The 222,170-nt window shown below is 42.9% G+C and overlaps 7 protein-coding genes across 20 annotated transcripts; 3 read left to right on the top strand and 4 right to left on the bottom strand.

The window, feature by feature from the left end:
• Window positions 1-12,634: 12,634 nt before the first annotated feature.
• Window positions 12,635-14,879, top strand: LOC120506320 (olfactory receptor 10AC1-like). Its single transcript, XM_039717724.1, is given in 2 exon segments — window positions 12,635-13,580; window positions 14,692-14,879. Coding segments are annotated over 2 exon segments (1,134 nt in total).
• A 9,329-nt stretch (window positions 14,880-24,208) lies between these two features.
• Window positions 24,209-57,066, top strand: EPHA1 (EPH receptor A1). The gene is made up of 18 exons (XM_039717729.1): window positions 24,209-24,275; window positions 27,355-27,422; window positions 38,105-38,380; window positions 40,017-40,407; window positions 45,067-45,222; window positions 46,145-46,477; window positions 47,661-47,785; window positions 47,888-48,047; window positions 50,520-50,616; window positions 51,386-51,441; window positions 51,719-51,841; window positions 51,946-52,131; window positions 52,559-52,620; window positions 52,994-53,203; window positions 53,793-53,942; window positions 54,602-54,795; window positions 55,109-55,264; window positions 56,108-57,066. Exons 1-18 carry the CDS (start codon window positions 24,209-24,211, stop codon window positions 56,184-56,186), a joined length of 2,889 nt encoding a protein of 962 aa, XP_039573663.1. The 3' UTR covers window positions 56,187-57,066.
• Window positions 57,067-60,504: 3,438 nt separating this feature from the next.
• On the bottom strand, window positions 60,505-89,511 carry ZYX (zyxin). Of its 7 annotated transcripts, none has more exons than XM_039717730.1 (10): window positions 88,901-89,511; window positions 69,268-69,528; window positions 65,398-65,597; window positions 64,303-64,395; window positions 63,500-64,000; window positions 63,051-63,192; window positions 62,797-62,966; window positions 62,461-62,639; window positions 62,079-62,199; window positions 60,505-61,699 (listed from the first exon to the last, which is right to left on the bottom strand). In XM_039717730.1, exons 1-10 carry the CDS (start codon window positions 89,493-89,495, stop codon window positions 61,589-61,591), a joined length of 2,373 nt encoding a protein of 790 aa, XP_039573664.1. In that variant the 5' UTR covers window positions 89,496-89,511; the 3' UTR covers window positions 60,505-61,588. The 7 variants fall into 7 exon arrangements, with proteins under 7 accessions (XP_039573664.1, XP_039573667.1, XP_039573669.1 ...); XM_039717733.1 differs by lacking the exon at window positions 88,901-89,511 and adding an exon at window positions 72,807-73,487; XM_039717735.1 differs by lacking the exon at window positions 88,901-89,511 and adding an exon at window positions 70,524-70,657.
• FAM131B (family with sequence similarity 131 member B) lies at window positions 89,378-121,726 on the top strand. Of its 5 annotated transcripts, none has more exons than XR_005628489.1 (8): window positions 89,378-89,512; window positions 107,290-107,399; window positions 108,819-108,854; window positions 111,344-111,437; window positions 112,037-112,234; window positions 112,564-112,707; window positions 113,125-113,930; window positions 115,524-121,726. XR_005628489.1 is itself a non-coding variant. In XM_039717738.1 (7 exons), the coding sequence occupies exons 1-7, from the start codon at window positions 89,485-89,487 to the stop codon at window positions 113,667-113,669; spliced, it is 1,155 nt and encodes a 384-aa protein (XP_039573672.1). In that variant the 5' UTR covers window positions 89,378-89,484; the 3' UTR covers window positions 113,670-118,983. The 5 variants fall into 5 exon arrangements, 3 of the variants coding, with proteins under 3 accessions (XP_039573672.1, XP_039573673.1, XP_039573674.1); XR_005628488.1 differs by having other exon boundaries at window positions 115,468-121,726; XM_039717738.1 differs by having other exon boundaries at window positions 113,125-118,983.
• Window positions 118,837-183,926, bottom strand: CLCN1 (chloride voltage-gated channel 1). Of its 3 annotated transcripts, none has more exons than XM_039717727.1 (23): window positions 183,680-183,926; window positions 156,841-156,994; window positions 156,179-156,310; window positions 154,512-154,640; window positions 154,275-154,408; window positions 153,430-153,507; window positions 149,871-149,949; window positions 147,005-147,130; window positions 143,550-143,634; window positions 141,008-141,109; window positions 139,624-139,708; window positions 139,071-139,220; window positions 137,598-137,667; window positions 136,180-136,290; window positions 135,841-136,054; window positions 135,005-135,138; window positions 134,287-134,501; window positions 134,061-134,166; window positions 132,571-132,653; window positions 131,754-131,792; window positions 131,022-131,126; window positions 129,094-129,180; window positions 118,837-128,600 (listed from the first exon to the last, which is right to left on the bottom strand). In XM_039717727.1, exons 1-23 carry the CDS (start codon window positions 183,728-183,730, stop codon window positions 128,205-128,207), a joined length of 2,865 nt encoding a protein of 954 aa, XP_039573661.1. In that variant the 5' UTR covers window positions 183,731-183,926; the 3' UTR covers window positions 118,837-128,204. The 3 variants fall into 3 exon arrangements, with proteins under 3 accessions (XP_039573661.1, XP_039573660.1, XP_039573662.1); XM_039717726.1 differs by lacking the exon at window positions 183,680-183,926 and adding an exon at window positions 163,312-163,708; XM_039717728.1 differs by lacking the exons at window positions 118,837-128,600; window positions 129,094-129,180; window positions 183,680-183,926 and adding exons at window positions 129,191-130,912; window positions 163,312-163,708.
• A 4,307-nt stretch (window positions 183,927-188,233) lies between these two features.
• Window positions 188,234-206,807, bottom strand: CASP2 (caspase 2). Its single transcript, XM_039718016.1, has 10 exons — window positions 206,483-206,807; window positions 200,979-201,146; window positions 199,421-199,496; window positions 197,965-198,059; window positions 196,400-196,576; window positions 195,141-195,269; window positions 194,631-194,721; window positions 190,924-191,073; window positions 190,722-190,831; window positions 188,234-190,102 (listed from the first exon to the last, which is right to left on the bottom strand). Exons 1-10 carry the CDS (start codon window positions 206,630-206,632, stop codon window positions 189,968-189,970), a joined length of 1,281 nt encoding a protein of 426 aa, XP_039573950.1. The 5' UTR covers window positions 206,633-206,807; the 3' UTR covers window positions 188,234-189,967.
• A 1,781-nt stretch (window positions 206,808-208,588) lies between these two features.
• On the bottom strand, window positions 208,589-213,432 carry TMEM139 (transmembrane protein 139). 2 transcript variants are annotated; one of them, XM_039718018.1, is made up of 4 exons: window positions 213,343-213,432; window positions 212,942-213,027; window positions 211,693-212,001; window positions 208,589-210,374 (listed from the first exon to the last, which is right to left on the bottom strand). In XM_039718018.1, the coding sequence occupies exons 3-4, from the start codon at window positions 211,938-211,940 to the stop codon at window positions 209,900-209,902; spliced, it is 723 nt and encodes a 240-aa protein (XP_039573952.1). In that variant the 5' UTR covers window positions 211,941-212,001; window positions 212,942-213,027; window positions 213,343-213,432; the 3' UTR covers window positions 208,589-209,899. The 2 variants fall into 2 exon arrangements, with proteins under 2 accessions (XP_039573952.1, XP_039573951.1); XM_039718017.1 differs by lacking the exon at window positions 213,343-213,432 and having other exon boundaries at window positions 212,942-213,307.
• Window positions 213,433-222,170: the final 8,738 nt, after the last annotated feature.

Raw genomic sequence — 222,170 nt, 5'->3', positions numbered from 1 at the left:
CCACCCTCCCCCCCCAATAAATAAGGCAGGAGAAATTGTGACAACTGATATGGAGAAGGTTGAGGTACTCAACATTTTTTTTTTTTGCCTCAGTTCCCTCTTCCCAAATCTCCAAAGCATCTGAAACTCAAAACAGGTACTGGGGGAATGAAGTCTCTCCCATCATCAGAAAAGATCACAGTAAAGACCAACTGAGGAACCTGGAAGTGGCATGGGTGAGAAGGAATTGGGAATACTGGTGGATGAAAGGCTGGTCATGAGTTGACAATGAGCACTTGCAGCCCAGAAAGCCAACTGTGTCCTGGGCTGCATCCAAAGCAGTGTGGCCAGCAGGTCATGGAGGTGATTCTGCCCCTCTACTTGGCTCAAGAAAGAGTCCACATGGAGTTCTCTGTCCAGCTGTGGAGTCCAGCACAGGAAAAATATGGACCTGTTGCAATGAGTCCAGAGGAGGGCCACAAAAATGCTTAGAGGTCTGGAACACTTCTTCTATGAAGAAAATCTGAGGGATTTGTGGTGGTTCTGCCTGGAGAAGCGAAGACTATGGAGAAATCTTATTGGGACCTTTTGTAGGAGTGTGCCCCCTAATGACAAGAGTGGCAAAGCTAGCCTTTGTCCCCCAAAAAAGGAAAGAAGCCCAGAAGTCTCTCTCAATGATTAGATGAAAAGCCACCTCATAGGACTTCAGGGACTTCATCAAAAATTTGAGGACATCTCTTTGGATAGAAGCCAAAAAGTCCCACCTGGCCCATCAGGTAGAAAAGAACAAAAGAACTAAAGTGCTTTTGTGTAGTGTTTATACCAGGAGCAGACCTCTGTACCTGGCTTGAGTTTTTCTGTTTGTTATTTTGCCTTTTATTAAACCTTTTTTGTTTCTAACACTGCAGCACAAGTCATCCTGCTTATTTTATGACCCCAAAGTAATAGCGAAGCTATCCTTGGGTGTATTATGTTTCTTTTTGAGGGCTTATGAGACCTGGCCCAAGAAAAAGAAACTTAATAACCTTTCAATATATAAAAAGAGTTTATAAGAAAGAAAGAGAAACTTTTATAAGTGTAGTGTTAGGGCAAGGGGCAGTGCTTTTATACAGAAAGAGAATACATTTAGATCAGATATACAGAACACATAAGATGTCTTTTACAATGGAGGTAGTGAAGCATGGGACCATATTGCCCAGAGAAGTTGTGGATGCCCCATCCTTAGAAGTGCTCAAGCCCATGTTGGACAGAGCTCTGAGCAACCTGCTTCAGTGGAAGATGTCCTTGCCTATGGCAGATGGTTGGAACTAGATGATCTTTAAACTTCCCTTCCAACCCAAACTATCCTCTGTGTTTCAGTGCTCAGAACTCACCTGGACAAGGCCTTAAGGAACTTCACCTAACTAGAGTTAGCCCTGTTGTCATAAGGATACTGGGCTAGAGGCCTTCAGTGGTTGCTCCTTATGTTTTTTCTGTAAATCTGTTATTTTTCCCTTTTGTGAAAGGAATTTTTCGTTGCTTTTTACATGGCAAAATATAATAAGGTCCTGCAAAAACTCCAAGAAAAAGATAACTGAGATAACATCTACTGATCTGTAGTATTTGTAGGGTTTTAACACACAAGATGCTCTTCCAAGAAAGCCCACGGTAGTTCCTACAAGCAGCTAGGAACTAAAGTGTAAAAATGTATCATAGAAGGAGGACAGAAAGTAAGAGGAAAGAACAGTAAAACTACACAAGCTCTTTTTTCTGTTGGGAAACACCATTTCCAGAGTTCTGCTTTGGCCAAGTCACTTTTCAAGTGCCATGGGTAAGGATAGCTCAGGATGAGTGGAGTTCAGCCCCAGGAGGTCCTCCTGCTCAGCTGCTGGAGCCCAGGCTGCAGGCTCTCTGTCTAGGGCTGCTTTTCCCAGTGCTGCTGCCCAGGCTGCAGCGGCAGGCCATGCCAAGGTTGGCTGTGTGACCCAGGGACAGGCACACACCTGGGCACAGAAAGGACATGGACACAGCCATGGCACCGCTGCCACACACCAGGGGCTGCCTTCAGCCACCCCACAGCTGACACCACCAGCACTCCCACAAAATAAGGAGACACAGCCAAGTTCTTCATCTAAATGCAGTGTAATTACAGCACTGCAGAGACATCAAGGACAATGTATGTGTATTCTGCAGTGGTGACTGAGATACTTACCAGTTCTATCGCCATCCTCAGTTTGTCTTTAAGTTTTACTGGAGAGAAGAAGCTGGTGTTTGCAGTTTTAAGTAAGATATTCTTTCAAAGCCATTCCTGGACTGAAGTGAATCTCTAAAAACTTCAGTGTAACAGAGGAGACTGTTACTGGGTAGAGATGTAAACGCTGGCCTAATGTTGTCAGTACATCAAACATCACAGACACAGTTGACCACAAGGAAATATTTCTGGTTTTGTCTCATCATCTGAATTTTCAGACTTTTGTTTTCTTCCTCAATGTAGTGGAAAGTGCTTTTAGCCCACTTATCTGCCTGGATGTCAGCACACCGTCCAGACTATTGACCTTCCACTGCAACAGGGTTGTCAAAATTCATGTTTTTCCACAGTATTTCTCCTCTAAAGAAATACTCCATGAGACAAGTAGAAGGCTTGGTCTGCTCCCACATTTGACTAAAACCTAATGTTGCAGGACTATGAAAAATCTTTATTACCTGTGGCTTCACTTTTTTCAGGGTGGCCTTGTGCCCTTTTTACTGTCCTGGCATGTGCAACTAATTGACAAGCAGAGCTATATTTTCCATCTTGCACTGCACCTGCTATACAGGCATTTCCATAGCTCCACAGTCCTCAATTTTTGTGTACAAAGTGGATATTATTAAGTCTAATATGAACGCTTAAAAAGAAAAACCTGTAGAAAGGTTGTTGTCTGGGAAAGCACTGCACTTCTGGGAATAGTCATAGAGCTTCCAAAATGAGATTTATGGTTTCTCCAAGCCATAGTAGTGATTTAAGAAATATGGGTATTTTTTTCTCCATCTTGGGTAAATCTGAGTAAAGCCTTAGTTTGGAGCATCTTGAAAAAAAACTTAATTCTTAGACACAACAATATACATTACTTAATTCCAATTAAGTTGTTCTTCTGATTTCAGTGTCCAGTGGTAGTGTTGAGAAACACATATAAAGATTACTATCTCAGTGACCTAACTTGTGCAACATTAACATTGTTCCAAATTTTGGGCAGCAAAAGGTTCCTCTTTGTCATCAAAGTCTAGAACAAATAAAATCAGCTTTTAAGAACATGCAAACACTGAAGAGTTTCATCGGATATTTCTAGCTGGCATTTAAAACATTGATGAATTTTCATATCTGCAGTCCATTTGAACTGTCTGTTCTGAAGATACTAGATGTAACCTCTGAGAAGTTACATCTAGTAACCTCTGTGGAGCTACTCTGTACTGTGCTAAGAGGCTTTTTCCAACATTCACTTGATGCACTAATCTTGTTTTTCCTCTTTCCTGTGCTGTTTCCCTTTGCTCCCATACTTCCAGTCCCAATACCAGAGGTTTATTACAGCTCCATTAAACCAACAGTAAAGATCAGTAGCTGTAAATCATATCTCAGGCGATTCTGGTTAGAAATTCAGCAAATTTTTCCCCAACAGGCATCTCAGCAGTGGATATGACATGTAGAGGGGTGAAGGAGTCTCCTGCCTTGGAGACTCCATAAGAAAAATCCATTATGATGGGATGCAGTGTTAGTGATACTCCAGCTCTGAGCAGGAGGCTGGATGTTCCAGCTGCTTTCTTATGTTTCTGTGACTCAGTGAAGACCTTTTGTAGCACTGGAGGATGTTATGGAATCACATCCACTTGATGCAGTTTCATTATATTTCCCATTCATCAGCCTGAAAGAACTACTGAGTACTTAGCCTGGTTTGTTGCTCAGGCTGTCACAGGGTCTTCAGCCTGTGTTCCCTAATCCGGGAAAATTAGGTTTTGCTAATAAAAGAAAGTTGCTAAAACTGAATATGGAGGAAGCTCTTCTCAGTGTCTGAATATAAAGGAAAAGGCATAAATATGCAGATCAGCTAGCATGTGCTCTAACAAGCAGCTTATTTCAGAATAAAAGCCTTTGCACCAAATAGATCCGTGAGATTGGAAATCATTAGGGACACCAGAGGTATCAGGCTTTACATCAGCCATCCAAGACCCAGCTCTGTTGTACTGGTCAACCAACATGTAAATATGAGTGTGGTCTCTTGATAATGGTAGGCATGGCCACAGTTCCCCAGCCCAGGGCAGGGTTCAGGACTCTGACAGTTGAAGGGCATTTGCCAGCAATAAAACGCAAGGTGCCAGATTAGAATAGAGTAGAATAGAATAGAATAGAATAGAATAGAATAGAATAGAATAGAATAGAATAGAATAGAATAGAATAGAATATCCTGAGTTGGAAGGGACCCCACAAAGATCAAGTGCAACTCCTGGGATTTCCGGAGACCTCAGCCAAGCACGAGTCCTGTCTTACTGCCACATCTTCACTGAGACTCACAGAAGTAGATAAGGGCTTAAGTTTTTTGTCCTTTTTGACCTACTGTCCTCTTCTTTCTCCTGTTTCTCCAAGCAGCTCATGATTCTGTTGTGCCATGTGATGCCTCCTTTCAGATTAGGGCTTTGATCACCCAAGAAGCACAATAAAAAAATTAAATATATGATATATCTATAGACAGGGATCCTTGCAGGCTGGTAAGTCTTTCCCCTATCTCTAGCAGGTCCTCATGCAGAAAAGTTGTTTAAAGTCTTTCTTCTTGCATCCACTTGTCTTGAAACTATTTCTTATAATTCTGTGTTCCTGGACATCTGAACTAGTAACATTTTACTGCATCTCATCCTGTATTCTGCAGTGATGATGCAATGCTGGGCTTTGTAACAAGAATAGTTTGCTGAATTCTCACTGAGTTGTTTCAGCTTTTGCTCTTATGTTACATAAGAATTTAGAGATATTGTGAACACAAGAGAAAAAATAATAGAAGTAGAGAATATGTACATCATTGTGTGAGGCAATAAGTGGAAATGAGGCTAAAGAATGCTGAAGGCAACAGCTGGATGGCTCTTTGACTGAGCACCTGCTCCCCTGCCATCCAGTCCAGCAAGCCGCTGCATATATGTTTTCTAAAAAATAGATTCCTTCTACAATTAGGGACAGATTGCTCTTTTCTTTCACCTTCACTGACTATCTTGAAACACAGCTTGAAACAAACTTGAGAGTTCAGTGCTAGAATGGATTCTACATCCCATCTGCAGTCTCTGACCACACATATTGACTGTCTACTACAGTTCTTCTGTCTAAACAAGCTCCAGATAATCTGGAGTTTATATATTCAGTCTGGGATGCTGGTTTCCAGAGTTTATTTTCTGAAATAAGCTTCTTCAGAAAAGCATATTGGCCTAATAGTTATTTACCCCACTATTCTGAAAATGAGCTTTGGGCTTCTGAGTGACACAGATGAAAAATGTTATTCTAGATGACCAAGCATGGGATGGGAGGAGGAGGAGGATGAAATGAGTAGTAGCTGAGTACATTGGGGATGAAGTGCACGCAGCATTAGCTGGGGATGGTGTCTCCTGTGGAGAACTTCATAAGACAATGAGTTTTTCTGGCTTTTCTCCCAACGGCTGTAGTTGCATCAGAACAAATTAAGCAAAAACAAAGTATGTCCCCAGGTGGAATGTCTCAGTCACTGCCACCCCAAGGAAGAGCTCAGGTGAGACAATGCCTCATTTACCATTGCATAGGGAACAATAAATACATGATTTTTGGAAGTCAACACCAGTGATTCTCAGCAAGGCCCCAGAGTGCTGTCACCCCTGCCCCAAGAAGGGCTGAACACTGCTGAGCTCCTTCAGAGACCATGAGAGTTGCAGCTACTCTGTTTCTTTCCAGATGAGCCCTTCAGGCTGAAGGTAGTTAAAACCCAAACTTTTAATTGGATCTACAGAGACATCCACAAAGTTGTCCAAATTGGTAAAAGTTAAGGTATAGATTGATTCTACTGTATTAAGATGCTCAGCAGAGCATTTGTAACCTAAACTAAGGGTCTCCAGGCCTGCCTGCAGATGCAGCTGACAGCTGTAGGCACAGGCTCTGTCGCCCATGACCCTGGACTGCTCTAACGTCTTGGATGTAATAAACTGCATTTTGGAAGAGCTGCTTTGGAGTGCCGCATCTCTCATTATGGCTCTTACAGAAAATAACTTCAGATAAAAAAAGAAAATGTAGACATATGTTCAGAATATCAGTCTTTCTTACTACCCTCACCTTCTTTCTTGTCTTAACTACTGGTGTTCTAATAAATCTTCTCCAGGGCCTGTAGCCCTAATTTTCAGTTTGTCTGTCTTTTTCATTTTCACTTGCTGTTCTCAGGCAAAATATTTTCATCCTTTTATTCATTAATTCCTATTTTAGATTGGCCTTTTCTCACTCTAGTTCTAAATGAGCTTTCTTCTAGCAACTCCATTTTATTCCAAATGGGAAAAGCTTACATGTTTACGATACTATTAACTGATTTGTAAAAACTTTTTTTTTTTTTTAGCAGAGATGCAGGACAATGCCTTTGGCTCGGTTAGACTATGAGTAAGCACAACGAGGTGAAAGAAATGCCCCACCCTTAACAAATCATGAGGAGTACTTAGCTGCCAGGTTGCCCACCCTTTTTTTGCAAAACTCTGTTTTGGTTGGTTTATCGTTCAGCATCTTTCCCAGACTGAGTTTCCAGGCATGGTTTATCAAGCCAAACAACAGAAACTCAAGGAGAGCAGTGTGATGATTTTCCTCACCAAGGCAAACCGATGCCAGCCATCCTGCTGTTACCACCCCAGCCAGTTTCAGTTCCCAGTTTCCAGAAAGCTCTGAATGTTGTGGGAATAAGGATACACTGCTCCTCCTAAAGGCTATGCCAAATTTTTTCAGTGTCTTGCCTCTGTGGGATTTCTTGACTCCTCTTTACTACAGAATAGGGATCTGTTAAAAATAAAAATAGGGACCTGTTAAAAAGTCTTTGTCAAGATGCTGTAGTTTTCAGCCCTTGTCCCTGCTATGTTATGATCATAATCAGCCATACTGGAGTCAAAAATGCACTTTCTCAAAAGATACTGGCATTTATTTTTACATTGCCACTCTTAACACTTTCATTTGAGTGAATCTCACATTTCATCAACCACCAAAACCAATTCAAGCAATCCACCTTAAAACTGCCTTAAATTCTCTAATCAGATAAGTCACCATGACGTTTCTGAATAACACTAGAGCTTCTGCTACTGAACATCCCTGCAGCAGAACATCAGAGCAGCTATGACAGCCAAAAGCTTTGCTTTCTACAGTGCTAAGATACCCCCAGAGGATCAATATCAGCATGCTTTTCCTTGCAAAGGAGATCTGCAATCTTTCTTATCCTCTTTATTCTCTTTTACCATTGGCTAGGTAGTTTGTGCTGCTTGAACATTGCTTTCATCCTGCTGAAGAGCTGTGTATCCTCTGGGCTGAGACTGCCATTTCCCTGGCCATTGCTGGGACTGGCTGTCCTTCTCCTCCAGGTTTCCAGGTACCTCTCAGTTGTTTCCCTTTTACCCAGATTGCTCCACATTACACTGAACTTCCCAGTTTCTCTTGCCTTCTTTGGAGAAGGCTGGCAATCCACGGGTGTGGATAGGCAAGCCCAGTACTGGCCCTTTTTCTGAAGACCAAGGAGAATATCCTCTGAAGTATGTTGCAATTGCTGATAGAAGCTGATACTATGTGATTCATTAACCGTAGCTGGATTCCAAGAGACTCTTTATACAAATTCGGGCTAAGGCAGACCAGTCCCAAAGCCTTGCAGGCACGTACTGAAATAAATCACACAGTTAAGAGTGCGAGGGAGGAGAGCAGGGCTGAACTCTGCAGCCAGGCAGAAAGTACAGCTCTCTAATATGCTGCAGACTCAAGACATGCAAACACTAATGCCAACGTGCAGCTTTTAATAATCTGTTATGAACCTGGCTGTAAGCTGATGCAATGGAAGTGCTGGGAACCTGAAAGGTGTGGGCTAGAGGAGGAAGTATGGAGTTGCTTTGACATGCATATTCTCATCCTCTGCTGCTTGTTGTTTGTCTGGTTGCTGTGTGTTCTGGCACTGGGCTGCGCAGCTCACTCCAGCTAGCACTCCCCTCTTGGGGAGCCATGTTTTGGAGGTAAGGTGTGGGAGTGTGTTGAAACATTGCGGGGAGGTGTAAGTTGCATATTAATAAATGATGGCTTATCTGCACACACACAGACTGAAACAGTAATTTGCCTGATTTATTTCAGTGTAAGGCTGGGCACTATGGTAAAAAAAAAATTAGTGTATATAACTGCTGACTGTGTGGTATTGGTTACTGGCTATGAGCTGACTCACCTCAGTTCACCTCCAGTCCAGCAGGAGGAAAGGACCACCTGAAGATGAGAAAGCTGGAATAGACTTGTCAAAGTAGTTCCTGATAATTATTTTTGCATTGTTACTGAGGCAGCAGATTTTCTCCTGCAGTTTGGGTCAGAGAAGAGGACAAAGTAAGAAATAGCACCAGAGCCCCTGAATTTTATTTTGTAACACAAAGATAAACTCTAAATGAGTTGATTAGCTGGTGTCCTGAAATTCTGACAGAGTTTACTAGAGGGAGCAGTCTTATTCTGCAAAGCATTTTACTAAAATAGAGTTCACTGTAAAGATTTGCTTCCATTTATAATCCACCCAGCTTGCTAGGTGTAATTAGAAAATAACCAGCACCTTGATTTTGCTCCTGTTACAGCTGCAGAGACATGTCACCAAGAGAGGCTTCAGAGATGCTGTTTTGTTCAGCATTATACAACAGTACCTAGAATTCAAGACAGATTCAGAATTCGGTTTTGAAAATGCTCTAAAAACATTCTGTGCCCTGAATTATTTGCAGAACCTTAAACAATAAGAAGTGTAAGGAAAATAGTTGAAAAGAAAAAAATAAATTTGAAAATTAAGGAAGTGACTCGAGAAACTAAAGAAGATAGACTTTAATGTCATAGCTGTAATTCTAAGAAGTTAAATGACAAGTTTAAAATAGAGTAAAAATACTTGAATACAAGTTTTCCAGTGTTCCAGATGTGGCTACATGTGTCACAGATGAAGGGGCATAATCACTTTCCTTCACCTGTTGGACACATTCTTACTATTGCAGCCCAATAAGTGGTTGGTCTTCGTTGCCCCTTCCTGGCTCCTGTTCCTTGCTGTCCACTGGAAGACCAGGTTCTTTTCCCAGCACAATCAGTCCCAGACTGGATCGATGCATGAGGCAGTTTTGTTTCAAAATTACTATACCACATAGATAAAATATGAAAGAAAAACATTTTGAAAGTATTCCTTCTAAACCAGGTCCTGTGAAAAATCTTGAGGTACCATAGTTACATGTTTCTGCCAAGCAGATCCATTTTAACAGTCAAAAATCTTGACTTTGCTTCTCTTTTCTACTCACATAAGGCTACAGATCTCTTTCATTGTCTCACTGTAAGTAGCCAGGAAAATGTAACAATGGCAATAAAAATAAATTGGGCTCAAATAATCTCAGTCCTATCAATTGCTGAATGGTGATTTCATCTGAGCCAGTAAAAGATAATGGGTCACCTGAACTGGTGAAAACTCCATATACAGATGTGTTTAAAGTCTTTATATCTGTTTTACTTTGCCTCTAAGTATTAGTTGGCTTAAACTTACCTAAACACCCACAGCTTTACTTTTATTTAAGAAGAACAGCAATGATTTTGTTGCTTAAAACGTTGCCATGGCAGGTACAAAGCAACCCCATCAATAATCAGCAACTTTCAATTGCTTCAGTGAAGAGAACAAGAGAGCAGGGTGCCACCCTCTGAAGATGCAATTACATCCTATTGCTCAATTTACAGAAAACCTGCAACCCCCCATTTCTTGGGAGGAATGGAACTGCCTGCCCTTGGTGCAGGAAGGAGGCAGCAGGGAACAGGACAGACTTCTGCATCACATGGCATATAAGGAACTGGGTCCTGCAGAGGAGAAGAGAGGATGGCCAGGAGATGCTGAAAGAAAACGTTGGTTCTAGGGGCACCCACAGCCAGAGGGAGCCCAGACTGGGCAAGAAACAGAATCTCAGCCAGACTGAACAGCACACATCATCAAGAGAAAGAAGTCTCTATTTTCTTACCTTTTAACCCAGAGAAGGTATGTTGCCACTGAAGCAAACAGCTCCAAACAAAAGGAAGGGAAACCCCTGTTTTCTTCCCACTTCTTAGCCCTGTTGTGTTCAGTAGAATCCTCTTAAAGCCTCAGCACTTGGAGTGAGGGGAGCCCCAGCTGGTCCTCAGTGACTCAGTCCACAGCCATGCACCAACCCCTTACTCCTGTTTTCAGTGAACACCTTCTGCTTGCATAGAGTGTCAAGAAAGATTTACAGCCAGACTGCTTAGAACTGCTTTTGGGGAGGTCTTGCAGCAGCAAAATGTAGATGTAGGAGTTAACTGTGTCCAGCAGTATTATTTTTACTTGCTTTTGCAGGAGTGCTGCTCTCTCTATGTTCTCTAAAGAGTTCCTTCTTGGTCTTCACTGACAGTCCATTATTTTTTGGTCTTGGAGTTTATGGTAGTTTCTTCCTAGCTTGTTAATTTTGCTGACTTATCAGTCTGCTCTAAGGCAGACTGATTAAATTCCTAGTTTTGCACCTGAGGTAATATAATTGTGGGTATTTTCATATTTACCTGAGTCCCCAGATGTTTCAAATGCTGTGGAGATACTGAATCACAAGGAAACCTTGGGAAAAAAAAAAAAAAAAAAAAAAAAGGCAAAGGTCTGTAGGCTTTAAGTAGATTCACCTCCTCAACTGTAGTGATTATTTTTTCTGGAGTTTTTTTGAAACATCCTTTTCCAGGAAAATCCCCATCTCCACTAACAGCTTTTCCACCAATTTCACATTCCTTCTATTAGTCTTCGATGACATTTCATGTCATTTTACAGTTTGTTTCACCCTTAAATACTGCTGGGATTTTTATATAAGCAGAAGTCTTCAAGAAAGCTCTGATTTTATTTCTGTTTTACAGCAAAGTGTAGAAAGAGTTGCAATTATTCCTTGTAGTTAATACTGTATTGATGAACATGTCAGCAATGAACTCTGTTCAACCATGACCAGTATATAATTTATTTTTATATGTGTCTCTACATTCTTATCTTTCCTAGATTTTTCAGCTTAAGTAGCTTTGTATCAGTCCACTTTCCTAGGAAATTTCTGTTCTTCCTGTGAAAAGCAAGATCTCAGTCTCCATGTCCAGGATGTTAGCATTGTGTTTTCCTTAAAAAACTGTTATAGAGTATGTATGTTGCCATGGACATCTTTGGTTTGGAGAGTGGAAGTTTGTTTACTTTAACTCTGATGCCACAGGGCTGAGCCAGGCATAAAGATGTAAGCAGCCAAAATGTCAGCCCTAATTTTGGAATCCTCATGTCTAATCACTGAAACCCTCTTTCTGTATTAACTTTATGGCAGACCCACTGTGGAGAAGGGAAAAGCCAGTCAGAGAACACCTAAAATTCCCCTAATAGGAGTCAGGCTGCAGCATAGAAGCTCCATCTCACTGTCTAGTTGTACTTGCACATCTCTGACACAGATGTAGGGGACTGCAGAAATGCTGTGAATAGAGAATTAAGAAGTCTGCCTCGGAGTAGAAGCACAAGGAACAGCAGCAACTTCTGTGAGACCTAGGAGCTGATGGTTGTCAAGCACCAAACACCTCTGTCTGCAGCTTCTTAGGAAATGCAGATCAGGAGGGAGAGTCCAGTGAAGACTTTCAAAAGCAGGACAGCTCAGTCAGACTAATCAGTGTCAACTCCTAAAAGGCACCTAATGCATGTTTAAAGCCTACACATGGTCACAAATCTCAGAACAACTCAGAAGAAGTGATGAAGACCCAACCATTGACAGTCTTTGTCACCAACGTCGACAAAGAATCCTAGGCAGATTGTTTGGGCACAAGAACCTTGGTGATTGTGAGAATTTGGGCCTGAGATTGTGCTGAATGTGGCTGAGTGAAATCACGTTTGAAGTTTGGGATTTTTTTTCAATGAAATCACCTTCCTCCCTACCCAATAAGCTTTACTACACTGGTTCTACAGTAATGCAGCATTATTTCCTATTACAAATCAAGGGCAACTCCAACAAGGGGAGAGAGAATGATGCATCTGACTCCATCATCAGAAGGCTAAATAATTACTTCATTATGTTATACTATATACATTGCATGTAAACTGAATCTGCCGTGCACTCACCCTTGCTCACAACTGCACAGAACTGCACTCATCTCTCATTCTCTTATGACTGTCTCGTGACAGTCCAACACACACATTCTCCTGGTCCTGACAGGCCAAGCAAACAAAACATCCCCACTCTGGGTAAACAATCTCCATATTGCATTCTACTTTGGCACAACACGGGCACAGCAAGTGATAAGAATTGTGTTTTCTCTTTCTCTGATGTTCAGAGAATGTGAATCCCAGAAATATTCCTGGGAAGAATGATGCCTTGCTTTTCTCTGTGAAGAGAAATGTGGCAACAATTTCCTATAGGGAATTGATTGCCAGACATCAAATTCAGCTGTCTCCCTTCTGTTTCTCTCCTGCAGATGCCATGTGAGGGCTGCATGGAGTGGGACAATGTGAGCACTGGCACAACCATGGAGTTCCTCCTGCTCGGCTTCTCCGAGCTGCTCCATCTGCGGGTCCTGCTCTTCCTTACCTTTCTCACTGTCCATTTGGTCACACTGGCAGGGAATATGATGATCTTCATGGCGGTGGTGATGGAGCCCTCATGTTCCCCCATGCTTTTCTTCCTCAGCCAACTCTCTGCCATGGAGCTCTGCTAAATTTTAGTCATCATCCTCAAGGCACTGCTCAACCTGGCGGCGGGTGGCAGCGCCATCTCCGCGCTGGGCTGTGCCGCACAGATGCAGTTGTTCGTGGCCCTCAGCGGGGCTGACTGCTTCCTGCTGGCAGCCATGTTCTACAACTGCTACGTGACCATGTGCCAGCCCCTGCACTACACAGCCCTGGTGGGCGAGGGGCTGTGCCTCCGCCTGGCTCTGGCCTGCGCCCTGGGAGGCTTCGCCCTGGGCTTGACGGTGGCTGTGTTCCGCCTGCCTTTCTGTCAGCCCCGCTGAATCGAGCACTTCTTCTGCAATGTGCCTGCCGTGCTGCGCCTGGCCTGCATGCAGGGATACACCGCCAAGCTGCCCATGCTGGCGGCCTGTGTGCTCCTGCTGCTGCTCCCCTTCCTGCTAATCCTGGCCTCATACCTCTGCATTGCTGTGGCTTTGTTAGGCGTCACCTCCCCTGTGGGAAGGGGCAAGGCCTTTTCCACCTGCTTTTCACACCTAGCCGTCATCTTACTGCACTATGGCTGCGCCACCTTCATCTACATTCGTCCCAAGTCCACTTACTCACCAGCTCGGGACAAGGTGGTGTCTCTGGTCTACACCAACATTACTCCTTTAATGTATCCTCTCATTTATAGCCTGAGGAAAAAGGAAATCAGAGAGATCCTCAAGAAAATGCTGAGGAGGAAGAAAATAGGTAAACTGGGATACTATCAGAGTTGTGATGTGTGTGTATGTGGTAAATTTTAGTAGAACAAACACATGCTTGCTGGAAAACAGCCCCATAACCAGACAACTATAGGCTTCACTAAGGCAAATATCCAGGCAGAATTCTACATGCATCACTACATTCATGAGAAAAAAATATCTCTGCTCAAAAAAATCCCCAACATAATACTTGATCTAAAGGAAAATGCTTTAGTGAGTTGTGAGGATGAAGAGCTTTGATCAGTCACTGGTCTCACTTCTCTGATCACATACGTATTCAGGATCACTCTGATCACATCCCAGCACAATCAGAAGATCAACACAAAAATTTCTAAAGCTAATAAACCAATACTACAGTATTAATTTTGTTATTTTTCTATCAAGATGACAGTAGAAATTGGGTAATCAGTACAGATTTTAGACTGGTAAGTTTAGCAGCACAATAAATCTGTAGGGGCTTAAAGGAAGGTTAAAAGAAGAAAGTCCATGGCTAGAAACGAGGGTAAAATAGCTGTGGTTTTCTCCAAATTTAGTAGAAGGCTGCACTCTGGCATCACATGACAAATGGAACGATTGTTAGTGTAAACTCATCTAACCTTGAATTATTCTACATATTGAAAGTTAAAATGCCATTAGTCTAACAAGAGTATGGCTTTGCTATGCCTGTTCTGCAGGAAGCAAAACATGTTTCCTTTTATAGGGAGATGCTTTAGGTTTGGATTGTTCCTATGGCAACACAAAGGCTAAGATACTTGTTTTATCATGTGACTTTCACCAGCAAAGACTGCATCATATAAATATGAATGCCTGGGGAGTGTTGAGATGTGTAATTGTAAAAGTAATAATACTGCTGCCACAATTACTGCAATTTCTTCAGCAAAACCAGTGAGACTTACAGCACAGGCTGGACTGCAGCAGACGTAAGAGTCCGAAAGGTGCAAAGCAGTGCTATTTTATGAGTTTCCTATGTGTAGGAGGAACAGGATGATTCAGACAAATTAGAGAAGATCAATTTTGGCCAGGAAGGGGGCAGGGGGCGGGGGGGAAGAACCAACTTAATTATTTTATTTAATACTTCCCTCCCCTCTGTCTTTTTAAAGGCCATAGAGACCCTATGATTCAGAACCCACCTTTTACGCAGAAAATAGTTGAGAAAAAATTAAAATGTTTGCTTCTGTTCCTCTGTCTAATCCAAAGGAATTTCAGCACCCCAGCTGCCCTCAACTCTCTTGCTGGGCAGATTGAGAGAGCAGAGTGGTATTTGTTTTCTCTGGGCTACAATCATTAAAAATTATGGTAAGTGGATTTGACAAATGTAAGAAATTGGCACCGTAACTAAGGAAGTTAACTTGGAGCCTTCTGACAAAAGAGAAATGTGGAATTTAAAATTGACATTAAAATCTCTCTTCAAGTTCAGAGTCTAGCCTGCCTAAAACATTAACACAGAATATTGGCTCTCAAGTCAATGAATACATAATTACTCTGTGGGCAAACACTTAGATGCATTATTTAAAATTATCAAATTGCAATGAACATTTTAATCACCTGCCAGCTCTTCCAAAAGTGAGAAGGGGAGGGTCTCAATGAGAGAACACTATGTACCAATAGAGAAGTACTTCAGAATTAGAGAAGTACTTTGAATCAAATACTATTAAGTAACTGTAATGAGTACAGGAAAAATAGGAAGCATCAATTCTAAATCCTGTCAAGTCAAATCAGGCTTTAAAGTTAATCCTGTTGCAAGCAGTTGGCTGGACTTGAAATGGACAGAGGTCCTTCTTGAGATTAGCAGGACTCTGCATCAGAGGTTTCTAACCTGCCATTGAGGAGGTACTGATATGTCCAAAAGCCTGGCAATAAAACTGAAGGACAGAAAGACACTAAGGTTTATAATACTGTTCAAAGCCTTGGTAGAGGCCCTCACATATTTCTGGCAGCTGTGGGCGTGGGATAGCAGAGAGATAACTGTGACCTGCTATGGGAAGATAGCAGGGCTGTCCCTGAACAGAGGCACCTGGGCAGACCTCTCCTCACCCCGGGGATATAAGATGATGCCTTTGGAAGGGATGACATACCTAAACAGCAGCCAGGTTAGACGCCCAGCTCTTTCCTTCTGAGATACATGTGGGAAGTACAACAAGCAGTGGAGGCTTTCTGAGAAGACACTTTCTCTATCCAGTGTTCTTGCAGAGGAACAGAGCAAGGCGATATCCCAGAGCCCAAGACCATCCTCACCAGCATTCCCACATCCACTAGTCCAAGACTAACCCCATCAGTATTCCCACACCCATTCACAGCACCCTTTCCCCCCACCCCATGCCAGCTGTATTGAGCACTGTATAGATCTGTAGATAGCATGAGTTAAGAGAAGCAGTAATGTATAAGAGATATCAGACACATCTTCTTTCTAAAATGTTATCTTCTAATTGACTGGACCTGCCTGAGGTCCCTTTTCCACTCAACAAGTGGCAGTTTCAGTCCTGTTGACTCAGCACACTGTGTGCTGAGAGCTGGAGAATGCTCAAGCGAAGTATCCACCATCCCTGATGTAGGCATGAACATAAATAATCATTTTTAAAAGGTAATTTCTAAGTTCTCCTCGGAACTTCATGGGGAACAGCAGGATCCAGTCAGGCAGTGCAGATTTTAACAAATGCACATTCCACCTCCAACCAAAGATGGGTATAGAAAAGATCTTTCCATGGGTGTTGTAGTTTTTTTGGGTTGGACAGGGATTCAAGACTCCCCAGTGAATGAGTACAGCTGGGTAGCTGTATTTCAAATGGTCTTGTCCATTCTTGGAAGAGGAATGCAGAGACCTGAGATGTGGCAAATATAGATGTCATGAAGTTTTCCAGTGAAACCAATTAGGACATCACTAAGAATCACTTCATGGTTTACACAGCCATAAAAACAGAGTACTCACCTTTGCAATTAATTTCATAAAGGTGGCCTTGAGCAAGCACTGTGTGAGAACACAGATCTTATCAATGGTGCAGCACCAGAGCCCAGCTTCTAAGAATTGAACCTGGAAGATCGCATCAGTGATCAGCTGTCCACATTCTCAAAAATGAAGAGAGTTTGGAGGGTGATGGCCCAGACTTTGGGCAGCATTCAGGATATTCAAGGTCCGGCACCTTGAATGGCACATGCCACTGAAAGGTTCCTCCACTCAAGGAGATATTTCAAGGTGGCTCCTTCAGAGCTACTACCAGTACTGGGTAGTACTGGTACTGGTACTGGGAGGATACAAGTGAAACCTGCCTTTCAGTATAGAGAGAAACCAGAGAAAAATGCTTTGGTGTTTTTTGTTTGTTTGTTTTTGTTTGGTTGGGGTTTTTTTGTTTTGTTTTGGGGTTTTTTGCACACTATTATGCTTTGCTGGCAATCTAGGTAAGACATTTCTTAAAAGTTGTTCCTACAAATAATCAATCTCCTAAAATATATAAATGCACCTGCATTAAAAGAAAGTCTATATTTTCCTAGGAGTATAAATACAAAAAGTTTATTTAGGGGATTTGTTTCTGTTATGGGTAAGGAGGGATTTGTTTCTATTACGGGTAAGGAAAATTGAAAAATTGTCAAAATCCAGTTTTAAGAACTAGGAAGAAATTTCAGTGTATTTATCTTCCCCTGACAGTCATGTTATCACATTCTGTCTGTTTTGGCTTACATGGAAAGTGTGTCCACCAGTCTTTCTTTCTTTCACATTCCTTAAAAGCTTAGAAAACCTGCAAATAATCCTACATTTACCCAAATAGATGTTTTTTATCCTTTGATCTGAAGCAGGAAGGTGAAATTAATACAGCTGTTTAGAATAATGGAATTGTAAAATTAAATGGCTGTGGGCTTAGTAGTAAACCTAGAAAATAAATGTTAATATAATGAGGGTGAAAAGTTGTCAAAGATTTTCTTTATTAAGAAAATACCTCTGTTTTCTATGTTTATTATGAACATGCCAAAGGAGCAATATTTACTGTTATTACTTTTCTATTTACATATTTTACTATTATAAAAGCTAGAATGCTATAGGAGTTTCTCTTGCAGATATTTATAGATAGAATATTTACAAAAGAAGAGAGATGAGTCCTTCCTGAGATTGTTTTTTTACTATTATATGAAATTATGTAATCAGCATAAAAAATCTGATAATTTCCTATATGATATAAAACAAATATAGTCCACACCCCCATAAAAAAGCTAATGGGAAAGAAATTTCTGCCATTTCTCCACAGAATTAAACATTTCTACAAGCTTTTTATTTCTCAACTCAGCTGTTGCACAGGCCTTAAGCTTCCTTTCAATGGATTGTTTCAGGAAGCAACCAGGAACAGAGGACAAAAACTAATCAGGAGACCAAAGTGGAGCTGAAGAATGAGGTGAAGCTCCTGCCAGCTGGTTGGTTTCAGAATTAGTTTCACCTCGCCCTACAAGTACCTCCACATCAAAAAGCTGACTGAAGGTGTTATTAATAATTCCAGTTCTGTATCCCTAACCTAAAGCTCTTGGCTCTAAAGATCCTATTGTGCTCAGTTGTCTTCCAAGCAAGTCCAGGAAAAAGTGAGAATGGGAAGGTCGACACCCACCCAGTGTGTACCTTTGGCTTTACCTGCATAAGTGCAAGAATATGAGACAGGCTGGTTTTACAAATTGGTATGTAAAGATGTAAGACCATCTGGTTCTACAAATTGGCATGTAAAGTTGAGGGAAGACATGATGGCTCAGCAGCATATGGCCTCTAGTCTAGTCACTGCTGAAAATCAGGTCTCCTAAAATCTGTGTAGTGTTTCATTGTGGTTTTGCTGTACAGTTGCTCTCAGCATTCATTTCAGTTTTCATGTTTTGATTTAATTAATGAGTTCAAGTTTCAAAAAATCAAGTGGGAGGCTGAACTGAGAATAGAGTTGGCAGTGAGCTGGGAAGATGTTAACACATTCAATGCCCTCTTTCCATCTGCAAGGTGTCTGCTTCAAATACCTTCTCCTGATGTCCACCTTGAAACCTCTCAGGGAGAATGCTGCTTGCTAACACAGTGAACAGTGGAAACTATTTCATTTCTGCACTGGACAGCAGCTCTTCAACATCAGGATCAAGCTACAACAGCAACAAATATGACAAGCTTCTTGTGTTTAGATTGTGGAGGCAACTGTAATTTGTTAAGAAGAGGACCACAAAAATATCTCAAAAAACATATCAGAAACAGACATAAAAGCTTTAAAACATTTGTTATAAACACCCAGAAAAGATTTATTAACTCCCACATTCACTTGTAAGAGCAGAAAAAATAATTTAAAATTACACTATCTAAGTGACTAATGGTACGGCTTTTTATTGTATTTTAGTAAAGCCTTTAGTAAGCATCAGTGAGATATTTCCATGCTTGAACATAATTAATCCAGGACTGGGGAAGAATGGCTAGAATATATGAAAAAATTACAGAGAGGTATGTGTTTGCTATATTTTGAGCTTTGATTCAGCTACTAAAATATTATATTTTCACTTTTCTATAATCTAGTGGAATAAGTCATCAGCATTTCTCTACTAGAAATAAGTCATCAGTTCATTTCTCTACTAGAAATCAAGTTTATCTGGGTCAGATTTTATGTTTATCACACATATGCTGTTGTGTCAGTAATGCTTAAGGAGAAAGTGAATCCTCTCGTGAAATCTTAATGCCACCAAGATGAATAGACAACTTTAAAGATGCCCAGGAAGAATGTGCCCTCAAAGAGAAGTGCTAAATGTAGAACTGCACTTTTTAGATTTCTAAGTATATAATGTGCTGCAATAGTATAATAGAAAGAAACTAACTCTTGTGACCCAGATTTGTACCACTTAGGGAAGTTTTATGATTAGGAGAATGAATCAGATTCTATTATGACTTGCTTTTCATTGGTTTCCTCTTGTCTGTACAAAATGTCACACCTCAGCATAGGCGAAGCCCTGTTTGGCTGCTCTCCGGAGGCAGCCGGGGCCTCTGGGGCTCCACAGCCGCTGGAACACAAGGGGGAGCAGAGCTGGGCTAATACGGCAAGAGAGTTATCTCAGGTAATTTCTGCGGAAAAGCAAGGTCCTCCCCCTCATTTGCAGGATGGTGTAATAATTTAACTGAGCCCTGTTTTGCAAGCCAAATAAAGAGCATGGAAGACCATGGCAGGATAAACTTATCCAGAGACAAAAGCCAGCGAGCCTGCAGTTCAGGCAGCAGTGTAAACACGCTTCCCTGCCTGATCAGGTATCCAGCCAGGGCATCAGCACGTAGAGAAACACCTATTTAGTGAGTTCCTGATGATCAAGTAAGTGGAGTTTTATTCAGGAATACTGGGCTTCTTCTAGTCCATGTATTGAATGACATCTCTGCTAGGTGGAAAATATATTTGGGAAGTTACCCTCCTGTTTTGACTGGAGCCCAAGTAAGGAACTGTCTGCATTCCTGGTGGAAGAAAATGTGATTGCTCATCTACCAATGATGAATTGAATGAGCAAAATATTGATGTGGGGAGGGATGACTGGAGGCCTTTAGCCCAAATACCTGCTCACTGCAAGGTTAACTCCAAAACTGTGTCAGGTTGCTCAGGGCTTTTCAGGAAAAGCTTTTATTATCTCCAAGGATGCTTATCTCACATATGTGAGGAAGAATAAGGGAGTGTCTCCTGCTTCTTCTGTGTATGAAATATCAGATCTACGCCTTGTCTCTATCAGCTTCATTCATTCCCTTGCCCTTGTTCTTCTTCTCAAGGGAGAAAGATAACCAGCTTGACTACTTGTGCAGTCAGGTCCTCAGGTCTCTAACAGAAGGATGGCTGCTTTGTGATCCAGAGGAGCTACTTGTGCTCCTTCATAGGAGGTAAAAATATTTATTTAAAATAAAATCTGAGTTTCTGAATGAAACATGCAGTAGGAGTCTAAGTGGTTGGTGTCTGTTTTCTGCAGAAAAACAGTCTAAAGTCAGCTGTTTGAAATATTCTAAGATAATTGCTGGTGGAGTAGAGACAGAAAACCTTATAAGATAAACATTAAAACACTAGAATATTTAACTGTGGTCATGCAGGTGAGAATAAGGGACAGAAAGCACGAATTTTCTACAGGGAATAAGACTTTGAAACAGAGCATATCTTAGGCTCTACAAAGCTGTCATAGATTATTCCTAGAGTTGTAGAAATAATAGGTAAAAGGAGTGGATCAGAGACCACAGAACAAGAGCAAGTTCCTCCTTTAGATTGAAGTGAGGCTTGTTGCAAAATGAATTTGAGGCCTCTGGAAGACCTACACATCTATGTTACTAGGATACCTTACTCAAAGCCAGTTCAGGATGCACAGATTCAAGTTATCAGTACCAAAGGGATGCTTTGATAATTAGGGAAGTGATATCAAGTGAGAAACTACAGAGATTATTCCTAGATTCTGTTTAATTCATCATCTGTAAGGACATTTAACAGCACAATGGTGAAACTAATTCTAAAATATGAGGAGCAGCAAACAGAGTAAACAATTTGTAAGAATCATATCAGACAGTTTTATCTGAACTGCAGTTCAAAAGAAGCACGTCCCAACTCGGCCTTGGGAGTGCCCTTTGACTTTCCCAAGAGCACATTAAAACAAAACCTGGTGCACAGCCTTCCTCCTCACTTCCCTCACCACAAGCCCACATAGCTGTAGGAGGAAAGCCCAGGTGTGTTGTGTGGTGATATTTTCCAGCTGGATACCTAATCACAGCGATACTCAAAACAAGATTCTGGGAAATGGAAGGAAAAAATGTGACCTGCAATTCAGAAATATTCAGATGGCCAAGAAAGAGAGGATGAGAATCAGCCCAAAGACATGCCGAGAGTGAGCTGAAAAGATACAGTTACCTTCTTAACACCAAGACACATGCCAGAGATGGGATGCTCACTGGGAAGCTAGGAGAGTGAGAGGTTGTGGGGATGTAAATCATAGAATCATAGAATATGATTGCAAACAAGACATAAAAAGATTTTTTAAATTAAGTTCTTTCGGTTTTGCTTATTTGTTGTTTGTTTGGGATTTGTTTGTTTTAGTTGTTTGGTGGTGGTGGTTTTGTTTGTGTTTTTTTACAGTCAGAGAATTAATTTTGCCCGACAATATCCAAAGACAAAATCCAAACTTGTGATGCACAAACAGAATAACAATGTCAATGAAATACTGAGTATGAAAATGCATGTGTGGTACTCACTCTTCTGGCTACAGGCTCTGTGTATATTCCCTCTTTTTCCCTTTGGATCTGCATTTTGGTGCAGAGGACACATGGGAAAACAATCTGGCAGAACTTTTACAGGTACCAGAAAAGTTCTAGGCATTTTGTGGTTTTACTTCTGTATGCTCCCACTTGTTTATAGATTTTCTTCAGATCCTGATCCTGCTGAAACATTAGACTGCATTTTGTTTCACTATCATTGTACACATTCTGACTGTGAGCTACACTAGGTGATCTCCAATCTGAAAAACCACAAAGCAATAAATACTATTTCTGACCATCATTATCTGGAAAACCCCAATTGCTGATCCCCATCTGCCAACACTACAAGGGGGAGAAAAAGAACGTAATTTTTTTTTAGGCCACATTCTCCAGTAAGCCCTAGTAAATTGCTTCCTACCTACTCCTTAGATCAAATGTTCTGAGTATCTGCACACCAGTGACATGGAGACAGAACATCCTAAGGCTCTTCACTCCAGAACTTGTCACTTATGGGATTTTACAGATGCAAACTCTGTTAGCCCTAAGGAGCCAAATATTAAGCATCAACACTGATTTTTTTTTCTCCTGAGGAAGGACATGAGCTTCTGGGCTGCCCTAGAGTCTTATCCTCCAGTTGCAAATGGTTCTTCCCCATTTCACTTCTATTTAGGCCTTGCCTATGTCATCCCATCACAGAGAAGTTAGCTGTGGGTCTGTCTGCCCCAGTGCTACATCACATATTGAAGAAGGGACAGAACTGTACAAATGAAGCCCTAAATGGACACATTCCCCCCAGCACAAACTCAAGGTATGAGCTGTAGACCAAAAAATCTTATATGATTCCTGCAATGGGAGTCATTCAATTGTGGGGGAAACATAGGCATAACAGTTTGACTTAGCACTATGGACTGTTACAGAGAACTTTAGACAGGATTGAACTGTAACAAACTTAAGGTACAACTACTCTGAATGCCATTTACATTTGAATTATTTGCAGCTATATTTTACTTCATGTGCTACGTAAAATTATAAGCTTAGTATTGTAACCATTTTTTCTGAAATTTTTCTTGCCTATGTTCAGACATCTTGGGATAGATCTTTCTTTCTCAGGATGTATAGTTTGAGAATCACAGGATTCACTGAAAGATTATATGCAAAGGCCCTCAGAGAGTCCACAGTCCCAAATACTACTCAGAGCAGGGCTGACTCCAGAGGTGGATACATTGCTCATGGCTGTGTCCTGGCAAATCTGGAACATCTCCAAGGGTGGAGATCCCCCAGCCTCTCTAAGCAACCTGACAAGGTCCTTTCTTTAGCCTTCCTTGGGGAGGAGGAGGAAGAGAGCAGGAGGAATGCAGCCATACAGCAAGTGTAAGTGTAATAATACCACCTGTATTTTATGGGGAGGGGTGTAATAGCTGTGTATGGGTGGGAGTAACATCCTTGATGAATGCCAGAAGAGACAGAACAAAGGCAAGTTCTTTCATATTTATGTCCCTCAGGAAGAAAACAAAAAGTCCCATGAGGTCTTCCTACACAGAGAAAGAATTCTTCTAGTTTGCCTCCTCTCCCATGATTTCTTTTTTTTTTTTTTTTTCTTTTTTCTGAGAAGCAGGCACTGTCCATAAATGCTGTGGAGCATACTAAATGAAAACCAGTAATTCTGCGAGACAAAGTGGTATTGCTGTCACTCTGTGACATACTTGGGAACGAAATGGGCTGCTGTCCCTGTGTACAGATGGATTTCCTAAACATATTCAGTGAGGATGGCTCAGTGGTTTTAGCCCCATTACCACAGATGGCAGAATCACAGAATGGTTTGGCTTGGAAGAGACCTGGAAGATCATCTATTTCCAACTGCCCTGCCATGGGGGTTGGAACTAGACCTTCCACTAGACCAGATTGCTCCAGGGTCCCATCCAACCTGGCCTTGAACACTTCCAGGGATGGAATAGCAACAACCTCCCTGGGCAACCTGTCCCAGTACTTCACTACCCTGAAGAATTTCTTCCTAAAATTTCAGTTTAAAGCCATTGCCGGGGCCGGGAAGGATGGCGAGGGCTGCCCAGGAGGTGGCAATCGGGAGCCTCTTACGGGAGTGGAGCAAAGGTGGAGGGAGGCTCCCAGGAAAGAGGTGGCTGCCTTTAAGGTGGGTTTATTTGCCTGCCAGATGGGAAGTCTGTGACCAGCCCCTTAGAACAGGTAAAAGCAGTAAGGCTTCTCCACCCACTCGCCTTGATCTTTCATCACCACCGTGGGCCAGGCGGGCGCTTGTGCAACGTGCGCGCCGCGCTCGGGAGGCTGCGGGAGAGGCCCATGCGCTGCCCGCAGCAGCCCGGGCACGGAGGCCGGAGCCGGCGGGGGCTGCGAGCCGGGCCCCCTCTCCGGCCAGCCTGGGGCTGAGCACCTGCAGCGGCGGGATGGAGCTCTCGCTCGGGCTCCTTCTCCTCTGGGCTCTCCTTCCTCCCGAGGCGCACGGCAAAGAAGGTAAGCGTGGGACCCGCCGGTCCCTCTGCCTGGAGGGCTGGGCTGGGGCACGCAGCGAGAGCGACCTCGTTAAGGGGCAGGGAACGGGACCTGGCCCACGCGTCTGGGGCTCCAAGGACACCTCCGAGCGACGGGGGGGTCAGGGAAGGACAGCCGGGTGTGGGGACACCACGGCCTGGCAAATCCCATCCGAATCTCGCGGTGGCTCAGTGAGCGAGCCCAGGTATGTTCTCGCTCTCCTTCACCTCCTCCTAGCTGAAGCAGAAATGCCCCGGCGTATCCAGTGATCCAAGTGAGTTCTGCCCCTGTTCCCCTCAAACACGGCCTTGCAGATAACAAGTTTAAACACAAACTCAGAAAGTTTCTCCCCTCCTCTGGCAACACCCCCGCAGTTTCCTCAGGAAGCCCTCCTAGGAGTTAACCCTTGTGAGCAACCAGACAGTAATTTTATCAGAGTCTTTTACCTACCCTACTCCTGGTAGACGGAGCTGGGCTTTAAAATTTCCTCTTCCACCTCTTTAGCCTTCCATGTTTCCCTTCCCTGTACCACTTACTCCCTTTTATTAGATGTAGTGATTTTTTTTCCCTTCCATCTTGGTAGTTGCACAGTGGTTATGAAACATGGGAGAATGGTAACTTTCAATAGAGAGGTGAGGGAAGTGTAAATCTCTGTTTCCTACCTCCTCCTGCAGTCAGTCCCTGCTAGGGACTTCTGTTTTGTACAGCAAGAGGTGTTGGGGCTTTTCCATCCCAAGGACAATCCTCCTTCGCTTCTGCAGGCTCTGAATTGAGGGGACTTTGTCATAACTGGCAGTTCAGCCATGGACTCAGCTCTGATTCTGTACTCAGTGATCTTTTAAAGGGTCCTTGACAAGCCTGTTTCCACTAAGGATCAGCTAGGTTGTGAATGCAGCTGGCAGACGTAGTGCAGAAGGCCAGCCTGGGTGAGAAGTAATACCGGGTGGCACCGCGCAGGCTTCGGTTTCCAGAAGTGTGACCAGTAGTTGGCAGTAACAGTCAGGGACCTGTCTGCCCACTTCTCCCCCATCTCAGCCGTCTCGTTTGGACTGTGTCTGTGATCCACTCTTCCTTAACTTGTCTCTCAGGGAAACAGCTCATTTTCCAGGCGTCCTCTGAAGCCTTTCTTCTTTTTGGCGACACGTCCTCCCCTGTGGCTGGGCAGCCACATGAGACTCCTAGCAGCAAAGATGTGGACCAGAGTTAGTAGTCCCTGAGGACTTTATTCCTCTGCTTCTGTAGTCTTACTGACTCAATCATCCTTTCCGTGGAGAATCCCTGTTGTGGGATTCACTTTGAGAAGTACTTCTTGCCAGTGGGCTTTGTCCCTCCAGTGGGCACACAGCAGCTGAAGGAGCTGCCATTGCTGGCGGTGCAGAGCGTGGCACAAGGGCTCTGCCAGGTTCCTGTCCCAGCCACTTCCAAGTTCCTTTTCCCTTGCTCTGCTAGAGCTTGCCATGCAGCCGCTCTCACAATGCTGCTTCACTCCTGAAGAGGATGGGATGGCATAGATTTTATCTGGGTTATGGTTCTGGCAGGACAGGCTACCTCACCCTCTGAGCTTTTGGAGCTAACCACAAAAGAATATTATCTCAAATAAAGAGATTGAAAGTAGAGGGGAAGTGAATGAGGAGCCTTGTCTGGACAGGGAGTCTGTGGCTAGGAAGGTTTTGCCATATGACCATACTGTGAGCGCTTGGAACTTGCAAAACCTGGATTCTTGCTTTTCCCTTCTCCCAATCCTGAAAGGGTGTTTCAGAGGTGAGAACAGCAGCGAAATCCCTCTTATCTCTGATTCTGGGCCCACAGCCTGCTTACTCATTCCACAGTACTCTTGCTGATCTGCACTTTACACTATTACTTATAGTTGGCAGGGAGTGTCTGTAAAAGAGTCAGATGAGGGGAAGGAAACCTGGTTATTTAAATGCCATTTAAAAATCTCCCCACTCCTACCTTTCACCCCCAGATTCTTTTCTGAGATGTTCAGAAACGACCCCTCTGAATACACCCACAAGAATCTAAAAGGGAATCCAAAGAATTTTTCTGTTTCTTATGTTCCCAAGCTGGGACTTCGATAGGTGCACAGAAACCAGTAGTCTGTTCTGGCAGCACCGGCAAACCCAAAGGCCGGCACGAAGCTGCATATCCCACAGTGTGTCTTATTCCAACTCCTCTGCTATCTCAATGTTTGCCTACAAAGTGACACATTTTTAAACACGTCTTCAGATCAAGACTAGGCCAAACTGTGATCCTATTTTCAAATTCATTTGACGGCTAAAAGTGAATATACCGATGATTTCTCTTTTGTCACACGACTCCAGGAGCAAGGCTTAAAGCAGCCGTGCAATTCTGCAGGAGGTGGCCATGCTATGGCCGGAACCATTTCTCTCTCTTGATGTCCCGGCCAAAAAAGTCGGCAAGTTGGGAGAGGGTTAAACGATTTCTAGGCCATCGTCAGCTGGTGGACAGCCTGAGTTAGAAGTGGGGGGCTCATCAATTTGCACAAGTGATGCATCTCCGGGCTTTTGGGTACTGTGACAATGGAAAGTCCCTTCTACAACTTCACACTGACTCTGTACTTTCCCACCGTGTTTCAAGTACTGAATAGTCCCTCCAGGCGACACTGATTGATCTTTTGTGTTGGTAATTTATTTGATTGCCGTACTCTTCAGCCATTTAGTTTGCTGCCTTCCTATTTAAAGGAAATATGTGTTCAGCTGCTAATGCCGGGTACCCATCTGAATAGGCTTCAGCCTCCTTCTTCCTTTTTGGGACAGTTTTAGGAAGTGATAAAATTTGTCAGGGTTGCGGTTTCTTGGATGTGTATAGAAAGCGGGGGGGGGTCTCATATATTAGTAAAAACTTTTAACTCCTGACTAACTGCCCTGTCTGGTATCTTTCCGTCCCTCCTCTAGTCATGCTTTTTGAAAGATTTCAAAGGGTTTGAGAGAGGAAATGCAGGCTTTACCTTCTTTGACAAAACAAAGGATGAAACTATTCCGTGGGCCGTATGAGCTGGGTCGCCGATTTATTTTTTTTTTCCCTCTCTTCTGGTTTTCAGTGGATCTACTTGACACAAGCACTGCACAGGGTGAACTGGGCTGGCTTCCCGACCCTCCGGAAGTAGGGGTGAGTACCCACATTCAAGGAAGGGGAGCCACTGGCAGTACTAAATGATGGAAAAATATAACCGTGTTGAAATTTCACCCTACCTGTGGAAACTGAGCTCCTGAGGCTCCACCACCTCCTGGACATTTTAGGCTTTAAAAGCCTCCCTTCACTTGTGCAGCCTCACCCCTAGCTAGCTTTTTAAGGACTGATGCCTATTGACTTCCAGTATGATTAGACATATCCTTGAAATATACTGTTTACATGAAGTAATAAAGTAATGAAGAAAAATTTAAAAAATCAAATAATCCCCCAGTTTTTTATTCTGTTATGCTGCACATAAATCTCATCCATTTTTTTGTCCCAGGAAAATAGGCAGAACAAAAGTATTTCTGTCTCAGTCTCTCGAGAAATTAGAAATACATTACAGGTTTTTTAATTCAGCAGCTGACTGAAGAAATACCTGTTAACTCATGGGGCAGCAATCTGCCTGTGTGGGTGGGCTGCAAGGTTCTCGGATTTTACACCAAACTGTGGTGTTTGGTCCACACAGCTGACAATGAGAGTGGAATTTCCCTTTGTTTTGTGACTGTAAAATTGAGTTGATGAAAATGCTTCAAAATGTACTCCTGAAACCACTGCAACAATGGAACCTGAAAGACAGCTGAACTCTCAGCTATTTTTATGCAAGTACACCTATTTTGTATGAAGCATAGTTGGGCAGTCTCTCTGATGTCACAATCTACATCAGTGAAGGTGGTTTCCTCTGTAGCAGCGGTGCTGTGGGTGTGCTGGAAGGAAGGCACAAAGGAAAGGGAATTTAGGGACTACATTTTGGTAGTTAGCACATATGTTAATACGCAGTTTCAGTTCCTCACCCGTGCTCTTATGTTTGTAGCAAGTGCCAAGATTAGTACTGAATAATCTGACTAGGTTGATTAGTAACAGGATGGAAACGTCTGAGCTGTGTTGCACACAGAGCTGAAGGGTGTACTTCACATAACACTGCTACTTGTACCTAACCTCAGATGCCAGAGATCTCCCATCAGTGAGCTGGATTTGTGTCAATATACTTATCGCACAGAGGAGGAATTTGCTGTGGGGAATTTTCATGCTTTATATGGACAAGGCCCCCGAGGCATAGCCCAGAAGAGGCTGGCTAAGTCTGTGGAGCTGGAACTACACCTTTGTTTTCTCCTCACTTGTAGCCAATGACAGAGGATGAAGTGGCTTGCCAGGTGTGGTTTTTTCATGGTCAGACCGTGGCTGTATCCGGGCCAGACAATGCTCCCATTAACACACGGGCTCAGCCTGAGAACACTGTGCTTCCATAGTTCAGAACTTCTGCAGCACATTTGCCAGCATCTTGCCTAAGCTCAAGGGTGGTCTTTGAGTGAAAGTCTCTGTACTTTAAGTAAAGTGTCTGTAGAGTTTTATTTGTTAAAAGGTTTGTACTAGCTTGCTTTGTAGTAGCTATTTAAAAAGGGTTTCATTCACTTTGGGCTACTATTGGAAACTAGGCTTTTAAAGAGGCAGACTGTAGCTCCTACAAACCCCTTTTATCTACCTTACCACCCACCACCCCCCTCCTCTAACGTATTCCTTGATAATTCTTTTTTGGCTTTGAAGTTCTGCCACAGCAACACCAGGTGGGCATGGAGAGGTGTGTTACAGTACTAGTAGTAGATTTCCAGCTTTTAATATACATTAGAGAGCCAATGATGGCCACTTTGAAGGTGTCAGGAGTATAGAACTTGCTTGCTCTCACATTTCTTTAAGATTCCTCATGCTGCACAAACAGCCTGGTTTCAGATACCACTGAGACTTCAAAAAAAAAAAAAAAAAACAACCTCTCAAATCCAATCATGAACAAATTCACTTATCAGGTATAGTGGCACTGCTTCTTGGCAGTTTGTAAAATGACATTATAAAAAGTTATGAATCACTAATTTGCTTTCAAATATAATTGCATCAGCTGTGAACAGATTGTGATGAGGGATTATGTTTTCCTCTTGTATTTTGCTTTTAATAGAAAAGGCCCTAAGCCATCCCAGCCTGGCTTTGAAGTCAGCCTTGTTCTGAGCAGGGGATTGGAGTAGAGAACCAAAAGTCCTTTCCCTCCTAAATGTTTGCATTTGTGTGATAATTTAGAATTATTTGTTTGTTAGAATTCTGAGCTTGAATTTTTAGCCAAGGCAGAAAAGGTCCTTTATGTTTTGATTTTTTTTCATAATTTTATGTAATATCTATTCCTATGGATTTTCTGTATCAGTTTATGTACGCCTACAATACAACATACTGAGCAATCCAATATTTGTCTTTAATGCTGTGATTATCTCACTCCCAGCTTGTGGGCCTATCTTGAAATTTTCCTTTTATCCAATTTTTTATCTAATTTCCAATTTTTGTGTATGTGAATAGTATTTGCACAATCCAGTCATACTCCCATGAGTACCTCATGTGACTACTTAAGTTCCAAGCCATTTGTGCTGGAGAATGCTGCACACTGGGCTTCTCAATATGACTTTCTCTATATTGTTGAATGAATTGTAAATTAAAGACGCTTCTTTTTTTTTTAGCTGCTACATTTTCTTGGGAGATATGCTTTCATCAGTTCTACAGCTGTCTTTGCTTGTAAAAGGGTCCTTTTTCACGGTGACTTCATTCTTAAAATCGGACGTATGTTATTTCAGGAATCACATGAACTCCTCTGCTGCCAAATTGTGCCATATTCATTACATATTAAAAGTTTGGCAAGGCACAGGTCTTAGCTGGTAGCTGCTTTGTGGAGTTATTTTTCCCAACTTACATTCCTGCTTGGATCATAGCATTATTAAAGGTTATGTCTTTCTTAGTCTCCTTTCCAGGCTGCTGTGGTTCTCAGTCTTTTATTCAAAGTGAGGAGGAGGACATAATTATTTTCCTGCCTGTTTCCTACTCTTCCTTGCTTCCACACATACTTCAAATCATTGCTATCAGTTTCAAGCTTTCTACCATTTTCCCAGTGTGCACGGCCCTACTCAGCTTTCCCAAAGTCTACCTTTAAACAAGAGTAAGGACAGGCATGTAATACCAGTGGCCTAACTGTCCTTAGTATCCCAAAGGCTATCAAAGAATAGCCACTAATTACAAAATCACTTGAAAACTTTGGAAATTATGTGATTCTTGTTCAGGAACAAGAGTTCTGAGTTCTGCACCTCATGTTCCATGGAAAGTTTAATTATGACCACAGCAGATGCCAAAGATATGTGAATACAATTTGATTAAACCAAAAAAAACCAGATTTTTTTTTATGCTGTTGTTGTTGTTGTATTAAAGTCCAGGCATAGTTCAAATTCTACACTGATAAATTTTTAGGTAATAGACTAGATCAAGTACCTGAGACCGGTCAGCAACTTCTATATCACTGACCACACCATAACATTTGCGTGCCTTCAGGTCCTAGCAAGGTGAGGTTGTGTTCCACCAGACTCAGCGGTCCCAGATTTCAGTATCAGCTGATGGCTGGTTTCTGTTCCACCACTTCTTGGTCAGACAGATAGTCCTGGTCACGAAGGAAATAGTGCTATGGGGCACACAGCCTTCCACCTGCAAGCATTCCAGCACAGCACTCCTATCTCATTAAAACTGGGCAGTTCACTGAGTCAGACTTGATGATCACTTAGTCAGACTTGATGATCTCTTACTCAGATAGTCTTACTTGGAAGAGTCTCAGCCAGTCAGCTTTTTGTATCATCCAAAGACGGTGTGGAAAACAGCCATCAGAAAAGCTGCTCTGTGCATGTCTTCCCACTGCTGTTGTTCACGCATGTCCTTTAGGAGCTAACTCAGAGGAGTGCCATCACCTCTGAAGCTGGAGTAGAGTAGCAGTGTACACCTCATTGCTCTCAGTTAAGTACCAGGCACAGGGGATTAGCTCCCCCGAGTGAACAGGATCTATATAGAAATAAGGGAAATATGCTTAGTAAAGTCAACAATCACCTGGAAATGAGAACAGCTCTGGCTTCAGGGTTGTATCCTGACATGACCTGCTGCTGTTGATCTGTGGACTGATGGAGAGATATTTGTTGATGATATCCTGTTAATTGAAAATTAATTATTTTGTGTCAGTTTGGTAGACAAGGAAAAAAATTGTTATGCATATCCAGATAAACTTTACTCAGAAGTGTGAGAAGGAGGAATACAAACCAGTGAGATGAGAACGACTGAAGTGTAAATTAATAGCTGTAGGGAAGGCCAGATTGCATGAGCCACCAACTAGGCAGCCTAGAAAGGAGTCACTGCCAGAGACCCAAGTAACAATCTTGGCCAGTGCACTCAGTGTTGTGACCTGAAGGGGAGAAAAGAGCACATTGTGAGCTGAAGATGCTGTACAGCCATGACATTCATCACCACGGCTGCTAGGGCACTGGGGTAGTGACAGCCCTTTTGCCTGGCAGCTCCAGCAAGCTGCTTCACTCTTTTATAGCTGTTCAATGAGTGGACAAGGTTCACTGAACTTCCTTGAGTCAACACAAAAGCAGCACAAGTCAGCTGGAGCTTGGAGATTAACCTGCCTATAGCATGGTCCTCCAAGAAGACTAACAGGCTATTTAAAATAATAATAATATTAAAACCCAACCAACCAAACAAACAGAAAACCCAAACACAACAACTTCTATTATCTATTATCAACTAAAATACTGGTGATTTTGCAGGCAAAGCAATTAGAAAGAAAAGGCTTTACATCTTTTGTTGCCTGTTGTGTCCTCGAAGGATGAACCTTTGCTTTGAACTGTGTTTCTCACTATCTCAGAGGCAGATCTGCAGGAAAAAATTCCCATTATTTATTTCTCAAAAGGTTATTTCCATTGTTTCCAAGGCCTAGTTTCTGGCTTCTCTTTGCTTGACCTGAATATTGCCAGCTCCTCACATGACTTTCAGGCTGCCATCTCCTGCAGTTTCTTTTCTCCAAGCAGGTTTGATCATCATCAAGGCATAATTGCCCCATCCCTGTGTGGGATTCCACCTGAGCCATCTTTAAAGGAGCTTATACAAACAGAGCAAGTATTGCCCATCACCACCAGAATAATTTTCAGTTTCTCTGTAAACACTAGATGCACACTTGACACACCATACAAAACCACAGCTTACAATATAAAGTCCTTTACCTTGAAAAAATGAAAAAAAATCACTTCCATTTACAACGAATCCTATGCAATGTAATGCAAAAATAACGCTAGAGCTAACATTTGCTTTATTGGTAATGTGGCTTTAGCCATGAATTCTGAACTCTTAAGATGCACAATCTGATTTTTCACTCCTGTCCTTTTTGTAGTTTTTGGTACTGTTAGTGAGTGTTAGTAAAAAAATGTTCCAAACCAGCTAGGTGAAATGTTGGACTAGACTATCATTATCACTCATCTAGCACCATCTGCTATGACCAGAACTGTTTTCATGCAAGACCTTAATGTGGTCAGCCAGTTCAGAGAATAAGCAGAGAGCAGAACCTGGCTCTGACAAACAGGTTCTGTAATCAATGCACTGACGCTTGGTGTCCCACATGAAAACCTTATCTTCCCATAAGAGCATGAGTACCAGTTAAATTGAAAGGACATGGGTGGGATGGAGACCTATGCGCTAGTGCCCTAAAGAATGAGTAATTGCATAATGGAGTTGCTCCTCCCTGAAAATAACCTGTGGATCATTATGGGGAAAAAATATATATCATCCCACCCATAAAGATACTGTAGATAAGTAAACATCTCTTCTGTGTTCAGTTGTGTCAAAGGCTCCATGATGATGTGATGAAATTAAAATTGCCTGACCATAGCCAAATGATTAAAAGAAATAAGAGCAGCCTCAGCTGTTCTCAGATTTAAAGTTACAGGACTCATGAAGTGTCTAGATGTCACCACGCTTCTTTCATCATCGTCATCTAAATTGTCTTCCACACCAGCAAAAGAACTTTAAAGAGTATTGAGAAACTTTCAGTAAAGGGTCATAGAAGCTTCACTTCTAGAATACACCACTGTGGTGATGCTATTTTCGGTTGGCTGGTCCAGCTTGCCTCCTGACAAATTTTTGTCAGATGTATTTCAACTGAAGAGAAGCTCTTCACTGTATTAAAACAGGTGCCAGCAAGGTGCCTCTCTTGTCACCGGCTTTCCTCTGAGAAAACTACACTATGATTGTAGCACAGCTGTAATTACCTTCAATACTGAATCTGTTCCAGGAAGGGGTTTTGGTCATGGTAGCATGCAAATGCTATACTATACAAAAATCAAGACACTCCACAGGCAACACAGCAGCCAGGGAAAAGGGATAAAAACTGTTCAGTGGCACGTTTTCCTAGATCGTTTCAGGCTTGCCACACCAGTGATATTGTTGCTGAAAAAGGTTGCTATTTTGGGGCCTTGCAATTTTTCTTCAGGAAGAGAATTAATGGCGTCTCAATTCTGTAGAAAATTAAATGAGATTGAGACACACTATGCACAGGTGCATTGTAGCTGTCTTTATTAACTTAGTTGGTATTTTGTCCTAGTGAAATTTTCTAACCCAAAGTTAAACAAGCCATTAGATTTCAGCATATGAACTCTTTGACTTTTCCAATAGGAGTTTTTATTAACATTTCCAGTGGAGACATGCATCTTAGTTTAGTAACTTTAAGCCGACTGGCTAGGCTTGCCTAGCTTTTGCTTCTGTAAGTCTCTTAGAAGTATCACCGTGCCTTTCCTTGGGGGTCTGCAGACAACAGATTGGAAGTCACTGTGCTGAGGTAATGTGAAAGCAAATGAGATAGAGCTCACAGCAGGCAGGCAGGCTCTTTTTTGAAAGGAGACAGGGAAAGTCCGTGGCAAGCTGGAGATGGAGATGGTATTCTTACTGCGAGTCACAAGCTCTTATGACTCCAGTCCCAGCCTACAATTTGCAATACTGTCACAGTCTGCTGCCTCTGTCACTGGTAGCCTACCTCTCCATTAGCAGGATGAAATTTGTATTTGTCAACATTAAAACTTGTTTCCTTCCTTTTTTTCCCCACTAAAAAAGGCTAAAACCAAAAGAGACCACTTCATTGATGCCTGCAAAGCCTGAGACAGTGGCTCCAAGGCGTGCAAACTGTCTTTTATACCTGATGGTAAATCCTAGAAAGAGTAGTCCACAGATAGATAAAGGAATCACAGCTTGTCCTAGATAGGATCCTTGACACAAACATAATCTATAGAAGGCTTATTATACAGAAAAAAGCAGAGTAAGTATTCCGTAGGCTCCAGAGCTTCAAACTGTATCATCGTTTCAGAGTCAATAAAGGCAGATATTAAAAGGCACATGCCTTATCTTATCTTTGGACTTTTACTCACATGGCAGACCAAACCAATACTGTTTACTACAAATATCTATTGGTGCCCTTCCAGATTGTCATTGAAGTCATTCTGAACGGCCTTTGTAAAGACAGCTTTCTTTATATGGAATCAAACCAATACGAGGAAAGTTGCTTTCCTTTTTTCCTTTTTACTGAACTCACAGTGTTTTGAGGTTATTGACACAGTACCTTGGCTTTGAGGTTGTGTTTAACTTGACTCTTAATTGCTGTGCTGGAATAATTTTGCTCTGTATTACACCACCATACCAAGATTTTCAAGAACAAACCTCTGGAACTAGGTGCCTGTATTAGTACATGGGTTTCTGAAAAACACAGGAAACCCATTTGTTCTCAAATTCAATGGCCACATACATAGACTCTTTAGGAAGCCAAGGTACTAACCTATGGCACTCTCCTGAATGCATTGGCATTTGTTTTCTTAGCAACTTTTAAAGAATTCTAAAAGATTTTAAGAGTTTGAAGACTAGTTTAAGGACAGTTTAGACTCTAATTTAAAAAAATAAGAAACTTTAAAAGGCATTTTAAAGAATAACATGCAAAGACTTTAAGACCTCTTTAGTTTGCTTGGAGCAGGGAACTGGACTAGATGATCTTCAAGGGTTTTTTCCATCCTAAATCTTTCTATGATTCTGAATGTCATGAGAAAGTTTTCTCTCACATCAAAAAAACATAAATTCACTCACTGCTATAATAAGTCTCACTGACACTGTTCTCCACTTCTAGAAGAATGTTACCTATTCTATGGCCAACTGGAGTAAGGCAACAGTGTCTGGAATGAAGTGGGTAAAAAGTTACATTATAAAAGGAGGTTGATTCAATGTCATTGGCAGACAAACTGCAGAGGCAAGTAATTAATATTGACTGGCCAGACTTTACCACACATGTTTATGAAGAATATTACATTAAAAATCAGAGGCATACGTTTTGATTTTGCAGCAGATTCTTTGAGGATGGGAGACAGTTGCCTGGCAACTTCTGGTCTCATCACCCTTTCATTAAATGTATGTAACAGTTTTCCTCTACTACTTTGAATTTAAAAGCTTCACTGAATAATGAAAATAAGTCAGAAGCATATTTAACAATAGTTCTCTATTGTTAGCATAAATAATATCCTCATTTTACTTCCTTTACCCATCAGCAGTAGAGTCTAGAAAAAAACATCTGACTCCCTTGTTATTTCTTTGCACTACACTGCATATGAAACTGTGCAATTGTCAGTGCCAAGCATCTTTGCCCTGAAGAACTGAGTCTGGAAGAAGCTAGGCTGAGATGAGCTAAGAAATACAGGAGTTAGCAGTTGGATTTTTTTTCCAGCAGTATAGTTTAAAGGAATTTTTGTTGTTGTTGTTGCTAGAGCTGTCACCACTGAAGATGAAACTTTGGTCCTGTATCATGTAAGTTTTAAAAATGTATTTTCTGGATGGGCACCACAACAGCTCATGTCTTTCAGTGAGACATGCAAAAACCACTTTCTGGTGACACTTGTCTGTGGTACTGCCTTGGGATAAACTGCTAATGGAAAGTTGTCTAACTCTCAGCCTCCAAATGCAATTATGCTTTTCCCAGGCAGACACGCATTGAAAAATGCTTCTAAAAGCCAGTCCTAACATTGGCAGTGTATGAAAGCCAGTTTACTCTTATTCTCCTTCCTAGCTTCTTTTCTTCTACTCCGGTCTATTTCAGGATGCATTATAAATTCAGTTCTGTAACATTTTCCAGAAGGTTTTCAGTTAAAGACTGCAAGAGGTCATTAAGTGATTGTCCCTCCTGCTTGATCAATTGGGATTGATCCATCAGTCTCTTTCTTTGTTTTGCTATCATAAATCCTTTGACCTTCAGTGAGTGAAATAAGTGTAAATCCTGTGTGCTGCAGGTCTATGCCAGCTGGATCAGATTAAGAGGGTGGGGTAACACTGGGGATTAATTATGTGAAGAAAAAAGGGAACAAGAAGGGACACATAGATACCATCCCCAGAACTTCTTGGGAGGAGACTGCTAGTATGCACTTAGGTAAAAGGCTGAAATCATGCAGAGGAGCTTGTGCTATCAGCAGGACTTGCTAGTTTGGAGAAGGCTCTCCAATACTTTTCAGAGTGGGGCTGTGTAGGAGGTATATAGGAGGTATACTTTAACTCATGGCATGAAAGCAGAGCCTCTTATGCACTCTGTGGGTCCACCTCTTGTATTCCACTAGCAGAGTGACCTGGTCTGTGGGGAGAAAAGATGTGGTGCTATGAGCACAGGAGGTGGTGGTGCTAAAGAAATGTGTGAATCTCATGCTCAGCCCATGAGATTTGACAAGTCTGGAGTAACACAGAGACTGAGGCCTTGTTTAAATTGCATCTTAACCTGGAGTGTGATTTAAAACCAAGATGCTTAAACTTGTGCCAGTACTTATGTGGGCACTTGTTTCAATTTAATTTGATTAAACATTTAAAGCATAATGAGAAAGGCAGTCTTAGCATTGGAGGAAAAACAATGTAAGTTATCTTCCCTGTGGACAAAACCTTGCTTTCCAAATGTTCAGTTCTCATATGTCAATTACTCAAAAGAGAATGTTCTTTGCATTTTGTATCCAACCTGTGGCAAGGAAAGAAAAGCTAGAGCCACCTAAAATTTGGCAAAAGCATATGTTAAAATCAGTATCAAACTTTATTAGATTCATGCAAATAGTAAGGTCATATAACCAGCTAGGCCCTTGTCTTCCTCTTGGCCATTACTGGCCTGGGTAAGATGCAGAACCTTAATGCAATATGAAGTCAGAAAAATCAACTGAGTTTTAATAGTTAAATTAGGTTTTGCAAAACATCCCACTTAAAGAAGCGTGAACTCCAAGTTAATGAGTGCTTGCTCTACAACAGTCCTTCTGCAATTTACCTTTCTATTATGCCAGGCCACCTTTTCTCTTACTCCAAAATGCTGTGCATTATTTCCAGGGGCAGATAATAGACCTGGTAGGTCCTACTGTACACCCTGGATGTAAACTGTGGCAGAAAGAAGTGGCAAATACATGGAAGTAGTGGGTCTTAATCTCCAAGATAAGGCAGTGCATGGAAGAAGTAAACTGAAACCAAGGTAGGATGAAGGAGATGTACAAAGGTCTGTGTAAGTCAGATCTAATTGCAGGATCCTCTTTGCTCCCTATGTACAGAGTTTAGGCAGCCAAGGGGCTCTAGACCAGATGCAGCTTTTGCTAAGTGTAAGAGACTTTAGCTAGTGAGGCTTTAAGCCCAAACCCTGTGCAAGAACTGATTTTTAGGCAAGATTTTGTCATATTTGAAGTGAAACGTATTTCTCACAGCTGTATAACAGTATGTGTTTTGTTCTCCCCTGGGAGCAGTGGAGTGAAGTGCAGCAGATGATAAATGGTACCCCGATCTACATGTACCAGGACTGCAGTGTGCTTTCCGAGGGTGACACTGATCACTGGCTTCGCACCAACTGGATTTATCGGGGTGAGGCAGCCTCACGTGTTTATGTGGAGCTAAAGTTTACGGTGAGGGACTGCAAGAGCTTCAAAGGTGAGGTGGTGACCTGCAAAGAGACCTTCAATCTCTATTATATGGAGTCTGAACAAGATGTTGGGATCCAGTTTCGCCGCCCGCTGTTCACCAAGGTCTGTATTGCTGGGGGTGAAGACTGAGTCATATCTTTCAGCTTAAAGTTGTCATATCTTTCAGCTTAAGCTAGGTGTGTCTTGCTGGCTGGGACAGGCCAGGAGAACCAGCATGCAGGGAAGGGCATGGGATAGTAAGTGTTGTCCTTAGATTAAACTTTACCCCCGGTGCCCTCTGTGATGCTCAGAGCACTCTTTGCCACGGGAGGCATAGGAGGTTTCAAATGAGATCAGACCTGTGTTCTGCATAACCTCTTATTTAACCAGACACCACGTAGGTAAGGATTCTAAAGGGTTGTGACAGGGCTGGATGGTTACACCAATTTTTAGAAATAGTAAAGCAGAGACCAAAGGAATTTTACTTGCCTTAGGGAATAAAACAAGATTAGACCAAGCAGAGAACAGAATCCAGTTCAGGTCTCAGTGGTCCTGATTATTTACTCTGATTGCCATGAGGTAGAGGGTCTTGTTTCATAAACCTGGAGGTGATGGCTTGCTACAGTGAAGTTCTCCCTGGTGTGAAGGTATTTAGCACTGCTGTATTTTACCTGCTATTTTCCTCAATGTTGTGCTCTCTTGCCATGGAAACACTGGAACTGCAGGACAGAAAACCTCTGCTTATTTTTCAGAGAAAATTCTCTAAACCAATTCTCTTCTAATAGAAACCACAGACCTACCCTTTCCTTTGCAGTTTAAATGAGATGCGATGGAAACAAAGAGTAATAAAGGCCACGACAGGTAGAGCAGAACTCTGGTAACTGATTCCCCTCCCTCCCCAGTGCTCCTCCACCTCCCCTCCAGCCTACAACATGAATTTGTGCGATACCTCCACAACTCCTAAACATGCCTTATGATCCCTGCCAAATACAGCTGCTCTGCAGAGCCTTTCATCTCCCATCCAACTGCAAGGAGTGGGTGGTGTCGTACAATGGGAAGGGGCCTGGGGAGGAGAGGATCAGTTATCAGGCTCTCCCACCAAGAAGAAAGGCCACCCCACCTGCAGTCCTGCTCTTCCATGTCACAGGGTGTCACAGAGGCCTTTCCCATTTGCTCAAGCATGGAAAATATCCTCACTCACTCATTCACTCTTACCCTTTGTTTGCAGAGGCAGTGGGAATGCAAAAGCATGGGAGTATTTTTCACCCAAGTACCTACAGTCCTGAAATATGTTGAGTGCTGCACAGGGAGCACCTTACAGTAGATTATCTGAACTGCAGCAACTATAGCCTAAAAACAAGTGGCTGTAATTCCCTGGTTGGTTTCAAAGCACAGGTCTTTAGTGGTGTTGTAGATTTACTGCATGCAACTTGTAAAGAAAATTATGACAGAAAAAGGGCAGTTCCTGAAGACCTCTGAAATCAGAGGCTCGGAACACAGGGTACTGTAGAAGACCAGTGAATGACTATAAAGCAGTTGAAGGAGATGATGGAAGGTACAGAGGCAGGAAAATATGCCTGCCCCATTTTTAACACCTCTTTCAAGTGCAAAGAAAGCACGAAGTGCAGTGGCATTAGAAGCAGTTAACCAGACAGCCCCTAAAAGGCCTTAGTATAAAAGAGGCTTGAGAGGAATGGGTATCTCAGCTGCTGTAGCCTGTTCAGATGGCAAAGCTTTTGTCTTTCTCTTTTTCATGTAGCTCAACACTGTGGCAGCAGATCGAAGTTTCACAAGCAGAGACATCGAGTCGGGGGCCATGCAGCTGAACACAGAAGTGTGCCCCATTGGGAAGCTCTCTCGCCGGGGCTTCTACCTGGCTTTCCAGAACTCTGGGGCTTGTGTAGCGATGGTGTCTGTCCGAGTGTATTACAAGACTTGCCCGGAGGCGGTGCGGGGCCTGGCCCGCTTTCCAGAGACGCTGGCAGGGTCAGAGGGGCTGACAGAAGTGCCCGGAGTGTGTGTGGAGTACGCAGCTGAAGAAGTGGGCTCTCCCCCAAGGATGCACTGCAGCACTGACGGGGAGTGGCTGGTACCAGTGGGCCGATGCCTTTGTGCTGTGGGGTTTGAGGAAGTTGATGGGAGCTGCGTAGGTGAGTATGCAGACACTAGCTGTAGGCCATGGGAGAGGTTCCAGAGAGCTAAAGATCAGAGTATCTGTAAGCAGAAAGTGGGATCAGGAGTTAGTGTGGTCTACCTCTCTCTTGCCTACCCTCTGTATCTTATATCTTTCCTTCTCCTTTCCTTCTTAGCTTCTCTTAGTCAGTTGTGATTTTTCTCCTCGTGTGTCAGGTGCAAGACCTGCACACACCTCTCCACTCCCTCTTGGGCTTCATCCAGGAGCTTTCAGCTCTGGAGCTAGTTTCTGCGAGCTGTAACTGTGTGATTGACACTGACTCACTCAACAACTGGTTCTCAACCCTTGAACAGCAGCCTTGTTCTCTCAGGGCAGATGGGTCAGACACACAGAGCAGGGTATTTATCCCATGACTAGACAGCTGAGAGGCAGAGGGGAGAGGTTTCTCCTCTGTCCCTCATTCTTGGACTGGTATGGCTCTTCTGCCATGGGAGACCGTGTAAAGCATATCGCACAACGGCGTGGTGCCTGCCCTTCTGAAGAAGAGCAATTAGCAAGCAAAAGAGTCACCAGGGTGCTGGAGTCACAGCAAGAGTTGTTGGAGTAAGAAGTTCAGGACTCTCCCTTGGCTGCAGAGAAGACAAGATTCAGCTTCTTAAGGCAACTTAGTTTGACATGTGTGGTGTTTTGGAGGATATGTATTACTGCAGGGAGAGAGGTAAAAGACTCTGCTCTTGTTGCCAGAGCTGTGTGGCACAAAGCTAAGGCCACAGGGATCCATGCAGTGCTCTCAGATTCAGCAGGTGACCCGTGTCTCTGCTTTGCTCTGCTACAGGGAGCTGGGGTCTCTATGAATCCCTACTGCTTGCTGCTTGTTTTGCTTGGAGAGCTGGAGAAGGTTGAAGCACAAGATCCTTGGCCTCCTTCAGCAATCCCCTCTCTTTGCACAGCCCAGCCAGTTTTTCCACTTCGGTGCTACAGAGCTCTCCCCGCCCTCCTGAGAGCACTCCTCTGGGAAGGGGCAGGGAAGCTGTCATGTCTGGACAAGCCTCGACTGCTATCGCAGCACAGGTTCATTCTACATCTGTGCTTTCATCCCACTCCGCCCAAGTACAGCTGCAGCCAGAAGTATGTTTTGCAGGATTAGTAGGGACAGGGGAAGTCTCCCAGGAGAGGAAGGGAAGAGGGGAGAACCTAGCAGGAGTAGAGAGAAGTACTTCATGACCAGAATAGTGTCTTATTGGAGCATCAGGGGAGAAGGTGAATGCAGTGGAGGGGATATCTTAGGATCAACCCCCTCAGCAGAAAAGACCAGACTGTGTAATGGACTGGGAGTAATCCAGCTCAGGATAAAGACTGAAATCACAGCTTTTACTTTGTCCTCAGAACAGATGAGGTCTTCCTCAGGCACATAAAGTGTGACAGAATAGAAGATGTGGCAATGTCATTCTAATTCTGAGTTCTGCCTGGAGTAGGGAGAGAAAAAAAAAAAAAAAACAACCCACAAAAAACAAACAAACAAAAAAAACACCCCACACCTGGAAAGCTGCACCTTTGCCTTTTAACCAGGAAAAGAACCTGATCTCTTGTTATAGGACAGTAGACACCAGAAAGCCAGAGGTTGGTTCAGGTCCTTACTTAGTTCCCTCAATCTCTCCATCAATTCCCAAAGGTCTGCTGAGGGTAGAATGGCTTAGCCACCCCAGAGTCCCAGAAAAGCTGTGCCTGCCCCAGAGCATTCAGACTTTGCTGCCCATAAACCCAGAGCTCGTGATTAACTTCCTCAAGTATGTAATTTGCTGTGCCCACAGAGGCTGGCTGTGCCCCGGCCTGTGCTCTGGCTCCTTGCTGGGCTCTGCAGGCCGGCAGGTGAGCCGAGCTCCCCGCCAGCCCCGCTCTGGGGCCTGCAGCCTTCCCGGCCTAGCTGGGACTCACGAGGGGCACCTGCAGGAATAAGGAATGAAGGAAGCGCCCCATCCATCCTTTCTGCCCCCTGGTGCTTGGTGAGCAGGCCCCTTCCCAGACTCGTTTTTCCCATCGTGCCGCCCGGAGCGGGTGCTCAAGGCCCGGGGAAACCGGGGGCCAGCGGGGCTGGGCAGGGGCCGAGGCTACTGGCTCTGCGCCCGCCTCGCCCGCCTCCCCCTGGCCGGCCGCGGGCAGCTGCCCCTCCACCTCCGCACCCCCGGGGCAGGGCGGGGGGAGCCGGGAGCACCAGCAGGCCCTCCGCACCGCCGGCCCCGGGGCCGGGCCGGGCCGGGCTCCGCGGGCCGCTCCCGCCCCCTGCCGGCCGCCGCCGCCAGCTCGTGTCGCCGGTGTCCCCGCTGCTGCTCTCGCCTCCTGAATTTGTCCCTTGGAGCCGAGTACGCCGTGCAGCTCCCGCCCTGCGGCATCTCTGCCAGGTTGTGGGCTGCCTGCAAGGCATCTCCTGCTTGGAGGGGCTCGGCACAGCATGGGTGGGCGGTGGGCTGGAGTGGCGCTGGGGAGGAACAGAGGCTCTCCTGGGGTCAGAGTTACCTGTCCTGGAACATAAGTCTTATGAGGAGCGGCTGGAGGAGCTGGGGGTGTTCAGCACGGAGACTTATCCCTCTCTACAAATACCTGAAAGGAGGGTGTAGCCAGGCGGGGATCAGTCTCTTCTCCCAGGCAAGTAGTGACAGGACAAGAAGACACAGTCTTTATCTTGTTTAGGCTGGACATTAGGAAGAATTTCTTCAAGACGGGGTGATTAGACATTGCAATGGGCTGCCCATGGCGGTGGTGGAGTCACCATCCCCGGAGCTGTTTAAGAAAAGGAATGTGGCACTTAAAGCTATGGTCCAGTTCACATGGTAGTGTTCAGTCACAGCTTGGACTTGATGATCTCAGAGATGTTTTCCAGCTTAATTGATTCTGTGATTCTTGCAAAGGTTCCCAACCCCAAATTTCTTTCATTTACTTGCAGGCGGTCTCAGCCTGATAAGAGTGTATGTATATTGTGTCATATCTGTGGCAGGCAACATCAGCACCTCTGTGTTATACAAGAATATGGCCATGCACTTCCTTTGTTTTTCATGTCAAAGCTCTCCTGACCCAAACTGATCCAATGTCAGGAACTCTCAAATCTTATGCTGGAACAAAGTGGTAGGAGGCCTCAAAACTTTCATCTTCAGTCCAGCAAGTAGAAGTGCTCTCAGTTGTGAGCAGTCTGAAGATCAAAGTAACCTTTACTGCCTGTTTCTCAAAGGGATTATTTGATCTGGAGTGTAAGTGGAATCTCTTTAGGCTGTGACAATCAATACTTGAGCCTTGTAATTATTTTCAATGGCCTTTGCTATCATTAATCACATAGTTGCATGATTGTATCTCAGAATGATAGATTTTCCTGAGTGGTTCTGTCATTTCCCAGAATCAGAAGGTGCTGGTTGCTCCTACTTGTGACTACTTCTCTTTTCTGGGCTCTTTAAGCATCCCTTCTGCAGACTGATGATGAGTAGTCTTGTTTGGCATGTGTTAGTGGAAAGTTTTCAAGGTCCCTCAGATGTTCCTCTTTGTCATATAGTAGGAATGGCTGGGTTGTTTTTTTGTCTTCTGGATAAAGAATCATTTCCTATACTATGCTCCACTACAGTAAGCTATTTGTGTGAAGCTCCTCAACAGATGGTTTTCTCCATTGGGATCTCTTGAGGATTACACAGGATATTGTTGCTTTTATAGTGCAATATAAAAAGGGTCATTCCCTCAATGCGCAAGTTAAATGCAAAGTGGTAGTTCTGGCAGAAAATTGAAAATTAGTCTATGCATTTCTCAACCATCTGATTAGCAATATGTTGGTTGTTTCTTTAGCTAAAGAACTTCTGATTCATTTAGCACAGGCTGGAAAACCATTAAATTCACAGGTTTCCTTAAGCTCCGTCACTGATTTTCTTCTCCCTGCTACAACCGTACAGGTGAAGCATTGACCTTGAGACAACTGGTAAGCTGACCAGTGCTTCTGTGGATTGAACTAATAGTAACACAGTAAAACCAGGTGGTCAGATGTTATACTGGGAGAGTGTGGTTGCTAATTTTTGTAGAACTAGAAGTAGAAAGCATGTGTCACCTATTCTCTTGTAGTCTGTGTTGGCTCCATAGCCAGTTACACTTGATGCTGTGAGGTGAACTGATAGCTTCCTAGATATCCCCCAGGGCCCTGCCAGGTGATGCTCTGGTACAACACTTGAAATCTGCAAAGATGCTTCTGCTAAAAAGCCTACTGGCTAACTCACATGAAGTCAGCAAGCAGAAGACTCTGAGGAGTGCAAGGATTAGTAGTTACTATTCTTATTTGTGGTGTGGAAAGCTTGAAGGACAAGGTGGGGACCAGTCTGGGTTTATATTGGAAGATGTTTCTGAGGTTGACTGGATTCTGTATTCATACAGCATCTGTGAGGAATTAGATCCCCCTGCTTCAGTCTGCAAGTCCTGTCATAATACTGATGCTACCTTGTGTTTGCATCTTCTCTCTATCTGCTCTGAGATGATTGATCTAGGTGACTGCCAGGTGTCCAGATGTTCCTTTCAACCTAAATATTTCTGTAAACTAAAAAAATGGAGGCAGATAAAGGAGTGTTCAAGAAGCTGAGCAAAACTGCCAGGCAGTTTTTTGTTGATCTGGGTTTATTGATTATGTTTTATTGGCTTGTTTGTCCTTCCACAGCCTGCCAGCGAGGGTTCTACCGCCACTCCCTGGATGCTAAACGCTGCCTGAAGTGTCCCCCCAATAGCTTGTCCAACGAGTCAGGGGCCACATCTTGTCCCTGCAATGCAGGCTTCTACCGAGCGCCTTCGGAGGGCCAGAACATTGCTTGCACCCGTGAGTCGCACACAGAAAGAAAGAACAATATCCAAACAGGCTGGGGGATGAACTTACTGAGAGCACCACCAGAGAGGAACTTGGGGGTACTGGTGGGTGAAGAATTGGGCATGAGCTGGCAGTGTGAGCTTGCAGCCCAGAAAGCCAAGTGTATCTTGGACTGTGTCAAAAGCATATGGCCAGCAGGGCGAGGGAGGGGATTCTCTTCCTCTACTCTGCTCTCATGAGACCTCATATGTAGCCCGGGAGGGCTACATCCCGGTCTGGGGCACCCAGTACAAGACAGACTGGGATCTATTGGATCAGGTCCAGAGGAAGGCCCTAAAAATGATTGTAGGGATGGAACACCTCTCTCATGAGAAAAGGTTGAGACAGTTGGGGTTGTTCAGCCTGAGAAGAGAAAGCTTTGGGGAGATCATCCTGTAGCCTTTCAATACTTAGTGAGGCCTGCAAGAAAGATGAAGAAAAGGTTTTTGTACCGAGGCCTGTAGTGACAGCACAAGGGACAATGGTTTTAAACTGAAAGAGGGTGAATTTAGATGAGACACATAGAAGAAATTTTTTATGAAGAGGGTGATGAGACACTGGAACAGGTTGTGGGCACCCTGTCCCTGGAAGTGTTCAAGGCCAGCTTGGATTGGGCTTGGAGGAACCTGGTCTAGTGAAAGGTGTTCCTGCCTGTGGCAGGAGGGTTGGAACTAGAAGATCTTTAAGATCTCATCCAACCCAAACCATTCTGTGATTCCATGAACAATGATATGGGGAGAAAACAAAAGGTTGGAAAATGGGAATGAGAGATCAGAGAGGGAGAAGCTGGGGTGCAGAGAGGGCTCCATTTGAAGTGCATCAGGAGATGGGAAGCTGTCACAGAACTTTGGGCATTAACAGCTGGATCTAATACTTCCTTCTCTGCTCCCTGTAGGCCCACCCTCGGCTCCCCACAATGTCAGCTTCTCCCTCCTCGGCACCCAGCTGAGTCTGTGGTGGCAGCCGCCCAGTGACCACGGTGGGAGGAAGGACCTGACTTACACAGTCTTCTGCCAGCGCTGCCAGTTCCTGTCCTGTGAGCCCTGTGAGGCTGGTGTGGTGTTCTCCCCCAGTGCCTCTGGTCTCACGAAACCTGCAGTGGACGTGGATGGCCTAGAAGCTTACACCAATTACACATTCACTGTGGAAGCCCATAACGGTGTCTCAGGAATGGGTCCTGCTCCACAGAGAACTGCTCCAGCTGTCTGGGTCTCAGTTGGACATGCAGGTTAGCAGAAGCAGAGAGAATTTCTTCCTGCTCATCACGAAAAGGAAGAGGAATCTCTGTGAATATTTAAGCTTTCTCCATCTTCTCCTTGTGCCTGACACAAATGTTGGTATGGTATGCTAAGGGTTCTAAAGTACCTCTGCCTCCATTAGTCATATTCATTGCAAATCAATGTAGCAATAATCATTATCCACCAAGAGCTATGAATCCACTAAGAACTTAACAGAGATGAGGAGGATGAAGCCCTCCCTGTCACACAGCCTAAGTACTGTTACCTCTGTGACAGGAAGAATGAGGGCTGTGTCATGAAATACTTTGTGTGACTCAGATATTGCAAAACACCAAACACAACTGAAACCCTGGTGTAACTGGAAAATAAAAGGTTTTGAAAGAACGGAGGGATGAAGATATTAAATCTTGACACATTTCTGTAGGTTAGCTTCAATCTGGCTAGTTTGGCTGTCCTGTAAATATTTTCCAGAACACCATGAAATGTGATTATAGAAAGGTGACATCACAGTGCTCAACAGCCCTTGGTGCATTCCCTGGGTTCTAATTTAGTAACAAAATATGACTTTTCTTCCTGATGCTATGTGAGGGCAGCACAACTCTGAGCTACAAAAGCAGAGCTACTTTTGGCTTGCCTCATCACTTCCTGATGAAAATAAAGGACAAGGAGAGAACCAGGCTTAACTCCTCAGTCCTTGCAGACTCTTGAGAATTATCTTTTTATTCATGAACAGCATGCATTTGCAGTCAGCTGAGAGATTTTGAGCATTGAGTTTCACTGTACTCTTATGCAATGCAGATGCATTCATAAATCATTACATAGGGTAGCTGTGCTGCTGCTGTAGGAGCATAAAATCCTAACATTTTTTATTTCAAATTGGACACTTTCAGTGCAGTCCTGGAATAAATGTAATTTCTTGGAACATGGATTTTGTTTTGAGGGCCAAACACAGTTATGCTTCCAGTGTTTGGGCAGAAGAACACTATTCACAGAAAGCAATTAATTACAACCAGAGACCTCCTTTCCCTTACACCACACAAGAAAAAAATGACAGTGGCAATGACAGTGGCAGTTCCAGTTGCATGGTATGACCAGAGCTTCTGGTGGAGAGAGGACATGGTTAGCATTTTGTTTGTATTTCTCCCTCATGTTCTCTGTTCTCTCCCACTGCAGCTCCAGTGACAGTATCCCAGTTTATTCTGACACAGAGAGATGACAGTAGTCTTTCTGTTTCTTGGCTTGCCCCATGGCAACGCAGCCGGACTTCAGTGGAGTATGAGGTCATGTTCTTTGAGAAGGTAAGGCCTGCCTGATTTGCTCTTCCCCCTTTCACCCAAAGGGGTGGAAGTGTCCTCTTGTTCAGCATGCATTTGTTACTTGATCCTGTTTGGTTCCTGCAGGGGGAGGAGGCACGTTACACAGTGAAGCACCTTCTTGAGCCGAATGTCACTCTGCGAGACCTGCAGCCAGACACAGCCTACCTGCTCCGTGTGAGATCCATCACACCACTGGGGCCTGGGCCCTACTCCCCGGAGCAGGAATTTCGCACCCTTCCACCAGGTAAAGGACAAGCACTGTCTCATCTGGGAGAAACTCACTTCCCCAACAGATTGTATATTCTCATGGTACATGGATCTCTTTTTGTGTTCTGCTGGCTGTAAGGCAAGACACCACTCTCCTGAGTTCCTTGTCACCAGAGCTACGCCTGTTGCTTTGTAGAGACAAAAGACATTTTTCTTGTTTCCTTGTCATCTTACAAAATTTGCTTGCACTTTCCCCTTTAGACCTGATCTATCTCAGTTTATTGTGTTGTACTGCCATAATACTTAACCATTTAGTTCTTGAAAGACATTTTAATTTGGCTAATGTTTCTAAGTTTGAGTGCTGGTCAAATGATTACCATATGCCTCCTTCTGTGTGCCAGTTACTAGTGAAAAGGAGAACTCAGAGGACCTCAGCTTTTTTTTTTTTCCAGCTTTATCAGTTCCACTGTATGTAGTCCAGCTCCTGAATGTAGCTCTGCCCAAAGAGATGGTATGTGCCACTGAAAAAAGTTCTTCACCAAAGTACAATGTGTAGAAGGCCAAGATGTCAGGGCCACAAGAAGACCTTTCTCCTGTGTCAAAGAACATCTTATATAGGCCTGACACCCAACCTCCTCTTTCCTCGGGTCACCCAGAAGCTTCCCCTTAATCTACTGTTTTCTCTAATGGAATTTGCTCTCTCTTCATTCCACAGACTCCTGTTGACCCCATGGATAACTTTAGAAAAGTGCTGCATTTGAAAGATTAATTTTATTATAATGAAATAAGGACACGAGGAAGAAAGTTAAGGCATACCTTAATGTAACTAAATATTTAGATTAACAGTGTGAAAGCTGATAAGGAGTTGAGATACCATAACTGGAATATAAAGGTTGGGTCCTTTTAGTCACCAGGAGCTTTTGGTAAAATATTCATGAAGTCACAGTGACAAATGATAACAAAAATTATGTTTGACCAATTAAATAAGGTACTACAGAGGCCCTGTGAAAAATACATAAATTAACATTGAAAATTGTTTTGATTAAGAAAGAATAAAATAGAAAATACTTTCATTAATATTATGCTTTATTTCAAATGAAAGTTAATCACATTATCATGCCAAGACAAAGATATTTTGAATATGAAAGGGATTCAAAAGAAGTGCCAGCAAGGTTTCATTTGAAGGTTCTTGTTTGATAATACTAGAAGCATTTTTAGCTGTTATAGTCTAGAAATATTAGTGTAGGAGGATTTGCAAGAAATGGCAATTTTGTATTTAAATCTGAATTTGATAATTTAGATCCCTTAAATTCCTGCAGAAGTCCTGTATATCTAAATGCTTCTCCATTTTATTAATAAAGATACTATTTCACTTTCCAAATCTTAGCTTTTTGATTTTAACAAAACAAGGACATTAGGTCTGTCACTTGATTTCTGCTTAAGTAAGCTGATGATTTTTAATAATTTTAGTGGGATGAGTCAGAGGAAGAATAACTAGTGTTAATTAGGCTTTATGGATGCTGGCCATTCAACTAGATGTTAGGAAATGCTTCCCCACACAGATCTGTGTATCATTTGTTCCTCGCTTTAAAATATTTTAATTTGTTTTAAAAAAATTATTTGGGCATTTTTTTCTTCCGGATGTTTTTCTAAATTTCTTTTGGAAAAATATTTAAAAATATGTAGATTCTCATTACTTCTCAATTAATGCATTTTAAGTTCTTAATTTTGTTGTTTTTTGTTGTTTTTTTTTTAAATTATGATAAATAAGTTTTAAAATGACCAGCAGAGGTAATATAGCATTTTCTCTGATGAATTCAAATGTACTTTGTAGAAATGCCTAGCTTTAGCTTGAGAACCTAAATGGAAGGAGACAGCCTGTGTTACGTGAACACTCTCTCACAGATATCCAGTCATAGAATGAAACAACCTGATGGCCAGTTTTGAGAAAATAGGAATATGATAGACTGCAAGTTTGTAAGTCAGTACTTATTTTAAGCAGTGAGGGGCTTTTGTTAGGGTAATTAGGCAAGGGTCCAGCCCCAGATACTGATGGGGGGGGAGCGTATAATTAATTTCATAAACAAGAAGAGAATCACTTTAGAGTGTTGAGAAAATCATGTCTTTGCTTTGCCATAGTTTAAATCAGCTACTGAGCAGGAGGAAGGGCCTGATCTGAAAGGATTGTTGGAGAGGAGTGTTGGGGAAGGAACATCTGTTCTTCACTTTTGAAAGTGTCATGGAATTTAAGTAGGAAATCAGACACAGGGATAAATTACTCAGCTGGAAGACCAAGATTGTAGATAAGAGTCAACCAGAGAACCACCAGAAGGTGCTCCATGCACAAGAATAACCGTGTGATAGGACTCCCATCTGGTGGCTCTGCTGCCTGGAAGACAAAGGGCTGTAACTTGCCTAATGCCATTAACTGGTGGAAGCTGGGTGGTATGTTCCAGGCAAATACATATTGGTCTTTGAAGTGATACGGCCTCTCTCTTTGCTTCTGCAGACACTGGAGCTCTGTCTGGTGGAGTCATAGTCTCTATGATCTTTGGAGTTCTCCTATTTATTGGTCTAATTGTGGGATTTTTCATGTTTCAGCGAAAGTAAGTATTGAATTTTGGTATTGAGAAAGGTATAGATGAATGAATAGCTGAGCCATGGGAGCTTGAGAAAGGGAGGCCCAGATTTCTCACAGGATATTGTATAGGTAGAGGTTAGTTAGAGGAGAAAAACACCAGCATGCTGCAGGAAGACGGAAAGGGTCTCAATAAATAATTTCAATTAGCAGGATTGGAAGGATTGATATTGTAAGATAATGTTTGCTGTTGGGAACAGAGGAATATGTTGTGATTTCTCAGTTTTGTTATAATCCAGCAGTGTAATATTGTTATCATGACAGAGGAATAAAAACATTGTTATGGTACAATCATTTCTATAGCTGCTGACCAGTTGAGTGATAATACATGCGTCCAGTAATTTCAAACCATTTTCCATATACCATTACTGTTGGGGTCCTCTACTACCAATTCTACTTTCCTTCTCAATGTCTATAAGGCTGCTGTTGCTTGGTTTTAAGAAGATCAGATATTCTACTGAAAAAGTACAGAAAACACGAAATAAACAGAAATTCATCTGTAACTCAGCACAAAACTCCCTCTATGAAAACAAAGCTCTATTTTTAAATGTTAATGAAGCATCACATTTTATTGCTGGCTGTACTGTTCCAAGTAGAGGCAGTGTCTGGTCTCACTTTGCTCTGTGCTACCCTGAACTCTGTTCCTAACCAACTAGGGCAGGCACCTTGGAAGTCTTGCTTTTTCCCTTTGCTATTTGCTGACCATTTTATTTTCACAACTCTTTTTGATGTTCCAGGAGGGCTCATCGGAGACATGCACGGTCAGATTACAATACTTCGGGCTTTGAGCGAGGTGAGGTTCAAAGGGGTAATAAAACCAGGGGGAAGCCTAGAATGTGTTGGAAGGAATGAAAAGAAACATTAGTTTGAAACCAGATACTGGCATGGCTTTTCTGATGTAATTTGCCTCTTCCCACAGCAGTTCTACTCTTCAGCGTGGGTTTGGTAGATTTTTTTTGCTGCCATTGTCAGAAGCCCATGGATTCACTTCTGCTTTTGTAGTTATGCTTTAAAAATGTTGTCCAAAAAGTTGAAAAGTTAATTTGCTCTTTTGTTTTCCTTTACCATAGAGAAGGTCTGGTTAAAACCCTATGTAGACTTGCAACCATATGATGACCCCAGCAGAGGTGTGCTGGAATTCATGAAGGAACTGGATGTCTCTTGTGTCACTATGGAGAATGTGATTGGAGAGGGTGAGTTACTTATTGCTCTCCCTGTCTTTCAGTTTCCCCACACTGTTTGTTTTGTTGCCTATCTTTGAGTTCATCTGTGACATTTTGCTTCTGGTTGTCTTCAGGGGAGTTTGGGGAGGTCTATCGTGGGTCCCTGCGACTCCCGGGGAAAGAACGTATTGTAGTTGCCATCAAGACTCTGAAGTCAACATATTCAGACTCACAGTGGTGGAACTTTCTGCGTGAAGCAACAATTATGGGGCAGTTCAATCACCCAAACATTGTGCATCTGGAGGGAGTTGTCACCAAAAGTAAGTGTGTGTGAGAGAAATTCCTGGGATGACAGCAGAAGCTGGCACATATCTCAGGCCTTTCTTAGAGAGTTTGTTGTCAGAGAGGCTGTTCTGGAAGAAGACAGGCATTGTCATGTCAGAGAATGAGGGAAGGAGGAGAGGTATGTATTTCCAACAGAGTCCTGAGGCAGTCTTAGGAGGGATCTTCTAGGGCTGGTGAGTAGATGAGAAGTCTGGATAGGGAGGGATGCTGCAGGGATGTGCAATACAAGGAGGAGCACAAGATCATTGGGAGATGTATAAGGAGAAGGGGCAGCCAGCTGTGCCAGTGGAGTGGGGGTGTTAGCTGGGGCTGGACATGGTTCTCTGTGTTGGGGAATATGGAGAGCTTTGAAAGGCATGAGTAAAATTTGAAAAAGGCTGAAACCCTCTTGTCTTCCTCAAGGGAGGCCAATGATGATCATCACTGAATATATGGAAAATGGAGCACTGGATACCTTCCTCCGGGTGAGAAAGTTCAATCTGTAATATGCTTGTGTACTGGCAGAACTTGCACTTGACCTGGATTTAGAGCCCTAAGATAAAACCAGAAGTAAGATACAGACATCCACTTACTTTCTGCTTACTGACATTTGCAGTGTCAGCAGCAGAAGCTTAATGCCATCCAGTTTGTTCAGTGACGAGAGTGGAGTCTTTGGTAGTTGAAATGCAACTGCTTAATGATGACTGGAGACCACCACCAGTCCCTTAGTGAGAACCTGTTGGGGCCTTTGGGCACTGCTTTTTTGCTTGTTCACCACTGCCCACTTTTGTATGTTGATAAGGTCAGTGACTAGAAACCAAGCAGATCGATGTCACTTCTCTCACTTCTTCCATGCAGGAGAATGAGGAAAAATTTAGCCCTGTGCAGCTTGTGAGCATGCTGCAGGGAATAGCTTCTGGCATGACCTACCTTTCAGAACACAATTACGTGCACCGGGATCTGGCTGCTCGCAACATCCTGGTCACACGCAGTCTCCAATGCAAGGTGTCTGACTTCGGTCTCTCCCGAATTTTGGAGAATGATGCAGAAGGAACCTATGAAACCAAGGTAATGCAAACCCAGTCTTTCAGCCTTGTGAATTAACTGTAGGCTCTGAGGCAAACCTGTAGTAAAATTGCAAGTCATGGTGTTGGGGTAGATGGGTCAGAAGGTGGTGCTTTAGTCTCTGGAGTCTACGTTGAGTTTGTTTGCTAAGAAATTCAGAAGGACTGTGGTGTTAAAATGAGAAGCAAAATAAGAGGTCTGATCACTTGGACTCAATTACTAAATCTAGCTTTGAAGATAGCCTCGCTGTGATCAGAGTTTTGGACTAGAGTGATCTCCATGTCTCTTTCAATGAAAGTTCCAGTAATTCTAATGTGTGGTGTCCTTCAAAGCAGGGCTGTGGCTGGTGTCAGGCTCTTACTCCCACAGCAGAGGTTTTGTGTAGCGTTCAACTGAACAGAGGGCTTAAACTCATTTACTTTCCAAGAATATTTCTCTCCTTTTGAGAAATTTCCCTGGGATGGTTACACGTCACTTCATTTGAAGTGGGCTTAATCTCTGAACCACTTTGTAAGGTGAAACACATGAAAACACTGGAGAAGTACAACTCAGTGATATATGCTGGATACACTATGTTTCTGCTGTTTTACAGGGTGGTAAGATTCCTATCCGATGGACAGCCCCAGAGGCCATTGCTCATCGCATTTTCACCTCAGCCAGTGATGTCTGGAGCTTTGGAATCGTCATGTGGGAGGTGCTGTCATTTGGTGACAAACCATATGGGCACATGACCAATCAAGAGGTAACAGACATTGAGTTCAAGACCTGATTTAAAAGATAAACGAGGCATGTGGGAAAAACTTTTGTAGATCTACCTCAGCCTGCAGTCTTGACTTTCTTTTGAGCACATAACTACTGTGTTTCCCTCCCTGCTTAAAATCAATGCAACCAAGTCAAGGGCAATAAGTATTAAGGTGTCAACAGCAAGAAGCCAAATTAAAGAGTGTTTAAATCCATGGCATTTGGAGCCATGGCATTTGGATCTGGGGATACTTTCTATTGGTTTTGTTTCCTCCTTCCTCTGGCTCTGGTGCATTATCTCTGGTCTTATTCTAGGGTCAGCACATGCTGTTAAAATTATTCCTGAGAGTCTGGTTCCCCTTCTCTCACTGTGCCAGGACCATTTGGACCTCACTTCTCATGAACATGTCCTGAGTGGCAAATGGGAGCTAAACTAGTAAGGGACTGAAAACACATGCATATGCCACTTAAGTTTTTGGCATCCCTTAGGTGTTTTGATCCTGTGCTGTGCTGCCCAAACCCTGTGTTTTATGTGTGTAATCTACACCAGGCCCTCCCTGGCTGCACATTGTGAAGTGGTGAATGGCTGCTCCCAGAGGTCTCTGGCTCCTCTTCTGCACTCTCTACTCTTGGCCAAATTTCTCTGTGTCCTCTGTGCAGGTGATGAAAAGCTTAGAGGATGGGTACCGGCTCCCCCCGCCTGTGGATTGCCCATCTATCCTCTATGAACTCATGAAGAGTTGCTGGTCACATGATCGGATGAGGCGGCCTCATTTTCAGGAAATCCGGGCACAGCTGCAGCATTTCATCTCAAGTCCCCAGCTCCTCCGGCCTGTTGCAGACTTTGATCCCAGGTAAGCAGACAGTCACCAGAGGAGGAGGGGTTAACTGGGCACTTCACCTCCCTGTCCCAGGCAAGAGAGGCAGTGAGAGCCATGCAGACTGGAGAGATGCACCTTGAGTGCACCGTGTGCAGAAGATAGTTGTCATCTCTGTCTCCTGGTGACAGAGGGCAGAGCCATTGGCCTGCTGTGACCTCACTATGCAGAGAGCAGATTAGCTGGCTCAGCCCTGGTGGAGGGTGCTTGCTTCCCCTTTGGTTACTGTCTCCTACTGCTGTCCATTTCAGGTGGTTGCCTGCCTAATTAAGGGTTTCTGTGTCTCCAGGGTAACACTCCGTCTCCCCAGCTGCAGTGGATCTGATGGCATCCCCTACCGATCCATCCCCGAGTGGCTAGAATCCATTCGCATGAAGCGCTACATCTCCAACTTCCGCACTGCTGGCCTGGACACCATGGAGTCCATTCTGGAGCTCACTGCTGAGTAAGTGCAGCCAGGCTCCCACAGGGCACCTCAGGCTGTGCTACAAGTTGCTGTGCTCATCCCTGTGCGATCTCAACAGGCACTTAGATTTTGGAAGGCTTCTCTCCTTCCTTCCCCATGCAGTTAAATGGAAGTGGACTGGCTTTTTGACCTAAAAGGGAAGAATCAGCCCAGAACTCAGAGCAGCTCAAACTGTAAGCCAAATTCCCTAATTACTCGTGTCCATGCCTGAGGCTCTTCAGGGGTCTTCAGCTGCTCTGAACTTACATGAGACGCAAACAGCAAGGGAAAAGAATAGATGGCAAACAGATCTCTAACCTGACCATCTCCCCACTCTTGTAGGATAATTTTCTTGCCATGAACTCCATATAGACTAGTGATATCCCCCCCACTCAATCAGCCAGGCACTGTTGTTTCATAGAGTAAGTCTTTCTGGGCTCCTCAGGATTCAGAACACAGCTGTGTTATTTTGTCTGGGATGTTCAGCCAACTCCAACCAGGTAAGTTACATGAAACAAATGAGCAGGTACAGACCTGCCAAAGGGTTGAGACATGGCCCCTATCATAAAGCTTATTTTATCACAAGTCCTGATTTACTGGGAGCACAGGCCTAGCCACGAGGTGGAAGAGGTCAGTTGATTGGGTGGGCAGAAGTAGTCAGGGGAGGGCAGGAATATCCAGAAGTTTCTTCCCTCCAGAGAAAAGGTAGGTGCACTAGGAGGCACTGAGGAAAAAAGCTTTCTCAACTTATGCTTGGTAACTGTTTCTGCCCTTACCCATATCCTTGTCCCTAATGAACAAGAATAGCAATTAATTTTTCCTTTCTTTTCCCATTTCCTTCAGGGACTTGAAACAGATGGGAGTGTCACTTCCAGGCCACCAGAAGAGGATCTTGTGCAGCATCCAAGGCTTTAAGGAATGATCAGTCATTGCATTCTTAAGCTTGAAAAATGCCCATCCTTACCAGATATCACTTGGAATCATTCCTATGGCAATTGCTTCCAAATGAGTGACTGGACAAGCAAAGCAAAACAAGCAGAACTGAAAAAGCTCATGAGGCAACACCACCTGCTCTCATTTCTGTTCCCCCTTGCTTTAGCTCTACAGCAGCCATCAACGTTTCAGAGCACTGGTCTTAGAAAATATTCTGTTTTCTGCAGTCTACTTTGTGCAGCACTAAGTAGGCCCCGTAGTCTTCATACTGGACTTTCAGACCCTCAGTATATCACATGGAATACGAAGTGGGTGGAAAATGGTGGATAATGTTTTAAGATTGGAGATGAGGGTTCAAGATAGACTGGCATACATTCCTTCTCACTTCAGCACCCTTCTATCTTTCTTATTTTGCATCAGGAACAAACTATTCAGTCTTCACAAGGCTGCTGGTAATGCATATATTTTTTAACTCAGCTATTCTTGCCACGAACACCACCCTGTGGTGTACCTCTTTGGAGGAGAAACTGGGAGTAGAAGCACACCCCGCTGTAACTTGTGCGATCACATCACCTTAGTGTGTTGCTGTTTTGCACATGCACACTTCAGTGGGGAGATTTACATCTCTCCAAACTGCTTAATACCTTTTCTTATGCTGTGGACAGAAAACCCTATATGTATCCATTTTTCTCTGCCCCTTTTTAAAAGAGACAATAGTCCTGTTTGGCTGGAATAGGGTATTTGTAACAGAAAAATGTGTAGGTGGTCTGTCTTATTCCTTCTCTGTGGAGGAAATGTTATTATTTATCAGATCTTAAGACAGTTATAGTCTGTAAATAATATTTTGTAAATAAACCTGTGGCAGAGCAGGCTGTGTTGGAATTCTTTGGCTTATTTCAAATGTGAGTAAGACCTTCAGCATATGTAAGTCCCAGCAGGGTCCTTACATCCATCTTCAGTTGTTTCAGACAATGGTCTTTGCCCATTTAACTGCAGATGTGACATGGAAGTGCAATTGCATTAGGATTAAAGGATACCTTTGCAGCTGATCACTTCAGATTTTTTTTCAACCGATTTACAGGCATATCTATCTAACGTCCAAGTCCATTGTTTTACAGATCCTGTGATTATTCCTAAATCATAAATATTAGCAACTACTGTTGTGTTTGATTAAATACATTTCTCCTGCAAACTAGACTGTCCAGGAGTCTTAGGAACATCAGTGAGAATTTTTCATTCTCCCACTGGGGAAGAGTAGCTACCTCAAGATTTATTTTTCAAGTCAAAGTTGGTGAAGTTGAGTGCTACACATTCAGCAATGTGACTTGCTAGAGATAACAGTGATTCCATAACTATATAATGCTCTAAGTTCTTAAGACTGTAAATTAACACTGCTACTTTTGGGAAGGCCTTGCCTAACCATAGATGACAGAAGAGCTGAGAAGCAGAGATCCAAAGAACTGCAACCTGATGCAAGAAAGCTGGTTTCTATTCAACACAGACCGTGGCTACTCAAGTCACTGCAACTATAGCAAGAGAGAGAGCTGAAAAGAAAAGCTCTGAGTTTTTAGTGTATCAGTGTTAGCAATAGATATTTTTAACATGAAGTACGGGTAACCAGTAAAGTTTCTACCTGGCAGACACCCTAGCAGATAAACCCTGATGAGGCTGACACAAGATTATGAGCTTGTGTCACACACATGTAAACTTTGGCCTGGCACTGCAGGCGATAGAGAAGTGGGAGTGCTTATTACATCGGATACTTGTGCTGCCACACAGAGGGACCTTAATAGGAGGCAGAAATGAGAAGAGATTTAGGAAGTTGAAGCAAGGGAAAGGCAGAGCCTCACAACTGGGGAGGAATAGTCTCACGCACCAGTACAAGCTGGGGACTGGAAGGCAGCTTTGCTAGAAAGGAGTTCCTGGTCATTGTGAACAGAAAAAGTTGCACCTGTGCCCTTTAGCAAAAGAAGACAACAGTACCTGGGCTGCATTTCAGCAAAAACATCACCAGTAACTGGAAGGAGACAATTATTCCTCTTTATTTAAGCATTGGTGAGACATCTGAAGTATTGTGTCCAATTTTGGGGTTCCCAATACAAAAAAGAGTATAAACTTAATGGAGCTAGTCCAGTGAAAGACCAGTGTGGTTTTAAAGGGATTAGAGCATCTGACATACAGGGAGAGGTTGAGAGAGGTGGAAGCTGTTCAGCCTCAAGAGGAGAATGTTTGGGTGGCTTTTATCATTGTGTATAAATACCTGACAGGAGTAAAAAAGGAGCCAGACATTCCTCAGTGAAAGAAGCAGCTGTGAGAACACACCAAAATGCAGTACATTCCATTTGAAGGTGAGAAAAACTTACAGTCAGAGTTGTTAACACTGGAACAGATTATCCAGGTCTCATCCTTTAAGGTATTAAAAATCAACCTGCTCTGGTTGACCCTGCTCTAAGCAGGGAGGTCCCCTCCAAGTTCAAGTGTTAGGAGCTGCTGAATCAGCTGGCCTGGTAGAGAAAAGGCTATTCAGTTCCATGTCCTCAGGGTACAGCCAGTAGCAAGCCTGAGCATGTATTCCCAATAGGCACTCCCCCGCAGAAAATCCCCAAGTCTGTAATGTGTGCATGTCTATAAACACACACACTGTACATGACTGGCCGGAGGCAGAGAGCAGAGCAGACATGCAAGCACAGCACAAACAGCCTAATCCTCTTCCCAGCTCTGGCTGATCAGGATGAACCTGTTACAGGGAAACACATACATGTACACGATGGATCCCTCTAGTGCCCGAGATGAGCCATCCAGCAGCTGGCTCCAAGCCCTGAAGCCAGAGCTGCTCTCCTCAGTTGCTGGCTCAGGATACACAAATCCTCAAGGCCTGCAGCCCTGCTGCAGTAGTGGGCGTGCAGACAGGCACACACACACCCTGGAGCTCTTCAGAAGTCAGCCTCAGACATTGGCTCTACCCAGCACCTGGCTCCAGGGCTCCCTGGTCTCCCAGTGTCCTCGCACACAGATGCAAACTCTTCTCTTTCAGCCTGGTCTCCAGGCCCAGGAGTAGCTCCTGGGAGCTTGAGCAGCTCACTCCCACATGCCTTCATAGAATTTAGCCAGACCCACAGCCATGCCACATCCTGGCTCTCAAAATCTCTTACCTTACTCACCAGCTACTCTGACTTGATGTTGCTGGCAATATCACAAGGACATAGGCACCCACACAATATGCATGCACTCAGGTCTGTCCAGTTGCTGGCATTCAGATCCACTTGCACTGAACAGATCGCATGCAGAGAACAACAAAAAGCTACTATGAAGGCAGAACAGATTACACTGATGACACACAGGGCATGACCAGACAAGTGTACTGTGTACGTGCAGCTACCTCCTTCTGTGCCCTCTTCCTGTCAGTTTTTCCCCATGGCACTTCCCATCCTTGATCACTCCCGTTTCCTGTGTTTCATCTCCCCCTTACACATCCCATTTCCCTCAGAGGGGAAACCCCCCTTTAATCCACAAGGTAATCCCTTCCCATTGACTCCACTGGATAGGTCTCCTACCCAAGGCTACACCAAGGCTATGGTGCTCTGACAACTCCGGGAAGAGCAGAATTAGTGCTTCTCTATCCCAGCGTTGTTCTTTCCTGCATTCCTTGGTGTTTGTGGGCACAAGCTTTTAATAACATGGTCTAGAAACAACTTCTCACAGCAATGCTTACAAACTAGCAATAAACTACAGTAAGAAAAATAAATGGATGATTTATTCTCTACTCAATCTGTAGAAAACCTTAAGACATTTACTGGATCAATTTGCAAGGAATCATTAAAGATTTTCCCGAAACTGGCAAGAGATCAAGAGTAGGTTTCAGGTCTCTGAAGTGTATGAACATTAGTGCTTACCACAAAGAGGAGTTTCACCTGCAGTGACTGTCACAGTACTGTAAACATCAAGCACAAACACTTTCACCGAAGCAATAGTTAGGGGTAAAGCAAAGTGTGCACTTTTATTACAACCCACTTCCATCTCGCTGGAATACCCATCTCTGAGTGACATGTAAAGCAGACTACAATATTGCTGTACTGAAGTGCAATCTTGCACTGTTTTAAATGAGAGCTACTCTTCAAGCACAAAAAAATAGAAGTCTGGAGACCAAGAGGTGAAGAGAGAAAAGCCATGTTCAGACTCCTGATCTCTGGAGGCTGGGTGGAATAGCGTTATATACATTTGGCAATATATACAAAAGCTGTTCAATGGCAGTTCTACTGCCAAAAACAGCAACTCTCAAGGTGGCTGAACAAACACAGCAGATACAATTTAATGGAAAAACCACACATTTTATTGAATGCAAACAGTAGTTGGACAGTGCTGTTATTCAAAATGTTTGTTCAGTTTGAAAGTTTCTAGTCCAGGAAATGGGGCTCGGTGCAGTTAACACGCACAGCCAGACAGTACATTGCAATTGCAAACTACACTGCAGCTTTCACTGACAGCAGTGAAAGAAACCCTACTGGAACAGGAGACATTTCTCAGTCTGCTGAATCCTCATCCACACACTGAGACGCCTCCTCACCATGTGCTGCCTGTCCTTATGACGGTCTTTATTTTTAAACATGTATTCTTTGGACTGCTTTGCTACTCTGGCTCCCAGCCTGGCTGTCCAGAAACCGCACTGGGAAGCGATTCATTTTGGGAAGGGGAAGAAGATTTTTTTTTTTTTTTTTTAAAGTTTCCAGACTCAGAGTAGTATTTCAAACACTGCCAGTTTAATCTGGCTAAGGAAAAAAAAAAAGACAAGACAGCTAATCAGTAAAACCCATTAGAGACAGAAAAGCTACAGCAGGTTAGCTTTTTCCAGCAACAGTAACAGATTCCCACTACTTTATGCCTCCACACTCTAACCCAGGTGAGTGAGCAGGCAGAGGAAGACATCCTAATAATGAGGTGTCACAAGACACAAAACAAAAGACAAGTGGTGCCAAGATGCAGGCTTCCACCTTCAAGTCAAATCATCGTTCTTGGCTCCACGGAACTGAAGAATGCTCTCAGCCCTTCCCAGCACCTGCCACCAGGCCCTTCTTGCTTCTTCCACCAGGCGGTGGTGGAGGTCTGATCTTTCTCCTCCAGAGTCTTGAGGGAACAGCAATTGTGCACTCACCTTGATCACAGCCCCCAGCCTGGAATCCACTGTGGCCAGGAAGCGGTGGTAGGAGAAGAGGTCCTTTCTTGGTGGGTGTGCAGAGTGAAGTCTAGGAGCAGTGAATCCTACATGAGTGAAAAATTGCTGGCATAGTCTCCGTTGGTAGCAGTCTGCCTTGTCAGGCAGAGGGGTAGGACAATCGCAGGGAGGGGAGAAGTACTGAGTGCAGGAATCTTAAGGGAATGCCCCCTCCAAGCTCCTCAGCGCGCTGTTTTTGCACGGATGGTGTGACACTTGATACACAGCACGTGCCCATCCAGAGGAAAGCACCCGTTCTCATCTGCTTCAATGGACAAGGGCTTCCCACAATCCTGAACAGGAAGAGGGAGCTCAGTGATGGCCAAGAACAGGGTGAAGGAATTCAAGGACATAAGAAATGTCCCCACAGGGTCAGGACAATCACTCCCAGCCCACTGCTCTGTCCCTGGTGGTGCTAGTGGGAGATGCTGCTTTGAGGGGAGAGAAATCCCAGCAAGTTCCCCTCCTACAAACAGCTGATGTATTGGGGTGTTAGAGAATGCAACAACCCTGCATAGTCCCCGAGTTCATGCCTGTGAATGTCTAATCTTTTTCTGAACACTCTTCAAAAACATTCCAGATTCATTCAAAACAACTTCAGTGTTTGGTCAGCCTAGACAACAAAGGTGATGGGCATGGGAGACATGGGAGGAGTGGGGCCATCAGGCTTACCTCACACTTGTAACATTTCATGTGGAAGTTTTTCTCCAGTGCAACAACACGCACTGTCTCATCCTTTCCAGGCTCTGGCATGATAGGTTCACTACAGACTGAGCAGCGTGGAGCATACTTCCTGCAACACAGAACCATGGAGAAGACCATGACCACCATTGTGACATTCAAGGCAGGCTTCTCAGTGACGTTCAATGGCATTAGCAGCAGAGGATTAGTAAATGTTTAGGTGGAAAGACATCTTCATACTTTGCTGACTCATTTTTAACTTCATGTCTGACAGATGACATGGGCAACCCAACCTCATAATGCAGCAAAAACAAGCAGGTGTGAGGGAATCTGCCCTCTCTCATACAGCACATGCACGTGGCTCTCTCCATACCTGTGGTAGTCATCCACACAGTGAGGCTGGTTGGACTGGTCGACAATAAAAGAGGTCCCCTCCAGAGGGGTATGGCACGTCACGCAGGTGAAGCACTGGGGATGGTATGAGTTACCAGTGGCCTTCAGCATCCGGTCTGTGATGGTCTGCTTGCAGACACTGCACTTTTCCAAGGTGCTCTGAGCCCAAAGAAAACAAATAAGATACCTTAATCCAATCTCCCACCCCTGTGAGGCTACACCACAGAAAGCAAAGATGGAGGGAGAAAGGGAAAGCAAGAGAGAACAACCACAGCGAGCTCAGTTCTCTCCAGCAGCTTTCACCCCAGTGACTCACAGCATAGCAGTCCTCGCAGAAGGGCTTCTCATCCACATTGTAGAACTGCTGCCCCTGCAGCTGCTTCTCACATTTGAAGCAGGTGAAGCATTCCACGTGGAAGAGGCGGTCCAGGGCCCTCACAGCTGGCTGGGTTCGTGACAGGGGCTTCCGGCAGAAGCCACAGAGCTCTGTCAATGGAAGAGGAAAGGGATCAGGAGAGATGAAAACCCATCACAGTCTTGATCCTACTGCTGTCCATTGAAGGCACGCACCAGAAGTTGCAGCCTCTGCTGGGTGTGGATGCTCCATATCCTTCATTAGTTTCTGGGTCAACTTCTCCAGCTCTTCCACCTCCTTCATTGTCAGACAGGAATTCCCCCTAGGTGGATCTGTGCTGGAACCTGTGGGTCTATGCTGCAGGAAGAGGAAACATTAAACCTCAAAGACAGACTCCCTCCCACCTTGTCCCTAATTAACCTATTTCCCTAGCCTTTACAGGTCCTCTCTGTTCATCTCTAGGAGCAATCTGCCATCCACTGTGCTTGATTCTTCCCATCTTCCCATGAAGTCCTACTCCTCTGCACTACAATCTCTATAGTTACATCTCTCTTTCAGATGGGTAACAGCCTCCCACAGCCTGGGGCAGATCCACCCTCATCCTCTCAATTTCACTCCCACTGTGCCTGTCCAAAGATACCAGTCCCAGGGCTCTTTCCCTCACCGTGTCTCTTGCAGCAGCAGGTTGTTCTGTTGGGCGTGGCTTCTCCTGCACTCGGGGTTTTTCCCTCTGCTGGGCATAGGTGAAATTGGGGGGCTGTGGTCGAGAGGAGAGGCCTGAAGATGAAGGGGCTGTGAACTGAGTCTGAAGGGAGGCAGGGTATCTTGTAGAATTTGAGGAAGCCATTGGAACATTGTCACCTGATTTGGACACAGACTTAGGAGAGCCAGCAACAGGAGATGGGGTGAATTTAGGCTGAGCAGAAGGGAGAGAGGGGGGTGGAGGGACTGGTGCTTGGGGCTCCTTGCATTGCTGTGGGGCTGCCCATGGGGTTGGGGTCAGGTTCAAATCCACTCCAGGGGGCTTGAAAGATGAGCTTCCACTTGGCTTTGGTGTGAACTTAGAAGGAAAGGAATGAGGAGTATCTTTGGGTGCAGATGGTATTTCCACAGGGGCTTTTGGGGCCAATGGTTTCTCCAGAGAACCTGTGGATCCTGGAGTTATCTGTAAAGAGAAGCGGCAGAGAGAAAACAGGCAGGTATCAGCACAGTGGAAGAGAAAACACGCCATCTATAGCAGTGCATCAGCCAGCAGCTACCCCAGACCCAGAACATGAGGGGTTTCCACACTTGTGACATGTTTAGCAGTACTGACAAGTTGCAAGAGCCATGTTTTCCAGTCCTTCACCAACATATCTGTGCTATAGTTTATCCACATACTTTAATCTTCAGTAGCACCTTTCTCACTACCTCTGTTCAGCAAACGAGTCACCTCTTCTTCCACCTGCAACACTCTGGACAGCTCACCCGGGATTTGAAGGGGTCATTCTTCTCCATGTCATCCAACATTACAGACAGTGAGTCAATCTCAAGATCAGTGTTGTTCATCTTGCCACGTACCTACACAGCCATCCATAAGGAAAAAGGGAGCAGAGCATGTTACAGGACCAGCCACAGAAATGGGTGTATCATTCTCTTACAATAGCATATTTTGATACTTTGGACTGTGGTACAGATCTGCTCTTTGAATGGATGAAAAGCTGGTGAGGATGAAGAGGACACAGTCTCCAAGGTCTATAAACAGTGGGAAAATGCACAGCCCAAGGAAGCTCTCAGACAGATTTAGGTGGGAAAAGACATCTGGACGTCTGTAGTCCAACACTCTGCTCACAGCAGGGCTAATTCCCAAACAACACGAGGCTGCTCAAGGCCTCATGCAGATGATTTCACAACATTCCCGATCATGCAGGTTCCCCAGTCTTTCTAGGCACACGTGCCAGCAGCGAGCCACTCCTGGAGTGGAAGAGAGTTTTCTTCTGTCCAAGAGGAATTTCCCTTGCCACAACTTCTGTCCATTGTCTCTTGTTGTGCCCTGGTAAGAAGAATCTGTCTTCTCTCCAGCCCTCCTTTAAGTATTGCAGACTCCGGTCAGACCTCTGCCTTGGCAGCCTCTTCTGCTCCAACCCCCAAAGGCTGCTGTGACCTTTCACTAGATTACATCTCATTCAGTGTTCCAGAGCGGTTATTATACTGAAGAGCCCAAATGGATGCAGTCCTCCAAGATGCAGCCTCACTAGCACAGAACGGAGGAGTATCCACAGTCCTCGTCCTTCTCTCCCAGGTGCAGCCCAGCGTGTGGCTGGCCTTTACTGCCACAAGGGAGCATTGCTGGCTCACATTCAACTTTTGTCCACCAGGAACCCCGGGTCCTTCCCCACAGAACTACAGCCCAGCCAGCTGACCCTAACCTCTGCTGGTCCACAGGCTGGTAGCATTTCCTGCTTTCCCAGGTTCTCAGGGCTTCCTGCTTCTGAAGCAGGAGCTCTGCTCTGACAGTAGCGAGCTGCTGTCCTAAGTCACAGAGCATCACACACAAACCACACTTCCTCGGACCTCACTCACCTGTGGGGCAGGAACCTTGCTCACAGGTCCTTCATCAAACATTGGTGGAGGAGGAGGTGGTGGAGAAGGAGGAGAAGGAAAAGCTTCATCTGGGGCTGGTGGAAAAGGTTCTTCAAAGGGTGGTGGGGGTGGTGGAAATGCACAGTTTGAGGAGAAGCTTGCATCCTCTTCAGGTGGAGGAGGAGGTGGCAGCAGCAGGTCTATGGGGAAGAATGAGAATAAAAGTGACTTCAGATCATTTCTTACTCCTAGCCAGGAGGGGTCTTGAAGGTATTGCAGCAAGCAGGATCATAGAATCACAGAGTGGTTTGGGATGGAAGAGACCTTAAAGAATACCTAGTTTGAACTTCATTGCTATGGGCAAGGATGCCACTCACTAGATCAGGATGCTCAGGGCCCCACCCAGTGTGAGCTTGAACACTTACAGAAATGTGGCACCCACCTCTCTGGGTAACCTGCTCCAGTGCCTCACCACCCTCTGAGTGAAGAATTTCTTCCTGACATCTAATCTAAACCAGCCCTCTTTCAGTTTAAAACCCTTGTCCTTTTACTATCTGTACACATAAAATCTGTATCTCCTTCTTTTTTATAACCCCCTTAAGATAGCTCTAGGGAGAGCTCATTGTGTCCTTCTACTTTCTCTTCTCTAGGCTGACAAACCTCAGCTCTCTTCCTAAAAGAGGTGCTCCCACCCTTGCAGCAGCTTTGTGGTCTCTGGATTCACTCCAACAAGTCCACATCTTGCTTGTGCTGAGGACCCCAGAGCCCGATGCAGCATTCCACGTGGGGTCTCACAAGAGTGGAGCAGAGAGGCAGAATCCCTCCCCCATCTGTTGGTCACACCCCTTTCCGATGCAGCTCAAGATTCCATCAGCCTTCTGGGCAGTGAGTGCACACTGGTTTCCCTGTGCTCACGAGATCTCAGCACCCATCAAGGACAACTGAACTCCACAGGCTGTTTTTCACCTTGTCCAATGCTTTTCATAATAATTTAATCTTTCCTCAGTAGTTGCTGCTATTAGTCACTGGGCAGAGTTCTTGTATACGTGGGAAATATATCTCACTATGGTCTTTGTCTCATTCTTTCCTCATTTGTCTCATTTGCTCCTTGTCTCATTCCTTGGTCCCCAGCACACCCTTTTCTTCCCAGTAACTGGCTCAGATTACTGAACACAGGGCAGCATACATGGAATGCCAGTGGACAACTCAGGACCCTGGAGAGCCTGTGTTTTCACACAAAAATAAGCTAGCATGTCAAAGCAGCATAGTAAGCACTACAAGAAACAAGTGGGGAAAAAAAAAAGCAAACTGGACCAATTACCCCTTATGTGTATTAAGAGTCTTTGAAATATGTTTGTTTTTCTGGGGGATAAAACCAGCTTTAATTTTTGAGGCTAGTATGGCTTCACACCCAATATACATTATGGCATAAGAAATTTTCCAAAACTATTTTAAGCAGTCTGAAAAGCACTAGAGCACCTCAGTTTTCTAGAAAACCTCATTGCTTCCACCTATTCATATTTGCCAAAGATGCCCAACAGGCAAAACCAACCATTTTCTACTACAACATGGACAAATAAATGGGAATCCTCTTCCCTTCACCACGTAGGGAAGAAAGCGTCCTCGTATCAACCACACAGCAAAGAACATCTAAGATGAGGAGGTGTAATTTCCACATGCCTTCTTCCAGACCCACCTCTCTTCCTACTGCTAGCCCCAGCCAGCAGTAGGGTGAAAGACCAAACTTTTCACTCCAGCTACTCCAAGTGCAACTTTTGACAGCAGTCATCAAATTGTCTCATCTTTACATCCAGCTGTTGTCAACATGCTTTATAAGGACTTCTCATCTGTAACCTAATGGAGACAATACTGCCCTTTTAAAAATGAAAGCCAAAATTTTATTAGCCTGTGGAATGCATAAACTGCCCTGGTATGCAACACCTCTTCCAAGCAAGCCTTCTTGTGCTGTAGAAATTCTGCTGGGGGGAGAGAGTAATACTATGTTTTGGTTTTTTTTCTTTGAAATTACAACTTGGGCTCAAGCTTGTACATGCTTGCCTTTTGGTTTACCAAAACCATAAGAAACAAAACCCTGATCTGTTGTCACATTGTTTCAGATGCACTAAGAACCTGTTTTATGAATTATTCACAGGACAAGAAAGTTCCCCATAAAGTTGTTATACCAGATTTACAGAACAATCAATACTAAATATAACATTTCTACAGCAACACTAACTTAGCCACCCTGTCATTTAAGACAAAGAGTCCAACTGCAACAGCTCTGTATCATACTACATTTTGTTTGGGGAGTATATAAGAAAGGCACAGAAGGACTGAAGATATGCACAAGAGGAGGATCAAATCAGATGCATTTCTCTCATGACTGAGTTTTGGTGGCTCATCTGTACTTCACCTGTCTTGCTGGCAGCCCTTACCCAATGATGACACAGCAGCTTATGACAAATGGCTCTTCTGCTAGTTTTTCTGTCTAGTTACTCCATAATGCCCACTTTAACGATAGGAGAAGCAGAGCAAGCAACACCTAACGCTCCACTCATACTGTATATTGAAAAATAATTTTTAACATCTGTCTACTTCAGGTAGTATTTGCATCACTTTGAGACCTTTTGACAGACACATCCCTAATCCAGACAAGTTTTTCCAGCAGAAAATGACAAGTCCTAAGACAGGACCTTGGTTTCTACAGACACAACATTCCAGCCAACAACATACAAGAAATAGGTCATTACACTTAGCTGGTACAATTTTAGGACGCAGAAGCACCAGCATGTCCTTGTGACTTCAGAAATGGGAAAAATGGCTTAATCATTTTTCTCCTCTACGCACAGGACCAGTCTTCCTACCATCAGCTCAGCTGCCCACCAACTTAGCACACTAACCTGGAAAGTATCAGTGTTGCAAGTCTCTGCTAAACAGTGAAAGAAATTAAATTTCTGAGGAAAAAAAAAAACAGTAGCTACCATTCTCTGAACACATGGGTCCTGATCGAGGCACACCCTTTACTTGACAGATCCTTGGGGAAATAGGCAGTATCAAGCATTAGCAAAGGGTCCCTACAGAAATTTCTGGTGGCCCCATGCTGATCATGAGTTCAAACTACAGAGTCACACAACCAGTAACCTGCATCTTAAAAGGACACAAAACCAACCAAGCAACAAAACACAGAAGAAAAAAATAAATTCTACCACTGCAGGAAACAAAAAAAGGCCACACAAAAAAAGAAAGAAGTAAGAAAACCACAAAACAAGAAGTCGCTCTACACAGGAAAACCCAACCCAAACCACTAGGAAAAAGTACCAACTGTACAAGCCATACAAACTAAACTCTAAGTCTCATTTCCCGTTTATCATCACTGCCACTATTTTTTCATGCAATTATTTCTGCCTTCTCTTTTCCAGCATCAAAGGTGGCAACTGCCGAGTCCACAAGTACAGTCAGAGATAACCAGCTTGAGCTGGGATCAATCAAGAAGGAGAACAGTGTGATTCATCACGACCAGGGTCAACTTCTCTGCAACATACTTGCTCTCTGACACGCTGGCCAGAAACCGACTGCAATTACAACTGTGCACCCAGGGAATATTGTGAAAAATCCACTGCATTCCTCCAGCATCAGTGCAGTGCAGGACAGGACAGCCTCCCCTGCTCCTTTCCTAATGGAGACACTATGTACTTTGAGATCTCTTTCCAATCCATTTATCTTGTTATGGAACCTACTAGCCTCTACAGCAAGAATATCCATCACTTATAGCAGTTATGCCCCTGTTCTCATATTCAATCCAGCTACAAACCTCCCACCCTGAGAATTCAGAAACGCATATTCACATCTGCCATGCCAGCCTTGACCTACCTTCTGCCAGCAGGGACACGGGTGGTAATGGAATATCCCCCACCTTCCCTATCTGAGCACGCTGGGCACCAGGACCAGCAGGTGGAAGCAGCGATGACTCTGATGCACCCCCGGCCTTGAAGGGGTTCACCTTGGGCTTAGGAGCAACCACAGGTGCAAACTTCTTCTGTGGGTTGTAGAAGGAAGGGGTAGAAATGTTGATGCTGACTGTGGATGTCATGCGGGTCCCTGGGGCACCTGGGGAGGCCATCTTCTCAGCACCTAGCCGGAGAGAAGAGGGAGGAAACCTACATGAAGTCATCCTTGGGCCAGAGTGGAAATTAATGGAGAAGAGTAAGTGAAACGAAGGGATAGAGGAATTTAACTCAGGCCAGAGGCTGAGGTGCCTGAGCAGTGCACTTACAAGACCAGGACAGAAAAAAAATAACAGAAACTGCAGAGCTCTCGAATGAGCCATCACACTTCACCATTTCAACTCAGAATAGCATTAACCACAAATGGGTCCTCGCAACAGAGAAAATCCAATTTCCACTGCACTACAGCCCTGCACCCGTGGTGACCAGAAGGAAGGTGATCCCCCGCACGCCAAAGGATTCCCCCAGAAGTGGAATCAGCATTTCCTCTCCCCCTTCACCCGATAACGCCAGCCGGTTCCTCTCGAGTTCAGCCAGTGGCAGCGCCAGCAATGTCCCGTCTCCCCCGGCACCCCCCACCCTTTACCTCTAGGCCCCTCCATGCCGCCGGAGCCCGCACGGCCGGGCGGGAGAGGGTCTCCCGGAGGTGGGCGATGCCAGCCCGTGTCTCCTGCCCGCTCCGCTTCCGCCAGGAAGCGCTCCCCGGATGCCGCCGCCCCCCGCCCGCCGCGGGCAGCGCCTCGGCCGCCGGGCCCAGCCCCGGCCCGCATCCCGCCCCAGCCAACGCAGAGTGCCCGGCGGGCAGGCCGTGCTGGGAACCGCGGGTGTCCAGAGGAGAGGCGCATCCCTAGGACTGCCCCGGTGCTGTGATCCAGGCCGGCAAGCTCACCCGTGCTAGAAGCCTCCATGGAGCCAGACGCTTTGTTGTAAAGCCTGGCATGCCCACAGCCCTCCTAACACTCCAGCACAATAGGGATGCCGTCAGCACAGGGGCTCCGTGCCAGCTTTTCAAGTTGGCATGTCCGAATCAGCGCCCCTCCGCACTGCCGGCCTCTCGGCCTCTCCCACGGACAGTAACAGCTGCTGCCACAGCCAGCCCTGGTGCCACAAACATCCACTCACCCCGATAACCCCTGGCTGCTGGTAAGAACTGCATGCCCCTTCTAAGCGCTCCCACGGCTCAGTGCAGTGTGGCAAGATAAGGCAGCAACCTGTCCCAGCCTCCCCAGGCCACAAGTGTGTGGCAACACAGATAAAGTCCATGCTGCTGAACTTTTCCTTCCTTTTGTGCAGTGCCGGTAAGATGCATACACTTGGACAACTCTTCTGGGAGTTTCAAAAGGAGGATGAGGCCACAACAGTAAGCAGGAGCCAAAAAGCTGTGCTGAGCATTCCTCCTGGATTCAGAATGGGAAAGAGCCAAGGCAGAAGAGTAATTAGCAAGGTCTGTCCTCACTCCTCCAAACTTTTAGGGGTCAACAGGCTTGCCAGTAAGAAGGGGCTAACCAACTCCCTCCGTTCTGCAGTTCCCATCAAGCTTCAGAAGCTGTTAAAAACAGCTCCAGCCTTTCTTTAGAGACTTTTGCCTCCTTCTCCATTATTTCACTAGGGTATATTGAACCACTTGGCAGTAGTTCTACCAGATCTGACAGGATTATGAGCAGAACACTACAGTGACAATGTCACTTCTAATCACGAGGTTAGTCAACACACAGTCTGGGGACATCGGCTGTTTCTCAAAAAAAGCCAGTGGTTTTGCACCCAGCAGCTGCTGTCTCCCTAAACCCAAAGTAGCCCATTTCCCAGTACAGTATGTCGCACTTAGGGCACTTGCTGCTCAGGGCTGTCTCCACGCAGCAGCTGCCCCTGCTCATCCTCATTTCTGGTTATCAGTCCACCCACACACAGACCAAACCGGCTGAGAAAGCTTGGCCTTGCAGAGAGTCACCCCCTCAAGCCCTGGAGTGTTGCCAATGCCATCTAAGTCTTACCAGAAACACACAGCTCACACAGGTCCTGTGGCGCAGTTTGTGAGAGTTGTGGGAGAGAGTCACACCAACAGAACTAATCTCAAATCTTTCTCATCCTCACATTTACCCCGAGGGGAGAGATTTTTCTACCTGCTCTAACAGCATTTAGGATTACTCAAGTGGAGGTATGAAGAAAGATGCCCCCAAAGGCCACAGTCAGGATACCTGTGCTGCCTCACACACTGTTTCTTTCTGAGAGCAGGAAGAAGTAGGAAGACAGAACCAAGGGACACCTCCTTTAGCAAGAGGATCAATTCCCAGGTCTCACAGTAGGTCTGCCACCTGTTATACATCCAGACAGCTTTCACTTCTTTGATGCCATGACACCACTCTCAACAGCTCTGCTCCTTTCCTGCGGTAGCAAAAGCAGGAGGAACCTGAAGGAGCAGAGAGCCATATGACATTTTTCACTTCTGTCTGTAAAAGCAGTTTGGCAGCAGCCATGCTGGGAGCCCCTATAGCTCCACACATCACATCGGTACTTCTCCATCAGCCAAGTTCCTCCCAACTGAGGAGAGTCAGAAGAGAACAAAAAAAAAAAAAAAACCAACCAAAACAAAAAAAAAAAAAAACACCCCACCAAAACAAAAAATCCCCACAAATAAACAAGAATATTAAGAACAGATTAAATGGATTCAGGAGTTATGCTGCTTTTCATCCAGAAAGTTCTCCCAGCCTGCCCCAAAGTTACAAAGCTTCAAAGAGAGCAAAGTCTATCAGCTATGCAAGCTGCAAGGTAAAGCCTCAGAGCAGCCGGGCTGGGGGAGGAGGTTATTCGCAGCTAGTAACTTCTCTCATGGATACTGGGTTTGCCTCCTCCCTATGCAAGGAAGGGAAGAAAAACCGGGGGGAAACTCCAAAAATCTATGCAAACATATTAAAAACATTTGGAAGTTCTACGACTTTGCAAGCACTTTCTCAGGGCGCTCCCAGGGAGGCAGAAACTCATAAATTAGGCAAATTTCATGCACAAAGGGCCCCAGATTCCTCTCTCCAGCACATCTGGAAAAAGGCTCGCGAGGTGTCTCGGTCATCCAAGCTCACACAAAAAAGAGCTTGTCCCGAGCAGAGCCCGGCAGCACCCCCTCCCTATCCCCCCGGGGCTGTGCGGGAGCGCCGAGTCCGCCTCCATTCCACCGGCAGAGAAGAAAACTCACCACACACAGACACACACAGACGAACCTGCTTTTTTTTTGTGGAGGGCCAAGCACCAGCCCCCCCTTCCCCCCCCCCACCGAACCAGCACCATGAGCGAAGGGCTGTGCTCGAGGCGCAGAGCCGTGCGGGAGGGAGCGGCAGGAAACCCGCACCCCTCCGCGCCACCCCCGGGACGAAGGACAAAGGCTTTGTCGCCAAGCCGAGCGAATAGACTCACCTCTGGGGGAATGGGAAGTGCCGTCCTGGGAGTAGGGCTGTCGGGGCCGGGCTGCTCGGCTGCCCCGGCCCGCCCGCCGAGAGCCGCAGCAGCGAGAGGCGGAGGAGCTGCCGAGCCCCGACACTTCCTCCCAACTCGCGAAAAAAGCCTCGCCCAGGCAAAGTTGTTTGACCATAAAAGGCGCGAGGCCGCGGCACAGCTGAGCTCACTCGCTGGGGAATGTGGCAATGAGGTAACGGGGGCCGGGGCTTGCCGGGGCAGCGGTCCCAGGCTCTGCCGGCGGGGAGGGGGCGAGCGCTCTGCCCGTCAGCGGCCGCCAAGCAGACGTGTCTGTCGGGCTGTCCCCCGCGCCCACCCTGGCCGGGCTCGCTGCCTGCCCCCCGCACGGAGAGCCCCGCTCCTCCCGCCTTGCTTAACCTCGGACCTGCCCCCAGCCCGCGATTTCACTTCCAGTCGCTGAGTTAGATTTTCGGAAGGAATGCGGCGGCTCTGGTGAGTCAGGGTCCCTGCTGGCCTGCTCCCCGCTCGAGCCAGCTGTGAGAGCATCTGACTCACGCTGCCCCGATCTGCCAGAAATTAAAGCAAACATCAGATGACTCCGCCGTGCAGAAAAGCGACTTGTTCTCCTTGTACTCGCTGCAAGGCAAACACTATTAGCTGGTTTATATCAAACACTATCCACATGAATTGCTTTGTTGGACCGCCAGTGCTGCACATCGGTTTTATTTTTATCCCAGTGCTCGCTTGGGGCTCAGCCCGCTGTCGAACAGGGGCAGCCTGACCCAGCCCAACAGAACGTAATTTTCAACCCCAGCCTTTGCTGCTTCTTGCTTCAGAGCCTCTCATGAGGGAGGAGCACCAATAAAGACATTTCCGGTGCTTTGTGCAATCATTGTATTTGACTTTGGGATCTGGCCTTAATATCGGGGTTAATACCCCTACTGCTGCAAGTTCCCTGGAGAATTACTGTATTTGGTAATGCTCAGGGGGCTTGAGGCTTGTCTGCTTCAAAGACTTACCTATCAACACAGGTATCTTTCAGTACTGATAATTTACTTGCAGGTTGAGTGAGTAAGCCACAAACCACACCAGGGACACTCCCAGTCTGCACCGCTGCAGAACTCTCATATAAAGAGAGCTATGCAAAGAGATTAGTCCAAGGTTTAAATCCAGTGTAAACAATTCTTTAATTTTACACATAAAGTTTGTACAAAGAGGTTGTATCTTTTATTTAACCAGGTAATACATTGGGAAAAAGTCTGTGTGAGGTTCTTCAGTGTTACATACCATTTGAAAATGCCACCCATAGCAACGCCCAGCACTGAGCATCTCACTCCTTACACAGCTGCAACCATTGAACCACTGATCTATAGTTCTGAATTTCTTAGAGATCTATAGATCTTCTGTGGGTGCTAAATAATCCTGTTTAGTGCTGCTTTTGTAGGCATGGCATCAGTTCTGTTATCTCCCATGAATAATGCACAAAGTAATTATGTAGGATAAAGAATGTATCTCTGTGATGGATCTTCTAGCACTGTCACTTTTCTACTGCAGGAAACCATCCCTCTTGTTCAGGTAAAGATGTCAGTGCAGAGCTAAAAAGAATTCACTGTGTAATTGTGAGCCAAATTCTGGAACATCACAACACACCCTACACAATGAGCCTGATGACGTCAGAGAACTCTGCCACTGTTCCCTGGGCTAGCTCTGACTTCAGAGAAAACAAAGAATGTCTCAGACTGAGATTTAAAAAGTGCTGAGTGAATATTAAAAAAAAAAATAAATCTATGCTTTTATACTTTCTGGTCACATCCCCATAAATCCAGATGCTTGCATGTTTGATTTTCTCACCAGTGTGTTGATGTTAAAAGCTCATGAAGGCAGATCAAGGAAAGTGGGAATAAGAAAAAGAAAAGCAGCCCTCTTAGACATTTTGTATGAACTCCTCACTATGAGGAAACAAATGCAAAACATGTGTTTTGCAGGTTGCATGTGTGAAAGCTAGAATTCTCAAATCAGAATACATCAGAATACACAGGGGGAAACGAATCTGATTTTGTGCTTGCCACAGAGTGAATTTAAAGTTCGTGCTTTTGTAATTGGAAATGAAGATTAACTAACTTCTCTGTTAGTTCTGATTCTTGTAGAAAGAAAATAACAATCTCCTTATGCTAAGAGTCTCCCTTCATGCAATTATTGGCTTGAAAGAGTAAGCATTTTTCTGTTGCAAATGAAAATTAGAGCCTTGAGAGGCACACAGTTGTAGTCACACTCATTAGCTGAAGCAAAATCTTAGTCCTGAAGAGGCATTTAGCTACCTGGGTACAGAGATGGATCAGCAGGTATATTTGGCTTGTGCCAGACCTTGTTATTTCTGGAATTAGCAGCCGTCCTCTGCATAAGTCACTTTGGCCTTTCCATGCCATGAATAAAAATGATCTGGTATTTTGGAGTGTGAATGCTACTGTCACCATGGGTGAAGTGACAGCCCACTACAAAACAGGTGCTGGAGGGACTTAAAACATGCAGTTCTAGCTGGGTGCTTCTTTTGAGGCAAGTGTCAGGAAGCCAGCCAGCCCTGCTACTGGCCCTACAGGCCATCAAATCAAAGCTTAGAAATGCTGAGAGTTCAAGGCAGTCATCTCAGGAAGACTAATTTTTAAATGGACACAGTTATCGAGAATCTTTGCTGGCAATTCAGTCATGTAACACAATGAGTAAATAAAGAATAAGACCACACAGAAGTGGTGTGGCAAATTCATGTACTGCACTGGCATGAGGTATGTGATTAGGTGGCTATAAAATGAAAATAAAAATAGACATAAGAAGAAAAAAATTAGTCCTTGAATACAAAATGAAGAATTATTTGTAAGAACACTATTGGGGAATTAAACTTATCGGCCAGAAAATATTTTTTGATAGGCAGGTATAGCTTATGTAGCTGCAGATGGTTAAATATTTGTTTAAGGTCAGAGGAAAGCAATCTGGAATCTGGACAGGGTGCTTTACTTCTGTTAAAAATGCAAAATGTCTGTGTAATTTCCATCCATATCAACAGATCAATTAGTGCCATTTTATCTCAGCGTGAGTTAGTTAACAGTTAGTGACACCATGCAGGAGCCCATGCTTTTCCTAAGCAACGAAAAGTTCTGACTCATATCTGTGTTGAATCTCTGATGCTTCTTTAATCACATAACTTCTGTTTAGTCTAACCACATTTTATTGATTAATGTTAAATTGCTACTTAATCAGCTTTCCCCATGCTGTATTAAATGCTATGTCTGGGCCAACTGGAAGGGTTGGGAATATATAATGGATATATATAATGCTTTGGTTTCCAGGCCAAGTAGTTGGGCCTGCACAGTCCAGGGCAGGGCCACCTGCAGCAAATTGCCTGCATCCACATGGGCCAACAGATGTTACAGCTGGGTGATCTTAGAGTTCTTTTCTGAGCTGAACAATTCTATGATTCTATGTAATTCACCCTGGTAGGAGGTCTCCTATGATCTGCTGTGCTCCCACAGCACAGCCTCCCCTGGTGTGCTCCTCGCTTCCTCCCTTGAGCCGAGTGTTCTCTGTGTGAAAGACAAAATCTGGCCCAGATTGTCCCCTGCCAGGCTGCTGCTCACACCCCTTGTGGAGGCCATGACGTGTGCAGAGTTGTCTTTTCTGACCAAACAGCAGTTTCAAGTTGGAGCACCTCAGTGCCATTTTGGGCTGCGTGTTGACAGCTGGGTGACACACACAGAGAGCTGTGCTGGGGACACCAGAGCCTCATGAGACAGCAATCCTTACAAGCCTCATCATCTCCCTGCCTCTCTGCAACTGGCACACAGTCAGGAATGCTATTTGCAAAGGTCATGAGTTCTGGAGACATCCCTGAATGACCAGTGACCCAGGACATACAGCTAGAGCGTCTCTGCTGGTTCTCTTCAGAACCGAGTCTGCTGTGCAAAGCACATGTCAGAAGTGTGTGTCCCCAAGAAAGGGAGTTGTTCAGCAGCTACAGAGAGCCTCTGTGATCTCTGAAAAGGGCCACCCTAGGTGCTCAAATCCCACTGTGAAGGTGCTGCATGGTACGCATGCACATATGTACATACTTCAAAAGGCATTCCACTCACCCACACAGTTAGATTGTCCTGACTAAAACACCAGAATAGGCCAAAAGCTGTAAATAGGAAAAAAAAAAAACCCTCAAACCCTTGCTGTGTCATGAAACACTTTTTTAGTGGGGTAAATTAGCCATATACACATGAGAGAGAGCAAAGTATCCCTGTAGCATGACCTTGGTCATGCTAGGATATGACTGGCCATGGGAGCAGCCAGGCAGCCAGGAGAATAGGGGACTGGGGTGATGTTTGTCCAGGGAAGAAGCTCCATTTCCAGAAAAGCTGGCAGGTCTTTCCTAGACAGGGGCTCAGGGGCAGGAGGGGCAGCTCCCAGATGAGTTACCACTTTTTCCTTATCTCCTTCCACCAAAATTTCCTGCTGCTTCTCAGCAGGCAGCGGCGTGCAATTCTGTGGCTCCTGGGGCTGGCTCACTGGCAGGCTTCCCCTCACACAGCCCTCCCACCTTCAGCTCGCTGCTGCTGGGCTCTGTGCCCAAAGAAAGAGATGCAAGTAGGTTGTCCCAGTGGATATCTCTTCCCTCAGGTGCTGCATGACCTGTTGTGCAGCTCTGGAAAGCTGTGAGATGGCTCCTGGTGCATGCCCATGTGTGTGGCTGAGTGTGGATGGCCGCCAGAGCCCATTCTGCTCAGAAAGCTGCCATTTCCACATTCCACGGCATCCCTGTAATTTCCTCAACTGTATGCCCCACCCCTTGCCACCAGCAAGACAAGCAGTGACATATTTGGCTGTTCTGTGGCAAATATTCCTTCTTGTCAGAACTGTCAAAGAAACACATCTGTCAGCCTGCTAATTAAAGAGTTCCTGTGTGTTTCTTTCCACCCAAGTACCATGCTCCCATGGTAGAAGTCTCCTAGCCATGCTCCTTCCTACAAATGAGTTTAATCAGATGTAGGTACTCCTGGGTGTTGCATCCTGGTGTGGATTTAGACAGAAAGTCCCAGGAGTAATTCCAGCGTGTGTCTGTGTCAGGGGGAGGGTGCTGTTTCATGGGAAAAGGGTTCCATCCTCCCTGTGATAAAAGCTGAGACACAAAAGCAGGTTCTCAACTCTCTTGATCTCATACTGAGCATCCTCCCATGTGGTGCAGTAGAAGTTCTGTTGTGGCTTCCCAGGGAAGCATCTGGTACAGCTGCTTAGTACTGGAGGGAGAGAGATGCCAAACCACAGTCCCAGTAACATTAACCTGGGACAGGATCCTGGTCACTCCAGTCCGTCCCAGTGCTACTATTTCCTTGCATAAGAACTGAGGTAGCCAAATAAGCAGGGACAGTCTCTCGAGACTGCTAACTGTGTCCTGTACTGTGCCTACAGAGATGTGCCATGCATATGCCAGGGCATGCTGGACTTGACAGCACATTAGGAATACACAAGCAGATTGCTCTGGTGAGGAAAAATTAATGTCCCTGCCTCCATTATCTACAGGGTGTGTATCCTGCAGCAAACCAGCCTCTCATAAAACCAAGTAATTATTTAACTCCAGGCTGGAGTCCTGGCAAAATCTAGTATGTACACAGTGTAGATGATCATGGAACCAAGGCCCTGGAGCAAAGCAACAGACCAACCAAACAGACAATACAGGCATATGGTCCAACAGTCTGCTTGGAGAAGAAAAAAAAAAGCCAAATGTTATCCACAAGCTGCACAGTAAAACACCATTTGAGTACAGCTTTAAGAGGTGCAGCCCCTCAAGCCCTTACCTTCCAGTTATCCAAAAGCAAAAGGTGTGAGGCTATATGAAGTTTCCTGCAGTTCCCAGGCTTAGTGCATGTGACTACTAGTGCCCTTACTAGTTAATTTACTGATGGTATGAATAAAAGGATGACCAAACAAAAATCTTTGACTGTTTCACGGGGTTTTCAGGAAAATTAGCAGAGCCTTGCAGTGGAGTTACCGTCCTTCCAGTGGCAGCTAGGAGTCTGTGACAAGTGACAACGTATGGGAAAGAGCTGGTTTTTTTCAAGCAGAATATGATTTTCATTTGGTTGAAAATATAAACTGTAAAGAGGCCTTTCTAAAGATCTGTGCTAAGTTCCTTCTGTATGCAGTAAAGTGATTGAGCATGGTATGAAAGCTACTGAGTGGTTACAGGCCACGAGTGCCAATGGCCAGTAGCTAATCCAAGTGATATTGAGAGATCAGCAGCCACAGTTATCACTCAAAAGGCAGGAGAGGTCCTCAAAGTGTTCCATCTTGTATTACTGAGTCACTGACCATCTGCACATACTCTGGTGAAGGTGCATTTCCTTCAATGAAGGCATTCTTCAGTTGCCTTGATGAAGGTCAATATGATGACCATGGTACTTGGCAAACCTGACCCTTTGCTTTCATGGCTCATGAAAAAAGTCATTTGGAACCTTTAATCTTACCCAAAACACTTCAGTTTCCCTACATACCACTTTAGATATGCATTTGGCCAGATGCAATCTACATGAAGGTCATCTGCAAATACACTTCTTCCCTGGGATCCTTGAGTCCCCAGGTAATATTTGTAACAGTGCTGGCTAAAGGTTGGGAGCAGCAAGTAGTGCAAGATGCCTGGAAACTAAGCCAGCAGAATCTCACCAAGTTGCTAATAAAAATAGGCTCAGGTTATGAGGAGAGCCCTATCAAACATTTTATGCAGTGACTGATGGTTTCAGAGACAGTGTTAAACTTGCTGCTGCCAGAGGAAATTAATGGGATGTTTACAAAGCTATTTCAGTGTTGCTTTTCCTGGGCTTCCCACCAACAGCTTTCTTTCCAACACCTTGGTACATAGTGTTCAATGCCATGGGAAGAATTACTGAGTCCTACCAGCACTAATCCATTTGCTTCCTGTTTCTTTAGCCTTTGTGGCCATGCTTTCCAAAAACTGTGTCCTCCCAAGGTGGTCATCAAGTATCTATCTTTAAGAATATTAAAAAAAGAGGGATCCAGTAAAAATGAGGTCTATATTTGGTTTAGAAGTAAACAATAAAATACTGTGGATTCATGTAAGAGTGTGTCAAATTTGAAACAGTACAAGAGCCATATATTACATGCAATGCACAGACAAGCATTGCAACCTCAGATATAACACCCTGAAAGGGAAGGAGCTGTCTTAGTTCCACTTGTCACTTGGACACATTGGACAGCCTGCATTTCTCCAATGCAGTAAAACAGCTCCTATTTTCTCCTGATCCAAAAAAGAGGAAATCTGCAGGGAGGTCCAAATTTAAATGCACATATGGGATACTGTCTCCCTCTAATGTTTCAGAAGGAGGCATTCCACAGGAGCTAGACCACGCACCGCTGGAGTCTTCTTAAAGAAGGAGACTGGGAAAGGTAGAGGGCACAGTTCATCTGTGAAGAATATGATGAAGATCTGGTTGATACTGTTCATTGCATGTAACTTCTTAGATTATATCAATGCAGGCAGATATCAGCCCTTTGGTGCCAAAAGCCTAAATTCAACTTAATGACCTTAGCTTGCAGTCAAGATTAGAGGGACACTAAATTGTAGACTTTTTTGCTCTTTAAGGTTGCATATTCTCAGGCCCCTGGCTTGTTTTTGAGGCTGGAATGACTCCCTCATTAGACTCAGAATTCACTTGGTCTTTCAGTCTGCACTGATGAGAAGCCTATAATACGCTGCATCCTGCTTTGCTGTCTTAGCAGATTATACCAGAGCCCAAGAGTCTCCACTTGTGTTTGCTTTTGACTCAGAAATTGTTGTTCTCTAAATCCCTGCACCTCCAAGCAAGGAATGGAATTTCAAGTTACATAGTTGGTGCCTGAAGAATTCCACTCTCCTAAACATAGCAATTATTTATGTGACTCCAGGGACCATGAGAACAGAACTCTCCTCATCTACAATAATTTCAACTCTCTCTCCCAGCTGACAGTAAACTGAGGAAGAAGTGGTAAATATAAAAATATGATGTTATCTTACCTATTGCAGATTAAGATGAATTTTGAGGGCATAGAAAGGAAAAGCAGCCTTCTCTGAGAGCAGAAAAAAGCTAAGAGACTTTGCCTTAGCCCAGTATTGGTACATAGCACCTGCACAGACTGTGTGGTGCAACAGTAAACATTATTATCCCGAGATTTTCTAGTAGCCATCTCTTGAATTGCATTGGTGGATTTCTTTCAAGAATCAGCTATGATTCCAGCAAGGCTGAGGATGGGGTGCTCTTTCCTGAGCTGCTTCTGATAGGTGATGCCTCCTAGCCAGAAGTGCCATCAGGATGTCAAGTGTTACAAGACAGTAAGAAGAAAAAGCAGTGAGGCAGTCCCTTCTGAGACCCTGTTCCTCATATTTCAGTGGAGAACACAGAAAGCAGCAAGGTCCAAATGTGTTTATCAAGGTGGTTGTCAGCAGGCAAAAACATCAGACCTCAGAAGATGGGAATGGAAAGGTCACCTCCAAATAAGCACAGAGGGAACCATCCTGGATCCCACCATATTCCTTATGGACTGCAGCAGAGCAGAGCAGGTAGATGTATTCACATCTTCCAGAAACAGCAGCAGGCCTGACTTGATTCCAAAAATAGTTAGAGTCAATGTTGATTTGCCAGAGCCTACTCACAACAGCTGTGTGCTCTATGGTAGAGAGTAATTTCTGGAGATTTTTTTAAAATAGGAGGGCCATTCTGCCAGTGCATGAGTGAACAGTTTTAAGTCGATATTTTGCTTCAGGATACATAATACTGTCATTATTCCAGACATTAAAATTAGGCAGCAAGGACAGAATCAGTAGCTTTTAAAATAAGAAGTACTTTTCTTTGTTCAGACTTGCTTTTAAGGTCTGGGGTATTTTTGTAGGTTTTTATTAAGATCTGTAAAATTACAAAACCACACTGGAGAAAGAAACTCCCCACCTTATTTTTAAAGCAGTTAGTATCCACAGTTTTTCTGAGCTTCTAGGCCCCCATCTCCAATATATCAAAGGGAGAGAGTGAGGAGATGACAACTGATATTTTGTAAGGCTAAAAATACTGTGCCTTTTTGCATAACACTGGGAATTTAAAAAGCACATTTAACTGCTTGCAGATTATTTTTAAAAATGCAGTTTGAGCAACACCACTAGTATAGATTCAACTGACATTTAGGAGAAGGAGTTTCACTGCTGGGAAATGAGACATTCAGTAGAGGATGAAGTAAATGTTTAAAAAAAGGCAAAATAAGGCTCAGACAGCACCAAAGAGATTTTCACCCTAATATACAGCTCACATTTATGTCATTGGGGGTGTGTCTTTTCTGAATGCATATCAAGTAGCCTTTTTGACCTTCCAAAGCAACCTCCTCAGACCTCCTCTCTTGTCACTACCTACCTGATGATGAGGAACTTTCACAGTCTCAGTGTCACTGCCACAGGTTCAACAAATTCCTTTTTTACACTCCTGCAAGTTCCTTTCTTTTTTCCTCCTCACTCATTAGCATCTGCTGAGCCCCTCCTGGCAGGGAAGGAGTGGGAAAGAGTCTCTTATCTGAACTCACTGATCTTCCCATTTCACTTGCTGCTGGAAAAGCCCCAGACCATGGCAGAAGAAACTGGAATTTTGGAGCCTGGCCCAGCCTACCTCTAGTCTCACTCTGTGTGAGCAGGCATTTAGCTGGCTCAGACGCAAGGTAAGGACATACAAGGATGCAGAATGGATTTATGAAAGATACTTGTCAGGTGGGGGTTGCTGAGTGGGTGAAGTTTGTGACAGATGAGGCAGCCTAGACTTGCAAATTCTTTGGTGCTGAGCTGCAGTTCCAGAGAGTGCTGGGTCTCCTGCTGGAGTGGCAGGTGATGCATGGTCACATGCAGTAGGTCACTGTGCTACGAAGGTGTGGGGGAGATGCTACCACAGCAAGCTGCACCACCACAGCTCCAGATGGTAAATTCTTGTCCTATGTCTTCCATAAAGCCTTGAAATGGGAACTGTACAAAAATGAGATCTTAATATATCTAGAACTCAGCATGACACTTCTGCATGACTCTGCATAAAAACCAAAAAGGGATGAAGATGCTGAGAGAATATTACACTTCCTACTGCAAAGCAGTACTGCTGTTCTGAAAAAACATAAAGCTACAAATTCTTAAGAAAAACTAAAGGAAGGCAAATATCAAGGTAAGTATTGAAGATTTATTTCTGTACCAATACTTCAAACTCAGGTGTTATACAGAAAGCTGAGTTTTTTTTAATTTATTGAGTTTTATTTATTTATTGAGTATTGAAGATTTATTTCTGTACCAATACTTCAAACCCAGGTGTTATACAGAAAGCTGATTGCATTTTAATAAAATACTGCCAAATTAAGGAAGGTCACACAACAGGGATTTTTGCAGCAAAGCACACATGTGAGTCCTGTCTGTTGTTAAGTTATAGGTGGCCCACTCCTTGGCAGGGCTTTATGTGTTGGGAAGACATACCTCCCCACTGTAGAAATTCTAATTTGTTTCAGATTTTTTTTTATTTTTAATTTCACCTTGTATCAAAATAAGTGTGTTTTTAAGGTATCTTGCGAACATGAAAGTATTTAATTCCTCTGGGCAAGATTGTCCTTAATTTTGGACACTCTGCCAAATGTTCAGTTTCCAAAATACGATGCCATAATGTCCCAAGCATGTGTCTCTACTGTGGCAGCAATAGGCCAATTTTAGAATTCACCATGAAGAGAAGAGGAGAAAATATTTTATGGTGAAAGAGGAGAAAATAATGGTGCTCACCATTACATCTCTTCAGCAATATGGGATAAAATACCCAGGAGGAGTTTTTGATAAATGCACAATTGAGGGTGTGGACGATTAGTTCTATCTCAGCACTGAACTAATATGCTCCCCTAAAGTTTTTATGGTCTTTGGGTGCAGGAAGGACAAGATCAAGTTTGCTGGGGTGTGAGTGTAAGTAAGCATGAGCCTATATCACAATATGTAATGCAAACATATCCTACCTCTCTCCACCTGTTATCCCTTCAGTTGATTCACACAGCCTCAAATATTTTCCCAGCTTGAAAGGACCCAGCCTTTCACTTATGTGAGATAAGTTGCACCACTTTCAGGTTCTGAACTACATTGGCACTCCTTTTTTTCCTTCTTTAAAACCTCATAAAAAACCTTTCTGTTTGTCTTCTGCAGCAAAGAAGCTCTAAAGAAAGAAGAACTGCATGAGTCATTTTGCTATCTCATTTCCTTTTCGGTCCACGCGAAAATCCTATCAGTAGGTAATACAGCTTGATGTAGAATTAACTCTTATGGCATCTACTACATTATCTCTATGAAGCAATTACTGAGATCTCTGCCAGAAGTAGCTTTTACTGGGGAATCCAAACTGCCAGTGGCAGGAGGCCAGCAGTGAAGCATACTGGAGCAACAGCCCCTGCAGGACGACTCCTGCCTCTATAGATCTGATACAGACACTATTTTTGTAAACATCTCCTACTCATGAACTTCATAGGCCTCTGCATATTTTCCACAGCTGAAGACACGTCTTGCAAGAAGCATGTAGGAAGTTTCTCCATGTCTTCTGTGATAGTAGCTGGTCACAAGGTATTACATAAGGATTTTAAAAAGGATCAGAGAAGGAAAAGATGGACATTCATTTTCCAGAGTCTTTTTATGGGATAATAGACATGCTTGCCAATGACACATCTGAGGACAGAATAGGCAAAAGGAAGACATTTTGCATTATCTGATGCTTGGTAATGTTTACTTGAAAGTGGGACATTTGTTGGCAAGATATATATTGCTTTTTCTTTTCATTTTAGCTTGTTTTAGTGGTAGCTAAGGAAGATGACAGGGGCACATTACCTACTGTGATATAATCTGCATCCGTGATAATTAATTGATGAAAAGAATATATTTACTCAGCAGGTAAGACAGTGACAACGGCTTTGTATTTTATAAGCAGCATTTCTTTGGAAGATACTGTTCCAGTATTTATAATTTTTAAGATCTTTATATATATATATATAGAGAGAGAGAGAGAGAGATATAGGCAACCTCTGGTAGAACAGGTTTAATAGATTCATCAATGGCTTATAGGAAAGATGAACACTATTGAGCAGCTGTCTCTTAAAACACAAACAGTTAACTTACAGCATAAGCTGGTCTTCAGGGATATGATGGAAGCCTCAGGGTACATTTAGAATAAGTTGCTAAGATCTAGACTAGTTCTAAAACTGTTTTGCTCTGTGCTGTTATCAGCCCTTCTATCAGGCTAGTGACTCTATCAGTCACAAGCTGACTATTTTTAGATTTGCTGGAATTGTGTTTTCCTCCCCACCCATCCCTGCCCAGCCTTACAGTGACCATTCTGTGTGCAGGGCATGGGGGAAGGAGAGGCGTGGATCCATGTCTGTTCCCAATTCAACTTGGCATACAACCCCAGAAATAGGTGGTCCTCACCTAGGAGCACATACTGCTGAATTCATTCTCTGCTGAATTCATTGCAAAACTGCAGAAATGGAGGAAGAAGAAAGTTAAGGGATCTTTATGTGGCACTTCCTCCAGCAGCATCCTTGACCTACTTTGGGCAGCAGTGAAGCTCTGTTTTGCAAACAAAAGTTGCTAATGGCAGTGACCTACAGAACACAACGTGTCAAACATTCCTTCCCTTTTGCCAACACAGCCCCTCACAACAGGGGCTGTGGAAGGGGAGATTTTCAGATCTGCAATATAGACAGGGCACATAATTTCATCCATCATAAAAATAAATTAGGAAGTTGCAAGGGGCTGTTTCCTACTGCTCCTTTCTTCTGATGTACCCAGATTTGTAAAAAGATCTATCCATGTTTCTCTCTAGATATTTAAATACCTCCCTCTCCCAAACCTGTACAAAAACTTACATTTGTGAAGATCCTTCAGACCAGCATTTAAATCAGCACTTATCAAACAAATTTTGTACACGATTTCCTACATGAAATTGTAGCCTCATTGTTTAAGAACAAACCCACAATGCTCAGAGAAAATATCCACAGCCTGTCAGAAAGTGTATTTCAAAGAAAACAAAACCGTTTATGTTCTGTCATTTACCTCCAGCTCCTTGAAGCAGCAGTGGGAATACTGTTGCTCATGAAAGTGCAAGGGCAAAAACTGTGGGGGACAGTTAGATTTATGCTCTGTTTCAGTCCCTTGTTCAGAGATTCAGACTTGTCACTTCCCTCCTACGAGATAATTCTTACGAAATCACATTCTTATTAAACCATGTATTTCTTGTATGTAAAATACCTACTTTTCTTTTGGTACTATATGATAAACATTTTTACTGTTTTTTAAAATTTTGTTATTGGCTTGATAAAAACTAGAAACTGTTCACTGATGATGAATTCCCTATTGCATAAAACCTACTGTACAGAAGAGCTGAGCAACTGGGTAAAAGACGAGTCTTAACAAAATATTCTCAACCTCTAATGAGAATGAAATTTACTTTAAATATGGAGATTTATGTAAATATAAATAAGACATAATATTATGTAAACATGACAAATAAAGGTGTGATTAAGAACCAAAAGATGGTGAAGAGTCTATCCTTTCATTAAGCTGACTATATCAGAAATGAGAAATGAAGCATGGCTGTAGGTGCCAAGACAGGTATTGCTTCCAGCAGCTAAGTGATATTGATTTCAAATTAAAAAAATGAGGGAGCTGGTGGCATCAGGACATGCGAGACAGCCACAAGACAGACCAATAGTTCTGTGGAGTGAATGAATAGACACTTGGGTATAATCCCTCTTTCCAGTTCTTTTTTTCTGCCGTGCATGTCTGGCAGCAGCATGGGTGCTTGCCAGATCCTGTATAAAGTACCACCTCACTAAAGCAGCAGCGTGAAGAACTGGAAAGCAGCTTTTCAGGCAGGGTAAGTGCTAGGACTTGCTCACCTGCCTGTGGGATCACACCCTGGGGCAGAAGTCAGAGCAGGCTGATGTAGATGATATTGTAGCTTAATGAAAAGAAAGCCAAATGTGCATTTGCTAGGACTTGGGATATGACTCTGAGCTTGAGATAAACCAATAGACAAGCTCAGGAGGAATAAAGAAAAAAGAGTCAATGTGACTTGTCTGAAATCTTCACTGAAAAGGAAACCACAGCAGAGTTCACTCAGTGCACAGAGAAGGTTGACAGAGGAACAGGTTTAGATTTGGTGGGTGGGTAAGAGGGAGAAGGGGATTAAAATGAAACCAGATTCTCTGAACAGAGGAAAAGAAATTGCCCACAGCTGTGTCAGTAATACATCTTAGGCCAGGGTGAGGTGCAAATGCTGTTTGGGGGGGGGTTTGGTGAAACTGTTTAGGACAGCTGTCCTGATCGATCACAGGAGACTCTGGGTGACAACAGCTGGCTAGGTAGCCACCAACTTAAAAAACATTTACCCAAAACAGGACTTTTTCTTAATATACCACTTTTCCCATTGCAATCTGCTTTTGCTTCCCTTTTCCTTGCATTTTTAGCCCTAGAGATCTGCTTCTTAGAGATGGTGAAACACCTTGGTTAACATACTGCCAGACCTATTGTTTCCCAGTACTTTTACAACGTAGGTTAGAAGAGTGTAGATATGTCGGGAAAAGTATCTTTAGTAAGTCATTCAGAAAAAAACAAGAAGAAAACGGATAGGTTTGGAGATATATGGGGGAGGTGAAAGGAGTGAAATAGGGAAAGAATTCTAACTGTGGAAAAACTTCATCCTCACCAGGGATGAATCGTACCCAGTGACACATAAGCATTGTAGCAGCAGAGCAGAGTGGCCTCAGGCACCAGAGAGGAGGGGACTCTGATCTCTCACACTTCAGCAGCATCATGTTCATCATACATAGTAATACCTTCAATTTCATGAAGAAGGAAAAAGATAAACTAGCTGCATATATTCAGGCTGTGGTTTGGGGTTTTTTTCTGCCTTTGCCTTTCCTGCATAGATTTTATTTTGTAAATTGACTTTATCTGAGTAGACTTCCTGCTTATTGTTTCAGAGGGTCAGGCAAAATACATTCTGTCTGAAGTCCTTTTTTATCCCTATTTTTTTCCTTTCTTAGGCTGACTGTAAGGTGTGAATGGAAAAATGAATGAACTTACCTATTCTTTAGTACTGCTGTTAATGAAGAATGATCAGCTGTCTTGAGTGACTTCTCAGCAATGCTGACAAAAACTGAATTTTCCAAGCACGAGGATGAGATCAAAATGGATCACATGGGATCAGCAAAATTGAATTTGCCAGTACTAGAGATGGGTGTAAGGATGCTGGTGAGATCAGAGAGGCTTTTTGGGCAAAGGAGACACAAAGGGCCAGGGAGAAATTGTGAGCATTTCAGAGTGAAGGTGGACGGACCAGACTGCAGAGAGGGCCTGGGAAAGCGGGCCATGAGGATGCTGCCTGTTGATGGGTGCCATCAGGTGAGAAGAATTTGGGCTGGGATGGGAACTGACCTAACCACACCTTCCCCATCTGCAGAGATGCCTCCTTACTGCCTTGTTAGCGGGGAGGACGTGGGAAAGGCCTCAGCGAGCATCCTCAAGGCTGGGCTTGCTTCCTTCACGGTTATGCGGGGCCAGGGGCAGAGGCCGGGCCCCGGGGGGCAGATCGGACCGCGGGGAACCACCGTCCTCCAGCCGGATGGCGCTGGGGCGGCTCCACGGGCCGCCTGCCCCTCGGTAGTTCCCGCAGTCCCTGCGGGCCGGGCTGCGGCGGGACCGCACCGGCACCGCGCCGGGCCGGCCCAGCCCAGCCGCGCGGGAGCGCGCCGGGCACGCCCCGGGGGAGGCGCGGCGCGGCCGCTGGGGGGCTGCCGGTAACTGAGTCGGGTCCGCGAGTGTAGTTACCGGGAAACCGCGCCCGCCCCGCCTCCATCCATCCATCCATCCATCCATCCATCCATCCCATCCATCCATCCATCCATCCATCCATCCATCCCATCCATCCATCCCCACCGCCCCTCGCTGCTACTGCTTCTTCTTACGGGAACGAGCCCGCTGCTCACCCGCCTCCCCCTTCCGCTCCCGGCCTGCGGCACCGCCCGCCGCTCACCTGTGCCCGCCCCGCTCCCCCGGCGGGCAGGAGGGGCCTCGCGACGCCCCCCGCTCCGTGCGCATCCCGCACCTGTCCCGTCCTGCCCGCCCTCCCGCCGGGGTCCCTCGCCTGCGCCCCGCCGCCGGCCCGGCCCGCGCTCCCCGTGGGCACAGGGGCGGCCCGGCCCGCCCGACGCTACCTCCCCTCCCCGGGCCGCGGAAGGCGGCAGCCAATCGGCGCGGCGCTGCCGGGCCGAGCTGTTTACCCAATCCCAGCCCGCCCCCCGTCGGGGAGCCGGCAGCGGGCGGGTAGTGGGGGCTCGGCGGCGGTACCGGCGGGGACGCGGCAGCGGACGGGGAGCCGCGCGGGGCGCGGCGCGGAGCGCGGAGGCGCGGTGGGGGCAGATGCCAGACTGGCCCGCGGGCTCCCCGCCTCGCCCCGGCGGGGGCACCCCGCGCTCCCACCTGAGCATGACCCTGCGCCGGTCCCCGCTGGGCCACCCCGGCGTTTCCCGCTGAAGGGACCGGCTCCTTTCCGACCTCCGCCGCTCTCCGCCTACTAGCTGCTGAGGCTGCCGCCTCTCCCCGGAGCCCGCCAGAGTGATGGGCTGCATCGGATCCCGCACCGTGGGTAAGGCGTTGGTGGGGACGGCGCCAGAGGATGCTCAGGCAGCCGCAGCCCCCGCCCCGGTACCCGCACGGCAGCCCCCGGCAGGGCGGGTGACGGGCCGCCCCCTCGCAGTCCCACTCCCGGCCGCCCGTGCAGCGCCATTCGCTGCCTGCGACCCTTCCCCACCTCGGTCTCCCGTGGCGTGGCGTGGCTGCACGGAGCCTGGTCCAGCCTACCTCTAGTCTCACTCTGTGTGAGCAGGCATTTAGCTGGCTCAGACAGCTCAGCGCGGGGCCGGGGGTCGTCTGCCCGTGTCACCCGTGACGAAAGGTCGCCGAACATGTGGGTCAGTGCGGCGCCTCCGGAGAAGGGGGTGGGTGCGGGGCGTGCCGTGCCGTGCCTCCCGAAGCGAGATCTGGCGGCCGGCGGCGGTCTCCTTTGCTCGGTAAGGGTTTATTGTTATCCGAGGATACATAACGTTGCATGATCTGCACGTCTTCTTGTCTCCCCCTTCCCCCTGCGTAGACTTCAATGGAGAAGAGCAAGCAAAACTGAATCCCTTCCCTCTCGCAGAGCTGTTGCAAGGGGACACGGGGAGGGACCACATCCTTCCGCTGGGCCACAGCATGCACATTTTTAACCAAAAGATCCCAAGCCTTCAGGCTGTGTAACCCACCTCTCCCCTCCTACACACATGCAGATACCAAGAGGTCCCTTGATGTTTAAGCAGAGGTATCTACAGGTAAACACAGCATTCTGGGCACACGTTCTTGCCTTCAGGAATTTTTTTATTTTCTGTGCAAATCACTGGTACAGTTCTATCAGTTACATGGGGATATGTAATTCAATATGCCAAAAGAATATCTGAGAGCAAAACGAGTTCATTTGGCAGTACATCTTGCTCCCAAGCCATCCGTTCTGTCTCTCCCAGGAGCACGTGGGCATCTGTGGGAAAAGGAGACCTCTGAGGACATCAGAATTGCACCACCACCCCAGATGGAGGGACTGTGTCACCCCAGAGTAAATCCGAGCGTTTATGTCAAAGCCTGATGCTGTGACACTTCTTGTCTCAGTGGGAAAGCCCTTTGTGAGCGCTTGCAGGGAGCCATCTACTCCTGCAACAGCAAACTTTAAACTACAGAATCCAGTTTCTACTTCGGGAATTAATTCCTGCATCTAGCCTATGTCTCTCAGTGGTCTCAAATGTCCTTATGACCTCTCTTACATATGTACATGGCAAAGGTCACTGCAATATTTCCCTTGAGATTCTTCAAGCTCACCTGTATCAGTCTCTGTAGCATATTAGGACATGTATTGCTTCCATCTCCTGCCTTGCCCCTATCCTCCACACACCCATGCTGCCAAGGACATTATTATTCTGTTAGCTGGGTAATTATGGATACACATTTTATCAATGTGTTAACGCTGTTAACTGGCAGCGTTAATTCTTGGTCTCTCTTCCCACAATGCTGTTGAAATAAAGAACAAACATGCATTTAGTACCATCCACTCTCCACTGCAAAATGTGGTTAAGCTGTCATACAAACTACAGGTGTTTGTTGCTGTGCGTGGCAGCGTTTTTATGATCTGTGACTTAGAGTCTGTGTTACAAAAAAACCCCTGGTATAACTGAGCTGTTGCAAGTATCATTCTCATATGTTTGTATATATGTTTATAAATGTCATACAGTTGTGTGGGCATAGACGAAAACAGAAAATAGCATCTATGCTATGTCGATGGGATAATGATAGCTGAAAATTCACTTTGCAAATTGCAGTCCTTCAGTACAGACCTTAATGGTACAGATGTTTGACTTCTCATATGATAGCAATTTTTGGTTAATGTGATACACGTTCATTCTTGATGGTGATAGCTCAGTGGACTTTAGGGACCTATTTATACAGTTAACTGAGGAATTTTTCTTGCCCTGGTGTTAAGAAGGCATGTGCTAGAGGGGATTGCACACCTATGATTCTGGTCTCTGTGGGAGTCAGATATGAATGTAGTAATACTATCTGATGCCTGCTTTGTGTGAAACTTTTACACTGCTTTGCTTTAGAAGGGACTTATTCTTCTGTCAGTCCTCGAGGCTGGATTTAGTGAAGGTGGGATCCTTGAGTTTTAGTTGGACTACTCCACCTAAGGAATTTTGTTCAGAACAATTCTTACTTGGCAGCCTAGATTTTTGGCTCCAGCCTTCCTGGAGTTATTGAGAGGATTCTTCAGACATATTTTCTTCGAGCTGGAAATCAGTGCTTTGAAGTACTAGGTCTGAGCTCAAGGATGTGGTTGGAAACTAACATCCTAGCATCAGCACAGCTTTTGTATTCTCTCTTCCAAGCATATCTGGTTAGATTTTTGCAGAATTAGTTCAGTATACAGGCTCTGTATTGCCTTCCCAAGACTAGCTAGGTCCTAGAGAAGGGAGTGCTATGTTTGTATTGGTTTTACCTTGAAATTTACATGGAGCAGATTTTGAACTCAGAATTCAAGAGGTTTTAATTAGTGATAGAAAGCTCATAATCAGTCACATTTAGTTTATTCACCATACAAGGGCCAGTGCAGGATTGTGCCCTGAGCTTGCTCCGGACCTTTTTCCATTCCAATTTTAAACAAGCCACATGATTTCTTCATCTCCCGCAGGGATGTTTTACTATGATCTAGTTAGATGTCATAGTTTGCACATGTTTACTGATGTGCAACTTTACATTTTCTTTCCTAAATATGAATTTTCTGGTTATTTCTCCCCTGGGGAAAAGTAATTGAGAGGGTCATAACAGAGCAGCTCCATATGTGATAATTTGAAATAGAGTCATAGAGTATATTTAAATTTTACAGAGGACGCCAGAATGGCAATGATTACATTATGATTTCCTAAGGTATGGAAAAAGCTGAAAAGTGATCTTAAAAGGCTAACCTGATATCCAGTCACCTTCTCCACTGTCACATCTCAATGTCATACATGTGCTTTGTGTAACATGGCATGATAACAATTACTCAGAAGTGGAGGTGGCTTCTTCCTCTGGTAATGGCTGCAGGTCATGTCTGTGTACTGGTGATATCCCATCATAGTTCCTGGAGAGCTGCCTAGCAACTCTCATCATAGCTGGGTCTCAGTTTCAGGAATGTACAGGAGAATTTTCACTGAAGTTGCTGGACAGTTAAGGCTGTAAAATCCATCTAGGAACTTGCAGATATTTGAGTGCCAAACAGCTAAATGCCAAAGATCCGCTTGGTTGTTGTCAGTAAATGAGTGAGCCAAGTTTAGGGTTTCAGGTGTGCATAGGTGTCTGAATGCATTGCAAGTGTACCTTTGACTACAGCTTAGACATCTCCTAACACTGGCTGTTCTGATTAGTGTGGCAGGGTTTCTCTTAGTTCCTTGGATGGATTAAATTAATAGAAAGCTCAAGCCTGTTAAGTGTAAGATTGCTGTCTTTTTTTCTAGTGATTTCTCTCATGCCTTTGCACAGAAGCCTGCAGCAAACATGTTTTGTGAATGTGATGTAAAATGGTGGGAAAATATTCCAAGACAGTACCAGCTAATAGTACTTCTGGAATGTGAGAGAAGAGAAAGTAGAGTTGCTCACACTGAGGGTCAGGAAAAACTTTTGACTCTGAGAAGTGTCAAGCACACAAGTTTCCCAGAGAGGTTGTTCATTATCCAGTCTTAGAGGTTTTCAGGACCAGACTGGGTAAAGCCATGAGTAATCTGGTCTAACATCATAGCCATAGCTGACTCTGCTTTTGAACTGGAGTTTTCACCTCAGGAGGCACCTTCCAACCCAATCATCCTGTGATCCTGTGCTTAGGGTCTAAACCCTGGAGTGGTTGCTTGTCTGACTCAGGTTGGACTCACTTCTTTAGTCTTGCCAGAGGACCCCAGGTCTTCCACATGTCATCAGTACACTCCTACATGTTGCCCCCATCACCACTTTCCTTTAACTACTGGGGGTGCCATGTGTGACAGAATTCCTCACCATGATAACCCCAGCTGTCAGCTGCAGCCCTCTCTGTGTGTTTTTGTTCCGGCAGTTTTGCAAGAAACAGCCCAGGCGACAGCTAGCCTGGTGCACAGGGCATCAGTCACTGACTGTGCAGGCTGGAAAAGGCAGTGCTCTTCCTTGTTAATTAATTGTTCAGCCTCTGGGTCAGATGTGATCTGCCAAAGCCAGGTACTTGGCTTCCTGGGCTCCCCTTCACAAGGAATGGTCAGTGTCCTGTCAGAGGCAGGAGTATGTACTTCATCTGTTGCTTTCCCACTGGATGATCTATGCTACGTGTAAATGAGTGGCTCATAGCACCCACAGCAGAAGAGATGGAGCCAAAGACCACCCACTCCTAATCCAGCCACTTTAGATTCAGCAGAGTGGGAGCAGGGTAGGAGGCTGACAGGAGAGGGGTAAAGCAGCTGGAGCAAGCAATGAACATCCCTTGCATTTTTCTCCTTACTTATCCCCTTCCCCCCCAAAGATCTGTAGGTGTGTGACGTGAGATCTGGAATGGCAAGTGTGGTCTACACACTTGGAGCGTGAAAAAGTGAGACATCCACTCAGCATGCATACCTCATACATACCAAGTATGTATCAAGGTGTCCAGTTCCTGCCTCCTTTACCTTCATCATCTGAGTGAGTCAGTGAAAAGAATGAAGAGAGGAGGAGCCTCAGAAAGGAGATGGCATTGCAGAAGGAAACTGAGTCATGAAAGTAGGAGTAATTTCATTTAGTTGCATGCACACAGGTGGAAGGGGAAGGAGCGCAGAGTTCTGTGTAGAAACTGTAGGTGGCATGAGAAAAAGAGTGGGAATACATGAAAAGGGGCATCTGGGTAACTTGTTCCTCCCTTACTTGGGACAGAGACAGACAGAACAGAGGGACAAAGGGACACCTTCCAGATCAGATTGCCTTCTGGTTGGTCTCACTTCACTACTTGTATTTCTTCGCAGTTTGGGTTTTCCTCTTTTGAGCAGTTCTCAATCTGATCACTTTTAGAAACTCAAGTAGAGAGCTCAGGGATGAGAACTTGTTTCTGCCAATAAGATTCTGAGCAGAGACCATCTCCCAGACCTAGCAGCCAGTTGTCCTGAAAGGTGTATGAACAGGTGATCTCTGAGACCTCCCTCAGGGTTTCTGAAATGCAGGTGAGTAGTTTCAAAGTTGTGGAAGGGAGAGGCTAGGAAAGAGCACGATTGCATAAGCCTGGCTTTATAAGGAAACAGTCCTAGAAAAAATGTGTGCAAGGTAAGTGTGTGTCAGAAACAGTCACTAGTAACAGAAAACAGTCTTTGGCATGTTTGGATTGATGTGAGACTTCTGTGTGTGCACAATGCAACAGATGTGATTTGAGGAGAAGAACTGAGGAAGAGCATGCTCATTTTGTGAATTCCTATGGACAGTAATATTGCAAGAATTATGATGAGAAATTACCAAGGAGCTGAAAAATGGAAGTAATGAATTCATTGGCATGACAGAGCTGGGAGTCTTAATTCTATAGACTGATGTGTATTGAAGCAGAAGTGAGCTAATCAGTACATGTTTTAGGCCTGCTTTCTTGGGGGGGAAGTAGAAAAATGGTTTTCAGCTCATATAATAAGGTTGTGCTCTCCAACAGCAAACAACCATGATTTTAGACTGACACTTAAAACAACCAGTTCAAGGTAATTCACACTCATGAGTTTTAAGTGCTGATAAAAAGTCAAAGCTTTGTTCTATAAGTTCTTGAAATGGTGAAGAAGGTGTCAAGTGAAAAGCTGGGGTGTTAGCACAACTCTAAAGGTTTTATGAGATGATCTATGTATTTAATTTTATCAATTTGTTAAAATTTACAATAAAATATTAGAAGGCCAATATATCAGTGAGAATGGGCTCACACAAAGCAGAGCCTGTCAAGCTAACTTTATTTCATGACTTTATGGGACTCCCTGCAGCCAAGTACTTCTCTGATAGAAGTATTTTACCTGCAATCATGGTAATGGAGGTAAAATATGAGATTGGTAAAAGATACAACCTTTAATAAGCTAGCAATCAGCTTAGAACCACATGATTCTTAGTTAATATATGAATGCAGTACATTCTAAGTGCATCTAAACTCAGTAGATAGCAAAATAGTAACAAGGAAAAAATCATTATTGAAAAACCTGTGGCTCTAATTTTGCCAAGTACCGTGTGATTTTTACATAATGCTTAAAATCCCGAGGAAGATCTAAATTACTGATAAACTTGATGGAATTTGCAATGACCAAAAGAACTGCTAACATTAAAAATAACAAATGGAAGGGATAAATCACTAATAGGGAACAGTTTGATTAATTTTAAGTACTGACAGACAGTGTGTGTTTCAATCTAACCAAATATGAGTTAATCTAAGTATTTAGTGGCAGAGTGTGAATAGTATTTATGGGACCAGAACTCTTATGTTGGAAAGCAGTCACACTAAATAAGCTTTTAGATATTGGAACTGGTAATCAGTAGGTCAACAGCTACTACTGAGATGCTGCAGCCAAGGAAGCTGATGTGTTTCTTTGATCTTGAATATTGAATAGGAGGAGAGAAAAGCATATTTTCTCTGCATTTGGCACTTGTGAAAAAAAAAATTCATCTAGTTTGTCTAATTCTATTATTATCACTTTGAGAAATACTGCAAAACTAAAGTATGACAAGAAAATAAACATACAGCCATGAATAAAAACTTACAGAAGTGACTTGATGACAGTCCTTAAGTGTTTGATTGAAGAAAAAAATTACCTCGAAGTCATCTGACTCTTCAACCTAGTAGAAAACTGTTAAGATGTGAGAGAAGGATGGCAGATACATTCAGATTGGAAATGAGGCAAAAATCAAACAGTAAAAATACTGAACTATTGGCGTAATTTACTGAGAGTTGTACTGAGCCCTCTGTCATATGAGCACAAGGAAATCAAGATTTTAAAAAATGCTCTCGTTCAAGCACAGCAACAGAAAGTATAATTAATAAAGGGAATACATTTAGCCTCTCTTATTTTAAGGAGGTCATAGTAAATGATAAGGATGTTTCTCTGTGAGTTTAAGCTATACATTCCCAGGTCCAGGAGTATACCAGACTTCTAGATGAAACATAATTTTTATATCCCTAAACAAATGGGGTTGTATTTGCAGATGCTGATCAGACATGGCTCATGAGGAAAGTTTCAGTTCAAAATTTCTAAAGTGCGCTGGAGAAAACAATTTGGTGACCCAAATGGTGAGCACACGGATTGACATTCCACATAGGAAGAAGAGTTTTAGAGTTTATACTACTGGCCATTTATGTTCACTGACCAGGATGGTGACAGAAAGCTGTGACAGCCAGAGGAGGATCAAAGAGGCTGTGGAAGCAGGAAGCTCAGCAGGCTGCAGATTAAATGTTTACTTCAGGAGCTATTCAAAGAGCCTGTAAAAAGCAAATAACTTGCCTTTTGCAATGATTAGGAGGGCTTAGTGCGTGGTGTTACTACTAAAGAGGCTTCAGGTGACTCAGAGAGATCACCTCTCTGAGCAGAACATCACCACCCTCTGCCCTCAGCCTCAAAAACCCAACAATTTTGTATCTGTTCATTGTGAAAGAAGTTGTGGAATTTTATCCTGTGGAACCTTTTCTTGTTTGAGATGCATCACATCAGCTTCAGATCAAAGCTTCAGTGAGGTTGTAGAGCAGGTAGACAAAAAAGTCGTCAGATGATATTCATTTGAGACTTCTGGAGAAGTTTGAGAATGAAGGAGCTGAACTGCAGATAGTTATCTGTAATGCTTTCCAGTTGCTTTGGTACAAGAGGATTGGAAGGTAGATGATGTGATGCCAGTTTTTTAAATGATTTTGAGATCTGGAGAACTACAAGCTAGTAAACAAGATGTGCCCAGGAGGCAAGCTAATAAACATTACTCTAAAGAACAGAATTAGTGCATGCATGGAGATACCAGATCTACTGATAAAGAGTTAACCCTACTTTTGTTAGTGGATATCACAATTTACAAGTCTTAGAAGGGGTCAGCAAGCAATATTGATGAAGGAGGTCCAGTGGCAACAGTCCACTTGGATTTGCAAAGCACATTTGTAAAGGTCACTCACCCCAGGCTGTTAAAAGACATAAATCTGCTGTTGAATCAGAGATGTTCCTTAAGTAGCTGGGTAAAGATAGGAAACAAGGATTAGCATGAAATGTCATTTTTTCACAGGAATATTTTTTTCAGATTTGTGCGTATCCATAAATGATATGAGTATTTTTTCAGATATGTGCATATCTGTAAATGACATGCAAAAAGGGAAGGGCTACATAATGAGGTAACAAACTATGTTAATAAAGTAATCATTTGGAGGTGCAGACAGAAAACTGCATGAAGTGATTTGAGAAAGGATTTCACAATATCAAATTACTAGGTCATTTGATTTCACAATATCAAATGACATAAATTATGGGTGAAATTTGATGTGGATAAATGTAAAATGATGCACACAGGCGAAGCAATTCTAGAGTTACATTTGCAGTGATGGAGGCTCTGAGTTTACTGTTGCCACGCAGGAACGAGACCTTGTGGTTATAATGTGTGGCTTAATGCTTAGTACCACTCAAAATGCCAATCAAATGTTAGCAATTAGGAAAAGAATAAGAGAATAAAATGAGAAATAGCATTATACTGTGCATGTATCCATATGGTTCCCTTGTTTTGATATTTTATAATGCATTGACCCTAATGGTCTATTCCCATTTCAGAAAGGCCATAATCAAAATGGAAAAGATTCAGAAAAGGGTAGGAAAGACAATCAAAGGTATTGTGTGGCTAATATGAAAGGAGCCATTTAAATAGGGATTTCTCAAGTATGGAAATGAGATGGTTAAGGATATGACAGATATCTAAAAATCATTAATTTTCTCTGGGATAGGAACAGCATGGAGAAAATTATGAGGGAAGACTATTTAATTATCAATTTTAAAACAGAGTCTAAACATCAAACAAAACTAGCAAGTGGCAAGTTTAAAGCAAATAAAAGCACTTCTTCATGTAACAGAATTCAATTGTGGAATTACTTGACTTAGGATGTTATGGGTACTAAATTTTTTTTATTTATTTTAGAAGTGAACAGATTAATCCTTTAAAGATGACTAAATACAGAGACGATGTCTGTCTTTGGAGCTACTTGAGGAGTAAATTGTGACAGGTTAGGACAGATATTCTGGGAAGCTATCGCTGCTGTTTTCCCTGTTTGAATTGTTCCCTGTCTTTCTTAGACATCCACTCCCATTTTAAGGACAATCTGATACCCATCCCAAACAAATACTAAATACTTCCTTTCTCACCACTTCCCAAAAGAAGAAGAGAATGAAGAAAAGAAACTGGAGAGGAAAAAAACCCAATCACTAAGGAGTGGGGGGTGGGAAGAAGAAAGCAATAAGAAAAGAGAACAGACTAACAGCCTAAAACCTGGAAAACAGGTAACCAAAGGGGAGCAATGAGCAGAGCACTCCTGTATTTCCATGATATCCAGGAACTGGTAGGTGCTGCCTAGTCATGCCCTGCCCAGAGCACAAGAATAGAAATAGCACTGTTATTTGCTGGGATCTTGGGATTTCCTCCTCCCGGAGCTGGACATACCAGCTTGGTGAGAAATAGGATAGTTGACAGAGAGGACTACAATTTAGTGGGTCTGGGATAGAAGCTGTACAATAAAGATGTGAGAAGTGCAGCCAGAATCAAAATAATGAGTTTTGGAGGAGACAGAAGACTGGCATGTGTGCTATGCTAGTCTCCCTCTGACTGCAGAAAAGGCTTGACTCAGGGAGTCCTCTGAAGAAACTTGTGCCTTCTCCTTGATGAAGGATTTTCCCAGATGATATTTCTAATGGGCCATTGAATTAGTTCAAAGCATAAACTGGCCACTGGGGTTCTTCATTTTCTTCTGACAATGAGTGGTCCTATAACCATGAATCATGGATCTAAGGGGTTGTTAACCCTGTGTTTGTGTTTGAGGGGGAGGTTGAAGAAACAATGTGTATGCCTGGCAGAGAGGGATTCAGTGCCTGCAGTTCTGCCTAGTCAGCTCAGTCCCTGCAGTCTCAGTGCCAGCAGCTCTTGGTCATTTTCCCCAGTTGCTTCGGGAGCTGTGGAGCTCTGTCTGGAGAGGACACAGCAAGTCTTGCTGGTGGCTTTCTAGGGTTGGGAACAGTTTCTCGTACCAGATATCTGCTGGAAATACAATACAGCAGAGAGGAATCAGACCAGGAGTTTCCTGGAGTGTGTAAGAATTTCCTGACACAGCTGGTGAGTGTGCCAACTAAGGAAGGCACCTGCTGGACCTGTTGTTTGTGAACAGGGAAGGACTTGTGGGTGATGTGATGGTTGGAGGCTGTCTTGGGCATAGCCATCACAAAATGAGAGAGTTTTTGATTCTCAGAACAGTAAGGAGGGGCTCAGCAGAACTGCTGACCTTAAGGAGGTCAGACTTTGACTTGTTTAGGAGAGTGTTTGACAGAGTCCCTTAAGAGGCAGTCCTGAAGGGCAGAGGAGTCCAGGAAGGCTGGACATTCTTCAAGAGGATATCATAAAGGTGCAGAAGCAGGCCATCCCCATGTGCTGAAAGATGAGCTGGTGGGGAAAAAGACCAGCCTGGCTGAACAGAGAGCTTAGTCTGGAAAACTATTCCCTGGAAACTCATGAAATAGAGTGTTTCACCTTTGGAAGAAGGGGCAGGTCATTCAGGAAGACTACAAGGATGTTGTGAGGTTTTGCAGAGAGAAAATTAAAAAGGCCATAGACCATCAGAATTTAGTCTGACCACTGCCATAAAAGGCAATAAAAATGTTTCTGTAAATGCATAAGCAGCCAAAGGAGGGCTAAGGAGAATCGTCATCCTTTATTGGATGTGGAGGGAAATGTAGTGACCAAATATGAGGGAAAGGCTGAGAAAAGGCTGAAATACACTTTGTTTTTTGGGGAGAGTGCTGGCAGGGAGTCAGCAGCCTCAGTGCTTCCTGTCTGGCTCTGACCACTGCTGCTGTCCCAAAAGCAGATGCTTTGTGAGGACTGTGACCAAGTGTGTGATTGCTGTGGTGGAGAAGGTTGTAGCCACCTGGCTGTAAACTCTGCGGCTGCCAGGGTGACACCCCGCAGCTGAGGCAGGGCAGGTAAGGAGGATGGAGCCTGAAACTCAAAGGCTGCCACTGCCTCCATGTGCTGGTGTTTGGAGCAGGCTCTGGTTTTGTCCATTCCACGAAGAAGGACCAGGAGAATCCCTGAGGTGAGAAAGGTGTGTTGTGATCTGCTGGTTGACCCTTGAGGAGCACTGGGGGTACTGCTTCTTCCCCACTGCTAAGGATGAAACTACAGCACGAAGATGGCAATTCTAATAGTATTCCTGTGCTGCAGGACAGTGCCCACGTGACGTGCTGGCTACAGAGGGATTAAAATTTAAACACCTATGGAGAGCAACATATGCAATTGCGTGCTGTATATTACTTCTGTGAGGCTGGCTGCAGGCCAGCCAGAAGGGACTGCTGCCTTGGTTCATATTGATGTTTTCCTACTTAATGTGCTGAGTGAGGGCCCTGGGGACACATTCCCTGCACTTCAGAGAAGCAGTGGAGAATGAGGATAAACCCATCGCTGCTGTTCACGCTGGCTGAGACTTGTTCTGCAAATGAGACGTTGCTCTGAGGTTTGGGTTTTTTTGAGTTTGTGTTAGTTGGATGTGTTTCGTTTTACAGTAGCTCCTTAGCCCACATGACATGATGGCTTCTCAGAGCAGTGCTGCTTGTGTCTAGCATTAGGCTCTCTGCTCATCTTTTACTTGTGGTAGCCTTTAGTATTGGTTTGACAGTGCTTCCAGTCAAGAAGAAAAATGTAGGTGTTAGGGCTTTGTTCATTAATTCTATCTCCTAAACAGCTCTGAAAGGGGACCTACCTGCACAGAGAGGTAGAATGGTCTGGAAAAGTGCTCAAATTACCCAAACTGAAAGCAAAGATCCTGAGAATTGCCCATCTGATTCCTGATCTTACAGACATGTCAGAGCTGGAGTTGTTTCCATTTTTTATCAGAAATTTGAAAGACATCTGTTTTGTGGAGACCAAGATATTTCTCTGCCTTGATGAGCACCAAACTGTTCAGCTCTGTCTCCTCCACAAAATCAGGGGTTTTTTTCTGTTTCTCTTCCACAAATGACCCTGTTGGTAGGTGCCAGCAGCAGATAACTAATTTTTATGCTTCCTTATGCAGTACAAGTTAAAATTCCTATAGAGTTAGGTGAATAACTAGGGTTGGTGGATTTCTCAGCTTTACCTGAGAGGATTTGAATGCTTCCTTCAGAGGTTCACCTCAGGGACAGCTCTGGTGACAGAGCTTGATGACCTTTTGAATAGCTTTGATTGGCTCAGTGTAAAGCAGGCAGGGAGGGAGAAGGTTTCTATGGTTATTCTAGCCACCCATCTGTCAGTCCTTCCCAGAAGCTTCAACTGCTTTAATTTCAACCACATTTGACAAGACACGATGATGTTGTGTTTGACAAAGATGCACACTCCCATGAGTATAATGAAAATTGGTATCAGGGACAGAACAATTTGAAGACTGATCATAATTACTGCAATTACATTTGTTGTTTTCTTAGTTGTTGAGAGGGAAAAAAAGGGAATGGAAAGGAATAATTGAACTATTTACTCTAAATATTCATCTTTACCAACATTAATACTGGCTACCAATATCAAATGACAAGGTTTCTATTCTCTGCTGGAAAGTAACGTTTGAGAAACAGAAGTGTGCTAACAGGGGATAATAGCAGTGCTGGAAAGTCATTGCTTAATTAAAATGTTTTTTTGTTAATTGGCATGACACATCAGAAAGCAAATAACACAATAATACTTACTTGGTATATGGTGTAGACCTTCACCAGCATAATGTTTGGGAGGGAAGAAGAAAATTTAAGACTCTCAAACTCTGTTCATCTATTTGGTGTGGCACAAAATAGAGGAGACAAGTTGGAGATATGTTTAACATCCAGCACAGAAGTTACAACACAACAGATTGTTAATGGCTGTAGATGCAGATTAAAGTCATAGATGCAGAAGCCTGATTCAAGCATGGACCTTGGTAAATGAACAAAATGCAGGCACAGGTACCAAATATAGAATCAATTAATGCACAGTGGAAACAGCAATTGAGAAAATGTCAAGAGGAAACCCAAGGAGAATGAGCTTGTTTTGAGTAATTCAAAACAAGGTGAATTTCTTATGGTCATAGAATGCCAAGAAACTGAAATTATGACCAACTAAGAAACTCAGCGTCTTCATGGTAAATTAAGGTGGCAAAACGTGCCACAGAAATAGCAAAAAAGTAGTAGTAATAGATCAGCAAGGTGAGGTACAAAATCCAGATGATTTTTGTATTTTTTCCAGTGCATTCATCAAATGTTCACTTTACTTGGGAATGCTTACTACACATATTCCGTAGTTCCTGAGAGCCCAAAGTTATGATGCTCAAAAAACCCAGAATAAAGCAAGAGATGGGGAAAAGGATATTTTCTTTCTCCCACATTTTTTTCCTCTTTAAATGTTTTTCATCTTTATTATTTAGAAAGGCTTGACTTAAAAATAATCTTGGTTTTTACCTTAACAGTACTATAAGAGGAAGATGGATGATATTTTCCTGCAAAGGCTTAAATTACTTTAGTTGGAACATTACATCAGTTGTAATGGAGACATCTTTTTCTTATGAGTGTTTTTGCAGACTTTGTTTTTATTTAATTTGTGTTAAAAAAATACAAAGCAGCCATGATCTGAAATAATGTGGCTTAATGTATTTTGACAGCTTTCATTTTCCCTCTCTGCTTCATGTAATCAGCTTCCTACTTTTTCTTCAGCATCTACTGTGTCTTCCAAAACAGGGATGAAATCTGTGATGTAAAAAAACCCCAAACCAAATAACAAGTTTTTAAATAAAATGAAGACAACTTTTAAAAGTTCAGTGAAAATGAATCCCCTCTATATCCTTTCTATACAGAAACAATGACAAGGTCAGAAACCCAGTTATCTTTCAACTTTCATCACCTCATTTCAGAACATCTGAAGGAGAATGATAGCATGTTTGTAAAAATTCCATTTTAAAATTAGCTTTATGACCCACTAATTTTAAAATTCTTATCAGCTCTATATGGAGAAGAGCAAATACTATTTGGTAGGAGGTGATTGATCATGGAATTACAAATGGAATAGTCATGATGATTAGCAGAAGCTGGAATGGGAGATGTGTAAGAGAAATTATACAGGAGAAGAAACATACCTTTAGAAAAGAAAAAAACTCTGCACTAATTGTGGGGAGAAAGAGGTTGACAAGAGACTGGATAAAAAGAATACTAATTTACAAAGTATTGCTTTCAGTTTGTGTTTTCCCACTTCACTCTCCATACTTTTTTTCCTGGTTTTCCATGGTTTTTTCCTTCTATCTGTCAGAGCAGAACTTGTTTCTTCATGTCTTGATCTAACATGGGTTAATGTTGCCCTTGCTATTTCTAGCAGGAGATAAAAAAACCCACTAACCTTCATCCAGCTTTCAGTAAGAGGAAGTAATGTTGCCCCAGGCCCAACATCATTTAGACATTTTCTTTTCAACCAGTGTGTGATGCTGTAACTTTTCAGCAGATATGACTGCATTTAAAGCCATTCAACAGATGTTAAAGAGTTATTTTTTCTCAATATATTTCTCTCTTAGTACCTGTGAAACTGTTTAGATATTTATTTTCAAAAATTATTCAGTCTCTATAGAACATGCAGAATCACATATTACTCATTCTTTTTCCCTGAACTAGGTTGATGAGCTGTTTTCAACTAGAGAGAAACAGTAGTAAATAAATTCTGTAGGTCTTCAGTTCTGGTATTACAGAACAGGTGTGGACTTGGAGACAAATAATTGTTTGATGTTCTTCAACCATTTGATGCTACCATCTGCCAGAATAGTATTAATACTAGATAAGACAAAGCTCCTGGGAGACCTTCTAGCACCTTCTGTGGCCTAAAGGGGGCCTGAATGCTGGAGAGGGAATTTTACAAGGGCATGGAGGGATAGTGCCGGGGGAAGTGGCTTCAGAATGGAAAGGGTTGGTTTAAATTCAATAATAAGAAGAAATTCTTTACTGTGAGGGTGGTGAGGCACTGGCACAGGGTGCCCAGTGGAGCTGTGGGTGTCCCATCCCTGGGAATGTTCAAGGCCAGGTTGGATGGGACTTTGAGCAACCTGGTCTAATGGAAGGTGTCCTTGTCTGTGGCAGCTGGGTGAGATGATTTTTAAGGTTCCTTCTAACCGAAACCATTGTGTGGTTCTATGAATATTTTCCACATTCTAACACTTCAATAAAACCATCAGTGGGCTTGCAGCATCGAGGGCAAAGGCTGAGTGTCATTTACTGAACTTTGGGGCTGTCAAATGACATGTGCTGAGCAAGAGGCTGCTCTTTCTTTGGCTGGGGTGGAGGTGTCTTTGCAGTGCATGCCCAGAATGGTGCTGCAGCCTGCTTGCAGTGTGTGCCAGGGTGGCTCCAGACTTACACAAGGGCCACAGCACTGTGCTCAGAAAGAGCTGACAGTACAGGAAAGACCTCGGGTAAATGCAGATAAAACAGGTGTGACACTGTTACCTGCACTGAAGGGTTCTGTAGAGCTGCCTTCTGCTCGGGAGAGGTGATGTCTCTCCTGCCTCTCCAGCATCCCTGTCTTGTTCAGCTCTGTGGCAGGAATGCCCCAACTCTGCCCTTCCAGTGTGCAGGGTTGCAGGTGGAGGGAAGGAGCACAGACAGGAAAAGGCAGCTGGATCCCAGTGTGCAGGGGCAGGCTCCTGCTCTGCTCTTTACACTGTTTTCATCCTCCCACTGACCTCTGTTAGACCCTCAGTCCACCCTGATCACAGTCCACCCCTCCACTCCTTCCTCTCTAGATTTGCACTTTCTGGCAGCACTCCCTTCCTCTTCCCTTTACCCCTTCCCTGTTCAGGGGGACTGAGGACAAATGCGTTCCATTCTAAGCCAGACCTTACACCCAGGTGGTGGCTGGATCTGTCAGCTGGGCTTTCACAGCTCTGTCAAAAACTTCCCATTGCCAGAGAGACTTCCAGCCCTAGGAGGTTTACTTGGACCCCAGATATAAGAAGTTCCCAGTCGTGGTGGCAACAGGCAACTCACAAGTGGCCCATTAAGCCTTGCTCCTCTTGCTTGAGTACAGAAATATCCAGATCTCCCTCTCTTGCTTTGCTGGACTCCAGTCCAGTCCGTGGCAGTGCAGTCAGCAAGAGCTCAGTGAGGCCCAATACATGGATGTGCTTGTCAGGAAAACCAGTTAAGAGGCTCACAGCCCTGAAAGGTGATGTTGGTCATGCTTGTCATAGCCATTGTCCTGCCTTCTCCAGAGATGTGGCTGTGTCTGACCTCTATGCTCACCTTTGTAACATGCAGTACAGGAATCCTTTTTTTTTTTTGAGTTCCCTGAGTTGCAAGGAACTGCAGCTCAGAGGACAGCAGTTTTACTCAGCCTAATTAGAAGCATATGGAGGATGCTGTTAAAGCACTTGGTTCTGATGAACAGAAATGTACTTTGGATGTGAAGGAAAAAATATCCCTTAGTTCTCTCATAAATGGACCTTCCTGCACAGCAGAAGTTTGAGATGTGAAGGTGTGGTGGACACCACAATAAGCAAACAGTGTTGTCTTTCTGTTGTTTTTCATATTGCCATGTTTAGCCTTTTTAGAAGACAAAATCAGGGTTTTTTTTTTTTGGATTTTGAATTCTAGCTAATGAATGCCTCAGGTTTCCCCACCCTGAAGTGCCTCCATGGCTCCTGCAGGCCTGTGTGGTGGAGCGCAGCATCTCTCACCTGTTGGAAGATTTGTACTGGGGAAGTGCAGTGATGAGCACTCTGTAAATGTGCCAGAACTGCTAGAATGAGCAAGGGGCTTTGCATATGTCTGTGGAGGAGAAATTTGCTATAAAGAGTAAAAAAAAAAAGTTAGAAGATCATGAAAGTAGAACCATTCACATTCAATCCAACCAGACTAGACCTTGCTGAATTGGTCCCAGGAAGAGATTATCATTTTGACCGCTACATTTCTTGACAGATTCTAGGAGGCTCAGGTTTAAGGATCGTACAATGGTTCCTCCATGACATGGGAGCAAATAAGTTTAAGCAGAGTTTGAGGGTGGCACACAGGCTGAAGATACAGTAAATTGCTGACTGCACAGAGCAGTCCTGGTTACCTGGCTGTCTACCTACATGTGCTTCTTCGCATTTAGTTTCACTTCTAAAATGTAATAATATTTAAATTTTTAATGTTAATAAAATTTTATTGATATTGATAATTGATATTTAAAATTTGAAATGTAATGGCAGATATTAAAAAGGTCTTTTATCATGCTGAGGGTGGCGAAGGCTCTAGCAACTCTAAGCTGATGTCCAACCAATTCAAGCCATAACAGCTAAATGCCTTTTTAAGGGATGATGGTTTAATATTGAGAGGGAATATTGAAGGAATTGGTTCTTTCCCAGTCACACATCATGACTGGATGAATCTGTACTTTAGCCAAGCATAGATCATGCTTGAGAAAAACACAAGTTTTCTTGTGTTTCATATGGAGAAAGCTGTGAGAAATGTAATAGTTGATGAGGTACGGGTGGTCGGATTACAAATGGAATATCTGATTTAAGTCTGTTGTGGCCTTAAACTCAATGATTCTCCTGCTTGTTTAGCTGAGTTGGGTTAAGACTGATAGAACAAATTGTAGTGGCATTCAGAAGCTTGACCAGATGTGTTCCCACAGGAAACGAGGTGATTGCAGTAGACTGGAAGGGACTGAAAGATGTGGACCAAATCAATATGGACAGCACGAGTTCACTGCATGGCAGCAGCTTCCATCGACCTTCCACTGAGGTGAGTGCCTGGCCCAGAGACAATTAGCTAAGGGGATGAGAAAGTTTCAGTTGAGCTCAGAAATGGGTGTTGTGCATCACTGAGGCATCATCTGTGAGAGGGGCAGAATGCCAGTGAGCTCCTGAGGATCATACCTGGGTACTTTGGCTTGCTCTGAGCAGAACTGAGTCACTCCCTTCACAAGATCCCTAGTGAGTAGGAATTTGCAAATGAAAATGTTTTTTAACCAGTCATAATGGGAGTGGAGCACAACATAAGAAAAATAGTGACAGTTCTGACAAGCCTGTAGGTCTGCATTCCTCGAATTAGGGATTCACATTGGAATGTCCAGCACTGTGTCTGTCCCAGCTTCTGCAGCACAGCCATGAAATCTTTTGAAGAAACACAATTTGTGTGCATTTTGGATTTTAGAGATGCATTCACTAGTAACTCACAGACAATTGACTTACCATGCAGTGTTTTAAGGGCTGGTTCATTGAATTACTGCAGCTTCTGCATTCTGCAGCTACTGCATACCTGAATTTTCAGAAGGTTCAGAGTATGCCATGATGATTAATAGAAAGATAAATTCTATTTTAAATGCATAATATTTGAAGAATCACAAATAATCTTCACAAATAAGCTTAACAAATAACATCGTTTGCAAAACCTTGAAAAATGTTAATAGGTGTACATATATATAGTATTTTAATTTTGTTGGTGTACCTTGCTGGCTTGGAAGCAACTTCAAGACACTTAGAGTTTCATGGAGTCCTGGCAGGAAATTGTTTGGCCCCATCTTGTGTGGAGAATTCAGTCCAATCAAAGCAGATCTAAAAGTCAACAAGCATAAACCACACCTCAGTGAACATTTTGATTTATATGAATGGATACCATAGGTGTAACATGAGTAATCTAAATTTTCCTGAGTGTCTCCGTCCCCAAACCTAGGCTGTTGAGATGAGTCCTCCCAGCAGAAGGAAACACTCTCTGAATTGGTGCTGTGATGGCTGATGTGGGAAATGCTTCTGGCTCACGAGAGGCGAGTGAGTCAGAATGGACAAACCAAAACACTGCAGGAGAAAATAATTTCAGCAGGATTGAGTAGCTTGCTGTAGGACACTCAAAATACAAAAGTCGTGTAGCTCCTCCTTGTGTTAGCCTCAAAGTGGTGCAACCCACACTGTGGAGGTCAGCCTTGTGAAAAGGTGCTTTTCTCTTTCCGACTGTGTCACTCCATTCACTATTTCACCTTCTAACACTGTGACACTTACAGGCACCATATTCACCAGCAGGGAATGAAACCATCTTGAAAGACACAAGTTTTTAGAACACACCAGATAAAGTAGTGCCTGTTGATTGTGGCAAACTACTGGAGTTGCTTGGCTGCTTGCAAGATGTTTGTTACACTGATGTGGTGCCTTTCTCTGCTTTCTTTAGCAAACACGGACAGATTTCTCCTGGGATGGTATCAATGTGAGTATGCACTGTGTCACTTTTCAAATTTCTAGTCATAGGAAGACCAGGATTTGTCTGACATTGGATACAGTAGAGGCCAGAATGGGAACATGGCTGAAAGTCCTTAGTGTTGCTGAAATTCTGGGAGTTGTCTCTGATTCAGAGGATGGTGATAGATTTTGTTTGCTTCTGAGTCTTTTGCTGTCTGGCAGGTATTTTGGTGTGTAGGTGGCTGTTGAATTGCTTTCATACTTCTGGGGACAAATGTGTGGCATTTCATGTGTTCTGTTTTTGAGATTTCTGGGCACTGCTACATAAAAAAGGTGTCTGTCCAGCATATTTTTAAAAAATAGTAGTCCTTGATTAGAGCATCATTTGATCTTCTCTAGGGAGAAGTTTGGGAGAAATGTCTCCCTCATTTTCAGTTGCACACAGAAGTAACAAAATTCTTTATGTCTCCTAGGGTAGATGGTGAGTACCAGTTAACTTCAGTTAAAAAGCAGATGAGAAACAAGCAAACATTTTAATTATACATGTTCCTTTTGCTCTTAATACCTGTGCCATGAAAAAAAATGTTTTTCACTAATGCAGAAACAGCATCCTGAAAAAGGAATTATGCATATTTGTTCTACTGGAGTTTTTAAAAGGGTACTTATAAAATATTTTCACATAAGTTAACTTTATATTTTTATACACTTGGAAGGACAGGATTAGCAGCTCCATTTTGAGTAGTATAAGTGTTTTCAAATTCTAGATTGTTTCAAAACTTTAAAAATACCTGTAGCTTTCTTCTTTACTGTGATTTGAATGCACATGGGACATTGAATATAATTTTTAACTAATTCTCACCTCTTTCATTGGGGCACTTGTGGCTTGGGATCTTTTGCCTAGGATGAATTACAGAAACAAATTGTGTTGGAAAATAATGGTGCATGCAGCAACTATCTAGAAGAATTATGTCTTTTTTTTTTCCTCACTGCACCTGTATGTAGCTGAAAGCAAAGTACACAAGGTCATGTTTTCTTAAAGAAAGTAGAAGGCAGTTTCCTTACTTGCAGTTTTCCATTTTCCAACCCATGGAGCTCTTCCATGAGGCAGCTCTTAGCCAGTGTAATTCCATAAATCTTCTTTGGTACTGAAGCTGGATCATGAATTTCCTTCCCTTCCCATTCATTCCTGCCTTCATGTCACAGCTCTTCAACTTTGCAGTAGTAGGAGCCCTCTGCAATTTACTTTCTTTTTTTGAGGGTTTCCATGAGGCAGCTTACAGCACAGCCCCCAGGCTGTCCTGGAACAAGTGCGTGAATACTGAGCAGGAGCACCCAGGCAGGAATGACCAGTGGGGGCATAGATGGGCTTTCTCCAACAAGCTTCATCACCAAAGTAAATGCTTCATGGAACAAGAGCTGTGCTCTTGCTTTTTACTGTTCTTCCTGCTTTCTGATTTCTTCAGCTCACGTTACACACATCACATTCCTGCCTTCACAGTTACAGGATGCCTCAGCTGCTGCATTTACACTCAGTTTCCAGAAAATCTCACCTCTCAAATTTTGGCAACTGACTGGAATTATACACAGTGTGAGATCTTTACAATGCCTTCCTTTGCCTCCAATTATTTCACTGCCCAGTTACTGCTCCACTCACTTTTTGTGAGGCTGCGCCTATGACCAAGTACTTGTTTTGTGTCAGGATTTAAAATGTCCAGTGTCATAGTCATTACTTTTGTGTATCCTTATGCTTGAAACATTCTGGCCTTGATTTTCAGAGAGATTGAAATGAGGAGCAGAAGCAATGTTTATTTAGCCCTTGTGAAAGTTAAGCCTCATGTGCAATGCCTGGCATGTCTGAAGAAGCTTGATGAATTCATCTTGAGAGATTATTTTTGTGATGATGTTTGTGATGGCTGCCTGTTCCAGTAGTGCCCTGTCCTTGTTATTCAGGGACTGAGGATAAACATAAAAAAGACAGTCAAGAAAATTAAGCAGAGCTGTAGAGCTGTAGACCAAATTTCTTTACAGATGTAGGTGCTTGAAACAGAACCCATCACTGATATAGTAATGATCATTTTATTAAGATTATATAAGAAGAAAAAAAACCCCAAGGGACCAAAACATTGGTAGTATGATGCATATATGATACATTACTGTGGCTTGCCTATTGCACTGACAGCTCCCCACTGCAAGATGCCTGAACTGTCCATCAGCCATGTCTTGCATCTCTAACAAAGAGTTGGAAATGGTGCAGCATGTCTATGGAGGACTGGCGGCTGCCAACAGGAGGCTTCTCACAGCCTCTTTCTGCCTCTCCCTCTGGCCTTGTCTCAGTCAGTCCCACTGCTGTGCAATATCCAGTCCTGGTAAAATTGCCTCTAATTTCCTTTCCTTTCCTTCTTTTGTTCTTACTGCTTGCTTCTGCTCCTCATCTTCCAACTACCTACTGTTTTCTCACTACAATTCACTTCCTTTTCTCCTTCCTGTATATCATTTCTTCATATTCTCTCTTTTCAGCTCTCCATGGAAGATACGACCTCCATCCTTCCCAAGCTGAAACGCAACTCCAATGCTTATGGGATTGGGGCTTTGGCTAAATCATCTTTCTCTGGTGAGGCCCTCAGAATTTGACTTTATCCTTGGCAGCTTCTCTCCACAGGCCTTTGTGCCTCTTTCCATATCTCTCTGTCACTCTCACAACTGCTCCTTTCTGGCTTTCGCCTTTTCATGGCCTTAGAGGAGTCTCCACCACCGTGGTTCTAAATACAGAAATCTCACAGTTGTTGCCCTTTGAAAGAACAGATTTGTCTTACTCCTGTTGGCTTCTCAATGTGCACCCCTGCTCAGACATCTTCAATTGCTTCCCCTCAGTCTTGGATTTAACCCCATTTTCTGTTTCTTAGTTTGTTCACTTCCAGGCTTCATCCTTCATGCCCAGCTGTATCCTAAATGGATTCTAGGCAAGGAATGAAATGGTCTTTCATATTTGGGGTCCCCCTTTTTCCCCCTTCTGAGAGTTTTTCCAAGGAAAGATGGAGAAACTCCCTTGGAGAGTGATGCAGTGAAAGGTGGGAGGCACCCAGCCCTAGTGACGCATCCTGTCAGGAAAGCAGGGGAGAAGCTCCACTTCTAAGAGAGGTAAAAAGCACAGCTGAAAGCGCCGGAGCTGTGTAATAGCCCTCCCTTGTTTTCCAACGTCTGGCCCCTTAGGGATATCTCGCAGCATGAAGGACCACGTGACGAAGCCAACGGCGATGGGCCAGGGCCGCGTGGCTCACATGATCGAGTGGCAGGGCTGGGGCAAGGCGCACAGCCAGCAGCAGCAGCACACGCATGAGACCGCGCGCAAGGATGCCGATGCCTACTCGGACCTCAGCGACGGCGAGAAGGAGGCCCGCTTCCTCGCAGGTGGGCTTGCCTTCTTTCTGGCATCTGGGATGGATTGGGTGGGGTGCCCCCAGAGCCGAATCCCTGAGAGATTCCAAAATGCAGAAGCTTGAGAAATGCACTCGGAAAGAAAGGCTGTGGGTGGTTCAGGTGGCTGAAGTAGAGAGGGGCTTTGATGGTTGGGATATTGCCAGTGGAATGCAAGGGGGAGAGGCTAAGGGCCAGTTTTGTGTGGTGGGTGTTGCTTAGATAGCACCCAAGTGGGACAGCATGACCAAAAGGCGGGGTAAAGGATGATGGCGAGAAGTGGAGACTTTAACACATCTTTGCTTTCCCCTCCTTTGGCACAGGGGTGATGGAACAATTTGCTATTTCTGAAGCGACTCTCATGGCTTGGTCCTCCATGGATGGTGAGGATGTGAGTGTAAACTCAAATCAGGACAACCCAGCAGGCAACTACTCTGAGAACTATCAGGAGCTGATGGAGAGCCAAGGTGAGCTCTAGTGCTTCTTGCTAATCTTAAGACACCCCCTTCCTGCTCTGGTTGTCATGTTGCTCTCTTTTGCTCTACCCTGTTTTATTCTGTAGCCCCAGTCAGATCTGCTAGAGTCATCCCTGTTTGTGGAGCTGTCTCCAAGGTATTTAATCTTAGCAGACAGTTTTCAAACCCAGTTCCTTTTGCCTTTTTGGAGCACAACTGTGGAAAGCTACCAGCTCTTGCAGTCAGTTGTGGGTATCAAGGTCACCTGCCAATTGCCCAGAACTGTTTCCTCTTGCCCTCCTTTGCTCTAAAGGATTCACCCACCCTGTGCAGTACAGTGCCATGCTCAGGCACACAGGCTACCTGGATGAGCCAGCCTGGCCTGGGGAGAGTGTCTTACTGTGTGTTGTTTGCCTCCTTTACCTGCAGAGCACATGGCCCAGACGCAGTATGACAGCTGGCCTCACTCCTACGTCTCGCAGGGCATGTACTGCTTAGGTTCCTCTGACGCCTGGGAGGCCAGTGACCAGTCACTCATCGCCTCCCCAGCAACTGGCTCCTACCTAGGCCAGAATTTTGATGAGTCTCAGACAAACCTTCAGGAAAGCATTTTGCTTCAGAGCAGCTTTCTCCAGCAGCAGCAGCTGCAGCAACAGCGGCAGGAGCAGAACTTCATCCAGAGCACGGGGCTGGTCCACGTGTGGCCCCTGCAGACTGCTCAGGGTGGGGGTGGAGCTGAGTCCAGCACATACATGGAGGACCACATTGAGGATGAAGGGAACCCAAGGCTGGAGAAGGCTCCTCTCCTAAACAAGAAGCCCTCTCCAGAGGAGGATGATGCGGTGTGCCGGGACCTGGAATCTTTGTCTCCTCGAGAGGAGATGGAACATGCTGCACTGAGCCGCAAAGTCTCAGATGTCACCTCCTCTGGGGTGCAGTCTTTTGATGAAGAAGAGGGGGAAACAAACAACTGATGCTTTCTGTGAAGTTCTCGTCATTGCTGAGCAAAGAGAGAGGGGTGGCAAGGAATGCAATTACAGGGATTCTTCTCTCCAGCTCCCCATATTTCCAAGCAGACACACCTTCCATTCCTGACATTTAATTATTTTTTTAAACTAGGAAAATCTCAAAGTGATTGACACATAAAAAACTTTTCTTCCCCTCCCCCATGGACACATATTTTGGATTTTCATTGCTCTGGGCAACATGTGATGTGCTTGGAGAGATCTGGATTGGTAAATAATTTCTAAATCTTTTTAATACAAAGTGTTGGCTGTGCATACAAACTCTTCTGGTACTGGGGATGTGGCTGATGAGACAGGCTTGGTGTAGGGAGCAGCTTTGTGGCTAGAATTCATCTTGGCAGAATGGACGTTGCTCTGTGGACGTGGCCCCCTTCTATTTCATAGAATATATGAATATAAACTGGCTTAAAATGAAGATGTGGTTTGCAGATCTAGATTGCACTAGCGCTAGGATTGTGGCTGATGTAGAGGATCAGGCCATGAAAGAGATGTGCTGTGTAACCAGATCCTCAGTAGCACCTTGATGCAAAGCTGTAGGTTTAATGGATACAGCTGCGCTCCCAGGGCCCGGGCTGTGCTGCCATTGTGGCTCTGTGGGCACGGCTCTGTGGCATGGAAGAATGGGTGCAGATACAAATCTAACCCTCCTCTCAGATATTTGTGCTTTGGTCTCTTTCACTTATTTGTTTTTCTCTTTGACATTTCTGCCTTCCCAGGAGCTGGCAAGAGTAGTGTGTCCTTTTGGCAGTGGACACTGGAAGCCAGTGGAAAGGACATTTTCAGCTATGGAGACAGTCATAAAATGCTGACTCTTGCAGGGGGCTTGAGGACATGCACATCTTGGTGCTGCTGCTGTGTCCTTCTGTCTTTTCCTTGCCAGCAGAATGGGGAGACCCAGAGAGTAGGCAGCAGGTCCAGGAACAGTGTGTACAGCCATGAGATCACAGATACCTAGTTTACATTAGAGTTTTCAGTTTTTGTGGTTTTTTTAAACCTTTTTATATGCTGAATAAGTGTTCATAACAAAGCAGTTAGTAATGGGAAAGGCCTGTACTCCAGTCATGACTTAACAGTAATACTGCACCTTTCCCATTTCTGCCACTCCTGCAGTGCCAAATATAACTGGATGAAAAGAGAGGAAATTTTCTCCTCCTGTTTGTCTTTTTCTTCTTCCTGCCTATGTTTTCTTCTTTCGTTTTCCTACCCCCAAGCAATGTAAATAATGCTCAGTACTTGGTCTGTTTGTTTTTCCCTCCCATCTCTTTTTTAGGTGCGGAGAAAGCTGATTTCAGGTGTTTCCCCTATTTGTATGGGTTCTATATTTTTTGTTTAAAAAAACATGATTTTCTGATTAGGGGGAATTTGATCTCTTGCAGTTCCTCGCCAATTTTTTACAGATCTCCTTTTGGGAGGGAGAAGTTTTGAAAGGAAATTGTTTCACTTTCAGCTCTCGCCAGGAAATAAACAGGGACAAAAGCAAAAATTGTATAAGGTTATTGATTTTGCTGGAGGACTGAACAGAACCAGCAGAGATTACCTAAGTGCTGAGTTTTAATTGCAAAACCTCTTGCAAGAAAGCATCAGCAGAGCATGGGTGTAGATCAGATGCTGGATCTGATGAGGTAGAGAAAGGAATTGCCTGGACACTGCCATGCTGTTTCAGGAGCAACTCTTTCTCACTTACTCTGACTCATATTTGCTCTGTTTAATTCATGATACATTTGTCTCTTCTTTGCCTCCTCTTCAGGCTTGGTGTGTTTTTTGGATGACAGGAGAGTGATACATGCTTCTTTCCTGCTTCAGGTTCAGTTCCTGCATATTTTCAGGGAAGAATGTCTAAGGCGAACAAAATGTGACTGAAGGAATATCATCAAGTCTCAGAGTTTAGACAGCTCCTAGCAAGCAAAGCAAATGATGTCCGAGAATTGTGAAAAGTAGGAATGGGACTCTGAGGAAGAACTTCACCCCAGTCAGCTTTTTCCCACTGACACAGGCAGCTGCAGAAAGAGGGACTCCTTTTTCAATACCAAGGTCTTTCCAGCCCAGTCCACTTCAAGCAGATCTGTCTTCCCTCTCCATTGCATCTCTAAATGAAAGACCTCTGGGATGTTTAAATTACACTGGTAATTTGGTGTAGGTAAGAGAGAAAAGTTTTTGTGACCCATCTTTTTTTATGTGTTTGCTTGGTCTTGCTTCCGTCTTTCTAAGGAGGTCGCTCTTCTCCTGAATGATGAGCTTTCAGTATCTCTTCAAAGGTGTTTACACATTCAGGTACTAACTCCCCTGAGCAGCAAGGCTTGATAAAAATGATCTCCTATAGTTCTTGCAGGGCCAGTGGTAGCTCATTGTCCAGAACTGACTTGGGTCCAGCTGTGAAGCAGGGCCTGGGAAATCACACTAGTCAGAAAAGGGAAATGGGGCAAGTAGCAAGAGTGCTTCAGCACATGAGTAAATGAGTAAGTTTAAAGCTATTTTTATTTCTTTTTCAAAAGGTCTTCAGGGAAACAAAAAGGTTAGGTGTGTACCTTTGTGGGAGATTCGGGTGGCTTGTTGTTTCTTTCTCCAAACCATTTTGTTCCCATGTGCCTCTCCAGGACCAATCTGGATGTTTACAGTAACTTTCAGTGTAGCTTCTAGTGATCCTTTTGTGTTGTTTACAGACTGGGACAAGTGGGTCAACTTGTCCAGGACTTCTTTTTCTTTAATATGGACGTGTGGTACATTTACTAAGATGTCTGATTGATATCTAAAAGATATACCTTATCTCCATGGAAAGCAGTGACAGGGAGTTATCTACATAAGCAAAAGTGTGAAAAAAATTGACCATATAGAAAATTCTGTAGAGTCCAGTAGGAAGAGAAAATCTGTAGATTCTTCTAGCCTCTGCGGAACTGGGATAAAGAATTATACCCTGCTGTATAGTTCCATAACCTGCTGTCTTAGAAACCTGTAGAGAGCCTCATTCTCTGTGAATACAGACTGGTTTGAACACCACTCTCTGTAAAAACCTTCCAGCTTACTAAATTCTGTAATTTTTTTTTCATAAATGGCTTAACATTCTGTGAATAATAAAATTTCAGCCTTTTCCTAAAAGAAAGAAAAAGTCTATTTTCCATACCTCTCCACAATCCAAAAGAGCTAGTTGCTAGGAGTCTGACTAGAGAGAGCAGGTCTTCCTGTCCACACTTGCCACCTGAAAGAGCAGCCTGAGCTGAACTGGAAAGGCAGTTTGAATCTCTTTGAAAGTGGAAAATTGTTTGTGTAATCTGGCCTTTTCTTACATAACAGGCCTGCTGCCTGTGTATATCCAATATCAGAGAGAGACCTGGAACCTACTGTATGTTTCCCAGAAAAGCTGTTATTATATAGATACACCTATTCAAGCATATGGAAGGCACAGGTGCTCTGTGAGCAAAATTTGGCCTGCAGTCCCTTTATCCTGGTGAGGAAGGATGAGTTGGAGAGAGTCCAGCCAAATAGTCAGAGCCCAAATTGTGTTTGTGAGGCTGTAAATAAGGAAAGGTGAGCTCAGTATCCCTGATCTGCAGTTACTAAGAAACTGAGCTCTGCTGTTTGTTTCCACAAATCCATTATGAAGCAAAGCTGCACTACAGAAAATTTTGGGTATTCTTGAAGTAGTTGAGGTGGAAGATTCCCATCTTTCTGCCAAGCATTTGTCTTCAGTAGGAACTTGTTGAAATTACTGTGCTAAACTTGAAATTACTGTGCTAAACATGAAAGGCTTAACCAGAAGTGACCCTAATTTAAAATCTTCTACTGCAAGAAAATTATCTCTTGTTCCTTCTCCCATGATTGCTCATACCTGATTAGTGATACTATTTCATAAGCTTTTATATAAATCTGAAGCTTTCTTTACAAGCCTTCTGGGTTCTCCTCAATTCCATTACCTCCCATTTACCTGGGACAGTAAAGTTAATCTGCTTCTTTCAGTTTCTGTGACTCAAAATCATCATCTTCTTTTGGAAAGCTGCTGACAAGTCATCCACTTGCTTTCCCCTCTTAAAAATTGGTAACATCACCTTTCAGGACAGGCTTGCTGCAGAGAACAGAGTTTAGCCATGCTTCTAAGCTGATCCAGTGGTGAGCTGCTTTGAAGGAAGAGGAATTCCCCTCTGACCATGCTCACCTCCCACAACCCTTGGGCAGGTGCTGATTCACAGCTGGCCCACACCAAGCCGGGGACTTTTACCCTGCTATAAAAGTGAAGACTGAAGAGCTGTGAGCAGAGAGAGAGAGAGTGCTGTTCTCAGCAGCTGGCCTTCCTTTATATCAGGTTAGAGAAACTGGGAAAGTGCACTTTGAAATGGCATTTTTGGGATGAGTCTAAGCTGCTCAAAGGAGCTGTCCTGCCTCCTCTCTTCCACCACCAGCAGCTCTGTACTTCTACTGCCTGAAAAGCACCAGCACAAACACTCATTTGGCTGCTCAGGAACTGGCCCCATTGGAAAGTAACCCAGTCCCCTACCTGAATAAAGGTTTCAGTGGGATGAACTCTTTATATTGCTTCTCTTGGTGAGGCAGGCATCACTGAGGGCCGTTGAAATGTGTAGATGGTCATGTGGAAGACTGGTTGCAGATGCAACTTAAATTGGCTTGAGTTGATTGTGATATATCTGCCTGAAAAGAATAAGACCCACTAGGGAACCAGGAAGGACATCATTCCCCATTTTCTTCTTTAGTGTTTTCCTTGGAATTTTTAGTATGCTCTTACTCGATTTGGTCTTTCTTATTTATGCCCTATTGTTTTCCTCACTGTTCCCTTCCACAGGCCCCTTCGAGGTAAACCCTGGAAAATGGGCAAGAGGACATGAGTAACTTGATGAATGCATGAAATTAATAAAATTTAACATGCACAAATTGTGTATGCACTCAGTGATTAAACTCCATGGCAGCTAAAGATACTGACAAGTCTTATCCTGTAATTGCAAGAGGGGAGACTTGTTTAAGAGTGAAGCATAGCTGTTGGAAGGGACATTTACCCCTATTTTCAGGCCAGTTCCAGTGTAATGTGAGATACGGAAGAGTACTTCACTCCTAGGCAGAGCCTGTGCATGCTGTACTGTGTACAGCAACAAAGAAAAATGTTAGTTGTAGCCCTGGAGAACTGGAGAAGGAAAGAACTGGAGAAGGAAAGTCATCTCTCTGACAGAGTAGGAGGTGTTGTGGTGAGGCAAGGCAGAGTGCAGCAGCACAGGCCTGTGCACCACTGTGTGTGGCAGAGAGGGAAAGACATGGGGAGAAAGGCTTGGAAAAAAGGTCCAGAAAAGCTTGAAGTCTTTTGTTTACACAGCACAGGTAAGAAGCTTCATGGCAGACTCCCAGCAGAGTGGACTGAGGTTCAGAATTGCTATGCAAGCTGTAGGTCCAGGATTGTTGCAGCTTATGGTACTCCTCAGTCCAAGCCACACTTTTTCTTTTCAAGACAGTGATAGGAAAGAGACCTCCCTGAGTTTGGGTACCTGCTGGCTTCTTCTTCATTGTCTTCAAAAAACAGTTCACAGTGTGCTTTGTTCTTCAGGGAAATCATATGAGAAATACACAAAATAAGAACTTACTCCTTGCCCAAATGAAGTTAGTGTGAGTTCTGATCTCACTGGAAAGCCAAAATACCTAAATTCAGCTTAGTTTGCCTTAACTGTTGTATTGATAATTGCCTAGAAGGAGAAGCAAACTCAGATAACCTGCCTCTAAATGCTATAAAAAGCAGAGCAACGTTGGCAAAGTCTAAGCTCTTCCTTCTGATTTCTCCCAGGTGGATTTTCCAGTATTCCTTGTTCAGACAACTCTGACATATCTTTTAAACTAACTGTTTGACTTTTTCTAAAAGAAAAGAAGAAAATAAAGTTAAGAAAAAAATTAATTCCAATACAGAGATAATCAGCAGCTTACAGCTAGAAAAATGTAAATAAGTAATACTTGCATCATTGATTTTCTTCCCCTGTAGCAATCTGACAGGGAAAGATTTCTATGCCATGGCTCAGGGAAAGGAAAAATAAACAGGGAAAATGTTAGTAAAATGGTGCCTATTAGAACTAAATGTATGTGTAGGACAGCCTACAGTCATTAAAGCACAGTCTCGAATATGATTGCAAGCTGTAAAGTCAATGTCAGGTGCCTCTTTTGTACCATAGGCTTTTCCCAGGCTAAGTAATAGTGAACCTGTGCAGAAGCAGAAGAGTTGCACTTCTATGCCAGATCAGAGTCTCTCTCTGTCTCAGAATATGTCATGGAGCCTGGGGGCATTGTGCTCCCTCAGCAGCACAACCAGCTCCATGGATTGATTGTGGTAAGGCGTGAGGGTTATGGTGTTAACAAATGGACATGGAAGATCTGCGCTTGCAACATCAGGGTCTATTTACATCCTTGCACTGACATTTTTCTCCAGCATAGGCAGACAGAAGTGTTATTTTTTCCTTGGAAATGAAGAGAAGCTCTATGATTGTCAGTGTTGGTCTGCACAAAAGAAAAGAAATATGTGCTGTATTTTTCCAGTGCAGATACATATTGTTGGAAGAAGAAAAATTTAGTTAGGCTGTGATTCTGAGAAAGCATGAAACTGTAAAGACTTGTTCAAGAATGTTTTCAGTGCAGATACCACAGAATCACAGAATGGTTGGAAGGGACCTTAAAGATCATCAAGACCAACCCCTCTGCCATGGGCAGGACCTACCTACTGATGGGTAGTAGCTGCTGTCTTCTGGGAAGAGAGGGGTTGCAGTGTTCTGTGGAAAGAATGCTCCTGCTAGGATCTTCCTTATCTCCTTCAGGTGGGGACATTTTAAATGCCCTCTGAAACCTAGTCTTGTTTTTGCTTTCCCATAAGGGATCAAATGTCCATGCTTGCAAGACAAAAGCATCTAAAAAGGCTTTTCTCCATTATGGAAACAATATTGTGCATCGAGATTTGCTTCTAATAAGATAAAGGCATGTAGTCCAGATTCATTGGCCTTCTGGATTCATTTCATTGGGCATGGAAATCCAGTCATGATTGGATTGGAGGCCACAAGGTTAAGAGCCCTCTTTCAGAGCTCTGCCATGTTCCCATGAGGCAAGTGTAGGTGGACTTCCTTTCTTTTCAGATACTGCATGCTTGAGCAACGTAGCAAGCCAAAAGCTCTTTTGCAGGTACATATTCTTGTTTGGCTTTAATTTGTCTTCTCTGATTTGTAGATGTTGTGCATGACTGGAGGTCTCTGGGAATCCCTACACTATAAAACTGGAACTCAAATAGTAATTTTACAGGGAACAAGATTCCTCTTGTTTCAGCTCTTTTCAGACGTGGGTGGGTACAGGCAGAGGATTTGGGAGGTATGAGGGTGGTGGATGGGAACCTCAGGGGTGACACGCGGAATGGATTCCTGAAACGTGTAAAAATAACTAAAGGCTTGGGTCTTCAAATATTGTATTCTCAGTATCTGAAACTACTTTAGCATAAGTGTATGTTACAGCAGAGGTGGCTGCAAAGCAGTTTTCAAGGGCTTCCCCCAAGCCTGTCTGTGTTTTCTGTAGCGGGGAGGCTGCATTGTGATTGTCTGTATCCTTTTCAGTTAGTGTTTACAGGGGTGCATTGATGTTTGGGGAGAAGGTGCTGAATGGAAGTAAAACAAAAAGGGAAAGGGACCCACTACTGAAAGCCTTCATCCTTGCATTGTCCCACACTAGTCCTTAATAACTAAAATGAGTCTGATTTGCCTTTGGTCTTCCAGCTCCAAAACATGTTTGCTTGAAAATTTTTGTTGGATATACTTCGCATGTTTTGATAATGTGACTTATGAGATGAACACTTCTACAAAGCTATATATAAATAGATCCATGTGCAACCACCTGCATAAGTGTGCACACATGACATAGACTTAGAGAACTATATGGCACTAAACACCTCCATGCCTGTACGTGGCAGCAACCACAGTAAAGGAGGGGAGGTAGCTCAAAATAGCATGTACAGTCCTTTATGGAGTTGTTATTAAACAGAATGTGGTCTTGCCCTCCTGGCTGGTGGAAGTGTTTTATTTCTGTGGGACTGGTTCCAGGGGACTTGCATCTCAGGAAGGAGGATTCTAGGAAGAGGGAGTGTTTTCAAGGACATAGCCTGATGGAGCACATTGAAAAGGATCCATGGTGGCTTGGAGAAGCACCCCAGAGTAGGAAGTATCTGATTTCTCATTAAGAAAGAACATCACATGTTTGACTATACAGGGCTAAAATCTGATGTGTGTCTGTGACTACCAGGACATGAATCCTAGGCCAGATTTGAGGATAGAAAGCATCACATCAACACGATCCTCTAATTTAGCACAGAGTGAGTTTTCCTGTTCTACTGAATAAACATTTTCCAGGTGATACATACAAGTTTTGTCCCAATACTGGTGAGATGCAGACACATCTGACTCAAGAATTAGACAGAAATTTCACAACTGCCCATTAGGACACAGAAAGGTGTCTGATGCTTAGGTTATAAAAGGCACTGAAACTGTGTAGCACGACTCTGGGTTCACATTTCAGTTTTAAATGCTTCTTCGCCCGCTGTCCTCATAGTAAATTGGGGAATTGGTTGACCCAGAGGGAAGGAAACATCTCTGCACTTCCAACATTGTTTTGTCATCTGCTTCTGATGCAGGACATTAGGCAGATCCAGTAGCTTTGCCATAGTTTGTTTGCCATATGAGACTTTTAAATTCTAGCCATAAAAGGTATTATTTCCTTGTCAAGATACTTGTCCTTTTCAGACTCTGTTTCTTCCAGGAACTAAGCAGTGTCTGTTGCCCTGCTCAAGGCATAACATATTTTACAACCAGGGCTATTGCACTGACTTTTGCTTTCTGTGTTCTATTTGAATTTAATTTGCTTCTTTCCAGTTTACTTGCTTTTGCTACCAAATAGAGTGTCACCCACCACTTGGTATGTATGTCTGCATAACTATGTTCATAGAATTAATTGTGACTTGCATAAGACACACTTAGTTAACTGCTTTAGGTTTTTGTTTGTAGTTTTTTGAGGGTTTTTTTTTAATTTTATTGTTGTAAATTTTATTTTTGTCAATTCTTGTAAGTTTCCCCTGTACTCTCTCCTGGTTTTGTGTGTGATTTTTGTTTGTTTTGGTTTTTTATTGTTGATGTTGTGGTTTTTGTTGTTTTTTTTCCCCCCAAATGGCTTCTAAACTACTTTCTTTTTGAAATGTAGTGTGTCAAATGAAATAATTTATTCCACATATGTTTAAGACTTGAGTCTCTGGGAAAACAAAATGTCTCTGGCCCTGGAAGTTATACCTCTGCATAGGAAAATTTTATTTTTTTTTAATTTCACATTATTCTGCAAAGATGCTATCCAGCTGCTGAGTGTTTCACCTAAAAGAACTTTTTTGTCATCATACTAGATTAGATTTACCCCTCAGTTCAGTTCCTCTTCTCTGGATTTAGCTGCTTAGCCCCAGCATGAACCTTATTCTATGCTATCTGCCTGAGGTTCTCATCTCCACTTTCTGCTTATTTCTTTGTTTAGACTAGATGGCAAACCTGCCATATGTTTCTCTCATGTTGCTGGTTTACAATACCTCATATGTTACTTCTAAGTGATTAATGAGAAGGGTAACTAAAAAGGGCATAAGAGCGTTCTTGCTGTACACCTCGCTGGATCTGCACTTTGCCAGCTGCAAGGGTACTTTCTGCATGGTTCCTCAGACAGATCTTGTCTTCTGTGCCAGAGAAATTGCCAGTTTGAGTTAAGCATAGGATTCCGTTACATGTTTGGTCACAATCCAGCCATTTCAGCTCCCATTTCTTTTCACAGCCTGTTTGCTTAAGTGCACTATGGAACTTTGAGGGGGAAGAAAAAGTAGATTTTTTTACATTTCAAATGTATTTCTCATTAATCTTCCATTACTGTCTTTTGCCTTTGTTTCTCTGTGGAAAAAAAAACTGAAAAGCTTCTGCCTTGAGTTTATGTGGCTTTAATTCTGAATATATCTCAGTATACCTTGTAGCTTTCCCTTCTGTTCTTCAAACTGAGTAGCCATTCATTAAAGGGTCAGACACTAGCAGTACTTAGGTTGTTGTTCCTCTAAAGTAGGCAATTCACATTTTCATTTCTCTGCATTCTGTTTCATTTATGAATTTGCTACTGGACTTTTCCTCAGCTGGATGTTGTCTTCCATATCAGGTGCAATTCTTCAGGTCGGCTAGATATGTTTCTGTAGCTGGTTTTACTACACATTAGATGTTTGCACTAGCAGCACACTAAAAAGGCTGGGATTTGAAAGTCCAATGCTTGAACTAGTAATAGGTTTGACTGAGGCTCTACCTCACTTAGCCATCAGCAGTGTCCACAGCAGTCTTGTTGGTCTTACAATGAAGCTGCACTGGGACTTGGTGACATCCAGCAAGCTGAGGGAAGAGGGATGTAGCTCAAGGCACAGGAAACTGAGTTGAAGAGTTTTCTGCTGCTGCACAACCGTGATTTGACAGAGGTGATGTTTGTGTGTGTGGCTGAACACACATGCACAGGGTTGTCTCTCCAGTGGCTGTGAGGACACACAAGAACAGCCTGTGGCTCACAGTCAGGACTAGTTTAAGCTTGTCTCCCACAAACACAGCATTAAACAGTTTTGCATCACATCTTAAGACCCTAACCCTAATGCTCAGGCACATATTGTATGTGTAAATTTTAATTATTGGTCTCTATTGTTGATTGTATTTTTATGAGAGCTGTGTCCAGATACCTGTTTATGTGGCCATGAGCAACTTAGTGCTTGCTGTGACTGTATTTTTAGTAGTGTGTTTTTAATTGTACCCTTCCTGGGTTTGAACTAATTTGGCAAAGAGGGATCTTCTCTTGCTCAGCTGGTTATTGCTTGTCTTGTACTCTTTAGCCAAAAAATACACACTTCTGTACAGTATCTGCATAACTGAGCAGAAGGGGGATGTTTTTATGGACTCGTTCTGTCTCTCTGTTTCTGCCTGTACTAATTGTTTTTGTCCATAGGCTTAGAAAACTAGAATTTCTTCAGTCTCAAATGGCAACCAAAATTGTTACTTTGTTGAGGCAAATATTTCTTGTTATTCAGTAGTTCATCCCCATGTGTTTGCTCCTTCATTCAGCTCATGGCCAAGTCTCTTAGCCATGTCATACCTACCTAAAGTTCCACATGTCGTCTTACTAACCGTAAGTCTTCCCTGTTTTTTTAATTCTTTATATTGATGCATTTAAAAACAAGAGTCTGCTTTCACCCTTAAGTGCCATGTGAAAGGAAGAGTTCAGTTTTTTGATAGATGTGAATTTCTATCTGGATGGGAAGCCCTCACATCTGGTACAGATTCTGGGGGTATTTTGGGTTGAGAAAAAAAAAATAAAATTCACTGTAGCGAATAAAATCTGTGCTATTTGGATAGGATGGGAGATGCAGGTTTTAGAGTGACAGATCAGTGTGACTTTGTTTGTTGGACAAAGGTTTCAAGTTTAAACTTTGAGGGGGTGTAGTGGGATAGCCTGAGAAGGTACAAACTTAAAGTTCCCTTGACAAAGGTAGGCTTAGTATTATTTTACTGCACATTTTGCTCCTATTAATGTACTTGGCATCAACTCAGTGAAGATTTTATTGATAAGATGGAAATGGAAACAACTTCAGCCTTTGCAAACCATCTTTTTGCAGAGTGTTTTTTCCCCCATCCTGGCTCTTTACACATTTTCATGTATGAATAAAGGTGAGCAAATGGTGCAGATAGATGCTGCTGTTCCATAGGTGGAGGCAATACCTGGAATGGGTCTTGAGTAGTGTCTGCAAAGAGCAGCAGTTACAGTCACCTTTCAGCTCCCCCCCCAGAGAACAATCCTGCTCCTCACAGTAACCCAGGGATTGCTAAAGGCAATAGGAATGGAGAGTACCTGTGTGTGCATGTGTGGGCACATGTGTGTTCTCTTGCAATCTCAAGTGATGAACCTCAAGAAGCTTCCCAGGTTAGCCAGTGTTTCACTCCCCAAGCCTTTCTCCATGTGCATCATTTTTTGTTCCAGCTTCATCTCCCCCAGCTCACAATCTGTCTGTCGTGACTCACACACTCGCTGGCTTTGATTTAGACTCCCATCTGCTTTCTCAGCCAGTCACATACCAGTTCTTCTGTAGCACAGTGTAGAAGAAGTGTGGGACTGAAGCAGAGCATATATCTGTGTTCAGGGGAGAGGAGGGGGAGGTGTGCTGGCTCCAGCCTCAAAGTTTCTCCTTGCCTCATCTGTGGAAGCCTGTGGTTAAGCTGTAAAATATAAGTCTGCACCATAAGATTGGGGATGACTTGGAGAAACTCATCCTTCTTGGGTGTGCTTGGACCCTCAGACCAGATTTGGTCTCAGTGTTGTCACTCACTGAATATTTTTACTTTTGTAAAAGGAATGTTCTTTCTCCTCTGCTTATATAAGGGACTTCACAATTCCCTGAGGAAAAAAAAAAGGAAAAAAAAAAAAAAAGGCAGTTGTTTTGCCTCTTCCCTGCAGGCAGCGGAAGGTGACTCAAAGGTAGAGGGGAGGCCATGCTGATGCCTGGCAGACACAAACATGCCCCTCTGGTGGAGCCAAGCAGCTGCTGTGTGCAAGGGACTTGCCCTCAGATCACCAGTCTCCTCACAAGGACAGGGTGGCTCCCAGAGGACAGACCACCATTAAGGCAGGGAAGGCTGTCCCCAGTTAGCTTATCAAGGGTGATCTTGTGCCTGAAACACAACAGACCTGAGGGGCTCTGAATTCCAGACAGCAGGAATAAATTTGTCTCTCTGCAAGAGACTCGCGGGGAAGATTTCCTTCTACTGTAAGTTCGTCACAGACTCTCCCACCCATAAGCATCATCAGAGAGCAATTGGTGCAAGGTCAATCCTTGGAATTAAAGCCAGGAGGGAATTTTCCTTTGGAGACTGGGTTAGAAGTAATGATATTTTTGACTTGCTTCTGAGACAGCTTATGGAAAATCACATGTTAAAGTAGAACTGATCACTCTAAGATAGATAATGGTTTACTAATATCAGGAAGGGGAATGAGATAACCCCCAAGAACGTATTTTCTGAGCCTGGATTTCTTCTCTGTTGTTGATAAGTCGAAACACATCTAATAGGCTGCTTGGGACTGCATCTAAATGGTATGAGACACCAAAAATATGGTAGAAAAAGATGTAGACTGTTAGAAGAAGCTGCAGAATACACAGAATTTGGTTTTGCCTGTTTACTGAGAAAACCTCACAAGAGCAGTGAATTAAACAAAGCAGCATCTTACCTTTGGATGTCAAGGTTTTGCATGCATGACACAAACTGACAAGACATCTTTTTGCAAGATGCAGATCTGCTCCAGATTCAGAACTGGAATAGAGAGGGATGCTGCAGACAAGGGTTGAGGTCTCTGTGTTAGTCACAACAGAGACAAGCTGGCAAAAGTGAGAGCTGGAATTCTCAGATCTGAGGTATGCAGAAGAATGTGGAAAAGAGGCAGGGTAGAATTACCAGGAAAAGAGAGCAGGAGTTTTCAGAAAGAAACTGTGTTTTCAAAGTGTAGAAAATGTGTCTTCCCTCTGCTGTATTTCTTGGCAGCCTGCTAATACTCCATAATTATTTTTTTTCTGGAGTTCTTATATTTTAAGACTATAACTGTGGAAAATTGTGAACAGTGATTCAGAGAGACAAAAAGTTATTTGAAATATAGGTACATAGATGCTGTTTTACTCCTCTTCCCCCAGCACTGAGGCTGCCCTCACTTAAGATTTTCCCATTCTGTTTTAAAATTTCAGAGATGATGGGAAAACAAAGAAGCTTTTTTCCCTTCCAGTGTTTTCTAAAGCCTTGGCTGAATTCAAGACATGAGACACCAAATACTTTCCTCCTATCTGTTCTTAGGGCATGGCTCAGCTATGGGACAGAGGAGAAGCTCCTAACTGCATCCCCATCCAGGAAAATCCCAGAGTAAAAATTGAGAAAGAATAAAAATGTTCTACATGGGAATGTTTGGGGGGGTGCAAGGTAAGAGCCAGTGAAAAGGAGCTGCAGCGACATGGACAGGGTGGCAGTCAGAAGCAGCAGTATGCTTCTAGGTTGGAGGTCTGGCTGTGGTACACTGCTGCCTGCAGGCCTGGTGTGGCTGGAAGGATGGCATCAGTGGCGAGTGAGAGCTGATCCTCCTCCACTTTCCACATGGCAGATTGAGCCAGGGCGTCCTGACTGTGTCAGCAGTATCCATGTCCTGTTACAGTGTGCTCTGCTTGCACTCAGGCTCCTTGCAGTTCACATCTGACACCTGCACATGCCCTAATAGTCCAGCAGCCCAACAGTTTGCACAGAGGGAAAGCATCAGAAGAAAGGATCAGTCTGATGTCCCTCTTGCCAGCTGAATCATTCCTCTGTGGGGATTGCAAAGAGCATCCAAAAGCTTCTCTTGGAGGAGCAAACACAAGAAGACTGGCTCACTGAAGAGTGTGATGGACTGCTACCCTCACACCAGCTATAAAGGAACATCCTCATCCTCATCTTCCTCTTCATCCAGGTCAGTGGTACGTAGGTTTATGTCCTTGAGGATGTCTGAGATGTTTTCAGCAACTCGCCCTGTCAGCTCCATCTCTTCCAGCTCAGTATCCGTGGCATAAGTGGAGCTGGGGACTTCCCCCTCTTCCTGTGAGTGTGAGGGCTGGGGGGAGTGTGAGCAGGGGGGCAGAGGGCTCTCAGTGCCCAGGTTTGCTGCTTGCTCTGCTGCCACCGTGCCATTGTCTTCCCGGCTCCATGCCTGAGCGCCCTGCCCTGCCTTGGTGCTGGTGGAAGTCCGGTTGATGTCACGGAAGCTGGCAAGGGGTGGTCGGAGACGAACCCCAGAGCGGGTGGAACCCTCTATTGCCTTCTGGAGCTAGAAAAAGAGAAACACTTCAGAAAAAAAAACATGAAAGGCACCCTGGCCCAGCCCTACCCAGCAGAAGTTCATCTACTCCCCAGGTTAAAGGGATCACAAACAGAGTCACAGCTCTACCTCTGGGGCCTGTGGAGATAATCTTTTACACTGGTGATGTAATGAAAAATTCCATGGTAAACAACAAATTCCACACCTCTTTCAGAAACAATAATATCCACTCAGTTAAGAGTGGCTATTAAGCCTGCACTCATGCAAAAGATGAACCTGTTAACATCGCTGTAAACAACACCTGCTGCCTCCTCTGTAGTGCAGTCATCCATTGCTTTTCGTGGCTTCCAAAGAGCCGACTCAGAATTCAACACTGAACTGAAAATGTAGCACTTGCAGTTATATATATTCCCAGCTGAAACCTGCAGCACCTGTGAGTTACTGTAGTGATCCACAGGACACTTGCAGTTATTGAAGAGGATGGCAGAGGATGTGTACTCACCTCTTCCAAAGCCAGCACTCCCCTCAGCTTCCCCATGCTGGTTACGTAGGCATGGCTGAGGCCCAGCAGTGAGAACAATGTGTGTGTCTAGGAGCAAAACCACAAAAGACCATCTCAGGGGCTTTGGAAATCAGCAACACAGAACTTGCTGCTAGAGCAGGGACTCGAGATTTAGAAATGGAAATCACAAAGACACAAAACTGTGCCGTTATCCCAGTGAGAAATCACGTCTTCCCTTCTTCCCTTTTTGTATCTGCCAAATACTACTCTTTGCTCCTTTTGCTGTGCAGCTGTAGCTGGGACTGTGCTGATGATGGAGAGCACATTCTCAAGGTCATTCTCATCCTGCAGCTGGTGGAGATTCACATACAACACCCTATGTTGTGCATTTGGAGACCTATGCAGATCCTGTTTCATTTTGGTGCTGGAAACTGAGCTACCATTTAATAATATGTAAAGTCAAAAACTGCTTAGGTTACTTATTTCCGTGCTTTCCTTATCAATAGAGGATTTCTTTTTTCCTGTCCCAAAATATTTTCTGTGAAAGCTTAAGCTTGTTGCTGCTTATCCAGTGCAGTGAGAACACAGAGAACAAGTTATTCCCTTTTTCTTAGACAGTCTCCTTGAAAGGACAGATATCACACCGCTATCAGTCTTCTTTTCTTCAGCCTAAATATACCCCATTATTTTCCTATTATTCACAGATCTGGGTTTCCAAAACTTTCCACATTCTCAGTACTCATCTCTGGTATGTTTCCAACCTCCTAGCTGGACTTTACCTGCGGCCTTACATGAAATCATTCTGTCACAGCTAGTGTTTGACTTTTTTTTTAGCATCGTGAGATACTGAATGTCATGTTCAAGTATAAATTAGGAAAAATCTGATTTCTCAAGAACAAGACATTTTACTCTAATGTAAAAGAAAACCAGACTGGTTAAATATAGTTTGGTCACGATAAACTCTGGTATTCTTTTCACTGTCAGTAGTCTCATAGCTCTAACTGTGCATACTTCATATAGTTTGATTATTCCTGAATTGTTGGTTTTGGTTGTTTTTTTTTTTTGCATCTAAGTTAAGTTGATTTGTCTATTATTTCAGAGTTTCTCACTTGCTGTTTTGTATGACAGGTACAAAACTTTCCCCATGATCAGCCTTCAAGTACATTTTTTTGTAAGCCTATATTCTCAAAGATAAATGCTAGTGGTTTTCAGATGACTTCACCTGCCCCTTTAGAAAACTCATCTGAACTATATACTAGCTTATTCTTGTCTTGCTCAAGGCTGGGATCTTAACAGTAATTAATTAATTTTAGGCCTATGCTAACCATTCACATTAAATATTGATAAAAGCATGCACTGTGCACTTTTGCTTCAGTAGACTGCTTTCCCTTTCCACTGAGTGAAAGCCCAATCCTATCTTCCTCCTCACACACAATGATTGCTTTACTCTCCTGTCATCCTATGCTGACTCTAGGCATTGCATGATACAGCTTCCTCTTTCCTTGTGCTTCAGTTCCATGAATACCCTGTGACACATGCAGACTCTACACTCTGACAGACACACCCTGACAAAACCAGGAGCGCTCATTCCAGTGCTGCACACTGACAAGGGCAGACTGTCAATCTCAGTGTAATGCCTCAGCAGCAAGGAGCACAATGCTGCTGTCAGTGTAGCAGATTTTTTTTTTTTTGTCCAAAAGCTTTTTAAATAAATGGACTCAGACTTCTTATCACAAAGGCTTTAATTTTGTAGGAGATTGGAGATATACACAGAAGATTACAGGAACAAGCTCACTGCTGTAGCTCGATGTGAAAGTGGCTGGTGATAGTAGTTGTAAGTGAAGACAAGGAGAAGAAATAAGTAATAGACTGGACTTGGAATGAGTGGAGAAAAATGGTGTATGCCTCAGGGAGATGTCTGTACTCACCTTGTGCAGGGAAGTTCTCTCCACCAGTTGGAAAGGGGAGGGATCTACGCGGCAGCTATCAAAGCACACGCTCTTGTTCAGTTCCTCCTGTTCCCAAGCATCTATCTGACACAGGAAAGAAGGGAGGTCACTTGTACAGCTACCTGCAGCATTGCTGTCTTGTGTACCCAAACTAGTCCCTGCCTCCTGTTAATGCTTCTTCCTTCCTATGTGCAACATTCATCTCGTGCATTATATCTCACCCCTCAGGTTTCCCATCCCTTTCTTGCCAGATGTCAAGTCCCTGTGGAAACAGGACAATTCAGAGATTTTTCTGAGAAGATGGGGTTTTTTCCTTCTTAAAGAGGGAGTGAACATCTTTAGCTTTCCTTTCTGAGTGCATCTTCCCCTTGTTGTTGCAAGATAATTGATCCATTGTGTAAGAAATGAAGGAACAACATGGGCCCACAGAAGGATTTAGATGAGGGGACACCTGTGGAGGTCTCTAGTCTAAAACCCTGATGTAGCAGGGCTGACTTCAAAGCTAGATCGGATTAGGCAGTCTTACCAGCACATCCAGCCAATATCTTTTCTTATGGGTGAGACTTGCCCATTGTGCCACTCCAAGAAGAAAATAACTTTGGCTATGGCTTTATCTGTCAATCACTGAGGTTTCTGGAGTATTGCAAGTGATAGGAAATGGGTATAAGAAGCACTCACATGACGTCACTCCATTTCTGCACCCCATCTTACCTCTTCTAGTGTCATTGTCTCAATGACTTCCACTGGCTCCTGTAGGAGAAAACACTGTTCAGGACAGCCAAAGAACCCACAGAGTTTCACAGAGTACAGAAAGGGAAAATTTGCACAGCTTCCTCACCCCATGTGGTCCCCTTTTTGTTCCAAATGGTGTATTAGATTTTCCAAGTGCTTAGATTTTCTTTATACTCATCCATTAGATGGTGTACTCTGCCCTTGCCGTGCTTCCTTTGCCAATGACAACTGACCATGGAGTTCTGCTGGAGCAATTCAGGTGCCTAAATATGGCCATCTAATACTGATTTAGATGCTTTCAGGATTTCCCACATGGGGTCCAACCACTTCCCTGGAGTGGATGGGTCTCCCATAAGCTCTGTCTGTTATCCTCAAACCCTGTGCAGATGTGTTAGATAACCAAGGGTGTTTAACATGGCAAGAGCCAAAAGCGCTTTTTTTTTTTTTTTTCATTTTTCTCCATCTGTCCAAAACTGTTTGCCAAATGGAATAGAACTGCATTTTATTGCATGTTGGCCAAAATATCATTAATTTTTTTTCACTGAGAAAAGATGCCCAAACTCAATCACGATGGTAGCCTGACACCTGAGCACAGGCGACTCTTTAGGAAGATGCACACTCCTTTGCAGTAATCACACCCTTTCTCCTTGGAGGGAGTTCCCCACTAATGCTGTCAGAGTTCAGGAGCATAACTGTGTCCATGCTTTAGCCAAATGCTGAATGTCTCTAGTAGTTTCTAGTTCCATTGCATTCCCTTCCTTCTTCAGGGTACTACCAGGCTGTCTGCAGCCCTAACCTGGATGGTGCTCTCTGTTTCATGTGGACGGCTGCAATGGCACAAGAGCTGCTGGATCAGTTTCCTCAGACTCCTGAAACTGCCTGAAGGATGAGAACAAACATGTGGATAAGAGAGAAGCACAAGTGAGAGACAAAAATACAAAGCCCCACACCTAACGCATCCTCTTAGCCAAGGCAGGCTGGGAAATACTGTGAGGGACACGATAGAGATGGGCCAGTCACAATCTGGCATTCAGTTTGTAAGATGGTATCTGGGACATTCCAGAATGAATATTCCCATGCAACAAAACGTATCAATAAACTGGATGTGATAGGTGCCGAGAGGTGAGGAGTCCATGCATTCTGCCAGCAGTGGAATGATGGGAATCAGAATTATACTCCCAGGCAAGCAGTTAGCAAAGAGAAGGATACAAGGCCTGGTGCTGTTGTGAACAAGGATGTGGAGGAAGTTTGGTCAGAAACAGTGATAGCTGTGAGCCAAACTAAAGAAAAGGAAGGTCTCATTAATTCATTCCTGTTGCACTTCCTCATGTCACTCCTGGGTCACCCTGTTCTAGCTTCACATAAAATGTTTCACACACTGTCCTTGTTTTCATATGTGGCTCTTTTTCTGCTTTGGTAGGATAGGTGGATGGCTGACCCACAACTCCACTGCTCTGGAAGCATAAAGTGGATTTTTCTATGCCTTAAGAGGTTTAGTCACACATGAGGGGTGTTAATGAAGCAGAATGTGCTATGTGCTCTATTACGTGTAACACTTGGGTGCCTAAAAGCATGAGCTAAAGCACTATCCTCTGTACTTATTCTCAAGACTGGGCTACATCTCTGTGCTTACTCACTCTCTGCATATTTCAGGGTGCATAAAGGATAAAAACAACCCATCATCCTGCATCACATATACATGAAAAATGAATCAGAAATGAGCTATGAGTACAGTCTTGAAAGCAAAGCTAATACAGGCTGGGGTGTGACACGAAAGAGCACAATACATCAATGTTTGTCCATCACATTGATGCAGCTGAATCAAAGAGATGTTTGTCCAAGGGAGGAGCCTTTCAGTATTGGAGATGGCTGAACAACAACCTAAGCTACTCAAAAAATTAGTGCAGGTGTTTAGCTCTCAGGCTGCTTTCCCCAGGAAGATTCACTCACGTGGTGAAGGAGCCAAGAGATGGGACCGTTCTATTCAGACTCTACAGAAAATGTCCAAGGAGTTCTTTTTGCAAAGAATGGAGTGGGGAGACAGAGAGAGTCCATCTTTAGTGCACCTACTTATTCTGTGCTGCCTGAGGGATCATAACAGAACGTATTTCCAGGTACACTAATGTTGGGGTGCACTAACAAAGTGTCATTCAGGAGCAGCAGAGAAAGCTCCTTCTCTCAGTCTCTGGGAAACCAGCCCCTCACACAGGCAGGTACACACAGTTGGCACGAAAGCTTCCCCAAGCTGGCTAGGATGTGGTTAAGCCATGACAGAAGTTACCATACCTGAATGTTGCTGGGGCTCCAAGGTTTCGGGCATTTGTTTAAGAGGACTTGTTGGGCCATTTGGCTCCTCTGGGTAACTGGGAGTGGGACTTGGAGGCCGAGGCAGCTGTTACGGAAAGGAGAGAAAATTAAGTCCACCTTGTGCCATTTATTTCTTAGCCTCCCCAAATGCCTAACTGCTTCTAAGCAGTCTCTATGTTGCAGTCTGCCCACTTCTCTCCCTCACCTCTCCCTTCTCCTCTGTATCCTCATCCTCATCGACATAAGCAAAAGATTCATGCTTCAGCTTGGGCAGGTTTGCCCAGGGTCCATCATAGGGTGCCTCATTCAGCTTCTGCTGCATTTCTCTGTTGAGGAGCCGTCGCCGCTCTGGGCTGATGTGTGTCTGGAGGAGAGCCTGCAGTTCCGACCGCTCCACGGACCCCAGGAGGATCATGGACTCTGCACAACACAGAGTGGGGAAGCCATTAAACCACCCCAAGGTTTTGAAGGTCCCCTTCCACACCTCACCCCTTCCTCCTTCCAGCCTCTTCCAGGTGCTCAGGTTCATACTATCTAGAGTTGTACAAGAGTCACTGACCTGCCCTGTGGTGGCTCCTAGGCTGTGGGGCTGTGGGAAGGGACCTCGCCATCCTGAGCTGTGCCACCCCATGCATGCTCTTGGCTCATGCAGGATCCCAGGAGGGCCCTGTTGTTACAGTTCAATTTACAGACTTCCCACACATCTCCCTTACATGCTGGATCTGCTTCACTGACCACACTCCAGCTTCCTTGCTGGCCAGCTGAAACAGCCGTCTGCCATACATCATCTGCAGTGGGAGATTTTTAGGATTTTTTTTTAATGTGGCAGGTCACACTGCCTGCTTCACATCATGTAATTTGAAAGCTAGTTTCTCCAAGCTGAGACAGTCTTCAGGAAGGACCAATTTCTCCACATTGCCTACCTGGCGAGTCCACCAAAGGCAAAGATTTCACTGTGGTGCTTTGGAGTACCTCTTGCAAGTCTCGGTATTTACAGTTAGAGGAAACAAATTTCACATCTTGGACCATAATGTCCTCAACAAAGATATTGTATTTGCTGTGAATTTGGGGATGATAAGAGGAAGAGTTAGCATATTAAAAATTCTCTAAAGAAATACCCAAATGACTACTTTTAAAAAAAGTGCTCAAAATATAGCTGCCAAATGATCTTCTGTGAGAGTAACCAGAGGACTTTCCAAGAGGATAAATACAGATTAACTGGATTTTCATTACAGTTGTATTTCACTCTGTTACCCCTCACCATAAAATACACACATGTATACATATATGTATAGATGGTTTTTATATACATACCCATGTGTATGACATATACTAGAGAGGGGAAGACATTTATAGGAATAACTGAGTTTTGCTTCAAGCAAAATACCCAAATAAAGTATTTAAAACATTTGCTGGGGAAAAAATATCCAAACCCCACTGAATTTAGATAAATGAGACTCATGATTTTCAAATTTTGAAGCTGAAGCAATTTGGGAACGTTAATACAAATTTAGTAACATTGCAGGTCATTCAGACTTGTCCTTTCGGTGAAAAAAAGAAGAGGACTTTTCTCCAGTTTTGTGTATGAAACTTAATTCTATTCCATCACTTGTTTTTTCTTACTGCAGGCCTATTGTGCCTTCTTAATTCCTCTGTAGTACTGGACCCTTTTCATAACCTTTTACTCCCCTGTGGTCTTAACCCTCTCCTGCTTTATTTCCTTGCCACTCCCTGTTTCCACCTATTTTGCTACTAATACCTTATGTGATTCCAGCCCAGGTCTGGCAGGTAGGGCAACTTCTTCACCTGGATGATGCTGTCATAGAGGCTGGGCTGCAAACTCTGGGCCACCATGTTGGCAAGAATGACAGCCACCATCATGGGCAGGATGTGAGAGATCTGACCCGTCAGCTCGAAGCAGATGACAGCGGTGGAGACAGTGTGGCTCACCGCTCCTGTCAAAGCTGCTGCACCTTTCCCAGGTAGGAAAAGGAACAGGGAGAGAAGAAGACTGTCATATAGGAACAGCATATAATTTCAACCAGAAAAATTACAGCAGTGGGACCAGGTGAGGAAAAAGGAAGACATGGAGGCTCACCAATGACAGCATACCCTCCAGGTAAGATTTGGTAGAGAATGTCATCAAAGAGGATCCCGTTGGGAAAAAGCGATGCCATGATTTCCCCAATGAGACGTCCAAATGCAGCACCTGAAAAATATCACTGACAGTTATGGAGTTAACATTTAAGGAACATCCAGTCTGTGCTGTGCAGCTGTGCTGGGCAATCACTTGGATATTTTTTTAAAGAAACAAAGCCAAAACTTACATTAAAATGACACTGGTAACTAAAGAGTAGTTCTCAGTTACAAAAGACAGAACTTAGACTCCAAAAGGAAAAAAGGGTACTAAGATTGGTAAATACAGTTGACCCCTCATTCATTCACTTGGGCACACCAGGCACAGCAGTAGCTGTGGTTCCCAGGCTAGAGGATTCCCAGGCTGGGATTCCCAGGCTGGAGGAGGGCATATTTTCAGACTGTGTACAATGTCAGTCGAGATCACAGTTGAGGCCCTTTAGACTCTCATTCTGTGAATGTCTAAACATTAGAATCACAGCTTACAGAGGAGTTTTTGTGGGAAGGGACTTCTGGAGGTCTTATTCTGACCCCTGCTCAGAAAAGGGTGATTTCAAAGGAAGATGGAGTCACCTATGTCTTGTTCAGACAGGTTTTACAGTCTGCAAGGATCTCTTGGACTGGTGGACACAAAACAGCACTGTGTTCCAGAATTGTATCCAAAATGCGGAATGCATAGAAACAATTTCTTTGCATTGCTGTCTAGGTCTTTTCCTAATACAGCCCTGATGCTAGTTAGCCTTCATCACTGCAAGGGCCTGGTTACTGTCTCATGTTTAGTTGCTGCCTGCCAGAACTCAGAGGTCCTTAGAGCACCCTATTTCATTTGAGAGTTGTGGGTACTTAGTGCTGAATGTCATGAGCTTGTGTAGTTCAGTCTATCACAGCCTCTCTTTCTAAACATTGGCATCATATTGATTTTTTTTGGTTGTTATTGGAATTAAAAGCAGTTAAAAGTCAATAAACTTTTTCTGTTATCACATTTCAGTCAGAAGAAAGGAGTTAGATTATATTGTGGGTATTAGTTTTGAGGTTATCTCTTCTGGCTGCCTTTCAGGGGTGAAAGGAGCAGCTACTATTAATTATAGGATGGAAGTTTCTCTGTAAGTGAAGAGGCATAGAGATTAGAAGGCCATGGCAAGTGCGGCCTTCCTTATGTAAAAGGGTAGGGATTACCTACTTGGCATTTGGTTTCAGGGGTTGAGGAAATGTCAAAAGCAGAGACCCAGAGGCTGGTCTATGGACTGCTAATCAGGTTGTCATAGACATCAAGTGATGACTTCTCATATGCCAGATGAACCCTGCTGGGTGTGTAGGCAGTGTCTCTCCTATTCTTTCCCCTGTCAGATGAATAGGCTGCAAAACAAAATTGAAACTCACCTAGTACGAAAACAGGCATGAAGCCTCCACAGGGGATTGGCATCGTGGTGGCAATAACAGCCATGCAGAACTAGAACAGAGGCAGAGGGTGCAGTTGTTACTGAGTGTCAGTAGCATTTCCTGCAGCTCCACTCTGTGCCCAGCCTGGCTACAGAGACCAGAAAGCTGCTGAGGTGTAGTACCGCTAACTGAGTTCTGTCTTGGCAGTACCAAACCTTGCCAAATACAGCTAAAAACTGACTATACTGCAGTGGAGAATCAGGCCAGGCCTTTGCCCAGAGTCAAAATAGCAGTTTCTTGTTTATGTGGTCTATCCCAATGCTGAATATATCCAGCAGAAAATCAAGAGCAGTTATCTAGCGAGTAGAGAAAGCCTTCAATTAGCAGGACAATGCCAATGAATCTAGTGACCAAGGGTACAGCTCCTCCAAAGGTAGATGACTCAAAACAGACACACCCTGTAGTCCACTCATCCTTTCCACTCCTCTTCTTCAAGTAAGCAAGACCTTTTTAGCTTGGTACTCTGTAATAAGAATTATCACAGAGGGAGGACCCTTAACTACCTGTCAGAAATTTGATAGAGTGTTTTACTTTAGGTGGAAACAGTTGTGTCAATCAGTCATTGATAGCTGTTCTTGATCTACCTAAATTTTCAACTGACATTGCAAGGTGGCCTCAGCTCTTCTGCCCCTTTGCAATAAGTAAATAATAAAATAATTAGCACCTATTCTATGATATTTTTAAATCTTTCTTTCTTTCATCTTAGGAAAACCTCCTTCTTGCTATTTTTATTTTGAACATTGGAATATGATGTTTTCTTCTTTCAAATGTCTTTTTTTTTTCTCTATCCTATGTCATTTACACAGCTGATCCTTTCAGAGGCTGAACAGTTGCAACTTCCACAGACCATGTCAGCTCAGAATTTTTAATCTGCTGTTGCTTTCTAGGAAGTGAGCAAAACTTTCCAGCTGCATTTCTCCATGAAGTTTTGATGGACTTCTAAGAAATCCTTGAGCCTCACACAGCTATAGATTGTGCTTGCATATTCCTATTTGTCCCCTATCTGAAGTCAGGAATATCAAATAGAGTGTGTCAGACCTCGTTTAGAGCAAACATAAATTATCTGAGAGCTTTTTAGTCAAGTATTTCTTATATTGGTACTTGAGAAATCTTTCCTGATTTAGCCTTCCCTACCAGCTGCTATACAGTGGATACCAAACGTCATTCAGCAGGATGCCTGAGCAGGATGACCTAGGGAGCAGAAAAGGCCACTATTTTAAGGAAAATATTCCCTAATAATTTTTGTAATTTGAGGTGGATAAACATCACATCAGAAGATGTAGGAATCCATTGCAGCTGTAGTGCTTCATTCAATGCCCAGCAGCTCCTCATTGGCTCTTCACAAACTGCTTTACAAAAGGGAAGCATATTCAGTGTGAGTGGAGAAGGGTTATGGTGAGCTGGGCTTCCTACCTTCACAAGGAAGAAGAGCAGGATGGTGACAAAGACGCTGACTTTAGGATGGATCCAGGCAGCAGATTTCCCTAGGATCTGGGTGTCCCCAGAGTGTTTGATCCAGGTATAGTTATCAAAGAGAGTGCTGATGGCTTCCCGTGGCATCAGCTAAACAACAAAAAAGCAGGTATGAGTCATGACATTAGATAGAGTAAATATTCTATCTGTATTGCAAGGAAGTGAAGGAGATTTTACCATGGGAATTCATGATTATGAGGCTTAATTCATGTTTCTAATCTTCAGGAAGAGAGGCATAACTTTACTCAAACAGGTGAAGACATAATTACTTTTACTCATGGTGTAACCATCTTTCTTATTATTTGCTTAGAAGAGTGGACCTTTTTCACGTTTTCTATGAAGGAGGTAGCAGAGATCATATAGTGCCTCCTCAGTCCAAACTCCTCCCATATCATTCTTCCCTTTTCCCTGACACAAGGTTATTGGGGCAGAGGATAAGGAGATAACGTTCCAAAGAACTGCACAGAATTGGTAATACACTTTCCAGTCTCACCTCTCCTGCCATGAACTGCCCAAATCCATGAGGAAACGTCACAGACGCTATACAGAAGGTTATAACTGCAGGGTATATCAGTCGGCTGTAAAGAAAGAAAGTTATTACAACATGGCCTCACATCCTGTTCTTGTAGCACCATCACTTCAGGACTAGGAATGCTATTTCTGTGATGCTCTCTGTATTTGTCTCCATTGTTTTGGAGTGATCTTACTGGCAGCTTAATGCCCTGCTCTGCTGTGACACTTCACAAGCACTGAGACAACACAAGCCTAAACTGGTTCTGCATGCTGGACTAATCCTGCCATGTGTCCCTCGGCAAGTTACTGTTTTTTACAGGAAGTGTTTTCTGAGATTTAGGAAGACAAAATATAACCTTTAATTTGATTCAGTCTAAGGACCTAAAAAATTCTGAGAAATCAGCAAAAAGTAGATTCCCACTTTTCAGGCTTTTCTCTACTTCTGTATTAACTTGATTTGATAGCTCTGCTGCTGTATGTGAGTAAGAGGCTATATGGTGAAGAAAGACATTTTTCCTTGCACATAAGAAAGTAAGTTAATTTCAGCTTCTGTTTATTTAGTGGTTTTCTTCTGGTCAGGCCTGCAATTGGATAAGAAATAAAGTCTTCCATGCCTCTCAACTTCAAAAATTCTCATAGTATCAGATCTTTTTCTGTAAAGAGACTGAAGACATTTACAGCTAGCCACCATTTCTTGTCCAAGTTATGAACTTTGGAGGTTAAGACTTTAATAGAGAGAGGAAAACAGTATCTTCAAGTGTCCTGTAAAAACTTTATTGTAAAGACTTTTATTTTATTTTGCATTTCACTTCCATGCTGCATTTCACACCATTTGGTTACTATCAGTTTCAGCTTTTGTTTCATAAGAATGGAGCAGATTCCTTACATTTTTGCCAACGCTTTGATTAAAAAACAAATATATATTTCAAGAACATAGTTAGATTTCAGCTATATATAATTTTCCTGAAATATAAGTAATGTTGAATTTTTGCACAGATCCTAAAAACCCAAACAAACCAGAAACAGCTTGATTTTAAGAAGCATGATCATTGACTTTCTAATTAAAAACGTTTTCTGTCCAATTAATAGTTTGCCTTATCCTCTTAACAAATATTGCAGAGTCTCCCTTCCAAATCAAGAAACTATTTGACACTATGGAAGCTGACCAAAAGGAAAATCCAGTACCGGAAAAATTCTCTTGATGTTTGCAGAGATCTTACTCTCATACAGGAGCAGTTTCTCATCTTTTTACTATCTTACACATGAAATAGGTCTGCTGTCATCCAGAAAGCATTTGCTACTCTCCAATACCAGTAGGGTGTAAGAATCTGGTCCCTAAAGAGAATATCTTCACAAACACTCACTATTTGGTGAGAAACTGGCTCAGGGCTTTATGACGTCGGATGCCCAGGACAACTTGGCGATTGAGATAAACAAAAAAGGCTCCAAGGAATCCAGAACATATGCTAAAACAGAAAAAAAGAAATAAAATCATGCCAAACAACAGGTAATACACAAACCATCAACAAAGAAAATGAGTTTAAGTGGTTTCATCTTCAGCTGCTCTTGAAGTCTTTTGAATGTCACCTAGAGGGTTACTCCTACAGCAGCTCGTTTGAAGATATTGACTCCCTGACGGAAGAGGAGAAATTATTTTGGACCTCTGTCATGCACACTACTATTTTACGAATTTTCTCTTGCTGAGAGGGGAAAAAGCTATAAAATCATTTCAAAAAGAGACCGACAGTTCTCAGTGAGGGCTCGTGAAGAGCAACCAGGCAAAGAGCAGTGTTGTCAGAACTTAAAACATCAGGTTGGAACAGAAAATAGCAAAAATGAGGGGGGTTTTAAATCTGATTCAGTAAAATGATACGCCTACAACAATAACTAATAGCAATAGGAACTCTTGTGCCTAAAGCAAAGTATGTAATCTCTATTATCCTAATCACTTAGGCTTATGCTCCTGATTTTAATAAATCAAGAAAAAAGTGTAGTTGTCTAAGAATTGGTGTGATCCTTAGGCTCTGTAGCTTAATGAGACTTGGATAAATAGGGCCTAATACTTGAACATGAAAAGAAAAAGAAGAGTGAAAAAAGACTGCATTTAGAATTGGTAAGGGGAAGCTTTATTTTAGGTGGCAAGTAATAACTCACGTAATACTGAGGATAAACACTGAATATTTTCATTCTGCTAATTTCTAAAATTAATGGACTTTTGCTTGATTATATGTTATGCATGCTTTTGCCAAATCTCATTCAATGAATTATTTAGTATACTTAAAACATTGTACATTGAAAATAATCCTGCTTTATAATTTAAAAATTGCACATTTAAACTAAATATAAAGCTTTTCACAGACAAACAGGTTTAATGAATTACTCTTCAATATTTTAAGCCAGCACTGATTAGAACAGTGTTTAAAATAGACCAGTCCCTTAGGCAATATAAGCCTAAAGACTGCACAGTCAACTGCATAGCTCTATAATATTTTATATTAAAATATACGTCTCTCCATTCCTATTATTTTATCAATAAACTGGAAGTGCTCCTTCTATGCAGATTATGCAAATTAACATTTGGTTACACAGATAAACAAGATATACCCATTGTTAGTGTTTGTCCCACCTGAAGGTGAAGAAATATGCTGGGTAGAAAGAGAGTTCAACTTTGAGACTTCATGTTAAGAAAATTTGGAGTATTCCAAGTTGGCATCAGGACTTTATTCAAGACTATCCAAGCCTTTGGAGCTGTTTTTTATTTTAAAGACCACATTAGACACCCAGGCATTTGAAAGTATTTTGCAGTTGTCATATATTCCTTTCCTAGCCTATGTGCAATGCTGAGAAAAGCCAGCTCTGTCAACTCTGTTCAAAACATATTGACAAGAGGTTTTGCATTCTAACAACTAGCTGTAAAATCACAAGGATTATGTTTTTCCTTGCCAGTCTAAACCAGTAGATTCCTCCAAGTTCATTAGGCAAGTCTGTTTAAGGGGAAGAACAAAGTTAATACATGTTGCTAGCAAAAGCTCTTGTGTATTCACAGATCTTTCAATATATCTGATAGCTTCAAAACCCCCCACTTGATTTCATATTCAAGTAAATTAGTAGGAGAGCAGCCTACGAAAATAGGCTGGAAAACTTCAAATATATTTCTGGTCTTGGATGGAGGTATCTTCTTGCAAGAGAATATGTTCACAACACCAGAACAGGTGTTTATTCCTACAGTGTATTCCTTTTGTTACTGCCTTGAAGTGATTTCCCTGGCGCCTCCCTCAAGCTCTAACCAGAGATTTTTCCCCACAGTAATTCCAAATTCATCTTTTCTCTAGTATTTCCCAATTTTCATTTTTCTTAAGTTTATTCTTTCATTTACTCCAAATGAACCATTTTTCTCACTGAATCCAGTTACTGTTGGTTACCCTTGTCACCATGTCAGGTATACCAACCTCTCTCAAAAAGGATAATTATTCTGAGCTTGTGAAAAGGAAACTTTAGGTTAAACCTTTTGTTCCATCTTTGTCATGAGAAAAGGCCATACTTGTTGGATCCGTTCATTGGGGGATCATGTCAAAACAATTAAAAGGCTATTCAGTACATCTATTCCCAGAATAGATGACCAAGTTAGACTTACCTATTTTTTTCTTTTTAACCTCCAAGCTTAATTTCTGAAAAAGATGCATGGAAAGGAAATAACAAACACCTTAATAATACCCATATTTCTTTCTTTAGCCATTGTGATGCATGGGCACCATTTCTGAAGGAAGAATTCCAACAAATAGAAGCCTTATTTGTGACAACCAAAGTGACTAAAAGTGATGTATGCAACTTTTTGGCAGAAGAATTCTTAACACAGATGATATTATAACCTTTGTAGAGCAAGGTGTTAGTTTCCTGGGAACCTACCCTATTATAGCAAATGCTGGCAGCTCTTGCAGATCAAAGGGGAAGTCCATGCGGAAGTTTGTTCTGAACAGGGCTGTGATGGTAACTGTGAAAGATGAAAGGTAGAGGAGAAAAGAAAATAATGAAGTGAGAAGTTAAATGCAATAAAAGCTAGGGGTAGGGAAACAAGGAAACTGGTTTATACATGCTCTTGTGTGGTTTCCTGATGTTATATACATTATTAAAGATTGGCAGACTGCTCTGATTTAGTAGGTTCTATTTTTGAGCACTTGCAACCCTAGCACTCTAGATGATCTAGGTTTGATTTCAGAGAATGTATGCATTATTTTTAGCAGCAATTCCTGATTTTTTAGGGTTTTCTTTTCTTTCTTGTCTTCTGCCATCCATTCACTATTAAAAAAAGCTCTTCCTGGTATTCTTACTGACTGAGAGGTCTCTTTGCCGAGGCAGGCAATATCTGCATAGCTGAGAAAGCTGTATCACTTCTCACAGTTGTGGTTGCCTTCCAGAAACAAAACTCAGATTTTCACTGAAGTTAGAGCTTCAAAATTTTTGACTGGTACCAAAACAATGAAAGGCTTATAAACCAGAGATGGAAAGGATCAGCTAAGCCCCATCTTCTCCAGCTCACCCTTCCTGGTAGTGCTGCTCTGCTACAATGAAATGTTGAAACCTGAGCTGCTTTTATCTGGAGGTGTGTTATTGTGTAGAAAAAATAAACATCTGTGTGCCAACAGGTGAAGGATAAATTAGCAATTTAATACAGAGTGGAAGTGCAGTTGATGAGAATGACTATAAACCCCAGCTTTCCCTGGATGAAGGAATTATTTGTTCAATGAGGAAATAAAAGAAGCAGTGAAAATCTAGCATATGATAACAGCAAGCATTAAGTACTTGTTATTTGGTCAGACAGAACTAGGTTTAGAGTAATAATTTAATGAGGTCTCAGTGGGTTCCATTACCAGAGATAGCTAAGCCTAAATCTGCATTCTACTATCCAAATTGGGAAGATCTTGCTCCCTGTCTCTTCCCACTGCCCCTTCCCTCCTGGCCGTGCTATTGTTCTCCTCTCCCATCGGGCCCACTGACACATCACAGCCTTCTCTGAGCTCCTTTGCCTCATTAAAACCTGCCAGAAAACCTATTGACTTTCCCTGGATTACTCTTTTGCCAGGGAAGTGAGTTGAATTGAGGGGAACAACAAACATAGAGATGGCACCAGGGAGGGTTAAAAGAACAGTCAGGGATGGAAGATGGTGAAAAGCAGGGTGCCCTCTTTTTTTTAGATCAGCCCAAGAAAGGGATCATCTCAATTCAGTTTTAGGAAATAGATAGTCCAAGCCACTAAATGGCAGAGCATTAAAAAGTATAGTGAACTCATTTTCAAAGAGTTTTGCTACAGGGTGGCAAAGATGACCAGAGGAAAGAAAAATAGGCACAGCATTTAGTCTGTGTCTTTCTTAGTTCCATCTCTACTCCCAGAGGAGAGAAAGAAATTTCCACAGAGAGACTCAACCCACCTGTCTACATCTTCTTTCCTGAGTGACTAAGCCATCCTGAAACTAAATGTCTAAGCCCTTTTTTCTCCACTGGCTACAAAATGTACTCCTTTAGATTATCTGTCCAATTCCTACAAAGCTAGAAGTAAAAAGCAATGGGAAAGTAGTTAATGTGAACATTTATTTAAAAATAGATTTGAACTTTATGATAACACTGAACCCTGTGTAGAAGGAACCAGAAGGAGCAGGAGGAAGGCAAGGCATGAAATCCCATGGCAAGTAAGATGAAAGCTGGTGACATGGCAAAACAAAAATCCTGTAAATTGCACAACTCCAGCCTTCCATGATGGGCAAAGAGGTGCTCAAGCTGCAGCAGCCAACCAGAGTGGCTGGCAAATAACCAGAAGTTGTTTGGAAAGTACAGATAATGGTGTAAGGCCAGCCAACAAAGCCATGAGTATAAAAAATCCAGCAAAGATTCTGTGGGCCTAAGAAATACAAGAATTGTGGTGGGATGCTACACAACTTACTTGCATGTGTCATTCTGATGTGATCACTTCCCTACCTCCTTCTTCCTGGTAGCAAGCATAATAGAACATGAACAGAGACTGAGAAGACTGGGTGTGTAACTTTTGAAGGGAAATAAATGAGCACGAAAAGACATGAAAGGCAAGTTAGAGCAGATATGATAAAAGATCATAAAATAATGAATGACTTAGCTAGATAGAAGTTCCTAGTTCCTAATACAAGGACAAGGAGACTGACAACACAAAAAAAATACAGAACTGTGAAAAGGAATGATTTTTCATAGCCAGTTGAATCATGGAACTTTTTAACCTAGACAGTCAATGAAGAAGAACTTAAGGAGCCATTAATATGGGTATTAAAGCTGTCTGGATGATTTTGAAGAAGGGACAGTAGTCAAGATGATTCAGGATTAAACTAATATCTAATGATTTGAAATTAAACTAATTTCTAGTGATTTGAGAGACCAAGAAGGGAGTCAGAAAAGACAAAGTGAAGGACATGAAATGATCTCCTGTTATCTGTCTTTGAGTTTCTTATATTTTTCTCTGGAAAGAACAGAAAGATAGGGGTTTTGGGTTTTTTGTGACAAATCCGATGGTTAAATACTGACTTTTAGGCAGTGCTACACAAAGAACAATGTACTCACTTTCTACATTCAGGTAGAAAGTGGAGTAATTTTCTATATTCCAGAGAATATTCAAACTCCCAAAAACTCCATCCCTCTGAAGTCAAGAGAGACATGTTATAGCAGTTATAAGTAAGTAAAGTGCCCACATGGAGCTCAATAACATAGATGTAATTATAAGAATAAAAGGTAAAAGCATTATAAGGAAGAAATTTACATAGAAATGGCAGCCTTCTGCACCAAAACTCTGTTCTCATAGTAGCTGAGATGCTCTCCTGACTTGTGCAATTTCTTTCTGCAACAAATGTCACTCTCGTGCTTTTCAGTTACTTGAGACACTTTATTTTTTCAGGACATTCAGTTAGATCCTACCAATCCTGTACTCTCCCACTCATTCAATCATCTCAGTTTTCTTGACTATCTGTTTTTAGTCAACAGATAACCAAAGCAGGCCATGAGCTTTCCAGCATTGTGTGACAGGTTATCTCTGTGTTACAGCCTGGATGCTATTCTGAGTAGAGGCAAAAAAATCCCACCTCAGGACGTTTTTTCCTTGCTGAGGACTCATATTCTGTCATTTATCAGTTAGATACTTCCCTCCTGTCCTAGGAATAGGTTGGGTTAGACAGCTGACAAGATGGCAAGACACTTCCCTTTCTCCTTCCTTCTGTGCCGCTAGAGGTCTTGTGTTGTGGCAGAAGTTTCAAACACCATTAAAACATTGTGGTTTTGAGAAAGATAGGAAATAATGCATGAACAGAGCAACCTCTGTGCAAAGAGAGCAGGAATGGCTCTTAGCTTACCTGCATCCTTGTTCCAGACAGCCAGGACTCGGAACACAAAGGCACTAAAGGTGGCTGCAAAGAAGCCTCTCCAGTAATTGCGCACAGCAAAGTAAGTGGAGGTGACCTCGATGCTGAAAAGAACTCCTAGAAAGAGTTGGGAAGGGAGCAAAGTTAAAATAACAAGTGTCATGTTAGAAGCATGAGAGAGGATTCTAAATAGCTTCCTAGAGCAGTGGTCTCCATACTTCTTTGATCATGCACCCCAACCAAAAAAAAGGTTTTTGAGCATGTACCCTCCCCCATATGTGTATTTATTTTAAAATAATGCACATGTACTACTGTACTAAAATATTGTGTACAATATCAAACATGCACAAAAATAGAAAATAAACAAGGATGAGATATAGATGGAGTAAACATAATTTTAAAAATAATTTGTTTTATTTATTAATGGAAAATAAAATATTGTTCTCACTAAAATAGTAATATTCTTTATTTTCAAAAATCTGGGTTTAACACTTTATGACACAGGGAGTCAAAGGTTTGGTTCCATGTTCAATTATTCTGATACTTGGTCTAAAAAGAATATCTCACAAAGATATATAGATCCAAATGCAAGAAATGTATCATCTGCTGTGCTGGCTAAATCACGATACTATTTTTTCAATCCCACCCACCACATATACAAAGACTTTTATTAAAATTTGGGTGGTAAATTTTCATCCTCCCTGATGTCAATCATTTGTTGTTGCAAAATAATCAGAAGATGTTGAATTTTTATATTTTTAACAAGTTCAAAACCCACTTAAAATTATAATCTTGAAGACTTTTTAAAAGGTAGAAATTTCTGTTTTCAAGTTTTTTGAGTATATATAAAGTGACAGTTTTTGTAGCTAAGACATTTACATTGTATTTAGCAGCAGACTCACAAAACCTCCACAAACTTCTTTTGAAAAGCAGTTTTCTCACCCGCTGTTAGAACATCACTTTCACCTTGAAGTACATTAAGTATGTTTACTTTTTCAAAAATAACTGCTAGGTAGCAATCTACTGGCAGACACTTGTCATCACAGAAAAAAATCAGCAAATTCAGAGCACTTGTCTTTTGGTAAAAGAAAAAGGTACAACTGGACTTTAAATTCTCGTCTTCTTTAAAGTTGCTATCAGATAACCAGCAAATGCCTGTAGGGTTTTCACGGTCATTTCCCATCTTGTTATGAAGTACTGTAAAGATTCTACTCTTTCAGGGTCTTGTTTTTATTAAATGAACCACATCAACCACATCCTGTAGCACCTTGTGCATATCTGGCTCCCATCTCTTTGCTGCAATAGCTCATCTGTGAACACTGCAGTGCATGAATTCCAGGTGTAGTGGTGCCTAGGTAACCTTAACCCCCAATTCTTCTCTTATTCTGCTCCACCAGTTGTTACACTTGCAGAGCTCTTCCATAAAACATTTTTTATTAAAGAGGTAATTTACTGTTGAGAATACAGCTTCTGTGGTAGATATTCCTTTCAGTGTCTCTCAGAAAGAAGATCTGCATTTTACTATTGAAACAGAATCTGGAAAATACCATCATCTGAGGCATGTCAGAACATCTGTACTCTAATCCAGCTGCACAGGAAACCTCTCCTACTATGTAATTCATACAGACTCTTGTTTCTTCAAACCTTAAGGAATGTCTGCTATGCATCTTCTAGCAGTGTTTACTGATGAAAGAACACATTTTAGTTTGCTCCTCTATTGCTTTCTGTGTACTATCACAGCCATTTTTACGTTTTATGGCAGGAAGAACAAGTTTTTCCCCTGTAGTATGTGGCATTTTTTCTTTTGCCGTGAAGCAAGAAAACTCAAAGGAGGCTTCTACACATTTGTTATAAGGTTCAGTGAAATTTTGTGAAGTATTGGATTGAATGTCACACGGCTTGAAGCATCACTGAAAAAATTGTAGAGGTTTGTCTTCATGCTCTGGAGGACTAAATTTTAAATGTCTCACTAATTCTGATGGCTTCATACCCTCATTAGTTAACTTATCAAAGCACAATACACACACAGGGTAAAGTTTATCATGTAACGATAGCAGATATAAATTCATATTTAAAATAACCTTTGATAATTTTAATCTTTTTTTATCCTACTTCCCCTCAGATCTGATTAGCTGGCTATTGTTTGTTCCTCATAATGGGACTGAATAAGGGCCTGTACTAGAAGTGTCAGCTCTGCCATTCCCTGTCATTTCTCTGTGCTCACATTATTAGTGTTATCTTCAATCCATATTCTTTGCAGGAACCTTTAAAAGCCACTTTTCCAATGTGTGAGGATTAGTTTCATTAACGCTAGATAATATAATCTATAAATCCACTTAATCCAGTGTGGGCACACATCAATTGCAATTCATTGCAATATGCTGAAAGAGAATAAATTATTGAAGGCACCATGGTCAATCCTCCACATTGGGAGCAACTCTACACCTCATCCACTGTATGTGACAAGTGGCCATGTGACATTAGGACACTACTGCCAACACAAATACTTAACATTAGTGAAGTTTAATCTGTTTATTTTTTATATTAAAAAAATAGGAATTCTGGTATTTTCTTCCCACATCCAGCAGATCACCTTGTGCACCCCCTGGGGTGTGCACACCCCAATTTGGAGACCACTGCTCTAGAGAGCCTTCTCCTCTTGCCCCCAGAAAGCAGACAACATGTGGAAAAAAGACTGTCAGAAATCCTGGGGAGGTTGAAAACACTAAAAGTAAGTGTCTCTGTCCAAAGTAAATGTCACACCAAAAATGTGTTGCAGAGGGGTGGGAAAGGAGAAGAGGACTAGGCGGGAGAGGATTTAGGTACCCGAGGAAAAGGAAACAGAACAGCCACTTGCCTCCAAGCGGTGTCCCAAAGCAGCAGCCAACACCCACAGCACACCCCACAGTCAGGACATCCGTGTAATAATAGGGCTGCTACTGGTGAAAGAGACAAAGAGAGACAGACAAACAGAAGAAAGAAGCAAAGAAAACAGAGAGTGAGTAACAAAATTGGCAGGTACGACTGCATTATGTCACCCAGCTCTGTCTCCAGTCTCAAGAGCTATAGCTATGTTTATCTTACTTCTCCCTTCTGGATGGCTCCAAAATACGGAAAAAGCAAGACCTGGCACAGGACAGGCATATACCTGGAATCACACATTCAAGAAACATGAAGAAGGCAGCACCTTCTCTGTATTTTCATTTGAAACATACACATTTCTGTCACTATGGAAGAAATGTCTCCTAGAAAATCCTCCAGAGGATTGAAGGAGCACAAGTAGGTTTCACTCCATCTCTTTACTTTGGCAGAGAATCTCAGGATGCACATGTGCCAGAGAATGCCTCAAAAAACCTACCCTGTGATTCAGTGTGCACAAGGCACATGCATGTCCAGAGCAGAGTGTGGACTGATGCTCAAGGTTCTTCCATGCTGTAGGAATGTAGGTGAGTGGATGACAGATCACCCAGTAAAGCATTGTGCTCTCCTGGTGAAAATGGTCATAATAACAAAAAAAGTAATTGGAAGATATAAAAGGGAGAGTCTTTCTAAGAGACTGGATACCATTTGCTTTTCAAGGACTAAACTGGCTTTTCAAATCCATCCTCAATACACAGGGTGGTATTCACCTGCAACAATGTCAAGAAGTCACACACCAGGGCATTATGATGGGAAACTGCAAGCCATATCCTGGACCAAGGTCAGCTGAAGATTACATGACTCCCAGGTAATGGAAATCACATTTGACAATTTGGTGCAAATCCAAAAGAGGAACCAGGGCTACAGAAACTCTGATAACTTTCTGTTTGTTCCCATACTACAATGTTATCCCAGACTCACAGCAAGTTTTAGTTCTGAACTCACACAGCGGGTTTTAGTTCTCTATCTGTTCAGAACTGGGCTAACTACAAGGTTAGATCAAAGGTAATGGGATCAGGCTGCTCAGGATCAGGCTGTTAGGGCAGCCCTGAACACCTTCAAGGGCAGTGATTCCCCAGCATCTCTTAACGCCTGTGCCACCCTGAACCACCTTTGGGACAAGGGGAGAAATTATTTTCATGCATAGATAGAATTTCCCTTGTTGCAAGTTGTGCCTGCTGCCTCTTTGTCCTTTACTAAAAGTCCTCTGAGAAGACTTTGACTATTTTGTCTGACATCTCCTTTATCTACCAAAGGCAGAAGTTAGATCAGTCCCTGTTTGGCCTTCTGTTTTCTTCTTTAGCATCATGCCAGTCATCCAGGTATGATACATCCTGGAGTCTCTGAGATTATGTTAATTCCAGATACAAAGAAAGAAACAAGAAGCATAGACTTCTACAGGGATTTTTTTAGGTTTGAGGGTTTTTTTGCTTTATTTTTTTTTACCATTAAGACAGGTACCATTCTCCTGCATACTTCCAATGGTTCCAACCAGACTGTAGTCTGATCCTTGGTTCTGAAACTGGTTTCTTTCAAGGCTTTTGGCAGACTGACAAATTTTGCCTTAAAGCCTCAGGCTTCAGCTCAGGCTGTCTACATCTTACTGGACTGCCCACATATGCACAGTTCTCAGGCTCTTGCTTGCTTAGCCTGATTTTCATTGTGGCATCTTTTCTCAAGTTATCAACTGGAGAACCCCTAATCTGTAGCTGACAAACTATGTTCCTTCCTTGATTTATTTTTTTAATAGTCAGCAAGAGTAAAGATCAGTATTACTGCTGATGCAAGACCATTTGTCAGCTAATTCATCCATTTGTAGACTAACAGGAAAGTAGTGCATGGAAGAACTAAAGCCATCTTAGAAAAAAAAACACAGCATTTAAAAACTCAGTAGACTTCTGGGCACAATAACCATGCAAAGAGGTTCAAGACAGCACATGGGAAGAGGGGGAAGTGAAATGAAAGACAAATTATTTATTAATATTCCCACTGCTTTAGGAAGAAGCCTCTGTATCATGTGTCTCCGTTTAAAGAAATTCAGTGAATCTGAAGAGTAATACAAATGCATGGGGGAGACATAAATTTCCAAATTTCTCCTCCAAGTGGGATCATGGACAGTTGAGAAGGGACCACGGGAATTGTCTCCCTGCTCAGAGAGCTGTTAGTCCTGTTAATTCCAAGGCTAAGTCAGGTTCTTGTCCAGGTGAGTCTCGCACATTTCCAAGAGTGGAATTTCCCTGGACACTCTGAACACCTATGCCAGTGCTGGATCACCTTTGGGAGAGAAGAGCATAATTTCCTTTAACTGAGTCAAAATTTCCCTCGTTGCAAGTTGCCCATTGCCTCTTAGAAGGTTTTGGGTTTTTTTACTTCTGTTCTCTACTTGATCTTTATTGACTCTCTGGATAGCCCTTGGTACTATTCAGGTGGAACAGTGTTCATGGCAGGCAGAGACTGAACAAGCTGCATCATTAGAAATCAGCACTTAAATAGGAGTCCCTTTTCCTGTAACCTTCCCTTCCTTTCGCTGCCACCAGTTACACGTGAACAGAAAGAACTTGTGTTGCTGAAGTGGAGAGGTATCTGTGGAGAACCTTTCGTGAAAGCAGGAAGTCTCACAGCAAGAGGTCGAAGGAACTGCACATTAAATGTCACATACAGAAAGACACTTGCCTCCAAGAGGAGCCTCGAAGCAACATCCAACTCCAACTGCGCAAGCCGGCACCAGGAGGTCGAACTGCCTATGCACATTCTGGAACAGGGAGTGCAGCCAGAGATGGGCATGCTGGGGTTAGAGGGAGCAAAGCCACCGGGTTAGGACCCAGAACAATGAAAAGAAGCAACAGCCAGCAGCACGGTCAGCCATTGCTATTACAAATAGCAGGCTCTACACACTTCAGTGCAGTCTTTAGTACTGACATCTGCTCCTTGTGCATAGACAGGATCTACTCAAGGAGAACAGAACCTCCAGCTGTATTACATAGTCACTTTCTGCTAAGAGCCTGCACATAAAGGAGGTCCTACATTTATCTGTATGTGCAGTTAATAGATTTTTTTATACAACCAGTCAATATGGTGATCAGCCTGCAGAGGCTGTTCGGCGATAGCAAAAGCACAGAGATGGTGTCAGTTTCTATAATTAGCAATGCTGTATAAATTTGGCTTAAAGACAAATTGATTATTTCTGCAGCTACATTTTTTATACAATGATCACAGTGCAAAGGCATCAATCACAAGATTGAAATCTAGTGTCAAACACTCCTAACCAGTCTCTGTGTGATTTCTGAGTAACATTGGTGGTCCTGCACAGTTATTTGGACTGTATGCCTGGCCTTGCACTACTTTTGCTCAGCCCATGTTTTACTGCTCTACAGCAGTACAGTAAACATCAATATATGTGTTAAACATCCTCTGTGTTCCATGGCCTACCCATACTAGCCTGAGTGTCTCAGGAGCTCAGCCTGTGGAAGAACTGTGTGCAGAGATATGTTCCTTACCTCATACACCCCACAGAAGATCGACATGAACTTGCTGAGTACCACAGCACAGATACTGGCAATATGCACAAAAGGACCCTGCAAGAGAAGAGGAGAAAATCAGAGAGGGTTGCCCTCTGGTTACTGACAATCTTTTAACTACTGCAGGCCTCATAACTTTTCTGCATCTCAGCCAGTAATAGAACCATTAAGGTTGGAAATTACTTCTGAGATCATTGAATCAAACTTTTAATGCAGCATCACTGTGTTCACCACTAAACCATGTCCCCAGGTGCCACAGCCACACACCTTTTGAACCCTTCCAGGGATATTGATTCCACCACTTGCCTTTTCAATGCCTGACCACCATCTAATTGAAGAAAATTTTCCTAATATCCAATCTAAACCTTGCATGGTGCAACTTGAAGTCATTTCCTCTTGTCATTGGTTACCTGGGAGAACTGACTGGTTCCCACCGGGCTACAACCTCCTGTCAGGAAGTTATAGAGATTAAGGAGGTCTCCCCAGAGGCTCCTTTCCTCCAGATTAAACAACCTCATTTCCCTCAGCCACTCCTCATAAGATTTGTGCTTTAGATCCTCCAACCTTCCTAAGTTCTCCTATTTCCATTTAATTTTTTTCCCTCTCAAAGACTACCTGACTTGAGTTCTTCGATATTTCCTGTATCGTATCTTTCAAAGTGGAAGGAAAATGGCCAGTGAAAGATAGGTCTTGCTGGAAAGAGCAGAGCTTTGAGAACAGGAGTGGTGGTAAAAGTAAGAAAACATTTATAGATTCCTCTTTCACAGACAACTCCCACCTTCCAGACCATGGTCACTACTGCACACAGACTCAGCAATATTTACCTCTTTCCCCACAGGCATGCCACTTCCAAGCCCAGCTGTGAGGGCCACAACTTTGGCCACAAAAGCTTTGAGAGTGAGATACTCCTTGAGGACCACTCCCCTCATAATGGTCTTGAGCTCTGGGATCCCAGACCCTGAAATCAACAGCAGAGCCGGGGATGAAAAAAACCCATGGGCAAACGGAGCAAGAAAAATGAGACAGACAGAAACAGATCTTGCCCTGCCTTCTGCCCTCACCAACAGCCTGTGGAGACACGAAGTGGCAGAAACTGGCCGCAAAGAGGATGAGGCCGAGTGGGACTGCCACCCACACGGCGTACTGCAGAGGGACATTGGGGTGCAGCGCTCCATATATCCACTTGTAGGCTGCAACACACAAACAGAGAGCCCATCAGTGACCACAGCTGCTTCACACAGGCTGGCAGACATCAGGGAATCACACATGTGCTAAATGTGCCCATGCTAAATCTCCTACAGAAATGGTACCCTCGTGCTCCTGTTCTAAGACAGGCCTTGTTTTGAGTGTGAGTTCCACAATAAAGCAGGCATTCTTCAGGATGGCTAGAAGACACTATTAATACCTGTGCACATGTGTGGCATAAAAAGAGGCGTGTTACATGCAGCTGTAAGGACAAATCACTGTGCAGTGTCTTCATTTGGCAGTCTGAGGGTCTTGTGTGGTTTTTGAAGGACAATAAAGTGGTCCACCAATAATTTCTTCATAAAAAACTAGTTTAAAAGCTCTGATTGTGATTTCCGTTCTAGAGCAGCAGAATGGAAGCTGTGTCAGCAGCTATTAGAACAGCAGTACTCAGCCAGGTACAACAGCATGAGCTGCTGAGAGTCCAAATTGAACTGCAGCTCCTCTGCAACTGCATCTCCCTGCCTGAGCTGGCTCCCCACACAGCCCCAGTAGAGGCTGAGACTTGGCAGGGGAAAAGGAAAAAGAACCCCAAAGGACTCAGCTGCAGAGAGTATAAAGGACAGGAACCCTCAGACTAGATTATACCAGTCACCTGGTAGATGGGGAAGCTCTGGAGGGAGGAACACTGGGCTGAAGGAATGTTGGGAGCTTTGAGGAATTGCAGCAGCCAAGACAAAAAGGTTGGTGTATGTGTGTGCCAGTCAGGACTGGGACATGAAGTAAGGACAAAGGAACAGTACAGTTAACAGGATGTGGCAGAGGGAAGGGGTGTGTGTATGTGCACACTGAGATGGGGACTGAAAGATCTTGTCATTCCTGTAGCTGGCAAAGGGACACAGACCGCAGGAAAAATGCAGGGAAGGGATATAAGACAGGGAATAGGAGATCTTTGTGAAAAGGGCAAAAGGAGAGGGCACTATACGCCCAGATTGGAAAAAACAACAACAAAAAAAACCAAACAAACAAAAAAAAAAATCCCCCCAAAAAAACCAAACCCCACCATTGGGGCACTGTATAAGTAAAAACTGGAAAGAACAAAATCAAGGTAAAAAGCAGAAACAGTGCCAAGAGGGCATCTAAAAGCCCCTTTCCCCCCAATCACCCATGTTCTTAATATTCTTGGGGAGAAAGGAAAGCAGTAAAAGCAGTATAACAGGAAAGGCCACAGTAACACTTCACTGTGCTCCTGCATATTTAAGAGAGCAGAAAGAAAAAGGATTCAAAATTATTGTTTGTCTTTGACTCATCATGCACATATCCCTTGCTTCTGCCCACTTACTTCCAAAATTTCCTCTGCCACCCCTTTAAAGAACCTCTCCCTAGCCAACCTTTACTACATTGCCAGAGCTTCAAACTTCCCAATCAATGAGGGTTGAGGATGGGACAACGATGTTAAAGGAGGAGCAACACTGGTCACTGTGCTTTGTAGCACATTCCTATCATTTACTGGCTGCTTTTACAACACCTTAATGGGACCCACCCTGTACGGTCTTTGCACTGGCATAATCCACTCCCCAGCTCACCAACGCCATGACCAGACCCAACAGAACCAAAAAAATCCAGTCCTCTCCAAGCTTCTTGGTAACATAATTCTGGATGCGTTTAGCACAGTCTGCGGAGGGAAGAATGAACCAGAAAAATGGAGTGAACATAGATGAAGCTGTGTCTGTCTCTCCTGTGCTGAGAACTGACTAAAACAAGGATTTATTTGGAGGCTTCCTCTAATCCTATGGATTCCCACACCATCCCTCTCTTACACAGTTCTGAAACATGTCATGTAGTTTAAAAAACACTAAAAAAGGGCGGGGGAGGTGTATGTACAGGACACACAGGGTAGAATTTAACAACTTGTACACTAACAACAAAAGTCTGATACAAGGAAGTCCTTTTCATCCCATTACAGAGCTCTGTTACGGAAAAAAATATTTACTTGGGATTGCTTTTTTTTTCTTTCTTTTTTTAATTCCAAATATATCTTTTCTAGGAAGAAAGATCATATAGAAAAGGGTTTTCAACCCAATGAGATTTGATTCCTTTTCCTTCCCTCTTTGCTTCTCCCCAGGCATAATTGCTTAAATCCCATCTCTCTTGCTGGCCTACCTAATATCTGGTAATAGGAAATGAAACATGAATTGTCCCTACCTTGACATTTGGAATAGTGCTCTTCTTTGATCTGTACTTGACTGTCACGTTTCAGGGGTCTTCCATTGTTCCTTTGGGCCTGTTTCTTCAGCAGTTTTGCTGCTTCCTTGTCTGAAATGTTATCTGTTATGCGGTCTGTGTATCGGCCATAAAGCTAGAGGAGCAGAAAACAAGAGGTATCACAGTGAAAAGGGAAGGCAAATGCTCTTTCACAAATAGCATTAAGGATGACAAGGCAGATCTACCAACAGTCTGAGGTACAGACCCAAATGTACCAAGCAGGGAGACTGAGACACAGAAACTCTCAGACAGATGCAGCTCATTTATTTTTAATTATTTTTCTTTCTAGTTTCTTCTTTCCAATCTCTCCAAAACATTTTCACCCCCTTTTTGGGAGTACAAGATATGATCACAGAATATTCATTATTTTCTAATGTCCTGGGGGAAAAAAATGGCTGAGAGATTGAACATTGAGACAGTATTTGAGCATTAAGAGACAGCTTTCTGGAGGTACAAAAGAAGGTCAAAGTAGTTCACATGAGGCTGCCATCCTCAGGGCTGTCTCATAGATTTCAGCAGCACTGTAAAACATCTCTGAAGGTTTTGAGAGGCCTTACATTCTCAAACAGGCTGCAGGAATGTCCTGCATCTGTTCTTCCTGCTGCCAAGGAATGCTTAACAGGGCACACAGCCACTGGTGGTGCTCATGGAGGAAAAGAAGCAGCATCATCTCAAAAATATCCCAGGCTGCTGCACACCTCCAACCATTATTTACCCAAATCAGCATTTTAAGTCCTCCTGTATCTCCAATTCCTCTGAAATTCCTAATTGCTTAAGCCAGTCTGTTTCTTCAGATACTAAACTTGAAAAGCAGTGGGTTTTATGCAGTTCATAATCAGCTGCACATGCTTACCAAGGACATTTCTTATACGGGTCTGCAGTAAACTGGGCAGTTGTGCTGTCTCGTCAAAATCTTAAGGGAGCTTGAAGAACCCTGGCTGTGCCCGTGCTTGTTTACCACATCCCCTGAAGAGCAGCTATCCCACCTCACTGTTTCAGAGTATAACTGGGGAAGGTGTGCATTTGAGAAGCAGAGAATAAGCCTCTTCTCCTTGCATGTCCTTCAGTGAACCAGGTTTAGCTTTACTTCAGACCAGGTAACCACGTGGTGTACTCCCCACCTGTGACAAGGTGACCTGTGCTCCCTCCCCAGCGCAACATCTGCTTCTCTGAGATTTTCTGATTGGCAGCAGGAGGATGAGCCATGTTCTGATCAGCAAAATCAGACACTTGAGCTGGAGAATGACAGGACATATGATAGAGATAAAGCACTACCACACACTAAGGAGAATTTTCTATTTGACATTTCCTGCCTCCCCCTTTCAAGGTAACAAAAGAGATGTTCCTGTTCCCTTGAGATGAAATAGATACAGAGACTCACAGAAGGATTTACACTGGAAGGTACCTCTGGAGGTTTCTAGTCCAAGCCTCTGCTCACAGCCTGCAAACTCCAAAGCCAGGTAAGCCAGACTGGGCTGCTCAAGACCTTATCCAGGCAACTCCTAAACATCTACAGGAGTAGAAATTACCCAGCTTCTCTGAGCACCTGCTTCTGTGCTCTACCAGTTAGTGTTTCAACATAACAAATGTGACTGAAGGCCCTAAGATTTTATTTATTTGTACAAATTCCTCAAGAGACATTTGAACCATGTGCCATAGCTCCCTTCGGAAATCCTAATGGATTTTTTTTCTTCACAGAACCCCTATCTATGCTTTTTTAAATCATCCTGTTCTAGAGATGGCTCACCTGCTGCCTCTTAAACAGATTGGTCCTGTCTGAACAGCTGAAAGTATTCTTCTATTAATCACTGTATTGGAAGCTACACAAATTTAATCGAATTATTGACCACATGATGACCAACACATTCTACGTAAATTAAGCAGAGTCTTTGCAGGGAATAATGGCCATGCTCTGGCCCCCTTAAAACAGACAGGACAGTGAAACATCAGGCTGAAGTATTTCATCTACAGAATGCAATTCTACCTAGCAAACTGCTCTTTTTTTTTTTACTGTGTTTTTTAGACAGAAATGCCAAATACTGTCAGATTTTAGACAAATGCATCTTCACATCACCTCTCAGCCAGTGTTTCATTGCTGTTAAATGGTCATGAGAGATGGGTTTATGTCAAATACAACTTAAACCCATGTCAAGTATGAGATTCAAATTAGAATCTTCCATCTGCCAGATGGAACAGCATGACAGTAAAATAGTATGAATGCTGAAAGTCCTCATATGGTATCTGAGTTCACTGCTTCTGCCTGGCTTTCAAATGGTACATTTGCGATATGGGAAAAAAAGGAGTTAGTCCACAGACATAAAAAAGAAGTTGCTGTCCTGGCAAACCAGGTAGTCTCAACGCATTTAAAGAATGTTTCACACATGTGCTTTGCTTCTCCAGGATTCTGGAAGTATCTAAAATGGTAGGAGATTGTGGAACAGAGAAAGAATCCAGAAATCAGAGGATGACCTTACAGCAAAATTGGGTTAGGCAAGAAACATCCACTCCACTAGAAGATGTAAAACTAAAAATATGACACAGTACGACTCTGACTGTTCCTTTTTCTGTTGCTTCCTCTCTAACACAAGGAACACAGGGTTTCTGAGCACGAGAAAAAATGAAGACAATTTTATAAGTTCTCAATTACCACCTAAGGGTTGAACCAAAAAAGGTACTATCATGCCTACTTGGCTAAATGCCGAGGGAGACCACCAAAATGGTGTGAAAGCAGCTGAAGGTGTAAACACCACTCAGGATAGATAGGAGGAACATACATCCCCCACCAAAAAAAAACCCAAACAAACAAAACAATTCCAATAAACAAATCACAACTAAACCATCCAGGGAGAAAGCACAGCAAAGCAAATTTGTTTTCAGAGATGAAGCATTTGTCTATGCAAAAGATCTTTTGTCTTTCTGAAAATTGGGGAAATTTCATTGTTTGAGTAACAGAGGAAAAGCTGCACAGAATGTCAGGGGAAAAAAATACATCACCATCTCAAGACTTTTCTGGGAGCTATTTTCTGAGGAGTCAGCACCTGTATGAAACTGCCCTCCTCCCACAGTCCAAAGCCCAAGCTATTTCCCATGCCATTCACACTGAACAATGCATTCCCCACAGAATACTCCAGTCCTGAAATCCCTTTCCCCAGCTCTGCCAGTTCATCCTGTCTATGATCTGCTGCTCCCAGCCACTGAGGCAGCCTTAGCCTGTACTTCCTTTCCCTCTCACTTCTTCCTTGTAGCCATCCTGCTATTCCTAAAATTATCTTCCTTAGGTGATTTTTTTCCTGATGCATCACCAAGAAGAAGCCATGTCTGACCTCAAAGGTGAAACCTCCCCAAATGCACCACATATATAAATTTAAATGTAAAACATCTCAGTCAACTGCTTAGACATAGAGCTGATGAGGCATATGTAAGGGACAGGGGACAGCAACAAAATAATAGTTGTTCCTGAAGAAAGGGTGGCAAAGGGGAAATCTAACAGCAGTGCCGCTACCTAAAGGGAGAGAGGGGCTGGAGGGAAACATCAGAGCAAGATATCTCAGAGGGGCACAGAGATGGGCAAAAGGGAAAAAGCACAGCTTGCAAGAAAGGAAAGCCTCTGCAAAGGAACACATGTCCCCATCCAGCCCCAGCTGAGGGTAGTTCAGCACAGGAACAGGTGCCCAGTGGGGCTGGGGAATCTTCAGTGTTGCAGATGTTCAGATGCCTGGAAAAGGCTCTGGACAATGGGAACTACCTTTGGAGACAGCCCTGCTGTGAGTTGGGGCTTGGGCTGGAGGGCTCCAGAGGCCCTCCCACCACCTTCTCTCTGAGAGTCTGTTATTCTGTATTACTGCAATGCCTGATTTCTTACTGCACATCCCTCCCTCTACCCCCATCTGTGTATTGCTGAGTGAGCTCCCTGCTAGGAACACCCTTTCTATAGTCACAAATAACACAGTTTTTAAATACTTCACCAGCTGCAACTGCTTTTTCATGCAGAAATAAACCAATACAAAATCCTACTGTGTAGGATAATGTATATTTTTATCAAGGCATATTACATAATCTATTACATATCGACTATCTGTTATATTAATTGTCAAAAATACATTATTATTATTATTATTATTATTATTATTATTATTATTATTATTATTATCCCACTATTAAGTTATTATCTACTAACCACTATATGTTTTTGACTATTAATTATCTGAAGGTCCAAGGCCAAGGACCAAGATTTCACTATTCTGGGGCCTGTGTAAACCAAACCAAATCACATTTGGTACAACAGAAGACAACAGCTAGCAGAAAAAAAGAGCTCAGCAAAATTAAAATCTCTGTAAAATGTTTTTTCAGCTGACAGTGGGGAAAGAAATCTTAATGATTACTCTGTGTGAAAATGTATGAAAACATGTGCAAGGGGTTGTTTTTCATGCTGATTACATGATAATAAGTGTGCATGTTTGTACAAAGTACCCATGCATGTTTATAATTTATTTGCATGTGCACAAATGACCATCAAAATAGCCACAGCAAACCTGGCCTAGCCAGAATATGCTTGCATGCAAAGTTCCATGATAAATTGACATGCACACGTGTACATGACTGCTTATATAAAATATTTCTAGGACATATTTTTCGGTAAACTATAAATACAACTCTGGTTTTTAGATTGCAAATTGCCTTCACAAATGCATGCTTGCTTGGGGATGTTTCTGCCTGAAGATATGCATGGGAATAGGTTTGATGGCCTTCTTGTTTGTACGTGAGATCATCTATCTGCATGCACTGGCCATCATGCCTCTGGAACTGAGCACAGAGACACTCTGGTTTCAGGGAGCAAGAGCACAGAGCTGGTGGTCTTGCCTCACTGTGTCATCTGTGCCTACTGGAGAGTGGTTTAAGGTGTCTGGCACTGGCATATCTGCTGGATCTGGGTGAGCTGGGATGTTTCTGTGCATGGATGTGCTGTGCTGGAGAAAGGGTTTGCATCTGGCAGCTCCCCACACCCCAGCTCACTGCTAGTTCATGGCACACACACAAAGGTGTGTTTCCTTCACCCACCTCAGCTCTCCAGCCCCATTTTCGCCCCATGGGGCAGGTGTGACCCCAGTGGAGCTCAGCCTCAGGTGGGCACACACACCTCTCCACCCCATCCCACGCCCTGTGCTCACCCTCTTAGCGTGGCTGCTGCAGCCAAAGCTCTGTCTTGTGTTGGTGCTAATAAAGCCTAAAATGCTCCAGTCACACCTCTGTCCATCTGGGCTGCTGCTTCAAATAAGCCAGTGGGTGGTTTTGGAAGACTTTAGTGAAAGAGACATGCAAGCGCTGAGATGTTATAGGCAGTTTCAGAAGAGAAATTCTTGAATATGGCCATGGAGCTGATTCTCTGATCTTTGGCAGTGTGACACATAACTATCCTCACTGGGATGCTGATCTACTGGAAGAGATTTTCTTGGTGGCAAATATGGCTGTTTCCATATCAGTAAATCACATAAGTGTTTAGGAGACAATTAATGCAATCTCCTTCATTCCTCAATCATTCGCTATCCATGTAAGAGGATTTGTATTCATTTAAGGAGAAACATCCACTTTATGGATTTCACATTCACAACCTCTCTTCCTCATAATTTGACTGGATCCTTCCTTGCGCCAAACTGTTTTAGATCAGCTTAATCAGAACAGAGTGGTAGGAAATAAGACAACAGGACTCTGTTGTAAACCCTCCCCTTTGCAGGAGGCTGTCCCAAAAGAAGAGGGAGGCGAGGTACAGAACATAATGAACAAAAAGCCATAAGCAGAGTACTTCTATGTCCCAGACATTTTTCTGAACCAGTGCTTGTACAAACCAGAACAAGAGTCATGTCAAGCTTAAGGGTTAGAAAATCCCTTGCTTACAATTACACTAAGAGTTATCAAAAATACCAAAATACATGTACAGATCTATGACCATAGATCTATGAAGGGCTTTAAAGTCAGAGAAAAGTCACCAGAGAGCTTTACTTCACCTACACATCTGTACAGATACCCATATACATATATACATACATCACTGCTCTCTTTGGTTTCACTCACTCCTGTGCTTTACTCAATATCACTACACAGCTGAAGAAAGCTGCAGCTTCTCTTTGCTGTTACAAACACATTAATGCTCTGGTTAATTTTCCCCATCCCAGCTTGCCAATTCCAAGTCTCATTGCATCCATGGCAGGTGACAATAACCTCTGACTTGAATTACTGGAAGGATCCTTGGTGCAAGTACAGCCATGAATGCCAAAGCCTGACCCGGAATCAGCAAGCGAAGGGGAGATTTGGTGGGACTGGGGATGGACAGGGATGTGTGTTCTGAGAGCCCCAGAACCTGTGTGATCCCAGGGAGACCTGTGCTGCCACAAACATGCCGTTGTCCAGCCCTACCTGTGGGTAGCTGAGCGAGTTCTCTGGGGAGTGCAGGTTGTCCCCTGTGGACCTGGCCTGGTGTCCGGCCTCCACGGGTATCCCGTAATGGGTGCATTTCTCAAAGCAGACATAGTTGTACTGTGGTGTGGCCTCCCACAAAGCTGGCTTCCAGCTGGCCACCGGCGTCTTGCTCTCTGAGCTCTCCATTCCTCCACTGCTCCTCACGCTTCTCTGTAACTGACTTGCTGCTCTGGGCCTCACCTAGAAGCACCTCGTGTTCTGGCAGAGAACATGGCCTCTGCATTCTCTGCTTGTCCTTCCTTTCTCTCTCTCCTCAGACCACTCTAACTTGTCCTGTTCCTGCACTCTCTTTCTCTCTGCCCCTCCTCCTCCTTGTGCCTCTCTCACTTTCTTCTCTTCCTGCCCAAAGGGTTCAACTATATTTATAGCAGCCTTCCTCTGCCACATGATTCCCTAGTGCCGTGTCTGATCTCAGCAAAAGGCAATAACTCTGCTGGGATTGAATATCAGGTGTGAGTAAGAGGGGAACTCCTGAAGGAGAGGGAGGGGGCAAGGGGAAGGTGGTGGTGTGACAGACAGAGCTACAAGCACAGAGACAGAAAGCAGACAGGAGGAAGCAGAAATTATTACCCAGGATATGTCTTCTTTCACAGCTCCCCATCCCACACACTCTCTGCAACGAGAACAAAGGTCAGTGGCCTTCCTTATTTTCTCCCCACATACCAGCTGCCCTAAAGACTGAGCAACAATCATAAAGAAGCCAGCAGCTATGGTGAGATGGAACAAGATGGGTGTTCACTCAGTGTCCCAAGACAATTTTTCTAGGCACACAGTTCACAGCAGCAAGCCCTAATGGAAAAGTCTGGCATCCCTGTAAACTGCTGAACATTACAGTCTAATCTCAGCCTTCCCACGTGTTCTTATGGGGAATACTTTGCACTTCAAAGCATGTCACCAAACTGGTCTGTGTGTACCCAAATATAGGTGTATTTAATTCTTCTTGATGCTCACTTTTCCACAGACTAGAGCATTCAACAGCTTCTCGTCTCCACTCTGCCACTTGTTTCTCAGCCAGGGAGAGAAGCAACAAGCTCAGCCAACACCAGTGAGCTACCAGCCAGCAACAGGAATGAGAAGCATGTGAAAACAACTTGGCCTAGAGACATCTCCCTGTACTGTCAGTGTGCTGCCTGGAACCATATTTCTTCTGAGGGCTATTAATTAGGGAGGAGCAGAGAGTTCAAGGTCTCAGAAACTGTACACAAGAAAAAAAGACCTCACATGACAAGCTACTCATACTAAGAGATTTGCAGGCAGGATGGGGTAGAGAGAAGGGCAAAACACCCTTTTTTGGGCCCAGAACAGTGATTTCATTATTTCATTTTGCAGACTCCTGTAAAACATTTCTTCTTTTGGTTTTTTTTTTTTCAGTCTGCATGGTCCTCAAGAGTAAGGTAGAAAAAAGTCTCCATGTGGAAGACACACTTAATTTCTTGCACAAACCACCTTCTCCATGTTCCTGCTAAGATATGGATATCCATTAACAGTAATATCCACATGGATAAGGTTAGTGTGTACAACCTACAACTGGTAACAGGCCAGGCAAGCACTGAATATTTACAAAAGCAATATTAGTGCTGCCCCAAAATTTACAGGCTCTCCTGTTTCATTCTCAGCAGCACTCACTTTACTGTCAACAAGCACTATTTTCTGGAGGAAGACTGTGCCCCATAGGCAGGACAAAATTTGAAATGAATCACCTTAAAGAAGAGTTTCTAAGTGACTGTGTCTAGGAAATCAGAGAAAAACATTTGGTTACCCTCACAAGTTACCATCAAAAGGGCATTAATTGCTCCCAATCTATTGAGATACTTTTGGAAGGCCATTGTCATTATGGCTTATATAAAAAATTATGCATAGATACTATATAGTGTATAAAATATAAAAAACTGTCTAAAATATAAGGTACATCATGTATAGGAAGACTAAAAACTGAACACAATAGAGCCCAGCAAACATCAAAGCTGTAATACATCACCAGATCTTCATCCACTATTATATGTACTGGAGAACACTCATCAGAGCCACTGAAGAAAACTAATGAGAACCTTTACCCAAAAGCGCACTCTTCTAGCTCTTGTTTTTCAAGAAGCACGAGAATGGCACATTAGAAATTGCTGCAGTATAAAAATGAATCCTCTGCTACCAGCTAATCAAACTCTACTGTTTTCTTGCATTATACTGCTGTGGAATTTCCATTGGAAACAACGATATAATAATAGCCCAAAATAGGACAAATTCTACCCTGAAAGGCTTTTTCCAAGAACTGTCCAAGACTCTCAGCTTCCAAACTGGCCCTGGCCTCTTTCACCTCATCAATAAAAGCATGAAGGACCCCAAGGCCAACCAAGTGACTCCGGATGTTACTTGAAGAAGAAACCTCTGTCAGCCTCACAAGGAAGACACCCTACAAACGTCCTGAGCCCTCACTCGTACTTCCCACAGTGTAACACACCTCAGCCAGTGCATGGCAGTGCTGCAACTACACAGCTGATCCTGAGCAATCACTGTGTGCATGGTGGCACCTATGTACTAGGGAAGACCCACCTCACCTGTAGCTAAGGACCTCATGCTCAACTAATTCCCACTTCTCATCAAACAGCATCTCTGCCTCTAGTCTCTGTACCCAGATACTGTCTAACAAGGAAACAACTGAGAACTGAAATTCATAATTTCAGTGCATGACAAAATACATGCAATCTGTAGTGATACTGGATTTATGTCACAATATTTCCTGTGTCCTGAACACTAATTTTACCATGCTACTGAGCTTAAAAGTCAGCCTATTTCTCCTTGCAGGTGAGAGTGCTTTGTCAGCTCTCTGGAAATTATTAACAATTCTTGCTATTTCACAAGATACCAATAATCTCTGTCACAGCCTCCAGCCTCACTGACACTACCTTAGTTAAATCCAAAGCAGCTACTATCAACTTGTATTTGCTCTGAGATTTCAATTTGCTTCTATTTCACTCTCACAAGAACTTGTAGACCCATCAGCTTGTCCACTTTTTCCATCTGGCACAGCTGACCTAAAGAAAATTATAGTTCTGGCTTTACTCATCATCTTTTCCATGTTTTCAGATCTGCAGATATAAACATAAACAAAGAATACAGAAAACACTCTGAAAAAAATCTGCCTTTCTGCACTGCTGCTGCCCAGCTACTGATGTCAAATCCCCCCTATCACTCTTCATGTAATCTCCTGCCACAACTCTTCTTTCTATATTTTCTTTATTGTCTCTCTGTCTTGCTTTCTATTTCCCAGGCCTTGCTCTGCACTTCCACCAGGACTCACAATGGAGCACTGCTCTTGCTTCAGAGATTACCAGCAGATTCAGGAGATTAACACAGAGCTGGAAGAAGATGAAAAATAAGAGGAAGGTGTCATGACCATCTTGCACTAGCTACAAACACAGATGACCTATACATGGATTGACCCCGCAGGTGCACCTAAGCCTCTTGAAAAGGCTCACAAAAGTTTCTAGACCTCCCCATGGCATGCAAGAGGAAAGTTACATGACCTGCTCATACACCTTTTTTTTTCCTTTGCACATTACAGGCCTAGTGGGACTCCAAAGTGTATTTCAAGAAATCATGTTTGTGATGAAAATACAGCTACAGTCCAAATTAGGGTATTAAATGACAATAAAGAAAATAATAGAAGCTGGAAGAACTGTCAGCCAAGATGGATCTCTTGTCCAATCAGGCTTCTATTTTTCTCCCTCCTCTTCTCAGTTTTCTCTCAGGTCTCCCTTTCTCTGCATTTATTTATTTCCCCTGAATGCTTTTCAGGATGCAGAAATACAATTCATAGCCTTCCCATCCTAATGCCTTGATAGTGAAAGCTCTGAGAGGCTGGTGGGGACGGGGGTAAGGATGACTGAAGACTCACACTTCTCCCATGGTCTGGTCCCAGGAGATTTATTACCTGAAACAATCCAAGTGCTATTTATCAGCAGTGACAATCTGAATGTTCCCTATGCCCTGCCCACACAATTATCAGACATCATACCAACTTCTGAGGCTTCTGTTTATGCTAGAGCTTTTTTTTGTTTGTTCTGTAGCAGGTTCATCCTGAAAGATCTAGACCACCTCATGACTTCACTGTACACAAGCTTTACAGCCCACCAGCAGACTGCAGCCTCCTCTGGAGTGAAACACCACATCTATTTTTTCAATCCTGCATACACAGACATTATAGCAGATGGTGATGCAGAGCCCTCTGCCACCCCAGACTGACAGGAGTGGAATTTGCTGAGGCAGAGTTATTGTTACATAGAACCCTGCATGCAGATTAGTGAAAGTAATTTAAGAACAAAGGAAAAATAACATTATGTGCTAAAGAAACCCCAGCCCAAGAGATCCGCAAGTCTGTAAAGAAGATAATAGAAAAGACAGTCTACAGGACAAAAGAAACTGTAAAGATGAAGAAGGGATTTTTAAAGGAGGAAGAGGAGAAAGGTGATGACAGGATGACTACTTAACACTAACACAGTCTGTAAGAGAGAAACACAGAGGAAATAAGAGACAAAGCACCGGAGGGCATCAGGGGATGAGAATCTGGACAGGAAGATACAGCAAGCGTATTTTGATTCAAGCAATACCTTTAGATGGAGAAAAAAAGAGTGAAAAGGCAGGAAAAATACTTCAATAGATGTCAGATGAGGCAGTGACTTCTAGATGAGTACAAAGGTCTTGACTAGGACATTTTATTAGACCAGATAACCATGGAGGCTTCAAAGAGCTACAGGAGGCAATTTGAGCTTTGGGAGAGAAAGAATGCTGTGAAAAGAGCTAGGATGAGGGAGGGAGACTGGAAGAAAAGACAGCTTTCATAGTAAAAGAAAGAAATAGATCATGGACCAAGGCTTAAACAGCAGCAAAAGATAGAAATTTAAGCTGTGCAGGGGTACCTAGTAAACCAGGCTGGATATGGGGAGACAATGACAGAGAACTCTCAAAGGACACTTGAAAGAAGGGTTGAGTTCACAGCAAAAAAAAAAGAAAAAGACCAGAAAGTTTAAGGGCTTTCATCATGGAGAAATAACATGATAATATGATGATATTCAAGTGGACATGTACTGACTAATACTAGACTGAGTAGAGCAGAATTGACAGAAACAGGGCAGATTTTGAGAATCATCAGCTTTTGATAACTCAAGAAGAAAGAGGCAGAATGGAGAAGAAAATCTCACAACTGGCAACAGTTGTGATGCCAGGAACACAAGGACATGAAGGAGCCATTGAAGTAGATGTTGGAATAGAGGAATTTGGAAGGAAATTTGAACAGATCAGGATAGGGCAGGATGGCAGTGCAGTATGACATGATATGACAATATGATATACCATGACTTGGCAAAAACCAAATGAGCTTTAAAGAGGCAGGGTTATGTCCCAGTTCCAGAAACAACCTGACTGTGGCAGTCTGCACAGAGCACCACGTCCATGTTGGTGACACCATCTAAGGTAAATTGTTAACTCAAGGTTGTCTTGTCCTACATTACAATGTGGTCACAGGTTGGAACTGAGACCAAAAATAACAACAGAGAGACTTAAACCCAGCAATAAGAACAAGACAGAAAGTCAGATGAAAGAGAAGACAGCAATGTTTGATTTTATAAATGGATCCAAACTCATTCAGAACTTTAAAGCGAATCTGACTGTCCTGGTGAGCTCTCAGGTAAACACCAAACAGGCTTCAAAACTCAAAAGAGAACAGCATCTACTAGAATAAAAATAAGAGTATTTGATTATTTTAAATAGAGAAAACTTCAAGCATGGAAGTCAGAAAGCAGAGAAATAAATATATAGTCTACACACAAATCTCCCTCACATACTATGACCTTATTGCAATTAAGTTGATGACCTTCTGAGCTGCTAAAATTTTGTGCTTACACTCTATTGCCTAGGAGATTGTTTCCACATCTCCACAGCTTGGATGCCTCCTCCCTTACAGCTGCCCCTTCTAAAATTGCAGCCCTCAATTCCCTTGGTAATTCTCTACCCTACAGCACCCCGTAGCTTCTATTAAATAATTTATTCTTTTCATCTGCCAAAAGGCTTTCCAAATGAAGAGGTGTATTACTGGTGGGGCAGAAAAGTGAATGTCTTGCCTTAGGATAAACCAAGAACAAATCAAATAGGCACAGTGCACATGCAAGTACCAAAAGAAGAAAAAAAAATTATTAAAAAGTAATATTGGACTGCTGAGAAGGAGAAAACTTTTTATAACTGGATTGTGCATCCAAAAGCAGCTAAAGCCATTGACAACCAGCAGGCACTCAATTAACTGACTGAAGTAGATTCAGTGGATTTCTTATTTTCTAGGAGAATAACTTTTGCATCACAAACATTCTCTGATGTAGTCAGCTTGAAGATGTTTTTAGCAGAAAGGACCAAGGAACATCTAGGAAATACAGACTTTTCTCTAATGATCAAAACTTATCAAGGATACATCTAAACTAGTGAATTTGTTATTATTCCAGCACAGAGAATTTGTACCTTGTGCCTTTCTTCCCCTTCTCCCTGTGGATTGCTTGTTGAAAAAACAGGTAAAATGAATAATTGCCTGTTAGATCTGTTAGTCATGCCATGACACACAGCCTGACCAACACCACGAGGGTGGAAAGAAAGTGCAGTGATACGCTGTGCAGAGCTGGCCAGCCACGGGCTCCTGGGTTTGAATTGGATTTGGCTAATTTCAAGTGGAGAATGATGATTCTTATATAAAATGTGACAAACTATGAAGACGTGTGGCCATAGTTGAAAGGTTTAGGAGGAGGAACTGGCTTGTGAAGGGAAAATTTTTGGCAAAGTTTCAAGGATAGGTTTGTAGTGTGCATGAGCTGAGGCTGGTGAAGAAGAAGGAACCATGATAATGGACAGAGTACCTGCAGGAGGCCATGGCTAGGATTAGAGGTATGCAAGAAAAACAATTTCTTTTTCCTGATATATGTTCCACTTTCAAATGCCTGAAAAGTAATTTAATTGAAGCCCTATGATCTATAGATCTCTATGAGATTGATCAAATTGCCTAGTTTAGGGCACTTGAGGAGCAGACTGGTTGAAAAAGACAGTCCTAATTTTTTTTATGTACTGGAACTAGTGATCAAGAAACTTGATGCAAGGCAAAAATTAATTTTCAGCCATCTCAGCTCTTCATTCCTGCTGATGCATGGCCATCTGAATGTCAGTAAAGAAGGGATCAGGAATACAACTAGAAATGAGAAAAGGGACTGACTTTTCTGATTGCAACAGAGCCCTAATCCACCATAAAAATTTTCTCAGTAACATTTGGCTCTTGCTTACATTTCAGACTCTTGACATGGTTAGAGCAAATGCTATGAACTACTTGCATGAGCCATGGTTGCTAAGTACAAGTTGTTGGCAGCACTGGCTTGTCCCGTCCCATCTCAGACAACTGAGATACAGGATGTCAATAGAAGGGTTGTAGCACAGATGTGTTATCACTACCATTGAAGATTTTTAAAATATACTTATTTACTAGGGCAGTTGTAAATCCTGCCAAGTTTTGACTAAGCTTCTCTTTTCCTTCTCTTTCCCCTATCTAAATGCAGATACCCATACAAAAACACCTAACCTTCCAGCACAGCAGGGGTCTTGCCTGTTTTCCATGAAACAATCCCTGATGGTAATATGAGATAAAGACTAAGATAAACAGAGGAAAGGTACTATTTCTCTTGGCAGCCTGAATAATAAATGAGGGCAAAGAAATTCCCCTGCAGCAATAACCTTTGCTGTTATCACTGGCTGCTGATACAGGGATGACAGTGAGAGTCAGCATGACATTCACTGGACTCCCTCCCTCTTCTATCTTCTAGCCCCTTGCTTTGACTTGTCGGAAGGTGCTGGGGGAAGGCAAGAAGAACTGCATCAAGCACGTGCATCCAGGTTGAAATACTGGGCTACTCTTTGGCATGAAGGCTGCAAAAAGTCTTTTCTATGTCAAGCATTATGAACTAGAGCTGCTGCACACCTAAATTGGCAAGAGCCAGTTTAGATTGTCACAAGGGGGAAAACGTTGCAAAAAGTCCACCAGGACCATGAGGGGATACAATCTCCAAATGCCAAAGAGACAGGTAGCTTAGTATATTAAGCCCAGGACAAGATAAATCAGCAGAAGAAAGTGCAGGACATTCCCCATAAATGGCATTTTGTCCCGGGGCTGACATGTAATGTCCATGACATCTAAAAATATTAAACCTGGAACAGGAGCCCAGGAAGGGGCTATAGGATGACACAGGAAACTATTGACCAAGGTCAGGATTGGTGGAGAGATAATGGGCCAATGAAGAAGAACATGCTGAGAATAAATGGTGGAAACTGTTTACTTTCACTTATGTTGGGAGCTGCAATTAGTTCTACAATCTGATAAACTCCAACTGTTCAGGAGAAATTAAATATTTTTGGATGTCATGTTTGTTCAAGACCATTGCTCACAGTCCTGCTCTTGCATTATTAGGTGTTCAGAATCAGGAACAATGCCTAAGAGTACTTGTGGTAACTTGTTCAAGCACTGCCCTTGGTCTGGGGTGTATATCAACTTTTTCCTGTCTATATCAGAGCCAGATTCTATTCCACCTTACATCTATAGTATATTTTGAAAGGAATGAGTCAGTAACAAAAAAAAGTAGAGATGGACTTTATGACATGTTTCAAATCCCACTCTGCTAGGTTTTCTTGCATCAGGAAGAGAGTTGTTGCTCTCTGACAGGTGCATTGGCTAGGCTGGGGACATTTACTTAGGAGGAGAAGGACAGAAATGCCCCAGACCACTGGTTCTTGGGCACCATGAGGACCATGAGCTCACAAAAGTCTGTAGGCTCCTCAGACCCATCATGCTGACAGAAAAGATATGCCACTAGCTGAAGACTCATTGCTCTGGGAAGAAGATGCAGGTGACCCTTGCCCAGGCAGCTTTCAACCTGATCTTCATCAAAGAGGAAGGGAATGCAGAGGGTATTGCTGTGGTGCTTCCCTGTACCACAGGGACCACAGTTCTGGCTACAGAACTTGCTGGTAGAAAGCACAGCTGGTCCCATGGAACCACCACTGCCAGCCAACAGGTTCCTTACCCCTTTTCCTTCTCCCTCCAAATAAAACTGCTCCAAATGCCATCATTAAATCCCATGGGAAGGAGATTAGGTCTCTGTAGGGGCAAGGTAATCTCCTTGCTCTGGGCAGGAGGGTTCTCCATTGTCTTACTGCAGGAGATCTTCACCAATCTACTTGTACTTTGTGGTAGAACCACTTGAACAGACATGTCTGTCTATACAATTTCATACTGAATTTTGCCACACTGATCATTACAGTCCTGTCCTCTCTTGACCTATAGTCTTGTCTGCTGGGGAACATCATCATTGCTCTGGATCAGCTGCTGAGCATTCAGATCTGCTTAGGAGTGCATTAACGTCTTAAATATCTGTGTTCTGATACAAGCTCTGAAACATCATTTTTATCAAGATGCCTTCCTCCACAGTCCACAGTCCATCCACAGGAGGGTCTGGACACAGCTTTGAATTTTTCTTACTGAGCTGCATTGGAAATAAGAGGCAGATATCACTGAGAACACCCTCCAACCCAATAATAAGCATATCACCTGCATCCTGGCAGGGGACAGCACTCTGCTAAGGGACTGAGGCCTTTTTTTGTGGACCTGTTCTCTTTAGATACCCATCTGGTATCCTTCAGTCACCTTCACGTCTTCCGAAAATGTTTCACTTTTTGAACACTTCTCTTAACAGATTAAAAAGCTTCTTTGTTTTAATGTGGCTTTCCATTTGATCCATTCTAGTTAGTATTTTGACCCTTGTTGTTTCTACGGGGTATTGACAACAAGTACACCACAAGCACATTGTGGTCACCATGAAGTAAGTAGTGGTTTCAGCTAAGAAGCTGAATCGTGGCACATCAGCTAAAATACTGTTATGGAATCAGTTGTCAGTAGCAAAAAATCATCTGATGATGATTGTTCATTCTCTTTAGAGAAGATCCATTTACTACAGAACCAAACACACTGATCTGGAAAAGTGGAAAGAAGAAGAGAGAAAGCTACACATACAAAAAAGAGTTGGGTTGGAAGTGGAAACCACTAGAGGTTCTGAGAGTGAAAAAATTTTGTGGAAGGATTTGGAAAGAGTATCTTAGCATATTCTGTTAATCCACTACACTATTATTATTACATGGCATTCAAGTCGTTTCCCCCAGAGATGGAACAGCAAAAGAGAATAAAGGTAACATATGGCAGCTCAGGGCTAGAACTAATGGGGAATGAGGAGTCCCATGGGGATGGGCTACTCCTTGTAGGTATTCTGACTCTTTCTGAGGCTTGCATTGGGAGGCTACTAGTGGAGCAAGATACTGTACCTGAGCTCTGCACAGAAAAGGCTGCCTGTCACACTGTCACCTGCCTAATCAAAGCCAGTTATGCATCAGGCCTTGACCTTCTTAGTCTCCTTTGTTCCACATTTCCAGACAAAGTGTCAAGTCTAGTCTTTTCTCTTCTGGTATGAGGCAGTTATAAGGAAGAAAAAAAATATTTTCTAGGGTCATGGCATAAGAGTAGTTGGTACTGCTTTTGAAATACAGCTGGGTTAAAGACGAGAGAACACACAGAGATTCAAGATTTTTCAGCTCTGGCCTGAACCATTACAGATGTCTCAGAACTGAGTGGCATGAAGAAAGGATGGGATTCCCTTCCTTGCACCAGCTCTGATATGTCTGTCTGAGCATTGTGAAAGGTAAACTGATGGAAAACACTCATGTCTTCATGCAGTTAAGCGCTCAGAGTCGTGCTCTGAGTGAGTTCACTGCAGGTCAGGGAAGCAGCATTTAAGAACAAAGCTGTTCGGGTGGCTGTCAGTAGATCATGTCAGCTAAAATGTACATGCTCACATGCAGCACTAAAACACATGTGTAGGCAAGAGAACTTTGCTTAACCCTGGCTTCATCTTCCCAAGAGTAAGATTTCCATGAATCTCTGGAATAAAGTTCCTACACCATGCTGTTTCTTCTGCCACTACCCTGTTGCATAGCTGCCATGTGTTTAATCCTGCTTTTGCCTTTCCCATTCCTGGAAAACTTAGGTGAACCTACAGCTCTTTTGCCCTTTGAACCTGGAGCATTATGGACTTCAAACTAATGGAAATGAGGTTTCCAACATGCCCCATTTCTATATGGAATTGGAACTAAAAGCAGCCTGCCCTCAGTACCATGTCTCCTACAGTTGATAAGAAACTTGATGCCAAGCAGAATTAATATCAAATACCTCCCTGGTCTGGATAAGGGCTCACAGGGTGCTAGAAAGCTATTCAGAGGAATAAAACCAGACTGAGTGAAGAATTGTACAGGCCTTTAACAGGATGACTGAGCAATAAAATTACAGATGAAAAGTCACAATAAATCTGAAGTGATTAAGGAGGAACAGACATTCTAGCTTTATATACACAAGAGCTGTTCAACTATGCAAGCTCTCGATATGTAAGAATAAGATCTTGGGATTACACTGAATGATCATAATGATCTCTTTAGCATTTATTTAGAACTATGATTAAGAAATAGGATAATAATCCCTAATTAAATACAATGTGCAAGTACATCTGAGTAATGTTTGCTTTCTGTTTCCCCTAGTCTCAAAAAGCATACAGTAGAACTGGGAGAGTTTCAGAGGATGGTCAAATTATGGCACAGCTGCTGTATGAGAAACAGTTGAATGGACTAGAACCTCCTGGGCTGGAAAGGACAATGAGGTCTGGAAAATATTGAGAGGTATGAAGAAAATAAACTGAGAAGGTTAATTTGGCTGTGTCTCAGGAAGTAGGGTCTTGTTCTACTGAAGTCAAACTCCTTGGAATTTAGATGCAGGCAAACAGTTTTAATTTGCTTTTCTGAATAGAAGTAAATGCCAGTTTTGTGTGAGTCATTTAACAACAAGGGTAGATAAAAGAGTTCAGTACAGACAAAGAATTAAAAATACATTCTGTGTCATATTTAGAAGACAATAATCTTGTAGACCAGTAGGTAATTTGCACTGCTGTTCCTCTAAGTACTTAAGTTAATCACAGAATTACAGAATATTTGAGCTTTGGATGGGACACCTGCTGTCTTGTCCAATACCATGTTCAAGCTGTGTCAGCAGGAGAAAGTTGACTTGGGCTGTATCCAGACAGCTTTTGGATGTCTCCAAGCATGCAACAATCACTCCAGGCAAACCTGTGGCAGTGCTCAGTCATGCAAAAGCCTCTTTCTTTATGTCTAGACAGAAATTCCTGTATTTCAATTTGCGCCCATTCCATCCTGGCTGGACTCTGCTGAGAAGAGAATGGCTCCACCATCTTCAGTCTTCCATCAGATAATAAGACCTCCCCTGAGCCTTTGCTGAACAATCCCAGCTCTTTCAGCCTTTCCTCAGATGTGAGATGCTCCTGTCCTTTCATCATCACTCTGGCCTTTTGCAGAACCCTCTCCAGTAACTCCATGGGTTTTATGAACTGGGGAGCTCAGACTTGGGCACAGGACTCCAGGTTTAGGCTCACCACAGCTAAGCAGAAGGATGTGCTGCTGATCACAACCTTTGGAGCCCTGCAGTTCATCCAGTTTTCAATCCACTCCAAGGTCCACTTGTCCAGCCTGTACTTAATCAGCTTACTACGAGGATGAAGTGGGAGACAAAAGCATTGCCAAAATAAATAAAGATAACCATAATCTAAAATAAAGATAAACATAATCCACTGCTCTTCCTTCATCCGCCTGGCTGTCTCATCTGATTACTGAACTGTAGGTTGGTTAAATGTGATTTTCCCTTCACAGTTCCATGCTGGCCACTCCCAATCATCTTTCTTTCCTTCATGTGTTTGGAAATGGTTCCCAAGATGAGTTACTCTATCGCCTTTATGGGCATTGAGCTGAAGTGGGTCAGCATGCAGTTTGCTGGACTTCTTGCTCCTTTTGAAGATAGGAGTGTTTTCTTCCTATCCTCAGTTACCACTCTGAATCCCTATGACCTTTGAAAGATCAATGAGATTGACCAACTCCCTCATGCTGGTAGGTGCATCCCATCGGGTTCCACTGACATCTGTGCATACCCAGTTTGTTTAAATTTTCTCTGACCTCATCCTCCTCCAGTGAGGGTCATTGCTCTCCATCATCTTCTTTAGAATCAATTTGCCTTGATTCTTTAGAAGAGGGCCCATGTTTTCCATTGCCTTAATTTTGCTGCTGATACACCTGTAGAAGCCTTTCTTGTTGTCCTTCATGTCCCTCACCAGATTAAACTCCAGATAAGCTTTGGTTTTCTTATCTTCATTCTTTAACACATGGATGATGTCCCTAGATTCCTCCCAGGTCACCTGTCTGAGTTTAGTCAGGACCTCCTTCCTAAATTATGTAGGCCTCCAGCTGCCTTTGCTTGATTTCCTGCTCAGAAGGATGGATCATTCCTGAGCTTGGAAGACATGATCCCTGTACAACAACCAGCTGTCTCATAGCCCTCTTCTCTTCAGGGCCATTTCTTATAGGATTCTTCCAAGAAGATCCCTGAAGTCAAAGACTTCTCTCCTGAACTCAAGGATTGAGCCCTCCTTCCTTCTCAGGTCCAGAAGCTGTCCTGGATGTTCAGGACATCCTGAACATCCTCCTGTCCTTCCTCCTTTGTAAGTATCAGGTCCAGCAGAGCACCTCCTCTTGATGTCTTTTTGATTATCTTGTTATGAACTTGTTGGCAATACACTCCAGAAGCCTCCTGGATTGCTTGTGCCCTGCTCTTACTGCTGCAGTAGATTTGCTTCCAGGGACTAAGAACATTACCTCTTCCAATGGTCTGAAGAAAGCATCATCTAATTCTGAAATCTGTTTGCAGGTCTGAGGTCAGTTCTGGGCTGACCACACACTCAAAAATGTATAGTTATTTTTCTGTAGCTGTTAAAAGCAGTGTGTTCCTCCTCACAGTTAAGTACTTTGTCAGTCTGTGTGGCTGGTCTTCAGGCAAATGCTCTTCTCTTCAGTGCCCCAGTAGAGGTGTGGGTAACTCCAAGCCTCAGGATATAGACATCCATATTCACTCTAGTAGTTTACATGTAGTCAAAGGATATGTGTGCTAGACTATGCACAGGTAAGACTAGTTTGACAAACTTCTGTAGCAGGCACAAGGCCTGCACGGCCTCCTTGGCGGTCAGAGGCCTGAGCTAGGAAATACCAAAGTCAGCATGACTAAGGCTTTAGAAGCCCCTCTCTTCCGCCTTTTGGACCCTGTTATCTCCCTGTATATCCATAGGTCACTTTTCCCTTGACCCTTACTATTGGACAGTTTTCAAAACCCCTGTAGGGTATAAAAACCCCTAACTCTGCCCGGTTCGGGAGAGCTGTCACTGGACCCTTCGCGGAGACCCCAATAAAAGAACCCTGCGGAACCCATACAGCGCTTCTCGCTCTCTCTCTGCGTCTGCTGCGGCGGCGGTACCGAGGGCACCAGGCATGCTGAAAGAGCTGAAATCACTGAAGAGCTGACTGCAAATCACTATCGCTTGCCTGGGTTGCCTGAGTCCCCCCCGCTGAGCTATCCTGGCCCCCCGCTGCGCTATCCTGGCCGGCCGGCATTCCCCCGCTGGGCTTCTGCATGTAATTTGTCAGACTTTTTAGAACTACAGGTATTTGACTTCCTTTGAAAAAGCGTAGGTGCCACTCACAATAGCACTGTGCAGTAGATGAAGGTGCTTTCTATTTTTATGTGCTTCTAGAATCCACTCTAAGAGCTGATAGATGATGGGCAAACATTCCTGATCCATGACGTTTTACAAATATGTCATGGAAGTGGATTATCAATTGTGGATTGTCAATCCCAACATCCACTTGGCTCCCTGACTAACAAGTAAGAATTAATTTCTTCAGCAAGAGGCAGGAATTTGTTGAAGAGATAAATGGCTGAGTTTTAAAAACATGAGCAAATCCTTTAACCCCAACTATGTCCTTTTCAAGGTCCAAAGACAGAAGTGTTTGTTGCAGTCGCAATGTGTGGAGGATCTATTTGCTGCCTCCGTGTTCAGTACTGAGAATTGCGTGATTAACAAATGCAAAAACATGATATGCCTTCCCATGCAAAGAAACAGCAATGAAGTCTGGTTCCACCAAGAAGTTCTATGCCACTTAATAGAAAATATGAACTCTTAAAATAAGCAGGTTCCAAGAAGGTAGTGTCCAGCATTATTAAACTTCTGTCTTTCCTGCCACTGCATGAACAAGTGAACAGTGATCATTTTATCTTACAGGTACATGGAAGTTGTTCCATCAATACTGACAGCAGCAACTGCCTGCTCCTTTGCTAAAGTAAACATTGACAAAATAACTTATTTTTATGTCATGTTTACTGCCAGCTTCTCTTTTGCATTCCCAGGTTCTCTGCTGTGATTTTGTGGAGATTAACAACAGTAGTTGACTGAGGATGTTTATTTGCTGTGCATTTCTGTATTGATGAATTATATCTACCATACTTTGTATGCCACCTGCTGTACAGCTGGGGCACTAATCTCTATATTCCAGTTGCACCTCTACTGCCATTGTTGAGAATTATACTAGCAACAGGTCTGTCTTTTTTTAATGTCAGGAATTCTTGTACAAGGTCTTCCCACACATAAAGCCCCTACCCCTAACTTGCCTGAAATAATTTAATCTGCTATATTGCCAAAGCAGCACACACCAGATGCCAAAGCAATCATGTATTTTCTTTGTTCATATAAAAAAAGCTTATAGCATGCAGGTACCCTATTAGGTTTCCCGCAAATATGGGATATTCCCATGTGCCATTTACACATGAACAAGTTTTTTTTTACATTTTACAGCACAAGATCAATGGCAACGTTTAGACTGATTGGCATGCTGCCAGCCATTAGAATTTATTTCTTTGAGCAGGAGCGTACAGTCCATGGAAATGTAATTTCGGACACGCTCACAACAAAGCCCAATAGCTGAATGATATTGGAAATGGGTTTTTAAAAATACTTTTCTATAAGTAGCAGAAAAGGCCCCTTGCCCTCCCTGCCAGGATGGTGCAATCCAGGGTATGGTGTCTGCAGGCAACCTGCTCCGTGGGGCTGTAAATGTTCCCATAACCCAGTACCAGGACAATGTGGGCAATAGTCAGGCAAAGTGAAGCCTTTGGTACCATTTCTGTTGCACATGCTACTGTTAAACCCAGCTTTTTCCATGGGAAAGGTGCTTAAGTAAAGAATATACAGCACAGGTGTGCAGCTCAGGTGGGTGTCACCTCAGGAAGTCTTGCCTGGATGGTTGACTGGAGAAGCTGAAGGAGCAGAGGAGGGGCTGATTCACCCCAGAGAAGAGGCTGATTTGCAAAAACAAACACAAATACACCCAGAGGGAGGCTATAGACAAGGCAGCACCAGGCTCTCCACTGAGAGGCACAAGGAAGATGCAAGAGGCAACAGTCATGACTTGAAACAAGGTAAATTCATAACCAAGCAGGAGGCTGGAGCGGATACTGCCTATGTTTTCTTCCATTCTAGATCCTTCTGTGATTCTGGGGTTTTTGCTTTGATGGCAACAAAACCAAAATACTGTCAGGCAAACTTCAATTATTATTAGAACAATAGATACCAGGCCCACTAGCACGCAAATTGGAAATGAGAAAATTTCCCCAAGAAGCTGCTAGTTCTCACAGCAGAACTTAAGACCACAGCAAAATATAGCAAAAATTCCTATCCCCATCTTTTAAACAGGTAGGGTAGTCCTGAACATCTCTCCCATGCAGAGGTACACTGAAGAAAGAATTCCTTTTTTTCTTTTCCATTGACATTGTCAGAAGCCTACATCTTGCCATGTACAGCTTGGCCCCATGATCATCTGCATCTTTTGTCCTCTCCAGCTTTGGAATTGGCAATACAAATCTGCACAAGTGATCTTTCTCACAACCTCAGTTCCCCAGGTCTCTTCTGCCTTCTAACATTACTTTCTGTATGATTGACAACACCTTCAAAAATAAAAAGAGGAGAGGGGAGCTGGGGAGAATCCCCCCTCTGCCTTGGGACAGGACAGGGAAAGGGTCACATGGGATATTTTTAGAACAGAATCCAATGGCAGTGATGTGAGGAAGGCACAGAGAAAAACACAGCTGTGAAACCTAACACTTGGCCTCATGTATGCTGAGAGCAAGAGGAGCAGAGAAAAAAAATGAGGAGACCAGCAGAGCACAAGTGTGAGGACAAGGTATGTGAGAGCAACAAGGGAATGGTAAAAGAGTAAGTGACTAAGAGGCATAAACACCTGGGAAACAAATAGTTAAAGGAAATTATTGGAAATGGCAAAAAAAAAAAAAAAAGAAAAGAAAAAAGAAAAAAAGCCCGGAGCAGAAAAAATTAGTAAGGTGGCCACAGTATATAAACAAACGCAGATACTTCAATCATAAAAGCGATTTAAGGACAAGAAAAGGTCAGTGGACTCATCAGCACTCTCATGTAGATGGTTTGTGACCTTGAAGGCTGACCAGCAGCTACCTCATCTACCATCTCTCCTCATCCCAAAATATAGAGTCTTCATAAGTGACTTCGCCCGTGGTTTGTGACACGGCAACAGCTTTTCTAAATCAGAGGAAAATAGCAGTCATTCCTACAGTCTTTGGAGCCAGGCAATGACCTACTGTCTGTCTTTTTTGACCAACCAGCATGCCCAGAGAGCAGTGGTAGCTTTATGTCTGAAAACTGATATGTACAGCATTATTCAGAAGTTCTCTCTGCTTCTGTTCACTCGCTGAACAAGAACGGGCTAACATGACTGAGTACATGGAGTGAACAGATGTAATGCTGATACTTGAGAGGAGCCTGCTCCTAAAGATAGCATTTTAAGGTGTAAATTGCTAAGATACTCAAGTCCTGAGAGTGTCTGGCAAAAACACTTGAGGCAACAACATCCAGAATTACAGTCCTTTTTTCATTTGCTACATAATCCTTATAAATGTTCTTAATTTTGCTTGTTTTGAGAAATAATTTATCTTCAATTGAGATTAGTGATTCAGTGCCTTCTTAGCACTAATGCCTGGATTAGATCCAGCAAATAGTTGCTCCAGTAACTAGCTGCTACTCTGCCTATGATGCCTAAGGACCCAAGTATATACGGTCATTCTCAAAGAATTTTTAACTTTAGAGTCATCTCTAATGAAACAGGTCCTAGCATTGCTGCCTCCTTATCATAAAGCTTATCAGGGATGGGGATGACTTGAGTTCAACAAAGAACTAGTCATTTGGGGTTTACCTATGCAGGTACTCAAGGAATCAGATATAATTTATTACACAATCCTGTCCTGTACAGAAGCCTAGAAGAGCTCTCAGAGGTAAATATTTGGGATATACATTTATCAATGAATTAATATAATGCAATGCACTGTATTTCTTTCTCTCACAAATAGCTATTTAGTAATGGACAAAAATCTTGTCAAAGATTTGCTTTAGCTCAGATTATACAAATCATGCTCTTTGAACTCAAGAAATCTGGTGCTAGTTGTGTCTTCCCACAAGCATTCAAGAAAACTCTCCTTAGTCTATTTACTCTGACTAGTCTAGTTTTACATTAAGAACCTAGAACTGAAAATTGTAGAGATCCATGAGTTTGTTATAGCTGCAGAAGAATCCTGCCATAGCTGCCATTTAATCCAAGTAGCACACTCATTACTTCTGCATCTTGTGGTGGTTCATGCTCTCTTCCTTACCACTGCTTTTGTTTGGATTTGTAGTATTTCCTTACAGTTCAGTACCTCATGCAATCATTACTTGTCTGTTTATAGTGCAAACAGGCCATAGCAATCCCTTTATTAGTCCTATATTAGGCTCAGCCTCAATGCTTTACTGTTGATACTACTCACTTCTGACATGAGGATGTTTCTTTTTTATATTTGAATGCAGAAAATCAGGTCAAGAGAGAGGAAATACATCCTAATCCATCCACTGTACTGACCGGCTCCTTTGGCAATGCAAATACTATGTGATAAATAGCATTCTCAATAAACCACTGTTGAGTTGAGGGTGTGTGCTTGTGATGTGCCTACGTGGATCACCAAGAAATTTACATTAATTGTGTAAGTCTGGATTTGAAATTAAGATTTCAGTCATAAAGGGCTATATGGTCACACTGAATGAAGATCATACAGTCTTCATCTCTAAGGTCATACACACGAGCAGTATTCAGCAGCAGAATATTTTTGACTGAAAGCCACTCTCCAGTTCTTCACCTCAGCCTACTCCTCCCAAAGACCATACCTTCCTTCTTCTTACCTTCGCCTTACTAAACTAGGTGCACTAGAAAAAAAACCTCAGAATATGTGGCAACACCCTGCATCCAAATACCTATAAAACAAAGCAGTGCAAGACCCTACTCAGATGTGGTCAAGAGATGCCAGAAAGCAGCAGGTAAAAAAGTCTCTATCTTTCTTTGCAGTAGCTCAAAGAAGATGAGATTTATTTTTTTCCTCAGCCCCAACAGAGTCTTACTTCTCTCTAAACACTGCTACCAAAACTTTGCATGCTTAGGCACAAAGAGGCTGCTATTCATTTTTAAAGGCTGAGATTTCATTCATTTTGTTCCTTAGGCAATCTGGACTGTATGATGCTAATTCTCACTTCAGGGACCAAAGCAAGAGGCTTTTTAAGCACAGGACAAACTGCTACCTCCACACAGGAAAGTGTGAGGTCTCACAGACATGCAATGAATCTCATTTCTGCTAGTTAACTCTTTAAAGTAGATAAAGCAGAAAGAGGCTCAACAGTCTGCATCCAAATACCCGTGAAACAAAGCAGTGCAAGACCCCACTGGAATGGTCCCAAAGAATGCCACAGAGCAACATGTTCCATGTTCTCACAGCACCTGTAGGGACCCCACTATGGCAGAATCCTAACTGCTTCTTGTGGGAGCTGTAACAAAGGGCAGGGAATGGTTTCAGTGCCTTATCTGTGGTTGTCTTAATAAAAGAAACCTATTCACAACCAGCAGTTGCTTTTCTGTGTAGCTCTGCAGACTCAGCTCTGACTCATGCCAGCATTTTTTAACCTGCCTGGCGTTGTAAATTTTTCACCCGTGGGGATTAGGAATTCAAGGAGAACATGGCCACATTCTCTCTTGAAGAAAGCCGCTACTGGAGCATGTGCTCAGGCAGATAGCCCAGGGAGTTTGTCTAATGCAAACAGGGAAGTATATTTGTAGGCAAAGAAAGTTTTCTTCCCTTAAGCAGAGGAGGGAAGCCAGCTCTCACATAGGAAACATTCTGTGCTGCTACAGGTATTGTACTCACCAGAGTTTCTTGGTATCGGAACGCTTTCGTTGGAGAGGCATCCCCAGTCATATCCCTAGAAACAACGTCCTGTGGAGCAGGGCTTGTTCAGGGCAATGTCTTCCCTTCTGCCCTCCCCAGTATAATCATGGAATGAAACAGGCATAGGCCTTCAGCTGAAGTCCCTCAGAGCACCCTGAGAGAGAAGGTTACTGGTGAGGGAAAGACACAGAGGGAGAGTGTAACCAGAGACTCCCTGCCCCCTCTTGTTCCGTCTGCTTCCCTGCTTTAATCTCTCTCTGCTGTCCTGGCAATGGGACAGCTCAGTAAATTAACAGGAGGTAACGTTTCCTCCTCCTCTCTCAGGCAGTGTCATTCTTCACTCCATTTGGAAAGGATGGGGAACCACAGAAAGAACAGGTTCTGATGGCAGAGAGAGAGTAAGGAAGAAAAGGATGGAAATGACAAATTACCAAAATCAGAGACAAGAGAACCATCCTGCAACTTTGAAGACGATTATTTCCACAACCTGTTTCAGGGACAATTTTGTGAAGTGTCAGCATCTGGGAGAGGAAGTTCTCTAGCAGGCCTTGGAAGACTATTCCTCATATGAATTACTGTTTTGCTGTCCTCACATTTAACATAATTTTCTTCAAGCACACTCATTATTGCTGGTTACCTCACCACAAATAAACAGCCCTCCCTGCAGTCTTCGTACCTTCATGAACCTTCATCCACTGGCATGGCTGACACTCAGGATCTTTTATATACAGAATCACAGAATGGCTGAGGTCGGAAGGGAGCTATGGAAGTAATCTGGCCCAATTTCCCTGCTCAGCAGGGCCTTCTAGAGCCAGTTGCTCAGGACCATATTCAAATAGCTTTTGATTATGTCCAAGCATGAGACTCTGCAGCCTCTGGACAACTTTCTCCATTTCTCAGACACCCTCATCATAAAAAAGTGTTTCCTGATGTTCAGATGGAGCCTCCTGGGTTTCAGTTTGTGCCTCAACCTAATTTCTTACACATAAAACCAATTAAAACTGCTCAACAGCATTGTCAGGAAGGGTTTGTGGGCTGTTGAGGACCCTGGAACATCTGTAGGGGTGCAGAGTACTGCCCCCTGCCCTTCTGTGTGTCCTAGGCCTTTGCCACAAGAAAAGCAAGGAGGAACTAACAGTGTAGAAAGGATAAAATCAGGGTGCTGCTATGGGTTACTGCCTTGAGAAACAGAGCACTGAGCAGCTGTGGCAACAACTATCCTCAGCTGAGCCACAGCTACTGTGGCAGCAGCAAGCACAGAAATTTGTGGGGAATGGAGCAGATAATATAGGCCACAGTTCTTTTCACAGACAACTGTGCTTTTTTTCCCCCATCATCTGATATGTTTTTGATATCAGATGATGGCTTTTCAATGAAAGCTTTTCATTGAGGGAAAAAGAAAAATTCTGTATCTACAAAGCAGTTACTTAGCACAACATCCTAAGCTGTTTCTCCCACCAAATAAAAATGAGTTATGTAAGAGCACATGAAAGGTGAAAGTGTTGCCTTTATTAAGGTTATCCAGTCAGGGAGCTTTTCAATGCAGAAGATGGGAAGCCAGAAATAAAGCCACCCAGAACTCAGGGGCCATGGGGAGCAGAGATCATGCAAAAAACCAAATGTCTACAGTCATTGTTGGACAGGCCACTAAGAAAGTACATTCACAGCTTTGGAGAGGGCCAGCTTGGAGTTTGTAACTATTACAAAGGGGGAAACAAGGAACATAAGGATTTGAACTAGGTCTGTGGGACCATGCAAAACTTGTTAAGGAAGATGGCTGGGGAGGAATAATGAGGGGGATAGATGGAAAAGAACAGTCTTCATGAAACCAAGGCTCGTCAGTGTCATCCTATCTTCATATTAAATGCTTTCTTCTTAACTATCTTTCCATGAAATCTCATTATCCCACATATGTGAGTGGTGTAAGTTTGAGGTGCTAGCAGCTGTGAGAATGGCATGAGTGAATTTGGCCCAGCAATAGCAGTCAGATTGGGGTGCAGACTGGGGACGGGAGCTGAAGAAAGTGTGGCCTCAGCAACAGTAGCTGGAGCAGCCACAGCTCTCTGGACCAACTAAATGAGCGTCTGGCACGCTGCAGTTCAGACCTGTGTGAGGGGACTTGGCACTAGGAACTGGTCACACCAGGGGTGTTGGCACCCCGGTCTTAAAAACAGGAGTGGAGGAGTGTCTGCTCCAGCCTCTAGGATGGGACCAGCACATGTCCTGGGTCAGCTGCTAAGGCATGGAGCCCAGGGTTTCTGGGCTGGGCAGGAGGGATAACCAAGCCAGACTTGCAAGAGGCAGTGGCAGTTTATAAAATTCCTTAAGTGCTTATTTCTGTGTGAATCCATTTAGAAAACATATGCCCGTGCTCAGTGTGACCTTTCCTTCTCATCCTTTAAGTCACTTTCCAGGTGACCGAATATCAACAGTTTGTGTTTTTCTTTACCACCTGTACCTAACAAATCCAAATCCAAGTATTTTATCAATGCAGTGTGAACTTTACCTTTGTCCAAACATGTTTTCTATGGCAGGTGTTACTGTTGCTCCTTTTTTTGCAAATAAAAACTTCCAGGTGTGCCAAAGGAAAATTAAAAATAAAAATAAAATCAGCCTGAACCACAGCAGTTCCAGCTACTTTTCTAAGTCAGAGAAATCTGAGTGCAACTCTGAGCTCTTTGAAATATGTAGTAAATTACACAGATGTCATCTTAAGAATTTGTGCATGCAGGCAAAACGGTTTGTGCAAAAATACAGTCTGAAGACCAAGTTATAGATAGCAGTCCCACAAACAAATAACAAATGCAGATTAATGGAAACAAAAGAATATCAGACTTCAACAGAAAAGAATTCTATGAGAAGTGGCAAAATCAGCAACAGCAGGCCAAATTGCACTGAGTAGGACATAGCTCTCATTCCAAGTGAGACAGACTCACCAAAGCTGCTGATCCTGTGACAACGGTTGATTGTAACTTCTCTGGAGATTTCCATTTCATTCCCTTCCTTTTAAAGAAACTGCTCTCTGTATGCATACGCTGATGACATAATCTATTACATAACAGTCTCTTCTTGCATTTCCTTCTCCTAACTTAATAATTTACTGTTGTGATGTAGTGAAGAATTCTCATACCCTGAGGGGTAAGAACAAATTATACAAGACAGGTACAGTCCATGTCACGAGTTTGAGCCTGGCATAAATTTTATACAATGTATATAGATGTTTACCAAAACCTTTTGATGTTTTGGAAGCATATGCTCTCTTTCAATACTATTCTGTACATCCTAATTTTTAAGGGGACCAATGACTATTTGTATAAAATCAAATCCTTTGACTATCTGTAGGTAATCAGATAGGGAAACAAAACCAGTTTAGAATTAAAACTGTATTAATTAAAAGAATTGTTCTGTTAATAAATGTGATTCTCATGAAACTCAAAGATTTTTAGTATACGCTGTCTACATTGGGTTCACTGTTTTCACTCCCCATCTCAAAAAAAAAAAAAAAAAAAAACCCCTCGACCTTATTCTTCTGGTTTCCAGATAAAATGTGAACCTGTTAACATTGCCCTGCTATCCTAGCTATAAAAAGCAATTCCTTAAACTATGCTAGTAGCTCTAAACTTACCTATGAAAATGCAAACATCTTGTTTACTTCATCTTCTGGCCTACTAGAATCACTTTCTGCACAGGAAGATGTTGGTCATTCCAGTGCTAATATCACACTAGATTTCCTGTATCAGAATTCTATATTTTTAATAAACCAATGTACTCTTTCACTAAAAAGAGATCACAGAAGACAGAAAATAACTCTTCAAGGTGTCGTGGATGAAACAGGGTAAATGGCAACCTCTAGTGGATCTGGAAGTTGGGGATTATTTTCAGAGCTTACAAGAACAGCTTCTACCTTCTTATTTCACACTTTCGCACAGGTGCATTACTTTGATTTCAGCTTCCCTGCCCAGCAGTAAAATCATGACTTGTTTGTGAAGGTGGAACAGAAAATTCTGTGTTGTACAGCTGCTCCTAGTTACAATCCTTATGCTTTTATGCGTCAAACTTCTAAGCATTCCCTGGGATTCCTTCCCATACAGCTCTCTGATCCCCCTGGACCTTCCTCCACTTCCAGAATATCTCTGACTGATGGTATCTTCACTTTCTTTTCATTCTCTTCCTCCAAGACTCCTTTTTTCCAGGAACCCTTCATTTTCACATCAAATTTTCCTTCAAAAACACCAAGCCCAAAATTTTTCCAACGTCAGTATTTTATCTGCTGAAGCACAACATCAGCCTCCTACCTGGTGGTTCTGCCTCATCTCTCTTTATTAATGAATCAGTCTTTGTTTGGCCTGGGAATTACCAAAATTTACAAGCAGCTCAAAGTGGTTGCAGCTTTAAGTAGCAGGCTTCTGCCTGAGAGTTCAAAACCCACTCTGGGATGTGCTATCTCAAGAAATGACACAAAATTCTGTTTATGTAGAACCTCTGTTTCTGCAGAGGTCTAATTCTACAAATGGAAGACACCGCACAGATTAATCAAACAAAAATTCTTTATTTTGACACCTCAAGGCAGTAAAATACATGTGTACAAAAAGACATATAAAAGTGGCAGTGATAATGCAACTTGATGCAATCCTAGAGAAATTCAATCCATCAGAATGGACTGCTTCATCAATAAACCTATCTGCAAAATATTGCACCACTTTGTAGAGGGAGCACTCAGGAAGACAGTGTTTATGCTCCAGGGAGGTACAGGAGGTACTGGTATTTTAGACTTCAGAGTAAGGCACCAATTGGCAAGTATGATTCTTGTTCTGTTCATCACATTGTGTGTAGGATAAATACAAGATACACGTTAATGCTGCACCTTTGTCAGCTGGAGGAAACACAGCCTTCATTTACTAGGCAGAATAATAAAAAGAGCACATGCCTAGTTTTCCAGCCTCCCTCCATTTACCTTTGCGCTTCCCATTCATAATTCTATCCTGAAAAATATATTTTAAAAGCCATACTTACATTAAAAAAAAGCCAGAACTATGCCAACTTAGTGCTACAAAGTGGAGAGACTGAGACTGAAGTGAGCCACCTGTAGTCCACATGTAATCCAGTATCTCAGGATTTAGGCTCTACCACAAAAAGAGAACAATGCCCATCTCCCATGTCACATCAAGTGGGAGTAACTGCAGTTGGACACAGCAAGACACAAATTGCAGCATGAAGAGACTGTGGTAGAAATTTCCAAAAGAAGTGATAGATTATGCTTTTAAGTGATCACGGATTCAGAAAGAAAACTCACAGAACAGGATAATAATGTAAAACTCTTCTCTCTCATTTAAAACGGGAAAAAAACTGCAGTGATAAATAATCCAAGCAACATGCTTAGACTGTAAAGAGCTGCCTTGAATATTTTTGACAAAAGGTCCTCTTGTACAAGGCTGTAGAGTTTCAGGGCTTCAGATGTACAGTGCAATTTATACAGTCCTGAGAAGTTGGAGTGAATGTCTGTTGCGACATGTAAGTACTATGGCAAACAAATTCCTCAAAAGGAATATTCCATTCTCACTCTTGGGACTAAGGAAAGTTAATCTAGATTTTCTAGATTCAAAATATTTCTGGGGCATTTTATGCAGGCATATCTGTCTGGGTTTTGCTGATACTCTGGGATATCTGATAACTTGGCTACAGGAGGAATATAGAAAAATAGACTTTTAAGTGTCTAAAATGGAAAGTGTTGAGTACTGAGAACAATAACCTTCCATTTTAGAGCGGGGGGGAAGATTCTCCTTCATAAGAAGCCCTTTTCTAATGCACACAGGAGTCGACTGTCCTGTATGAATAACCATGCAGAAAGTACTTAAAATTGTTGAAGAACAAGCATAAGATAAGTAGCTTCTTTTGACTGATTTTCCTTTCAGAAAGGCTTAACTTAAAAATCATACTAGTAGTCCATTTCCATTTAGAGATTCACTTTGTTCATAAATGTCCTTATGTCTCCTTCCAAAGGATGTTCCCACTTCTTTCTACTTCCCATGCTGATCCTCTTTCCATCACTTTCTATACCTACAGAGCCAATCGGGATATTAGAATTTTAAACCCTGAACTGAGTCAGATTACAAGCAGAGTTGCCAGTTTATTTTAGAAAAGGACATAAAGAATTAGACTGGCACTCCTTGCTTGCACATCTGACGTCACAGTTCATAAGAGTGAAAACAGATATCCACAGTCGAATTCAGCTTTGGCAGTATCTCTCTTCAAACAGAGCTGGCAAGGTTATTTTCCAGGTAGGTAGCCAGGAAACAGGTAAAGGTCCCGGCAGAGCGTGCTACAATACTCCGACATTTCCTTGCAGCGGTGAAATTCGGTGCCTGGGGCGTAACCTTCTCGTTGCTTGATTTGCCTGTTCACCTAGATGTGAGATCAAAAAAAAAATAAATTAAAGTAGCTCGAAGGATTAAAAAGACTGAAGGAAGAAAAATGTAGTTTCTTTCTGTACACACAGATTTTTCTGTTTAATGCATTAAGTAGTCCCCTAATTATAAGAAGGATAAAGAACTAGGGTGCAGTTCCACAGCAGCTCAAGTTGCTGTGGTCACACTGCTTTTTTTCACTCCCTCTTCCTCCACTTTCTCAAACTTTACCTTACATGAACACTGGTGCTTTTGCAGCTGTGTTATGTGCATGTTCAGGGAATGAATTCACCTGTAAAGAAAGCTATTTCTATAGAAGAAAAGTAATTCTTGGCAAGCAATATGAACTCTACTCCCAAGTTCACCATGCAATCACATCAATGAAACAGAAGGAGTCAAAGAAACAGCATCATTACTTTGTTAAATTGCTATGGAAATGTACATAAATAAGTAAATAAGAAGGAGGAAAGAATTTTAGTTTTGCTACAAACAAGGCAAGAATAAGTGCTTGAATAGTACTAGAGTACTCCTAGCATCCTGAAGCAATGGAAGGCTCTTCAAAAACCAGGTAGGAGTGGGAGAATAAATGCCCTTGTGGGAGAGGAAATGCCCTTTACCTTTACCAGCATGTCAGCCACGTGGGTGTGTCGGGAGTCCTCTGCAAACACCGAGGTGAGCGCCTCGACGTACCAGGAGCCGCGCTTGGTGTTCCGCATGGCTGCGGTGCCTGGCAAGAGAGCGTCTGCCATGAAGACTTTTGGGGAACACAGACACAAGAAACCTCCTTATGCCTAAACAATTAGGGGCCCAAACAATTACCTTTCAGACAAGCGTATCCACAGATCATATCCGAACACGTTGGCAGCCGCAGCTTCAGGCTTTCCTCCTTGTTCGCATCACTTTGCTCACAGCCTGGAGAATCTGACCATCCCTTGCCATCTCTCTGATCCACTCCCCGGTCCAACTCATCTGTGGTGGCAATAAATAAGGAGAGGGAGAAAGGGAGAAGAAATTATCCTGAATGTATAATATATATATAATGTACATATACGTATTATATATGTATAATATAATGTATAAGCTACTGGATGTAGCTTTCCTGTAATTAGTTTTGTGGTCATCAATGTCACAATTACTGTCAAGCAGAAGGTTTTTGCAAGAACTTGAGGCTTTCTCAGCTGTTCTAAACTCATCTGAAAGTTCTTATGCACAAACTAATGCAGATACCAACAACTGCTGCACCTGCTCCACCTAACCTGACATGGTCTGCATGCTGATTTCTGCTCCCACCTCTTCCTGCAGAGATCATGGGATAACCATGAAAGCAGGCAAGTTTCTGATAGTGCTCCACCATTCATGGAAGGATTTGATGCCTACCCATGAAGTTTTCATCTTCCACTCATACCTACCTCAGAAATAGCCAAAAATGTCTAGTGCATTTTGCAATGCTAACTGTCTATTTACTGCAAAACTCAAACAAGAGCTCTAATTTTGGTTGCTAAGATCTACACTCAGGACATGTAGAAAACCTGAACCAAGTATCTCACCCGTTTCTAAAACCTGATTACAATACTGCTTGTTTCAATTAAAAGCATAAATTGTGCAGCAGCAGAAAAATGCAAAATAATCTGAACCCAAACATGAGAGAAACCTACAGACTATGGAGATCAGTTTAAAACCTGGAGAGCATTTAATGCCCTTTCCAGGATTCATTAGTGTGTATTATGCACATGTAGATATTCTCAATTGGTGTTCTACATGATGCAGAGCTTCCATTATAATCTCAACTAATTGCTTAGTGGTGGTAACTTGGATACTCCAGCTGAGTTGCAAGAAAATTAAAATTACATTTCACAAATTTTCCATATAATTTTGCCTTTTTGTTTTCTTTTGTTCTAAGATGAGAATCTATTATTCTTACTACCTAACAGCAGAATCAGAGTCTAGTGTTACAAGGCTTAAGTGTCCACTTCAGAGGCCTTCCTCCTAAGATGTTTCTCAATTTTTATTGCTAGTTCATGCCTAAATAATACATTTAGATTTCTAACCCTTTACCACGCAGTGGCACAGGTGGCATCTCATAATTAAGCTCAGAAAGCGGTCAGCTCATAAGTCAGCAACACTGTTCTTTTCCTCTAAAAAGAAAACAGCAATGGGAGGGATGTGATTGTCTGAAACAGCCTAGAATTAAAGTCTCCATAGCTCAGAATTTCATAATGGCTTCCATTAAGTTCCTTTCTCATCTCTTTAGGGTAGCAATGCATATTTTTTTGATGTATTTTATAACACTTCTCCAAATCCTTCCAGTTCTGTCTCTTTAAAAATTTAGTATATTGTTCACTGTGCACTTTATTTCAGAAGACTCAGGTAATTTTGCTGTCAACTCTATTATTCACACTGTCATCACCCCATTATGTATAAAATCAAAACTTTTTTGATTAAAGCTTCAGAATTACACATCTTCCTCATGCATATTTTCAAACACCACTCCAATCAATTTAACTAATATGTGCAAAGCACTAACCCTTTGCATACTTAACCTCTAATTTACAGAACGACTGCCAGAGATTGATCTAGTCTGTTTAAATTGTATTGAAGCTCCCAGACAGCTGTTCTGCCAATTAATTTAAGTAACTGCTAACTACCCAGTTGTTAGCTTAATTTTTCACTCTTTTGAATCGAGTACATTAAACACGGATTCTAAGCAACTTCAAAGTTTCATTTTATACCACACTGAAACTCTTCCCATTGTTTTCTGTTGCCACTGGTTTTTGATCCATGACTGTAGGTGGACTACTTAACTTCTTTAGTAGACTCCTGCCAAAAGCTCATTGGGAATTAGGACTGTACCAACATTTCTTTATCTACATTTTAAAAATGTGTCACTAATAGAAGATAGTGCAGGCCTACAATGTAAGGTTAGAGAAGAAGAATAATTTATGTATTTCTCATCTTGTTTCAACTAGTTCCAGCTAATTTGCATGGCATAGATAGATTGACTACTATTTCAAAGTTGACAATACTATTTATACAGTCCTTTTAATGCTGTTTAAAGGATACACATGTTTGTTGACAGTTCAATTACTTTGTAATTGGCTTTCCCCTCCAACTATTAATCAAGGTTTAAAAGAGGTTAGACGAGGCAGGGGTTTGCCTTCTTTACTGTTTTTGTATTAAATTGAGTTTGTCCTTCCAGTTTTTCAAGTATCTTAATCCTCTGTCTATTGCAATATCCTAGTTCTAAAGCATTGTGCATAGCAAGCTTTACCACTTGATGGCAACTTTTTTGGGAATACAGTGGCCAAGCTTGATTTGTTAGTCTCAACAGACTCATTTTGGTAACATTAACAGCCAAATAAACATAATTACATAATGAGGTCAGCTGAAAATTCTGGCTTATTACACTTAGTTCCACCCTGAGTCTGCACATTCATATTTATTCAAGAATATCTAAATGTGCACTCATATAAGGAAAGCAATCAGATTCAATTCATATTGTAAACATGCATGGTACAATAGTCCCAAATGCTTAAAAAGATCAAGTATTTCTGATCACTGAAATACTTCAGGTAGACTTTGGGCTTTTGCCTGCATTGGGATTAAAGAAGAGTAGAGACTAGAGGACAAACTTTAAAGCTTGCTAAAAGTGAGAAAGAAGGGAGACAACTGTGAGGAACAAGGGAAAAGCAGGGAAAAAAGCATACACATGAGGAAAACTCCTATATCACAATGGGGAAAAAAGAAACTATTAGACAGAGTTTCACTTTGGAATGTCTGCAATTTCACAGAGTCCAAACACTTGAGGGAAAAATGTGGTCATTAGCAGATCTGAAAGCTAGTTAGTTACAGATGTGTTTGTTAAGTTACAAAAGGAAGGAAAAGGAATAGCAGAATTTAAAAAAAAAAAAAAGGTACACAAAGCACAGAAGAAGAACAAGTCTGTAAGAATCATGAAAAGAGATCTGCACAACAGCATCTAAGAATTCAACAGCAGTACGTGGAAAAGGGCGCAAGGAAAGGTCATTTGAGGTTGACAACAGGCTAAGGTAAAGGAAAAAGACAAAACCCTAAAAATAATTGGAACCAATTCTGATAGCTCAAGAGACCACCACCAGAAACACAACACATTCAGGATCTAGAGGAAGACAGGACCTCAGCAAGACTCCAGTCTGTTAGTGTTCTGCTCCATGCTATGCTATTTGTACTTCATGTGCCCCACTCCCCCTACTGCAGGCACAGCACAAGGGAGCCTCGGGGTATGAGTGGGATATGACAGAGCTTTGTGTCACTAAGGTGCTCTGGGGTCTGCAAGGCTATGCACACACCTCATGCAGAGCTAAAGACACTCACAGAGCAACAGATGCAGTGGCAGCAGCAGGGCAGAGGGAGGTGAATATGGGTCCCACTTACACCTGAGAGAAACAAAGAGGAAAGTTGACAGCAAGTTGAATGTGAGGGTGTGCATGTGTGCAAAATGAGCCTTAACAGCATGCAAAGTACATGGCTTTCAGTGTTTGGGCACTCACCTCCCCGGCAGGCCTGAATAAAGAACATTTTGGGCTTATTCTGGAGATTTGGGCAGTTAGCATTATCAAACAGCCGGAAAGCCTCCTGCAGCTGAGAGAAGAAAGAGAAGAAATTTCTTCACTGTAGCCTTCTGTAAGCCAAACCCAGTCTCACCTTGCTTCCCTGTCGTTTGCTTATTACCTCACCAGTCTTGGTAATCCTCTCCTTTATGTGCAAACTCAGTGTGTGACAAACACATCCCTTCCACCCTCTCCCCAGGTTCATAAACTCATGCTTGGATTCATGAACTCTACCTAGCATTTATACAGAGAGATAATTTCTCCTACTTGCCATTTTTCATTTTCTAGACCTCACACAGACAGCCCCCTGCCCTTTTCTTCCCTCCAGCCCTTATTTTTTTCTGTTTTGAAATATGTGAATCCTCAGTCTTGCATAATTTTTTTTCTTTTTCAAGTTGGTTACTTCCCTAGAGATAACTTACAACAAGAGATTAGGACTCAGCAACATACCTGTAGTAGTTTGCCATCACTGCCATAAACCCCACCCTCCACACCATGGGAAAGCAGAGCTATAATGCAGGAATCCACATCTCGGTGATCTCGCAGCTTGGAGAATCCCTCCAATGCATTCTGCATCTCCTAGAATAGGAAAAAAAAAATTCAATGCTTTCCAGACTTTCATAGGGAAAGTGAATCAATTTTCTGGGAAGAACACAAATGGCCCTCCCTGTAACAAAGAAAACCACACACACCTCAAATTTACATGAAAAAGATGTGTACTATTAAAAAAAGGCAAAATATTCTTGTTCTTTTATGCAATATTCAGTCCTAAATATAACACCGTGAAGAAGGAATCACTTAAGCCAACAGAGGAAACCAAGTCATATTTTGCAGAGTGATATTTTACAAGTGTTATTTTACAATGACACTGGAATCTGGCTGGGATGTTGGAGCAACTTCAGAACTGGGACTTCAGAGTACTCTGGACTTCAGAATTCAGACACTAGTGGTCAATTCAAAATTTAAACTGGAAAACTTCAGTAACTCTGACAATACAGCAGATGCAAATATCTTCTATCAATGTTGGAAAAGCTCTATTCTTGAATAAAACACTCTTTAAAAGGTCTTGTATCATTTGAATTCATAAGGATTTAAAAGGACTAAGGTCAAAAGATGCTGGAGAAGACAGCAACTGCATTTCTAGGGAGAGTGGCTTGATTAAGTTAGTCATGGAACACAACCAATTTTCCTAAGTGAAGCACATACATGTTTTTAGCGAAGACTGAAAGCCTGGAACTGAACTGCACGCATAGACTGATGAATGGGATGCCAACTGACTTCAATAGTGAAAGGACATGAAAACATCACAATAGCAAAGACTACATCAAATATTTGCAAAGTTTAACTTTTAGGAGAGTAGAACACTTGGAAAACCTATCTAGAGTAAATTTGAGACTTAATTCATTTGTGCTTTTAACACATGTGCCAGGTGTTGTCTCAAAAGTCCTCCCTTGCACTAGGGTCAGACTAGAGTAAAACCTCTTGTAGTCCTTTGTGATACTGCTATCCACTGGAAGAGCTCAGCCCTCCAAGCTTTCTCGTGTTGATCAGTATGAGAGCAGACATAATCATGTTCAGCCTCATTTTCCATTCTTAAGTGATAATTCATATCTTCAAAGCTCAGCTGCATACAAAGGGAACCTCTTGAGACAATTATGACACAAACTCTAATGCACACCAGTTGTGAAGTACTGGGATCACCCCCTTACCTGTGCAGTTTGATCATGAAAAACAGTGACTCGATACCCAAGGTGCCTGAAGAGCATCTCCAGGGAAGCACAGTCCACGTCTCCCCCTGCGCGATATTCCAGGTCCTTCTCGCTGCTGAAACAGACATTGCTGAGGATCAGCGCTAAGCCTCGGGGCTCTGATGTCAGCTTGTATGCCTGAAAGGAAGATTAAAAATGGGTAAGTTTAGACTACACAAGGAAATACTGGTGTGTTAGAATAGAACAGCAATCATTCCACACCAACTTGATATGTCTATGCTTGCCAACCTCTACAACTGACAATGCTACGCCATTATTAATAAGTTAGACTGCCTTGCCTTATTCCTCATTTCAAAATAAACATACCTTATCCATTTCAAACTGTGAATTAGATATTGCTAACTTGTTCTCCTTTCCTCACCCCAGCAGGGCCCCATATATTTGTGACACCCCCAACAATGGACAACACTAGGCAAAATTTAGCTGAAGTTTCTTAATTGCTGTTGGGAGCAGATAGATATGTAAAATAGCAATGAGTGTCATTGCAACAGCAAGGGACAGTCAGGCACTGATCTTCAAAACTGTGCAACTAGCAAAAGAGGTTAACAGGAAAAGTACTAATTTAAGAGAGGCGCCTTCAGATTAAGTTCCCTCTCTGTCCCTACCACTCTAACAACAACAACAAATCAATAGTAATTCACTTACTAACACTCCTGTAAATCGGAACTAAAATTTTATACCAAAGTAGAATACCAAATAAGGTGTATCCAGCACAGATACAAAAGGAGCCCAATCAAGTTCACACTGGCACTGGTTATTAATCAAGTCACCCCCACAGACAATTCCAAAAAACCCCACAACAACAACCCCCCAAAACCAACACACAAAACCTCTGTTTCGTTATACATAGGGCCTCTCACATTGCATAACCCTAATGAAGTGTTTATCCCACAACACAAAGTAATTTTTCCTTAAGCCCACCCCACCACAATCTATTTACAGACAGAATCAACAAAAATTAGATTATATATATAACTTCAAACACTGCAGCAGAAGATTAAAAATTCATATTTTTCTACCCACAGGTAGCATTCTAGCACATCATCCTAATCTGGTTCTTAAGCCTAAGGACTTTATTGCGTACAGCCGGCAATTAAAACAGGCAATTTACTAGCTGAAAACACAGTTCTACTATCTTACAGTCATTTAGAGGGTTTGTCATCTTACAGAAAATGAGGACACAGAAAAATAAACTTGAGGCAATAATACTGACAGCTCACAGAGAGTAATCAATAGTAGAGAAGTCATTCCACCAAGCTCTTCACGATCAAAAAAAACAGAAGCAGAGATTTATTTAGAGTTACAGAACTTCTCGGGATTTCTTGACACTTGTAAATGAGAACCACATTAAATGGGGCACGACTGGTAACACCTTTCAGTTATGCAAATAGCACAACTCTGATCTGCATCCCAGTGAAGCATTTCAACTCAATTTTAAGTGGCACATGTTCAGCTGATAGATCCAAACATCACACATCTTAAGGCTTTCTCTGCCAACAACTTACCAAGTGCTGATGATTGTGATAAAATTCAGGAGTGCAATACTTCACTGGAGGAACTGAGGGACCATCTCCATTATCCAAGGAATGTTCCATTGGTTCTATGTAAAACCAAATATATCAATAAAAATTAAAAAATTTCAGACAAAGTCTCTGCATTAAGGTAGTAACTTGCAAATTCTGAACTATAGTCATTTATGCATATTTCATGCCTCCAAAAATCTTGTTTGATCAGGGTCTAATGACACAAAAATGAAACACAGAAGAGAAAAAAAGTAACAGTATACTTATTTATTTTAACCGACAGCTTTATTTTTGCTTTTTTGTGGGTTAGCCTTATCTAAGGCCTAGTCTACACAGTATGAAAACAAAATTCTCATGTAATTTAAGATCCTTGTGCTTTCTGCTGTTTTGCACAGTATGTTCTTACTTTCAAACTTTGGCTGACAAAATGTTGCTAGAAAATTTCAAACAGAGTAGTTCTTTCCTGTCATAAAAGGCCTCCCATGCTGAACACATGCATAAGTGATCAAACGAGACAATTTTAACTTTCATAAAGTGCAAAGCCCTTTTCTTTTTTTAATCTGCCTCTGAACACTTTCCTCTGGATAACAGCAGATGAGGGGAATGACAATCAACTATTCACCATTTTCAGACAAACACTCACTCCTCTGTACCGAAGAAACTGAGCTAATGTCATTCACGATCTCTTCTGAAATCCTCTTTCAGCCTTTTGAGGCATGGCTCTCCTGGTTGGAGGAACATATGCTCTAAAAAATCAAAACAACCCAACCTAAAACCCTTGCACATAAATAAAAAAAGTTTCCAAAAATTAGACACTTGTTGTTTTAACACCAGAGAGAGCTCCCAGTAACCAGCAAAAGGGTAAACCTGTGGTTAGGGAAAAAGTACTCCAGGCATTACCAGAAGCAACATAAAACCCAGCAAGGAGACTCATTCCAACCAACATTTATTAAACCAGTCCCCTGGTCTAAGTTGGAAATGCGTGTTAAGGAAAAACTGATTTCCTGCACTTGATAGAAGCTAAAGAAAAGCAAGTTGGACCCAGATAATACATATAAGGCCTTAAACTAACTTTTTAAGAAGGAAGACTTGGTTAAGGAATACTGCCTGAAGTCAGTATCTTATCAGAGTGCTAGCTCAATGGAATTCTATTACATATCTTAGAGAAAATCTCTGCAAAATCTAGAATTTTATTGACATGTACTGTTTTAAGCAACAAGGTGTCCCTTAAGAATAAACAAAGCTAACAAGAAACACATATTGGTTATCTCTTCCCATATGCTATGAAGCACCCTCTTTGATCATAATATAGTCATTTTACTGTCAAGTTTGCATTCCGGGATGAGCAAAGTGGTGGCAAGCTTATCTTTACAATCAAATTAAGGCAGTATTAAGAAACTGGCAGGAGCCACCAGGTAGTAAATCATGTGCAACTCACCAAGCCAACGGGGTCTCTTTGAATTACAGGACTCACTGACAGGGTATGGAAGATCTGACTCATGACAGTGCTCAAGCTACAAGACATCAATAAATCCATGAAAATAAGTAGCACAAAACAGCTTTTTTTTTCCTCTACAGTACCAAGCTGAAGGTATCATGGAAGAAAAGATACATGCATTTATATACACACATAAAAATGACTAAAATATAGTATTATGGTCACTTCCAAAAGAAACATCATGACAAGACAACAGCAGCACTTCCTCTCAATGCAAGACTTCTTTGATCATCTGCACTTCTACCCAAATCCTCAGTTCACAATCTTTACACTGGGGTCATCTTTCTCAATTTTAATAAAAATTTGATTGTCTCGTGATTCCTATATTTTTGTGTGCTGTCAAGATTTCCTTGTTTGTATAGTAAAAAAATTGAAAACAAAAAATTAAAAGGGTAGTCTGATAAATTTTACATTTTAATAAGGGAGCACCTGTTCAGAAGCATTTGATCTCCTTTCCTTTGTATAAAATATGTTTACTGAGAGTTTCCATCCTTGCCAATGTATTAAGAATATGGAATCTTTCCAAAACTCTTCCTTTAGCACAACACTAACTACACATAGTGAAAAGGTGAAAAAAATAACAAGAAAGAAGTACAAGCATTTATTTCCTTAAGAGTCTACTCAGACAATTACTTAAAATTAAACCAAAAAAGTTCAGAGAAAAAAATATTTTCCTTTCAATTTCTGGATTATTGATTACACATCCATTAAGAACTTGTTGGATGTAAGAACAGTGCAGGAACCTTGTACAGTTCAACAAAAAGAAATGCAAGGTCCTATGCCTGGAGCACGAATATATATATCCTGGAGGCCACCCAGCTGGGAAGCACCTTGGCAGAAAAGGACTTAGGTGTTGCCAAGCCAAAGAGGAGCCAGCAATGTACCCTTGGCACAAGGGCAGCTGCTACCCTGGGCTGCATTAGGAGGAGCAATGCCAGCAGAAGAGATGAAGGCAGGTGATCCCTCATCCCCCTCAAGAGGAATTTATCAATGTGCATGAATACTTGAAAGGAGAGTGCAAAGAGGACAGAGCCAGGCTCTTTTCTGTGGTGCCCAGTGACAGACCCGGAGGCCATGGGCTCAAACACAAGGAGACTCCCTCTTGAACATCAGGAAATGCTTTTTTATTGGGAGGTGCCTGAGCACTGGAGGAGGTTGCCCAGAGAGGCTGCAATCTCCATCCTTGCAGATATTCAGAAGCTGCCAGGATGTGACCCTGGAAGCCTACTGAAGGTAATACTTGAGCAGGGAAGTTGGAGGAGATTAATTCCAGAGGCCCTTTCCAACCTCTAACACCTTGTAATTTTTATAAAAATTGTCTTCTTCCTAAGTTTCTTCCTCTCTACTTTTGCTAAGGCTACTACAAATTTCAACTTGCAACAAAACCATGCTATCTTATGTAAACAATTGATTTTTTCCCATTTGATAAAGCTCCTTTTGTGCCCAAACCCAATCTGAAATGCAAGCCACCTGCCCTATTTTTTTAAAACTTCTGTACCCTTGCAATCTCATGGCTCAGGCTGGACATTGTCTTCAGGATCATTGCCTCCAGATGCTGCTGTTGGGTTTCTCGCAGAGCTTCACAGAAGGCTGAGAAGGCATTAGGGCCTCTCTTGGGCAGCAAATTGAGGAATTCCACATTTCGGTCAAAGCTCCCAGACTTGGCCTGAACCCAGAGGAAAAATAAACCAAAATCCATAATCAATTACACCCAACATAATTAACTTTCAATGAATCATCAGAACAACTTTTTTTTTCATTTCAGAAAAACATCCCACCACTATGCTTAGCTGTGCTAGAACCATTATTATACTCTTCCTAGTTGATTTCCTTCACACTCCTCTGTTCCTATTTGCTCAAGAGCATATGACAACACAACAAGGCAGCAATTCATACATGACCACACACAGTAATACATCATATTCTCTCTAAAATTTTACTTCCAGTTACTGCCGGAATAGTATCTAGTTCTTCACACTGAATACACAAAGTCAAAAATGTGCTTCCACTACTATCCAATATTTTATGGTCTCATGCAGATTGTCAAATCCTCCAGAAAACATTAAGTAAAACACTTATTATATGCAGTCAGTTCCAGAATGGCATTTTCTATGTACAGATGAATACTCAGACCAATGAAGCAATATACACTAATATATGTGGAAAAGTAACCATCAAAAAATGAAACAGTGTCAAGAAGTTCTAATTGTTAGAATATTAACAGGTATTTGCCAACAAAACGTATAATTTATACAATAATACCCTTCCCTGTGAAATCTAAACCACACCAAAATCATGCACCAAAACACAAGGTATCAGAAATAAATTTTATGCATTTCAAATTAATCCTATATTGTTTTAATTATCACTTAGATCCAAGATCTCTCCTTTTGGTGGACAATTGGGAGTAGCTGATGAGTTACAACTAAGGCTTAAAAATACAGCAATCACAGGAAAATCAGGGAAAAAAAAGAAGCCTTGAGTGACAAACGTGTGAATCTTCTGCTATGGAAGACATCATATCATCTGGTTTCATTCATAATTATCAAGCTCAGTGTCAAACATAGTTTGGTTTTTACCAACACATTGTTTGGGAGGATATTGCAAAATCTTGTTGATCAAGTATTTATGAACCTATTTAGAATTTCAGAACTACATTCATTCATTCATGACTAAGAGCATTTATTTTTAACAATAGTGTTCCTCGACTTCAGTGTTCTGTCCTTTCCCTTATTTATCAAACCTCTTTCTGTAAATTGGTCTTGATTTGCTACGGGAAACAAGTCACTTTCATCCATAAATAGCCTCTTTCTCTTAACAGTGTATGTGTACCTTTTCCTATTCCCATAGGATCCTGAATTCTCACAGTACTATTGACTAGAATTGCCAATAATAATGCCTTACTTGTGTCTTCCCAGAAGTATGAAGGTTCCTTTCTCCTTCCTGGTAACACTGCTCCATGTCCATCAAAAATAACCACCTCCATAGATTTGTATCTTGCTGTAAGCTCATTGAATTTTATTGTAATTAATAAAGTAAGTTGAGACTTGATTTCTTAAGTATCTAATGAATTTTTCTTGCTTTCTGCAGCTGCTTTGAGACAAGCTAAAGGTGATTCATCTTTTTCACATCTGTGACTCTGAGCCATAAATGATAGTTTAAGGCTGACCTCAAGAACCAGAATGTTAATTTTACTGAAAAGTTAAGAAATTTCTAGAATGTTCATATTCTGCACTTTGTATGCACAGCAGTCAGCTTTTAGCAGACTTCTTCCTTAATGCTTCCTTAAACACTCAAAGGGCTGTGCTTCCTGATATGACTTCATCCTCAACATCACATTTAGGTTATGCTAAATAATAGGCAGCAAGCATTCAGAAGTTAATAAGACACTTTTTTCATTTTATTTCCCAATACATCCCTAATTTATTTTTTCTCCTCACAGATGAGTTTGATAATCTGCATAACAGAAACTAACTGTAAATGAATTCTGAAGTCCTGTCAAAATTCTGTATTAGTCTTATTATACACCAGCAGAATCCATAGAAAAAGCATATAAAATTGACAAACATCCTAATCAAATTTATGTCACTTGTCAAAACTAGTGATCCCTTCATTACTGTCTAGTGATCAACAGAGTATTTAAATCTCTCTATATATACAATCTCAGTCTTTGATTACAGTACAGAGTACAACTTGTTTAAAAAGCAAGAAAGCTCTTGCTACCATATCTGCAATTTCAAAAGTCCATCCCAGAGCTCTGGAAGAACATGTGATGCTCCAACAAAAGGCATTTATGCAAGTAGATGCTGGAGTTTGCCTTAAAAACAGTTTCCACTGTCCCACTTTATTTCCACAATAATTTTTCCCCTGTGTTTGAAACCCCCTCTTCTGGGTTTTCACCTAGATAATTATAACATCATTTTCACTACAAAGTATACACTTTTTTTTTTTACACCTTATTGAAAATGTATACTGTGGAAAAAAACCTCACATGGTTTAGTATCTTTCTGAATGACCCAATTTAAATTCAATACTGTCAGATCCTACTATCTCCCCACATTTCAGACATCAAAGGAAGCAGCTTGTATTTGCTGAATATTCTCCTATGTTGTACACCTATAAACTCTCTACTTACTCTTCATATTTCTTGAGAGCTTCTCATCCAGTCCAGGTCACCCTTGCCTTCAGTGGCTCTTCCTGGAACACACTTCCCCTCTCATCTTTTTCTTACTTGGGATAAAGTTTCAGTACTGGCTTGACACCTCACACTAGGAAAAAATGTCATGGTTCATCTCCCTGAGCTCATTGACTTATTTCACTTTCCTTAGATGACAGAAATTTATTTAAGCACTCTATTTCCAGAACCATTTTCTTCTTTTGTTGAGCTTAAATCAAGGCAACAGGATGAGTGTAACTGTTGTTTTTTTAAGAAAATATTATTTAGAGCATAACTATTTACCCAGATCTTGGTTTCCTGACTTACTGGGGATGCAGAGGGATATACAGAGAGCCAGTCAGTTATAACATCCAGGAGAATCTATTCTCTTTCATCAGACAATGGCATTTGGCTCCTCCTGTTTCCATTAATGTACCTGGCAATGAGCGTCACAATACATTTACAATAACAGGCTACTTAACAGCATTTCTAAGACCTGTACTCACATTTGCCAGAGACAGGAAGAATATTAAAAATTCACAGACCTACTACAGGAAGATCAAAGATAAGACAAAGTGTTTTCCACTCGAGTGATTTTTTTTAAATGCACTTTATCTCCATAGCACTGTTATGTCTAGGACTATTCAATAAACTTCCCTTCATTTTTATCCTTCTAGTACAATGCATATTCTGTAGATCCAGCTTTCCTTCTACCTCTGCCGTATTTCTATTTTTGTTGCAATTTCCAGATCAATGCCCTGCAAGATAGTTCAAGTCACTCAGTTCTCTTGCTCAGGCTGCTACTGCTATTTATATACATTTAAGCACTTAGTCAGGTGTGCTAATTGTATTAGGCATAATTTTTCCACTAAGCCATTACTCTTTACCTGCCTTATCCATCATAACACCTTTCTCTCTCCTTACTGGTAATCCATTACTAAGTATTGTTGCATTCCCTTTTACTCATTTCCATCTGGAGGGGAAGATTCCTTTAGGCTTCTTCCTTTCTGTCTCAGTTTAATACTTTTTACCTACAACAGCAGAAAACAGTACTTTCTCTGTCATTACCTTATGTTTGAGAGGATTTTTTTTCCTTTTCTTCCCTTCTCCCCCTTAAGTGACAGGCCATCAAAAGCCCACCGCTACTCACCCTTCACACTTCAGCAATGCTGTTGCTTAACCCCTGTGGGCTGCTAAGCATCAGACACTGTTACCTCCTCCCCAAGTGGAATGGCGGGGAATAAAAGTGAGAAAAGTAGAGATAAATATGGTTTAATAGGTAAAGGAAAAGACACACACAAAGCAAAACAAAGAATTCATCCACTAATTCCTGCTGGCAGGCAGGAATTCAGCTATTCTAGGGACAGCAGGGCTCCATCACTCACAATGGTGACTTAAGACTCACAGAATATTCTGAATGGGAAGGGACCCACAAGGACCATTGAGTCCAGCTCTGAAGACCATGGCATCATCAGCACCATGCTCTGTCACTCAGAACTTCCCCCTCCTTCTTCTTCCTCTACCTTTACATGCTGACTATGACACAAACGGAGTGGGATATCCCTCTGGTCGCTTGGGGTCAGCTGTCTTGGATGTGGCCCCTCCCAATTTCCTGTGCCCTTCCAGCATTGCTGGTGGGGTGGGGTGAGAAGAAAAGGCCTTGGCTCTGGGTCAGCACTGCTCAACAATAAGTAAAACACCTCAACATTAACAATACTGTTTCCAGCACAAATCCAAAACACAGCCCCATACCAGCTACTATGAAGAAATTAACTACTCCAGCCCAGACCCAGAGAAGTCCTTGATTCATTCTCTGGCTTGCACTGTTTCATGGTATCTTTGCTCTCTTCCATTAGGGATTGGAGCTATTTCAGGTGAGACTGCCTGGAGCTCCCACAATTCAGCACTGATATCCCTGACAGGCCCCATGAAGCATCTAATATTGTCTTTGACACTGCGTCAAAGTATGCAAAGTGATTCACATTATCTTTGACAATGACTCAAAATTAATCAGGAAGTTCTTTTCACTGCTATCAAAACCTTATCAGTCTCAGGTTTACATTTGCTACACTCATACCCAGAAAATAGTTCATAATCCTACTTTTCAGCATCCGTTCTTTATTACAGGACCATGAACTTTGCTAAGGGACTATAAACTCCCTCAGTTCCTTACTTGAGCCCTGACACGCACTTGGTGTGCGGTTTCAACCACTTCCTTTCCAGCCTGTTTTCTCTGAAGACCTGCAGTTCATCCTGCTCAGTGTTCTGTGCATTACCATCCCTCTGGCAGAAATCCCAAGCTATTTCCAATGACTTCTCTCCACAGTACCCAGTGCGCATGGGAAGTAACACAAGCCTACAAACAAACAGCATCTATTATTTGTTAGACAGTGAGCCTTGAAATGCAATTCACAAAAACATATAGGAAGCACCAATCCTTTATGTGGAAGGTGCCACAACAAACTGGTCTATAACATAGTCATTTACTTATTTTCACAGTATTCTTTTGGAAGTACATATTACTCCTGCTTCTGTACATGGAAGGAAAAAGATAAGCACAAAATTACAATAGAGGACTGGAAGCTACCACCCGATGCACTAAGTGCAGCCTACTGCAACTGCACACCAGAACACAGGGAAATCTTAAGAGGAAATGCACTTTTCCTTTCTACAAAAGCACCTTATGGCTCTCCTGCACGCTGCAACCAAACCCCTGCAGGTCCTGGGAGCGCAATCCCACTGCAACGTGCAGGTAACAAGTGAGTTTTTTCCATGCTGCCACTGCAAGGAAGGACACCGAGCTGAGCCACAGACAAAGCTCAGGGCGCAGGCGACAAGCCGCGTACCTGTATCATTTCCACCATCTCCGCGGTGATGATGTCTTTCTCTACCATGTGCTCCACCAGCACATTCAATACCAGCTGCTTGGCCAGCATCACCCGGTTCTTCTTGAGCGCTTCCTGGTGGCACCGCTGCATGCCGCACGCCGCCAGCATCCTGGGAGGAGCGGGGACCCCACTGGCGAGCGCCGCGGCAAGGAACCAGCCGTGCCCTCTGCCGACTTTTGGCTCGGGAGGAACCGGCAAGACCCCCACGAGCCCGGCCGCCACCTGACGACGAACGGACGGACGGAAAAGAATACCCGTCCCGCCTTCTCCCGGCGGCCCCCGCGATTCAAACGGCGGGACGCGCTTCCCGCCGTCACGTGACCGCCGCTGGACGGGGAGCGCTTTCCTGCCTCTTCCTGCCCGCGCCTCAGGCGTGTGGAGCCGCGGAGGATCCGGGGCTACAGGGCGGAGTAGTGGGGGTGCGGCTTTCCTGGGAAGCGTACCGACTCTGGGCTTTTAAAAAACCTTTTATTTTTAACCTATTTTAGTTTCTCTACCTCTGCTGAGATGGGTTTCTGCGGCAATCAGCTACAGTCAGAAATGATAACGTGCTGTAACTAATAGGGAGAGAGGAATGGTGCAGATAAATACGGAGGGAAATACAAAGGGAATATCAAGTGACCACCCTAGCGAAAGCAAATTCGCAGCTCTCATTACAGAATCAGAGAATCAATTGGAAAAATCATTTGGAAAAGACCTCTAAGATCACCAAGTCCAACCTTTGATCGAACAGCACCATGGCAGCCAGACCCTAGCACTAAGTGGCACGCCTAACCTTCCCTTAAACACCTCCAGGGACGGTGACTCCACCACCTCCCTGGGCAGCCCATTGCAATGCTGGACAACCCTCCTGAGAAGAAACTCCTCCTGGTATCCAGCCTGAACCTCCCCTGGCACAGCTTGAGGTCAGTTCCTCTGGCCCTGTCGCTATTTGCATGGGAAAAGAGCCCAAACCCCACCTGGCTACCATCTGCTTTCATAACGTCTCCCCTGAACCTTCTCCAGGCTAAATAACCCCATTTCCCACAGCTGCTCCCAACACAACTTACAAAAAAAGTCACATAAAGCTTCAGGTGGCTTCTGCATGTTATTCTTTAGCACATAGATTTCCTGTGTCCTGGTGCACAGGAATTCTATCTGCTAAAGCTTAGCACAACTCCAAAGGCTTGACAACTTTTACAAATGTTGAAAATAAAATTGTACTGTGTTGCCATGATAATTTAGGGAAAAAGCCTCTGCTAGGATTTTTCCTGTCCTGAGGAGCTGAGGGCCTCAGGAAAGAAATGTAAACAATGGTTATCTGCTGCTGTGGAATGCCAGGGGTGCATCTTCCATTGGTTCATGTGGATTGTTTTCAATCAGTGACCAATCACAGCCACCTGTGCCAAGGCTGTGAGCAGTCACAGGTTTTTGTTATTGATTCCTATTCTATTCTTGTCTTTGTAGCCTTCTGATCCTTTTCTCTCTGTTCTTTTAGTATAGTTGTAATGTAGTATTTTAGTATAATATATAACATAATAAATCAGCCTTCTGATGAAAATGGAGTCAAGCCTCGTGTCCTCGTCCACGGGGTCTCAGCTTAAACAAGAGTACTGATCACAACTGGTGACATTTTTGGTCTTTGTTTTGGCTGGTTTTTAGTCTGTGCTGGTCACCTGAATTTCTTCCTGACTCCTGGAAATTTAGTGCACTCAGACAAGTTCTGAGTTGCCCAGTTTAAGGCTTAAAATTTCTACACCTGCGTCATACACATGACACTTTTTGGTGAGATTTTTTTCTTTTCTGTTAGCAGATACAGGAGGGAAATGCAAGTAGTGATTGACATTAAAGAAATTGCATTGCTTTGATCAACCAGTTTGTCTCTCCTAATACTTGCATGATAGAGGTATCATAATTGCTTCATCAGTAATGATAATAAAGTGATTCAGCTGTTGATTCAGAAATGGAGCTCCTCTCTCTTTTCTAAGCCAAGATTATCAAATAAGCAGAATGCAAGAAAAAGCATGGCTTTGTGGAGTGTTTCTTTTGAGAGGAAAAATTAATGATGCCACCAGGAATTTTTAATGCAGTCCTATTTATTTATAAACAACATAAAAGGTTTATTTTTTTCTCCTTTGAACTATGAAGAATCAAACAATAAGAAATAATTTATTTGCTTCTAGCCTATGGTTTGATGGTTCCTCGTATGAATTAAAGATGCAGTCATGAGCATGGCTGGGTTGATTGCTGCCCTCCTTCACAGGAGATTTGGACCACCATTTTTATTTTTTAATTTGGACATTAACCAGATGCAAATGCATCTCTTTGCATACTGCAGACCACTTTGACACTGCAGAGCTGATCAGTTTAGCTCACCCATTTAAAAAGACACAGCATCACTGATCAGTGAGAGCTAGAACCTGCCTATAGCCTAGAACCGTCAGGATGAAGGCCAAATGTGCCTTGGGACTGTTGTCCTCCAGTGCTCCTCTGCCTTGGCAGACAGACTGGACTATTCCAGAGCCCACAGAGAACTGGAGGAGCTTTGGCCTTTCTATGCATGATGACAGTAAAATGTCTCAGGCCATCTGTTAGAGTACATCTGTAATACAGCAGACATAAACCCTGCTGTAGAGCCGTCAAGTCCAAGCAGAGGATGCTTACATGTGTATATATCCCATCACTGGCCTCTCTTGCAGGGAGAAAACTTATCTCCCTCTTGTCCACCACTGGCTGTGTGGGATGAGAACTTTGTGAACAACAAAAGTCATTTGATGCATACTATTAGCTTTTCAACCCGAAGTCACAGGTATCAGGTGGTACCAGCTTCCAGATGCAGTCAGATGCTCTCCCCTCAGTCACACTCCCATAGCACAGTTGAGGATGTGGAGCAGGTGTGGCAGAGGGATAGTAACAAACAGCTCAGACCATAAATTTGTGTTTCTGCAAAATAGCAAGGTGGGGAGCACAGGCTTGTTCTCTCTAGAGATTTCAGGGTGGCTGAAGTCACACAGCGCTCAGCAATATTGCTGTTTGCAATGCACAGGCAGAATGTGCTTAGTGTTGTTTCTATTCCTCCCCTTTTCCAGGCAGATTCTTCCAGCTGCATCCTACAGTCCTTCAGGGTTTTTCTGGCAATCTTATCTCTTCTTAGGATTTACTTCTCCTCTCCCATAAACTTGTATCTCCAGTTTGAGAATGTTGCCTAATAACACAGCTTTCCTCACAGTGGTTTTATGTATCTGCCAAGTCAAAGCAGTGTGGTATTGCACTGATTTCTATTTTGTGCAAAAAGATTCTGGTAACATCAGAAACTGTGTCTGTAGTTCAATTCTAGTTCAAAGAATGGTGAGACAAATGTTTAGGCAAAACATTATCAGCCGTTTTACCATCCCTCTAGGAACATCCTGTATTGGGGTGAGAGTTTGGTTCTGTATTCATGGAAGGTGAAATCAGTCCTAACATAGAGGGCTGGTGAGCATCTGCAAAGACCTCATCACTGATGGCAGTCTCATAAGCAGGTGGTGGAGTGAGTGGCTCCAGTGGTTCAAACCTTTCTTCAATGTCTTTGTCCTCATGGATGTCCGAAACAAAGCACTGCAGTCTTGGGGGCAGCACCAGCTGCAGTTGCATCCTGGAGCCCGTGTCTGTCTCAGAGGTGCGCACTGTGTTGGGTGGCACTGGCACCTGGAGAGCCTCCACCATCATCTCTTGTTGGGCAGAGGATTCAATAACAACGTTGTACGGGGGAGGCTCGCTCAGCGGCGAGGGCACAGAGCCGGGGTTGGATGTAATTGTCCATATTGCTGGAGCTGGAGTTGACATGGTCATCACCTCCTCATAGGTGGGAGCTTCATAGGCAGCGTTCACCCTGTGTCAGAGAGCAATGCCAGACATGCTCGTTATTTTAGTGCATAATTTATGTTTATAGTACAGATCATGGACTATAAGGGACCATGCTACAATCAAGAAATGGGACTGAGACAGGGTACCTCACATGGCATTGCTGTGTAGGATATTCTGCCCCTGGATCAGCTCACCTCTCCAGCCAACTGAATGTCTTTCTTACTGGTATAGAAAATAGCTCGTCTGACCATTTCCCACACTCCCCAGAGGTAGTGAAGCTACCCACACTGTTAAGTTTGGTGTCCTAGGCTACCCACACTGTTAAGTTTGGTGTCCTCCTACAGCTGAAATTTATCACTGAGGATTGCTAACTGCTAGTTATCTCATGGAATAAAGAACCTAAAACAGGACCTGTTTTTTTTAATATATTAGCTCAATGTCCATCCATTTTTAAGAAGTAGAGAAAATTAAGTCGTTTCATTTAGTTTAAACAAGGACTATTTATTCCTTGTTTAAAAGAACTATCTGCAAAGAAAAAATGTTACATTGGAGACATTTTCCTTTTGAAGTTGTACTTTTAAATAAAAGGATACTACTTTTCTGTAAGTATGCCCTCAAACTAGCAAGGCCCAATATAGACTTCTTTTTTTATATAGTCTTTCTAAAAATAAACTTTGTATTTGGGAATATCAAGTCATTTAGGCAAGTGGATAATGATTATCTGGATTATACAAGGGAGCAAGGCTACAAATGGAGTTAACCTCTTCAATGACAGCAGGAAAACTGGGATTAAATTAGGTGATGCTGAGAACCTGCAAATGAACGTGAAGCCAAGAAAACATGGTAGTATTCAGAGTCTCTAAAATCCAGGGGTTTTATTAGTGTCAAGCAGGAATTTTAAGAGTGGAAACATACCCAGTCACAGGTTTTTCTTAAAGTTTGCCAAGAAACTGTTGCTCTAGAGATAAGGTTTATAGAGATAAACCAAAATCAGATTTGGTATTGCTTCAACTTTTTTTCTTTTTCCGTGTCTGACTCATTGTTTGGCAAGCCTCGATTACTCAAATAAAATGGGCCTGGATCAGTTTAACATCAGCAAGTTTTAGTGGATCAGTTCCCAGGGGGAAAAAAATATGTATTATAAAAGGTACAGGACATGCATGGCATTGACATTTGCAACCCCCACATCAGTAATGAGGGAAAACAAACAATCTGAAAAGAATTTTCATCTTGGGGAACGAAGTCTGCATTTGGTGCCTCAGGGGAAGGGCAGCAAAAGAGTGTTTAAAATGGCCATGAGTAAGGTGAGAGAGTGAAAGAGGAGTAACTGGGTTGCTGCTTACCCTGCTTGGCTTTGCCTGTTTGGAGGTATTTCATTTGCGTCACGCCGGTGTTGATTCCTCAGGTAACACTCGACAAACACACTCAGCAAATAGCCGACCAGGCACACTCCCCCTACCCCGAGGAAGAAATAGCCTACTGGGTTAATGTTAGAGGAGATGGCCAGCATGGTGACCCCGATGAGAAGAGTAGCGGTGAACAGAAGCAGCAAGGTTTGGCGGATGTTCTTCCAGCGTGTCTCTAACAACATGGCAGAAGGGATGGTGGTAGCAGGCACTTGAGAACAGATGGGCACTTGAAGGGACAGACATCTGTGGAAGATGGAGCAGTTTTTTCAACGTGAAACATGAGCATGTAAACACATTTCTAAGTATTGTGACCAAAGTGAAAACATAGACACTTGAGTACATGCACGCACATAATAAGCCTGGGAAATCAGTGCACACCAATGTAAATGTATTAGAATTTCCTGTGTGCGTGCATATTGAATAGTTGGAATACTTGGACACATCTGCAGAACATAAAATGAATAAATGGACCATCAGTACTTATTACCAGACATGTCTAAAAAGGTCTGGCTTAACAGGAATGCAGATTGAGGTTACTGCAAAAGCAAGACACAGAATAACTATAAGGGTTAATTCTAGGACATTTGTGCCTTGCATAATCAACATTCAAATACTTGTTCAAATCCCGGAAGAAAAGCAGCATTATTTAATAGGCCTGTCTGCCCTGGTAAATTGAGCATCTTACTTCAGTGTAGCACTAGAATAGTAATGTAACTAGGTTATGGATGTAGCGAGGGTATGTGTGCTTTTGTAAAATGTAGGTGTTTATTTCAGTATTTGCATGTATTCTCAGTTCTTTCTCGATTGATGTGCTTTTTTTCTTCCTCTGTTCTCAGACATGAGTCTTTCCTGTTCCCCATTCCAAATCCCATTTCTGTGAAAGAGATAGCAGTTGTCACTGTGTGCAGTCAATACGGAATGAATACCAGGGATCTGGGTTATTCAAGAATACCATAATTAAGGAGCTGTCTTGCACATGCTGTGCTAACTTACATCCATCCCACTGTTTTGGTGAAGACCTCTTTGAAAGAAAAAAGCCTGACACGATGGGCATATTTTTTATGAATATGCTTCTCCAAACAAATAAACAGTTTTATATAGCTCGATGTTACATTGTGTGCTTTCCCCTTATTACAGCAGAAATATATGCAAAAGAAACATAATTGTTTTAGCATCTACTTACCAGAAAGAGGTTTTGGTAGGTACAAGCAGTCATGTTTTAACTTCTCTCTTCATCACAAGGAAAAATGTGCACTGCTGCTTCCCGTTCTGACCCGAGGATAGAACACCAGTTAAAACTCTCCCTTCCTCCTTTTGAGTTTTTTGGTAAGGAAACTATGAAGATTTCTTTCAAAAATAAAAGTCAGAAACTAGTGAATATGGGAAGATAGCAACTGATGGGAAGATCCCATTGTACAAGTTTTGGGTGGGAAAGTAGAATCTCTGTTTTCCAGGTTCTGAATCCAAAGCAGTTTCTAGACGATCATACACCTTCTACTCTTTTGCAGCTCTTCTCGGTCTGTCCCACAAAAGCAGGAAACTCATTAGGAAAGAGGGCGGAGTGAACAGTGGGGGAGTGCTTACCTGCGTCATATCTCTTTGGTCTGCTTCACTTCAATGAGAGAAACTGCCCTGAAAATTCTGGGTTTTTCCCCACGTAGCAAAGGAATCTTGATCTCTGCCTCACAAAGCAGGAACAACTGCCTGCCCAGCCCACATCACGTGGCCCACATATAAATCTATTTATGACTTCTGTAAAATGTAAATTCATACATTTGTCCTGATCGAGTTCTGTTTGTCAAATGTTGTTTTATGTCCTCTTTGATTTTACAAACAGAAGGGGAAAAAGGGGGGTAAAAGGTTATTATTTCACAGAGGGTTAATTTGAAAACATTTTTACTTCCAGATATATCTGGGAATGGAATGAGAGGTAATGATAAGAAACAGAACTGAATTAGGTACTGAATTACTTCTGTTATCTGAACCTTTAGTGTGTGTCTGAAAACTGGAATGGAATGGAATGGAATGGAATAGAATAGAATAGAATAGAATAGAATAGAATAGAATAGAATAGAATAGAATAGAATAGAATAATTTCAGTTGGAAGGGACCTACACCTTCCCCAACTCCCCACCTGCTGCAGGGCTGACCAGATGCTAAAGCATGTTATTAAGGCCGTTGTCCAAATGCCTTTTAAACACTGACAGGCAATCAAGGGGTGGGATTATTCTGAGCAGCACTTGTTAGGACACACATGAAATATTGTGTACAGTTTTGCTCCCCCTAGTTTCAATGTGCTCTGAAAAATTGGATATGGTCTGGTGAATGCCTTAAGGGTTGGAGAACTTTGACAGCTTAAGAGGCTGGATTCATACAGCTGAGAAGGCTTGGGCAGGTGGTGTCTACTCAGTTTTCCAATAGTAGTAGCTAGTTACAGCTAGGAGGGAGGGAGCTTTCCTGAGGGTACATGGTGACAGGATAAGAGGCAACAGGAAAAAGGGTAAGTGCCTCTAGATATAAGAAAAACAGTCTTTAATGTGAAAACAGCAAAATGCTATTACTTGCTCAGAGAAATGGAGGAATCCTCTTGGCTGGAAATATTCAAGACACAGCTGAGTTCAGGGCCCAGCTTTCAGTAAGAGGTTGGATCAGATCATCTGCTCTTCCAGCCTAGACTTGTCAATGTTTCTGTGTTTTGAATATTTTCTCTTTATAATTGCTTCTGGCTGCTGACAGATAAAGAACTTTAAGCTTTGATTGTTATCTGTTCTTTGCTTTCAAGAGAATTCTTTGGACTGTGGCAGACTAAACACCCACATAATGAGGAGAAAGTCGGGATTCTGTTGTGTAGCATGTGTAGCATGTCATTTTGCAAGGCTATTATTTAGATGGAAAATATGACCTGCGTTTTGGGGTTGCCTGGTGTTGAGAACACCTTAACTGCGAAGGAAGATTGTTTTGACAGCCTCTTTACACAGGCATCATGACTGACCCATGGTGGAATCTGCACGTCAGTACAAATAGCAACTACTTTCTAACCAGTGTAGCTGGTGGTTGTTAGAACCATTCCTCAGGGATAAGATTTACATCCTACTGATTTGAGGAGGTAATTAAAATTATCCTCCTGTCTGTTCTCCATTTCCTCCTGTCTTCCTTGCAGTGACTCAGTGCTCAGGTGATCTCTTGCTGAACTAGCTCAGCTGTCTCAGTGGGAAAGTACTTACATTTTTCTAAAGTGAATTTAGTGGGCTTAATCTAATCCCTAGTGTATCATCTAACCATTAGTTCTCCATTAAAGGGAAGTGATAGGAATGCAGAGTCAGAGTGGTGGTGGAGAAGGGAGGAAGAGTAGGAATAATTTCCAAGAATGTAGTGGCTGTCATTTGATTGACTTGGCCCAAACCATTGGAGCACAAGGAAATTCTTCCTTCTTTGATGGAGTAAGCCCCACAGAAAAGTGTAGAAATAATCTAAGACCCATTTTTTACTCAGCAAAGCCTGTTAGATATACCATGGATTACCAGCTCAGCCTGATGACTTTAGACAACTCCCAGCTCTGGTATGTACACTGACTACTGTCCAAAAGCCTCAACAATTTGACCATTGTTGAATCCCCCTTGTAAGTTCTTACAGACTGTACTTCTGGTGTGTGGAGGGGGCTGTGGCATTTTGCTTATCTGCACATTCTCCTGTTCAGATTCTCCCCAACTGCTTTGGGGCTAGATCTTTTTTGCCAAGTTAGCAGAAAGTCAGAAAGGTGAAAAAATTCTTCATTTTTTTGCTGGAGAACTACTTCTGTGATTGGAAATGCTGTATTTGATTTGTGGATAGATAGAAAGATGTTAGTTTTGCTGTAATCTGTATAGCAGTTTTGATTGGTGCACCATTTTGTAAAATAGTCTTGGGCATAGTTACAAAATATTGAGATGAAAAAGGCTAGAAATGGTAGGTCTGTGTTGAACTGGTTGTTGCTGGTATTGATTGCATCAGTTTATTTCTGTTGAAGTTCAGGGTTCAGTAAATCCTGTAGATTTTACCCATGCAGTTCATTAATGACTCTGCTGAATCTTTAGGAATTATTTTTATTCATTTAAAAGCACACATAAAACAACAATAAAACATAAAACAACAATACTTCATGATGCAGCTGTCAGTGCATTAGTTGAAGATGTTTATGATTGTGATACATACTGCTTTGTGAGTCTAAGGATACAAAGCAGGATGAATTTCTATGAACTAACCTTTTAAATATGTTTTCTAGCAGAAAAGTGCTTCTACATGAGGCCTTTTAGCATTTCTGAAGGACTTCTAAAATTTTTGTCTCTGCTGTTTTGGTTCTCTCCACAGTCTGGTTCAGACTGTCACTGGCATCCATAATAAAGAAAAATTGATCACAAGCTGCATCAATAAGTTTTTTGGTGATTAAAAGGTGCAGAAAATGCAGTGGGGCTTGGGTAAGGCCTGAGAGATATCGCTCTGCAGGGGTTGTTGAACAAAGTGTTGAAGCCTGGGAGAGTAAACAAGCACATTTATCCTGCAATGCTAAACTGTCTTCCTTTCATATGCAGTAGAGATTTTCTATTTTACAGAAAGCTTTCTGTTCTCTCTGTTCTCTGTTGTTCAGTCATACTGTGGGAACCTTCATTTAACAGTATATTTCTTTAGTTAGGACTGTGATTTTCTTTCTTTTTTTTTTTTTCTTTTTTTTTTTTTTTCAGTTCTTTGTTTCTTCCTGTATCTCGTTGTCAGCCTCTAGGAAGCATTTCACCTTTCCCCTGTTTCATCTCACTATCTACTCAACCTTCTGCCCTGACTGCTACTAATTAACTTAGTACCTACAGTAAGCTCAGTTATCAGCTCGGTATGCAGAGAAGCTTGCTTTATTTCCAAGGGCTTGTGATGTGCACACCATGGCACAATTAATATGTTCATAATTGCCAAGTCTATTCTTCCCCATAACCTCGTCCTGAAGCAATTTCTGAGAACCGAGCAAGTACTGGGAACAAAGTGTTACTGAATCACCTTTTCCACTCTTGTCTGCCTCTCCTTTTGTCCCCCAGGATTTGCACAGTCACTTTTCTGACTAAGCAAATTGCATCACTGCATTTTATCTGCAGATCATGGGGCAATGATGAGTTCTGGTTGATGTTTCTGGTCAGTATAATGTTCTAGGCAGGAGAAAGCAAAACCCCAAGTGAAATGCCTATGCTTGGATATTCAAAATATGTGTGTACCTTTGACCTGCCAGAGCTTAATGGTCCTACATTTCTTGGGAACTGGCAATCTCTGTTTCCTTCCAGCTTATTCCAGTTCTTACAGGACAATGGTTGGAAGTTATATGTGTAGTCACTGTAGGGTGGGTTTTTTTGGCATGTCTGTCTTCTACCTGTAGTGGCTTTTCTCCGTAGATCAGGGCTGAGATGTGGTGACAGAAGGACTGATACTATACAAAGAGCTTCCATTGATACTCTTAATTCTTCTGTCTGAAGGATACCTGAAAATCATAAAGAGACATTTTTGTTATGTTGTGCAAAACTAAAGGATTGCTCTTTTCTCAAAGTGGGGAGTCACATTCAAGATGTGAAGTGTTTTTCAGAGCTGTCTGCACACCTTAAGTTCCTAAGTATTTAAAATTAACAAAGCAGCACCTCCTTTTCCTGCCAGGAGAGGAAGAGAAAAATAGCAAGCATTTACCAAGATGGTATGAGGGGTTTTATATCCTCTTATAGACTTTTAAATTCACATACATTATGTTTTGCTTTTTGTCTGGGGGGAAAGTGAAGTTTAGAAGCTTCCTCATCTTTTTATTCTGAGTTTTCCTTAGGGCAAGTACTTAAAATTTATGATATTTCATTAGCATAGGTAAAACTTTCTGCAGCTGATTTAGTTTCATGATGGAGCCCAGCTTGGTCTAAATTATTTACTTTTTGCTGGAAGACTTTCTTCACTTGTGAAGAATCTCTGCACACTGCAGATGTTATTCTATGTGGGATGTAAATTAGTACTATGCACTTCTCTGAAGAAATCCATCTTGGTGACTGAAATGCTACTAAATGGGATACTACAGTGACCTCTCTTCTTTTGCTAATTTAGAGTTCCTAACTTGGATTAGACAGAGGAGGAGACAGCTGTGACTAAATGTGAAGAAGGAGGGCAGTTAAGATCCTACTGCCAGAATATGATGAAAGAATCACATGAAACACTGTGGAAATTTCCATAGTGTGGAAAGAGCAAATGAGCAGAAAGAAACAGTTGTAAGATGAAACTAAGAACTCAGTTGAGAAGAGTTGAAAGAAAACAGGAAGATAATTTGCTGTCATTCTAGACTGTGCTAGGTGTCTCTGGAAAAAAGAGAAAAGCAGACCTCTGTATGCTGAGTAGCTTTACTATGAAATGTTCCTTTTCTCCAGGCATAATTTCACCATTCTAAATCAGGAAACTTTTCAGCCAAAGGACATGAGATGCAGTGAGAAAAGTTAATGTGTAATTGCCACAGAGTTTCTGTTCCTTATCTTCCTCCCTGGTCCCAGCGATATATTCTTGCTGCTTATGTTGCCAAACCTGTTATACACTGGAGCCCTCCCTGACATGTCCGGAATGGTTAACAGGGCATAAACATGTAAAAAGGAAACAAAGTGCATTAACACACTAACAGTTACAGAACCATGCAGGAAGCACTCGTATGGCCACAGGAAAGGAGAAAGGACCTCATAGCCTATTTCTGCATTGAACAAAGGGGGATGCCCTTTTCCTTTCAACAGCACTAGATGGTTTTGCTAGGGAACCACACCTGAAATAGTTGGGAATTACCACACAACAGTAAAATACTGTCTACTTGGGTTGGAATTCAGCAACTGTGCAATTCACTGTGGACTAAAATGTAATAGATGTGAGAAGATGAGAAAGAAGTTGAAGTGCCTGTTGCAGAATATAGATTCCTGAGCAGGAATTTAGCAGTGTTTCCTGCTACTGGTGGGACCTACAATGTCTCTCCATAAGGTGCTCCTACATTCCTACTGTATAACATTGCACTTTCTTCAAATTCTTTCAGTAAATAGTGGGGTGGGACAATGGGAAAATGTTGCCAGACAGATAAATCACTTGACCATTTATTGATGAGTTGTGCTCTGGAGAAGAGGACACTGCTGTTATTGGTACTGGTCCTTCTGTGAGTGCTCTGCTTTGTAGCAAGTGAAGCACAGAATCCCACATGCTCCTTGATGCCTGTTCTCAGCCTAATGTGCTCATAAGTCTAAAGCAAGTGTCACAAAGCCACAAAATAATTTAGCTATGGAAGACCAGAGATAGATAACTTAGTATGAAAAGAAACTCTAAGAAAGAAAAGCAAAGAAAAATGAGTAAAATTTATTTTAGTAAAGATACATTTTTTCCTGAAAACTAGATCTGTAACTGGGATCCTCTTTTTGCCTTTGTTAGATATTCTCCACTCAAAGGCAACACTGTTTCAACCTAGTTTTACCATTAGTTTTTGCTACAGCCAAGTACCATAAAGGCAGCACACCTCGGAGGGAGGAAACTCAATCTGGTTCCTTTTTCTGCCTCAGGAAAAATGGGTGTTATATTTCAGTTACATCCCTGCAAATAGGCATTCACAGGGGTCAGTGAAAGAGCAAATATGTATTTTATGAAACTAAATAGTCACATGAGCTGAAAAGAATGTAGTTTTTATCATGGCATGGTTCCTCAGTCTGAGATGTCAGTTTATTTAGTGATACAGACAGCTTTTGTCCAGTTCTGGCATGGATTTGCATTCCTCATGGACACTGCCAAATTAACAAGAGCACATCATAATGCATTTCTGGTATGTGCCATTGTCATGCCTCGTAGTGTTGCAGTTTGTATGGCATCTGCATTGTCATTCTGGTACATTCTAGAATGTCATTGTGATGATGTTTCAGATGTTTGTTCCTGTGGGGGCAAATGACTGCTTCCAAGGTCAGCCACCAGCTGCAGGGACAGTCTCATGAAAGCACCACACCACATCACTGCCAGCCCAGCCTGCACCTTGTAAACGAGCACTGTGAAAGCAATACACCACCTTTGTCCTGGCTTGTAAAATAAGCATGTATTCTTTTTTGCCATCTGTTGGGGGTTAGGCAGTTTTTCTTATCTCTTTCAAGAACAATGACACTGCCAGGAAGATAATGTCCTGCTAATGGCCTATTGAATTACTCACTGTGGCTGGTAAGATTAGTTACATCATCCCATTGGGAGATGCTCCACCCAGAGGGAGGAGCCAAGCATCCCTGCCACCATAAAACAAGCATTTCTGAGACCACAGACAGCCTTCTTTGCTGGATTTCCGAGAGGAATCAGGAACCGAGGCCCAGCTGCTCTGTCGCCGCATTTTCGGAAGGGATCTACACCCTTCTGCAGATCGCCGCTCCAGGAGGAGCAGCCACCATTTGGCTGGACTGCTATCAGCACCCTGACTTCTCAGGGTGCCAGGTTTTTCTCACTCTGCCAGTGGTTGTTTTGCTTGTGTTAAATTACATTGTTATTTAGTTTTTTTCTTCCAGTAAAGAACTGTTATTCCCGTTTCCCATATCTTTGCCTGAGAGCCTTTTTTAATTCTGAAGTTGTGATAATTCGGAGGGAGGGGGTTTACCTTCTCCATTTCACAGGAGGCTTTTGCCTTCCTTCACAGGCTCCTGTCTTTTCAAACCAAGACAACCTTCTGCTTTCTCGTGAGGCAGCAGCAGTAGTGACACTGCAACTCCTATTGTTTGTGAAGGGGAGCTCTGTGTTATCAGGGCTTCTGTTGCTGAGAGATAGCTTTCTTGTTCACTGTAGGCAACAAAAAACCAGGACACTCAATATGTGGGATTAACTGCATATCTGGTTGAACTGACAGCTTTGAGAATTTATTAATGGTGATGACTGTGCAAGTTTGCTTGTTCCATATTGTACCTGTTTCAAGATGTGTTAACTGGTTGCAAAGGGTCTTACTGTGAAAATTAGAAGGTTGCCGTTGAAGGGAGAATTTCAGGGTAGAGTGGTCATAGTATGTGGACATTTGTGTTGAAGTGAAGTTATATTTGATTCTGAAGATGATCCTTGTGATAGTGCCTCCGTTTCTTGAGAAGAGTTTTTAAGTTTACTCACTATTGGCAACCTCTGATTCATCGAATTGTTCTGTGAAATCCCTTGCAGATGATGAAAGATGTCAGAGTGATTCATGAGAAGGTGTTAATTATTTGAAAAGCTCTCATTGACGCTTGGGGCATGAGAGATCATAGTCTTGGCTGAAGAGATTTCTTTGACCATGTTGGAAGTAGTGATGAGGTATATATTCTTGTCCACTGCCTCCTCTCTTTCTCCCTGCTTCCTCCAAATATTGTCTTGCTTGATTAAAAAAAGAGAGAATAGTCTTTTATCAGAATTGCCATTATATGACCTTTACTTCTCACACCTGTGTGTGTGGCAGTATGCAAGACCCAGAACTCTCACAAGTTTCCAGTCTACACCTGCTTGAGATCCATTGATATTGACAAAGTCCCTGGGTCCCATTAATATTGATGAAGGTTCCAAGTCTCTGATATATGGTGGTGCTCCTTTTAGCCAGATTCTCCTGCTGATGAAGCTACTCAGCAACAACTTTGACCATCACGAAGATTTCCTGCATTTGTACTTCAAGCACTGTTATGGCATGAACATTTGGCCATCTGAAGCATAGATATAGGGCCTCCATGATGAGAGCTTACTCCTCTGCTTCCTTGGCAATATTATGTTCACCTGCTGTTTTTAAATGATATTTGCAAAGCAGAGATTGGGGCGGAATAAGAACTGTATGGAGGTGAACTGATTTTCAGTTTCCTACGACCACTGTAAAGACCAGATGGTTTTTATCTATGCAAAATCCCTGACAATTGTTTGCTTGTATTGATGACTACAGCCTTCTGCATGTCTTGCTTCTGTTTGCTGCTTTCCTCTTGCAATCCTACCCTGAAGTGTAGTTCCATGGCAGCCCAGCTATGGTGAACTTTGTTAAGCCTGTCTCGCAATTTCTAAAATTCTGAACCTCAAGTACACAAAACTGGCAATACGGTATCTACCACGTCAACACACTTTATTACAGGGTTGGAGAAGGCAGAGATGTGTTCATTTCCATGCAAAGGCTTGTTTCAGAGATTATTTTTATGCTCCTATTTTATATTTTGTTAATTTGGGGGCTTAATATTTTTTCTTACAAGTTGTGTTGAAACTCATAGGTCAAACAAGCAGTGTGGAATTTGGATGTAAGCATGTTTCCAAACAAAAACCAGACAAAAACAAGGCTTCTTGTGAATTGTGGCTCTCTAAATGGAGAAGTTTTGACTAGAAATTACCATAGAAAGAGGTTTTTGTGGTAGGTCAGTAAGAGACAATGGAAGTGGTACAGCTTGAAGAAC

The sequence above is a fragment of the Passer montanus genome, unplaced genomic scaffold, assembly GCF_014805655.1.
Source record: "Passer montanus isolate IOZ18808 unplaced genomic scaffold, ASM1480565v1 scaffold39, whole genome shotgun sequence".
Lineage (NCBI taxonomy): Eukaryota > Metazoa > Chordata > Aves > Passeriformes > Passeridae > Passer > Passer montanus.
This window is presented reverse-complemented; position numbering and strand designations above follow the sequence as displayed.

Coding starts and splice junctions, on each gene's coding strand:
- EPHA1 (XM_039717729.1), top strand. CDS start 24,209: ATGGAGCTCTCGCTCGGGCTCCTTCTCCTCTGGGCTCTCCTTCCTCCC. Junction 40,408..45,066: donor AGTTGATGGGAGCTGCGTAG/GTGAGTATGCAG, acceptor GTCCTTCCACAG/CCTGCCAGCGAGGGTTCTAC. Junction 45,223..46,144: donor CCAGAACATTGCTTGCACCC/GTGAGTCGCACA, acceptor TGCTCCCTGTAG/GCCCACCCTCGGCTCCCCAC.
- FAM131B (XM_039717738.1), top strand. CDS start 89,485: ATGGGCTGCATCGGATCCCGCACCGTGG. Junction 89,513..107,289: donor CATCGGATCCCGCACCGTGG/GTAAGGCGTTGG, acceptor GTGTTCCCACAG/GAAACGAGGTGATTGCAGTA. Junction 111,438..112,036: donor GGCTAAATCATCTTTCTCTG/GTGAGGCCCTCA, acceptor CTGGCCCCTTAG/GGATATCTCGCAGCATGAAG.
- ZYX (XM_039717730.1), bottom strand. CDS start 89,495: ATGCAGCCCATCACTCTGGCGGGCTCCGGGGAGAGGCGGCAGCCTCAG. Junction 65,598..69,267: donor CGTGTCCCTGCTGGCAGAAG/GTAGGTCAAGGC, acceptor TCTTCCCCATAG/ACCTGCTGCTGCCACCTCCT. Junction 63,193..63,499: donor CTGCTGCTGCAAGAGACACG/GTGAGGGAAAGA, acceptor CTCTTCCTGCAG/CATAGACCCACAGGTTCCAG.
- CLCN1 (XM_039717726.1), bottom strand. CDS start 163,500: ATGGAGAGCTCAGAGAGCAAGACGCCGGTGGCCAGCTGGAAGCCAGCT. Junction 149,950..153,429: donor TCTTCTGTGGGGTGTATGAG/GTAAGGAACATA, acceptor TTTCACCAGTAG/CAGCCCTATTATTACACGGA. Junction 128,601..129,093: donor GAGTGCTGGCTTTGGAAGAG/GTGAGTACACAT, acceptor CTCTTTTTCTAG/CTCCAGAAGGCAATAGAGGG.
- CASP2 (XM_039718016.1), bottom strand. CDS start 206,632: ATGCTGGCGGCGTGCGGCATGCAGCGGTGCCACCAGGAAGCGCTCAAG. Junction 195,270..196,399: donor TTCATGATCAAACTGCACAG/GTAAGGGGGTGA, acceptor TTCCTATTCTAG/GAGATGCAGAATGCATTGGA. Junction 190,832..190,923: donor TGGATACGCTTGTCTGAAAG/GTAATTGTTTGG, acceptor CTCTCTTGCCAG/GCACCGCAGCCATGCGGAAC.
- TMEM139 (XM_039718018.1), bottom strand. CDS start 211,940: ATGTTGTTAGAGACACGCTGGAAGAACATCCGCCAAACCTTGCTGCTT. Junction 210,375..211,692: donor AACAGGCAAAGCCAAGCAGG/GTAAGCAGCAAC, acceptor TCTCTGACACAG/GGTGAACGCTGCCTATGAAG.